Source organism: Callithrix jacchus, chromosome 5 (genome assembly GCF_049354715.1).
Source record: "Callithrix jacchus isolate 240 chromosome 5, calJac240_pri, whole genome shotgun sequence".
Lineage (NCBI taxonomy): Eukaryota > Metazoa > Chordata > Mammalia > Primates > Cebidae > Callithrix > Callithrix jacchus.
The window spans coordinates 121,607,881-121,869,461 of record NC_133506.1 but is presented as its reverse complement, the minus strand read 5'-3'; the positions used below and the strand labels follow the sequence as shown (position 1 = coordinate 121,869,461).

The 261,581-nt window shown below is 47.0% G+C and overlaps 5 protein-coding genes and 1 pseudogene across 25 annotated transcripts; 4 read left to right on the top strand and 2 right to left on the bottom strand.

Moving 5' to 3' along the window:
• The first annotated feature begins 14,295 nt into the window (after positions 1-14,295).
• CAVIN1 (caveolae associated protein 1) lies at positions 14,296-36,695 on the top strand. The gene is made up of 2 exons (XM_002748635.7): positions 14,296-14,924; positions 33,836-36,695. Exons 1-2 carry the CDS (start codon positions 14,454-14,456, stop codon positions 34,535-34,537), a joined length of 1,173 nt encoding a protein of 390 aa, XP_002748681.3. The 5' UTR covers positions 14,296-14,453; the 3' UTR covers positions 34,538-36,695.
• A 22,736-nt stretch (positions 36,696-59,431) lies between these two features.
• On the top strand, positions 59,432-127,824 carry STAT3 (signal transducer and activator of transcription 3). 8 transcript variants are annotated; one of them, XM_078374431.1, is made up of 25 exons: positions 59,432-59,626; positions 62,731-62,906; positions 91,852-92,002; positions 93,969-94,113; positions 95,099-95,197; positions 101,288-101,383; positions 101,865-101,946; positions 102,142-102,236; positions 102,413-102,564; positions 106,228-106,386; positions 106,512-106,604; positions 108,745-108,804; positions 110,170-110,199; positions 110,301-110,394; positions 110,491-110,538; positions 113,449-113,532; positions 114,545-114,643; positions 114,760-114,895; positions 116,522-116,574; positions 116,791-116,885; positions 116,998-117,137; positions 117,614-117,823; positions 123,939-123,981; positions 124,312-124,374; positions 125,374-127,824. In XM_078374431.1, exons 2-24 carry the CDS (start codon positions 62,891-62,893, stop codon positions 124,334-124,336), a joined length of 2,205 nt encoding a protein of 734 aa, XP_078230557.1. In that variant the 5' UTR covers positions 59,432-59,626; positions 62,731-62,890; the 3' UTR covers positions 124,337-124,374; positions 125,374-127,824. The 8 variants fall into 8 exon arrangements, with proteins under 8 accessions (XP_078230557.1, XP_078230555.1, XP_078230556.1 ...); XM_078374429.1 differs by having other exon boundaries at positions 124,262-124,374; XM_078374430.1 differs by having other exon boundaries at positions 117,614-117,826.
• A 1,255-nt stretch (positions 127,825-129,079) lies between these two features.
• On the bottom strand, positions 129,080-155,485 carry STAT5A (signal transducer and activator of transcription 5A). 4 transcript variants are annotated; one of them, XM_035301556.3, is made up of 20 exons: positions 155,380-155,485; positions 154,643-154,698; positions 154,427-154,564; positions 153,946-154,102; positions 151,769-151,858; positions 148,539-148,713; positions 141,555-141,685; positions 141,157-141,308; positions 140,545-140,700; positions 139,936-140,115; positions 137,095-137,182; positions 136,872-136,994; positions 136,143-136,235; positions 135,434-135,640; positions 134,459-134,553; positions 134,231-134,361; positions 133,316-133,471; positions 132,568-132,619; positions 132,150-132,260; positions 129,080-130,496 (listed from the first exon to the last, which is right to left on the bottom strand). In XM_035301556.3, exons 3-20 carry the CDS (start codon positions 154,552-154,554, stop codon positions 130,334-130,336), a joined length of 2,388 nt encoding a protein of 795 aa, XP_035157447.2. In that variant the 5' UTR covers positions 154,555-154,564; positions 154,643-154,698; positions 155,380-155,485; the 3' UTR covers positions 129,080-130,333. The 4 variants fall into 4 exon arrangements, with proteins under 4 accessions (XP_035157447.2, XP_054113079.1, XP_035157446.2 ...); XM_054257104.2 differs by lacking the exon at positions 154,643-154,698 and having other exon boundaries at positions 155,318-155,485; XM_035301555.3 differs by lacking the exon at positions 154,643-154,698.
• A 554-nt stretch (positions 155,486-156,039) lies between these two features.
• STAT5B (signal transducer and activator of transcription 5B) lies at positions 156,040-247,872 on the top strand. 5 transcript variants are annotated; one of them, XM_054257106.2, is made up of 20 exons: positions 156,040-156,217; positions 164,634-164,862; positions 214,268-214,405; positions 218,937-219,093; positions 222,376-222,465; positions 223,686-223,860; positions 227,106-227,236; positions 227,483-227,634; positions 228,091-228,246; positions 228,676-228,855; positions 229,517-229,604; positions 229,691-229,813; positions 231,146-231,238; positions 236,172-236,378; positions 237,417-237,511; positions 237,613-237,743; positions 239,942-240,112; positions 244,349-244,400; positions 244,708-244,818; positions 245,274-247,872. In XM_054257106.2, the coding sequence occupies exons 3-20, from the start codon at positions 214,278-214,280 to the stop codon at positions 245,398-245,400; spliced, it is 2,367 nt and encodes a 788-aa protein (XP_054113081.1). In that variant the 5' UTR covers positions 156,040-156,217; positions 164,634-164,862; positions 214,268-214,277; the 3' UTR covers positions 245,401-247,872. The 5 variants fall into 5 exon arrangements, with proteins under 5 accessions (XP_054113081.1, XP_078230553.1, XP_054113080.1 ...); XM_078374427.1 differs by lacking the exons at positions 156,040-156,217; positions 164,634-164,862 and adding exons at positions 167,947-168,135; positions 195,708-195,876 and having other exon boundaries at positions 218,965-219,093; XM_054257105.2 differs by lacking the exons at positions 156,040-156,217; positions 164,634-164,862 and adding exons at positions 167,947-168,135; positions 195,708-195,876.
• Positions 247,873-250,082: 2,210 nt separating this feature from the next.
• Positions 250,083-250,670, bottom strand: LOC103793340 (coiled-coil-helix-coiled-coil-helix domain-containing protein 2 pseudogene; annotated as a pseudogene).
• A 2,363-nt stretch (positions 250,671-253,033) lies between these two features.
• GHDC (GH3 domain containing) lies at positions 253,034-259,052 on the top strand. 7 transcript variants are annotated; one of them, XR_013535955.1, is made up of 10 exons: positions 253,034-253,099; positions 253,613-253,696; positions 254,178-254,461; positions 254,751-254,872; positions 255,000-255,501; positions 256,525-256,717; positions 256,829-256,900; positions 256,975-257,108; positions 257,454-257,701; positions 257,954-259,052. XR_013535955.1 is itself a non-coding variant. In XM_008997605.5 (10 exons), exons 3-10 carry the CDS (start codon positions 254,191-254,193, stop codon positions 258,170-258,172), a joined length of 1,599 nt encoding a protein of 532 aa, XP_008995853.3. In that variant the 5' UTR covers positions 253,034-253,099; positions 253,613-253,696; positions 254,178-254,190; the 3' UTR covers positions 258,173-259,052. The 7 variants fall into 7 exon arrangements, 4 of the variants coding, with proteins under 4 accessions (XP_008995853.3, XP_078230558.1, XP_035157443.2 ...); XM_008997605.5 differs by having other exon boundaries at positions 257,616-257,701; XM_078374432.1 differs by having other exon boundaries at positions 253,034-253,109; positions 257,616-257,701.
• Positions 259,053-261,581: the final 2,529 nt, after the last annotated feature.

The window sequence follows — 261,581 nt, the reverse complement described above, 5'->3', positions numbered from 1 at the left end:
GGTTATGTATGAATGTTTGAATAAAGTACACACTAAAGTGTTTGGGGGTGATAAAAGTTGTCAGGTTGTCAACTTGCATGCAAATAGTTCATGAAGAAATAATATCTTTTTTCCACCCCCCTCCCCAAGAAATAATATTTTTATACTTTAAAAAACAATTCTGTAAATTTAAAATAAACATTTTAAAAGTGAATTTTTTGGCTGGGCCCTGTGTTTCATGCCTATAATCCTAGCACTTTGAGATGCCGAGGCAGGCAGATCATCTGAGGTCAGGAGTTGGAGACCAGTCTGGCCAACATGGTGAAGCCCCATCTCTACTAAAAACACAAAAATTAGCCGGGCATGGTGGCAGGCACCTATAATCCCACCTGCATGGGAGGCTAAGGCAGGAGAATCACTTGAACTCAGCGGGGGTGGGTTGCAGTGAGCCGAGATCATGCCATTTCACTCTAGCCTAGGCCAAAGAGCGAAACTCCGTCTCAACAAATAAATCAATCGCTCAAAATAAAAGTGAATTTTTTTCCACTTCAATTTTGATTGCTCTTATTCTGGAGCTGCTAAACATTGGTTGATATATTTTATATACATTTATATTGGATATAATTTGCTTGTTTGGGAATTCTACTTACATTTATTTCCTCAATGAGGTTTTTTTTTTTTTTTGAGACGGAATCTGTCACTAGGCAGGAGTGCAGTGGCAAAATCTTGGCTCACTGCAACCTCTGACTCCCTGGTTCAAGTGATTCTCCTGCCTTAGCCTCCCGAGTAGCTGGGATTACAGGCATGCGCCACCATGCCCAGCTAATTTTTTGTATTTCTTAGTGGAGACGGGGTTTCACCATGTTGGCCAGGATGATCTTGATCTCCTGATCTTGTGATATGCCCACCTCGGCTTCCCAAAGTGTTGAGATCACAGGTGTTAGCCACCTCGCCTGGCCTGTTTTTTGTTTTGTTTTGTTTTGAGACAGTGTCTCACTCTATTGCTCAGGCTAGAGTGCAGTGGCATGTGGCTCACTGCAACCTCCGTCTCCCAGGTTCAAACGATTCTCCTGCCTCGGCCTCTTGAGTAGCTGGGATTATAGGCACATGCCACCACACCTGGCTAACTTTTGTGTTTTTAGTAGAGATGGGGTTTTACCATGTTAGTCAGGCTGGTCTCATAATCTTTACCTCAAGTGATCCGCAGGCCTCGGCCTCCCAGAGTGGTGGGATTTCAGGCCTGAGCCACCGTGCCTGGCCCTCAGTGAGATTTTTAAACACCCAAGTTAATCTGATTTTTAAACAGATTACGCTTTTGTTTCTCTTGTATTAATATTCTCTTGTGGTCTCAAGTAGCCACTCTTAGCCACTTGTAAACACTAAAGGGTTTGGAGCATGTGAATTATCTGAATAGTTCAATTTAAGCCCATACAAAAACCGTTTAAATCATCTCTCTTAAGTCATATGATGGATCCACGGACCATGTCTGTGCTGATTGTTCTTTCACACCAATCAGAGGCCCCTGGGATTCACAGGCATACGTGTCTCGGTGGAAAAATGAGTCACTCCACCAACACACAGCTGGACTCTCACACAATAGAAATGTGGAAATCTGAGTGGAGCACAAGGAATCTGTATCTGAACAAGCGTTCGCACTCTTCCTGTTCTGTTAGGTTGTGAAATGGAAACACCATTTCCTGGGAAAAGGGCCAGATTCCATAAATGAAACGGTTTTTCTTCAATACGCACAGCTGTTAAACACTTACCGCGCTTACTGAGAGTGGCTTGTTTGAAAGATCTTGTCTTGGTTCCAGCTGGAAAGTTGAAAGGAAGGGGCTCTTCTCTTGTGCAACAAAATGGGTTTAACAGAAACAGTCTTGTTGAACACCAGTTCTCAACTAGTTCGAGTGAGAGAAAGGGAAAAGGGTCACGCACATTTTTTGCCAGGAATTGCATATCAACCATTTGGATATGTCCCTTTACAGATGTGAACACGTTTCATTCTCAAAACAATTTTACTTTTTTTTTTTTGAGATGGAGTTTTGCCCTGTTGCCCAGGCCGGAGTGCAATGGAACGATCTCAGTTCACTGCAATCCTCTGCCTCCCAGGTTCAAGTGATTCTCCTGTCTCAGCCTCCCTAGTAGCTGGGATTACAGGCACCTGCCACCACACCCAGCTAATTTTTTGTATTTTTAGTAGAGATGGGGTTTCACTATGTTGACCAAGCTGTTCTGGAACTCCTGGCCTCACGTGATCCACCCACCTCAGCCTCTCAAAGTGCAAGGGTGAGCCACCATGTCTGGCTAATCTTAGTATTTTTTATTATGGGAAAGTCCAGGCAGGGTGTGGTGGCTCATGCCTGTAATCCTAGCACTTTGGGAGGCTGAGGCAGGCAGATCACTTGAGGTCAGGAGTTGGAGACCAGCCTGGCCAACATGGTGAAACCCTGTCTCTACTAAAAATACAAAAATTAGGCAGGCGTGATGACGAACACCTATAATCGCAGCTACTCAAGAGGCTGAGGCAGGAGATTCGCTTTAACCTGGGAGGTGGAGGTTGCAGTAAGCCAAGATCAAGCCATTGCACTCCAGCCTGGGTGACAGAGTAAGACTCTGTCTCAAAAAAAAAAAAAAATGGTATATATGTGTGGAATTGGGATGATGGGATATCCAACTAGGACTGTAAGCAGTGGAAGATGAGAGCCTGACATTTGGGAGATTGCTCAGAGCCCAAGGCTAAATTTGATATTAAAAATATCGGCCTGGGCGGGCGCGGTGGCTCACGCCTGTAATCACAGCACTTTGGGAGGCTGAGGCGGGTGGATCATGAGGTCAAGAGATCGAGACCATCCTGGTCAACATGGTGAAACCCCATCTCTACTAAAAATACAAAAAGTTAGCTGGGCATGGTGGTGCGTGCCTGTAATCCCAGCTACTCAGGAGGCTGAGGCAGGAGAATTGCCTGAACCCAGGAGGTAGAGGTTGCAGTGAGCCGAGATCACGCCATTGCACTCCAGCCTGGGTAACAAGAACAAAACTCAGTCTCAAAAAAAAAAAAAAAAAAAAAGAGGCCCTGTGTAGTGGCTCAAGCCTGTAATTCCAGCACTTTGGAAGACTGAGGCAGGAGGATTGCTTAAGCCCAAAAGTTCAAGACCGGCCTGGGCAACACAATGAGACCCTGTCTCAGATTAAAATAAAATAAAATAAAATTGCATGAATGTTCGTAGCAGAATTATTCCTAATTGCCAAAAGCAAGGAAACAGGCCAGGCACAGTAGCTCACATCTACAATCTCAGCATTTTGGGAGGCCAAGGCAGGAGAATCACTTGAGACCAGGAGTTTGAGACCAGCCTGAGCAACAAAGCAAGACTCCCATCTCTAAAAGAAAAAAATGGCCGGGTACAGTGGCTCACACCTGTAATCCCAGGACTTTGGGAGGCCAAGGCAGCTGGATCACCTGAGGTCAGGAGTTTGAGATCAGCCTGGCCAACATGGTGAAACCCCCATCTCTATTATTAAAATACAGAAATCAGCCAAGTGTGGTGGTGGGTGCCTGTAATCCCAACTACTTGGGAGGCTGAGGCAGGAGAATTACCTGGACCCAGAGAGGCAGACATTGCAGTGAGCTGAGATCATGCCACTGTACTCCAGCCTGGATGACAGAGTGAGACTCTGTCTTAAAAAAAAAAAAAAGAAGCCACTTGTGGTGGCATCCACCAGTAGTCCAAGCTACTTGGGAGGCTGAGGGAGGAGGATGGCTAGAGACCAGTAGTTGGAGGTTGTAGTGAGCTATGATTGTGCCACTGCACTCCAGCTTGGGCAACGGGGAGACTGTATCTAACAAAAAAACAAAAAAATGGAAACAACTCAAACGTACATCAACTGATGAATGGATGAACACCATGGGGCATATTTCTACAATGGAATATAGCCATAAAGAGGAATGAAGTATTGATAAATGCTACAGCATAGATCAACCCTGAAAACAAGCTAAGTAAAAGAAGCCAGACACAAAAGGCTACAAATTGTATGATTCCTTTCATATGAAGTGTTCAGAACAGGAAATTCTATAAAGATTGAAAAAGTATTGGTTGCCAGGGGACAGGGAAGGGGGCATGGGGAGTGACAGCTAATGGGTATGGGGTAACAGTGGTAAATTTCACCTGAGCCCCGTGCTCTTGGAAAACAAAGGAGTCCCCCATCTTTTTGTTTACTGCCAAGAATCATCCTTCCCCATGTGATGCATAGATGCCCCCCCTTGTTTACCTATGACAGGGACAGGCACAGAACTTCAAATTCTTATTCCTTGCCTCATGAATGACCAGCTAAACTGATTTTCCAACACTGATCACAATGAACAAAATGCTCATTAAACAAATTTTGTTGGCTGCCGGCAGCGGCTTATGCCTGTAATCCCAACATTTTGGGAGCCCAAGGTGAATGGATCACCTGAGGTCAGAAGTTCAAGACCAACCTGGCCAAGACCAAGAAACCCCATTTCTACAAAAATTAGCCAAGCGTGATGGCAAGTGTCTATAATCCCAGCTACTCAGGAGGCTGAGGTGGGAGAATCACTTGAACCTGGGAAGCGGAGGTTGCAGTGAGCCGAGATCACCTTATTGCGCTCTAGCCTTGGTGACAAAATGAGATTTCGTCTCAAAAAAAAATTTTGTTTTGTTTTGTTTAAGCTTGTCTTCTTCCTCCAGGGCCTGAGCCAGCACATACTTCCTCCTGAGGACAGACTGACCTCAGGGTACAACATTCTCTGATCTATTGTCTTACCAGACCACTTTTTTCCCCTTCTCTAAACCTGGTTCTTTCTAGCTTTGTTTACTCCTCTCTATAAAAGAAAAACTGTCATGGCTCACGCTTGTAATCCCAGCACTTTGGGAGGCCAAGGTGAGTGCATCACAAGGTCAGGAGTTCAAGACCAGCCTGGCTAACACAGTGAAACACCGTCTCTACTAAAAATACAAAAAATTAGCTGGGTGTGGTGGCAGGCACCTGTAATCCCAGCTACTCAGGAGGCTGAGGCAGGAGAATCACTTGAACACAGGAGGCAGAGGTTGCAGTGAGCCAAGATTGTGCCGCTGCATTCCAGCCTAGGTGACAGAACTAGACTCCATCTCAAAAAAAGAAAAAAAAATGTCTAGCCCTTAAGACATTTGCAGACCTTAAGGGCAGCTCTTTCTCCCAATTGCAATAGACTCCCTCCCGCTATTGCCACAGTCTCTTTCCTCTCCTTGCACACATTCTTTGGAATAAAGTCTCCCTTTAGTAAGTCTGAATTTGTTTTTTCTTTGTTGGGGATTTTTTGGGAGCTGACGAAAGTTGATTCTTGCACAACTTTGTGAACATGGTAAAACATATTCAATTGTATGCTTTAGGTGAACTGTGTGGTATGTGAATTCTACCTCAATAAAGTTCTATTGTTTAACCTTTGAAGGCAGTATTAAAAGCTTTTTTTTCTGTCCAAATGTAGCAGCCTATGCTTGTAATCCCCACACTTTGGGAAGCCTAGCCTTGGAGTTTAAGACCACCATGGGAAACAGCAAGATCCCATCTCTACAAACATTTTTAAAAATTAGCTGGGCGTGGCCAGGCATGGTGCCTCACACCTGTAATCCCAGTACTTTGGGAGGCTGAGGCGGCTGGATCATGAGGTCAGGAGATTGAGACCATCCTGGCCAACATGGCGAAACCCCGTGTCTACTAAAAAAAAATACAAAAAAAATTAGCTGGGCATGGTGGTGCACACCTGTAGTTCTAGCTACTTTGGAGGCTGAGGCAGGAGAATAGCTTGAACCCGGGAGATGGAGATTGCAGTGAGCCGAGATTGCACCACTGCACTACAGCCTGGGCAACAGTGCAAGACTCCGTCTCAAAAAAAAAAAAAAAAAAAAAAAAAAAAAAAAAAAAAAAAAAAACTTGGTGGAAACTTTTGTTTCCCATAGGAAACGAAAATTAAAAAAAAAAAGAAAAAGAAAAAAAATTATATGGGCACAGTGGCTCATGCCTGTAACCCTAACACTTTGGGAGGCTGAGGCAAGCAGATCACTTGAGCTCAGGAGTTTGAGACCAGCCCAGAGAACACAATGAGACCTTGTCTGTATAAAAATACAAAAATGAGTCAGGTGTATGCCTGTAGTCCCAGCTACTTGAGAGGCTGAGGTAGGAGGATTGCTTGAGCCTGAGAGATTGAGGCTGAAGTAAGCTGTGATCACACCACTGTACTCCAGCCTGGGCAACAGAAAGAGATACTGTTCCTTTTTTTTTTTTTTTTTTAAATAAAGACAGGGTTTCACCATGTTGGTCAGGCTGGTCTTGAACTCCCGACCTCAGGTGATCCACCACACCCGGCTGAGATCCTGTTTCAATAAAAATAAATAAACAAGGGCCAGGCGAGGTGGCTCACGCCTATAATCCCAGCACTTTGGGAGGCTGAGGCAGGTGGATCACGAGGTCAAGAGATTGAGACCATCCTGGTCAACAAGGTGAAACCCCATCTCTACTAAAAATACAAAAATTAGCTGGGCATGGTGGTGCTCACCTGTAGTCCCAGCTACTCAGGAGGCTGAGGCAGGAGAATTGCTTGAACCCAGGAGGTGGAGGTTGCGGTGAGCCGAGATCTCGCCATTGCACTCCAGCCTGGGTAACAAGAGCGAAACTCCGTCTCAAAAATAAATAAATAAACAAAATAGCTATTTAAAAAAAGAAAATGAAAGGAAGAAAAAATAAACTAGCAAATGGGACAAGAAATAAAAGTAGTACAGTGTCCAAGGCTAAGAGGGAAGAATCTCAAAGGTAAATTGGTCACCATGTTGACCAGGATGGTCTTGATCTCTTGACCTCGTGATCCACCCACCTCGGCCTCCCAAAGTGTTGTTTTTTTTTTAATGGCACTGTGTGTTTTGTTAATAATAAACAGTTGGGATGGATGATGTGTCTTCACATCGGTGCAACCATTTTGCGTGGGAGGCCAGCACTCAGCAGCTAGTTCATAGCTGCCACAAACAACAGTGATTATTTTTTTCTTTTTTTGAGATGGAGTTTCGTTCTTGTTGCCCAGGCTGGAGTGCAGTGGCACCACCTTGGCTCCCCCACAACCTCCGCCTCCCAGGTTCAAGCGATTCTCTACTAAAAATACAAAAAATTAGCCGGGCATGGTGGCGCATGCCTGTAATCCCAGCTACTCAGGAGGCTGAGGCAGGAGAATTGCCTGAACCCAGGAGGCAGAGGTTGAGGTGAGCCAAGATCGCGCCATTGCACTCCAGCCTGGGTAACAAGAGCGAAACTCCATCTCAAACAAACAAACAAACAAACAAAACCAAAACACACAGTCTCCCTGGGATCTCTCCTAGCACAGATCCAACACTGAACAGAACATTTCACACCCTTTGCTGGATCTCCCTAAATGTAAACTGGTAAGACTTACGGCAGAACCATGGTAACAGAAGAGACGAGCAGTGCTTGGCTATTCCCCTGTGTGCATTCACACTGCATGTTACTGGGTTTGGGAGGGGGTCCTTTCCCCTCCTTTGTACCTGCAGACCCTCACCTGTGAACCCTTCACCACTCCTCCTGAGAGTGGTGACTGCTTTCCCTATGCTGGGGAAGAGCTTCCAGCTGTGTCAGAAACTATGCATCTGGCCGGGTGCAGTGTTTCACACCTGTAATCCTAGCATTTCGAAATCCGAGGTGAACAGATCTCTTGAGCCCAGGAATTCAAGACTGGCCTGGGCAACATGGCAAAACTCCATCTCTACAAAAACAAAATAAACAGAAACACAAAAATTAGCCAGGTGTAGTGGCGTACAGCTGTAGTCCCAACTACATGGGAGGCTAAGGTAGGAGGCTCACCTGAGCTCAGGAAGTCGAGGCTGCAACAAGCCAAGATTGCACCACTGCACTCAAGCCTGGGCAACAGAACAAGTCCTTGTCTTAAAAAAAAAAAAGGTGAGGGGTGGCCAGGCAACTCGACTCACACCTGTAATCCCAACACTTTGGGAGGCTGCGGCGGGCAGATCACCTGTGGTCAGGAGTTTGAGATCAGCCTGGCCAACATGTGGAAACCCCGTCTCTACTAAAAATACAAAAATTATTGGGGCATGGTGGCATAACCCTGTGATCCCAGCTACTTGGGAGGCTGAGGCGGGAGAATCTCTTAAACTCAGGAGGCGGAGGTTGCCATGAGCTGAGATCACCCCAAGGCACTCCAGCCTGGGTGATAGAGTGAAACTCAGTCTTAGGGGGAAAAAAAAAAGGACTAGACTTGATTTATCTTCAATTAAGTCCCTAGTCCAGTAACTGGCTGGTGTTAAGTAGTCATGCTTTATTGAATAAGCAGATGGATGGAGGAATATGAAAGAGCCCCCTGTGAGATTCTAGCTGCTGACATGGTTACATCCCGGTGTCCTTTTTCTGGGCCAAAGGGGTTGTTTGCTTTGACATCACTATCCCTTTGATGGATTCTGTCTCAGTGGCTGAAAGCACACAATGGAACAGTGTGCCTTTCAGCAAATAGAGCGAGCAATGGAAAATGCAAACAACCCTGAATGCAAGCAATGGCATGCTGAATGCAGCTACAAATGAAGAGAAACTGCTTGTTTTCACTGGAATGGAGTGAAATGCTCTGGAAAGGACGGTGCTGCTCCAGTTTAGGGTGCTCATACTGGTACAGCTAGCACACCGAGCCTCAGTATGCCCCCTGTTGGACTTAGCTGGCATTTAGTCAGAAAAGGAACATGAAAGAAACTTGTTGATGCAGATTTTTCTCCAACATAGGCATGCAGGGGTAGGGCCCTTTTACAGAAATTCTCCGTTAAGGAGGCATTAAATGAGTCAGAGATGTATTCACTGGACTACCTCTGGGACATAACTTGACTCATCTACAAATTCTGGCATTTCTGTTTGAAGAAGTGGTATAGAACTATTTTCCTGCCGGGCGCAGTGGCTCACGCCTATAATCCCAGCACTTTGGGAGGCTGAGGCGGGTGGATCACAAGGTCAAGAGATCAAGACCATCCTGGTCAACACAGTGAAACCCCATCTCTACTAAAAACACAAAAAATTAGCTGGGCATGGTGGCACATGCCTGTAGGCCCAGCTACTCAGGAGGCTGAGGGAGGAGAATTGCCTGAACCCAGGAGGCGGAGGTTGCGGTGAGCCGAGATCGCACCATTGCACTCCAGCCTGGGTAACAAGAGGGAAACTCCGTCTCAAAAAAAAAACAACTATTTTCCTGATGAGGCTGGGAGAGGTCAAGGTGGGTGGATCACCTGAGGTCAGGAGTCCCAGACCAGCCTGGCCAATAGGGTGAAACTCTGTCTTTACTAAAAATACAAAAATTAGCTGGGCATGGTGGCACATGACTGTAATTTGAGCTACTTGGGAGGTTGAGGCAGGAGAATCGCTTGAATCCTGGAGGCAGAGGTCACAGTGAGCCGAGATAGTGCCACCGCACTCCAGCCTGGGCAACAAGAGTGAAACTCCATCTCAAAAAAACAAATAGTAAATAGTAATAATTAAAGTTTTCTGGAAAAGAAACTGGTTGCTGGGATAGACATAAAACTTCTTTTCACTGTATTTCTTTGTGTGCTCTCTGCAATTTGTGTCTTGAATATCACTCAAAATAATCTAATCAATGGACCTTGAATAATAATAATCTGCTGGGCGCTGTGGCTCACACCTGTAATCCCAGCGTTTTGGGAGGCCCGAGCAGGCAGATCACGAGGTCAGGAGTTCGAGACCACCCTGGCCAACACAGTAAAACTCTGTCTCTACTAAAAACACAAAAAAATTAGCCAAGCATGATAGGGTGCACCTGTAGTCCCAGCTATTCAGGAGGCTGAGGCAGGAGAATCGCTTGAACCCTGGAGGTGGAGATTGCAGTGAGCTGATATCATGCCACTGTACTCCAGCCTGGGTGACAGGGTGAGACTCTGCCTAAAATAACAATAACAATAATAATCTAAGGACCTTATGAGACATTTAAACAATGAAGGTTCCAGCTGGGTACGGTAACTCACGTCTGTAATTCCAGCACTTTGGGAGGCCGAGGCAGGTGGATCAGGAGCCCAAGACCAGCCTGGCCAACATGGTGAAACCCCATCTCTACTAAAAACACACACACACACACACACAAAAATTAGTGGGGTGTGGTGGCACCTGTAATCCCAGCTACTTGAGAGGCTGAGGCAGGAGAATTGCTTGAACCCGGGAGGCAGAGGTGGCTGTTGACTGATATCATGCCATTGCACTCCAGTCTGGGCGACAGAGCAACTCGTCTCGAGAAAAAAAAAATGCTGGGCGTGGTGGCACACAGCTGTAGTCCCAGCTACTTGGGAGGCTGAGGCAGGAGAATTGCTTAAACCCAGGAGTCAGAGGTTGCAAAATGAAGGTCCCATAAGGTTCTCTACTGTCATTCCTCCTTTTTCCAAAAGCTTTTTCAATCCTTAGTAGAAGCAATTTAAATTACTATAATACATTTCTCTTAAATTCTAAAATAAGTTGGTAATCTTCCAGTTATAGCATTTATATGTGCATATATAATCTTTTTTGTATTTTTTTTTTAGACAGAGTCTCTGTCGACCAGGCTGGAGTGCAGTGGCACAATCTAGGCTCACTGCAACCTCTATCCCTGGGTTCAAGCAATTCTCCTACCTCAGCCTCCTGAGTAGCTGGGATTACTGGCATGCACCACCATGCCCAGGTAATTTTTGTATTTTTAGCAGAGACGGGGTTTCAGCATGTTGGTCAGGCTGGTCTCCAACTCCTGACCTTGTGATCTGCCCGCCTCAGCCTCCCACAATGCTGGGAATACAGGCATGTCACCGTGTCCGGCCTCATATAATCTTATATACTAGCTTCATTCTACTTGAACCTCAAATGAGAAAGTCATTTATTTGTGAGGAAACAGTTATTAAAGTGTTAGGGTACCTGGTGTGGTGGCACACCTGTAGTCTCAGCTACTTCGAGGTGGGAGGATCACTTAAGCCCAGGAGCTCCAGACTACAGTGAACTGTGACTGTGCCACTGCACTCAGTCTGCGTGGCAGAGGAAGATTCTGACTCAAAAAAAAAATTGGAAAAAATAGAAACACGAAGTGGCTCACACCTGTAATCCTAGCATTTTGGGAGGTCAAGGCAGGTGGATCCCTTGAGCCTAGGTGTTTGAGACCAGTGGCAAACACCTGTTTCTACAAAAAGTAATACAAAAATTAGCCAGCACAGTGGTGTGCACCTATAGTCATAGCTATTTGGGAGGCTGGGGTGGGAGAATCACCTGAACCAGGGAGGTCGAGGTTGCAGGGTCCACAGAGTGAGACCCTGTCTCAAAAAAAAAAAAAGAGGCTGGGTGCAGTGGGTGCAGAGGCTAATGCCTGTAATCCTAGCACTTTGGGAGGCCAAGGCAGGTGGATCACAAGGTCAAAAGTTCAAGACCAGCCTGGCCAGCACAGTGAAACCCCTTCTCTACTAAAAAAAAAAATACAAATAATTAGCCAGGCATGGTGGCGCACACCTGTAATCCCAGCTACTCAGAAGGCTGAGGTAGGAGAATCTCTTGAATCCAGGAGGCAAAGGTTGCAGTAAGCCAAGATCACACTACTGCACTCCAGCCTGGGCTACAGAATAAGACTCCATCTCAAAAAAAAGGAAAAAAGAAAAAAAAGGAGGTCAGCAGTAACCATGTATCTTGCCTTTCTAGTGGAAAGGGTACTTCAGGATAAGCTGATAAACAGTCCTAGTTGATAGCTCCCTTTTCTGTGAGAATTTCAGCTAACATATATGGTGTTGTGAACCCTAAAAAAAAACCCGAAATGTTCTTAGGGCACCAATCCATTTACTGCAAAGTCGGGCTCCTTTCTGAGTTGGTGGGTTCTCTGGATTGAGGAGGCCCAGGGTCCTCATAGAGCAGTTTTTCACTCTTCCTAATGATAATGGATACCAGACTAGAAGTGACCTTTTGCCAGGACCGTCATCCGTCCAGCTAGGGAAACCCGAGTGTGGTTTCCTAAGCAGGGAAAAGGGTTGCTGCTTTTCTGTGGGAAAAGGAGCTGGCGCCACTCCAGAGACTCACAGCTCCAGTGCTGTGCTAGACAGAAAAATGGGGGAGGATGGGCAGCCTCCCTTTTTCTGGACTTCTGCACTAAGGATCTTCCTGGGGCTGCTCAGAATTACCTGTTCCCTTGTACCCAGCAAAGATGAAAATATGCAGCCTGGCGCGGTGGCTCACGCCTGTAATCCCAGCACTTTGGGAGGCCGAGGCGGGTGGATCATGAGGTCAAGAGATCGAGACCAACCTGGTCAACATGGTGAAACCCCGTCTCTACTAAAAATACAAAAAATTAGCTGGGCATGGTAGCGCATGCCTGTAATCCCAGCTACTCAGGAGGCTGAGGCAGAATTGCCTGAACCCAGGAGGCGGAGGTTGCGGTGAGCCGAGATCCCGCCATTGCACTCCAGCCTGGGTAACAAGAGCGAAACTCAGTCTCAAAAAAAAAAAAAAAGGAAAGAAAAAGAAAATATGTTTTGGGGCCGGGTGAGGTGGCTCACACCTGTAATTCCAGCAATTTGGGAGGCCAAGGTGGATGGATCGCAAGGTCAGAAGTTCAAGACCAGCCTGGCCAATACAGTGAAATGCTATCTCTAAAAAGAAAAAAAAAAGGAAAAAGAAAATATGCTTTGGTTAATCCTTCGAAACAGTACATGGGTGTTGGGGAGTGGCCATGGGTGCCTGTCTCCCTGCCCCAGAGGAAGGCTTAGAGTGCTAAGGAGGAAAGAGCATCAAAGCAGTAGTCCACAGACCTGGGTTCCAGTGCTAGTGTCAACACTAACCTGCAAGTGACGTCTGGCAAGCCACCTGTCTTCTTCAGGCCTTCCTTTTCCTGTCTGTCAAATGAGGAGGTGGGATTTGATGATCTCTCTGATGGCTTAGTGTTAGTCCCTGGAATCTTGAGAGAGGAATGGACTCCTAGATCCTGCTCACTGAGATTGGTGTCAGCTGCTGCTGAGGGGTGTTGGAGGGGGAACACAGGGAAAGGTGATTTTTGGAGAGAGATGAGAGGTAGGTTTTTGTTTTGTTTTGTTTTTTGAGACAGAATTTTGCTCTTGTTGCCCAGGCTGGAATGAAAAGGCACTATCTTGGCTCACTGCAGCCTCTGCCTTCTGGGTTCAAGCAATTTCACTGCCTCAGCCTCCTGAATAGCTGGGTTTACAGGCATGCACCACCACACCAGCTAATTTTGTATTTTTAGTAGAGCCAGGGTTTCTCCATGTTGGTCAGGTTGGTCTCAGACTCCTGACCTTAGGTGACCTGCTGGCCTCGGCCTCCCAAAGAGCTGGAATTACGAGCGTGAGCCACCTCGCCCTGCCTAAGAGAGGTAAGTTTTTTAAAAGGGGTTTATGCCAGGCATGGTGGCTCACATCTGTAGTCCCAGCACTTTGGGAGGATGAAGCCAACAGATCACTTGAGCTCAGGAGTTCAAGACCAGCCCGGGCAAAATAGTGTAGACCCCGTGTGGTGGCATGTGCCTGTAGTCCCAGCTACACAGGAGGCTTAAGTGGCAGGATTGCTTGAGCCCAGGAGGTCGAGGATGCAGTGAGCCATGATTGGGCCACTTCACTCCAGCCTGGGTGACAGAGAGAGATCCCGTCTCAAAAAAAGGGGGTTGGCGGGTGGGCTTTACTTTATATTTGATTGTCCATCTTAATTCTACTTCGTTAGGACAATTCTAAAAGGAACTCAGAGGAGCTTCGCAGCCCCTCACCACCACCGTGACCCCAAGTAAGTTCTCTCTTCCTTCCCTGCCACAAACAACCCCTTAAAGTTACCCCTGGGTTGGTAACCTGCTTGGGGCTGGTGATGAGGAAATCAGAAAGGCCTCTTTGAAAAGACTGTAAAGGGCAAGGGTCCTTTTGCGCTCAACAACTAGTCACAGGCAAATACAAGATTTTGCGTATAATTTTGCATCCTCCTGATGCACCCGACTCCCAGATCTTGAGGATTTTCGCAGGAGCAGTTAAAGCAAGAGGGAAACAGAGCCACACTCTTAGGACCTGATTCCCTTCCTCAGCTCGCATTCCTCCGCCCGTCCAGCTCCCGCCGCCAGCGGAGGCCCTAGTCTCCCGCTTCAACTATTCCAACCATCCAGGGAAGGGTGGGGCGTTCGGCTCTTGGGTCCCCCTCCGCCGGCCCCCCTCGTCGGTCTCCCCTTCTGCCCCGGTCCCTCCCTTTCTGGGGTGGGGCCAGCCAATAAGCGGCCAGACTCCGGGGTTTGGCCCGAGAGCCGGGGAGCTCACCGATTCCCCGCCCAGCAGTTCTGGCCGCTGTCCCGGTGCGCACGGACGTGGCTCGAGTTTCCTCTGCTCTCCGCACTCGCCCGCTCGCTCTCCCCCCTTCCGCTCCTCCTTCTCTCGGGTCTCCCGCTCCAGATCCAGCTCCACCCGGCCGGCCCCGCACGGCTCCGGGTAGCCATGGAGGACGTCTCGCTCTATATCGTCGAGCAGCCGCTTCCCGGGTACCCCGACGCCGAGGCCCCGGAGCCTCCCCACGCTGGGGCGCAGGCAGCCGAGGTGCCGTCGGGGGCCGGCTCGGAAGAGCTGATCAAGTCGGACCAGGTGAACGGCGTGCTGGTGCTGAGTCTCCTGGACAAAATCATCGGCGCCGTAGACCAGATCCAGCTGACCCAAGCCCAGCTGGAGGAGCGGCAGGCGGAGATGGAGGGCGCCGTGCAGAGCATCCAGGGCGAGCTGAGCAAGCTGGGCAAGGCGCACGCCACCACGAGCAACACAGTGAGCAAGCTGCTGGAGAAGGTGCGCAAGGTCAGCGTCAACGTGAAGACCGTGCGCGGTAGCCTGGAGCGCCAGGCGGGGCAGATCAAGAAGCTGGAGGTCAACGAGGCCGAACTGCTGCGGCGCCGCAACTTTAAAGTCATGATCTACCAGGTGAGCCCACGGGGCTGACCGCGCCCGGCCAGCGTTCCCGGCCTGGGATTTGGATTGGAGACCTGCCCGTGGCGCGGTTGTCCTCCCAGCCTGGCCCGGGCGCCCGGGAGATCCACCCTCCTTCCGGTGAGCGCCGCTGGGGTGGGGTGGGGTGGGGTGGAGTGGGGTGGAGGGAGCGGCGGACTCCAGGGGCGCGTAAAGGGGCGCGCTCTGCACCCCGTATCTCCCCACCCAGATCCTCTCCGGTCTCAAACTTGTAGCAGAACCGAATTAGGAGGTGGACTCGAGGACGCTGCCCCTAGCAGACCGCTCCTTCCCTAATTGGCTCTGTCAAATGTCTTCCTCCTTGGGGGAAGTTTCTAGGAAAGTCAGGGGTCCCTGGCGATAGTTGGGGTCCGCTTTAAGCGGACACGCTGCGGGGCCCGGACCTGGGGCCTCCGCGCCTGCGGGCCTGATATAGCGGGTGATTCAGGACTCAGGCACGCACCCGCGGGGGCTGCGCCAAGCGTGGGACGCGACCGCCAACCGCCTCCCCCGACCCTGCGCCCCCGCGTCCCCTCATCGGCCTCGGCGGCCCAACCCCGTCCCCTCGCTGCGCTCTGCTCCTGCCCTCCAGGCACTTTCAGGCCCTTGAGAACACCCTCACCCGCGGCGCGCGGGCACCCTGGGCCTCCTGGAAGCGGGCGGGGCTGGGCGGGGAAGAGGGGGCGTTAGGACTGCAAGAGGGGCTGGTGGAGAGGGTGGACAGCCGGGGTCCGGCGGTTCGGGCGCAGTTTGGGCGAGGTGAATCACCCTGCTTGCCTGCGGGGGCGGGGGCCGGGCGCAGCAGAGCAGTCGGCGGGGGGAGGCTGGCGCTCCCCCGGCTGCTTTCTTTGCACCTCTCCCCATTCCTCCCGCTTGGATAAAAATGTAGCTTTTGAATCGTAACCCCTAATAAACCTGAGAGTCTCGGGTTTCTAAGCTGCTCCTTTCCACGCCGCCTCCGCAGTGCCATCGGGGATGAGATCTTGCGCTGGGCGGGAAGGGTTCCAGCCTGTCTCCTCCCGGCCTCCCAAATGCCGGCAGATGCTCCTAACCCCAGGGAGGCGGGATCGTGTGGGGCACGCGGTTAGTCTACGCTCCCGTCTCCCCTTCCTCTCCCTGCGGAAGGGAATGGAAAGAAAGGGAAGGCTGGATTTCCCACACCCTCCAAGTTAGAAGATCCCTCTCCTGGAGCCGTGGCTCCCCGACTGCTCTGGGGCCTGGTAAAGCCAAGTTCTGAGTGACCACCTGGGGTGACGTGGGGGGAGGGGAGGTCCCCGGCTTGTTCTTTCCAGGAGGAGTTGAGATAGATGCAGATCGGGACAAGTATTTGTGAAGAGCAGAGACAGAAAAGTGAGTCAGCCGGTAGCTATCTGAGGTGGCAAGACAGGCAGAAATGGCGCTTGTCCCCCTCCCCACCCTTACCCACCAATGAGGAACTCCTCCCAGGAGGCGCATATATGTGGCTTTTAAAAATCTTTGCAGGCCGGGCGCGGTGGCTCAAGCCTGTAATCCCAGCACTTTGGGAGGCCGAGGCAGGTGGATCACGAGGTCAACAGATCGAGACCATCCTGGTCAACATGGTGAAACCCCGTCTCTACTAAAAATACAAAAAATTAGCTGGGCACGGTGGCACGTGCCTGTAATCCCAGCTACTCCGGAGGCTGAGGCAGGAGAATTGGCTGAACCCAGGAGGTGGAGGTTGCGGTGAGCCGAGATCACTCCTCTGCACTCCAGCCTGGGTAACAAGAGTGAAACTCAGTCTCAAAAAAAAAAAAAAAAAGCTTTGCTTCCCCTACTTAAGCACTATTTGGATAGAAAACGTTCGTCCTGAGCTATTTCCACGTAGTCTAACTGCTTGGAGGAAGCGGGATGAGAGGGGAGCTTTTGACAGTTTTTTAAAGAGACCTGCTTAGTACTGGAGACATAGAGAAGAGGGGAACAAGACAGGGGTCTGGGACAGCAAGTCAGCTCTATATTTCCTCCAGAGGCTGGTGTGGCCAGGGTTCACCATGAAGAGCCAGAGGGGTGACCCTTCTCACTCTAACTGTCCCAGACCATAAAACCTGGGAATGCTCTTGGTCTGGAGGTAAACTTCCCTATGCCAAAGATGGAGATTCTGAGATAAGAAAGAAAGGTATGGAGGGAGAAAAGACTTCTCTGCAGAGGCCAGTGGCATCTCTCCATTATGCCCTCTCTAGCAATCTGCAGGGATGTGTCTGTATTTGGGGGGGTGGGAGGGAATAAGTTCTAATCACAGGTGGCTTCAAATGCTTCTGCACTAATCCAAGGCCAGTGCGGGACAGAGTTAAGAGTAGCTCAAATGGCCGGGCGCAGTGGCTCACGCCTGTAATCCCAGCACTTTGGGAGGCCGAGGCGGATAGATCACGAGGTCAAGAGATCGAGACCATCCTGGTCAACATGGTGAAACCCTGTCTCTACTAAAAATACAAAAAATTAGCTGGGCATGGTGGCGCGTGCCTGTAATCCCAGCTACTCGGGAGGCTGAGGCAGGAGAATTGCCTGAACCCAGGAGGCGGAGGTTGAGGTGAGCCGAGATCGTGCCATTGCACTCCAGCCTGGGTAACAAGAGCGAAACTCCGTCTCAAAAAAAAAAAAAGAGTAGCTCAAATAGAGTCCCCAAACTCACAGGGGGAATAACTAAGAGCTAAAGTGGTCCCAACCTAGGGAGAAATTCAGAGGTAAGGAAGATTCCAGCAAATGGGGTGGGGCTTGGGAATGCAGAACCTCCCTGAGCTGTAGAGCAGATGTTGCAGGTGGGGACGATGGGGTGGGGATCTGGCTGCTGGAGGAAAGCAGAGGCTGCTCCTGCTCCTCCCGGAGGTCTGCAGGCCTGAGAAGAGAAGGAGGTAAAAATAGCTCTGTGCCTTGGCAGGCCTATTAGGGAAGATTGGGGGCAGCAGCATTTATGGTAAAGTCCAGCTGAAGGGGGAGGATGCTTGAGTGGCCAGGCAAAGAGACAGAGATTTAGAGAAAGGCTCCTGGGATGGTGTGAGTTCTCTGGAGGGGCTCTGGGGCAGGGATGCTACATTCCCCACTGCCAGGGTGGGAGGTGATGATGTGGCCGTGGGGGTGGGGCAGAGGAGAACACCAAGGGATGATGGGAGGGCCCCAGTTGTGGGATCAAGATATCTGGCCTTCCACACCGTATTCCTGGGGAGAAAAAGAGGGAATCCCTTGTGTGGCTCCCACCCCAGATTCAGGGAACTTCTAGACTTAATGATGTCACAGCTTAAGTTTGCATTTCACCACACACACACATGAAATTCAGCACCTCCCACCCCAAGATATCACATCTCTAATCTTAAGCTCACTTCTGAGTCATTACTGCCCTTCTCTGGCATTTCCTTCCCTGTCTCCCAAACAAAACCTAGCAGTTTGGCATCGCATCCTATCAGGCGACCCTTAGCTAGCAACAGCTAGTGAATGAGGGAAGTGAATTCTACTAGTTACAGGAGTTAGTGGACTGAGGGCTGCAGGTGGATCGGGCCAGGTTGTGAGTATAGAGGCAGTTGCTGTAAAATACCATGCAGAGGCCAGGTGCGGTGGCTCATGCCTGTAATCCTAGCACTTTGGGAGGTTGAGGCGGGTGGATCAGTTGAGGTCAGGAGTTTGAGACCAATCTGGCCAACATGGTGAAACTCTGTCTCTACTAAAAGTACAAAAATTAGGTGGACATGGTGGTCCCAGCTACTCTGGAGGCTGAGGCAGGCAAATTGCTTGAACCCGGGAGGCAGAGGCTAATTTTGTATTTTTAGTAGAGACGGGGTTTCTCCATGTTGGTCAGGCTGGTCTCAAACTCCTGACATCAGATGATACGCCTACCTTGGCCTCCCGAAGTGCTGTGATTATAGGTGTGAGCGACTGCACCCGGCCAAAAATAAAGCTTTTTTTTAATTAAAAAATAAACTTGCTGCCTATAGTCCCAGCACTTTGGGAAGCCCTGGCAGGAGAACTGTTTGAACCCAGGAGTTTGAGATCAGCCTAGGCAACAAAGTGAGATCCTGAACTCTATAAAAAATAAAAAAAACAATAATTTGCTGGGCATGGTGGTGGGTACCTGTAGTCCTAGCTACTTGAGAGGCTGAAGGAGGATCACTTGAGCCCAGGAGTTCAAGGCTGCAGTAAGCTATGATTATGCCACTGCACTACAGCTTAGGCAACAGAGTGAGACCCTGTCTGAAAAACAAAACAAAATAATACATAATAGTTGTACATATTTTTGGAGTACATGTGATATTTTGAGACAAGCACACAATGTATAATGATCAAATCAGGGAAATTGGAGCATCTGTCATATCAAACATATATCATTTCCTTGTGTTAGGAAATCCCAATTTCACTCCTTTAGTTATTTTGAAATATGCAATAATTTCTGTTAACTATATCACCCTATTGTGCTACTAAACACTGGATTTTTTTTTTTTTTTTTTTAAGAGATGGGCTTTCACCATGTAGGCCAGGCTGGTCTCAAACTCCTGACCTTGTGATCCACCCGCCTGGCCTCCCCAAAGTGCTGAGATTACAGGCATGAGCCACCGCACGCGGCCCTAAACACTGGATCTTATTGCTTCTATCTAACTGTATTTTTGTGCCCATTAACCATCCCCTCTAGACAACAATTTGGAGAGGAGATCTCTTTTAGACTCAGAAAGGGGAGATAAAATGGAAATACAGTGATGCATTGCTTAATGACTGGGATATGTTCAGAGAAATGCAGTGTTCGGCCATTTCCTCATGTGTGAACATTGTAAATTTACCCAAACCTAAATAGTATAGCCTACTACATACCTAAGCTATATGATATAGCCCATTGCTCCTATGCTGCAAACCTATACAGCATGTTAATGTACTAAACACTGTAGGCAACTGTAACACAACAGTTAGTATTTGTGTATCTAAATGCATCTAAACATAGAAAAGGTGCAACAGGCCCGGCGCAGTAGCTCACACCTGTAATCTAGCAGTTTGGGAGGCCGAGGCAAGTGAATCACTTGAGGTCAGGAGTTTGAGACTCATCTGGCCAACATGGTGAAACCTTGTCTCTAACTAAAAAATACAAAAATTAGCTGGGTGTGGTGGTATGCATCTGTAATCCCAGCTACTTGGGAGGCTGAGGCAGGAGAATCTTTTGAACCTGGCTGGCGGAGGTTGCAGTGAGCTGACATTGTGCTACTGCATTCCAGCCTGGACGACGGAGCAAGACTCCATCTCAAGAAGAAGTACAGGCCAGGCAAAGTGGCTCATGCCTTTAATCCCAGCACTTTGGGAGGCTGAGGCGGATGGATCACCTGAGGTCGGGAGTTTGAGACCAGCCTGAACAATATGGAGAAATCCTGTCTCTACTAAAAATACAAAATTAGCCAGGTGTTCTGGCACATGCCTGTAATCCCATCTACTCAGGAGGCTGAGGCAGGAGAATCGCTTGAACCTGGGAGGTGGAGGCTGTGGTGAGTGAGATTGCACCGTTGCACTCCAGCCCAGGCAACGAGTGAAACTATACATAAACCAGTAACATAGTCATTTATTACCAATATCAAGTATTACTTACTATACATAATTGTATGGTCGAGACTTTTTATTTTTTGAGATGGAGTTTCACACTTGTTGCCCAGGCTGGAGTGCAATGGCGAGATCTCAACTTACCACAACCTCCGCCTCCTGGGTTCAAGCGATTCTCCTGCCTCAGCCTCCCGAGTAGCTGGGATTACAGGCATGTGCCAACCATGCCCGGCTAATTTTGTATTTTTAGTAGAGACAGGGTTTCTCCATGTCAGGCTGGTCTTGAACTCCGGACCTCAAGTGATCTGCCCGCCTCAGCCTCCCAAAGTGCTGGGATTACAAGCATGAGTCACCACGCCCAGCCTGGGCTAGACTTTTATACAACCGGTAGTGCAGCAGGTTTGTTTACACCAGCAATCACCATAAACTCTTGAGTAATTAGTTTCACTAACACATTATGATGGCTACAGTGTCATTAAGGGATAGATGTTTTTCATCTCCATTATAATTTTATTTATTATTTTTTTTTTTGTAGAGACAGATTCTCGCTGTGTTGCCCAGGCTGGAGTGCAGTGGTATGATCTTGGCTCACTGCAAGTCCTCTGGCGCCCAGGTTCTGAGATTTACAGTTGTGCACCACCATGCCTGGCTAATGTTTTTATATTTTTAGTAGAGACAGGGTTTCACCATGTTGGCCAGGCTGGTCTTGAACTCCTGGCCTCAAGCAATCTACCCGACTTGGCCTCCCAAAGTGCTGAAATTACAGACATTAGTGACTGGGACCAGCCTCCATTACAATCTCTCTTTTTTTTTTTTAAAGATGGGGTTTCACCATGTTGGCCAGGCTGGTCTTGAACTCCTGACCTCAGGTGATCCACCCACCTCGGCCTCCCAAAGTGCTAGGATTGCAGATGTGAGCCACCGCGCCCTGCCTCCATTACAATCTTATGGGACCACGGTTGTGTATGTCGTCCATTGACTGAAATGCTGTTACACAGCTCCTGCCTATAAATGTGTTCTGGAGCAGTTTTGAGGAAGCAAAGCCAGTGACCTACACATGGACCAGCAGCAAAGACTCATCATTCCAAGTGCTTGGGAATAAAGACCAGGAAGCATTTAAGGGATTAGGTGTCTCATGGGCATTAAAGGGGAGGGCACCAGGGCTGGAATGAGAGCCTCATGGCTTCTCCTCCCCAAATCCTAACCCAGCCTATACCTCTTTCCTGGATTCAAGGCAAATCAGGGATACCTTGCCCCAGAAGAACCCCAAACCTTTGTCTAAAAGGATTCTCAACCTAATGCTCTAGTCCCGTTCATCTCTAAAACCCAGCAGCCATGGAGAGTATGCATACTACACCCTCCCAGACTGAGTTTGGGTTGTTTTTCCTGGTCACTGGGTCCAAAGCAGGGAAGGTCTTTTTAGGGGTATTCCCAGGATGAAAGGGAATCATACTGTCTCTGGGCTCCTCCCTCCCTCTCTCTTTTTTTTTTTTTTTTGGAGGTAGGGTTTTAGCTCTGTGGCCCAGGCTGAAGTGGTGCTATCATAGGTCACTGCAGCCTCAAACTCCTAGGTTCAAGCAGTCCTTCCATCTCAACCTCTAAGTAGTAGCTGGTACTACTACAGGCACAAGCCACCATGACCACATAATCTTTAAATGTTTCTCTTGGCTGGGCGTGGGGGCTCAGGCCTATAATCTCGGCACTTTTGGAAGCCGAGGCGGGTGGATCACCTGAGTTCAGGAGTTTGAGACCAGCCTGATCAACATGAAGAAATCCCGTCTCTTAAAAAAAAAAGTTTTTTTTTTTTTTTTAGACGGAGTCTTGCTCTGTCACCCAGGCTGGAGTGCAGCAGAGTATCTCAGCTCACTGCGACCTTCACCTCCTGGGTTCAAGCGATTCTCATGCCTCAACCTCCCAAGTAGCTGGGATTACAGGCATTTTGTATTTAGTATTTTTAGTAGAGACAGCGTTTCACCATGTTGGCTAGGCTGATCGTGAACTCCTGACCTCAGGTGAACCCAGAAGGCTGGGAGTGCAGTGAGCCGTGATCGCTGCCACTGTACTCCAGCCTGGGCCACAGAGCAAGACCCTGTCTCAGAGAAATAAAACAAAGAAAAAAAAAATGTATAATGACAGCCTTCTGAGTTCAGGCATTCCTCCTGCCTTGGGCCCCCAAGTAACTAGGACTACAGATATGCACCACCATACCCAGCTAATTTTTGTATTTTTTGGTGGAAATGGGGTTTCTCCACGTCGCTCAGGGTCTCCAATTCCTGGGCTCAAGCAATCTGTCTGTCTTGGCCTCCCAAAGTGCTGGGATTACAGGCGTGAGCCACCACGCCCAGCCTCATTTTATACTTTTTGAGCTAGAAGACACTTTATAATCAGCTTCATCTCCTTCATTTTGTGGTTTAGGAAGCTGAGGCCCAGAGAGGGGAAGTCACTAGCCTATTGTCATGTAAGTGATTGGGAGTCAAACTGGAGCCAGAACCCAGGTATACCCTTCCGCTACACTCACTGCTCCCCACCCCCTCCTTCCGTTCTGGGCTGTGCAGCAGAAAGCTGGGTGAAGACTAGCCCTGACTGACCTTCAGTGGCTCCGCCACTTGCTGAGGGAGTTCGTTGCACAGTCCTGGCACTGGCGCTGCTTTGCAAGTGTATGCGGGTGTGTGTGCAGTGTTGGCTATGAGGAGCCAGCATTGGTGGCCATTAGCTGCTTAGCCTCATGAGTGCTGAAGTAGAGGCAATGTGGCCACCTGGCCTGATGATAGTGAGAGGGGAGGGGTACAAGGGAGAAGGAGTGGAACTCCTGGCCGGCCGTGCTGTCCCCTGGCATGGACTCCACACCTGCCTAGGAAAGAGACAAGTTGGTTACCTTTCTCTTCAGCCTCTCTGCCACTCCCACCTCCTCCTTGTACTTTGCAGGCCAGGTTGGGACCTGCTGATTTGTTTTTTTGAGACTACAGGCTTTAATGAATACTGCTATTGCCTGAGTCTAGTACTGCCCCCAAGTGTCCCTCTCTCCTGGCTTCTGATCATTCAAAGCTGCCATTGTCTTTGGCAACTCAGCACCTCAGGAGAGAGAGATGGGGGCTGCTGCAGGGGTCCCTGGGACATAGCTCACCTGTCATAAAAATAGCTGGGTTTTGCCAGGCACAGTAATGTGTTCTCCACTCAATAGGTTGATTCCCAGCTACTCAATAGGTTGAGGCAGGAGGATCGCTTGAGACTAGGAGTTTGAGACCAGGTTGAGCAGCACAGAGAGACCCTGTCTTAAAAAAAATACAGCTTGGGGCCGGGCGCGGTGGCTCAAGCCTGTAATCCCAGTACTTTGGGAGGCTGAGGCAGGTGGATCACGAGGTCAATAGATCGAGACCATCCTGGTCAACAAGGTGAAACCCTGTCTCTACTAAAAATACAAAAAAATTAGCTGGGCATGGTGGTGTGTGCCTGTAATCCCAGCTACTCAGGAGGCTGAGGCAGGAGAATTGCCTGAACCCAGGAGGTGGAGGTTGAGGTGAGCCAAGATCGCGCCATTGCACTCCAGCCTGGGTAACAAGAGTGAAACTCCGTCTCGAAAAAAAAAAAAAAAAAAAAATAGAGCTTGGTTTTGGATCCTGATTTCCCTGTGCACCTTAGTGCATGATATCTTAAGTGGTAGGGGGAGGGAGGGGTGGCAAGGGAGACAGAAGGTGGGGATGTGGCTGAAGAAAAATTGCCAGGATATCCCTCTTCCATGCCCATCCCTCTCATCTGGAGTAGCACCCTGTGCCCACCCTGCCCCAATGCAGAATGAAAACAGATTAAGCAGGGTGCACTGGCTCACACCTGTAATCCCAGCACTTTGGGAGGCTGAGGTGGGTGGACCACTTGAGGTCAGGAGTTCAAGACCAGCCTGGACAACATGGCAAAACTCCATCTCTACCAAAAATACGAGAAAATATTAGTCAGCCATGGTAGCACACACCTGTAATCCCGGCTTCTTAGGAGGCTGAGGCAGGAGAATCACTTGAACCCAGGAGGCAGAGGTTACAGTGAGCCGAGATCGCACCACTGCACTTCACAATCTGGGTGACAGAGTGAGACTCCATCTGAAAAAAAAAAAAACAACAGGTCATGCGCAGTGGCTCACGCCTGTAATCCCAGCGCTCTGGGAGGCCAAGATGGGCAGGTCACAAGGTCAGGAGTTTGAGACCGGCCTGACCAACGTGTTGAAACCCCTTCTGTATGAAAAATACAAAAAAAATGAGCCAGGTGTGGTGGCCGGTGCCTGTAATCCCAGCTCCTTGGGAGGCTGAGGCAGGAGAATCGCTTGAACCCAGGTGGTGGAGGTTGCAGTGAGCCAAGACCGCAGCACTGCACTCCAGCCTGGCTGACAGGTGAGATTCGTTCTCAAAAACAAACAAAAATAACAACAACAAAACTGGGATTGGCAAAGTCTGGCTCTGAAGACAGTGAAGTTGTGTGCCTTCATATTCACTCATCTGAGCCTCCCCAGTTGTAATGCAACGACTGACCCGTTAGAAAACTCCTTCTCCACCCTTAGCAGCCTCCATAATCTTCCTGTGATTGTGGCTGGGGAAGGGCTGAAGGTAGAAGCCCAAGAATGGGACTGGGGAGGATTGTGGAGGGAGGAAGGGAGGGGTTCAATTGAAGCTGTGTTTATTAATTAATGGACTTGGGTTTGCCCCACCCCATTTGGCCCCAGGGCCCTCTTTTTTTTTTCTTTTTGAGACAGAGTGTTACTCTGTCACCCAGGCTGCGGTATAGTGGCCTGATCTCAGCTCGCTGCAACCTCCACCTCCCGGGTTGAAGCGATTCTTATGCCTCAGCCTCCCAAGTAGCTGAAATCACAGGCGTGTGCCACCAGCCTCCACTAACAGTATTTTCTACACAGCCTGGGCTGTGTTGCCCAGGCTGGTCTTGAACCCCTAGGCTGAAGGGATCTACCCATCTCCACCTCGAAGTGCTGGGATTACAGGGATTATAGGTGTGAGCCACCATGCCCAGCTCCCAGGGCCCTCTTGATGAAGCATTTAAAAAGTTTCTAGGCTGGTCCTGGTGGTTTATGCCTATAATCCCAGCACTTTGGGAGGCCGAGTCAAGCAGATCAATTTAGGCCAGGAATTCAAGACCAGCCTGGCCAACATGGTGAAACCTTGTCTCTACTAAAAATACAAAATTAGCTGGGCATGGTGGCAGGCACCTGTAATCCCAGCTATTCGGGAGGCTGAGGCAGAAGAATTGCTTGAATCTGGGAGGCAGAGGTTGCAAGGTTGCAGTGAGTCAAGATGGCGCCCCTGCACTCCAGTCTGAGTGACAGAGTGAGACTCCGGCTCAAAATAATAATACTAGTAATAAAATATAAATAAAAAATAAGATTTTCTAGCCTGGGCAACAGAGCAAGACCTTATCTCCGCCAAAAAAAATATAGCTGTGTTTGGTGGTACAGTGTGTAACCCTAGATATTTAGGAGGCCGGGGTAAGAGGATTGCTTGAGCCTGGGAGCTGGAGGCTGCAGTGAGCTATGATTTGTGCCACTGCACTCCAGCCTGGGCAACGGAGCAACACCCCATTTCTTAAAAAAAAAAAAAAAAAAGTGGTTTATTTCCATCCTAATACATTGTGTTCCCCTCCCTACTCACCAGCCGCTACTCTGCATGCCACCAAGGCCCTTTTTTTCTCAATTCCTTCCACACCCACCCCAAACCCCATTTAAACCCCTTTTCCTCATCTTAGCCCAAGAAGAAGCCGAATGCACCCTCTGACCTGGCCACACCCAAGATCGTGCCTTTTGACCTGCCTGGGACTGAGCCCTTTGACTTGAAGCCTGAGACAGTGCCTGAGCTCCCACCCTTTGACCAGACGCCTAGGGCACTGCCCTATTACCCAGAGCCTGGGTCCCGGCCCACCCGAGAGGAGCCGACAGCCAGTGGGAGTGTTTAGGGTCTCCTGGGTCCCGTTCTGTGGGCATGGGGTATCTCTCCAGTCCACTGGCAGCCCACAGCCTGGTGTGATTAATGCCAGAAGGGCTGCCATCCCCAGCCGCTGCCCACTGTGGATGGGGACTGGGTACTATGAGAATATTAGCGTTATGCAGAGTTCAGGCAAATGGGGTGTATGCAGTGGGGGTGGGAGGGGAGGGGAAGGGGCCCTCCCCACTTCTTAGTTTCTGTTTTTAATAGTAAATGCTCCCCCACACTTGAGCTGCACCTGAAAGCTGCCCAGCATGGTGCATGGCTTGGGTTCTGCCCTTCCCCCAGCATCTCCTCCTCAGGGACAGCCAGCTTGGCTCAAAGCCTCTTGGGAGAGGGCTGTCGTGAGGCCCAGGCCTAGGGTCTGTTCTGTGCCCTCTCCACCCACTCCCTGCAGCTGAGGAAAACATTTACACGTGTTTTTTTCCAGTTTCTTTTAGAAAATGCTTTGCAAACAGATCCCTTATGTTTGCCAGATCCTGCCTTGGGTGGGGTGCCCAAAAGCTGCCAACTCACAGAGGCAGAGAAGGGGTATTTTAGCAGGGCTGGCTCAGGTCCTCTGGCCTTCCTATAGCACAGTGTTTCTCAACTTAAAAATATTGTTTGAAAAAAATTTTTTTTTTAGAGATGAGGTCTCACTATGTTGCCTAGGCTGGTCTCAAACTCCTGGGCTCAAGTGATCCTCCCGCCTCAGCCTCCCAAAGTGCTGGGATTATAAGTGTGAGCCACCTCAACCAGCCAGCTTGTTGTTGTTTTCATAATCACCTCCCTTTAAAGAGCTTTTAGATTGTATTTTATCTATTTCTTTTCTTTTCTTTTTTTTTTTTTTTGAGACATAGTCCCACTTCTGTCACCCAGGTTGGAGTGCAGTGGAGGGATCTCGGCTCACTGCAACTTCCACCTCCTGGGCTCAAGTGATTCTCATGCCTCAGCTTCCGGGGATTACAGGCGCCCACCACCATGCCCAGCTAATTTTTATAATTTTATTTTATTTTTGTTTGGTTTGTTTTTTTTGAGACGGAGTTTTGCTCTGTCCCTCAGGCAGGAGTGCAGTGGCATGATCTGCAACCTCTGCCTCCCGAGTTCAACCAATTCTCCTGCCTCAGCCTCCCGAGTAGCTGGGATTACAGGTGCCCGCCACCATGCCTGGCTAATTAATTTTTGTGATTTTAGTAGACACAGGGTTTCACTGTGTTGGCCAGGCTGGTCTCAAACTCCTGACTTCAGGTGATCCCCCATGTTGGCTTCCCTAAGTGCTAGGATTACAGGTGTGAGCCACTGCACCGGGACCTTTTAGATATTTTTAACCAAGATGTTCATCTCCCTCACGAAATGTTAATACAATTGATGAACTCTTTCTCCATTTATGTACTGTGGCTCTGGGGAGTGTCACAAACCATTGTGATATCTAAGTCCCTTCCTAATCTCCAAGAATCAATTTTCACCCTTTTGGATACAATTTCACCCCTGCCAAGAATACATGCTAGAGCAGAAGGGAGGGACCCCTCTGCCCTTCGGTCTCTCACCTTGCCTTGGCAACCTCTCTAATAGAGGTTCTGACTTTGTTTGTTTATTTGTTTGTTTGTTTTTTTAAGACGGAGTCTTGCTCTTTTGCCCGTTTGGAGTGTAGTGGCGTGATCTTGGCTCACTGCAACTTCCGTCTCCCAGATTCAAGCCATTCCCCTGCCTCAGCCTCCTCAGTAGCTGGAACTACAGGCACATTTTTTGTATGTGTTTTTTGTATTTTAGTGGAGATGGGGTTTCACCATGGCCAGGATGGTCTCGATCTCCTGACCTCATGATCCGCCCACCTCAGTCTCCCAAAATGCTGGGATTACAGGTGTGAGCCACCGCGCCTGGCTGAGGTTCTGAGTTTTAAAGACGTTCTCTCCCGTTCACCTCTCCTGTCCTCTGCACCCTCTTCTAACATATACTCTAAGCAGATCCTGGGTCTCCGAATTACCTCTCCAGTCTCCTTCAGCCATTCCCAGTGGTTGGGGACCTATAGCTGGTCAGCCTTAAGTCAAGAGAGTCTCCTATCTAGACCCATGTGGCATCTGTCCCTTCTCCCTAACAAATGTGAAGTGCCTGGCCAAGGGCCAGATGCATAATAGGTGCTCGATGACATTATAATCATATAAAAATCTTCCTAAGCCAGACCTCAAGTTTAGACGGCAGGGCTGGGGGGTGGAGTGGAAGAGGCTGGGAGCCTCCCTGGGGCTCTCCTCTACATCCATCCAGGATTGAGGAGCTGTGTGTGCTTGGCAAAGGGCAGGGGGAGCTGTGATGCTTTTGTTCAGACCTGGTCATTAAAGCTAACTCTGGAAACCGAGCCTGTTGGGAGTGGTGGTTTTGTTTAATAAAAACGGGAAACAGAACAAGCAGAGCCGTCCCTCCTTGCCATCCCCTGAGGTCCTTCCTTTGGCTTAGGAGCTCTGCCAGGGAAGTAGGGGTGGGACGAGGGTGCCAGGCCTGGGTGCCCAGGGTGGAGGGAGATGGTTTTGGATTGTGTTTATGGTGGTTGTACCAGCAGGCAGATGGGTGGGCCCCAAAACAGCGCTCCAAGGCTGTGAGTCATAGGGGAAACCTGGCTTGGAGTAGAAGGGAAAAGCTAATGGTGGAATACCTTCTCCAGAGCCAGCCTATTGCACTTCATCCCGGGATTCAGGTCAAGTTGTTTCTTCTCCTATCCCCTGAACTTCCACCAAGAAGGCAGCTCCTATGGTAGAAGCCATCACTCCAGGGGAAGCCTACGATAAATGGGGTTAGAGCCTCCAGATACCTTACTAGTCTGAAGAGATTTCCAAATCCAGGAATAAACCTCCCCTTGGACAGGCGCAGTGGCTCATGCCAGAAACCTCAGCACTTAAGGAGGCTGAGGCAAGGGGATCACTTGAGCCCAGGAATTCAGACTAGCCTGGGCAACATAGCGAGGTTCTGCCTGATAAAAACTACAAAAATTAGCTGGGCATGGTGGTGTGCACCTGTAGTTCCAGCTACTCGGGAGGCTGAGGTGGGAGGATCACTAGAGCCCATGAGATTGAGGCTACAGAGAGCTGTAATCATGCCACTGCGCTTCAGCCTGGTTGACAGATGAAGACACAACTCAAAACAAACAAAAACACAAAAACAGCCAGGCATGGTGGTTCACGCCTGTAATCCCAGCACTTTGGGAGGTCAAGGCCGATGGATCACTTGAGAGCAGGAGTTTGAGATCAGCCTGGCCAAGATGGTGAAACCCCGTCTCTATCAAAAAATACAAAAACTAGCTGGGTGTGGTGGCGCATGCTTGTAATCCCAGCTACTTGGGAGGCTGAGGCAGGAGAATCGCTTGAACCCAGGAGGCAGAGGTGCAGTAAGCTGAGAGATCTTGCCACTGTACTCCATCCGGGGTGACAGATCAAGAGAGACCATGTCTCAAAAACAAAAAACAAACAAACAAAAAAAAACACCGAACAAAAAGGTTAGGCGCAGTTGCTTATGCCTGTAATCCCAGCATTTTGGGAGGCCAAGGTGGGCAGATCATCTGAGGTTGGGCGTTCAAGACCAGCCTGACCAACATGTAGAAACCCTATCTCTACTAAAAATACAAAATTAGCCGGGCGCGGTGGCTCAAGCCTGTAATCCCAGCACTTTGGGAAGCCAAGGCGGGTGGATCACGAGGTCAAGAGATCGAGACCATCCTGGTCAACATGGTGAAACCTGTCTCTACTAAAAATACAAAAAATTAGCTGGGCATGATGGCACGTGCCTGTAATCCCAGCTACCCAGGAGGCTGAGGCAGGAGAATTGCCTGAACCCAGGAGGCGGAGGGTGCAAGGTGCAGTGAGCCGCGATCGCACCATTGCACTCCAGCCTGGGTAACAAGAGCGAAACTCCGTCTCAAAAAAAAAAAAAAAGAAATCCAAAATTAGCCAGGCATGGTGGCAAATGCCTGTAATCCCAGCTACTTGGGAGGTTGAGGCAGGAGAATTGCTTGAACCCAGGAGGCAGGAGTTGCGGTGAGCCGAGATCACACCATTGCCCTCCAGCCCAGGCAACATGAGCAAAACTTCGTCTCAAAAAAAAAAAAGAAAGAAAGAAAGAAAGGAAAAAAAAAATAGGCCGGGTGTGGTGGCTCATGCCTGTAATCCAAGCTCTTTGGAGGCCAAGGCAGGCGGATTACCTGAGGTCAGGAGTTCAAGACCAGCTTGACCAACATGGTGAAACCCCGTCTTTTTAGTTTTTTTTTTTAATAAATAAATAAAAATAAAAAACAAAAACTCCTCTCACTAAGATCGCTCCCTTATGTTGTAGTTTGAGATCTTTCATAAGGCACCAGAAAGATGGCATTGGCTATAAAAAGTCTGCAGCTCATTCCCCGGTCCCATTCACTCCCAAGTTCAGCTGGCAAAGACCTTTATCTAGGAAGCCAGAGGTCAGGAAAACCAGCCAGCTCAGCCTTTAGGGGTAGGGGTGGAGCAGGCACCAGGGTAGGGGAGAAGGGGGGATGTTGGGGGTAGGGCAGAGAGACAATGTGGATTTGTTTTCCAGCAGCTGGGGCTGTTTCCTGACTATTCCCTGCCTGTCACCCTTAATCCCTCCCTAGCCTATTCACATTGTCTGAGTTGAGTGAAAGGAGGGGCTCTCCTCCACCCTTTGGTGGGGCGTGGGTGTGTTTTCAGTCTGGGAGGCTATGAAGATCAGAGCTGATTTTTTTTTAATACTGGGGCTGCAGGTAAATTCTGGGTGAAGATGGATGAACAGGGTTTTGATCCTAAAATGATGTGTAAGTCTTAAATGATATGCACTCCAGGAGCAGGCAGGTGATTACAGAAGCCCCAAATGAATGATTGGAAATCAGAGACAATATAAAGAGAAGTTGGGATCCTCCTACATTTAGAACAAGGAAAACACCCTTCAGTGCCTCAGTGAGTGATAAGAGGCAGAGGGATAAACAAAATGCCCTAGGATGCCCATGATCCCCACTAAGCCGCCTATGGCAGGTAGAGACTACAAGTCCCAGCATGCCCTGTGCCCAGGTCACCTTGCCTGCTGGGAGGTGTAGTTGGGTAAGAGAGAGCTAGAGGTGGCTCTGTGCCCAGCAGAGCTGGTGCCCAGTTGAGAAAAGAGGTGGAGCCAGCATTCCCTTTTTGTCCCTGCTAATGCTATTGACAAGAAGGGAAGGAAGTTGGGAGAGGGTGTTCCCAGTTTTCAGTGTAAACCAGGAAACTCTGGGGGAATGTCGGTGGGAAGGAAGAGGAAAGAGTTGGGGGCTGGGGAAGGAATTTCTGTAGCAGGTGGTACAGAGATACCGAGCCACCTATGTATAGGTTTTGTGTGTGTGTGTGTGTGTGTGTGTGTGTGTGTGTGTCTATGAGAGGGGTCAGTTCATGTTGCCTCATTTTCTCGGAGGGACAGGATTTTTCTTACAATTCTGGGAAACAGTCTTTAGAAAACCCTTTAGAAAAGCAACTATCTCTCATTCCTTCATTCAAAGTCCCTAAAGGGAGTTTGGGCCAAAGAGGAGATCCTATTAATGATCTTGGTTTGCCCTTTCCCTCTCTGTGCTCAGCCTCCCCTGCTTTCTGATGGGGTGGAAGTTAGGGAGGGAGTGATCCAGAGATTCTGAAATGTTGGCCAGAGTCAAGATCTTGGAAAATCTTCCTGGAATGGAAAGCAGTTCTGGTGCTAAGTCCTCCAAGGAAGAGAGAAAAGCAAAGAAGTGGCTCTGAGCTCCAGGGTCATGGGGAATCTGAGACCACCCATCTTACTCCTAGACCGCTGAGCTCAGGCTTTGTGGGAGAGCAAGGGGGAGGAAAGCAAGAATTGAAGAGTATCTCTTTCTCCCATCCCAAGGTAGGGAAGTCACAACCAGAAGAAATGTCCAGATTGGGGAGAAAACATGTCCTTGGCTCCCAGCCAGCTTCTTCCTCTTTCCAACATCAATTTCTAAATGTGAGGGAGCAGAGAGAATGACCACTGGTGGAGCCCAACAGTATGAGGGAGTCAAGGAAGGTGGCTGTCAGGGAGGGTGGGCCACAGTTCTCCATCTCTAAGGCTAGTTCTGAAATAGCTTCAGGCCAGGTGTGGCGGCTCACTCCTGTAATCCCGGCCCTTTGGGGGGCCAAGGCAGGCAGATCACCTGAAGTCAGGAGTTTGACACCAGCCTGGCCAACATGTTGAAACCCCGTCTCTACAAACAATAAATAAAGGTAGCCGGACATGGTGGCATGTGCCTGTAGTCCCACCTACTAGAGAGGCTGAGGCAGGAGAATCCTTGGAACCTGGGAGGTGGAGGTTGCAATAAGCCAAGATTGCAACACTGCACTCCAGCCTGGGCAACAAAGTGAGACTCCGTCTCAAAAGAAAAGAGAAATAGCTTGAGTCTGGGAAATGCACACCCTTTACTGTACCTGCTTGGGTGGGTAGCTGTGGCTGTAGGCTCAAACCCCTATTCCTTTAAACCTAAACAGACACTCCCACCACTTGCTTTTCTGCCTGGCTCCGACAGTGTGCAATTTGTGGCGCCAGAGGGCGCTCCGCCCATCTCCAAAGTCGAGCTGTGTCTCCGGAGGGCCGCAGTGGTTTTAACGTCATCTGCTGGGGTGGACAGGGCACAGGTGTGGGTGGACGACCACAGAGAGTTTAGCCCAAATGCAAGTATTACGCAGGCCCATCTCCGACCTGAAGCTCGGCCCCCTCCTCGCGCGGTCTCTATAGTCACCATTCGTTCAATACACATGTATTTTTTTTAGAGAACGGCGGCGCGTGGCCGGGCTCAGTGTCTCACACCTGTAATTCCAGCACTTTGGGAGGCGCGGGGGGTGGATCACCTGAGGTCAGGAGTTTGAGACCAGCCTGACCAACATGGAGAAACACCATCTCTACTAAAAATACAAAATTACCCTGGCGTGGTTACGCATGCCTGTAATCCCAGCTACTGAGGAGGCTGAGGCAGGAGAATCGCTTGAACCCAGGAGACGGAGGTTGCGATGAGCCGAGATCATGCCATTGCACTCCAGCCTGGACAACAAGAAGGAAAATCCATCTAGGAAAAAAAAAAAAAATGAAAAAGAATGGCGGTGCGGAACTGGGGGGCCGGAGAGGGGGCTGTCTATGTTGCCCAGGCTGGTCTCGAACTCTTGGGCTCAAGCAATCCTGCCTAGGTGTCCCAAAGCGCTAATATTAGAGGCGTGAGCCACCATGCCATGGCCTACACACATTTACTGAGCGCCCACGAGGTGTCCAGTCCTGTGCCAGGCATTGGGCGTACGACGAACAAATCAGGCCGGTTTCCGAGGGGCCACGAGCGTCCCGTGCTCCCCTCTCTCCGGGATTGCCACCATCCTGACTCAGGCTCGCCCACGTGCCCCTCCTCCGCTCCCTCTCATGTCCCTTCTCTCCCCTTAGGATGAAGTGAAGCTGCCGGCCAAACTGAGCATCAGCAAGTCCCTGAAAGAGTCGGAGGCGCTGCCGGAGAAGGAGGGTGAGGAGCTGGGTGAGGGCGAGCGGCCCGAAGAGGACGCAGCGGCGCTGGAGCTGTCGTCGGACGAGGCAGTGGAGGTGGAGGAGGTCATTGAGGAGTCGCGCGCAGAGCGCATCAAGCGCAGCGGCCTGCGTCGCGTGGACGACTTCAAGAAGGCCTTCTCGAAGGAGAAGATGGAGAAGACCAAGGTGCGCACCCGCGAGAACCTGGAGAAGACGCGCCTCAAGACCAAGGAGAACCTGGAGAAGACCAGACACACCCTGGAGAAGCGCATGAACAAGCTGGGCACGCGCCTGGTGCCCGCGGAGCGGCGCGAGAAGCTGAAGACCTCGCGGGACAAACTCCGCAAGTCCTTCACGCCCGACCACGTGGTGTACGCGCGCTCCAAGACCGCCGTCTACAAGGTGCCGCCCTTTACCTTCCACGTCAAGAAGATCCGCGAGGGCCAGGTGGAGGTGCTCAAGGCCACCGAGATGGTGGAGGTGGGCGCCGACGACGACGAGGGTGGCGTGGAGCGCGGGGAGGCCGGCGACCTGCGGCGCGGGAGCAGCCCGGACGCCCACGCGCTGCTGGAGATCACAGAGGAGTCGGATGCTGTGCTGGTGGACAAGAGCGACAGCGACTGAGCCACCGGCGCCGCCACCCACCCCATTCCTTGCCCCTTCCGAACTTCCTCTTTCGCATTCTCTCTCGGCCGAAACTGGTTGAGATTTTTCTAAATTGAAAGCACCCCCCTCACACACCTCCAGGAGCACCCCTCCGAGTCTTACAGCTGTTAGGACCCGAGGGGGAGGCAGCCCCCGCTTGGACACAGTCCGGGTGGAAATGAGAAATGAATCATCTATCCCTGTCCTGGTTGTCCAAGTAGGGATCTTAGAGGAAATTGCTGAGATTCCACCCTTAGGGCCCCCTGGGGGGCTGCCTTCCCCTCAGCCTCTCCCCACACCACCCACCAGCTGCTGTCATTCATGCTCACTGAGCTCTTCTTCATTCTCACTCTGACCCCTGGGGGACTCAAAGCCCAAACTGTCCGAAAAGGAAGATTGAATCCCAAAGGGGACCCTTGCCCACATGGGAGGCCCCCTACTAGAAGGACATGAAAGCAGCTTTTGGGGGAAACTGAGACAGTGGGGAAGACAGGGCAGAATGAGCCCTCACCCTGGCTGGGAGTCCAGCACAGGCTGTATCTGCAGAGGGTCCGAGAGAAAGGGCCAAGCCAAGAGAAGCCCTGGGAAGGAGGGGTGGGGAAGATGTGCACATGAGGGAAGGCACATTGCTGTTTATGCACCTGCACACAGGAGCACATGGCCAGGATTTGGGAAGAAGAATGGAAACATAGGAGAAGGTCGGCCAGGCGCAGTGGCTCACGCCTGTAAGCCCAACACTTTGGGAGGCCAAGGTGGGAGGATCACCCAGGGTCAGGAGTTCGAGACCAGCCTGGCCAACATGGTGAAACCCCATCTCTACTAAAAATATAAAAATTAGCTGGGCGTAGTGGCACGTGCCTGTAATCCCAGCTACTCAGGAGGCTGAGGCAGGGAGAATCACTTGATCCCAGGAGGTAGAGGTTGCAGTGAGCCATGATCATGCCAGTGCACTCCAGCACTGAACAAAAGAAAAAAAAGGAAAAAAGGAGAAGGTGGAAATGGGTGAATAGAGAAGTCCCCTCACTAGCTGTTTGAGAACCCCATCTTACTGTGGTTCTCCAAGGGCAGCAGGGCCATTTTCAGGATCACGAGGGAGGACAGTGTGAGAAGGCGATGATCCAAAGAGGACAGAAGTCAGCCTCACCCCATCCCTCAACTGGGCTCTCCAGGCAACCCCAGGGGTAGCCCATTTCTCAAAGTGCAGAAAATTCAGGTCCCAGAAGGGGGCAGCAGCAGGCTGGGAGTGAGGAGGGAGAGCAGGATGCTGGCCCTGTCACCAAGTTGAGAGCTGGAGGGGAGGTGGGGAGAGCACATCACACAACAGCCAGCCCTGGTTCACTCCTGGCAGTTTCTTCTTAAGCTCCTTTCCTAGCCGGGCATGGTGGCATGTGCCTGTGGTCCCGGCTACTTGGGAGGCTGAGGCGGGAGGATCGCCAGAGCCCAGAAGTTTGAGGTTGCAGTGAGCTATGATGGTGCCACTGCACTTCATCCTGGGCAGCAGAGCCAGACCCTGTTTAAAAAAGAAAAAGTCCTTCCCTAGAGCGAGTATCCTAAAGCTGCAGAACTAGCCAAGACCTCACTGGTTTCCTTGTCCTTGGGGGTAACTTTCCTGAATTTTTGGGGGTGAAGGGAGTGTTGCTCCCAGTGCAGAGGCCTGATTCTGTTTGGACCAGGTTCTCCTCAAGACACTTGAGTCCCCTAGTTCCTCCCCATTAAACGGGGTTTGTCAGAAGCAAGAACAACCCCTCTTCTCAGTCACAGCCGGAAGGGAGGCCTGGAGGGCTTCCTCCTTCCCCCACCTGCTCCTTATCTTCCCTGCGCTGCTTTTAAGAATTGCAGCTCATTGTTTTAAGGGATTGGGGGAGGGAGGATGGGGACACAAATCTTTTATACAATACAAAGCTTTGCTTTTTTTTTCTTCTTCCTTTTCCCTTTCTTGGTTCCCTTCTCCCCTCTGAATGGGTGAAGACCCCTCAACTGAGGGAGGTTGGGGATTGTGGGACAAGGTCCCTTGGTGCTGATGGGCTGAAGGGGCCTGAGTTGAGGACAGAAGCCGTTTTCTCTGGGCTTGGGGAACCTCTCACATTGCTGTGTCCTGGTGAGCAGCCTGACCAATAAACCTGCTTTTCTAAAAGGATCTGTGTTTGATTGTATTCTCTGAAGGCAGCTACACTGGGTGAGGGCCGGAGGGAAGGAGGGAGAAAGAAAGGGAGGGAGAGGTAACTGTTGGTATAAACTTGTCTCACTTGCCTGGGGTGGAGGAATGCAGGGGACGTAATAATAATTGCCAATTTATTGAGCCCTTATTCTCTGCCAGGAACTGTTCTAAGCACTTTGGTATGCAATTGCTTATTCAATCTCATAACAACCTCACTAAGCAGAGTCTGTCATGATCACCCCAGTCTAGATATGAGGAAACTAACTTGTCTGAGGTCTCCTATCTGGGAAGCAGTGGCGCTGGAGTTCAAAGGCACCTGGATCCTCAGTCTGTTTCACGGTTATAGTCTGTAACCCTGTCCCCCCTACATCCACGTCCCGGCAGTCAGGACATTCGCCCTCCAGACACACCCAGTTACTCTGCTCAACCTGGGCTTCCCCCCCACACACACCCTTTGGAATTTTTGGTCTGGAGGAGGCAGCCTAGGGGAAGGGAAAATCAGAGGCCCTCGGAGAGCTGAATTTCGGGAGAGAAAGTACATAACATGCCAATTGCATCCACACAGCATATTTCACTCTCCCCACAACCCTATAATGGGCACTACTATGGTTTAAATGAATTCCCCATATTTCTTTGACTTTTTTTTTTTTGAGACAGAGTCGTATTCTGTCACCCAGGCTGGAATGCAGTGGCAGGATGTCAGCTCACTGCAACCTCTGCCTCCCAGGTTCAAGTGATTCTCCTGCCTCAGCCTCCCAAGTACCTAGGATTACAGGCATGTGCCACCATGCCCGGCTAATTTTTGTATTTTTAGTAGAGACAAGGTTTCATCATGTTGGCCAGGCTGGTCTTAAACTCCTGCCTTGGCCTCCCAAAATTCTGAGATTACAGGTGTGAGCCTTGAACATTCATATTTTGGAAAGGTAATTCCCACATTCATATGTTGATGAAGTCAGAAATGGGGCCTTTTCAAGCTAATTAGAATTAGAAAAGGTCACCAGGATGGGGCTCCCAAAATGGGTCCAGTGACTTCATAATAAGAGGAAGAGGGCTGGGTGTGGTGGCTCATACCTGTAATCCCAGGACTTCGAGAGGCCAAGGCAAGTGGATCACCTGAAGTCAAGAGTTCAAGACCAGCCTGGCCAACATGGTGAAACCCTGTCTATACTAAAAATACAAAAATTACCCCATCATGGTGACAGGCACCTGTAATCCCAACTACTCAGAAGGCTGAGGTGAGAGAATAGCTTGAACCCAGGAGGCGGAGGTTGCAGTGAGCCAATATTGTGCCAGTGCACTCCAGCCCGGGCAGCAAGATTGAAACTGTTTCTCAGGAGGAAAAAAAGAAGAGGAAGAGACCTAAGCTGATACCTCTTGCTCTCCCTTGCCCTGTGATTCCCTCCTGATGCTGTGATGCAGCCAGAAGACCCTCCCCAGAGGCTGGCAGCAAGGTTTTGGACTTCCCAGTCTCCAGAACTGTGGGAAATAAATTTATCACCTGGGTATATTGGCTCACACTAGCAATCCCAGCACTTTGGGAGGCTGAGGCAGGAGAATTGGTTGAGCCCAGGAGTTTGAGACCAGTCTGGGCCACAGGGTGAGAGCCTGTCTGTACAGATACACACACACACACACACACACACAAATAAATCAACCTTGCCTGTTGGCACATGCCTGTGGTCTCAGCTACTAGGGAGGCTGAGGTAGGAGGATCCCTTGAACTCAGAAGATAGAGGCTGCAGTAACCCATGATCATGTCTCTGCACTCTAGCCTGGACAAAACAGTGAGATCTTGTCTCAAAAACTAAATAAACAAATTTATTTTATTTTTTTTGAGACAGAGTCTGGCTCTGTCACTCAGGCTGCTGTGCAATGGCATGATCTCAGCTCACTGCAACTTCCGTCTCCCGGGTTCAAGCAATTCTTGTGCCTTCGCCTCCCAAGTAGTTGGGACTACAAGCACATGACACCGAGCCCAGCTAGTTTTTGTTTTGTTTTTAAAGACGGGGTTTCACCATGTTGGTCAGGCTGGTCTTGAACTCCGGACCTCAGGTGATCCGCCCGCCTTGGCCTCCAACGTGCTTGGATTACAGCTGTGAGCCACCATGCTCAGCCCAATTTTTGTATTTTTAGTAGAGATGGAGTTTCACCATGTCAACCAGGCTGGAACACATTTCTTTTCTGTATATAATACCCAGTCTGGGCCGGGCGTGTGGTGGCTCATACCTATAATCCCAGCACTTTGGGAGGCCGAGGCGGGTGGATCACGAGGTCAAGAGATCGAGACCATCCTGGTCAACATGGTGAAACCCTGTCTCTACTAAAAATACAAAAATTAGCTGGGCATGGTGGTGCGAGCCTGTAGTTCCAGCTACTCGGGAGGCTGAGGCAGGAGAATTGCTTGAACCCAGAAGGCGGAGGTTGCGGTGAGCCGAGATGGTGCCATTGTACTCCAGTTTGGGTAACAACAGCGAAACCGTCTCAAAAAAAAAAAAATACAAAATTAGCTGGGCGTGGTGGCACATGCCTGTAATCCCAGCTAGTCAGGAAGCCAAGGCAAGAGAATAGCTTGAACCTGGGAGGAGGGGGTTGTGGCGAGCCTAGATACCACCACTGCACTCCAGCCTGGGCAACAAGAGCAAAACTCTGTCTCAAAAAAAAAATCACCCAGTCTGATAGTCTGTTCTAGCAACAGAAAACAGACTCAGACAAGCGCCTGTTTTATTCTTGCCTCCAGGAGCAAACTGCCCCACCTGCCGACAGGTTAGATTTTCTACAGCAATGAACTGTAATTGTCATATGGGTTCTGCCTCCTAAGAATCACCTGAGGCCAGGCACAGTGGCTCACGCCTGTAATCCCAGCACTCTGGGAGGCCCAGGCCGGTGGATCACCTGAGGTTAGGAGTCTGAGACCAGCCTGACCAACATGGCAAAACCCCATCTCTACTAAAAAAGTACAAAAATTAGCCTGACATGGTGACACATGCCTGTAATTCCAGCTACTTGGGAGGCTGAGGTGGATGAATCACTTGAACTCGGGAGGCAGACGTTGCAGTGAGATTGTGCCACTTCACTCCAGCCTTGGTGATAGAGCGAGACTCTGTTTCAAAAAAAAAAAAAAATCACCTGAGAAGGGGTGTCTCTAATAAAAGTGATGTCATTCCTGGGGCTCCACACCAGCCTCCTGCCACTACCTCCCCATTTCTATCTCTCCTTTTTTTTTTTTTTTGTTTGTTTTTTGAGATGGAGTTTTGCTCTTGTTACCCAGGCTGGAGTGCAATGGCGCGATCTCGACTCACCACAACCTCCACCTCCTGGGTTCAGGCAATTCTCCTGCCTCAGCCTCCTGAGTAGCTGGGATTACAGGCACGCGCCACCATGCCCAGCTAATTTTTTGTATTTTTAGTAGAGACAGGGTTTCACCATGTTGACCAGGATGGTCTTGATCTGTTGACCTCGTGATCCACCCTCCTCGGCCTCCCAAAGTGCTGGGATTACAGGTGTGAGCCACCGCGCCCGGCCAATTCTACCTCTCCTTTTAAACCAATCTCGTCCTAGCTTCATCCTAGTCATATTAACCACCTACTTCTCAGAACTCTCATGTGACCTTTTTTCCCTTATTTTTTAAACTAATTTTTTTTTTTTTTTTTTTTTGAGAGAAAGTCTCACTTTGTTGCCCAGGCTGGAGTGCAGTGGTGCGATCCAGGTTCGCTGCAACCTCTGCCGCCCAGATTTGAGAGATCCTCCTGCCTCAGCCTCCCGAGTAGCTGGGATTAGAGGCACCTGGCATCATGCCTGGCTAATTTTTGTAGAGATGGGGTTTCACCATCTTGGCCAGGCTGGTCTTGAACTACTGATCTTGTGATCCACCCGCCAGGCTGGTCTTGAACTACTGATCTTGTGATCCACCCACCTTGGCCACCCAAAGTGCTGGGATTATAGGCATGAGCCACTGCGTCCAGCCGTAATTTTTTGTATTACAAAAAATAGAAGTGGAGTCTTGCTATGTTGCCTAGGCTGGTCTCAAACTCCTGGACTTAAGCAATCCTCCCTCCAGGGCCTCTTGAGTAGCTGGGACTACAGGTGCCCACCACCACTTCCAGGTCTTTTATTGACTTTATGTCAATAAAAATTGTTGAATAGGCCGGGCACAGTGGCTCATGCCTATAATCCTAGCACTTTGGGAGGCCAAGGTGAGTGAATCACTTGAGGACAGGAGATCGAGACCATCCTGGTCAATATGGTGAAACCCCATCTCTACTAAAAATACAAAAATTAGCCGGGTGTGGTGGCACATGCCTGTAATCCCAGCTACTAGGGAGGCTGAGGCAGGAGAATCGCTTGAACCCAAGAGGTGGAGGTTGCAGTGAGCCAAGATCACACCAATGCACTCCAGCCTGGGTGACAGAGGGAGACTCTGTCTCAAATAAAAAATAAAACCATGTTGAATAAGGCTGGGCATGGGGGCTCATGCCTATAATCCCAGCACTTTGGGAGGCTGAGGTGGGCAAATCACAAGGTCAGAAGTTTGAGACCAGCCTAGCCAACATGGTGAAACCCTTCTCTACTACAGATACAAAAAATTAGCCAGGCATGGTGGCGCATGCCTGTAATCCCAGCTACTCAGGAGGCTAAGGCAGGAGAATTGCTTAAACCCGGGAGGCAGAGGTTGCAATGGCAAAGATTGTGCCACTGGACTCCAGCCTGGGTGATGGGTGACAGGGTGAGACACCATCTCAAAAAAAAACCAAAAACTGTTGAATGAATGAATGATTAATGGATTACCGGGCTCTTTCCTTTGCAAGTGTCAAAAACTCCCTTCAAACTGGCTTCAACAAAAGCAAACAAAACACAAAGCTGAAAACAAACCCGGAGGAAACTGATGTAAATGGAAAAAGCCCCCAGAAATAGGACAGGGTGGCTGACGTCATTAATACCAGGCTCTGATAAAATAGAATTAGGAATCTCTTTTCCTCTGTGCTTTTTTGTTTGTTTGTTTTTCTTTTTTCTTTGAGATGGAGTCTTGCTTTGTTGCCCAGGCTGGAGTGCAATAGCACTAATCAGCTCACTGGAACCTCCGCCTCCTGGGTTCAAGCGATTCTCCTGCCTCAGCCTCCCGAGTAGCTGAGACTACAGGAGTGTGCCACCACGCCCAGCTAATTTTTGCATTTTTAGTAGAGTTGGGGTTTCACCATGTTGGTCGGGCTGGTCTCGAACTCCTGACTTCAGGTGATCCTCCCACCTCCAACTCCCAAACTGCTGGGATTATAGGCATGAGCCACTGTGCCCAGCCTGCCTTTTTTTTTTGAGATAGTGTCTTGCTCTGTTGCCCAGGCTGGAGTGCAATGGCATGATCTCAGCTCACTGCAACCTTTGCCTGCTGGGTTCAAGTGATTCTCCTGCCTCAGCCTCCCGAGTAGCTGGGATTACAGGTGCGTGCCACCTCACCTGGCTAATTTTGTATTTTGGTAAAGACAAGGTTTAGCCATGTTGGCCAGACTAGTCTCGAACTCCTGACCTCAGGTGATCTGCGTATCAAAGAACTGGGATTGCCGGGAGCGGTGGCTCACGCCTGTAATCCTAGCATTTTGGGAAACTGAGGTGGGTGGATCACCTGAGGTCAGGAGTTCGAGACCAGCCTGAACAATATGGTGAAACCCCATCTTTAAAGAAAAAAAAAAAGAGCTGGGATTATAGGTGTGAGACCGTGCCCGGCCTCCTCTGTGTTTCATTAATAATCAGATTCTTCCCATGTGTTGGAAAAATGACCATAAATAGCTGCAGGCTTATGGACTAACAGGTGAGCAACCCCAGGGAAGAGGGGTTCTTTCCAAATCTTTCCAGCCAGAATCTCAGGTGCATACCCTGATAGGTCACATGTGCGAATCACTATGGCTCTGACCAAACCCAGGTCATGTGATCACTTGTAGCTCCCCCACCTGAAATGTGGAATTAAGACTATTAATCAGGGCTCTTCAGAGAGCCAACAGGATGGATGGATACGTAGATAGAAGAGAGGGAATTTAATGTTTTTTTCTTTTTCTTCTTCTTTTTTTTTTTTTTTTTTTTTTGCTCACCTTCAACTGTCTTGATCGAGCTATAGAGGAGAGGGAATTTATTGGGGGAATTGGCTCACGCCTATAATCCCAACACTTTGGGAGGCCGAGGCGGACAGATCTCCTGAAGTTGGGAGCTCGAGACCGCCTGACCAATGCGGAGAAATCCTGTCTCTGAAAGAAAAAAAAAAAAAAAAAGCCTCAGAATCAGGGAAGCCGATGGTGTAACTCTAGCCTGAGGCCAAAGGCCTGAGAACTCAGGAGGCCACTGGTGTAAGTGTTGGAGTCCAAAGGCCAGAGAGGCTGGAGTTCTGATGTCCATGGCAGGAAAAGAGGATAGTATCTCAGCTCCAGGGAAAGATCAACGCAGCTTTTCTGTTTCTTATTCTATTGGGGTTAGGGGGAGCTAATTGGATGGTGCCTGCCCACATTGAGGGCATATCTTCCCCACTTCCTCTCTTCATACTCACATGCTAATCACTTCTGGAAATGCCTCAAAAGTATTCCTTCATCTAGTCAAGTTGACACCTATACTTAACAATCACAAGTATGCCGGGCGCGGTGGCTCATGCCTGTAATCCCAGCACTTTGGGAGGCCGAGGCTGGTGGATCACGAGGTCAGGAGATTGAGACCATCCTGGTCAACATGGTGAAACCCCGTCTCTACTAAAAATACAAAAAATTAGCTGGGCATGGTGGCACGTGCCTGTAATCCCAGCTACTCAGGAGGCTGAGGGAGGAGAATTGGCTGAACCCAGGAGGCGGAGGTTGCGGTGAGCCGAGATGGTGCCATTGCACTCCAGCCTGGGTAACGAGACCGAAACTCCATCTCAAAAAAAAGACAACAACAACAAAAAAACTGCCACCACAAAAATCACAGGATGATGTATTATATGTAGGTCTGGTTTTTTGTTTTGTTTTATTTTGTTTTTTGAGACGGAGTTTCGCTCTAGTTACCCAGGCTGGAGTGCAATGGCGCGATCTCGGCTCACCACAACCTTCGCCTCCTGGGTTCAGGCAATTCTCCTGCCTCAGCCTCCCGAGTAGCTGGGACTACAGGCGCACACCACCGTGCCCAGCTAATTTTTTGTATTTTTAGTAGAGAGGGGGTTTCACTATGTTGACCAGGATGGTCTCGATCTCTTGACTTCGTGATCCACCCGCCTCGGCCTCCCAAAGAGCTGGGATTACAGGCGTGAGCCACCGCACCTGGCTAATACGTAGGTCTGTTACAAGTTGAAAAACTATCTGTGTCTGCTGCAGGCAGATAGATTACCTCAGTCCTGAAACTCCGTTATGCCCCTCTCACCCCATATAAACCACTTGTTTTGTAAGCTTGGGGCTGCCTCCTCTGATTGTTACGGAGCAGCCCGGCAGGTTAATAAAACTTGCTTGTCTGAATTTAGGTCTATTCTCCTTTCTCTCGACTACCCTTACAACTACAACCTCCGTCTTCTGGGTTCAAGCGATTCTCCTGCCTGAGGCTCCTGAGTAGCTGGGATTACAGGAGGCTGCCACCACGTCCAGCTAATTTTTGTATTTTTAGTAGAAACGGGGTTTCACCACGTTGGCTAGGCTGGTCTTGAACTCCTGACCTCAAATGATCCTCCCACCTGGGCCTCCCAAAGTGCTAGGAATTACAGGCATAAGCTACTGTGCCTGGCCTATTTTTTTCTTTTTCTTTTGCTTTTTTTTTTAAGGAGGGGGTAAAAAAGAGAAAGATGGGCAGACAAAACAACAGATGATCTTTTCAAATGATCTGTTTGTGATTCTGTGCCAGGAGCTGAGAGACTAAAAAGTCAGCCAGATCTAGTCCTTGATATATATATATATTTTTTTGAGATGGAGTTTTGCTCTTGTGGCCCAGGCTGGAGTGCTGTGGTGTGATCTCCACTCACTGCAACCTCTGCCTCCCGGGCTCAAGCCATTCTCCTGCCTCGGCCTCCCAGGTCGCTGTGATTACAAGCATGCACTACCACACCTAGCTACTTTTGTATTTTTAGTAGAGATGGCGTTTCCTCCATGTTGGTCAGGCTGGTCTCAAACTCCCGACCTCAGATGATCCACCTGCCTTGGCCTCCCAAAGTGCTAGGTTTACAGGTGTGAGCCACCGAGCCCGGCCTCCTTAATTTTAAAGGATTTGCAATTAGTGGGAGAGGCAGCTGTCTGAAATAGCTCAAAGTGGCCAGGCACAGTGGCTCACACCTGTAATCCCTGCACTTTAGGAGGCCGAAGAGGGAGGATTGTTTGAGTCCACAAGTTTGAGATAATTGTGGGCAACACAGTAAGACCCCATCTCTACAAAACTTTTAAAATAAATAAATAAGAATAAGTATGATTAGGATGATGCAAAAGTAATTGTGGGTTTTGCCATTACTCTGACAAAAACCGCAGTTACCTTTGTACCAACCTAATAATTTCCAAAAAGATCTTCAAGGTACCAAACACACAAATACGTCATAAGTAAATAGAAGCTCAAAGACATGACTTAAGGTAAGAGAAGTAAAGCAAAGTGCAATGCTTTGGGAGGCCGAGGCAGGTGGATCACAAGGTTAAGAGATCGAGACCATCCTGGTCAACATGGTGAAACCCCATCTCTACTAAAAATACAAAAAATTAGCTGGGCATGGTGGCACAGCTAATGGGATTACGTGCCTGTAATCCCAGCTACTCAGGAGGCTGAGGCAGGAGAATTGCCTGAACCCAGGAGGCTGAGGTTGTGGGGAGCCGAGATCTCGACATTGCACTCCAGCCTGGGTAACAAGAGCAAAACTTCGTCTCAAAAAAAAGAAAAAGTGCAATGATGACCAGACACAGTGGCTCACACCTGTAATCCCAGCACTTTGGGAGGCCTAGGTGGGTAGAGCACTTGAGGTCAGGAGTTCAAGACCAGCCTGACCAGAATGAAGAAATCCCATTTTTACTAAAAATACAAAATTAGCCTGGTGTGGTGGTCACATGCCTGCAGTCCCAGCTACTCGTGAGTGTGAGGCAGGAGAATTGCTTGAACCTGGGAGGTGGAAGTTGCAGTGCAATCAAGCCATTGCACTCCAGCGAGGGCAACAAGAGTGAAACTTCATCTCAAAAAAAAAAGCTAAGTGCAATAACAATACCCTGGAGAGGGGTTAATCCTGCTTGGGAAATATGGGAAAACTTCAAGGAGGAAGGGGGCTTTTAAGTTGTGATTCTAAACACGGATAGGAGTTCAACAGATGTTGTTGGAGGCCAGAGGCATCACTTTACTTGACATTTGTGTCACCAGAGCCTAAAAGTATCTCAAACACAATTATATTGGTTAATGTTACTTGGTTGAAAGTGTAATAAGAAAAAGACATTGGCCAGCTTAAAGGGAAAAAGGAAGTTATCTTAGAAGGCTGCCAAGATATCCTACAGACACCAAGGAATCTCTGAGCACAGCTAGGAAGAGTAGGAATCAGGGGATTTCCAGGGACTGCTGCAGAGGGAGTGCTCTCTAAAGTGCTGGTATTAATGGAACTTGGCTCTAATGGCTCCCAGGCTCTAATGGCTCCCAGGCTCTGTGCCTCTCTATTTCAACATTCCAAATTCCTGACAGAGGGACTCTGAGTAAGCCAGTTCACACTAGCGTTTGCCCTGAGTTTGACAATCAATGCCCACTGGGTGTGGTGGCTAATGCCTGTAATCCCAGCACTTTGCGAGGCCCAGGCAGGTGGATCACCTGAGGTCAGGAGTTCAAGACCAGCCTGCTCAACATGGAGAAACAGTGTCTCTACTAAAAATACAAAAAATTTGCCAGGTGTGGTGGCACATGCCTGTAATCCCAGCTACTCAGGAGGCTGAGGCAAGAGAATCGCTTGAACCGGGGAGGCGGATGTTGCGGTGAGCCAAGATGGTGCCATTACACTCCAGCCTGGGGAACAAGAGTGAAACTCTGTCCCAAAAAAAAAAAAAAAAAAAAAAAAAACATTCAACCCCAGCTAATACAGAGAACACCACAAAGATATTCCTCAAGAAGAGCAACCCCAAGGCACATAATCGTTAGATTCACCAGGGTTGAAACGAAGGAGAAAATACTAAGGGCAGCCAGAGAGAAAAGTCATGTTACCCACAAAGGCAAACCTATCAGACTTACAGCAGATCTCTCAGCAGAAACTCTACAAGCCAGAAGAGAGTGGGGGCCAATATTCAACATCCTCAAAGAACAGAACCTTCAGCCAAGAATTTCATATCCAGCCAAACTAAGCTTCACAACTGAAGGAAAAATAAAATCTTTTATGAACAAGCAAGAACTCAGAGATTTTATTGCCACCAGGCCTGCTTTACAAGAGCTTCTGAAAGAAGCATTACACACAGAAAGAAACAACCAGTATTAGCCTTTCTAAAAATACACCATAAAGTAAAGAGCACCAACATAAAGAAGAATTTATACTAACGAATGGATAAAACAGCCGGTCAACATCAAATGGCAGTAACCCTAAATATAAATTGACTAAATCCCCCAATCAAAAGACACAGCCAAAACCCAATGGCATGTTACATCCAGACCTGTTTCACATGCAAGGATACACAAAGACTCAAAACAAAGGGATGGAGAAAGATTTACCAACCAAATGGAGAGCAAAAATAAATAATAAATAAATAAAAAGCAGGAGTTGCAATTCTCGTATCGGAGAAAATAGATTTTAAAGCAACAAAGATACAGTGGTAAAAGGATCAATGCAACAACAAGAGCTAACGATCCTAACACCCAGATACGAGACTTAGATTCAATGAGACAGAAAATTAATAAGGATATCAAGGACTCGAACTCAGATCCGGAGCAAGTAGACTTAATAAATATTTATAGAGCTCTCCACTTCAAATACACAAAATATACATTCTTGTCAATACCACATCACACCTACCCATAAGTTTAAATGAAACATTGATTGGCCATTATTAATACCCAATTTTTTTCAAAATAAAGCAATATTTCCATTTACTCTCCCTCTTTTTCTTCCTCTTTCTTCCTCTCCTTTATTTTTTTTTATTTTTTTTCTTTCCTTCTCTCAAAAAAAAAAGAAATCAACTTGTAAACCTCTAGATCCAGGTCGGCAATGTCTCTCTCATTGCTTGATTTCCTTCCTTCCCTTCCCTCCCTCCCTCCCTCCCTCCCTGCTTCCTCCCCTCCTTCCTTCCTTCATCCCTTCCTTCCTCCCTACCATCCTTCTTCCCTCCCTTCCTGCCTTCCTCCCCCCTAAAAAAAAAAAGAAACATTATCGGGCCTGTTGCAGTGGCTCACACCTGTAATCCTAGCACTTTGGGAGGCCGAGGTGGGTGAATCACCTGAGGTCAGGAGTTCAAGACCAGCCTGGCCATCATGGTGAAACCCCATCTTTAAAAAGAAAAAAAAAAAGAAACATTATCTCTGATGCTTATTGGATATCGCCCTGGTCAAAAAGTCCCCGCCCTCTCCCTCCAGAGTTTTGTCTCTGCTAGGTGACCAAGAAGCCCACCTCTGTCCATAACTGCTTTGTTAAGAATAGATAGCAGAGGCCAGGGCGGTAGCTCATGCCTGTAATCCCAGCACTTTGGGAGGTCAAGGTGGGAGGATTGCTTGAACTCAGGAGTTTGAGACCAGCCTGGGCAACACAGGGAGATCCTGTCTCTACAAATAAACAAACGAACAAAATCAGCCAGGCCTAGTGGCATATGCCCGTGGTCCCAGTTACGAGGGAGGCTGAGTCAGGAGGATCGCTTGAGCCTGGGAGGTCAAGGTTGCAGTGGGTTGAGACGCCACCACTGCACTCCAGCCTAGGTGACAGAGCCAGCCAAGCCCTGTCTCAATTCAAAAGGAAAAAAGAGATTGGGTAAGGTGGCTCATGCCTGTAATCCCAGCACTTTGGGAGGCCGAGGTGGGCAGATCACTTGAGGTCAGGAGTTTGAGACCAGCCTAACCAACATGGAGGAACACTGTCTCTACTAAAAATACAAAAATTAGGCAGGCAGGTGGTGCATGTCTGTAATCCCAGCTACTAGGGAGGCTGAGGCAGGAGAATCTCTTGAACCCGGGAGGCAAAGATGTCGGTGAGCCGAGATCACACCATTGCACTCCAGCCTGGGTGACAAGAGCAAAATTCCATCTCAAAAAGAAGAAAAAAGATCTGGTTCTCACTGAGCCAGTGAAATTTTCTGTGTCTGGAATTTAGAATTGGAAGCTAACAGATACACACACACAGAGACGGAGCATTTTCAGCAGCAGGTCAAGTCATGACAAGGGAAAAGCAGAACTTTTCCACAAACTCCTGCTGAGGTTCTTGGAATTGCCATTCCCAAATCGTGGTTGTGCAAGTCTACTGGGATTTATGAGGGGTCTCACTTTCCTTCCAACAAGTTCCTCCTCTTCTTCTGGTTTTTGTATGAGATAATAATGCCTAACATATACTGAGCAGATGCAATATGCCAGATGCTGTATTAAATCCTCAGCAAGTTGCCTCATTTAATCTTCACATTAAATGAAGGATATAGGATGTAGGCTCTTTCACATTTTCTCTTTCATAGATGAGGAAACAGCCCAGGATCATACTGCTGGGTAGGCAGGGTAGCTGAACCATGGAGTCTGCTGGGACCTGACTCTTATCTGCTATGCTGCACGGTCAGCTGGAGAGTATATTTCAACAAGAAATACTGTAATGCAAATTCACCAAAGTCAGAATTGTGTTCTCTATTTGCTGATGAGGATGCTGAGGTTCAGAAAGGTTAAGGAACTTGCCCAAGGTTGCACAGCTTCTTCTGTGTCAGAGCCAGGATGCCTCGCCTCAGCTCCTTCAGCTTTCGATTTAATGCAGTTGCTTTTATCAACTGCTGTGATGGTCAAGTGAGGGGAAAATGTCTAGGAAGGAAGAGGAGGATGATAACAGCTCTAGATTCAAGGAGAAGTTAAGTAAAATGACTGAGAAGATAACAACGTGGATAAGGAGGTTCCTGGTAGCCTTCAAGAGCTCTGTCCTATGAACAGGGGAGGGCAGAAACCACCTTGATGGAGCAGGTGGGGATGAGGACATGGGGCAATGAATGTGAAGCAGTAGGGGTAACTTGAGGAAACAGCAGGGTCAGTATAGGAGAGGGAGTATCTTCAGAGTCAAAAGGAAGGGAACAAGTGGAGAAGGTCAGGAAGGAGGAGAGAACTGAGAACATTCAAAGAGGGGAGGGGGATCAGCAGCCCTTCCATATGTTCATTATTTATTGAGCAACTATTATGTGAGCATGTTGACTGGGGAGTCAAGGGAGCTTAAAACAGAGGAGATAGGGCCGGGTGCGGTGGTTCACGCCTGTAATCCCAGCACTTTGGGAGGCCGAGGCAGGTGGATCATGAGGTCAAGAGATCGAGACCATCCTGGTCAACATGGTGAAACCCCGTCTCTACTAAAAATACAAAAAATTAGCTGGGCACGGTGGCGCGTGCCTGTAATCTCAGCTCCTTAGGAGGCTGAGGCAGGAGAATTGCCTGAACCCAGGAGGCAGAGGTTGCGGTGAGCCGAGATCACGCCATCGCACTTCAGCCCGGGTAACAAGAGCAAAACTCCGTCTCAAAAAAAAAAAGAAAGAAAGAAACAGAGGAGATACGTCTTCCTGGAACTTTTCAGCCTCAGCCCAGCTGCACCCAGGTGAAGAAAAAAAAAGAAAGAAACCCTGTAAACAGAGCTGGGTATGGTGGCACACACCTGTAATCCCAGCTACTAGAAAGGGTGAGGCTGGAGGATGCCTTAATCCCAGGGGTTCAAAGCTGCAGTGAGCTATGATTGCACCACTGTACTCTTGCCTGGGTCAAACTCCTCCTCTACTAAAGGGAAAAATTAGCTGAGGGTAATGGTGCATACCTGTAGTTCCAGCTACTCGGGAGGCTGAAGTGGGATGATGGTGTAAGCCTGGTAGGCGGAGGTTGCAGTGAGGTGATATCATGCCACTGCACTCCAGCCTGGGTGACAGAGTGACCCTGTCTCAAAAAAATAAAATAAAATGCCGGCCAGGCGCAGTGGTTCATGCCTGTAATCTTAGATCTTTGGGAGGGTGAGGCACACAGATCACAAGGTCAGGAGTTTGAGAGCCACCTGGCCAATATGGTGAAACCCCGTTTCTACTAAAAGGACAAAAAAATTTAGCCAAGTGTGGTGGCACAGGCCTGTAGTCCGAACTACTTAGAAGGCTGAGGCAGGAGAATCGCTTGAACCCAGGAGTCAGAAGTTGCAGTGAGCCGAGATCGTGCCACTGCACTCCAGCCTGGGTGACAGAGCAAGACTCCCTCTCAAAAAATACAATACAATACAATACAATACAATACAATACAATACAATACAATACAATACAATACAATACAATACAATAACACAACACAACACAACATACAAAAAGGCCAGGCATGATGGCTCATGCCTGTAATCTCAGCACTTTGGGAGGCCAAGGCAGGCAGATCACCTGAGGTCAGGAGTTCAAGATCAGCTTGGCCAACACGGTGAAACCCATCTCTACTATAAATACAAAAATTAGCTGGGTGTGGTTGTGGGTACCTGTAATCCCAGCTACTCAGGAGGCTGAGGCAGGAGAATCTCTTGAACCTGGAAGACGGAGGTGGCAGTGAGCCAAGATTGTGCCACTGCACTCCAGCCTGGGTGACAGAGTGAGACTCTGTCTCAAAAACAAAATAAAATAAAAGAAGAACTGTGAGGAATTCCACAGGAAACAGGACATAGAAATAGAGATTAACAGTCAGTGAATAACTTTAGATGGGGGTGGTTAGACAAGGCCTCTCTGAGTAACAAGGAATCAGCCACACCAAAGCCAGGGAAGGAAAAGGAACAGCATATGAACAGGTTCTAAGCTGGGAAGTGGACTGGTTGGAATTCAGTGGGCAGCAGAGAAGTAGGTGGGGTAGGCAGGGCCTTGAAAGAGATGAGATAAAGGAGAGCTGTATCCTAAACTCCATGGTAATTGACCAGAAGAACAGAAGGGCGTGGTATGAATGATGTGTTAAGCAATACAGGAAAAAAATCAGAGCCTTGAAAATATTGAGTGGGGAGGACTATTCAGACCTAAGGAAAGAGACATCCCTGTGTAATGATGCCTGAGTAGTTTCAACAGAGAGGTCCGAGGAGTTCCTGTTGCACAGACCTTTACATTGTGATGTTAGTGAGGGGTTTTGGGCAGCCCTGGGTGAGCTTTTCTGTTGCTGAGCTGCATGAGGATCTCATCACTCTCATAAATTATCCCTTACTAACTTTTTTTTTTTTGGAGACGGAATCTCACTCTGTTGCCAGGTTGGGGTGTAGTGCCATAATCTCAGCTCACTGCAACCTCTGCCTCCTGGGTTCAAGCGATTCTTCTGCCTCACCCTCCTGAGTAGCTGGGACTACAGGCATGTACCACCACATCCAGCTAATGCTTTTGTATTTTTAGTAGAGATGGGGTTTCATTATGTTGGCCAGGCTGCTCTCAAACTCCTGACCTCATAATCCACCCGCCTTGGCCTTCCAAAATGCTGGGATTACAGGTGTGAGCCACCTCGCCTGGCCAATTTAGTCCCTTTGGTCACCACAGTGACTTGCCACCCACTTACCATCCCCAAGTTTCTTCTCTTAATGAGGAAGGCATGGTGAGAAAGAGAAGAAACTTGGGGATGGTAGCACCTCTTCCCTGCTAATTCCTCCAGGGAAGAGGTGAAGCAGTTCTCACAGTTAATGAGAATTTTGGACACAAATATAGTTTTAATTAAGGAAAAACAGATATTCAAGCTCTCATATTAGACACACCGTACTTGAATTTGAATCCTGGCTCTGCCACTTACCAGTTCTATGTTCTTGGGAAAGTGACTTAACCTTGGGCAAGTCTCATTTCCTGCATCTGTAAAGTCTCAGTCTTTGCCTCATGGGATTGTTGTAAGGTTTGAATGACTTCACAGATGTGATACATGAATTACTTGCTTAGCACAGTGGCTAGTACATAGTCAACACTCTGTGTTTGTTATTGCTGATATCATTATTCAATACTTCTTTTTTTTGAGACAGAGTCTCACTCTGTTGCCCAGGCTGGAGTGCAGTCGTGTGATCTTGGCTCACTGCAACCTCCACTTCCAGGGTTCGAGCGATTCTCCTGCCTCAGCCTCCTGAGTAGCTGGGATTACAGGTACCCACCACCACGCCCAGCTAATTTTTGTATTTTTAGTACAGACAGGGTTTCAGCATGTTGGCCAGGCTGGTTTCAAACCCCTGACCTCAAGTGATCCGCCTGCCTTGGCCTCCCAAAGTGCTACGATTACAGGGTGAGCCACCACGCCCGGCCGGCCTCAAGAGTTATTGATTCAGATTTAATTAACTCTGTTGTAGGTGAGCTCTAGGCTAGATGCTAGATGCTGAGATTATGAACACAGTCATTAAGGGGTTCAAGTTTCCAGGAACCCACAGTTTAGGGGAAGATGTTTGCTGGCATGTGGCCAGAGAGTCAGCCAGCCCGATTTTCATTGAGTTTCCGCCTAGTTACTAGCTGTGGGACCAGTCTCCGGCCAGTCTTTCACTTTCTAAGTCTTCATTTTCTCAGTTGTAAAATAAGAATCATATGCCAGGCGCAGTGGCTCAAGCCTGTAATCCCAGCACTTTGGGAGGCTGAGGAGGGTGGATCACAAGGTCAAGAGATCGAGATCATCCTGGTCAACATGGTGAAACCCGTCTCTACTAAAAATACAAAAATTAGCTTGGCATGGTGGTGCATGCCTGTAATCCCAGCTACTCAGGAGGCTGAGGCAGGAGAATTGCCTGAACCCAGGAGGCAGAGGTTGCGGTGAGCTGAGATCACGCCATTGCACTCCAGCCTGGGTAACAAGAGTGAAACTCTGCCTCAAAAAAAAAAAAAAATTATATTACCCACCTCACTGGGTTCTAGTGAGAACCAAATGAGATAATCTATGTAAAATGCTTTGCATAGTTCCTGGAACATAGTAGTAATTACTTAATAAATGTTAATTATTCTTTAGTTTTCAGGAAGTAGGCTAATAGGTGGAGTTATTAGAGTTCAAGGTAGAGAATGCATTCTAGATGGGGAAACAATTTGCTGAGGGAGGCTGGGAGGAGATTGACCTTGCCAGTAAGAAAGATCTAAGGAAGCCTAGAGGAGGTGATGTTGGAAGAGGGCTTTGAAGAATGAGTTAAGAGTGATGCCTGAGGGCAGGGACTGAGGAAAGGGAAGAGGTTCCAGGTGGAAGAAAGACTATCCACAGAAGCATAAAGTTGCAGAAGTTATAGTAGATATGTTTGGAGGAAGATTATACATTTAGTAGAGTTTGTGGGACTAGGCTAGATAAGGGGGATTCAGGTCAGCCTTTGTAGAATTTTTTTTTTCGAGACGGAGTCTCACTGTATTGCTAAGACTGAATTGCAATGGTGCAATTTTAGCTCACTGTAACCTCCATCTCCTGGGTTCAAGTGATTCTCCTGCCTCAGCCTCTCGAGTACCTGGGATTATAGGTGCCTGCCACCATGCCTGGCTAATTTTTGTATTTTTAGCAGAGAAGGGGTTTCACCATGTTGGTCAGGCTGATCTTGAACTCCTGACCTCAGGTGATCCACCCACCTCAGCCTCCCAAAGTGCTGGGATTATAGGTGTGAGCCACTGTGCCCGCCCTGTAGGATTTTATGATTCAAATCAAGAGGGAGAAAGAAGAAACATCAATTGAGCTCCTACCACATGCATGACACTAAATTATGTTTGTTTGTTTTTTTTGAAACGAAACCTCTGTCACCAGGCTGGAGGGCAGTGGCCTGGTCTCGGCTTACTGAAACCTCTGCCTCCCCAGTTCAAGTGATTCTCCTGCCTCAGCCTCCTGAGTAGCTGGGATTAAAGGCATCTGCCACTACGCTCAGCTAATTTTTTTTGTATTTTTAGTAAAGATGGGGGTTTCACCATGTTGGCCAGGCTGGTCTTGAACTCCTGACCTCATGATTTGCTTGTCTTGGCCTCCCAAAGCACTGGGATTACAGGCATGAGACACTGTGCCTGGCCATGGCACTGAATTAAGTGGTCAGCAATTTTTTTTTTTTTTTTGAGACAAAGTTAGTCTTGCTCTGTTGCTCAGACTAGAGTACAGTAGCACAATCATAACTCACTGTAACCTTGAACTTCTTTCTTTCTTATTTATTTATTTATTTTTTTGAGACAGAGTTTCGCTCTTGTTACCCAGGCTGGAGTGCAATGGCACAATCTCGGCTCACCGCAACCTCCGCCTCCTGGGTTCAGGCAATTCTTCTGCCTCAGCCTCCTGGGTAGCTGGGATTACAGGCATATGCCACCATGCTCAGCTAATTTTTTGTATTTTTAGTAGAGACGGGTTTCACCATGTTGACCAGGATGGTCTCGATCTCTTGACCTCGTGATCCACCCACCTTGGCCTCCCAAAGTGCTGGGATTACAGGCTTGAGCCACTGCGCCCGGCCCAAACTTCTTTCTTTCAAGCAATCCTTCTGCCTCAGCCTCCAGTGTAGCTGGCACTACAGGCGTGCCACCAGCACACCTGGCTAATTTTTTGTAAAGTTGGCGTTTTGCTATGTTGCTCAGGCTGATCTTGAACTCCTGGCCTCAAACAATCCTCCTGCCTTGGTCTCCCAAAGTGCTAGGATTACAGGCATGAGCCACTATGCCTGGCCAGCATTTTAAAAATTTAACATAGATTGAACGGATGATTTGGCTCACACCTGTAAACCCAGAACTTTGGGAGGCTGAGGTGAGCGGATCGCTCAAGGTCAGGAGTTTGTGACCAGCCTGGCTAACATAGTGAAACACCGTCTCTGCTAAAAATACAAAAATTAGCTGGGCGTGATGGCGGGAACCAGATTCCCAGGTACTTAGGAGGCTGAGGAGGGAGAATTGCTTGAACCTGGGAGGTGAAGGTCGTGGTGACCCGAGGCTGTACCATTCCACTCCAGCCTGGGCGATGAGAGTGAAACTCTGTCTAAAAAAAAAGAAAAAGAAAAAGCCCACAAAACAATGAAATTTAACTCGACTTGGATTTGATCTTGCTGGTAATAGAGAATCATAGAAATTTTTAAGCTGACTATGACATGATTGAATGTTTTTGTTTTGAGATGGAGTCTTGTTCTGTCACCTGGCTGGAGTGCAGTGGAGCAATCTGGGCTCACAGCAACCTCCGCCTCCTAGGTTCAAGCAATTCTCCTGCCTCAGCCTCCTGAGTAGCTGGGACTACAGGTGCTTATCACCATGCCCGTCTAATGTTTGAAAATTTTTTTTTTGAGACGGAGTTTTGCTCTTGTTTCTCAGGCTTGAGTATAATGGCGAGATCTTGGCTCACTGCAACCTCAATCTCCTGGCTTCAAGCAAATGTATCTCCTGCCTCAGCCTCCTGAAAAGTAGCTGGGATTACAGGTGCCTGCCACCAGGCTCGGCTTATTTTTGTATTTTTATTAGGGACTGGCTTTTACCATGTTGGCCAGGGTGGTCTCAAACTCCTGACCTCATGATCGCCTGACTCAGCCTCCTGAAGTGCTAGGATTACAGGCATGAGCCACAGTGCCTGGCCAATCTGAATGTTTATTTATTTAATTTTTAGGATGATGTCCCTGACAGCCAGGGGATGAATAAGATGGAGTAAGGAGAGAATAATCGAGTGGCTAAAGCATTGGCCCAAGGGACAGAAACTGCAGCATTTAGCCAAGAGAGATTTGGCAGGGACGTGGAGAAAGGCCAGCATCTGGGCTGAAGAGGATTTTTGCAAGTCAAACCTATAGTCTCAGAGGTAGATTTTATGTGTGACTGGTGGGGAGGGCAATGAGAGAAACAGAGGCCAGCTCCTGAGAAGTCAGGAAGCAGGGCAGTCTTAGAACGAATGGAACAAAGCTATAAGATATAAAACCCAGGCCGGGCGCGGTGGCTCAAGCCTGTAATCCCAGCACTTTGGGAGGCCGAGGCGGGTGGATCACGAGGTCAAGAGATCGAGACTATCTTGGTCAACATGGTAAAACCCCGTCTCTACTAAAAGTACAAAAAATTAGCTGGGCATGGTGGCGTGTGCCTGTAATCCCAGCTACTCAGGAGGCTGAGGGAGGAGAATTACCTGAACCCAGGAGGCAGAGGTTGCAGTGAGCCGAGATAGTGCCATTGCACTCCAGCCTGGGTAACAAGAGCAAAACTCCATCTCAAAAAAAAAAAAAAAAAAGATGTAAAGCCCAAAAACCTGACTCTGAACCTGGTATACTTCTGAGTATCTCTGTGATCTTGAGAATGTCATATTATGTTGGCTTTAGTTTTCTTTTTTTTTTTTTTTTAATTTTGAGATGGAGTTTCACTCTTGTTGTCCAGGCTAGAGTGCAAAGGTACCATCTTGGCTCACCACAACCTCCACCTCCTGGGTTCAAGCGATTCTCCTGCCTCAGCCTCCTGAGTAGCTGGAATTACAGGCATGCACCACCACGATCGGCTAATTTTGTATTTTTAGTAGAGGTCAGGTTTTTCCATGTTGGTCAGGCTGGTCTCAAACTCCCGACCTCAGGTGATCTGCCCACCTCAGCCTCCCAAAGTACTGGGATTACAGACATAAACCACCACACCAGGTGGCTTTAGTTTTCTGTCAGCAGATAGCATGGCCTCTCCTATCTGCTACACATGATTGTGGTGAGAAAGAAACGAGACAGGGAGTATATAACTGCTTTGTAAGCAGTAAATTACTAAACAAATTGTAGACCCTATGTTATCAGGGAGGCAGTTAACTGCCTGGGATAGCATAGTTACAAGAGAATGTAGGCAAGATGAATGATATCTGCCTTGCAGTGTAAATGAACAGTTTAATCAATACACAAACTCTACAGGTAAATACAGCGATTTCCACACTGGGCTGTTTCTACCAGAGGGCAACAGGAGGCACTCAACCCCACCAGCAGTGACCCTGTGAATTGCCCCATAGATGCCTCTGTCCTTCGTTGGATGCAACGTGGTACAAGCGGTCTGAATCTGTAGATGTTAGACAGGCGTGGGAACCATGTGAATTTGTAAGTAAAAGCTTGTACTGTATGTTTCTGGAGCTAGAATCTAGTCTCCATCAAACTCTCAAAAGGATCTGTGATCCCCTTCCAAAGGTTAAGAGTCATTGATTTTTCTCACCAGAAATTAATAAGAACAGCTATCCTTGGGGAGAAGGACTGATGGGGGTAGGGAAAGATTTTCATTAAAAAATTTTGACCTTTCTGAACGGTCTGCATTTTCTTTTCTTTTTTTTTTTTTGAGACGGAGTTTCGCTCTTGTTACCCAGGCTGGAGTGTAATGGCGGCATCTCGGCTCACCGCAACCTCCACCTCCTGGGTTCAGGCAATTCTCCTGCCTCAGCCTCCTGAGGAGCTGGGATTACAGGCACGCGCCACCATGCCCAGCTAATTTTTTATATTTTTAGTAGAGGTGGGGTTTCACCATGTTGACCGGGATGACCTCATGATCCACCCGCCTCGGGCTCCCAAAGTGCTGGGATTACAGCGTGAGCCACCGCGCCCAGCGGTCTGCATTTTCTAAATACGAATCAGGTTCATTAAAAAGTCAAGGGTTATCTGAGCAGTGAGATAATGGCACCTTTTCAGATTTTGTCTCTATACCTGTTCGTATTAAACAAACACAAATATTAATAACATATTTTTAAAATCTTAAAAAAAATTAAAAACCCTGATAGTATCAGCACATACACAGAAATCACTCCATTATGCAAAGTTCATCCTCTATTATGAAAGGCAAAATATGTACATTTCCTATGAACCACTGACTTCAATTCTGTAAAACTTGCATACCAAGTAGACAAGGTGGAAAAGAAAAAGGCAGAACATTTCATGTATTTCAATTCAGACGCATACAAATGTCAAGTCTTACAAGTACGTGTCAGCTTTCGTATATAATGTCTTCTGCATTTGCCTGTACCAGCCAATGGGCTAGCCGGTCGGCGTTTGGTGCTTGAAGTGATGGAACGGAGGACGGGGTTAAATCCACTACCCTCTCCCCACGCACTCTAGTAATTACTCTATTTCCACGTCATGTTTCCGGGTGCATGTGTCCCTGCTCACGCAGAAACTGAAGTTCAAAGCAGGCGGAGTCACCCAGGTTCTTTTTGTTGTCCCCAGAACCGAATTTAGGAGTTGGGTCCCCAGAGGATCTGAAGACACCTGGGGGACTGTCTAACTGGCTGATTCTCACGTGGTAAGAGGCTCTCAACCTCGCCACCACGTGGTGCCCAGGGCCGGGAAAAGGGAGAGCGGGCAGTAGGGAGCTGTATCAGGGGCATTTAAAGTGCCTTGACGTCACACACTGCCAGGAACTCAGCTGAGTTTTCAGCAGGACATTCCGGTCATCTTCCCTCCCTCCCCCGGGCTTCTGTGCCCAAGCCTTGAGCTCTTCCCTCGCTGTGGCGGAGGGAGGAGCACTAAACTGTCGGAACAGCCAACACAGGGGCGTATCAGTCTTCTCTTTTCCCCGCCCTTTCTCCTAGCGCCTCCTCTCATTGGCTAGTGGGCGTGGCTTCTGCTGTACCACACACGCACTGAGACCTCTGGATGGCCGAGCGAGCTGGCCGATCATGAATTATGCATGACGGCATGCCGGGCCCGGCCGGGGCTGGACGGGGATTGGCTGAAAGGGCTGTAATTCAGTGGTTTCCGGAGCTGCGGCGGCGTAGACTGGGAGGGGGAGCCAGGGGTTCCGACGTCGCAGCCAGAGAACAAGCCCCAACCGGATCCTGGACCAGCAACCCTGCTTGGCGCTGTCTCTCCTCGTCGGCAAGAAGAGGCCCTTTGGCCTGAGGGAGCCCCGCCGCCCGCCCCTGGCTCACGCGCAGCCCCGGCCTCTCGGCCTCCGCGGGAGAAACAGGTGAAGGGGGTGCAGGGTGGGGCCGTCGGGGAAGCCTGGGGACCCGGGGGCGCCGTAGGGCCCGGGGGCCTTTGGGACGTTGGAGAGGTTGTATGGACGCTGCATTGGGGCGGGGAGAGATGAGACGCGGAGGGTCGCCCTGAGGGAAGACTCCCCTGGATGACTGGAGCGGGCCTCGGAAGGGACTGGGGACTCTGGAGGGAAGTTTCGTTCTTCAGAGAAACAGTAAGAACGCGCTCGAGAGGGAACCGTGGGGCGAGAGCGCACTCGGCTGCGGCGGCAGGCGTGAGGGACTGTCCCCCGATTTCCTGCTCCTTGGGGCCCTGGGGACGTTCCGGCCACCGGAGCGACTGTCACACTGGCGGGGATCACCGGCTCTGGTGGGTGTCGGAAAGCGCTTCCTTTCCGCTCGGCCGGCGGCTCCCGCTGAGCCACTTCCTCCAGTTGCCGGGTTCCCGCTCCTTCAGGAGCCAGCTATACCCCTCTGGAGGCAGGAATAGGTGTCTGTCCCCTGCAGTCTCACGGACTGGCTGGTCTTGGGTAGGTTTATTGCATAAGAATCAAGTTCCCTCTAAGGAAATTGACAGACTGGTACTCTTCCTAAATTCCCTCCCATCTTTTTCTAGGTTAAGCTATACTCCCCTCACTCCACTCCCCCGCCTTGTAAAAAAGAGAGGAAAAAGAAAGAAGACAAAATAAAATCCCAATTAACCCGTCCAGCCAGCTGTAGAGAGAAATAAACCTCTTGACATTGTTCTTTTCCAAGCACCTGGTAAAGTCGGCCAGAAGATAAATAATTGAGCCATTGCCTTTACTGGATTGTGTTGTTGCTTAATTGCATAGGACAGAATGAACCAATCGAGAGTGGGAGTTTTCTGTCTCAGAGCCAAGATCTTGGGTAAATGCAGAGGAGAGTGAAACAAAGGCTGGCTTTGAAAAAAACCATGTGTGCAAACTTTACCTGCGTTTGGGGGTGTGTGTTTGCACTGAAGTTAAAAGGATTGAGACCGTCACCCAAGTTGGTATTTCCATGTTTGGTACACATCACTCTGCTATATCAGGTCGTTGTATGTGTGGTGACAAAATCAGTGGTTAGTCTTTTTTTTTTTTTTTTTGGAAATGTGTATAGTGTGTACCTGCTGGCTTTATTGTATATGCAACTAAAGGTTTATGTAGTCTGTGTATGGATTGTAAATTTTTGGCTGGCTGTGCTAATAAAACATTGGCTTGAATAAAGCAAAGCAGAAAATGATCTCAATCTTTTATATGTGGCTTTAGATTGTGTTATGACTTAATTCAGCCAGTTTTTTTTATTTTATATCAAATATATCTATGTTCTCTGAGTCAGCACATTTATTTCTTTATTACATGTTCCAGACTGGAGTGCTAGCCCAGTTTTTGTTCAGTTTGCACAGTGGGATGGGGGAAAGAAGTCTGGAATTAAATGTTTTAGAGGTTGGAGCCTTGATTTTAGTCTGTATATTAGCACACCATCACAAAGAACCATTGGTAAATTAAAGAATCTTTTGTTTTTTATGTAGTTCATTTGGGAAGAATAATCACTTAGAAACACCCACAGTTCCAGGCATGGTGGTGCACACCTCTGATCCCAGCTACTTGAAGGCTGAGGCTGGAGGATTCCTTGAGTCCAGGAGTTGAGTCTGGTCTGGGCAACATAGTGAGAGGCCAGGAGTTGGGTCTAGAGTCTAGTCTGGGCAACATAATGAGAACTTGTCTCTAAGAAAGAAAGAAAAAGGAAAGGAGGAAGAAAGGAAAAAAAAATACCCACAGCACAGTTATGAATTGACCTACAAAGGACTTGAGGTAGGTAGTTCACATAACAATTACCTTAATATTATAGATAAGAAAATTGAGGCCAAAGAATCAAGACACTTGCCCAAGGTAGCAGAGTGCCATAGTGGTGGCATTTGTGCCTCCTGCAATTTTTTTCTTTTCTTTTAATTTTTTTTCAAGAGAAAGTCTTACTCTGATGCCAGGCTGGAGTGCAGTGGCACGATCTTGGTTCACTGCAACCTCCACCTCCTGGGTTCAAGCGATCCTCCTGCCTCAGCCTCCTTAGTAGCTGGGACTACAGGCACGTGCCACCATGCCCAACTCATTTTTGTATTTTTAGTGGAGACAGGGTTTCACCATGTTGGCCAGAGTGATCTCGATCTGTTGACCTCGTGATCCACCTGCCTCGGCCTCCCAAATGCTGGGATTACAGGCATTAGCCACCGCACCGGCCTTTTTTTATTGTTATTATTTTATTTTATTAATTTTTTTTTTTTTTACACAGAGTCTTGCACTGTCACCCAGGCTGGAGTGCAGTGGCTCGATCTCTGCTCACTGCATCCGCCACTTCCCAGCTTCCAGTGATTCTCCTGCCTCAGCCTCCCGAGTAGCTGGGGTTACAGGTGCACCCCACCACGCCTGGCTAATTTTTGTATTTTTAGTAGAGATGGGATTTCCCTACATTGGCCAGGCTGGTCTTGAACTCCTGACATCGTGATCTGCCTGCCTTGGCCTCCCAAAGTGCTGGGATTACAGGCATGAGCCACTGCAACTGGCAAGTAACAGTGGAATTCTAGTTTCTTTTTTTTTTTATATGGGGTTTCACCATGGTGGCCAGGCTGGTCTTGAATTCCTGACCTCAGGTGATCCACCCACCTTGGCCTCCCAAAGTGCTAGGATTACAGGCGTGAGCCACAGTGCCTGGCCGTTAACAGTGAAATTCTAACATATATCTGAACAGTAAAATACCACCACTGGGCTGAAAGACTTCATGGGAGATATGTATTCAAAAACAGGTGAAAAAGGAAATGTAAATCGAGCTTGCTGGTTATTTTTCTATCTAATTGCTATGTCTAACTTGGGAAGTAAAGAACTGTATTTGGGCTGGGCGCGGTGGCTCACACCTGTAATCCTAGCACTTTGGGAGGCCGAGGTGGGTGGATCACCTGAGGTCAGGAGTTCAAGACCAGCCTGGCCATCATGGAGAAACCCCATCTTAAAAAAAAAAAAAAGAACTGTTTTTGGTCAGCATAATTTATTATCAGAATTTAGCTATTTACTAATGAAATACTAATCTAGGTTTGTTTTAGGTGAAAGACAGTCATGACCCAAATGTCATTTAAACCAGAGTGCCTTGAGGATAAAGCGGCTTTATCCTCCCTGCCTCCATGTGTCTTGACATTCAGATGTGAGATGCAGCAGAAGTGGTGACCAACTTTCCAGACATCTGAGTCCACACCTTTGTAGCTTATGGTTTTCTCAGGTGGTATGCAAACCAACAAATATATACTCTTTTTTTGGTGGTGGGGGGGGAAGTGGGGATGGAGTCATGCTCTGTCCCCCAGGCTAGAGTACAGTGGCCTGATCTTGGCTCACTGCAACCTCCTCCTCCTGTCAAGTGATTCTTACACCTCAGCCTCCCGAGTAGCTGGGATTACAGGTGCCTTCCACCACACCTGGCTAATTTTTGTATTTTTAGTAGAGACAGCCTTTCACCATGTTGACCAGGCTGGTCTCGAACTCCTGAGCTCAAGAGATCTGCCCACCTCAGCCTCCCAAAGTCCTGGGATTACAGGCGTGAGCCACCTTCCCTTGCCAACAAATATATACTTTTTCAACTTTGTCCGATTGCTATGAAGAATAAATTGTATCTTGTTCACAGAAATTGCAGTCTACTGGGGGACTTGATAAATGTTTTAACCATCCAGTGTAACATGTCATCAAAGAGATGGTGAGACTTTACACCTGTGCTGTCTAACAAGGTAGCTGTTCTACATTAAAAAAATATAGTACAGATGTAGAACATTTCTGTTATCATAGAACGTTCTATTGGACAGTGCTATGCTGAATGCTACAGGTCTTAGAGGAAGGAGAGGTTGTGAGGCCTGGAGTTGTCTAGGAAGTCTTTTTTGCCAAAGGAGGGATTTCAACTGGGTCCCAAATAATGGGTGGAATTTGATAGATGTAAAGAATTTGGTGGCTTATGCCTGTAATCCCAGCACTTTGGGAGGCTGAGGCAGGAGGATTGCTTGAGCCCAGGAGTTTGAGAGTAGCTTGAGCAACATAGTGAAACCCCATCTCCACTAAAAATAAAAAAAATTAGCCAAGCATGGTGGTTTGGGCCTGTAGTCACAGCTACTGGTGATACTAAGGTGGGAGGATCACCTGAGCCCCGGGGGGGCTGCAGTAAGCTGTGGTCCCACTACTTCACTTCAGCCTGGGCAACAGAGTGAGACCCTGTCTCAAAAAAATTCCTGGTAGCCTGGTGACTAGGAGGGTAAGAAAAGAAGTGATTACTTATAAAAGATATTGAATGCAAGACCAAGGAATTTCAGTTCTGTTCTTTTGTAGGGGAAGCTTTTAAAACTTTAGAGGCGAAGCACTAGTATTTAATCATAGAGTTCCTACTATGCGTTAGGTACATGCCTGGTACTTGTTAATTTGTACAAAGTAAATCAGTACATCTGCCCTCTGCCCTAGGGGAGTTATGAACTGGAGTCCAACATCGTACAATGGTAGGTGTCCTGATTGATTTGATTTGCTACTTTGGGTGAGAAAAGCATAGTGTACTTAAGTGTAGATGTCTGTTTAGAGGATTTTTTATTGGCTACAGATCACCAGTCATATTTTATGTCTTTCACATTTAAAAATTTTACCATAACTTTTGGGTCATTTATAAAAACCACTAAAAGATCACTTGAGGGACATCCCCAAATCCTGAAAAACTTCTGGTGTTCTGGAGCAGCCTCAGTGAGATCCAGGAGGATGACATTGCTGGGCTGACTCAGTCCTTATTGATTATGGCAGAAATAATTAATATTGTGTTTATATACTTTTGCTAGACACCTTGGCTTACAAGGTGCAAGTGTAAAGTGTAGTGCACTTTAGTCAGGATGGCCACATGGTCCTTTGGTGATAAATTGTTTGCGATGCCTCCGGTTTTTTTTTTTTTTTTTTTTTTTTTTTGAGACAGAGTTTTGCTCTTGTTACCCAGGCTGGAGTGCAATGGTGCAATCCCGGCTCACTGCAACCTCCGCCTCCTGGGTTCAAGCAATTTGCCTGCCTCAGCCTCCCAAGTATCTGGGACTACAGGTGCGCGCCACCATGCCCAGCTAATTTTTGTATTTTTAGTAGAGACGGGGTTTCATCTTGTTGACCAGGATGGTCTCGATCTCTTGACCTCATGATCCACCTGCCTCGGCCTCCCAAAGTGCTGGGATTATAGGCATGAGCCACCGTGCCTGGCCCAAAGATGCCTCCAGTTTTTAAAAGGAGTAGCATATCGGGCCCAAGAGCAGTGACTCATGCCTGTAATTCCAGCACTTTGTAAAGCTGAGGCAAGAGGATTGCTTGAGCCCAGGAGTTTGAGACCAGCCCGGGCAACATAATGAGACCTGTCTCTTTTAAAAAAACAAAACAAAACAAAAACAGGCCAGGCATGGTGGCTGACACCTGTAATCTCAGCACTTTGTGAAGCTGAGGTGAGCAGATCACTTGAGGTCAGGAGTTCAAGACCAGCCTGGCCAACATGGTAAAACCCCATCTCTACTAAAAATACAAAACTTAGGTGTGGTGGCACATGCCTGTAGTACCAGCTACTCGGGAGGCTGAGGCAGGAAATTTGCTTGAACCCGAGAGGTAGAGGCTGCAGTGAGCTGAGATCCTGCCACTGCACTCCATCCTGGGTGACAGAATCAGACATTCTGACAGTGTTACACTGAATGCTACATGTCTTCAGAGGAAGGAGAGATTATGAGGCCTGGAAATAGCATGTCTATTATGGTCAGTTCTCATTTGTCATGTTAGGATTAACACAACTCTTTTTTTTTTTTTTTTTTTTTTTTTTTTTGAGATGGAGTCTCACTCTGCTGCCCAGGGTGGTGTACAGTGGCACGGTCTCAGCTCACTGCAACCTCCATCTCCCAGGTTCAAGCGATTCTCCTACCTCAGCCTCTTGAATACCTGGGATTACAGGCGCACACCACCACGCTTAACTAATTTTTTGTATTTTTTGTAGAGATGGGGTTTCACCATGTTGGCGAGGCTGGTCTTGAACTCCTAACCTCGTGATCCATGCACCTCAGGCTCCCAAAGTGCTGGGATTACAGGCGTGAGCCACTGCTCCCGGCCCTATCACAGCTCTTTAATTCAGATTAGCAAACATATTGAGGGCCAGTTATTGCACCAGGCAGGATCCAAGGATAATGAAATGTTTTCCATTTTCATGAAACTGGAGATGTTGTAGGGACCAACATGTGTGCTGTGCCATTATGGACGTAGGACAGGGGAGACTACCAGGTAGTGAGTGGTTCAAGACTCAGGCTCTGAAGTCAGACAGATCTGGGACTGAATGCTGGATCTGCCACTTCCTAGTCAGTATCTGAGCCTGTTTTCTTATCTGTAAAAGAAGATAACAGTACTTATGTTGTAGGTGCTGTTGATTCAATAAGATAATGCGGATAAAATGCTTAGCATAGTGCCTGGCACATAGTAAGAGCTCTGTAAAAGTTCTTATTAAATATCCAAGAAAAGAGACTAATTCTCTTCAGGAGTGAGAGAAAGGCATCATTACTGAGGGGATTTATCAGATGGGAACACCTGAATAGGGCTTTGTAGGATGAATAGGAATTCTCTCCACAAAGTTGCATTATAAACAGTTGCATTCAAGGCTGAAGGAACATGAATGTGTGGAGGCTTAAAACAGCCTCGTGTGTTCAGGGAGCTATAAGTAGAAGTTCTTAATTTAGGAGACCTAAACCAAGGGGAAAGGAGGCCAAGGAGCCACAGCAATTATCCCTTTTCTTCTGTTAATAATTGGGTTTAAATGTCATTAAAATAAGTTATTTTGTCCTTTTACAAAAGTCATATCATGCTATTATTAACAAAAGACTTGTAGAAATGTAGAATGTGTGTTTTACATGTATCTTTAAAAAAATTTTTTTATTATATTTAAATAGAGACAGGGTTTCACCATGTTGGCCAGGATGGTCTTGATCTGCAGACCTCGTGATCTGCCCGCCTTGGCCTCCCAAAGTGCTGAGATTACAGGCATGAGCCACCGCACCTGGCCTATATGTATCTTGTTAATTGGCTTGGTTTTGTTCTCCAGATTTTTTACAGCCCTTTCTGTTTACCAGTTTATCTTGGATATATTTATTCCAAATTCCTTTTAACAGCCTAGCAAAAGAATAATAAGGAAGGTAAATCTGCCCCTACAAGAAATTAATACTTGAATGATCTGGCTTTCCTTCCTGCTACCCTCAGCTGTAAGAATAAGTGACCTTATTCATCATTGAATGTTTACCTGACCTTTGAATTTTTAACTGCATCAGCCAAAGAACTTATATTTTGAGTCTTCCGATTGCAGTTTTGAAACACTTGGTTGGTATGTTTGAGGGTTTCATGGTCCAAAATTACTATAGCAGTTAAAAGAGTGGACTATCAAGGTGTTGGTGGTGCATGCCTGTAATCCCAGCTACTCGGGATAATCGCTTGAACCGGGGAGGTGGAGGTTGCTGTGAGCTAAGATCGCGCCATTGCACTCCAGCCTGGGCAACAAGAGTGAAACTTGGTCTCAAAAAAAAAAAAAAAAGAAAAAAAGAGTGGACTATCAGGTCAGACCCCTCGGGCTTTAATCCCAGATCTGCCTTCTCTTATACCTTGGGCCTGTTGCTTTCACTTCTCTAGGTTTCAGTTTATCCACAATCCTGGACCAGGTCCACTTGTAGAGTAGTTGAGAGGATTAAGCTAAATGATACATATCAAGTACTTTGCGTAGTGCCTGGCGGATAGGTAACATTCAAGTACTAATAATTACTATCATTACTATTTATTATTTTTTTTTTTTTTTTGAGAGGGACTCTGACTCTTGCCCAGGGTGGAGCGAGCGGCACAATCTCGGCTCACCGCAGTCTCCACCTCCCAGGTTCAAGCAATTGACCTGCCTCAGCCTCCTGAGTAGCTGGGACTACAGTTTCAAGCCACCATGCCTAGCTAATTTTTTTATTTTTTTTTAGTAGAGATGGGGTTTTACCATGTTGGCCAGGCTGGTCTCGAACTCCTGACCTTGTGATCAGCCCACCTCGGCCTCCCAAAGTGCAGGGATTACAGGTGTGAGCCACCACTCCAGAGGTCTCACTCTGTCACCTAGGCTGGAGTGCAGTGAGTGGCAAGATCATGGCTCACTGCAGCCTTGATCTCCCAGGCTCAAGTGATCCTCCCGCCTCAGCCCCCAGAGTAGCTGGGGCTACAGGAATGTGCTACCACCTTCAGCTAATTTTAAAATGTTTTTGAGTCGGGATCTCTTCATGTCACGCAGGCTGAATCACTTTTCTTTTTTTGTGTTCCTCAGCTGGAATACTCTTATTAAAAACTATAATATCAGTCCAGACACAGTGGTTCATGCTTGTAATCCCAGCACTTTGGGAGGCCGAGGCAGGCGGATCATGAGGTCAGGAATTAGCCTGGCCAACACAGAGGAAGCCCATCTACTAAAAATACAAATATCTGGGCGTGGTGGTGTACCCTGTAATCCCAGCTATTCAGGAGGCTAAGGCAGAAGAATCACTTGAACCTGGGAGGCAGAGGTTGCAGTGAGCTGATATTGTACCACTGCACTCCAGCCTTTGCTACAGAGCTAGACTCCATCTCAAAAAAAGAAAAGAAAAACCTTATAATATCAGGCCAGGTGTGGCTCATGCTTTGGGAGGCCAAGGCAGGCGGATCACCTGAGGTCAGGAGTTAGACCAGCCTAGTCAACATAGTGAAACCTTGTCTCTACTAAAAATATATAAATTAGCTGGTTGTGGTGATGGGCGCCTATAATCCCAGCTACTCACGAGGCTGAGGCAGGAGAATCTCTTGAACCTGGGAGGTGGAGGTTGCAGTGAGCTGAGATCGTGTCACTGCACTCCAGCCTGGGTGACAGAGCGAGACTCAGAAAAACAAACCAAAAAGCAAAACAAACCTGTCGTATCAAAAAATAAAGTAAATTTTAATATCTAACTACAAAGTCAGGCAAGTTATGATCCATGGCAGCCACTAATGACCCAAAGGAGAGAAAGAATAATTGGCAGATTCAGCCTAACAGGAAAAAACTAAATGAATAGGGATGAGGGATTTACATTCTGTTAGAGGAAATTGAGGCTGTCATGTAAAAGGATAGGCAAGGCAGACTGTAAATTCCTGTTTACACAAATGCTCTTTTGATAAATCTCTTTGCATTGTTCAGAATCCATGATTACCTCTCACTTATTTTAAGTAATATTTAACACATTAAAAATGGGTTACCACTCAAAGAGTTTCTTCCAACACAGAAAGTGCAGGTAGTGTTGAGGGTTTGAGAGGAAGAAGAATGATTAGAGTTGCCTGTGTCTCAGGAAGAAGCCAACAGGAAGAACCTTATTTTGAGTTAGGTGAGGAAGGTGGGAGTGAGGAGGCATCCCAAGTGGCTGGATATGAAGCTGGGAGCTGATTGCTACACATTACTCAGCTGAATTAAATATGCCTTCACATCTGTGTGTGTGTGTGCATACATGCAAATGTATATGTATATGAGTTAGTTGAAGCGGTAGGCCTTTTTTTTTTTTTTTTTGAGATGGAGTTTCGCTCTTGTTACCCAGGCTGGAGTGCAATGGCGAGATCTCGGCTCACTGCAACCTCCACCTCCTGGGTTCAGGCAATTCTCCTGCCTCGGCCTCCTGAGTAGCTGGGATTACAAGCACGCACCACCATGCCCAGCTAATTTTTTGTATTTTTAGTAGAGACGGGCTTCACCATGTTGACCAGGATGGTCTCGATCTCTTGATCTCGTGATCCACCCGCCTCGGCCTCCCAAAGTGCTGGGATTACAGGCTTGAGCCACCGCGCCCGGCCCAGGGGTAGGCCTTTATTTTCCTGTTCTGTAACTTTCCTTTGCAAACTAATCTGTATTCAGAATAGTGTTGCAGTTAAGAAGCACCCAGCTTGCTCTGTAATCCCAGCACTTTGGGATGCTGAGGTGGGCGGATCACCTGAGGTCAGGAGTTCGAGACCAGCCTGACCAATATGGTGAAACCCCATCTTTCTAAAAAAAAAAAAAAGAACCACCCAGCTTTTCCATGAAACAAGTTCTCTCACCCCATCTACCCAGTTTTAGAGAAGGCAGGAAAGAAAAGCCAATGCTTTTCTTTTTTCCTGGCCATGTGCGGGGCAGGAGGAAGCCAGCAGAGCTTGAAAGAGAAAGTAAACCTTCTGGGAAATAAATGGTTTGGCTTCCCTATTGTGGAGGAGGAGTGCAAATTATTAGGGGGATGTTTGGGTAGTTTTTGTAGAAGCCATTTCTGAAAACTGATTTGGATTAGCGAAGGTAAGCCCAATTTAGGAAAACCCTGCCTAGTCTGGTGTCAGCCACCTGTTTCCCGCTTTGTTTGATTGATTTGATTACTTTGTGGTATTCTGACCTCTCATTCTTATTACGGGAGTTGGAGGATTTGAGTCTGAACTTGAGCACCTGCTTTGGTGAAAGCTTCCTAAAATGCATGTTTTTCACATTTCTTCTCAGGTTCATTTTGTTTTGCTTTTTAGCAAACACTTTTTCTGACAGAATCTAAAAGCATTAGACTTTTCTTGTTTTCTCCTTCTCTCCCCACAATATAATTTTTAAAACCCAGATGTTAGCTGTGTAATTACCTTTCCCATAAACCAAAAGTGCAATACTGCATTGTTAGCATTAAAATAGTTGGCCTTTGAATTTTTTTCTGCTTGTGGTTTAGATATAATAAATATTTCATTTCAGACTGACGTTCTCTGATAAATCAGTTTGTATCTGGGCCTCTTTTCATCAGGATGTTTAGGGAAAGCACATTTATTGAAACATTAACTAAAATAAAACATAATTAGGAGGCCAGGCACTGTGGCTCACGCCTGTAATCTCAGCACTTTGGGAGGCTGAAGGGTGGGCGGGGGGGGGGGGTTGCTTGAGGTCAGGAGTTCAAGACCAGCCTTGCCAACATGGCAAAACCCCATCTTACTAAAAATACAGAAATTAGCTAAGCATGGTGGTGCATGCCTGTAAGTCCCAGCTACTCGGGAGGCTGAGTCACGAAGATTGCTTGAATCTGGGAGGCAGAGGTTGCAGTTAGTCGAGATCATGCCGCTGCACTCCAGCTTGGGTGATAGAGACTCCGTCTAAAAAGAAAAAAAAAAAAAGCATAATTACATTGGTAATGCATGTGGAATAATGAAATCATTCTGGAACCAGAAATAATCAGTTGATTAAGAATAATCTGTCCAGGTGTGGTGGCTCATGCCTGTAATCCTGGCACTTTGAGAGGCTGAGGTGGATGGATCACCTGAGGTCAGGAGTTTGAGACCAGCCTGACCAACCCAGTGAAACCCCATCTCTACTAAAAATAGAAAAATTACCCAGATATGTTGGTGGGCACCTTTAATCTCAGCTACTAGGGAGGCCAAGGCAGGAGAATCGCTTGAACCTGGGAGGCGGAGGTTGCAGTTAGCTGATATCGTACCATTGCACTCCAGCCTGGGCAACAAGAGCAAAAGTCCATCTCAAAAAAAAAAAAAAAAAAGGAATAATTAATTAATACTCAATCTCATGTGTTACTTTACCTATTTTAGTGAATAAATGAGTAGATTGCATGTGTCTAGAAGCATATGGGATGCTTGAGGGTCCTAATTACTGTATTGAGGAGTCCTAGGTTCATAGAACCATCTAAAATTTTTGTTTCTCAAATGTGGTGCAGGATGTTGATAGTGGAGGAGATTGTGTGTGTGATGGGTACAAGGGGTACCCCCACAACAATAAAGGGGGTATATGGGAATCTCTACGTTCTGATCCATCTTGCTGTGACCTAAAACTGCTCTAAAAACGAAAGTTTATTAATTAAAAAAAAATTCCTGGCCAGGCGCAGTGGCTCATGCCTGTGATCCCAGCAGTTTGGGAGGCTGAGGCGGGTGGATCACCTGAGGTCAGGAGTTCGAGATCAGCCTGGCTAACATAGTGAAACTAGTGAAACCCTGCCTCTACTAAAAATACCAAAACTAGCCAGGTGTGGTGGCATGTGCCTGTAATCCCAGTTACCCAGGAGGCTGAGGCAGGAGAATCATTTGAACCTGGGAGGCAGAGGTTGCAGTGAGCAGAGATTGCGCCATTGCACCCCAGCCTGGGAGACAGCAAGATTCCTTCTCAAAATAATAATAATAATAATAATAATAATAATAATAATAATTCCTGTTTCTGCAGAAATATCTTAGGTGTCCTGGTTCAGCAGTGCCCCATAGATTCCATGGACATCTACCCTCAGTTTCCCCTAAGTTTTCCAATGGGAGTACATACCTCTATACCCAGTGAGAATATTTTCTGAGTAATGGGGAATGAGACTGGAGGTGGAGGGTAGAGGAGATCCATACAGTCTTTGTATGAAAAATAGTTACCTTTCTTTCTTTCTGTCTTTTTGTTTTTTTGAGACAGAGTCTTGCTCTGTCACCCAGGCTGGAGTGCGGTGGCACAATCTCCCCTCACTGCAACCTCCACCTTCTGTGTTCAAGTGATTCTCCTGCCTCAGCCTCCTGAGTAGCTGGGATTACAGGCACGCGACTCCACACCCGGCTCTTTTTTTGTATTTTTAGTAGAGACGGGGTTTCATCATGTTGGCCAGGATGGTCTTGAACTCCTGACCTCATGATTCACTTGCCTGGGCCTCCCAAAGTGCTGGGATTACAGGCGTGAGCCACTGTGCCTGGCCAAAAATAGTTACCTTTCATAAAAATGTTATTTATGTTAGTATACAGTAAGTTTATTTTTATTTTTTTGAGACAGAGTGTTTTTTTGTTGCCAGGTGGCAGGCTGGAGCGCAGTGGTGTGATTCAGCTCACTGCAACCTCCACCTCCCGGGTTCAAGCAATTCTCCTGCCTCTGCTTCCCAAGTAGCTGGGACTGCAGCTAATTTTTGTAATTTTAGTAGAGATGGGGTGTCACTGTGTTGGCCAGGATGGTCTCCATCTCTTGACCTCATAATCCACCTGCCTTAGCCTCCCAAAGTGCTGGGATTACAGGCACACGCCACCATGCCCAGCTTATTTTTTTGTATTTTTAGTAGAGATGGGGTTTCACCATGCTGACCTGGATGGTCTTGATCTCTTGGCCTCATGATCCACCCGCCTCAGCCTTCCAAAGTGCTGGGATTACAGGCGTGAGCCACCGTGCCCGGCGCTAAGGTGTTTTTTTTTTTTTTTTTAAGGAGATGGGGTTTCACCATGTTGGCCATGCTGGCAGGCTGGTCTCGATCTCCTGACCTCATGATCCGCCTGCCTCGACCTCCCAAAGTGCTAGGATTACAGGCATGAGCCACTGTGCCTGTCCTTTTTTTTTTTTTTTTTAAGTTCTAAAGGTTTTAACATAAGAATTCCTGGGTTGGCTGGGTGCAGTGGCTTGCGCCTGTAATCCCAGCCTTTTGGGAGGCCGAGGCATGATCATGGGGTCAGGAGTTCAAGACCAGCTGGCCGAAGATGGTGAAAACCCTGTCTCTACTAAAAATACAAATATTACCCAGGTGTGATTGCAGGCACGTGTAATCTCAGCTACTCAGGAGGCTGCGGCAGAGAATTGCTTGAACTCAGGAGGTGGAGGTTGCAGTGAGTTGAGATTGCACCATTGCACTCCAGCCTGGGTGACAGAGAAAGACATTGTCACCTCCAAAAAAGAATCCCTGGTTTATTTGCTTAAAAAATAAGAAGGGTATGGATCTGCCCGAGAGAGTCTAATTTAGTTTTTCTGGGGTCATCTTCACAGGCATAGCAGATATTCTGATTTAGATGGTCCTTGGTCCTTGGTTTGAGAAATGTGGCTTTACAAAGGAGCATAGAAGATAAAGTCTTCTTTGGATTAGTAAAGTCATGTCCACAGGGTTTAGAAAGTGTTCTTGTTTTAGAGATAAAGATAAGTGGAAGAGTAGACGTATAGTGAATAAGGGAAAATGCTTCAGAGAATTCTTTCTATTCTGTTTACTCTTCTTGGTATTCATGTACCTGAATGTTAAGGAAGGATTTTTTTTTTTTTTTGAGACAGAGTTTCGCTCTTGTTACCCAGGCTGGAATGCAATGGCGCGCAGCTCACCACAACCTCTGCCTCCTGAGTTCAGGCAATTCTCCTGCCTTAGCCTCCTGAGTGGCTGGGATTACAGGCACATGCCACCATGCCCAGCTAATGTTTTGTATTTTTAGTAGAGACAGGGTTTCACCATGTTGACCAGGATGGTCTCAATCTCTTGACCTCGTGCTCCACCTGCCTCGGCCTCCCAAAGTGCTGGGATTACAGGCGGGAGCCACCGTGCCCGGCTGTTTTTTGTTTTAAGGTACTTTCTGAATGCTCTGGTTAATTTTTACAGACAATTCTGGTAAAAAAAAAAAAAAAAATAGCCTTTAAATTTTATGTGTTATTTGACACTTCTTAATAAAGTTAACTTCCATTTATTACATGTAAGATACACAAAGCTTTCATTTTCCTTTCTTCTCATAATTGTTTGTATAACAAATTCAAACGGAAATTTGCTTGGCAGAGATCACATAGCAGAGATGAGATTTAAAAAGAGGTAATTTGGCTCCACTAGCCTGGGAGTTTGAAGACTCCAAGTTTACATTCTGGCTCTACCATTATCCCTGTGTAGTCACTTAACATTTCTGTCCTTATCTGTAACACCTACTTGATAGGATTGTTACATTATCTTGGCCGCCTCAGGGTTCTCTTTGGCCCAGTGATTGACTGGAAAACTAATGTGAATTCAAGCTTTAGGCTAGGTTCTATATGGGTGTGATTTTTAGAATTTAGATACTGAGGTATCCCCAACACAAACTGGGTAGTTTCTGTCTAAATTCTCTCTAAGCGTGTATTCTCTTTCTTTCCCAGGCATGGCCACCGCCTCACTTACATTGTGAGATTATAATTTTTTTTTTTTTTTGAGACGGAGTTTCGCTCTCGTTACCCAGGCTGGAGTGCAATGGCGCTATCTCGGCTCACCACAACCTCCCCCTCCTGGGTTCAGGCAATTCTCCTGCTTCAGCCTCCTGAGTAGCTGGGATTACAGTCGTGGGGCCACCATGCCCAGCTAATTTTTTGTATTTTGAGTAGAGACGGGGTTTCACCATGTTGACCAGGATGATCTCGATCTCTTGACCTCGTGATCCGCCTGCCTCGGCCTCCCAAAGTGCTGGGATTACAGGCGTAAGCCACCACGCCCAGCTGAGATTATAATTTTATGAGTAGTAGAATTTCCTTAACCTTCTCTTCTGTGGGAGCTCATGGATAAGATGAGATATTCTGTGAAGAGTGTTTACATCATGCAAAACTATGATGTATAATGAGGTCACTTAGTTTTCTAAGTACATTATTCATTTTGATAAGATTTTCATAGAAAAGCCTGTCTCCTTGGGGAGATCACTCATCTTCCATCTTGATTATAATTTAAACTTCATGAGTCAGATTTATCTTTTTAAAAACTTAACCATAAAGCTCAATTAATATATTTTAAAAATTAATATACTTTATTATTACTTTTTAAAATTTTGCTTTATTTTTGACACAGTGTCTTGCTGTGTCACCCAGGCTGAGTGCAGTAGTGTGATCTTGGCTCACTGCAACCTCCACCTCCCGGGTTCAAGTGATTCTCCTGCCTTAGCCTCCCAATTAGCTGGGACTACAGGCACATTCCATCATGCCCCACTAATTTTTTGTTATTTTTAGTAGAGACAGAGTTTCACCCTGTTAGCCAGGATGGTCTTGATCTCCTGACCTCGTGATCCACCCCCCCCAGGCTGGAGTGAAGTGGCCTGATCTCAGCTCACTGCAACCTATGCCTCCCAGGTTCCAGTGATTCTTCTGCCTCAGCCTTTGGAGAAGCTGGGACTATAGGTGTGCACCACCACACCTGGCTAACATTTTGTATTGTTAGTAGAGACAGAGTTTCACATGTTGCCAAGGCTGGTCAGGCAATCTGCCTGCCTTGGCCTCCCAAAGTGCTGATATTACAGGTGTGAGCCACTACGCTTGGCCCAGTTAAAAAAAACATATATATTGTCGGGCACAGTGGTTCACACTTGTAATACTAGCACTTTGGGAGGTTGAATCGGATATATCATCAGGTCAGGAGTTTAAGACCAGCCTAGCCAATACAGTGAAACCTTGTCTCTACTGAAAAATACAAAAAAAATTAGCTGGGCGTGGTGGTGTGCTCCAGTAGTCCCAGCTGCTGGGGAGGATGAGGCAGGAGAATCATTTGAACCGAAGAGGTGGAGGTTGCAGTGAGCCGAGATCGTGCCACTGCACTCTAGCCTGGGCAACAGAGCAAGACTCCATCTCAAAAAAAAAAAAAACCAACACATGGCCTAGACGCAGTGACTTACAACTGTATAATCCTGGTGTTTTGGTGGCTGAGGCAGGGGGATCACTTGAGTTCGGGAATTTGAGACCAGCCTGGGCAGCAGTGAGACATTGTCTCTTAAAAAAAAAAAATTATTTTAATTAGCTGGGCTTGGTGGCATGCACCTGTAGTCCTAGCTACCCAGGAGGCTGAGATGGAAGGATCACTTGAGCCCAGGAGTTGGGTAGTTCAAGGTTATAGTGAGCTATGATCCTGCCACTGCACTCCAGCCTGAGCCACAGAGTGAGATGCTGTCTTTTAGAAACAAAACAAAACAAAAAAACGAAAATTAAAAACAACGACAGCAACAAAAAATGCTGCTTTTTGTTACTGAGTTGCAGCCCAGTATGAATTTCTTGAGAGTAAAGCATTGAAAAGCAGGCAGTAGATTTGCTGTTTAAAGAGATTTACTTGTAGCACTATTCACAATAGCAAAGACATGGAATCGACCTAAATGCCCATCAGTGCCCATCAGTGACAGATTGGATAAAGAAAATGTGGTACATACAGGCCGGCTAAGGTGGCTCATGCCTGTAATCCCAGCACTTTAGGAGGTTGAGGGGGGCAGATCACGAGGTCAGGAGATCGACACCATCCTGGCCAACACGGTGAAACCCTGTCTCTACTAAAATACAAAAAATTAGCCAGGTGTGGTAGCGTGCACCTGTAGTCCCAGCTACTCGGGAGGCTGAGGCAGGGGAATTGCTTGAACCTGGGAGGCAGAGCCACTGTACTCCAGTCTGGTGACAGAGCAAGACTCTGTCTCCCAAAAAAAAAAAGAAAAGAAAATGTGGTACATACACTATGGAATACTATGCAGCCATAAAAAACAATGAAATCGCTGGGCATGGTGGCTCATGCCTATAATCCCAGTACTTTGGGAGGCTGAGGCAGGTGGGTCACTAGGTCAGGAGTTTGAGACCAGCCTGACCAACATGGTGAAACCTCGTCTCTACTAAAAATACAAAAATTAGCTGGGCATGGTGGCACATGCCTATAATCCCAGCTACTCGGGAGGCTGAGGCACGAAAATTGCCCGAACCTGGGAGGTGGAGGTTGCAGTGAGCCAAGATCATGTCACTGTACTCCAGCCTAGATGACAGAGCAAGACTCCATCTCAAAAAAAAAAAAAAAAAAATACCTTTAATAGAGCGTTATCCTTTAAAATTATGAAATTTGTTCTTACAGAAGTTGGACTCTTTCTTTTACAAAGTCTACATTCAGTCACCACATTAGTAAAAATGTTGTTCTAGTCACCGAATGCAGTAAACCACCTTGGACTTAGTGGCCTAAAGCAGCAATCATTTGACTATGTTCAAAGGTGCTGTGGGCAGGAATTTAGGTACGTACAGCAGGGATGGCTTGACTTTCCTCTGTAATATCTGAGGCCTCAGCTGAGAAGACTCAAGCGGCTGGGGGCAATAATCCTCTGGAATGTTCTTCACTCCTATATCTGATGTCTGGGCTGCGATGACTCAAAGGCTGATTTCAACTGAGACTGTAGACCATATGCCTACTTGTGGCCTCCTCTTCTGCCTTGAGTTTCTCACAGAATGGTGGCTGATTTTGGAGAACGAGCCTTCCAATGAAATCAGGTGGATGTGACATATTGCCACTTTCAGCATACTCTATTGGTTCAAGCAGTTATGGACTTAGCTGGATTCAAGGGAAGGGAACGAAGACCCCCCTCCTCTCAAAGAGAGGAGCATAATATGAGAGAATTTAGGGCCATGTTATTCAACTACCACAAATGCCTTCTGAATTTGAGGTTCTGCCTCAAAAGCCAACAGTTCCTTTGACTGAAGGATTTATGTGTATTCAAGCATTGCCAGCCCCAGGTATATTGTTCTGTGTAAGTGACCGGGACTACTTTAGTATCTCATATAGGGAAAGTGACCTTAATAAATTTGAGAAAAGATTCTTCCCTTTCTCCAGTAAGCACAGAGCTATATTATAGGTTTATGAATTTGAGACTCAGAAACTTAAATTCTTGGCCAGGCACAGTGGCTCACGCCTGTAATCCCAGCACTTTGGGAGGCCAAGGTGGGCAGATCACTTGAGGTCAGAAGTTTGAGACCAGCCTGGCCAAAACAGTGAAACCCCATCTCTACAAAAAAATATAAAAATTAGCCAGGTGTGGTAGCAGGCACCTGTAATTCCAGCTATTTGGGAGGCTGAGGCAGGAGAATAGCTTGAACTCGGGAGGCAGAGGTTGCAGTGAGCTGAGATTGTGCCACTGCACTCCAGTCTGGGCAAAAGAGCAAGACTCTGTCTCAAAACAAAAAAATTTAAGTTATGTTTCTCTGCTTTATTTCAGTTGCCTGTCTTAGATGAATATCAATGACTTACATAGCATTTTAGATCAGTGGATGTTTTTGTGATTCTTTTATTTGGGCTCTGGCCAAGCAGTACCCACCGGTTTTTTCCAGTAACTTGCCCTTCTCTCCCTTCAATGGCCCTTGAGCCTGGAAAATCTGACATGACATTGTGCTTGCTTAGCCTGCCAGTTTCTCTTTTGAAAAGTTTGGCAGCCTGTTTCTGACACCTATGAGGGTCAGTTCCTTCACATTCACAGTTTATTAGAAAAATACTTTGCTGTTCTCCAAACTCTAAATTCCAGATGACCAAACCTCTAGGCTAGAGCTGATCTTATTTTTCAGTGTGCAGTTGTCATGTTGATGCCAGCCTTTTCAGTATCATGGTCATCATCCATTCAGTAGAGACTTTTGCAATGGGAGGTGGTGTTTATGTGTGTGTGCAAGTGTTTAGTTGGTATCTTAAATTGCACAGCCAGCGGGAAGTTCTAAATCAGGATGGCACATGGTTGCCAGCGGAGAGCTGCAACTCAAGTGGAAGAGATAGAATCAAAGCCAACAGGGAAGAGCCTCAGATGCGTATGTATGTGCCATGGGCATTCAGAGCTAAAGCAGTGTAACTGGACTAGGGTTGGGGTTAGGGAGAGCCTCTCTAACAGACACAGGGAAGGGACAGATAATGCCACCCAGAGGAAAAGCATTTTAGGCAAGAACAAATGTGAAAAATGAACAAAGTCTGTGGGTGAGGGGGAAGGGGGAGATAAGTTGACTTGAAGGAAGACAACACTTATGAAAGTCACCTTGAGGCTGGGTGCCATGGCTTGTGCCTATAATCCCAGCACTTTGGGAGGCTGAGATACAAGGATAGCTTGAACCCAGGAGTTTGAGACTATCCTGGGCAACATAGTGAGACTGAGTCTCTACCAAAAAAAAAAAAAAAAAAAAAAAAAATCCAGACATGTTGGCATGTGCCTGTAGTCCCAGTTAGGAGGCTGAGGTGGGAGGATTGCTTGAGCCCAGGAGGTTGAGGCTGCAGTGAGCTGTTATCGTACTATGGCACTCCAGCCTGGGCAACAGAGCAAGACTCTGTCTCAATAAAACAAAGTCCTCTGTAGGCTGGAGAAGGGAACTGGAAGGGGCTAAAGTTGGCTGAGTAGTTAGACAGCCTGAGACAAGGGTAAAGATTTTAAATTGGACAGTGAGCTGTTAGTGTGTATTTTTGAGCTGGGGAGTGCTGTGATTTTACTCTTATTAAAAAGTCATTGGAGGATCATTCTTGAATTAGTGATTCTTGAACATTCTTGAATTTTTCAAACAGCAAAACTGAAAGAGTTGGCCTATGCCTCAGAATATTTTCTAACTGGGCTCTGTGTCCTCACTTGGGAGAATCTGGCTACAGTTTAGTTGTAAATTCAGTCCAGTGGTTCATTCGTTTAGGACCTTTCAGTCCAGCCCCATGAAGACAAGAAGAGTCTGAGTCCAAGTTATGGCGTCACAGTACTTGGGTGCAGGTGATATTGATAAAGATAGAGGGAAGGCATGTGTGAGGGCCAGTGGCAGACATGAGCTTGGTGTTTTGAGGACCTGAAGAAGGGGCAGAATGTGTGCCAGGAACTTAGCCAGCAGCTGGTGCCAGCCATATGAGAGGGTCAGAGTGAGCCAGGCCATTGGTCATGCTAGTAATGCATACAAACACTTACATGCTGCACGCTGGTGGGCTCCTAAGTGCTATGTGTACATTAGCTCAATGAATTTGTACAGCGACCCTGTAAAGTAAGCCCTGTTTTCTCCCCTTTTTAAGATGAAATTAAGGCACAAAGAGGATAAATAACTGGCACTTGCTACACACTAAGTGATCTAAGTGGTTGAACCAGAATTCAAATCCGTGCTATTTTGCCTTAAGATAACAAATCTTGTTTTTTAGCATAAGAACAGAGCAGTCATCAGGGGGGTTTTAAGTAGGGGAGTGGCAAGATCAAGTCTGTGTCTTGAAAAGGTCTCTACCGACAGTGTGGAAAATGCCCTGAAGGCAAGCACACAGATGTTGGAGACAGTTCACAGCCCTTGCCATGGCCTCCTATGATTTTGGCTCTGATGTTTCTGCCTGACTTTTCTCTTGCCTCTGCCTCTTTTCCTGAGGGGATGGCAGGGTTTACCAGTCAGCTAGAGTACAATCCCTGAACGCTTTTTTGTTAAATGTATACTTTCTTTTACTGCAGCACTTATTCTTGGGTTGCTGCAACTGTAATGTCTGAGGGAATCAAGCCTGACGGTAATTTACAGACCAAATACTCTTTAGAGACCGTGTGGCCCAATTGCCCTCTCAGTGTTGGCACTCCTGCCATGACATTTACCATGGTGAATATTTGACCTCCATTTGAACACCAAATGCCACAGGAACCTGGGAGGTTGTCGCTTACTCCCCCGCCCCACCCCACCCCAGTCACCTTTGCCCTTCAATCAGTCACCACGCCCATCACATCTAGCTCTTTAATGTCGGAAGATGGATGTCCTCCTCAAAACACTTCTAATGTTGCTACCTAAGTTGGGCCACCACCACCTTCCACCTGGATGATTGTAGCCTGAGGGATCTTTTTGAAATGTAAATCAAACTTTCACTTGTCTGTTTAAAACTTTTCAAACTTACCCCATTGCCCTTGGAAGAAAGTTCAGATACTAACAGGAGAGCCTTCTCCAGCCTCCTCTCCTGCCGTGATCTCCTTGTACAGTCTCTGTGGTGTACCGTTTCATTAGAACCCTGGAGATTATTATTCGATAGGCCTGGGCTAACAACTGGCGTCTGACTTTGCAGAGCTCCTCAGGTGATTCTGAGGCACATTCAGCGTTGAGCCCTGATCCCTGCTCAATTCTGAGGTTCTTATATTTATTTATGATCATGAATAAATTTATTTTTTGGCCTCATATTAGCATCATATGAGGAGCTTTTTTTTTTTGGAGACGGAGTTTCGTATTCAAGAGATTCTCCTGCCTCAGCCTCCCAAGTAGCTGGAGTTAACAGGTGTCCACCACCACCATGCCCAGCTGTTTTTGTATTTTTTGGTAGAGATGGGGTTTCACCATGTTGGGCCAGTCTAGTATTGAACTCCTGACCTCAAGTGATCCTCCCACCTCTGCCTCCCAGATTGCTGGGATTTCAGGCATGAGCCATTGCACCCAGCTGTAGCTTTTACATTTTGAAACCTGGTCCCACCCTCAGAGATTCAAATTTGGTACTGGTTTGGTTCCCAAGCACCTTTTTCGCTGTATGTATTTTTTTAGTATCAGCCAATGTGGAGACTTTTGTAGACAGAAGGAATTACTTCACAGAGAAGAATATGGGAGTAGATGTTATGAAGAGGCAGCTTCTAGTCCTGGAATGATTTATCCTTTCTTATACAGATTTCCAGATACTTGAGGAGCTACTCTTCTGTAACTCACATTTTTCTCTCTCCTAACTTCACTCCTGCTGCCTGCATCTTCTTGCTGGGCAAAATGTTCAAGGTCTTCAACTCCTTACACCCTGGTTGCTCCTCCCTGGATGTGTTTAGTGTTTTAGTGTTCTATGTCAATTTTGGTACCCACAATTAGAGTAGCATCCAGATGTGGGTTTGTTACAGCTGGACTACTAGATGCTTCAAAATCCAAAAACTAGTATGTCTATTAAAATACCATAAGACCACACTGGCTTGGTTCATGGGTTACTTAAAAATCAACTAAAATTCCCACTTTCTAAAACTCTTGTAGTGGCTGGGTATGGTGGCTCACATCTGTAATCCCAGCACTTTTGGAGGCTGAGGCTGGAAGATTGCTTGGGCCTAGGAGTTTGATAACCAGCCTAGGCAAAATGGCAAGACGCCATCTCTAATTGAAAAAAAGAAAAAACAAGCCTCTTACAGTGGTGAAGAGCAGGCATTCTGAAAACAAACTGTGTGTTAGGATTCCAGCTCCATGCCTTTACTACCTGTGTTATGACTTTGGATAAATCACTTAAAATTCTGTGCTTAAGTTTCTCTTCTGTAAAGTGGGATAAAAATAGTACCTGTTGACCCAGCGCAGTGCCTCACGCCTGTCTCCCAGCACTTTGGGAGGCCGAGGTGGATGGATCATGAGGTCAGGAGTTTGAGACCAGCCTGGCCAACATAGTGAAACCCTGTCTCTACCAAAAATACAAAAAATTAGCTGGGTATGGTGGTGGGCACTTGTATTTCCAGCTACTTGGGAGGCTAAGGGAGGAGAATCATTTGAATCCGGGAGGCGGAGGTTGCAGTGAGCTGAGATGCTACCACTGCACTCCAGCCCAGGCGACAGCGCAAGACTCTATCTCAAAAAAAAAAAAAAAAGAAAGTACCTATCTGATAGGGTTGTTAAAATTATGAAATAAATAAATACATATGTCAAGTGTTTAAAACAGCATCTGGCGTCTTGGTAAAAAGTGCAATATAAATTTTAGTTATAATTATTACTTATTTTGACTGCTCTTTAACCAAGGTTCTTATTTTTCATCTTTTCCTTTTGTTTCAAATATCACTTAGTGTTTTCACCTTTACTCTTTTTAGGACCTAGAGCCATCCTAGGTGAAATATGTATGGAGACATTTGATCAGGACTCCTGACCTCCCTTCTCTCCTTAAACACATGCCAAATCACAGCATTACTAGCTCATTCCCTCCAGATATGATAAGAGTGTCCATGAAATCTTACGTAGAGGGAGAGCTGATAGGTGATTATCATACTTAACCTCTAGTGAATCTGATGGATTAACCTGCTTCTATGCTTCCAGGGCATTGAGGAAATGGGTTTAAGATAAGAAATGTCCCTAAAAGGGAGGCCCTGGGGGAAAGGAACAATAACTGCAGCCCTGAGGACCTGCCACCAGTGATACCAGCAGCACCAGCATGGAGGGATGCTGTACAACCATTATTGATTTTAAGTTTACCACAGTCCTTCAGGGGAGAGATAATTCCCTGTTTTACTGAAGAGAAAGCCCATTTGGTAGTCAAGTACTATTCCCAAAGACAAATAGCTGATAAATGTCAGGCAGGGTTTTTGTACCCTCAGTAATTGACAAAGCATGTTGTTACTTTCAATTTAGAGGGAATTAGGTTTGTTAAGCTCTTGCTCCTTCTTTAGAGATGCAGTCTAGCTCTGTCACTCAGGCTGGAGTGCAGTGGCATGATCACAGCTCACTGCAGCCTCAATCTGCTGGGCTCAAGTGATCCTCCCACTTCAGCCTTCCAAGTAGCTGGGACTACATGCATGGGCCACTACGCCAGGCTAATTTAAAAAATTTTTTTTTTCTAGAGACAAGATCTCACTGTGTTGCCCAGGCTAGTCTTGAACTGCTGAGCTTAAGCAATCCGTCTTCCACCTTGGCCTCTCAAAGTGCTAGGATTATAGGCATGAACCACCATGCCTGGCCTTTATTTCTTTCATATATTCAAATTTTGTCATATTAGTAGGGAACTATAATTGGAATTTTCTTTTTTTCTTTTTGAGATGGAGTCTTGCCCTGTCACCCAGGCTGTGTGCAGTGGTGAGATCTCGGCTCACTGTGATCTCCGCCTCCTGAGTTCAAGCAATTCTCCTGCCTCAGCCTCCCGAGCAGTTGGGACTACAGGCGTGTGCCACCACGCCCAGCTAATTTTTTTTTGTATTTTTAGTAGAGATAGGGTTTCACCATGTTGGCCAGGATGGTCTCAATCTCCTGACCTTGTGATCCTCCCAACTCGGCCTCCCAAAGTGCTGGGATTATAGGCGTGAGCTACTGCACCTGGCCAATTTGAGTTTTCTTATAGCTTGATGTTCATTGGTTTTTAACTAATCCTGCTATATGTAACTGAACACATTTGAACATTACAGTAATCATAGTAAATTGTTTCCGGTTGGACACTCAAGTATTAGGAAATAAAAACTAGATTTATATATAGACTTACTCTTTTTTTGTTTTTGAGGTGGAATTTTGCTCTTATTGCCCAGGCTGGAGTGCAATGGAAGATCTCGGCAACCTCTGCCTCCTGGGTTCAAGCGATTCTCCTGCCTCAGCCTCCCAAGTTGCTGAGATTACAGGACTGTGCCACCATGCCCAGCTAATTTGTTTAGTAGAGACGGGATTTCTCCATGTTGGTCAGGCTGGTCTCAAACTCCCAACCTCAGGTGATCCACCCGCCTCAGCCTCCCAAAGCGCTGGGATTACAGGAGTGAGCTGCCATGCCCAGCCAATATATAGACTTCTTATTGCAAGTATCTAGTCTTAAATCTTATAAAGGTACTATTTGAACTTAAAAATATGAAATTGTGTGCTTACTATATAAGTGTACTTATTCTGAGTTATCTTGTACTTGAAATTCCAGTCTTAATGTCTAGAGGAATTACGAATGGTTAAATTATGAATGACTGTAATAGTTTAAAGCTACAGTATTTATTTTTTGAGGTGGAGTTTTGCTCTTGTCGCCCAGGCTGGAGAGCAATGGCACAATCTCGGCTCACTGCAACCTCTGCCTCCCGAGTTCAAGCAATTCTCCTGCCTCAGCCTCCCAAGTAGTTGGGATTACAGGTGTGTGACACCACGCCTGGCTAATTTTTTTATTTTTAGTAGAGACAGGGTTTTGCCATGTTGGCCTGACTGGTCTAGAACTACTAACCTCAGGTGATCCACCCACCTCGGCTTCCCAAAGTGCTGGGATTACAGGTGTGAGCCACTGCACCTGGCCTACAGTATTTAAATATGGACTCTCTGTCATCCATTATGCTGTTTATCCTATGGTGAAAATTTTATGAATATTGAATGTTTTTCTATAGTGTGAATTGCTTTCTCTCACTTTTCTCATTTTTTACCTTCCTAATCTACTTGCAGATACTCCAGATTATTTTTAGAATATGGTATGGTGAGAAGAGTTTGCACATCTAAATAAATTCTGTGGCCCTCAATGGGATTAGCAGGATTGTATTGAAAACACCGATAGAAACAAAGTAGTTCTTTTGTGTGCTTTAAATAGAAATGTATTTTCAGGCCAGACACAGTGGCTCAAGCCTGTAATCCCAGCAGTTTGGGAGTCCAAGGTAGGCAGATCACCTGAGGTCGGGAGTTCGAGACCAGCCTGGCCAATATGGTGAAGCCCCATCTCTACTAAAAATGCAAAAATTAGCTGGGTATGGTGGCACCCGCCTCTAATCCCAGCTATTCCAGAGGCTGAGGCATGAGAATTGCTTGAACCTGGAAGATGGAGGTTGCAGTGAGCCAAGATTGTATATTCTAGCCTGGGCAATAGAGTGAGACTCTCAAACAACAACAGCAAAATATCTCTTTTCAAGCTGAGTACTTTGGTTCACACTTGTAATCCCAGCACTTTGGGAGGCCAAAACAGGAGGGTCGCTTGAGACCAGGAGTTTGAGACCAGCCTGGGCAACATAGTGAGACCTCTTCTATTTGAACAAACAAACAAACATAATACTCTTTTCATAGAAAAATGTTTACTACACAGTAAACTTTAAAAGAATGTGAAGCTGTATTAATGTTGTGACTCCAATTTAAAAAATAAACCACATACACACACACATTCTGAAATAGATTTAAAGGAATTACATCAAAATGTCATTTTTTTTCTTTTTTGGAGACAGGGTCTTGCTCTGTCACCCAGGCTGGAGTGCAATGCTGCAATCATAGCTCACTGCAGCCTCAACTTCCTGGCCTCAAGTGACCCTCCCACCTCAGCCTTCAGAAGTGCTGGGATCAGACATGTGCCACCATACCTGGCAACATGTCAGTTTTTGTTCTGGATAGTAGGACGGTGGGATACGGATTTTTTTTTTTTTTTTTTGAGACGGTGTTTCACTGTTGTTACCCAGACTGGAGTGCAATGGCACGATCTCAGCTCATCGCAACCTCCACCTTCTGGGTTCAAGCAATTCTCCTGCCTCAACCTCCTGAGTAGCTGGGACTACAGGCGCGCACCACCATGCCCAGCTAATTTTTGTATTTTTAGTAGAGACGGGGTTTCACCTTGTTGACCAGGATGGTCTCGATCTCTTGACCTTGTGATCCACCCGCCTCGGCCTCCCAAAGTGCTGGGATTATAGGCGTGAGCCACCGCGTCTGGCCTGGGATATGGATTTTTTAATCTCTTATTTTCTTTTTTATATTTTTCTAAATTTTCCACGGTGAATATTATTTTGTCATCTTTCAAACATACCTCTTAAAAGGACTGGTTTCTATAGAATTTAGTTTAGGAAATCTTCTGTATTACTTTATACTTTGTTTGCCTTGATCACTGGGCCTTTCCTGATGGCAAAGAAGAGGTTATTGTAGGCAGCAGATAAAACACAGGTATGCTCTATTTAAAATATGTGTATTTATGATAGAAGTATAGGTAGTACCCAAAGGAAAATCTCATGACACATTGCAGTAGAACAGAAATTATCTTTAGCTCACTTTCTGTTTTGGATTATTGCATGAGCCTGATTTTCATCTCTCTCTACCTTTCCTCACCCCAGTTGTAAATCTGCTAGTGTATGAATGGGAAGTATGTCTTTTTTTTTTTTAGATGGAGTCTTGCTGTGTCACCCAGGCTGGAATGCAGTGGCATGATCTCAGCTCACTGAATCCTCTGCCTCCCGGGTTCAAGTGATTCTCCGGCTTTGGCCTCCTGAGTAGCTGGGATTACAGGCATGTGCCACCAGGCCGGACTAATTTTTTTTGTATTTTTAGTAGAGATGGGGTTTCACCATGTTGGCCAAGCTGGCCTTGAACTCCTGACCTTGTGATCTGCCTGCCTCATCCTCCCAGAGTGCTGGGATTACAGGTGTGAGCCACCGTGCCTGGCCTAATGTGAAGTATAAGTATTCATTTAAAAAGAAGTTTTATGAAGCTGTGTAGTAAATCCCTTTTGTAAGTGGTCTTGACCGTGTTTCTCAATATATCTTTTGGTTTCATTAGCTTGAAGTATATAAATGAGAACTGTGACTTTGGACAGACTTTTTCAGTCATCTTTATAGTATTAAGTTCCCCATTAGACAATAGTTGTTTGTTTTATGACTTACTGTTAGTAGGTTATCCCCAAGGGGCTGATAAATTCCTGTTTCGAAAAGTCCAAAAAGTCTTTGATGACTTGCTGTTTCATTTTTTCTTTTCTCTTCAGTTATAGAAAACAGGATTACACCCACCTTGCCTTTGTACATTAGCATCTACTATCTGCTGACTTAACCCGAGTAAATGCTTTGAATTGAGCCCCGTATAATGTCCTGAGTCAGCCTGTATGGAATAATGAATTGACTTCTCTCCTGTGCGCCCAGAATGGTATTTAGCACTCAAAGTGTTACTCAAATAACTTTGTGTGTTCTGGGGCTCAATAAAGTCGTTATTAAATCACAGGCTTAGGGGAGAACACTCATTCTATGGCATTTGAATTAAGTGTTGCCCAATTCTAGAACTTACAATAAATTTTTTTTAAAAACCCACAGGCTTAGAATTATTCTGTAGATATGAAGTAATATACTTAGAACTTAGGTGGCGTTCTTTTGATTAACTTGTAATTTGAAAAACCACAATTGAAATTATGAAATAACGTTGGCTCTTTGAGGCCTTTTCCAGTAAAACAGTTACAGTAAATCTGGTTGGCAGTGAGATTGCTAGACACTTTGGCTAGTCACCTCCTGTGACTGCTGTTAATTAAATATGGTTTGTAGCTAAGCAGCCTATGAGGAGAAGACTGTTTTCGTATTTGCCTATACTCTCCTTGAAAATACTACCTGGTCTTTGGTTTTAATTTATACTTTTTTTTTTTTTCATGTAGAATAGCTATTCAAGTATTACCTATGGTGATTAGAAAAAGTAAAACATAAAATCAGTCATTCTTGGTGCTTTGATTTTATGGAAAAAACTACTAGCTGGTTTCTGGTTTGAGAAATAATACAATTATTGTACTACTTACTAGTCCTCTTCTGTCCCCAGCTAAAAATAAGAACAGCAACAAACAAAAAATCCTTAGTTATATACTGGAAATGAATCAGATAATTTTTCAATAACTTATACTTTTTTTGGATATGTTAGTTTGAAAATGCAAATATTCATGCATGACCCCAGTGTTCATCTATGATGGAGTAGGTAGTGTGGGCTGCTGTTTTATGGTTTTAACTTGGACCTTCAGCGAGTAGACTGTGATGCCTCTGCCTCTGTAGCCAACACAGATAATTAAATAGTCTATTTCTGGCTGGCCACGATGGCTCATGCCGGCAATCCCAGCACTTTGGGAGGCTGAGGGGGAGGAGGATCGCGAGGCCAGGAGTTCAAGATCAGTCTGAGCAACAAAGTGAGACCTTTTTTCTACAAAAACTGCAAAAAATTAGCCGAGCATGCTGGTGTGTGCCTCTAGTCCCAGCTACGCGGGTCCCTGAGGTAGGAGGCTTGCTTGAGCCCAGGAGTTGGAGGTTACAGTGATCTCTATTTGCCACTGTACTCCAGCCTAGGTGACAAAGAGAGACTTTGTCTCAAAAACTAAAGTCTAGTTAATTTATAACACTGGAGTTTATTACAAAACAGATAATTCTTTTTTAAAATCTTTCTTTTAGGAGAACCACTGCTTTTTGGCTACATTGTCTACAGTAGCAGTGTTCAATAAATATAATACCCAAGTCACATAGGCAATGTTAAGTTTTCTTTTTTTTTTTTTCCCAGTATGGCTGTCAGGTGGACTTTTTTTTTTTTTTTGAGACAGTCTCACTCTGTTGCCCAGGCTGGAGTGCAATGGCACGATCTCAGCCCACTGCAACCCCTGCTTCCCAGGTTCAAGCAATTGTCCTCCCAAATAGGTGGGACTACAGACATGTGCTACCACACCCAGCTAATTTTTGTATTTTTAGTAGAGACAGAGTTTTGCTACATTGGCCAGGCTGGTCTCAAACTCCAGCCCTCAGGTGATCCACCTGCCTCGGCTTCCCTAAGTGCTGTGATTATAGGTGTGAGCCACCGAGCTCTGCCAATGTTAAGCTTTCTAGTAGCCACATTAAAATAAGTAAAAAGAAATGGGTGAAGTTAATTTTAATAATATATTTTATTTAACCTAACATATCTAAAATATTATCATTTTAACATGAACAAGATACTTTACATTCTTTGATTTTTCACTAAGTTCTCAAAATTCAGTGTGTATTTTACATTGATAGCATATCTCAGTTTGAAGCATCCACATTCCAAGTGCTCAATAGCCACATGTGGCTAGTGACTCCATACTGGATTGTGTAGGTTTAGAGTTTCAGTACATCTGTTTGCAACAGAATCTACATAAATGGCATATTATGCAGATTTCTTAGTATGCACATCAGTTCTTGCATAGCATAAGTCAGGTCATGATGCTTTTAGTCTATGAGGCAGATTTTTTTTTTTTTTTTGAGACAGAGCCCCACTCTGTCACCCAGGCTGGAGTGCAGTGGTGCAATCTTGGCTCACTGCAACCTGCATGTGAGACAGATTTTAACTTGGCCCTAATGCAAATATCGTAAGAGAGATCTAATGGCTTTTGATTTCTTACTGAGGGCAAAATACACACCATCGTTAAAATGCTTCAGCGTATAGTATGCGCGTCAGCCACTGCTTTTACTCTAGCCAGTGCTTAATGTACCTGTACCACTGTCCAGGCAGCATCTGTACTGTGGCAGGTGAATCTCAGTGGGGGAGATGGCAAGTAATATTGCTTTTTAATATATATTTTTTTGAGATAGAGTTTCACTCTCGTTGCCCAGGCTGGAGAGCAATGACGTGAGCTCACTGCCACCTCCACCTCCAGGGTTCAAGTGATTCTCCTGCCTCAGTCTCTCGAGTAGCTGGGATTACAGGCATGCACTGCTGCACCTGGCTAATTTTGTATTTTAGTAGAGACGGGATTTCTCCATATCGATCAGGCTGTTCTCTAACTCCTGACCTCAGGTGATCTGCCCGCCTCGGCCTCCCAAAGTGCTGGGATGACAGGCGTGAGCCACCCCGCCTGGCCTATTTTTAGAACTTCTTAAAACGACTTGGCCTCTATTGATAGTTCCATGACCCAAACTATTCAGAAAGAGGATTACAGGTGATTAGCTGGCTGGGTTTCTCATACCAGAGCATTTCACTGGGGTGTTCCTGAACTTGGGACAACTTCTATGCCTGGCATTTTTCTTTCCTTCTCTGTTATCCCAGACTAAGAAATTTTTCGAAAAGTTACTTTTAGCTGGGCGCGGTGGCTCACGCCTGTAATTCCAGCACTTTTGGGAGGCCGAGGTGGGTGGATCATGAGGTCAAGAGATCGAGACCATCCTGGTCAACATGGTGAAACCCTGTCTCTACTAAAAATACAAAAAATTAGCTGGGCATGGTGGCGCGTGCCTGTAATCCCAGCTACTTGGGAGGCTGAGGCAGGAGAATTGCCTGAACCCAGGAGGCGTAGGTTGCGGTGAGCTGAGATCAGGCCATTGCACTCCAGCCTGGGTAACAAGAGCAAAACTTCATCTCAAAAAAAAAAAAAAAGTTGCTTTTTGTTGAGTAGGAGAATCTCAGGCAGAACTTCTTGAATCCTCATTTATACTTTTTTTTCTTAAGAGACAGGGTCTCGCTATGTTGCCGAGGCTGGAGTGCAGTGGCTATTCACACGCGGGATCCCACTACTGATCAGCACGGGAGTTTTGACCTGTTCCGCTTCTGACCTGGGCCGGTTCACCCCTCCTTAGGCAACCTGGTGGTCCCCCGCTCCCGGGAGGTCACCATATTGATGCCGAACTTGGTGCGGACACCCGATCGGCATAGCGCACTACAGCCCAGAACTCCTGGTCTCAAGCGATCCATCCTCCCACCTCAGCCTCCTGAATAGCTGGGACTACAGGCACGCGCCACCGCGCACGGCCATTTATCCTTTTAAATCTGTAATATTGGAATTAGCTCTCTGTCCCCCCACCCCCACCCAAACATACTTTCTATGTTTTGGCCATAGTACAGGTTTACTGTGTATAACTAAAAGGGCTGTGGAGTGGAAAGAACAGAACTGACATTTGTTGGGCATCTGTTGTGTACCATGCACTGGACTGGGTGCTGTAGGAATATCTCAGTACTTCCCATTGAGGAGTGGGAATTATCTATTTTATAGATAAGGGAAGAGAAATCTGGAAATTGAATAATTTTTTAATTTCACATATCTCTGGTAGATAATGGATTCTAGAACCTGGCATAATAACTGCTTGTCATGCCAGTGTAAAAGATGTGTGGCCAGATGTGGAGGCTCACATCTGTAATCCCAGCACTTTGGGAAGCCAAGGCAGAAGGATCACTTGAGCCAGGATAACATGGTGAGACCCCCATCTCTATTTTTGCAAAAATAAAATAAACTGGAAGAAACAAGCAGGGTCCTCCCCAGAGCATCTTTATCCCTAATCACAGACCTGACCCCTGTGTTGGGCAGTGGCTACTTCTAGATTGTTTACCCTGCTGGGACTTGTGGTGACCATATGCACACTTCGCTTTACAGTTGGGACCCCTGATTTTAGCAGGATGGCCCAATGGAATCAGCTGCAGCAGCTTGACACACGGTACCTGGAGCAGCTTCATCAGCTCTACAGTGACAGCTTCCCAATGGAGCTGCGGCAGTTTCTGGCCCCATGGATAGAGAGTCAAGATTGGTAAGTCCTTCTTGAGAGACTCTCTCCAAATTGTTAGGTTTTGGTTTGAGTCAAGAAACATGAACTCTCAACGTCATGCTTTGCTGTTTCATTGAAAAATGTACGGGTACAAGTGATGGGGAAAATGAGATTATGAGATAAAGTGGCACCCTTTGGTCTTGTAAAGCATATTTTACATTAGAAGGCATGTGGACAACTGTCTTTTGACACATTGAAACAGCCTGTATGGTGGTAGATGTCTTGAAGGTTGATTTGGACCTCATTTACTTGGGCAGATCCTCTATATATTCTGATAATCCAGTGATGTGGTAGACATATTTTTTCTCTGAATGTGAATTCTATCATAGCTAGAACTTTGGGTTGATAGTTGTAATTCCCCTTTAATTAAAGGAAAGAGACACAGAGTATATTAGTCTGTTCTCAAGTTGCTGTAAAGAAATACCTGAGACTGGGTAATTTATGAGAAAATAGGTTTAATTGGCTCACAGTTCTGCAAGCTGTACAGGAAGCATAGCACCATCCATTGCTGGGAAGGCCTCAGGAAACTTCCAGTCATGGCAGAAGGCAGAGGGGAAACAGGCAGGTCACATGGCCAGAGCAAGAGCAGGAGAGCAAGGGGAGAGGTGCCACACACTTTTAAACGAACAGATCTCACAAAAAGGACTCACTGTCTGGAGGACAGTTCCAACAGGGAGGGTGCTAAACCATTCATGAGAAACCCACTCCCATGATCCAGTCACCTCCCACCAGTCCCCACCTCAACAGTGGGGATTACATTTCAATGTGAGATTTGGGCAGGGACGTAGATCCAAACTATATCACAGGATAAGGGAAATAGGTTCCATTCATAGAAGAGATAATGGCACAGAAGTCCAGCAACTACTTCCTTCACTTTAATATGTTCAGGCTCACCTAATTTTGGTTTAATTCAGGCCAGTGTTAATACGACCTGTTTTTTTCAGAATGCATACTCTGATTTGGTGAAGGGCCAGGAGATAATTCACAGATGCTGGAGATAGGCCATCCCAGCCTGGGATTATTTATTTGTACTAATAAATCTGACCAGAGTTTATTGAGAATTTAAAGCAAACAGCATATCTGTCTACTTTGCTCAAATATTTTATAAATATAGACTGTAGAGTAGCTAAAAATATCTGGAATAATTGTTTTTTGTTTTGTGGGTTTTTTTTGTTTTTTTTTTTTTTTGAGATGGAATCTGGCTCTGTAGCCAAGGCTGGAATGCAGTGGCGCTATCTCAGCTCACTGCAACCTCCGCCCCTGGGGTTCAAGCAATTCTGCCTCAGCCTTCTGAGTAGCTGGGATTACAGGCATCTGCCACCATACTCAGCTAATTTTTGAATTTTCTTAGAGACAGGGTTTCACCATATTGGCCAGGCTTGTCTGGAACTCCTGACCTCAGGTGATCTGCCAACCGCGGCCTACCAAAGTGCTGGGATTACAGGCATGAGCCACTGTGGCTGGCCTGGAATAATTGTTAATAACTATTAAATTGATGGTATTTTATTGAGGAGCAAGAGGAATCTAAAATGATGAATGGTTATGGCATCAGGTTTGCTTTGTTTTTTTTTTCCTCTTTTTTTTTTTGAGACAGAGTTTCACTTGTTACCCAGGCCGGAGCACAATGGCGCGATTTCGGCTCACTGCAACCTCCGCCTCCTCGGTTCATGCAATTCTCCTGCCTCAGCCTCCTGAGTAGCTGGGATTACAAGCACGCGCCACCACACCCAGCTAGTTTTTTGTATTTTTAGTAGAGACGGGGTTTCACCATGTTGACCGGGATGGTCTCGATGTCTTGACCTCGTGATCCACCCGCCTCGGCCTCCCAAAGTGCTGGGATTACAGGCTTGAGCCACCGCACCTGGCTTTTTCCTTTCTTGATGGTGATTTCTGTTTGTGTATATGAGTTGGTTTGAGAACCATTCTTTATCATTCTTCCTTTCCCTAGGGCATATGCGGCCAGCAAAGAATCACATGCCACTTTGGTGTTTCATAATCTCCTGGGCGAGATTGACCAGCAGTATAGCCGCTTCCTGCAAGAGTCGAATGTTCTCTATCAGCACAATCTACGAAGAATCAAGCAGTTTCTTCAGGTATGATGAGAAACTGGGGACAAGAAGAAACAGGGCCTGCAGAGTTGGGTGTTAGCATTCTTCCCTGGGAGCATTTCTTTTCTCATTTGGCTAAATAACAAGAACTATCTTGTTCTCTATGCAGTGTCTAGATGCTTAGGAAAAAAAAAAAAAGAATCTACTATTTTCAGTCACAGGAGAAGTAATTAGCCCTTTCTCCAAGCACTGTATACTTACCCATGAGCATCATTACCTGAGAGTCACTTCGCTTGTCATAATTGAAGTAATAAAGTGATTTTTATGTTGATCATACATGTTAGCATGTTAACCCGGTCCACTGATAGGAAGATCACTCTCACTGTTACATGTTAAAGGTTTGACAGTAATGGGATACTTCTTGACTAAGTCAGTTGCTTCCCCTTAAGACCAGGATATCATACTGTGTAAAGACACTGCTTCAAGGCTTGGCTTTCAAAAAAAAGACTCAAGGTCAGGCATGGTGGCTCATGCCTATAATCCCAACACCTTAGAAGGTTGAGGAGGGAGGATTGCTTGAGCCTGAGGGTTTGAGACCAGCCTGGGCAGCATAGCAAGACACCATCATTACAGAAATGTTTTATAAAAAAACCAATTGGTTGTGGTGGCACGCACCTGTAGTCCCAGCTACTCAGGGGGCCGAGGTGAGAAAATTGTTTGAGCCTGGGAAGTTGAAGCTGCAATAAGCTGTGATTACACCATTGCACTCCAGCCTGGGGGACAGAGTGAGACCCTGCCTCAAAAAAAAAAAAAAAAGACTCAGTCTAATGGTCCTTCTATTTACAGAAATAGTAACAACCTCCCCTCACCCTCCACAGACAGCCTTCAGCCAGGCTCTGAAGCCTTTGTTCTGTTGTTTCCTGCAGTAAATGCTTTCCTTGATGAATAAATTGGTTTTAAGTTAGCAGAGTTCAGTCCACATCTCCATGGTGTACTGCTGATTTTCATTATCTTTCTCTCCTCCTTACAGAGCAGGTATCTTGAGAAGCCGATGGAGATTGCCCGGATTGTGGCCCGGTGCCTGTGGGAAGAGTCCCGCCTTCTACAGACAGCAGCCACTGCAGCCCAGGTGAGACCTGAGACAAAGCCCTGGTCTGGGAGGAATGGAAAATCAAACAACTTTATAATGAGATAAATTATTAGATCTACTAAAAAATAAGGAAAATAAATAGATCGATAATCATAAAAATACGTTGGAAAACTCTAAAAAAAAGAAATTCCCACCCCCAAAAATACATTGAAAAACTACAAAAAAGGAAGTTCCACCAAAATAATCCAACAGACCCAATGGTTTAAAAGTTTTGTTCTGACAAACTTTCATGGTACAGATTATTCCAATATCATTCAGACTTTTCCAAAGTATAGAAAACCAAGAGATCTTTCAGGCTTATTTTATGAGGCTGGAGAAATTCTTATATGAAAACCTGAAAAACAGCCAGGTGTGGTGGCTCACGCCTATAATCCCAGCACTTGTAGAGGCTGAGTTGGGCAGATTGCTTGAGCCTCAGGAGTTAGACCAGCTGGGGTAACTTAGCAAGAGATCATCTCTATTTTTTTTTCTTTTTAAAGAAAAGAAAACCTAAAAAATGGTGGAAGTAAACAAAAATGGTTAGGATTTCTGGCATCCTACGCAGTCTACCATGGTTTATATTCTAGGAATGCAAGAATGATTTGTTGACATTAGAAATTCTATTAATGTAATTAATTAAATTAGTAAGTTAAAGAAAAACATATTGTTTTGTTAAATTATAAAATCCAGTATAAATTGGATTTTATCAATTCTTTCAATCCAGTTGATCCAATATCAGTTCGATTTTATCAGTTCTTCCTTATCACAAGAAAGAGTATCAGAAACCAAAGGGAGCATGATGGACAATGGTGAAACACTTAGGATTAAGCATATCCTAAGAGTGACAGAAAAAAACAAAACAAAACAAAATACTATTCTCAATAAAAACAGCAAAAGATAAGGATGTCTTTTACCCTTGATATTTTTCTGAAAGATTCAGCCTATACACAAAGAAAAAGAAATTAGGGTACAAATATTGGAAAGCAAGGGACAGAATTATTATTATTTACAGATAGGTCTTTCTAGAAGATCCAAGAGAAACAAAACTAACAAAATGATTGGAACCAGCAAGGTTTAGAAAGACGATTGTATACAAGATAAATGTTTTCAGAATCTGTAGTTCCCCTATATAGTAGCAGCAGTAACCTGTTAGAAAATGTAATGAAAGTAAAGATCTGGACTGAGTGCGCTGGCTCACGCCTGTAATCCCAGCACTTTGGGAGGCTGAGGTGGGCGGATCATGAGGTCAGGAGTTTGAGAACAACCTGGCCAATATGGTGAAACCCTATCTCTACTAAAAATACAAAAATTAGCTGGGCATGGGGGCACGCACCTGTAGTCCTAGCTACTTGGGAGGCTGAGGCAGAAGAATCACTTGAACCCAGGAGGCAGAGGTTGTAGTGAGCTGAGATTGTGCCACTGCACTCCAGCCTGGGTGACAGAGTGAGACTCCGTCTCAAAAAAAAAAAAAAAAAAGTAAAGATCTGATTCATAATAGTAAAAACAAATGTATGCAATTTGCATATACTATTGATATGTATGGGAAAATATCTGGAAGTGCGTATACGAGATCATTAAAGTAGTTGGTCATAGGAGACTTTTACTTTCTGTGAGGAGTTTTACTTTCTTTAATATCCTATACTCAGAGACATTTTTTCTTTCTTTTTCTCCTCCGACCTTCTGCTTTTTAAAAACTTTTGGTAAAATATACATAACATTACATTTCAAATTTACCATCATAACCATTTTTTTTTCTTTTTGAGATAGAGTTTCACTCTGTCACTTAGGCTGGAGTGCAGTGGTGTGATCACAGCTCACTGCAGCTTCAACCACCTGGGCTCAAGTGATCCTCCTGCCTCAGCCTTATGCGTAGTTGGGACTACAGGCACACGCCACCATGCCCAGCTAATTTTTTTTTTTTTTTTGGTAGAGACAGGGTCTTGCCATGTTTCCCAGGCTGGTCTTGAACTCCTGGGCTCATCAGCTGATGAGAGAGAGCTCACCAGGAAGAAAGAAGATCAAAAACAGAAACAGAAACGTGTATTCTTGGGAGAAGTGTAGAAAGTGCAGCATCTGATTGGGTTGGGGAAGATGAGCTAGTCAAGGCCACATGATAGGGGCTGGGTACGGTGGCTCACGCCTGTATAATCCTAGCACTTTGGGAGGCTGAGGCGGGTGGATCACGAGGTCAGGAGTTCAAGACCAACCTGGCCAAGATGGTGAAACCCTGTCTCAAAAAAAAAAAGGCCACATGATGATGTTTTAATTAGTCATACCTAACAACAGAGCTCTGAAAGAGCAGTTTACCACAGGGGCCAATCTGCTTCAGTTTGAACCCACAGCCCTGCCACTTGCTCTGTAGCCTTAAGTAAACAATTTTTACTTTCTCTGTTCCTCCAATGGGAATGATAATAATATCTTCTTTGTAGAATTAATACATGTAAAATGCTTAAAACATAAGCATCTGACACATAAATGCGAGAATTTTTTTTTTTGAGGAGTTTCGCTCTTGTTACCCAGGCTGGAGTGCAATGGCGTGATCTTGGCTCACCGCAACCTCCGCCTCCTGGGTTCAGGCAATTCTCCCGCCTCAGCCTCCCAAGTAGCTGGGATTACAGGCACGCACCACCATGCCCAGCTAATATTTTGTATTTTTAGTAGAGACGGGGTTTCACCATGTTGACCAGGATGGTCTTGATCTCTTGACCTCGTGATCCACCTGCCTCGGCCTTCCAAAGTGCTGGGATTACAGGTGTGAGCCACCGTGCCCAGCCAAGAAAAATGTTAACTGCTTTCTGCTACCGCTGACATCACCATCATCACCTTCACTGTAGGAAATGGGGACTCAGTGAAATTTTTTTTTTCTTTTGAGACGGAGTCTCACTCTGTCACCCAGGCTGGAGTGTAGTGGTACGATCTCTGCTCTCTGCAATCTCTGCCTCCCAGGTTCAAGTGATTCTCATGTCTCAGCTTCCCAAGTAGCTAGGACTGTAGGCATAAGCCACGATGCTCAGCTAATTTTTTTTTTCTTTTTTGAAATGGAGTCTTGCTCTGTTGCCCAGGCTGGAGTGCAGTGGCCTGATCTTGGCTCACTACAACCTCTACCTCACAGGTTCAAGTGATTCTCCTACCTCAGTCTCCCATGTAGCTGGGATTATAGGCACCTGCCATCATGCCTGGCTAATTTTTGTATTTTTGCATAGACAGGATTTCGTCATGTTGGCCAGGCTGATCTTGAACTCCTGACCTCAGGTGATCCACCCCCCCTTCGACCTCCCAAAGTTCTGGGAATGCCTGCGTGAGCCACCACGCCCAGCCCCAGTGAGGAATTTTAAGCAGGAAACTGATATGCTCAGGTGTGAGTGAGGTGGTAAATAGCACTTACTGTGCAGTGCCCTGGAGCCTGAGAGGTTAACACACAGGCACTTGCCTATGCAGCACTAGGATTTTCTGTTGTGGAAAACGTTTATATTTTATCCTGTTCCACAAGATAAAAAGATGTGGATTAATAGAGGCTCCTACTTTCCATGGGAGGTAGGAAAGCCAAGGGTATACCAAGGATGTTTTCAATCAGATGGATTAAGGGGTCTGCAAACCGTGACCTTGGCCCAAATCCAGCCTGCTGCTTGTTTTTTGTAAATGAGTTTTTTTCGGAATGCAGCCACACTCATTTATTTACGCATTATCTGTGGCTGCTTTTGCGCTGTAATGGCAGGGCTATTTGTGGCAGGGACTGTATGACCCAGAAAGCTAAAAATATTTACCCTCTGTCCCTCAGAGAAAAAGGTTGCAACCCCCGATATAGAGCTATAAGTTGGGTATTTGTGGCCTCAACCTGGGCCTCACTGCTATTTTCTCTGTTTATATCATCTGGCATGCTCTTAAGTGTCTAGAATGGGCTAAAGATAGAAGATTGGTTGTAATCCCTGCCACCAGGGGCTCAGGCTAGTTGGGATTATAAGTACACAAAAGACTCAAAGTGAGAAAGACACAGAAGAGGATGTGTGTCATTTTATCTAAGGAAGTTGATACGATTTTGTAGGAAAGCAACCATTTGAACTGAATTTGAAGGTGAGTGAGTTCAGGTGTGTTTGCACTGAAGCACAGGTCCGGCTGAGTGGATCTCGGGTGGGGAGGGAGTGTGAAAACACTCTGCATGCAGGGAAGAGTGGGTAGTTCAGGGCGACTGAGGCACGGGGAGGGAAACTTTAAGTTATAAACTGTGTGAAACAGCTTTCTGTGTAGGCTTAAGATGTTTATAGTTGGAAGCAGTAGAGAGCCAATAAAGTTTTTTTACAAAGGTATTAGAGTGGCTTTCTGTGGGTGATAATCACGTTTTCCCCCTTTAAGTGTAGTACTACTTGAGAAATAGACATGAAGTTTAAGACATCAGCTGTATTGTTGGTAAAACTAGAATGGAAACTATGGCTTGAGCTGGTAACCATAGGGGCTTTCCGATGCCTGGGCCTGAGTTAGATCTTGGGGTGGAGAGATTGGCTCTGTAGAGCAGCACCCCCACCCCACCCCAGACATCTATATGGAGCTTCCGCAACCATAGGCCAACACTCATTGAAGGCAGAGGGATAGGCCTCTAAAACTGCTTCTAGAAACCAGGCTGCTGCTCTTACCTGTGGTGTGCCCTAAGAAGGCAAGAGTGAGAGGAGGGAGGCACCAGCCTAGGTGCTGGGTTCTTTGAAGATGTGTGTGTGCACAGAGTCTTTCTCCATCTTACCAATCAGATGAATCACTCTCACTGTGGGAAGAAGTAGGGGCATGGGTCACCTTCCCAGAACTTCTAAGAAGTTTGTATTCTGTGGACTTGGATAGGGACCATGGGAAAGGAAGAAAATGGTTGCCCGTAAAACTGGCTGTAGTGCAGCCTCAAACTCCTGGACGTAAATGATCCTCTCACTTCAGCCTCCCAAGTAGCTGGAACTACAGGTATATGCCACCATGCCCAGTTTATTTATTTATTTATTTTGGAGACAGAGTCTCACACTGTCACCCAGGCTGGAGTGCAATGGCATGTTCTCAGCTCACTGCAACCTCTGCCTCCCAGGTTCAAGCGATTCTCCTGCCTCTCCTGCCTCAGCCTCCTGAGTAGCTGGGATTACAGGTGCCTACCACCACACCCAGCTAATTTTTTCTGTTTTTAGTAGAGACAGGGTTTCACTATGTTGGCCAGGCTGGTCTCAAACTCCTGACCTTGTGATCCATCCACCTCAGCCTTCCAAAGTGCTGGGATTACAGGCATGAGCCATCGTGTCTGGCCCATGCCCAGCTAATATTTTTTTTAAAAAAGGTTTTGTTTTGTTTTTTGAGATGGGGGTCTCTCTCTGTGTTGCCCAGGCTGGTCTCAAACTCCTAGCCTCAAGTGATCCTCCTGCCTTGGTTTCCCAAAGTGCCAGGATTACAGGTGGGAGCCACCATGCCTAGCCCAAACCTATAATTTTTAAGTTTCATATGCTATTTGTTTTTATTTCATTCATTCATTCATTCATTCATTCGAGATGTGGCCTCTCTAGGTTGACTAGGCTAGTTTTGAACTCCCGGCCTGAAGCAGTCCTCCCACTTCAGCCTTCCCAAGTGCTTAGATTATACATGTGAGCTGCTACACCTGGCCTTCTTTCTTCTTATTCTTTTTTCATGTGCTATTTGACCTTTTCCAAGGTACCATCCTCCCCTTCTCCCCTGAGATACTATCTTTTGATATGAAATTTCATCCTTAGGGCAGGATTTTTTTATTATCCCTCAGAAATATACTGGATACTGCGTTTAAGCAGGCATCCAACATCTGTCATAAATTGTTCTGAATGTTTTGATATACTTGCCCATGAGCTTTTTGAAGGCAGGGACCATGTCTTAGCTGAACGTGTGGTCTCTCAGTTCATAGAGGGGGTTTATAGTATGACCTGTGTAGTATCACCTTTATAGTGACAGCACCACTGCCTCTGTTTCCCTTCCTCTCGTGATGGCAGCAGCATCTCAAGCCAAATAAGAAGGTTAGGTAGGGTGGAATGGAAGCTGGGCGGAGGTGTTCCTGTACCCATATTTATGTGTTCACATGTACATTGACTTCCTTTTTGGCAGCAAGGGGGCCAGGCCAACCACCCCACAGCAGCCGTGGTGACGGAAAAGCAGCAGATGCTAGAGCAGCATCTTCAGGATGTCCGGAAGAGAGTGCAGGTAATGCAAGTTGCAAGCCTTAGAGCTGGGAGCTTTTATTAAATTTTTTTTTTTTTTTTTTTTTTTTTTGAGACAGGCTGCAGTGGCAGGATCACAGCTCACTGCAGCCTCAAACTCCCAGGCCCAAGTGATCCTCCCACCCCATCCTTCCAAGTAGCTGGGACCACAGGTGTGCACCACTACACCCAACTAATTTTTCAAAAATTTTTGTAGAGATGAGGGTCTCCCTGTGTTGCCCAGGCCAATCTTGAATCCTGGGCTCAAGTGATCCTCCCACCTCAGCCTCTTAAAGTGCTGGGATTGCAGGCATGAGCCACTGCATCTGGCCACCAGGGAGCCTTCTCTGGGAGGTACTGCCTGTGGGTCCTGCATGTATCTTTTTTGAGGTTTTGGCTTTGTTTGAATTCTTCTCAGAAACTTTATTTTTTCTGTTCCCAAGGAAATCTTTTTTTACTTTTGTTTTTTTGTTTGTTTTAAACAGGATCTAGAACAGAAAATGAAAGTGGTAGAGAATCTCCAGGATGACTTTGATTTCAACTATAAAACCCTCAAGAGTCAAGGAGGCAAGTGAATATTAGAGACATTAAAACCTCTAGAAAGTGAGTTTGTGTGATTGAGTTGAAAGACTTATCTGTCTTAACTCTGTGTTTAGACCTTATGGTGGGCGGGGCTCAAGGGAGTTACCGGTGCTCAAAGGAGCCTGGTTATTAAGGACAGGAGAATTCCCTCAGGTCAAGGAGTATTTTCTTCCTCCACAGACATGCAAGACCTGAATGGAAACAACCAGTCAGTGACCAGGCAGAAGATGCAGCAGCTGGAACAGATGCTCACTGCGCTGGACCAGATGCGGAGAGTAAGGGCATCGGTCGGCCTACTTCCCCCGGGTGTCTCGCTCACTTGCGGGATCTCAGCGTCTTGTGGCAGAACTTGCTTGGTTTCTAAGAAGTTCCTGCTCTGGAGTTGACTAAAGAATGTGGTTAGAGATGGTCTGAGGAAATGTTTTCTGACTTTGTTTTGGTTTCCAACCAGAGCATCGTGAGTGAGCTGGCGGGGCTTTTGTCAGCGATGGAGTACGTGCAGAAAACTCTCACAGACGAGGAGCTGGCTGACTGGAAGAGGCGGCAACAGATTGCTTGCATTGGAGGCCCGCCCAACATCTGCCTAGACCGGCTCGAAAACTGGTAAAGGATGAAAGAGAAGCTTTTCCTTTCTTTCTCGAAAGCTAGATTGAATTGTGATCTTAACTGCAGGCCCGCAGAATTGGTACTATATCTCCAATGCAGAGTCTTTTCCATATTCACATTTAGACCAAGAGTTAAAAGTGTTTACTTTATTTCAGCTGGGTGCATGGCTCACCCTTGTAATCCCAGCACTTTGGGAAGCCAAGATGGGTGGTTGGATCACTTGAAGTCAGGAGTTCGAGACCAGCCTGTCAACATGGTGAAACCTCATCTCTTCTAAAAATATAAAAATTAGCCAAGCGTAGTGGTGCTCCTAGCTTCTCTGGGCGGCTGAGGCAGGAGAATCACTTAAACCTGGGAGACAGAGGTTACAGTGAGCTGAGATTGCACCACTGCACTCCAGCCTGGGCAACAGAGTGAGACTCCCAACTCAAAAAAATAAAAATAAAATGAAGTTTTTACTTTATTTGGAGAAAATTCATTAATAAAAATTTATATTATTATATTTTAAGAATATTTTACTTGATTCAATTAAGGCTTTGGTTTAACTGTACTTAACATAGACAAAACTTTTAATTTTAGTTATTTTAGTAATCTGAAACAACACATGCCCTTTTTAAGGGAAAAAATTCAAATACAGAAAATCAAGAGAAGAAAAAAAATTTCTTTTTTTTTTTTTTTTGAGACAGAGTCTCTGTTGCCCAGGCTTGAGTGTAATAGCACGATTTCAGCTTGCTGCAACCTCTGCCTCCCGGGATCAAGCAATTCTCCTGTGTCTGCCTCCCAAGTAGCTGGGATTACAGGCATGTGCCACCATGCAAATTTTTTTTAATTTAATTTTATTTTTTTGAGACAGAGTCTCACTCTGTCACCCAGGCTTGAGTGCAGTGGCACAATTTCGGCTCACTACACCCTCCGCCTCCCAGGTTCAAGTGATTCTTCTGCCTCAGCCTCCCAAGTAGCTGAGATTACAGGCATGTGCTAACATGCCCGGCTATTTTTTTTCTGTTTTTAGTAGAGATGGGATTTCACGGTGTTAGCCAGGATGGTTTTGATCTCCTAACCTCAGGCGATCTGTCTGCCTCGGCCTCCCAAAGTGCTGAGATGACAGGCAGGAGCCATCACGCCTGGCCTCGAGAAGAAAAATAAAATTTTAAATCAAATTATCAGCAGTACCAGTAGTTAAAATTTTGGTTGATGCTCACTCTAGACATCTGTCATTATGTACACATAAAGATAGAAATTTATATGGTTTATATTAGCAGGATTTTTTTTTTTTGAGGCAGGGTCTCACTGTGTTGCCCAGGCCTAGAGTACAGTGATGCAATCATGGCTCACTGCAGCTTCAACTTCCCAGGCTCAAGCAATCCTCCCACTTTAGCCTCCTGAGTAGTTGGAACTACATGTGTGCACCATGATACATAGCTAATTTTTAAATTTTTTTGTAGAGACAAGGTCTTACTTTGTTGCCCAGGCTGGTCTCAAACTCCTGGGCTCAAGGGATCATCCCACTTCAGCCTCTCAAAAGTGCTGGGATTACAGATGTGAGCTGCTGCGCCGAGCCAGGGATGTTTCTTTATATGCTTTTCTGTAATTTGCACTTTTACCTTCATCCAGCAAATCTTACTGCACACCCTTCATGTATGAGGCCCTATAGTGAGTATGTTACACCAGCTTGGCCTAGGAGAAACTTGACAGATACAGAGAACCTGAACTGGAAATTTAGTGCACCTCTACATGAGAATGCCTATCTATTCCCTATCTATTCATATCCTCACTAACCCCAAGTGTTGTTAATTTACTGAAAGCAGTTTAAAATGCTTCTTGATCAGGGAATGAAGAAGCTTAACTTCTGGTAATGGGAGGATAGAAGTGCCAGAAAAATGTTCAGAAATCCCTGCAACGGTCCTCCTCCCTCTCCTTTTACTTTCTGTCTTTTTGGTTTTTTGGTCTTTATTACACTAGTGATAAACCATCAAAGAATGGTGGAATGACACTAAAATTTCTTTTTTTTTTTTGAGACAGAGTCCCACTCTATCACCCAGGTTAGAGTACAGTGATGCAATCTTGGCTCACTGCAACCTCCCCCTCCCAGGTTCAAGCAATTCTCAGCCACAACCTTCCAAGTAGCTGGGATTACAGACCCATGCCACCATGCCCAGCTATTTTTTTGTATTTTAGTAAAGATGGGGTTTTGCCATGTTGGCCAGGCTGGTCTCGAACTCCTGGCCTCAAGTGGTCCACCCGCCTTGGCTTCTCAAATTTCGGAATTATAGTTGTGAGCCACTATGTCTGACCTAATATTCTCTATTCCTGGAGATGGACTTAATGAGCTTTCACTCTCTATTCACTTATTCCTTGTGGATGTTATCAGTATTTTCAAACATTATGTCATGTCCTTTGATCAATTAAAAGCTGACATTGAAAGGGCTCATGGGGGTTGGGTGTCATGGCTTACACCTGTAAATCCCAATGCGTTGGGAGGCAGAGTCAAGAGGATCACTTAAATTCAGGAGTTCAAGACCAGCCTGGGCAAGAAAGTGAGATCCTGTCTCTACAGAAATTTTAAAAACTAGACATGTACCATTATACTTCAGCCTGAGTGACAGATGAGACTCCATATCAAAAAACTAAACTAAATAAAACAGGGATGGTGGCACACACCTGTAGTCCTAGCTACTCAGGAGGCTGAGGTAGGAGGATCACTTGTGTCCAGGAGTTGGAGGAGGCAGTGAGCTGTGATCATGCCATTGCACTGCACTGGGCCACAGAGTGGTCCCTGTCTCAGAAAAAATAAATAAATAAAAATAAGGTGAAGGGCCTGGCCAAGCTTGCACAGGTAGTGTGTGACAGAGCTGGCTCAAACCCATCTTTGTGAGCTGTCTAATCTCTTTTTCTGAGTCTTTATGTTCATGGACAAGTTAGGATGAGGAAAGTAAGTGCTAAATTTCATATTTCGTGTTCTCTATCTGGGCTCAAATGCTTGTCATTTTCCAATGATAACTCCATCAATTCCTCTTAGTGGTATGAAGTTTAATGCTTCTTTTTGTATGCCCAGCCCCCTCTTAGAAATTTGAGATTTTAGGGAGGGACTAGTAATAAAAGGTAAAATAAATTATTTTTTGGCCCTGCACTTTAGGAGACCGAGGTGGGTGGATCACCTGAGGTCAGGAGTTTTGAGACCGGACTGGCTAACATGGTGAAACCCCATCTCTACAAAAAATACAAAAAATTAGCTGGACGTGGTAGCACACACCTGTAATCCCAGCTACTCAGGAGGCTGAGGCAGGAGAATCGCTTGAATCTGGAGGTGGAGATTGCAGTGAGCCAAGATCGTGCCATTGTACTCCAGCCTGGGCAACAAGAGCAAAACAAAACTCCACCTCAAAAAATAATAAATTTTAGAAAAATAAATTATAATTTATTTTCTGTTTTTTTTAAGCATCCACCTAATGTGGTGAAAAATTCCTCTTTTCGTAATGTCACTGAACTGTAAACCTAAGATAAAGAATTGTAACTTTCATGCTATATATATTTCACTACAATAAAAAAATTCCCCTTATTGTAGAGGGATCTCCATGTCTGTGGTATTTCCTTCCCCTTATCCAGCTCTCCTATGTACACTCAGTTTGGTAATTAGCAGCTTTCTTAATTTATTGGCAGGATAACATCATTAGCAGAATCTCAACTTCAGACCCGTCAACAAATTAAGAAACTGGAGGAGCTGCAGCAAAAAGTTTCCTACAAAGGGGACCCCATTGTACAGCACCGGCCAATGCTGGAGGAGAGAATCGTGGAGCTGTTTAGAAACTTAATGAAAAGGTAACTTAGCATCCTTGTCCCTTTTCCTCATCTAAAAAACACCAGAAGATTCACGTGGTAAAGTGAGGGGTGGGCCAACTTCTAGTCATGGCCATGGCGTGTGAGCCTGTCTTCTCTTTCCTCAGTGCCTTTGTGGTGGAGCGGCAGCCCTGCATGCCCATGCATCCCGACCGGCCACTTGTCATCAAGACCGGTGTCCAGTTCACTACTAAAGTCAGGTGGGCCACACCACTTCCGTTTCTGGTAGAGATTTTAGTGAGGGACACTGTTAGGGCGAGGGCAGAGTTGGTGGCCAGGTCATCTTTCCAGGTGTGGTGTCACAGGCAGGTACACTGTTGCAGAGATGAAATTTGTTGGCATACTATCTGCTTGTGCTCTGATTCTGATGTCAAAAGCAAAAGAGCAGTCATCTTTTTGAAGCTACCTGGGCATATTCCTGTGATTGCAGACCTGGAGGGTCAGTCCACAGCTTTTCCTTTTGGCCAATGGACAAAAGAACGTCAACTATTTTCAGTTCTTTGAGGCTACCCTTCCCTGTGGATTTTAAGGGAAAGAGTAAGGCTTAGTAATGGGGAAGCTGAGAGGCCCTAGGGCAGGTGGGTGGTGGGCCTGTAGGGTGAAGTGTTACTTTCACACTCAAGTCAGAGCAGGTGTGCTGGTGTTTTGACTTTCTGCAGTGAAATTTCCCTTGTGAGAAATTTAGTATGGTGTTGGGTTTCAGGTTTAATAGAAGAAAATGCCAGCTGCACAGCATATGTTCCCGTAATATTTTTCACTAAATGGCGTTGATTATTCTTTTGTGAATGTCTCACAACTTTATACAAGTTGTTCTTAGACTTTTTCTCAGTACCTTTGACTTGAAGGGGTGATCTAAACTTCTGTTTTTGTTTGAGACAGGGTCTCACTGTGTCGCCCAGGCTGGAGTGCATTGGCATGATCACAGCTCACTGCAACCTCTGCCTCCCAGGTGCAAGCAATTCTTATGCCTTAGCCTCCTGAGTACCTGGGACTACAGGTGCACACCACCACGCCTGGCTAATTTTGTTATTTTTTGCTAGAGATGGGGTTTCACAGTGTTGGCTAGACTGGTCTTGAACTCCTGGCCTCAAGCGATCCTCCTGCCTCAGCCTCCTCAAGTTCTGGGATTATAGATGTGAGCCACTGCTCCTGGCCTGATACTCAATATCAAGATGGCATTGGCTGGAGGAGGAATTTGGAATTGTCATTTATTCACCTCTTTTTAATTTTTTAACAAAAAAAGTGAAGAATGTAGGTCTGGCGCGGTGGCTCACGCCTGTAATCCTAGCACTTTGGGAGGCTAACGTGGGTGGATCACTTGAGGTCAGGAGTTCAAGACCAGCCTGGCCATCATGGTGAAATCCCATCTTTTAAAAAAAAAAAAAAGGCCGGGCATTTTTTTTTTTTTGAGTTCAAGCGATTCTCCTGCCTCAGCCTTCCAAATAGCTGGGATTATAGGCATGCACTACCATGCCCAGCTAATTTTGTATTTTTAGTAGAGATGGGGTTTCTCCATGTTGGTCAGGCTGGTCTTCAACTCCCGACATCAGGTGATCCACCCACCTTGGCCTCCCAAAGTCCTGGAATTACAGGCATAAGCCACCATGCCTGGCCTTTATTTTATTTTATTATTTTTTTTTAGATGGAGTCTCTCTCTGCCACCCAGCCTGTAGTGTAGTGGTGCGATCTTGGCTCACTGCTATGTCCATCTCCTGGGTTCAAGCAATTCTACTGCCTCAGCCTCCCTGAGTAGCTGGACTGGCATACACCATCATGCCCGGCTAATTTTTGTATTTTTAGTATAGAGACAGGTCTTAGTCATGTTGGTCAGGCTGATCGCGAACTTCTGACCTCAGGTGATTTGCCTGCCCTGGCCTCCCAAAGTTCTGGCTTACAGGTGTGAGCCACCACGCCTGGCCTATTTTAACATTTTTTAAAGAGAAAGATAGAATCTCTCTCTTTGACCCAGGCTGGAGTGCAGTGGCATGATCATGTCTCATTGCAACCTTGAACTCCTGGCTACAAGTAATCCTCTTGCCTCAGCCTACTGAGTAACTGGGACTATAGGTTCATGCTGCCACACCCCGCTAATTTTTAAATTTTTTATAAAGGCAGGCTCTCGCTTTGTTTCCTAGGCTGTTATGGGACTCCTGGGCTCAAGTGATCCTCCCAGCTTTGCCTCCCACAGTGCTGAGATTATAGATGTGAGCCTATAATTATAGACAGCTTGGCCAATTACCTCTGAGAAATGAAGAATTATGAATTTTACCTTTCTTCAACAAAAGGTTATGGGAGAGTCTACTGACTTTTTTTTTAATTGGATAATTTCTTTTTAAATAGGTTGCTGGTCAAATTCCCTGAGTTGAATTACCAGCTTAAAATTAAAGTGTGCATTGATAAGTAAGTACTCCTATCTTAGTTCTTGTTTTCAAATGAGGAACAGAAAAATGAGAACTTTTATAGGCATCATTTGAACTCGAGATTCTATCTTTATTCAGAGATGTTTTTGGGGATGAAAGTTTACAAAAGCCCTGGGGTGCATTGTCATTTACTTGCCAGAACAAAGCCACAAAGCTGAGGGTATAGGTGTGATTTGTGGTTGCTGTTGTTTAGCGTTTTACTTGTACATGTAATTCATGCATTTTATATATAAGACTGAGATCATGTGTTAATTGATGACTGAGATACATTCTGCAAAATGTATCATTAGGCAATTTTGTTGTGCCAACATTTATGTAGAGTAGATGGTCTTTATACAAACTGGGTGGCAGAGTGCCTATGCTATGTGGTAGAGCCTGCTGCTTGTAGGCTGCAAAGCTGTACAGTATGTTACCATGCTGAATACCGTAGGCAATCGTAACACACATCACAATGCGGTAGGAGTTTTTCAGCTTATCATCTTATGGGACCACTGTCATATGTGCAGTTTGTTGTTGACTGAAATGTCTTTATGTATTCTTTCCATACATAGCGTGTGGAAAGAATAGATCTTTTTTTTTTTTTTTTTCTTTTTTTTTTGAGACGGAGTCTTGTTCTGTCGCCAGGCTGGAGTGCAGTGGTATGATCTCAGCTCACTGCAACCTTTGCCTCTGGGTTCAAGCGACAATTCCCATGCCTCAGCCTTCCGAGTAGCTGAGACTGCAGGTGCACACTACCACGCCCAGTTAATTTTTTTTTTTTTTTTTGGATTTTAGTGGAAACGGGGTTTTACCATGTTGGCCAGGATGGTCTTGATCCCCTGACTTTGTGATCCACCTCGATCCCCTGACCTTGGGAGGCTGAGGCCTCCCAAAGTGCTGGGATTACAGGCATGAGCCATCATGCCCAGCCTTTTTTTTTTTTAATTGTTCCACACTTTTACCATATAATGGAATACTCAAAATTTTATAATACCTTTCAGGATGTAAGATACACATACCCTTTGAATATATTAGAAAAGAGAAAATACATACTTAGTTGATATAATTATCTGGAAATTTCATGACAATGAACTGGAAAATAATGAAATAAGGGAGTTGACAAAGGTGGGAGGTTTAATAAGTACATATGCAATGTGAAACACGGGTTCCCCTTCCTATGGGGAGGCAACCAACTGTGCCTACTACACAAAGGTGTTATGATGCACTGATAAACTGTAACTAAATTGTTCATAGAAATGCCAGGAGCACAGAGGTTTTTTCAGGAGAGTAAATAACAGGTGGTCAAAGTAGGCTTTTTGAAGAAACATGGACCCTGTTTTACTGACAACGGTCTATGTTCTTACAGAGACTCTGGGGATGTGGCAGCTCTCAGAGGGTAAGTTTCGCCTAGAGGCTTCCTTTTGTTCCGTTTAACTTAACTTTATCCTGACTTTATACTTGGTCACCTATATGGCTGACTGTTCTCCTGCAATTCAGATCCCGGAAATTTAACATTCTGGGCACAAACACCAAAGTGATGAACATGGAAGAGTCCAACAATGGGAGCCTTTCTGCAGAATTCAAACACTTGGTATGTGGGAGGAGCTTCCTTCACACAGGGCTTCTGGCTGAGGGAGAGAGCTGGGGAGAGCCTCATGGGACACCTGGCCTTTTTCTTTCCTTGCAGACCCTGAGGGAGCAGAGATGTGGAAATGGGGGCCGAGCCAACTGTGATGTAAGTTTTGTTGGGGGTGTTTTCCCTGAGGGAGAAAGGGGAAAAGACCCTTCTTATTACCCAGAATTAGAAACATCAACCTGTCCTTTCAGCTATAGTTAATTCCAAAAAGCCATTGCAGGCCAAAGTGACCTGATCAGAAGTTCCATGTGCTGTGGCGTTCTGTGGCTTGGAGCATTTCTGTGAATATCTGGGAGTTGGCTCCTCCTTAAGGAGAAGTGGAAAGTCCCTTGCTGAGTCGTTCTCCACACCCATGTGTTATAAAGTAGCTTTCCACCTTGCCTGGGGCTTTCCAAATTCCCCTTCCAGATCCTGCCGTTGACTCTGCTTGGCTCCATTCTCAGTGTCCCATTTTTCTCTCTCACTGAGGTAGGATAGATGGTGTAAAAGCAACAGTCCCGAGCTAAACTTTAAAATAAATGACCACCTTGTGTTAGCTTGCTTAGGAAAAGAGAAAATAAAGTCAACGAACAAACAAAAACTCATCTTGTTCTTTATCCCCCTTATTTTCTGCCTTTCATTGATTCAGTTGGATTCTTAATGTCAAGTGTCAAGAATAATTTTTATTTTTTTAATAGAAAAAGGTAAATATGACCTAAAGCTAGTTTAATGATTTTTAAAAATTGTGATACCCTGTTCTTGTTCTCACATTTATCCCCTGAACAATTCTTCCTCTTTAAAACGTAGCAGTCCTAGCTAGGTGCGGTGGCTCACACCTGTAATCCCGGCACTTTGGGAAGCCGAGGCAGGCTGGTCACTTGAGGTCAGGAGTTTGAGACCAACTTGGCCAACATGGTGAAACCCCGTCTCTACTAAAAATACAAAAATTAGCTGGGCATTGTGGTGTGTACCTGTAGTCCCAGCTACTAGGGAGTCTGAGGCATGAGAATGGCTTGCACCTGGGAGGTGGAGGTTGCGGTGACCCAAGATTTTGCCACTGTGCTCTAGCCTGGGCAACAGTGAAACTCTGTCTCAAAAATAAGTAAATAAAATGAAACATAGCAGTCTTTTTAAAAAATGCAGAATTTTACTTGACAGTAGAGTGAAGTAGCCTGTATGCAATGACATGGGAAAATGTACATGACATATTTAGAAAAGCAAAATGTAAAATAATTTGAATAGTAATACTGTATGTGTTTTAAAAATACTCTACTCTCTTATGTGCATTCATATTTATAGTAAGAAATTCTGGAGAAATATACACCCAGCAGTGCTATGTATTAGTGCTGCCATCAGTATCCATGGCTATTCTAAACTGTCTCTGTGATACTTGCATTTTAAACTGAATATATGACTTTTATTATCAGAAAAGGTATTAAAAATCAATTAGAATTCAATTTCTTTCTTTCTTTTTTTTTTTTTTTTTTTGAGACAGAGTCTTGCTCTCACTCAGGCTGGAATGCAGTGGTGTGATCTTGACTCACTGCAACCTCTGCCTCCCGGGTTCAAGTGATTCTCCTACCTCAGCCTCCCGAGTAGCTGGGACTGCAGGCACACGCTACCAGGCCCAGCTGATTTTTGTATTTTTAGTAGAAACGGGGTTTCACCATATTGGTCAGGCTGGTCTTGAACTCCTGAACTCATGATCTGCCCACCTTGGCCTCCCAAAGTGCCAGGATTACAGGCATGAGCCACTGCATCTGGCCCAGAATTCAATTTCTGAGAATTCATTGGTAACTGTTACTTAAAATAAGGTTGCTATACTGATGTAAGACATTGTTACAGTCACTTTGGCGCAGTATAAATTGTTATAGTCAATTAGGCAGTATAAAAATGAACATACCCTGTAAACCAACAGTGCCATTTCAGGATTCAACAACAGAGAAATCTTTGCATATATGTACCAGGAAACATGTATAAAGTGCAGAGCAGCCTGATTATAAGCTCTAAAGCAACCCAAATAAATATCCATCAATATTAGAATGAATAAATATGTGATTTGTGGTTTAGACATACAATGGAATACTACACAGCTGTGAAAAGGAATACATTGCAGATACACATAACCATGTGCATTCATTTTACATTGAGTGAAAAGTGAATCACAAAAGAATACATTGGATCCATATGTGTAAGGTTCACTAAACAATGCCCATATTAATTAGAGAAACAAATATGATAAAACTGTAAAAAAAAAAAGACTAGGAAATGATAAACTCAGAAGACAAAATAGTTATTTTTGAGGGAGGAGGGAAGGGGATGGGGTTTGGGAAGGGCATCTAGAGAATTTGAGGAGTGATGGCCTTTTCCTTAGATTGAATGGTGGGTCCACATTGTTTTGTTATTTTTGTGCCTTACATAATTTACGAATAACCAATGTAGTATTATAATACTATGTAGTATTATAATACAAACTGAGGAAAGCATTAGGTTGAGGATCATAGCATTGGAGGTTCTTCATGTTGAAGAGAGTAAGCAAGTTGTGTCCCTGGAAGTTTGTGGCCACCTGGTGGCTTACCCTTCTTGGTGTGGTGAGGCTTGGCATGTCACTTTCCTTGGCTGTGGCTGCCAGTACTGAATGCCATTCTCTCTGAGGAAAGGCATCCTTCTCTTTTTAAATTTTTATTTATTTATTTTTGAGATGGAGTTTCACTCTTGTTGCCCAGGCTGGAGTACAGTGGTGCAATCTTGGCTCACCACAACCTCCGCCTCCTGGGTTCAAGTGATTTTCCCGCCTCAGCCTCCTGAGTAGCTGGGATTACAGGCACGTGCCACCACCCCCAGCTAACACTTGTATTTTTTACAGAGATGGAGTTTTGCTGTGCTACTTATTTTGTATTTTGTGCAGAGATGGAGTTTTGCTCGAACTCCTGGACTCAAGCAGTCCTCCTGCTTTGGCCTCCCGAAGTGCTGGGATTACAAGCATGAGCCACCACACCTGGCCTAAGAGTATCCTTCTTGTTACTGTAGGCTTCCCTGATTGTGACTGAGGAGCTGCACCTGATCACCTTTGAGACAGAGGTGTATCACCAAGGCCTCAAGATTGACCTAGAGGTGAGTTCTGCGGTAGAATTGGTGAGAGGCTACATGCAGGGGTGACTCAGGACAAAAACTTCCAGCGGGATTTTTACAAGACAAGGTGGAATGATTGCTGTTTGCTTAACACTGCTTATTTTTGCTTACTTTTCTTCAAAAAAATCCTTGGCATCCCATCTGAGAATGAAGTCTTGCTTGAGTGCTCAGAAGATGTGTGTATACTCGGTTGATATATTTAGAAATTGACTGGCCAGGCACAGTGGCTCATGCCTGTAATCCCAGCTCTTTGGGAGGCCGAGGCTGATGGGTCACAAGGTCAGGAGTTCAAGACTAGTCTGGCCATCATGGCAAAACCCTGTCTACTAAAAATACAAAAATTAGCTGAGCGTTGTGGCAGGCGCCTGTAATCCCAGCTACTCAGGAGGCTGAGGCAGGAGAGTCACTTGAACCTGGGAGGCCGAGATCATACCATTGTACTCCAGCCTGGGCAACAAGCAAGACTGTCTCAAAAAAAAAAAAAAAAAAAGAAAAGAAAGAAATTGATTAGAGCTAACTTTATAAAGTTTGGGCACAGTGGGTTTAGTATACAGAAAATTGTGGCAATGACATTCTCTTTTCCCAACTTTCTTGACTTTTAAATTGAGATATACCTAGACAATCAGGAATCCTGGTCTTTGATTCCTCAGACCTCTCTGTTTCATGTGAAGATACAGCTTCAAGTCTTGGAGAATGCCTTCAGGGTCTGAAAAATGGGGCAATCTGTAGACTGTGAGTCAAGCTGTGAGCAAGTCAGGTTTTACAAGGGACTGGTATGTTCTGACAGCAGCCCGAGCCCTGTGGCCATGCTGGGCATTCTTTCCACTCTGATTGCTGACTCAGCTGACTCAGTCACACTCCTTGCCTAGAGTTGGCAGCAGGTGTGGCTTATGGCATGTCCTTTCATTCTGAGCCCCGTGAGATGCGGGTGAAGAGATTTCCGAGGCTATGCGAGCCCCTCTGCCTCCCTGCTCAGTTCCCACTTCCTCCACAGACCCACTCCTTGCCAGTTGTGGTGATCTCCAACATCTGTCAGATGCCAAATGCCTGGGCATCCATCCTTTGGTACAACATGCTGACCAACAACCCCAAGGTTAGTGTCCCCTCCTTTTAGTTGGTGCCCCAGGATCTTCTGCAACTTATGGGTACCTAGTATAAACAACGAGCACCATCGCTCATCTAAATGAGTAAATGTGTTCTTTCCAATAGAACGTGAACTTTTTTACCAAGCCCCCAATTGGAACGTGGGATCAAGTGGCTGAGGTCCTGAGCTGGCAATTTTCCTCCACCACCAAGCGAGGACTGAGCATCGAGCAGCTGACTACACTGGCAGAGAAACTCTTGGGTTCGCATTTTCACCCCTCCTCCCTCCACCTGCCCAGAAAAGGGATCTGTCCATTTTCATGCTGTGGGTGATAAAAAAGAAAAAAAAAAGAATCAAAAAAGGAAAATGGATCTGGCCTATAGGGCTGCTCATTTGGGCCATGTCTACTGATCATTAGGTCATGTTTCCTGAGCAAGGCACTGTGCTGGGGCCAGGAAACAGGGCCTCCATCAGGTTGGGGAGTCGGGGTGCAGAGGCAGTATGTAGTCAGGGTGATAATTTTTGAGGTAGGAGGTAGATTTCTTTTCTCCTGGTTGCTATCTCACTCAACCCTTCCAGGGTACCACCCCATCTAACCTTAGAAGAGCTTCTTTTTTTTTTTTTTTTAAAGACGGGATTTCACCATGTTAGTCAGGCTGGTCTTGAACTCCCGACCTCAGGTGATCAGCCCAACTTGGCCTCCAAAGTGCTTGGATTACAGATGTAAGCCACCACGCCCGGCCTAGAAGATCTTTTAAGTGTGTTTTGGAGGGTAGAGCTAAAGGCTTGATATTCCCGGTCCATTTCTTCTTTTTTTTTTTTTCCCTTGTTCCCTATGCATTCCTTTAATCAACTATAGGCCAGTTTTTTTATGGGTTTTCTTTGAGATAGAGTCTTGCTCTGTTACCTGGCTGGAGTGCAGTGGCACGATCTCGGCTCACTGCAACCTCCACCTCCCGGGTTCAAGTGATTCTCCTCCCTCAGCCTCCTGCATGGCTCAGACTACAGGCATGCGCCCCCACACCAGGCTAATTTTGTATTTTTACTAGAGATGGTGTTTCACTGTGTTGGTCAGGATGGTCTCTATCTCTTGACCTCATGATTCGCCCACCTCTTCCTCCCAAAGTGCTGGGATTATAGGCATGGGCCACCGTGCCCAGCCGACTATTGGCTAGTTTTTAAAAAAGAGTTAGTGGAATATTTTATGTGTTGCCTGGGCTAGAAGTAGCTTTATCCTAATAAAGCTGTTGCCACCAAATACACCTGTCTGACACCAGATATCAGCTTGTTAGTGAGTGCTGCTGCTGGTCCCCAGCCCACCACCCAAGGCTACAAAGAACAGGGGCACTTGTTACATCACCCTCTGTCCCTGCTGGGCTACCCAGCAACAAAGATGGGTCAGATAATGGCAGTGTGTTTGTCCTCATTGTGTGCACACAGACAACAGCGGCCACCTTTTAATATGTGAACGCCAGTGGTTTCATGGCCCATTGTGGGACCAATGTGTGTGTGTTCCGTTTTAAGAAATAACACCAGCTGGGCTTGGTGGCTCATGCCTGTAATTCCAGCACTTTGGGAGGCTGAGGTGGGCGGATCACAAGGTCAAGATATCGAGACCATGCTGGCCAACATGGTGAAACCCCATCTCTACTAAAATAATAAAAATTAGCCGGGTGTGGTGATGCATGCCTATAGTCCCAGCCACTCAGGAGGCTAGGGAGGAGAATCACTTGAACCCAGGAGGCAGGAGGTTGCAGTGAGCTGAGATTGCGCCTCTGCATTCCAGCCTGATGTCAGAGCAAGACTCTGTCTCAAAAAAAAAAAAGAAAGAACATCTTGACCCCCAACCTCAAAATGTACTACTTGATTCTTTTTCTTTTCCTTCAGGACCTGGTGTGAATTATTCAGGGTGTCAGATCACATGGGCTAAGTTTTGCAAAGTAAGCAATCTTGTTAAATCCTTGTGGGAATGGGAGTACTAACCTGCATGGCTGTTGTGGAGGGCTCTGGCTTGAAGGCCTGAACTCTTGGTCCAGCAGCCAGTAGGACCTGCCAGCAGGTAGACGGGCCTGAGGATTTGGGTGGTGCACTGTGCCCCAGGAAGGGAAAGGCTGGGGTGGCGGTAGACTTGGCTTTCCCGTTATTCTTTTCTCCAGGAAAACATGGCTGGCAAGGGCTTCTCCTTCTGGGTCTGGCTGGACAATATCATTGACCTTGTGAAAAAGTACATCCTGGCCCTTTGGAACGAAGGGTAGGTCGGACAGAGTGTGCACAGGTGTAACCAAGTCCCCTGCTCTCTGCAAGCCAGTGGCAGTGGATGGCTGCCCTGTTAGCAATAACAACACCATTCCTCTTGGCTTCAGGTACATCATGGGCTTTATCAGTAAGGAGAGGGAGCGGGCCATCCTAAGCACCAAGCCTCCAGGCACCTTCCTGCTAAGGTTCAGTGAAAGCAGCAAAGAAGGCGGCGTCACTTTCACTTGGGTGGAGAAGGACATCAGCGGTAAGTGAGGCTCCCACCCACCTCATCACCGCTGCTAGTTCCAGGCACCTACTGCCCCCTGGTGGGTGGAGATGGCCCGACTCCCTGCCTGACTCAGACACTTTTGGGTGACTTCTAAGTCCTCCCAGCTGAAGCATTGATTGGTTTGCTTTTGTTTTGCTTCCTCCAGTGGCTATTGGTTGAGAAATTTGCAGTTTAAATTTTATTCTTCATCCCTTTTCCTACTTATCCTGTTAATATATCTTACACAAGTAGTTCTATTCAAGTTTATTGCCTTTGACCTAGCTGGTAGCCTCTTCTAAATTAGAAGCCAGCCTGAAACATTTCCACAGTACCAGGTCACTGGACAGGAGATTCAGGGTCTCAACACTGGGGTGGCTTACGTCTTCTCCCTTGGAGGAAATAAAAATGGGCTCTTTCTCTGAGATTACCTAGCTGTAGGTTCCATGATCTTTCCTTCCCACATCCCATAACAGGTAAGACTCAGATCCAGTCGGTGGAACCATACACCAAGCAGCAGCTGAACAACATGTCATTTGCTGAAATCATCATGGGCTATAAGATCATGGATGCTACCAATATCCTGGTGTCTCCGCTGGTCTATCTCTACCCTGACATTCCCAAGGAGGAGGCATTCGGAAAGTATTGTCGGCCAGAGAGCCAGGAGCATCCTGAAGCTGACCCAGGTAGTTGTTGATTTTCCATGTTCCTGGCATTTAATATTTGGGAAAAGTTGGAAATGTCAGGATCCTCGGAGGATAGACAGGCAAATGCCTGAATAACCTGGGGGATCATTATTTCTCCTTATGGGAATGCACTGTAATGAGTGCTTTTCTGGGGGTGACCGATGGGATTTGGGAGGAGAATCAGAATCACTTAGACTAGTGCAGCCCCTGCTTCACGAGAGTTCACTAGTCTTAAGAGGGGATACAGCCCCTCTTTATACGTAGAAAGGAGCAACCAGTATTAGCCTTTCTAAAAACATACCAAAAAGTAAAGAGCATCAACGTAAAGAAGAATTTATATAAACGAATGGATAAAATAGCCAGTTAACATCCAATGGCAGTAACCCTAAATTTAAGTCGACTAAATCCCCCAAACAAAAGATACAGCCAAAACCTAACGTATGCTGCATCCAGATCCATTCACATCCAAAGATACACAAAGACTCAAAACAAAGGGATGGAGAAAGACTTACCAACCAAATGGAGAGCATAAATAAATAAATAAATAGCAGGAGTTGCAGTTCTCGCATCTGATAAAATAGATTTCAAAGCAACAAAGATATAGTGGTAAAAGGATCAATGCAACAATAAGAGCTAACGATCCTAACACCCAGATACATAAGACCAGTAAAGAGATTTAGACTCAACGAGTTAGAAAATTGATGAGGAAAACCAGGACTTGAACTCAGATCCGGAACAAGTAAACTTAGTAAATATTTACAGAGCTCTCCATTTTAAATACACAAAATATACATTCTCCACTTTAAATACACAAAATATTGATCAGCCATTATTAATACCCATTTTTAGAATAAAGCAATATTCCCGTTCTCTTTCCCTCTTTTTCTTCCTCTTTCTTTCTCTCCTTCACTCCTTTTTTTTTTCTTCTTTTCTTCTTTCCTTTCAAAAATAAAAAATAAATTTAAAAAAAAAAGAGGGGATACAGCCTGGGCAACATAGCGAAACCACCTCTCTACAAAAATACAAAAAAATTACCCGGGTGTGGTGGCGCACATTTGTAGTTGTAGCTACTCAGGAGGCTGAGGCAGGAGGATCACCTGAGCCCAGGAGTTCAAGGCTGTAGTAAGTGGTGATCGGGCCACTGCACTCCAGCCTGGCTGATAGTGAGACACTGCGTCAATAATAAAAATAAAGAAGGGACTGATACACATACATACCCCAAAACATGCCTGAAACATGAGAGAAGAGAAAGTGAAGACAGTTCTTTGTTAACAGGATGCCCAGCAGGCACAGTGCTTCTGTAGACACTGGAAGGTTTGAGCACAGGTTTTAGCCTAGTGTACCCCTTTTTGCCTGTCACTGAACCATGTCAGTGTGGCAGGCAGGTAGGCTGAAGAAAGGCTTTCTGGAGGAAGTGATTATTAGCAGCATGGGAGAATGGTTTACACCAGAGTAGAAGAGCTGGGAGTATCATGTTTGAAAGGGAAGACTGACTGGGTGGAGGGCAAGGGATTGGTATTTAGAATGTGCGGCTATTGCAAATAAGATATTTTTTAATGTGTAAGAGGATATGTGTTTATATGTTACGTATAAATTATTTTAGCTGGGTGCAGTGGCTCATGCCTGTAGTCCTAGCACTTTGGGAGGCCCAGGCAGGAGGATCACTTGAGCCTGGGAGTTTGAGAACAGCCCAGACAACATAGTGAGACCATAAAAAAAAATTTTTTTAATTAGCCAGGGTTAGTGGTTTGTGCCTGTAGTCCTAGCTACTTAGGAGGCTGGATTGCTTGAGCCCAGGAGATTGAGGCTGCAGTCAGCCTTGATTCTTGATTATACCACTGCATTCCAGTCTGGGCAACAGAGCAAGACCTTGTCTCACAAATAACAAAGAAATTAAAAGTATTATTTTACATTAAACCTGTAATCTCAGCTGGGCGTGGTGGTTCACACCTGCAATCCTGCCGCTTTGGGAGGCTGAAGCAGGAGGATCACTTGAGGCCAGGAGCTCAAAACCAGCCTGGCAACATAGTAAGACCCCTCTCTAAAAAAAAAACAGGCCAGGCACAGTGGCTCACGCCTATAATCCCAGCTCTTTGGGAGGCAGAGGCAGGCAGATCACCTAAGGTCAGAAGTTCGAGAGCAGCCTGACCAACATGGAGAAATCCCGTCTCTATTAAAAACACAAAATTAGCTGGGCATTGTGGTGCATGCCTGTAATCCCAGCTAGTCGGGAGGCTGAGGCAGGAGAATCTCTTCTGGGAGGTGGAGGTTGCAGTGAGCCGAGATGGTGGCATTGTACTCCAGCCTGGAAAACAAGACTGAAACTCCATCTCAAAAAAAAAAAGAAAAAGAAAAAAACAAAATAAAACTGTAATCTCTGGAGCTGTCCTCAATGTGGAGGGGGCAGCCCCGTCTGTTCCCTTTCAGCACTTGTTGCTTTGACTCTCTGGGTTCCCTGTGCAGATCCTGATGGGGAGCCTCTGATTTGCCATTCTTTGTTTTACCAAACTTTCTGTAATTATAAAGGGCAGAGGTTGCAGTGAGTCCAGATCACATTATGTGATCTCTGCCTCCTGGTTCAAGCAATTCTACTGCCTCAGCCTCCCGGGTAGCTGGAATTACAGGCGCCCGCAACTACGCCCGGCTAATTTTTGTATTTTTAGCAGAGGAGTTTCATCATGTTGGCCAGGCTGACCTCAAATTCCAGACCTCAGGTGATCCACCCATCTCAGCCTCCCAAAGTGCTGGGATTACAGGCGCGAGCTATCGCGCCCGGCCTAATGATGGGCTCTTTAACATGATTTTCTAGGGTTGACTCCCTGCCCAGGTTCCTGCTGAAAAAGCTGTTTTGTCCAAATAGCACACACACAGAAACCCACCAACTTCTCTCCTACTTTCTCCTTCTGAGGAATTTCTTGGTGTGGGGGGGAGCGGGGGCAGCATGGGGCTTGGAGGAGGGAGTTGGAGCTAATTGACAGTTGCCTTTCTCCTTCATTCCGGTCCTGAGTCTTGTTCACACTATAGGAGTTTCACTCACTTCCTGTCTGCTGCCTATCTCTCTTTGCACGTGTGTTTCAGTTGGGAGATCTGTTTATCAGCCCCAGCCACACTGCTCTTTGTTCCTTCTGCAAAAGACATTGGGGTCCCAGGGCTGCTTTAAAGTTCCCACCTCCCAGTCTGAGGCTGCATCCTCCATTACCATTGCCCTTCCTGTGGGCTGGGAGGCCAGGTCCTTTCCTGCCCAGTTTCCTCAGGGGCAAAGCACTCATCAGGAGAAAAGAACTAATTACTTGAGTAATTTGCCTGCTTTGCTGAGGAGCAAGGCACTCATCAGAAGAAAAGAACTAATTATTGAGTAATTTGCCTGTCTCAGTGAGAGGAGTGTGCCCTGAGGGGCTTGGTTGGGTGGGAGGGCGGGTCCTTGTTATTAAATGGGCGCCTTCAGGAAGGTGAACATGTGACCATTTCTTCTCTTTCCATCACAAGAGTATTATGGTGTGAGAGTCTCAAAGATAATTATCCTTCCAGGACTCTTCTCTCTTCCTTCTCTACTGGAAACCCTCAGGGCATTTCCTTCTGCTTGAGGGAGAGGTTCTGAGCCACTTACAAATTAGATAAAGTACATTTACAACTTTGTACAAAGCCACAAATGAAGGCATTTTTCTCAGTTATCTTTGTTTTTGTTTTTGTTTTTTTGAGACTGAGTCTTGCTCTATCTCTCAGGCTAGAGTGCAGTGTCGCTATCTCGGCTCACTGCAACCTCCATCTCCTGGGTTCAAGAGATTCTTGTGCTTCAGCCTCCCGAGTAGCTGGGATTACAGACACACGTCACCACGCCCAGCTAATTTTTAGTGGAGGCAGGGTTTCACCAGGCTGGTCTCAAACTCCTGACCTCAAGTGATCTTTCCTCATTGGCCTCCCAAAGTGCTGGGATTACAGGCTTGAGCCACTGTGCCCAGCCTCAGCTTTCTTGTTGGCTAGAGAATTAAATCCTTTTCTGTCTAGGGTGTTAACTCCATAAGGGCTGGGCCAAAACGAATGGATTTATAAGATACTGGAGCCCTGTCTCAGTAGCTCCTTTGAATTCTGCACTGAATTGATCAGTTTCTTGGCTAAAAGTAAGCTCAGAGGGTAGCCCAAGAGCCTCTCTGCAGTGCCTTCTTTCACACGGTCATCATGCTTTCCCATCCTTCAGGTTCTCTGTAAGCCTCATGTTTTATGGCTGTGCTGTTTGCAGCTCACCCCTCCCTGCCCCGTGCCTTCTCAATGGTTTGTTCACTTGAATTCCCCAGATTTCCTGCCAGTGTCTGCAAGGTTCCTCGACCTCTTGATATAAGCATTCAGCATCTAAAACTGTAGAAGAATAATGATAAAGGACAACGCTCATAGAAAATCGGCACCCTTTCTTCCCACTCCCTCTTATTTTATACATAAAAAAGAACATGGGCTGGGCGTTGTGGCCAAGTCTGGGTGTGAGGGCTTATACCTATAATCCCAGCATTTTGGGAGGCTGAGCTGGGTGGATAACTTGAGGTCAGGAGTTGGAGACCAGCCTGGTCAACATGGCAAAACCCTGTCTCTACTAAAAATACAAAAATTATTCTGGGTGTGGTGGCTCACGTCTAATCCCAGCACTTTGGGAGGCCAAGGCAGGTGGATCACCTGAGGTCAGGAGTTCCAGACCAGCCTGGCCAACATGGTGAAACCCTGTCTCTACTAAAATAACAAAAAATAAAACTAAGGCTGGGCACAGTGGCTCACACCTATAATCCCAGCACTTTGGGAGGCTGAGGCGGGTAGATAACGGGGTCAGGAGATCGAGACCATCCTGGTCAACATGGTGAAACACGTCTCTACTAAAAATACAAAAATTAGCTGGGCATGGTGGCATGTGCCTGTAGTCCCAGCTACTCGGGAGGCTGAGGCAGGAGAATTGCTTGAACCCAGGAGGCGGAGGTTGCAGTGAGCCGAGATCGAGCCGTTGCACTTCAGCCTGGGTAACAAGAGCGAAACTCTGTCTTAAAAAATAATAATAAAAAATAAATAAAATAAAACTAGCGAGGCATGGTGGTGGGTGCCTATAATCCCAGCTACTCAGGAGACTGATGAAGGAGAATCACTTGAACCTGGGAGGTAGAGGTTGCAGTGAGCCAAGATCATGCCACTGCACTCCAGCGTGGGCAACAGGGCAAAACTCCATCTCAAAAAAAAAAAAAGACAAAAATTAGCCAGGCATGGTGGTGCTGCCGGTAGTCCCAGCTGCTTGGGAGGCTGAGACAGGAGAATTGCTTTGACCCAGGACAGGGAGGTTGTAGTGAGCCGAGATTGTGCCACTGCACTTGAGCCTGGGCAACAGAGTGAGACTGTGTCTCAAAAATCAACCACCAGCACCACTGCTACCACCACCAAAAAGACTATGCCTTGTTCCAGGTCTCTTAGCTGTTGAAGATAGACCTGGACCCAGGTCTATGGTCTTCTATTTGAATCAGTTGTACTGCTCTACAAAGTCTTTTGTGCTTTTTGATTGATGTATTTATCCAAGTAGAAAGTTACTCATGCCCTCATCCAAAAATGTGGTAGAGGCCAGATGAGTGCTGGCAGGAATAGGAGGTATAACCTTTGGCTTTGGAACCACAAGCATTAGCCGTCTCCATGTTCTCTTAAAGACTGGGTGATGTTGGTATCTAGGTTGGACACTATGCAAAGACTACACAGGCTCGGTTCCTGCCTGCAGAGTAGTTACCTAAGAGATAGGACCAGCCAGAATAGAATCCTCAGACCACATGGAGGCTGTTAAACTTTTAAATCTAGGGAAAGAATGAACACAAGGTTGGCCTTAGTCTAGGCTCAGGTGGGAAAGGGTTATGCTGAAAAGGCTGCAGCTCAGCACAGCTTTGTGCAAAGGATCGAGGTTCAAAGCTGCTAGTACCTAGAATATCAAATAGTAAAGATGAGGGCGGGCAACCCTGAGGGGCACATAGAGCTTTCCAGACAATCTCTGCATGAGGATGGAGTGAGCTTCAAATTGGTCCTGCTGAGGCAGCCGGCTTCCTCCGGCTCTGCTTACTGAATGTGAAGTCACAGTCAGTAAGAAAACTGGTTTTGTTCTTCTCAGGTGCTGCCCCATACCTGAAGACCAAGTTTATCTGTGTGACACCGTAAGTGGCTTCCTTTCCCAATTTTGCCTTTATTTCTAATATCCTCAGTTATCCCTGGGAATAGGACACTGGGTGAGAGTTCATCTGCCAAGGGTTGGAAGCCCCTGGGCTGTGTTTAGTACTCAAAGTGACCTTGTGTGTTTAAAAAGCTTGAGCTTTTATTTTTCTGTTGGAGACCAGAGTTTGATGGCTTGTGTGTGTGTGTTTTGTTCTTTTTTTTTTTTCCATTGTGTCTTGTCAACCCCCCCTTTCCCCTCCTGCTGCCCCCCATTTCCTACAGAACGACCTGCAGCAATACCATTGACCTGCCGATGTCCCCCCGCACTTTAGATTCATTGATGCAGTTTGGAAATAATGGTGAAGGTGCTGAGCCCTCAGCGGGAGGGCAGTTTGGTGAGTATTTGGTTGACAGATGTTGTTCCTCTGAGGGAAGTTGTTCCCCTTTTGAGTGATGCTCGCATGTCCACAACCGAGAGCTGGTCACTTGGAATGGTAGGAGGTTCTAGAGCATTGTTCTCCAGTAGAAATGGCATGAATGCCACATGTGCAAATATAAATCCTCTAGCAGCCACATTGGAAACTGACGAAGTTAATTTTTACAATATATTTTATTTAACCCTGTAAATCCAACATACCTCAATTCAACATTTAAGAAAAAGTTGAGGCTGAGTGCAGTGGCTCATGCCTGTAATCCCAGCACTTTGGGAGGCCAAGGTGGGTGGCTTATTTGAGGTCAGGAGTTTGAGACCAACCTGGCCAACAGGATGAGAGACCCCCATCTCTACGAAAAATGTAAAAATTAGCCAGGCATGGTGGCCCATGCCTGTAATCCCAGTTACTCGGGAGGTTGAGATGGGAGGATCCCTTGGCCTTGGAGATGGAGGTTGCAGTGAGCTGAGATGGTGCCACTGCACTTCAGCCTGGGCGACAGAGTAAGACTCCATCTCAAAAAAAAAAACTAAAAACTAAACTAAAAGAAAAAGTTGAGATCTTTTTCTTTCCTGTAAGTCTTTAAAATCTGGTGGGCTTTTGACAGCCACAGCACAGCTTGGTTTGGACAAACCAAATCTCAAATATTCTGTGGCCATGTGTGACTTGGGGCTCCTGAATTAAATAGTAGATCAAGGGCAGAAGAGCCAAGGACAGCCTTAGATCTTCTCTAAATGTAGAGAGCTGGGAATCAGTGAAGGGAGGAAGGAGAAAGGGCCCTTCCAGATGTAGGGTCCTCTAGGGAGGAGAATAAATCTGGCTTTTCTCACCGTCTCTGGGCTTTAAGGGGCAGGAGATTGGATAGCATTGGTAGCCTGAGCTCCGTCCTCTGAAGGGCTGGGGGCGTGCCCTGCAGTTGCAGAGGGTGGACAACTGAATCCTTTTCCCTGTCTGTCCCTCCAGAGTCCCTCACCTTTGACATGGAGTTGACCTCGGAGTGCGCTACCTCCCCCATGTGAGGAGCTGAGAACGGAAGCTGCAGAAAGATATGACTGAGACGCCTACCTGCGTTCCGCCACCCCTCACACAGCCAAACCCCAGATCATCTGAAACTACTAACTTTGTGGTTCCAGATTTTTTTTACTCTCCTACTTCTGCTATCTTTGAGCAATCTGGGCACTTTTTAAAATAGAGAAATGAGTGAATGTGGGTGATATGCTTTTATCTAAATGCAAATAGGGATGTGTTCTCTGAGACCCATGATCAGGGGATGTGGCAAGGGGGTGGCTAGAGGGAGAAAAAGGATATGTCTTGTGTTGTTTTGTCCCTGCCCTCCTTTCTCAGAAGCTTCTTCTTGTTGTTCTTAGACAAGTGCCTCCTGGTGCCCGCGGCATCCTTCTGCCTGGTCCTATAAGCAAATGCCACAGGCCACCTGTAGCTACATACTTCTGGCATTGCACTTTTTAACCTTGCTGACATCCAAATAGAAGATAGGACTATCTAAGCCCTAGGTTTCTTTTTAAATTATGAAATAAGAACAATCAAAGGGCCAAAAACACTGTATCAGCATAGCTTTTCTGTATTTAAGAAACTTCAGGCCGGGCATGGTGGCTCACGCCTGTAATCCCAGCACTTTGGGAGGCTGAGGCAGGTGGATCATGATGTCAGGAGATTGAGGGCATCCTGGCTAACACGATGAAACCCCATCTCTACTAAAAGTACAAAAAAGTAGCCAGGCATGGTGGTATGCGCCCGTAATCCTAGCTACTCGGGAGGCTGAGGCAGGAGAATCACTTGAACCCGCGAAGCAGAGGTTGTAGTGAGCCAAAATCATGCCACTGCATTCCAGCCTGGGTGACAGAGACTCCATCAAAAAAAAAAAAAGCAGCAGCAGCAGCAGTTTCAGTTGACCGCGTCCTTGGTGCTTTAAGCATTCAGCTTCCTTCAGGCTGATAATTTATATAAGCCCTGAAAAAGGCTTCAGGTCAAACCCTTAAAAGACATCTGAAGCTGCAGCCTGGCCTTTGGTGTTGAAAGAGGAAGGTTTAAGGAGAACCCAAGCATTTTAGACTTTTTTTTATAAATAGACTTATTTTCTCTTGTAATGTATTGGCCTTTAGTGGGTAAGGCAGAGCAGAGGGTGCTCACAACCTTGACTCCCTTTCTCCCTGGACCTGATCTGCTGTTTCAGAGGCTAGGCTGTTTCTGTGGGTGCCTTATCAGGGCTGGGATACTTCTGATTCTGGCTTCCTTCCTGCCGCGCCCTCCCAACCCCAGTCCCCCTGACCCTGCTAGTGGCATGTCTCCTCCATTGTCTATAGGTCCCTCGTCCTGTTTGTTTTAGGAATCCTGGTCTCAGGACCTCATGGAAGAAGAGGGAGAGAGTTACAGGTTGAACATGATGCAGACAGACTATGGGGCCCCAGTATCTGGTTGAGCTCAGGGAATATGGTTCTTAGCCCAGTTTCTTGGTGATTTCCAGCGGCACTTGTAATGGCGTCTTCACTTAGTTCATGCAGGGCAAAGGCTTACTGATAAACTTGAGTCTGCCCTTGTGCCAGGGTGTATACTTGGCCTCCCTCTGAGGTTGGTGATTCTTTCCTCCCTGCTGGGGCCCCACAGGTGAGGCAGAACAGCTAGGAGGGCCTCCTTGCCTGCCTGCCAAGGCCCATCAGCTCACCTCTCCTGTGCATATTCGAACACTCAGCATATATTAGGTGGGTCACCTCTGACCCAGAGGCATGGCCAGGTTTAGCGACTCAAAACTACCTTGCCTTAGCTGAACAGAGTTTCTATGGAATTCTGTTTGTTAGATCCAATTAGCTGGTCTCTGAATGAAGCGGGAGAGGACCTTGTCTGAGATGAGCAGAGCTTGCCCCAGTCCTCCCACCTGGAGACAGCTGATGTGTCATGCAGAGCTCTCGCTTCTCCAGCAGCTCTCTTCAGTACATAATAAGCTTAACTGATAAACTGAGGGAATATTTAGAAAGGTGAGACTTGGGCTTACCATTGGGTTTAAATCATAGGGACCTAAGGCAAGGATCTGGGCTTCTCTGGAGCAGATATTGTCAAGTTCATGGCCTTAGGTAGCATATATATGGTCTTAACTCTGATTGTAGCAAAAGTTCTGAGAGGAGCCCAGCCTTGTCTGGCCCCTGAAAGAACATGGTCCTCAGTTCCTGCCTGCCTCCTGTCCACTGCCCCCTGCCCATCCCCAGCCCAGCCCAGGGAATCCCATGGGTTGCTTACCTACCTATAAGGTGGTTTATAAGCTGCTGTCCTGGCCACTGCATTCAAATTCCAATGTGTACTTCATAGTGTAAAAATTTATATTATTGTGGGTTTTTTTTTCTTTTTTGGTATATTGTTGTATCTACTTTAACTTCCAGAAATAAACGTTATATAGGAACCATATGATAGCATGGCAGCTCTGTCTGGCTGATGGAGACTTCCTTTTCCCCTGCATAAGTTCTGAGGGGCCTCACACACAGGCGGGTACTGGGGTAGGAGCAGGAAGGGGTCTTGAGAGGAGGCGGTTGCCTTAGCCCCCTGCCCCCACTTTTGTTAGCCAGCGGCCCAGAGGTAAGAGGTGCTTGGAGGAGCAAGGGGTCAATAGTCCAATGGCAGAAAGATGTCAAGAGTGGAGGCCTCCCTCCCCGGCTCCATCCTCCCCACAGAGCGGCCTCATCCTGTCTGGGTTCAGATAAGCCACCTAAGCGGGGTGGGGGGTAGATACTCCCACCGCACCCCCCCAAGGCCTCCCCTTCCGAGGGGCCCCCAGCAGCGAGCAGTGATAATGCAGGGAAAAGTGCCCCGACCTTAGCTACACAGGCGCCCACGGGGCTTCTCCCCACCCCTACACGTGCCCCAGCGCCCTGGAGACCGCGCCTGGGAGCTGCGGAGCAAGCGCCTTCCCTCGCAGAGCTAGAGCAGGTTAGCCCGGTGGGGCGGTGGCACTTGCCCCTCCCCTCCCCGCCCCTTCTCTCCCACCCCTGCTCTGGGCCCCCTGCGCCTCCCTCCTGGGGCCTCCGAGCCTCCCCCTCCCTCGTTTGAGCTCTGAGCTCTGAGCTCAGAAGGAAACTGCCCGCAAACCTGGCTCCCAGCCTCACCCGGGGAGCTTGTGTTCCTGAGTCTGAGGCCCCCAACGACTGCAAGGACTGGCTGCTGGCGGCACAGGGGTCCAGCTGGGGCGAGCCGGTCCCCCTGGCTGCACCCCCGCCTCACACAGTCGCCGGCAGCCGCGTGGTGCCACCTACTGGCCTCCGGGAAGGAGGAGGATGGGACGGTTGCTGCGGCTCTCGGGCTGCCCCTGGGCCCAAGGGTTGAGAAGCATCTTGGCACCTGGCCCTCTGCCGCCAGCTTCGAGGCTGTTGGGAGCAGCAGCCTGGGTCAGAGAGCTGCCCACCCGCGTCCATCCCCATCTTTCCCCCAAACCTCGAGTCCCCTGCTTTCTACGGAATGTGTGCCCCCTAATCTGGTCCCTTAGGCTTCTGAGAAGCACTGACCGTATTCCACGTGGTGGCCAGCACCCTGAACACCACAGCAAAGCGAGCAGAGTTAAAATCTAAGACTAAACATGACAGCATTAGGGATGCAGGTGGGGAGGAACAAAAACCACCCAGCTCCAGGGAGGCCACAGCGCCCCAACCAGGAGCCGTAGCAGCCAATGTATGAAAAAAATATTTTATTCCAAAACACTGCTTACACAAATGTGTGGTCTCTGTACAAAGTACAAAAGAATCCCTCTTCTCATCCCCACCTCCCTTCAGAGATGTTTCAGCCTTGGGCTTCCAATCTTCAGTGGCTAGCTGCCCCGACAGCGAGTCCAGCAGCCTCGGAGGGAGGATCGTGAGGTTGGGAGCAAGGCCTTCCCAGACCGCAGCCAGTTACGCAACAGCGCAAGGCCTGGCCTAGGCCCCACCTCCCAGCGGAGTCAAACCAGCTCAGCTTTTACCCCTCACTCCAGATTCCACAGGCACGCAGCACATGGCTGATCCGCAGCACGGCAGTTTTTTTCCCCCTCGGGAGGCAAGAGGACCAACCCTGCAAAGTGCCAGGGCCCCTGTCCACCCACCATATCCTAGACCCAATCTTTTCTTCCTCTTCGTAGACAAGCTTACAAACAGGCAAGGAAAGAAGCTGGGGGCCAACGCAGGGGAGAGGATGCAGATCCCACGGAACGTGGGCAACAGCATCATAGACTTGAATAAAAACCAAGAACAAGCAGCCAAGCAAGGACTAATTCAGAGCAGCTTGGAAGCCCTCACTCAAACTGGACGGCTCCTCTGTGCTAAGGACATGGCCAGGGCCCAGAAGAGCACTCAGAGGGTTCACAAAGAGTCTGAAGTCCACATTCACTAAAGTATAAAATATTACTGGAAAATGAACCCAGCCTCCCTCCTAAGAGATGAATCAGTTACATCAACATATGAGGACAGATGCATTTACATAGATACACACACACACACACATACACACACACACTCTCTCTCTCTCTCTCTCCCTCTCTCTCTCTCTCTCAAGAGGGCAAAGCTTCTCCAGAGTGAAACTTCAGCTTAGAGATGTTACCTGTCTCCTCTCCCCATCTGAATCATCTCATTCAAATAGCTGCTGAGCAGATGAAGGGCACAGGAGGACTAGGTTTGCCTGCATTGAGTGCCTGCAGTGACAGAGGCTTGGTCTCTACCACAGCGAAGACAGGCCCAGCGGGCTCTTGCATGCCATGATCTGAAAAGAGGCCACCGCTGCTGCAGCCACATCCCAGGGCTGCACAGGAGAGGCAGGCGTAGCTCATGCACCAGGACACACACACGCACACTCATGCCTGCAGAGGTGTCAGTATGCACAGCCATATAAACTCACAATGCATACGAACGCTTCCCATTGAATATTGTTTCCAAAGAGAAGCATGGGATTCAAACATTCATGAGAGGGAGCCTCTGGCAGAGGTGAAAAGACCAGCAGGGGGTGAGAGGCGGGGGTCAAGACTGTCCATTGGTCGGCGTAAGAGTTCCTCCACGTGCCTGGCCACATCCATGGTCTCATCCAGGTCGAATTCTCCATCCTGGTCGAGGACAGGGTCAGGGCTGGTAAAGACAGGGGGATGTCAGTGAGCTGGTGTGCCCCACAGCCTCCAGCCCCCTGGGGACAGCCTCCAGCCTGCTCGCCACTCAAACCTACCTCATGAAAACAGGACCAGTTCTGGGTAGATGCCCCCGCCCCACCCCAAGCTGCGTAGCAGTCAGCCCCCTGGCTTCTGCAGACCCCCACTCAACTCGCATCTCTTGCTAACTCATGGAATCATCTTAGGGAATTCATTTCCCCTCTCTTTGTCCTCATTTGTAAACCCAGGTGGCTGATGCAGTGGGCCCCATCCACTGAGCACCTACAATGGCTGAGCTTTTTTTTTTTTTCAGACAGAGTCTTGCTTTGTCACCAGGCTAGATCGAGCAGTGGTGCGATCTAGGCTTACTGCAACCTCAGCCTCCTGGGTTCAAGCAATTCTCCTGCCTCAGCCTCCCGAGTAGCTGGGATTACAGGCGCATGCCACCACACCTGGCTAATTTTTGTATTTTTAATAGAGATGGGGTTTCACCATGTTGGCCAGGATGGTCTCGATCTTTTGACCTTGTGGTCTGCCCGCCTTGGCCTCCCAAAGTGCTGGGATTACAGGTGTGCGCCACTGTGCCTGGCCAATGGCTGAGCCTTTTAAGCACATGACTCCAATTTTTACAGCCACCTGGAAAGTGGGTATTGACCCCATTTTATAGATGAGGAAACCAAGGCCATGTTAGGAAACTTGCTCTGGGAGGTGGTGGAGTCAGGATTCAAACCTGGGATCTTCAGGGGTCCCACTGGAAGGTGGTACCTCCCAGACACCCAGCCTGGTCATCCACAGTGAGGGAGGAAATTTTTTTTTTTTTTTAAACAGGGTTTCACCATGTTGATCAGGCAGGTCTTGAACTCCCGCCCTCAGGTGATCCGCCCGCCTTGGCCTCCAAAATGCTTGGATTACAGGCATGAGCTACTACACCAGGCCATGAAATTAATTCTCTACTTTGTTCCCTCCAGATTCTTAAGAACAACCACCTCAACAACAAGAACCACTACCCCATTCATAGCTACCTGTATCAAGCCCTTCCAACCCCCCCTGTGGAAATGCTTCACCTGTACCATCTCATTTAATATTCATCCCATTCTCATGAGGCAGGCATTCTTGCCTCCATTTCACACATAAGGAAACTTGAGCATCAGAGAGGCTCAATCATTTTCCCGAAGTTGCAGAGTTAGTACCAGAGTGAGGACTGGCTCCTGCTATGTCTAGCTTCTTTTTTTTTTTTTTTTTTTTTTTTTTTTTTTTTGAGACGAAGTTTCGCTTTCGCTCCTGTTATCCAGACTGGAGTGCAATGGCACGATCTTGGCTCACCACAACCTTTGCCTTCTGGGTTCAAGCAATTCTCCTGCCTCAGACTCCCGAGTAGCTGGGACTACGGTGCGCACCACCATGCCCAGCTAATTTTGTAATTTTAGTAGAGAAGGGGTTTCACCTTGTTGACCAGGATGGTCTCGATCTCTTATGTCTAGCTCCTAAATGTTCTGTTTTCCTGGCCGATCTCACACCTCCTGGACCTGGGCCTAACTAGAGCTCTGGATTCCTTTGCCCACTAGCCCTCCAGGGGTCTAGCCTGGGGCAAATCCCCAGTTCCTCCCCTGCCAACCCCCACAAGAACGCCACCTACTTCTGTGGGTACATGTTATAGTGAGCCTGGGGGCACACGGCTGGGGAGGGGGCCTGGTCCATGTACGTGGCGCTGCTGCCCCCACCGGCATCTGCAGATATGTTCACAAACCTGCAGAAGGAAGAGAACAGAGCTCAGCCACCAGGGAGGCTGGGACAGCTGACTTGGGGAGGGGACCAAGGGGCATCTTTGTCTTTCTTGGGGTATAGAAGGACAAAGTGCCCACCGGCCCTGGGGCTCCAGCTGCAGGAGTGGAGCCTCGGGTACTGGCACAGCGTGACCAAGCCCAGGTCCCTCCCCAGGACTGAATCAGGTTTCCTGGGGGATCGGAGAGCTGGGCCCAGGATCAGGATGGGAGGCAGGGTCTGGGGGAGGAGGAAAGAGGCAGAAGCAGAGCCGGAGCCACCTGGACACTTACTCAGGGACCACTTGCTTGATCTGTGGCTTCACGTATCCATCAACGGCTTTAGCTGCCAAGGGGAGAACGTGGTGAGAACCTAAGTCTCTGGGGACTCCCAAGTGGGGTGAAAGTCCACGCCCTATGCCGACTGTCTCCTGCCCACACCATCTTGTGGTCTCAGCTGGGATGAGATTTCCCACGGATCTTCAATAAACACCAGGTGACAAATCCCACATGAGGGTCCCTGAGACCCCTGGCTTGAATCCCATCCCTTCTCCTGGTTGCCTTTCTGGCCATTTGCTTTCCCTATCTCTGCCCCCACCCCTGCCAAAGAAAGAGAATCAACAAGCAAACCCAACCAATGGGTTTGGGGCAGCAGGTGGAAGAAAAGAGACTTCTCCCTTTTGCTGCTGACACTCCACTTGGGGGAAGGTTTGTGAGCAGGGAGTGGAGAGGGCAGCTGGTGAGGTGGGAAGCAGAGCGCTAGCTGTGGGCTTGAATGATCCCGGCCACACCCGATGGCACTGGCAGCCCTTCCTCCGAGGGTGCAGAAGTGAGAATCCAGGCAGCTTTCACTTTGCAGAGAAGAGAGCTGGGATGGGTTTCTTGTTCCCTCTCTTCAGCTGTGAGCCCTGAAATCCTCTCTGCCACCCCAGTGGCCAAAACCCACAGGGGACATGGCCCCTGGGCTCCTCCTGGGGAGTCCCCATGGTGCAGCCTATGGGCTGAAGAGCCCCAGGTGGGGGAGTCAGGTGGCAGCACCCACCCAGCACAGGAGTATAGTACTTGGAGAAGACCTCATCCTTGGGGCGGTCAGGAAACACATAGATCAGATAGTTCAGGTCTCCCAGCCGGTCAGCCAGGGACCTGATGGAGAAATCCCTCGTAGTGAACGGCTTCAGGTTCCACAGGTTGCGTTCCGCTGTGAAAAGAACAACCTCATTTCCATAATCCACCAGCAGCAGGAGGAGGACCAAGATTGTGAGGCTTTAAGGCAGGCTTGGAAGAGAAATCTGGGCTTTTATATACTGGCTGGTGCTGCGAGCCCAGCCTGTAAGGAAGAACACCGATGTGAGATATTCTACTCGGCAAACCACTGACAAGCCTAGGTCCTGGCAGAGAGGGGCAAGCGGGAAACTGCAGGAGGACTCGTCCAGCGATCCTGGAGTCTGTGAGGCTGCCGACTTTTGGTTCTCCAAAATGGAAAACGATAGAAAGGGAATACATTTCCAAGCCACAGCCATCTCCAACTAAGCTCCCCAGTGGGTACCTTCCTTTTTTTTTTTTTTTTTTTTTGAGACGGAGTTTCGCTTTGTCGCCTAGGCTGGAGTGCAGTGATGTGATCTCAGCTCACTGCAACCTCTGCCTCCTGGGGTCAAGCAATTTTCTGCCTCAGCCTCCCAAGTAGCTGGGATTACAGGTGCCCACCATCATGCCTGGCTAATTGTTTTTGTATTTTTAGTAAAGACTGGGTTTCATCATCTTGGCCACGCTATTCTCAAACTCCTGACCTTGTGATCCACCCACCTCGGCCTCCCAAAGTGCTGGGATTACAGGTGTGAGCCACCGCACCTGGCCCCCAGTGGGTACCTTCTAAGGACAGAGGACCGATGGAGGTGCAGGGGGAAGGGAATGGGAGACCGGGCCTTGAGGCTGAAATGTGGGCAAAATGGGCACTCACGGGAGTCAAACTTCCAGGCGATGGTGATGCCCCCAATTTCTGAGTCACTAAAGCGCAACAAGAAGGTCCCGTCGGGCTTGTTGATGAGCAGATCATGAGCCTGTTGCTTATTCACAAAACCTAGGATGGCCCTTGGGTGCAGGGAGCATTGAGCATCACCACTGGGCCACAGCCACGGTCATCCTGTGCCCACAGCTGGCCCCTGTCCCTGTGGCCACCGTTCCTTACCCGTCATTCCAGTGGGGCTTGTGGTGCTTCTTCAACACTTCCATCACCCCATCAAACCACTGCCAGAAGGTGTAGTTCCAGCCAGGCAAGTTCTCCTGAGGACCCAGGAACCCCCGAGTCAGGGCTGGTGCCCCAGGTCGCAGGTGGCCCAGGAAAGTCAGTGCCCTCCTGCCATCACCCAGCCTTCTCCCAGTTCCTCAACCCTGCTGGCCGCCACACTCCAGCAGACCATAAAGTGACACAGTCCCCATCTTGCACCCTAGGGACCCAGAGAGGAAACTCGCTTCTAAGACACAGGGGTCTAAGACTAGCCCATGGCTGTGGTTGTGAGTAAGAGGTATAGAGAATAATCCAGGCTGGATGCGGCCTCCAAAGTCATCCCTTCATTTTATACATGAGAAAACTGAGGCACAGAGAATAGATAGGTCTTCAAAAATTAGCAAGGAAAGAGGCAGGAGAGCCAGTGCCATGGGTGTGATGGTTCATGCCTGTAATCCCAGCACTTTGGGAGGACGAGGCGGGTGGATCACCTGAGGTCAGGAGTTTGAGACCAGGAGTACAGTCCCAGCTACTCAGGAGGCTGAGGCCGGAGAATTGCCTGAACCTGGAGGCAGAGATTTCAGTGAGCCAAAATCATACCACTGTACTCCAGCCTGAGTGACAGAGTGAGACTGTGTCTCAAAAAAATTAAAAAGAAAATCAGCAAACACATCCAGGCTCAGAACCCAACGATCCTGACTGCCAGCCCTGGGGGCCTCCATCATCCGGCTCTGGCTTCAGCGCTGAGCACAATCCCTGCAGCCCCTGTCTGCATCTCTTGGGGCTAGGGGCCCCCTTTCTCTCCTGGTGGTAGGAGAGGGTGGTTGGGGGTATAGAGGGGGTGCTAGCCCCAGGCAGCAACCTGTCTGTGAGGAGGAGGAGCGACACGCCCTGGTGGGCCCTGGCAGATGGCTGGTGGCTGGGCTGGCCCCTCACCCTGTTGAACTGGGACCAGGACACGGACAGGCCGCTGTAATCCTCCAGGTGGCTGCTGCTGTTGTTGAACAGTTTCTGCGCCAGGAACACGAGGTTCTCCTTGGTCAGGCCCCGGTTGCTCTGCACTTCGGCCTTGAATTTCATGTTGAGCGCCTCACAGAGCTGCGGCCACAGCACTTTGTCAGGCACGGCAAATGGCACCCTACCCTGCGGGGGAGAGGAGAGGGGGAGAAAAGGCAGATTGAGGGCACTGGAAATGTACACACACACACACACACACACACACACACACACAGAGACGTCAAGAGACAGAGGAGACTAAGATCTAGAAAGGTGACACAAACACACGGGCAAGAAAAGGGTGGTGGGGTGGTGGCATGAAGGGACAGAGATGCAGACTAGGGGACAGAGGACAGACAGCAGGGACCCAAGCCATCTGCCAAAGGAGGATCCCAGACCAGGATCCAAAGACTAAGGTCACAGACCTAACAGACCCCAGACAGAGCACCAAGGCCACGGCAGAAGGCAGGTGCCCTGCACCCCCATCCTTCCAACCTCTCCTCACTGCTGGGCTGGCCCTAGGGTAAGGAAGGACTGCTCAGCAGGGGCCCAAGGCGGGGTGGCGGGGTGGGGGGGGGGCGTGGGCGGACTGACCCCAGGTGAGTCATAGGGCCTGGAGGGCCGAGGTGGGGCTCCCATGGGGACTCACCGGCTCAGAAAAGGCGTTGTCCCACAGTACAGTGGCTGTGGCATTGTGGTCCTGGCTGCCGTGGACGATGACAACCACAGGTAGGGACAGAGTCTATAGGAGTCAAAGGAACCTGAGTTGATGGGGGCTGACCACCATATGCCCTATGCTTAGGCAACGTGCCCAGTCTGCTTTATTTTTTTCAAGACAGGGTCTCACTGTCACCCAGAATGGAGGGTATTGGTGCAATCACAGCTCACTGCAGCCTTGGCCTCCTGGGCTCAAGTGATCCTCCTGCCTCAGCCTCCAGAATGCCTGAGACTACAGGTGCATGCCACCATGCCCAGCTTTTTTTTTTTTTTTTTTGTAGATACAAGTTCTCACTGTGCTGCCAAGGATAGTCTTAAACTCCTGGACTCAAGCAATCCTCCCTCCTCTGCCTCCCAAAGTGCTGCGATTACACGTGAGAGCCACCACACTGGGTCCCAACCCACCTTCCTCACCCATCGTTCCAAACACAAGCCCTTCCCAACAAATCTAAGCACAAGCAAACAAACAAAAACTACAATGGATTTCTTCTTAGCTCATTGCCCAAATTTATCTGAGTTAGTCTCAGATTAAAACCTAGCAAGCAGGAACCCGCAGGGTCAAAGCAGGCTGTCCAACAGCATTGCTGCCAGGAAGCCTCAGGCAGGCCCCTCCCATCTTGGGTGAGCTGGAGCAGTGAGGGCAGGAAGGCTGGGGCCTCACCTTCACCTGGAACACAAGCTCATTGCTGCCGACACTGAACTGAGACTCAAACAGGACCGTGAACTTCTCCTCCGTCACGGACTCTGCACCCCGCCGGTCAGCACGCTTGATCCTCTTCAGTGACTGCAGGGCAGGTGGTGGGAGGGGAACAGGGAGACGGTGGCTGCTTACAAGGACTGGGCTCTGGGCAGACCTGCCCTCCGAGAATGGGCCCCATCCTCACCATGTTCCTGAAGTGGGCACTGAGGGTGCCCGTGGCTTGGTGGTACTCCATCACGCAGCAGTTGTTCAGGATCTCACCACTGCACTCGCTGCAAAGGAGAGGGGAGTCCCAGCTCCACACGGGCCCCAGGGCAGGAGCATGGTCCTGTCCACGCCTTGGTCGGGGGCCTTCACTCAGGTCAGCCCTGCCAGCAGCCCCTATCCCCATCCCCTAAGAGTGTTTCTCAGTGTCTTTCTGGGTGACTGATTTCTCCATCAACCTGGTTCCCAGAGCCCCAAGGCAAGGCCTCCCATGGTGAGTTTGAAATTCCTCAAGTACCAAGATTGATGTGAGGGGCTTCGGGGACTTCCAGTAGCTTCTAGGGCTCTTAAAGTAAAAACCAAAAGCACAGCCTGTGAGGCGGTCAACACCCACCCACCTGCCTAGCCTCAGCAAATTCCGCTCCCGTCACTCAGGATATGCAAGCCCCGCTGGACCTGGCTGTCTGCCAAACATGCCAAGCTCGGACATTGGCACTTGCTCCTCCTGTCGCCCCAAACACTCTTAGCCTTCTCCAAGTCTCAGCTCAGATAGCTCCCCAGAAAGGCCTCCCTGGACCACTTACCTGGTGAAGCTTACCAGGCTGGCCTTCCCTCACCCCTGCCTTGAACACATCTCCGACGCTAGCAGATGGCTTTTTTGTTTTTTTTGAAACAGAGCCATCTCGGCTCACCACAACCTCCACCTCCCAGGTTCAAGTGACTCACCTGCCTCAGCCTCCCAAGTAGCTGGGACTACAGGTGTGCGCCACCACATCTGGCTAATGTTTGTATTTTTCGTAGAGATGGGGTTTTGCCATGTTGGCCAGGCTAGTTCTGAATTCCTGACCTCAAATGATCCTCCTGCCTCGGCCTCCTGAAGTGCTAGAATTACAGGCGTGAGCCACGACGCCCAGCCTAGATTGCTATCTTAACTTCCTTTCCAGCATCTATTGCTGGTTGGCCCTGCCTGATCTTTTTTGTTTTTTTGAGACAGAGTTTTTTGCTCTTGACAGGCTGGTGTGCAGTGGTGCAATCTTGGCTCACTACAACCTCTGTGTCCCAGGTTCAAGCAATTCTCATACCTCAGCCTCCCAAGTAGCTGGGATTATAGGTGTGCGCCACCACACCCAGGTAATTTGGTATTTTTATTAGAGACGGGTTTTGCCTTGTTCTTAGGCTAGTCTCAAATTCTTGACCTCAGGTGATCCGCTCTCCTCAGCCTCCCAAAGTGCTGGGACTGCAGGCACAAGCCACCGCACCTGGCAGCCCTGCCTGATCTTTTAAAGCGCTGCAATGCAAGCTCAAAGGCAGTGAGAAGTTCATTCTTCTTCATCTTCACCCCAATCACATGGTAGGCACTCAGTAAACATTTTTTTTTTTTTTTTAAACAGAGTCTTGCTCTGTTGCTCAGGCTGGAGTGCAGAGGCACAATCTCGGCTCACTGCCACCTCTGTCTTCTGGGTTCAAGTGATTTTCTTGCCTCAGAGTAGTTGGAACTACAGATTCAAGTAGCTAGAGCTATAGGTGTGTGTCACCATGCCCTGCTAAGTTTTGTATTTTTAGTAGAGACGGGTTTTGCCATGTTGGCCAGGCTGGTCTCGAACTCCTGGCCTCAAGTGATCCGCCCGCCTCCACCTCCCAAAGTGCTAGAATTATAGGTGTGAGCCACTGCACCCGGCCTCAGTAAACATTTTTAATTGGATGACAAGGGATGGGGCCATGTCTTCCACATCACTCACTCACTCATTCACTCACCCACTGCATACATTGTGGGTGGCCTGTCCTGACACTGGACACTGCCTCCCCATTCTCTGCACACACGACTTCTCTGCCCTCTTTCCTCAGGACAAGGCACATGGGCTCTGCCTGAAAGTCCTCCCTCTCTCTGACTTCCCTCCCTACCTCCAATTCCACTGGGGGCCTAATACTGTCATTTCATTAGCCCTTCACCACGATCCTCGGAACACAGCCTCTGTTCCCTGTTGCATGGCTACAGTCTCTGCCTGCTCTGCTGGTCTAGGGGCTGGGCAAGGAGACAGCCCAGTTCTGTTGGGGTCACAGTTGCATCCTCAGTGCATAGCACAGGTTCTAAACACGGCAGTAATGCCGTATTTTGTGTGATCTTCTTGGAGACAGGTTCTCATTCTGTTGCCCAGGCTAGAGTGCCATGGTGGAATCATACCTCACTGTCATCTCAAACTCCTAGGCTTAAGCCATCCTACCACCTCTGCCTCCTGAGTAGCTGGTACTGCAGAGACTTGCACCACCACATCCAATTAATTTTAAATGTTTTTGTAGAGATGAGCGTCTCCCTATGTTGTCCAACTCAAACTTCTGGGCTGAAGTGATCTTCCCGCCTTGGCCACCCAATGTGCTAGGATTACAGGCCTGAGCTACCACATCTAGCCTAGCACCATACTTGTTGACCTACTATGTGCCAGACACAGGCAGGAAGGGCAGTGTCCATCTATCCTAGGCTTAATGATGGTTTGACATGATCGTTTGAATTTACAATGGTGCAAAGCGATACACTTTCAGGAGAAGGTGGTGTGATAGTCCTTCACAATGCTGGGCAATGAGCCTCACCTCTCCGGCAGCCACACCATCCCCAGGGTAAAGAGCTAGGCGTGGTGAATCACGCCTGTCATCTCAGTACTTTGGGAGGCTAAGGTGGGCAGACTCCATGAGTCCAGGAGTTCAAGACCAGCCTGGGTGACATGGTGAACTAGGAAACAAGACATGTCTGGATGCGAGGACAGAGAGAGGAGGTGCGCGTTCCCTACACATGAGCCTGGGCAGGGGCGGGGAGAGGCACAATTACTTGCGGGTGTTCTCGTTCTTGAGCAGAGACTTGGCCTGCTGCTCACTGATGATGGTCGCCTTCACCTGCGGGGGGTTCATGTGCACGTTCAGCTTCCCGCCCACCAGCAGGCGCACGGTGGCTGCAAACTTGGTCTGGGTCTTCAGGACCTGAGGGGGCTGCTTCTCAATGATGAATGTGCTGCAGGGGACACAGGGACGGATGCACGATGAGGGGCTGGCTCAGGGGAAAGGGGTCTCGGTCCCTCTGTGGTGGGAGTGGGGCTGCCTCCTGAGGGGCTCAGCAGGTGAGGAAGAGCACAGCACAGGGTCTGTTCCCAAGGAAGCCATGAGAGTCCAGGAAGAGGCCGGAGAGGGGGAGTGAGATGAACACAGCAGCCGGCATGGGATGCCACCCAAGGGCATCCCTTGCAGTGTCTACAAGAGAAACTGGGCAAGGGCGGTGCCCAGCAGCCACAGTAACTGGAGACGGAGTGGGGAGGGATGAGAGGCAAAGAGAGACAAGGATGAAGGTGAAGCTGCTGGTCTGGAAAGCACCTGCGGCCCCCCACACGCCCACCCCATGGGAGCTGCCCCAAGCCCCTGGGCATGGCCAACAGGCAGCCGTCACCTGGTCACCAGGGCTGAGATGATGTCCGTGATGGTGGCGTTGACCTCGGCCAGCATCTCCTCCACTGGGCCGGGGATGGGCAGCTGCTGGCAGAGGTGCTCAGCCCTGCGGATCTGCTGCCGGTTCTGCCAGATGATCTCGGCCAACTTCTCACACCTGCACGGAGCCCCAGGGCCAATAGGAGGACAGTGGCTTCTCTGCACAGAGTCCAGGCCACAGCCCAGCCCCAAGACACGGCTCCTCCTCCCACAGGAACGTCTCCCCCAGGAAGGCTCTGTGCTTTCCCCACACTTCCCACCCACAGCAAGAGCAGAGCTCCCTGCCTCAAAGAATTAGAGACTTTCACAGGAGGGGACCCTGACTAGGCCCAACCAGCCTGAACGCCACTCTGCACACCCGAGCCCTGTCCTACCCCCAGGACAGCAGTCCCCTTCCTGGGGAAGGTGGCACAGGATGGCGGACCAAAGTCTGAATCAGGACCCAGGCCCCTACAGAAACAAGAGCTGTCCCAGGACGGAGGGGGCCTGCTGCAGGAGCCAGCGCAGGAGGCAGAAGCAGTCGGGGTCCCTGCAGCCCCTCCTGCCCTGCCCGCTGGCCACCCCACACTGTTACCAGGACTGTAGCATGTCCAGGCTGCCCTCGGGGGGCCCGCCGTTCCCGGCCAGCTGCTGCCGCCGCTTCCACTGGATCAGCTCGTCATCCAGGATGATGGTCTGTTGCTTCCGCAGCAGCTGCAGGGTCTTCTGGTGCTTCTCGGCCAGCTCCTGAGGGAGGGAGGAGAACAGCCCCTTCTGGGCTCCCAGAGAACCCCACGGGGCCTTGCTGGGAAATGGCAGGGCAGGGCCCAGCCCCTTCTCTCTCCCCAAGCTGCTTTGCCTCACATGGCCCCAGGTAAAAAGGCCTCCTGCCCTCCCAGGTTCTGCTCTCATCCCGGTCCCAGCCCTCCCTCGGGTCCCCAGAGACTGGCTTTGTGGCACCCATGCCCAGGAGAGGCCCAGGACCCCACTCACCAGGCGGTACTGCTGTAGCGTCTGTGCCTCGCGCTGCAGCCAGGCCTCCAGGGACACCTGCTTCTGCTGGAGCGCTGTCTCCCGGCTCAGACGCTCCTGGGGGCTCAGCTGGCCCAGCGTGGCAAACTGAGCTAGAGGAGGGGACAGGGCACCATGACCGTCACCTCCCAGCATCCAACAGGAGGCCCAGAGGAGCCCACACGCTTGTTCTGGAGCGAGACCCTCCTGGGCTCAGACGCTGCATCAAGGGCAAGTCAGGGTTCCTAACAGCCAGGGGCGCCAAGATGAATGTATGCCTCAGGAGGCACCTCTGGGCCCTACTTGACAGCCTCCTGACTCTGAGTGTCCCTTCTGGGGGCACATGGGGTGCTGGGGCAGCTGGAGAGGAGTCCTGCCTGTCACCTGCTCACCCATCCCACAGGGTTGCCAGCCCTCTTCTCATGGCCTGGCACCAGTTCCTGGCTGGCCCCGAGGGTCCATGTCACCCTGACTCCAGCCCTGCCCCATGGGATGCACAAGCTGGGACAGACAAAAGCAACTCTAGGCAGCCAGGAGCAGCCCAGAGCTAGAACTCTGAAATATGGCTCCAGTCTCACTGCAGGTATCCAGCAGGAAGAGGCCCATCCAGGCACGGATGGATCCAAGGCGTCTGCACGGCTACCTCGGGAATCCTGACCAGCCACAGGGAGGGTGATGGTGATTCCAACACCTGGGCCCAGCCTTCCTGTGCAAAGGACCCACTTAGGTCTCTCTTGGAAATTTGCAAAAGCTTTTGAGAAGGAGGCCAGGGAGGCGGGAAGCAATTTCTACTCCACTGGAGGCAGTTGAGCCTTCCCTGGCACAAACAGATTAACAACCTGTGTTTCTGCTGAGTGAACTTGACAAACGGGACTGAGGAGACATTGCATGACAGATCCAAACCCAACCCGAATCCAAACCTAATCCATCACCGTGCCCAGGAAACAGAAAATCCAGATGTGGGATCAGAACCACTGTTAACAGTCTAAGGACTTGGATAGGAAGAACAGCCCGAAATCTCACATTTCCTTTCTCAGAAGGAGCTTCCCTTTTTCTAGGGCCAGTCTGGGATAGATTCAGGTGAGGCGAAGTTCTAAGTTCTTTTAGAATTATCCTGCCAGTATTGGCTGGGTGCAGTGGCTCACGCCTATAATCCTAGCACTGTGGGAGGCTGAGGTGGCCAGAACGCTTGAGGCCAGGAGGTTGAGACCAGCTTGGCCAACAGGTCAAAACCCCATCTCGACTAAAGCTACAAAACAAAAAAAAATTAGCTGGGCATGGTGGTACACATCTGTAGTCCTAGCTACTCAGGAGGCTGAGGCACGAGAATTGTTTGAACCTGAGAAGCGGAGGTCACAGTGAGTTGAGATCACGCTACTGCACTCTAGCCTGGGAAATATTAACAATTAAATAAATAAATATAAATTTAGAATTATCCTGCCAGTATTTACATAATACCTACGATATTCAGGCATTTCCTGGTCTCTGTGTACAGAAAGCACTGACAGTGCAGGGTTAGGAAGAGAGCTTAAATAGTTAAAATAGAACTCTAAAAAAATTTTTAAATGATTTTCATAAAGACAAAAGAGAAGGAACACAGAAACAAAACCCAAAAAGGAACGTAACAGAAAATAAATACTAAAATAGCAAACCCCAATACAAACTATATTAAAAATTATATTAAATGTTAATGGACTAAATATCTCAATTAAAAGCACACTATCAGAATAAATACAAAGCAAGACTCAACTATATGCTGTCTACATTTTAAATTTTAAAAAAGCATAAAGAGGCCAGTCGTGGTGGCTCACGCCTGTAATCCAAGCACTTTGGAGGCCAAGGCAGGCGGATCACCTGAGGTTGGGAGTTCAAGACCAGCCTGACCAACAAAAAAAAAGAGGCTGGGCGCGGTGGCTCACGCCTAAAATCCCAGCACTTTGGGAGGCAGAGGAGGGTGGATCACGAGGTCAAGGGATCGAGACCATCCTGGTCAACAAGGTGAAACCCCGTCTCTTCTAAAAACACAAAAATTAGCTGGGCATGGTGGCGAGCGCCTGTGGTCCCAACTACTTGGGAGGCTGAGGCAGGGGAATTGCCTGAACCCAGGAGGCGGAGGTTGCGGTGAGCCGAGTTCACACCATTGCACTCCAGCCTGGGTAACAAGAGCAAAACTCCGTCTCAAAACAAACAAACAAACAAACAAAGCATAAAGAAAGATATGCTATACAACATATAAAATAAGAAGGGGTCGGGCACAGAGGCTCATACGTGTAATCCGAGCACTTTGGGAGGCCAAGGCAAGTGGATTGCCTGAAGTCAGGAGTTCAAGACCAACCTGGCCAACATGGCAAAACCTTGTCTCTACTAAATATACAAAAATTAGCCAGGCATGGTGGCATGCACCTGTGGTCCCAGCTATCTGGGAGGCTGAGGCAGGAGAACTGTTTGAACCCAGGAGGTCGAGGCCAAGATCATGCCATTCTACTCCAGCCCAGGCAACAGAGCAAGACTCTGTCTGAAGAAAATAAAATAAGCCAGGCACAGTGGCTCACACCTGTAATCCCAGCACTTTGGGAGGCCAAGGCAGGTGGATTGCCTGAGGTCAGAAGTTTGAGACCAGCCTGGCCAACATGGTGAAACCCCATCTCTACTAAAAATACAAAAAATTAGCTGGGTGTGGTGGTAGGTGCCTGTAATCCTAGCTACTATGGAAGTTTAGGCAGGAGAATCACTTGAATCCAGAAGATGGAGGTTGCAATGAGCCAAGATTGCACCACTGCACTCCAGCCTGGGCAACAAGAGCAAAGCTCCATCTGAAAAAAAAAAAAAAAAAAAAATGCCAGGCACAATGGCTCACACCTGTAATCCCAGCACTTTGGGAGGCTGAGGTGGGCAGATCACATGGTTCAGGAGTTCTAGACCAGCCTGACCGACATGGAGAAGCCCCTTCTCTATTAAAAATACAGAATTAGCCAGGCATGGTGGCGAATGTCTGTAATCCCAGCTACTTGAGAGGCTGAGGCAGGAGAATCGCTTGAATCTGGGAGGCAGAGGTTGCAGTGAGCCAAGATCGCACTATTGCACTACAGCGCGGGCAGCAAGAGCAAAACTTCATCTCTAAAAACTGAATAAATAAATAAATAATAAATAAATAAACTAAGAAGCCTAGAGTAGTTATATTAATATCTGATAAGGTGGACTTCAAGACAAAGAGTATCACATATTAAGTAAGATATTTCATAATGGTGTCAAACAGAATTGGTAATAATTAAAATATGTATATATTTAACAGCAAAGCTTCAAAATACATAAAGAAAATATTTACCAAATTAATTGGAGAGGTAGACAATTTCACAATGATAATAGGAGATGTTTTTCTTTTTTGAGATGGAGTTTTGCTCTTGTTACCCAGGCTGGAGTGCAATGGCGCTATCTCGGCTCACCGCAACCTCCGCCTCCTGGGTTCAAGCAATTCTCCTGCCTCGGCCTCCCGAGTAGGTGGGATTACAGGCACGCGCTACCGTGCCCAGCTAATTTTTTGTATTTTTAGTAGAGACGGGGTTTCACCATGTTGACCAGAAGGGTCTCGATCTTTTGACCTCGTGATCCACCCACCTCAGCCTCCCAAAGTGCTGGGATTATAGGCGTGAGCCACCACCGTCCAGGACTTTGTTTTTTTGAGACAAAGTCTCTCTGTCGCCCAGGCTGGAGTACAGTAGTGTGATCTTGGCTCACTGCAACCTCCGCTTTCAGGTTCAAGCCATTCTTCTGCCTCAGCTTCCTAAGCAGCTGGGATTATAGGCACACGCCACTGTGCCTGACTAATTTTTATATTTTTAGTAGAGATGGGGTTTTGCCACGTTGGCCGGGCTGGTCTCGAACTCCTCATCTCAGGTGATCTACCCGCCTCGGCCTCCCAAAGTGCTGGGATTACAAGCATTAGCCACTGTGCCTGGCCTCATAATAGGAGATTTTGGTACCTCTCTTTCAACAACTGATAAAATACTTAGCCAAAAAAAAAAAAAATTCAATAACAACAGAAATCTGTGGTTCTCAAAGTATAGACCAGGATCCCTGGGGTTTTCCTGAGTCCTTTACAGGGGACCCACAAAGTCAAAACTATTTTCGTAACTTCAAAAGACCTGATTTGCCTTTTTCACTCTTAATATCATTGCAGGTACACAGTGGAATTTTCCAGAGGCTTTAAAAATGTGTGATATTGCAAGAGATTGCAAGATCCAGCTGATAGTAAACCTAACATTAAAGAGATTTGCAAACATGTAAAGCAAAGCCACTCTACTCACTAACTTTTGTTTTGGAAAATACAGATGTTGAATTTGTTTTTTCTAAAACTTCACCATTTATGTTAATGTTATTGAATTTATTTTTGCTATTTTAAAATGAAACAACCACAGAACATACATTTTTTTTTTCAAGCACAACATGCATTCACCAAGATAGTACATATGCTGGTCATAAAATAAATCTCAGTAAGTTTACAAAAAACTGAAATCATACAGAGTATGTTCTCTGATCACAGTGGAATTTAACAACCTTCACTGAAATCAATAGCATGGGAAGTGGGAAGGGTGGGGAGAGATAACATGGGGAGAAATGCAACAACCCCACAAGACCTGCACATGTACCCCAGAACCTAAAGTAAAATAAAAATTAAAAAAAAAAATCAATAGCAATATGACATCTAGAAAAAAACCAAATAGGCCGCTCTGCCTATGGAGCAGCCATTCTTCATTCCTTTAGTTTCCTAATAAACTTGCTTTCACTTAAAACAAAACAAAACAGCTGGAAATTAAACAGCATACTTTTTAATCATGTATGGTAAAATAATTAATCACAAGATAAATTAGGACTATTTCAAAGCATATTGAATAGTGACTATATAGCATATCCATAATTATGAGAGGTAGCTAAAGCAGTACTTAGAGGGAAATTTATAGCTTTGAATATACATTAGAAAAGAAAAAAGGGCTGGGTGCTGTGGCTCACGCCTGAAATCCTAGCACTTTGGGAGACCAAGGCGGGCAGGTCACAAGGTCAGGAATTCAAGACCAGCCTGGCCAACATGCTGAAACCCTGTCTCTACTAAAAATTCAAAGATTACCCAGGTGTGGTGGCCTGCACCTGTAGTCCCAGCTACTCGGGAGACTGAGGCATAAGAACTGCTTGAACCTGGGAGACAGAGGCTGCAGTGAGCTAAGATCATGCCACTGTGCTCCAGCCTAGGCAACAGAGCAAGACTGCCTCAAAAAAAAAAAAGAAAGAAAAAAAAGAAATGAAGAAAGGTCTAAAATCAATGGTCTAAGGTTCTACCTTAAGAAACCAGATTTAAGGCTGGGCGCGGTGGCTTGAGCCTGTAATCCTAACACTTTGGGAGGCCGAGGTGGGTGGATCACCTGAGGTCAGGAGTTCAAGACCAGCCTGGCCATCATGGAGAAACCCCATCTTTAAAAAAAAAAAGAAACCAGATTTAAAAAGAGTAAAGGAAAAAGTAGTTTGACATCCCTCACTAAGATAGGGTGGTCATTTCTGGGGTCAGTCTGAAATGGGACATATTAATAGATGAGCCATGCCCCATGAGTCCTCAAACTGTAGCTGGTGTTAATTCCTTCCAAGCTAATTTGTTTTTTATTTCCCCACATCTTTATCAGCCATTGGCAAACTACAGACCTAGGATATAGGAGAATTTTCTACTGTCACCCCCTCCCCCAGGCCCACGTCCTATCCGTGAGGCTTACGAAGGCCCACTCTGGAAGTCCCACCTCTCCTCAGCCTGGTTCAACCAGAAGACTTTCCAATCCAAGTCCTCCTTGTGGTCAGGGAACACTGCTCATATTTACCCATTTGTGTATATTTACTAAATACATACCATTAAGGAGAGAATACTGGTCAATAAAGGACAGGATTTTTTTATTTTTTTGAGATAGACTACTGCTCTGTCACCCAGGCTAGAGTGCAGTGGCACAATTTCGGCTCACTGCAACCTCTGCCCCCTGGATTCAAGCAATTCTCCTGCCTCAGCCTCCCTAGTATCTGGGATTACAGGCACCCACCACCACACCTGGCTAATTTTTGTATTTTTAGTAGAGATGGTGTTTCATCATGTTGGCCAGGCTAGTCTTGAACTCCTGACCTCAAGTGATCCGCTTGCCTTGGCCTCCCACAGTGCTGGGATTACAGGTGTGAGCCACCACACCCAACCTAAACTGCAGGAATTTTATGATATATCTCTAGCTGAGATGCAGTTCTGCAACTTACAGGCAACCTAGGCAGTTCTTGTTCTCTTTGAACCTCATTCTTTTTTTTTTGAGACGGAGTTTCGCTCTTGTTACCCAGGCTGGAGTGCAGTGGCGCGATCTCGGCTCACCGCAACCTCCACCTCCTGGGTTCAGCCAATTCTCCTGCCTCAGCTCCTGAGTAGCTGGGATTACAGGCACACGCCACCATGCCCACCTAATTTTTTGTATTTTTAGTAGAGACGGGGTTTCACCACGTTGACCAGGATGGTCTCGATCTCTTGACCTCGTGATCCACCCACCTCGGCCTCCCAAAGTGCTGGGATTACAGGCGTGAGCCACCGCGCCCGGCTGAACCTCACTTTTACCATCTGCAAAAGGGGGATAACAACTGTTCACTCCATAGGCTTGTTGAGAGGGTTGAATTAAATAATGTGTGCAAAGGGCTTAGCCCTGAGTCTGACCCACAGCAGGGGCTCAATCACTGGGAGCCATTGCTTCCACCAACTTTGGGCAAAGTGCTGAGGAGATGGACACCGATCCAGCCCTACCCTCTAGGAGTTCATAGACTGTTCCTCACTCCCGCCCTCAGGACGCACACGGCAAAGTGCTGAGGAGATGGACACCGATCCAGCCCTACTCCTCTAGGAGTTCATAGACTGTTCCTCACTCCCGCCCTCAGGACGCACACGGCGCCTCCACCGCGCCTCACCTTGGATCCTCAGGCTCTCCTGGTACTGGATGATGAAGTACTCCTGAGTCTGCTGCAGCTTCTTCAGCTCATTCTCTGTGTCCTGTGTGACCAGTCGCAGCTCCTCAAACGTCTGGTTGATCTGCAGGTGTTTCTGGGACATGGTGTCAACCAGGATCCCAGCTGGAGAGCTACACTGGAGACAGATGGAGTGGAAATAACTCGGGGCCGAGAGGATGGGAGGGGGCTGCAGGTATTAGGAAACACCAATACTACAGACCCCAAACCCCAAACCCCAAACTAGGGTAAGGGAAACTAGTGCAAGAAGGGAGGGTCATGTGCATCAGGAGTCATTTGCCAGAATTGGGGTGGAAAAGGGAAAGAGAGAGGAGAAACAGGTGACCTCGCAGATAATGGCACCTTCAAAGTACAAAAGTCTACATCAGAGCTGCCTCCACTACAGTAATCCAAACAGGGTCCATCTAATTTCCCTCCCAGAGACTAGAACGCAACATGTCCCAGGTGTTACTGGGTTTCCCACTAATGATCATGACCCCTCACTCTACAATTATTCACTGACTCAATGCTGCATACTGCAGTAGATACTAGGGACATAGGAGGAACAGGGCTGTGTGAACACAATCATCTCACTCAAGACCCCTTGTGATCGAGGGAAGAGGGAAGAGGCTGAACCTCTCACAGACATCCTGGAGACCCTGAAATGAAGTTAGCCGGGAGGCATCAACGAGCCTCCCTGGATCCAGCCATTCCTTCAGCACATGGCTGAAGGGGACCAAGTCCTCACAGCCTTTCCAGTGAAACGTTCTCAAAATAAAATCCAAACTCCTTCCCATGGTGCCTGCTGGCCAGGGCCCTGCCTACCTCCCCCGCCAGCTCTCTGGGGCAATGTGTGCTTTCTGTTTCTGTTCCTTGAACACACAGGCATGTTCCTGCCCTGGGGCCCTTGCACTTATTGTTCCATCAGTCTGGAACATTCTGGCATCAGATCCTCCGGAGGCAAAGCACTTTAACTGGTACCTTTGCAGAGCGGCCATCTCTGATGAGCCAATTCACAGTAGTGCTGCTCCGATCTGAAAGTGTCTTGTTTTTACATTTGTTATGTTTCTGTCTGTCTCCTTGCACAAGGATGTGTGGTTCTCAAGGGCTAGGACCTTGGCTTTCCTGTGTACTACAGACTCCCCAAGGCCTAAACGCCAGTGGTGTTCAGGAACAGCTTTATGGCTGGCGGAAGGAATGAGCTCCCAGACCATGACAACACCAGCATCATGGACAAAGATTTGTCAATGAGGCTGAAGTCCTTTCTAGGTCTGCAGATAGCTCTGTGATGGCAACAAGTCAGGGACACAGGGGTTGTGTGGGAAGACCCTTTGTGACCTGGTTTCTACCCCCCCCTTTTTTTTTTTTTTTTTTTTTGAGAGAGAATCTCATTCTGTTGCCCAGGCTGGAGTGCAGTGGCACAATCTTGGCTCTCTGCCACGTCCCCATCCTGGGTTCAAGCGATGCTCCTGCCTCAGCTTCCCAAGTAGTTGGGATTATAGGCCTGGCTAATTTTTATATTTTTAGTAGAGATGGGGTTTCACCATGTTGGCCAGGCTGGTCTTGAACTTCTGACCGCAGGGGATCTGCCCATCTCGGCCTCCCAAAGTACTGGGATTATAGGCATGAGCCACCGTGCCCAGCTCTATTTTTATCTATGGCAACTCCCCACTTGGTTCCTTCTCCCCAGTTACACTGACCACTTACAAGTCTTCCAACATGCTAAGAGGATTCACACCCTCCTGCTCTCGCATGTGCTGTCTTTTCACTAGAAAATGCATCCCTCCTCCTCTTCTGCCTTTCTCTACGGTAGCCGAGACATCCCTGTCTTCAGGACACTCCCCTCCAGCCTGCCCCAATCTGAGTTGGGCGCTTTTCCCATCGAGGCTCCTTTAGCAGTTGGTTCATCTCTAGAGAATCCGTCACTGTCAGAGTTCCTTCCAGGCAGGAACCAGGCCATTATGCGTTTCTCCCGTCCTAGCTCAGCATCAGACACACAATACGACCTCAATAAATGTTTACTGAGTAAATCCTGAAATCTGTGTCCACAACAATAAATAAATCATAGACCAGGTGTGGTGGCTCATGCCTGTAATCCCGGAACTTTGGGAGGCCGAGGAGGGCGGATCACTTGAAATCAGGAGTCCGCAACAAGCCTGGCCAATATGGTGAAACCCCGTCTCTACTAAAAATACAAAAAATTAGCCAGGCATGGTGGCGGGTGCCTGTAATCCCAGCTACTTGGGAGGCTGAGTTTGGGAGGCTGAGGCACGACAATCTTTTGAACCCGGGAGGCAGAGGTTGCAGTGAACCAAGATCGTGCCATTGCACTCCAGCCTGGACGATAGCGTGAGACTCAGTCTCAAAAATAAATACATAAAGAAATAAACAATATGACCTGTGCTCTGGTCACCGTTCTAAGATTTCGTTGTTTTTTTTTTTGAGACAGAGTTTCACTCTTGTTGCCCAGGCAACAAGGAGAGCCATGGCATGGTCTCACCTCACTGCAGCCTCTGCCTCCCGGGTTCAAATGATTCTCCTGCCACAGCCACCCTAGTAGCCGGGATTATAGGCACCTGCCACCACACCCGGCTAATTTTTGTATTTTTAGTAAAGACGGGGTTTCACTATATTGGCCAGGCTCATCACGAACTCCTGACCTCAGATGATCCACCCACCTTGGCCTCCCAAAGTGCTGGGATTACAGACATGAGCCACCACACCTGGCCTATTCTAAGATTTCTAACTATTACGTCATGTTTTTTTTTGCTCTATTGTAGATAGTAGAGCACTGTGCCACTGTCCATGTAGATATCCACTGCCTTTATGATTTCAGAACTGGGGAGATGTGCCCCGCTGCCCCTCCCTGGGCCTCACTTCTCTGAGCCTGCCTGTGTTAGTTCTGACACAGATAGGTATGATTGCCATCTCCATTTTACAAGAGTAGGAACAGAGCCTCAGAGAGGTTAAGCAGCTTGCTCAAGTCACACAGCTAGTAAGGGGCAGAGCCAGGGGCTGGACCCAGGGGTCACCACCGCACTGTGCAATGCTGCCGCCTCTCACACTTGCCCATGTCCCTCACCTTCATGGTGCCCTCCTCGTGCTGGTGTTTTACATAAACACAGTTGTGTCTGGAGAGAAAGGTATATGAAAGGACTTCCCAACACCTCTCCCCACATCCACAGGACACTCACATTGTTGGCTTCTCGGACCAACCTCTGTTCATTGTACAGAATGTGCCGGATGCAGCGGACCAGTTCCATGGGGCAGCGGTCATATGTTTTCTGAAAGAATCCAACAGCAGCCTCCAACAGCCACCCTCTGCTCCAGCCACGCCACCCCTGTGCCATGCCCAGCCCTTCCTCTCCTTCAGCCTCTGCCTGAGCTTTTCCCAGGGAGCCTCGGGAACTATACACCTCTGTCTCTCCGTTCCTCATCTTCCCCTCCAAGATCTTCATATGTGGTTTGGAACGAATTAAAAACCCACAGTTTATGAAGCACTTTCTTTTTTTTATTTTTTTCTTTGAAAACTCGTTTTCTAATGAAGCACTTTCAATCTACCATCTCTTTCGACTCTAACACAGGGGTCCCCAACCCCTGGGCCGTGGACTGGTATAGGTCCGTGGCCTGTTAGGAACTGGACTGCACAGCAGGAGGTGAGTGTCGGTGAGCAAGCGAGTGATGGGTCATCTGTACTCACAGCGGCACCCCACTGTTGGCATTACAGCCTGAACTCCACTTCCTGTGAGAAGAGCAGTAGCACTGCTGTAGCACTGGATTCCCATAGGAACACTAACCCTATTATGAACTGCGAAAGCGAGCCATCGAGGTAATACGCTTCTTTTTTTTTTTTAAAGATGGGGTTTCACCATGTTGGTCAGGCTGGTCTTGAACTCCCGACCTCAGGTGATCCACCCACCTTGGCCTCCAAAGTGCTTAGATTACAGGGGTGAGCCACTGTGCCTGGCCTCTTTTTTTTTTTTTTTTTTTAATACAAAGTCTCATTCTGCCACTCAGGCTGGAGTGCAATGGTACGGTCTAGGCTCACCGCAACCTCCGTTTCCCAGGTTCAAGTGATTCTCCTGCCTCAGCCGCCCAAGTAGCAGGGATTACAGGCACCTGCCACCATGTCTGGCTTATTTTTATATTTTTAATAGAGATGGTGTTTCACCACGGCCAGGCTGGTCTCAAACTCCTGACCTCGTGATCCGCCTGCCTCAGCCTCCCAAAATGCTGCGATTATATAGGTGTGAGCAACCACGCCCGACCCCGCTATGCACTTCTTATGAGAATCTAACATCTGACTCCCATCACCCCCAGACGGGACTGTCTAGGTGCAGGAAAACAAATTCAGGGCTCCCACTGATCTTACATTGTGGTGAGTTGAATAACTATTTCATTACACGGTACAACGTAATAACAATAGAAATAAAGTGCCCAATAAATGTAATGCCCTTGAATCATCCCAAAACCACCTCCCTGCCCAACCCCAATCCGTGGAAAAATTGTCTTCCATAAAACCGGTCTCTGGTGCCAAAAAGTGGTTGGAGACCACTGCACTAACAGCATGGAAACCCTGTACATACACAGAAACTATAATCCCCATTTCACAGATGAGAAAACTGATGCTCAGAGAGATTAGGTACTTGTCTAGACGCAACCAGGCAAGAGAGCAGATGACTCCAGACTCAGGGCATCTGATGCCAAGGTCAAGTACTTCCCACCAGCCTGCCCCTGGCCTCCTATGTTGCTTCCCCTCAGGCTTCTCCAGTGTCCCCTCTCTTCTGGGATGGACTTGTATTTCCCTGGCATCCTGCTGTCTGTGTTGAAGGGCTCTCTAGGAAACACAAGTGAGTTCCAATAAACGCTTGACTGCGATCACTACCTCAAAAACTCTCTCTCTTCCTCCATACCCCCTCCCTCAAGTAAAGAAGAAGCTACATCTTATTCCTAAACCCTCAATTCAAAGCCCTTGTGTCCAGCTCTTGTCTCTGGGACGGCTCCCCTCCCACTTTTAAAAGAGCCCAAGAGGGAGGTCTGGTGGCCTCGTTTCTAGAGCCAGCTGGTCTTCCGTTCTCCAACGTAGGAATCCTGACTCAGTCTATCTCCATCCCTTCTGCTTCTTCCATAAGGCCAGCTCACCCATCTCCCTCTGTTGGCAACAGACACCTACCACCCTTGCTTTGCAATACACTAAAGAAATCCGACAGGTCTAATTTAGAAAGAGGGGGTGGGGGAAATGAAGAAAAATTGCCAAAAAGTTTGCGGTCACATGGTGAGTCAGTGGCCAGGCCAGGAAAAAACCCAGGGGTTCTGATGCTGGAACAAGATGATGCTGCCTCCCCGTAGGCGGCCCAGAGCCCACACCCACCTGGAGCTGCGTGGCGTAGTGTCCCAGCTTGATCTTCAGTAAAAACCCATCTTCCCCCACCTGGTGCTCTGCCTTCCTCTGCAGCTCCTGCACCAGGCCCTCTAGGAGCTGTGTGGCTTGGGCTCTGTCCTGGGGATTGTCCAAGTCAATGGCATCCCTTGAGGTAGGACAGGAGAGAAAAACCTACTGTGGCACCATCCTGGGCAAGGTCAGGCACCCAGAATAAAGTGGAAACCCCAGGCTCATGACTTGAGGTCACTGCACGGCCCGCAAGCCTTGTTCCCGGCAGTTCCACAGGCATCCGAGGCTAGAAACATTCTCTGTCCTCCCAGGCTTCCCCTTTCCCGGGGACACCACCCCTTCTGCACAGAGACGGACAGGCAGGACCAGAGTCACACCAAACCACCATGAGTCGAACTAGAGGCCAAAGGGCCTGGATTGTAGGGACCCTGTGAGGAGGGGCAAGGTGAGGCGGGCCTACCATGGCTGGCTCTCAATCCACTGGGCCAAGTAGTGTCGGACCTCGATGGGGAAGTGTTGGCCATACAGCACCTGCATCTGGCGCAGCGCATCTCCCTGCAGCTGCTGGGCCTGGATCCACCCTGCCATGGCCGTTCACCTAGGGCGAGGCCAGCACTGAAGCTCTCTCTTCCGCAGAGCCAATGGCCGGGACTGCCCCTGCCCCTGCCATGCCTACCTATCCCTGGACTGTGTGGTCAGGCCAGGCCCCTCCCCTCCCACAGACACACTTTCCTGTGCGGGAACAGAGATGGTAAGGAGGAGCAGGCCGCCAGTCCCCTGCAACAAGGAACCCGCTGAAGGGGAGGGGAGGGTGCGCTGCAGAGGCAGGTGCCCTCCCCATCTTCCTCTACCCTAGCCCCACCAGAGCTTCCCCAGTGGGGGGTGGGGGGAATGGCTAGAAACTGAAAGAGAAACTTGACAGCGGAGGCCCACAGGCCCTCTAAAGAGGCTGCAAGAATCCCCCCACCCCGTCTCAGGCCCAGTTTCTGTAAAGGGAAGATATTCCAACCCAAAGTTAGGCCAGCACTGTGACAGCTCCCACTCGACGGCTAGGGCTCTTCAGGCACGTGCCTGGTGCTGTTTAGGAGAGAGGGCTGGGGACCTCTTCGGCTGATCCCCCAACTGGTCACCGGCGTCTCCCCGGGTCCGGCCCGACGGCGCTCCCTCTCCGAGGCGTGCCAGGACGGTGCCCTCCCTGCCTCCGCCCTTCATCCCCGACCCCTGTCCCCACGTTCCCCGCCGCCCCGTCGTCCCTTGTCTGCGCTGCGCCAACTCCCTCGCAGTGTCCGGGACTGATCCCCACGCTGCGCTCGGCCGTCGGGCCCCGGGTACCGTGGGTGCCGGGGGGTACCGGGGAGGCAGTCGAGTGTCTCCTCTCCGCACGCCTCTCGGACGCGCCACCGGGCCACCCACCTGGTGGGGCCGCGCCGTCCGGCAGCCGGGCCGGTTCTGGGCCCCGCGGCTCTCGCTCCGGGCCGGGGCTCCTGGGGGCGGCGGCGGCAGCGGCGGCTGTTACTACAGGAAGGAGCAGAGAGCAGCGATTTCCTCCTCAAAGGTCAGCTGCCTGCGATAGACCATACACAGCGCGCGAGCCCGCGCCAGCACCCCTCCCAGCCCCGCTCGCTCCCTCCCAGCCCCGCTCGCTCCCTCCCCGCCTCCGCCCTTGGTCGCCGGCTCCCCGGCGAGTGCGCAGCGGCGGCGGCCGAGCCCGGCGGGCGGCGAGGCGGGGCGGCGCCGTGCGTGGGGGCTGCCCCGACGGCGGGGTTCCCCGGGAGTCCCAGCCGGCCCTCGGCTGCAGCTCTGAGGGAGCGTCCCGGAGCCGCGGCGGGTCAGAGCCGCAAGGAGAATGAGGTGGGAGGGCCGGGAAATCCCGGGCTCTGGAAATCCCAAACCCGGGCCTCGGTTTTCTCATCCGCAAAAAGGGAGGAGGGAAGTGTGGACTAGCTGGTGAGGCCTTCCAGCTCCGGCGTGTGTCATCTTTTGAGCCTCTAGATTAAAAAATAAATATGTGGGGTGTGTGTGTGTGTGCGCGCGCGCGTGTGTGTCCTTGGGGGCCACAAGTTTTGTGACCTCAGAGGCTAAACTGGAGGGAGGGGAAGGACCGGGGATTCCAGAGAAGCCAAGATCACCCCTCTACCGCGGCACCTCCTCCGTCTTTTACTCTCACCGTCTAAACTCACCCTGACGGAGAAACAGGAAAGAACCTTGGCAGTCATGTGTTTCAACCCTCCCCCGCTCCACAATTTTGCAGGTAAGAAATGGAAGTCCAGAGAGGGGAAGGGGCTTGCCCAGGGTCACACAGTGGGCGTCTGGCCTCTCCAGCCGGCTGTGATCCACACACTAGCCAGCGCCGGGTTCACCCAGCCTGGTTACTTATGAGGCTGGCTCTACTTTCAGAAAAGTCCAGGGAGGGGCTGTCTTGAGTCCTCCCAGCCTCAAAACTGCCTATAGGCCTTGCCACAGCAGTGAACATCCTGCCTAGAGCTTTGGTCCCCCTCTCCAATAGGCCCCTTCTCACGAGACCCAAGGGGTTTGGTAAGGTCGCGCTGGATGCCTTCCATCCCCTTTGCCCAGTTTCCCTCTCCTCTGGGCCTCCTCTCTGCCTGGCAGTGGGTTGGCAGCACCCGAGGAGGGGCCAGCCCAGCTGACCACTCACAGCCCAGCTGGGCCAAGACGGCATGTACTGGGAGGGGTGCATTCTCTTCTGCCTCCCTCCCCAGCTGCTTCTCAGAGCTGCCCTTTTCTCTCTATTCCCACTCCCCCTTCTTGTGCCTTACTACCTCTCCCAGTTTCATTCTTTTAACTTCAGAGAGTGCAAAAGCCAAATTGTATGTCTGGGTTCTCCCCACCTTCCATGTGTGGTCACAGTGTCTTAGTTGGTAGGATCACGAGGAAAGGAATTGAAAACTCTAAGGGGGTGTATGGAGGATGTAGGGAAGTCCTGCGTTCCAGATGCTCTGCAGGGGGCCCAGGGAGGAGGAAGTCTAGCCCTTCTCTTCTCCTTTCCCACTCTGAGCAATGGATTTGGCAGGGGAGGGTCAGACACAGAGCTAGGGGGCCACCTGGAATGAAAGCCAAGTGTCACAGCTGTAAGTGACCATAAAGATGATTTTACAAGTGGGAAAACAAAGGCCAGAGAGGGGAAGTGACTTCACCGCTGTCATGCAGCCTGTCAGTGGCTGGATCCAAACCCATTGCCACATTTTGGTGGGTCCTACTTGGGACCTGTGCCCTCCAGCAGTTCCCTTCAGGCAGGTGTGGAAGTCAGTGGATGGGAGCAGATTCCTCAGGTTTCCAAGTCCTCTCAGCCATGTCTGAAGAGGGACAGAGGGCCAACCTTGTCATGTGCTGACATCTGGGCACCTGATGGGGTGGGGGTGCCTGTGTAAGCGTGGGGGTCCTGCCTGCTCTCTTCCAGACAGCTGCCTCTCTAGGCTCCTCCCCCAGGGACTGCAGAGGCCTGTTGCTCCAGCAGGCAGCCCCACCCACCAAACATCTGTCTGGGTTGGGCTGGGCTTGGCTATAGCGTAGGTTTAGTCCTGGATCCTAAAAAGCTAGCATTGAGGTGCCAGAGAACAGAACGGGAAGAATGGGCTTATGAGGGTGGGGGGCAGTGTTTTCAGAGCCCTCCCGTGAGTCCCACCCTAACCCTGTGCCCAGTGGCTGTGCCCCTGGTTGACTGTCTCCTCATTTGGTCTCTGATTACAAGGCCCCAAATCCTGGTATCTTTCATTGCAAGTTTCCCCCTCTGACTTTTATTCTCTGTCTCTCCCATTAGGTCTCCATCTGGTTCTCTGATAGTCTGGGTTTCTCTCCATTTCTTTGTGCCTGTTCTCCCTCTGAGATGCAGTGGGGAAGAGGAGGAGGAGCTGTGGAACTTTCCCAGGATGGGCAAAGGGCACCCTAGGGAGTAGAGGGAAGGGTGTCAGAGTTGGGTTAGGGGAAGAGGTGACTGTAGTCGTGGCTTCAGATAGCACAACTACCCGGAAATGTCAAATTTGGGGTTTCTTTTTGATTTCAGTCCCCTGGTTTGGTCTCTGCGATTTCCCGCCGCAAAGCACCCTGGTTGTTTTGGGGAACCAGGCTGTGGAGGAGAAAACTGAGGCCTCCAGAATGGGATTCAGGAAGATGAGAAACTGTCTAGGGTCTGAACTGAGCTGGGACCCGAGGCTGGCCTCCTTGCCCCTGACTGCCTTCACCCCCAAATCTAAGTCACAGAATTAGATAGGGAGTGAGGAAGAATTTTAGAAATCTTACAGAAATATATTCCCCAGGCTGGGTGCAGTGGCTCATGCCTGTAATCCCAGCACTTTGGGAAGCCAAGGTGGGCAGATCACTAGAGGCCGGGAGTTTGAAACCAGCCTGACCAATATGGTGAAATCCCATCTCTACTAAAAATACAAAAAAATTAGCCAGGCGTGGTGTTACATGCTTGTAATCCCAGCTACTCAGGGGGCTTAGGCACAAGAATCTCTTGGACCCGGGAGGCAAAGGTTGCAATGAGCGGAGATCACGCCACTGCACTCCAGCCTGGGCAACAGTGCAAGACTTCATCTAAAATAAGTGAATAATCTTCTCCAAAAGAAGACCTCCTATGTTTTATTAGGATTGATCATCATCTGCAGCCTTGGCTGTAGTTGGCACACTGTATGCATATCCCGAACTACATCGGGGCACATCTGTGTGCAAACATGGTTGTGTTCTTCAACTCAACGGATCCTCGCAACAACCTCGAAGGCAGTCAGGGCCAGAATCACACCCTTTGATTATTCCGTGAAAGAAACCTGCCCACAGCTGTCTGGCCAGTAAGTACACAGAGGGCATCAGGATCCAAGTTGCCCAGTTCTGTGAGCAGGGTCTCAGTATAACCTTTCTAGGCTTCCCCAAGCCCAGCACACACAGGCAGAGTGAAGAGGCCTCCCTGGGCTGGGCTAGCCCACCATTGTTTTGTGGTGCAGAGCATGGCACCTCCGTTCTCACCCAGCCTATGCCCATGCACTATTGAATGGGACAGTGTTCTCTGTGCACACTTAACATGAGGGTGGGTTCGAGTTTATGGATTAAGAGAATTATCCCAAAGGGCTGGGCACAGTGGCTCATGCCTATAATCCTAGCACTTTGGGAGTCCCAAGTGGGTGGATCACCTGGAGTCAGGAGTTCGAAACCAGCCTGGCCAACATGGTGAAACCTTGTCTCTACTAAAAATACAAAAATTAGTTGAGTGTGGTGGTGGTCTCTTGTAATTCCAACTACTCTGGAGGGTGAGGCAGGAGAATCACTTGAACTAGGGAGACGGAGGTTGCAGTGAGCTGAGATCGTGCCATTGCACTCCAGCCTGGGCAAGAGCGAAACTCCATCTCAAGAAAAAAAAAAAAAACAAAAAACAAGCTGGGTGCAATGGCTCACGCCTGTAATCCCAGCAGTTTAGGAGGCCAAGGCAGGCAGATCATGAGGTCAGTAGATCAAGACCTGGCAAACATGGTGAAACCCTGTCTCTACTAAAAATACAAAAAATTAGCTGGGCATGGTGGCACCTGCTGGTAGTCCCAGCTACTTGGGAGGCTGAGGCAGGAGGTGGAGGTTGCAGTGAGCCAAGATGGTCCTACTTCACTCCAGCCTGGGTGACAGAGCAAGAATCCGCTCAAAAAAAAAAAAAAAAAAAAAATCATCCCAGTTCCCCTTTCTGCCTTGCCCTTGGCAATCAGGTCTGCCCATGCCCCTACCCTGGGTAGAACAGATGAGGTCACCTTGACCTGACCTTCCTTGGGGGTGGAGGGAGGTGGTACAGAGACGCCTTTGTTTCCTGTGCTCCAAGTCCCTTCTTCAAGGAGAGTTCCTGTTGCATGGGAGCCAGAGGGGAGGTGGGGTAGGAGTGAAGGGCCTTCTCAAGAAAGCTGGAGGCTTTCTAGGAAGTATCCCTTCACCCTGCGGCAGAGGGGAGAACCCCTGGAGCATTTAAACATCCTGCTTCACCCCCACCTTGCCTCTGCTTGGACGGCCTACCTGCACTCCAGCTCCCACCCAGAAGCTCCTAAAAGGGGGGCGATGATCAGAGTACACCCCACCTCTGAGACCAGGCCCTGGCACCTCCCTGTAGAAGTGACACCCCCATTCTTACTCTTGAAGACAGAGCAGGACCTAGGGAGGGTGTGTGTGTATGCACATGGTGAGGAATTCTGTGCAAATCTGGGAGAAGGGAAGGAGTTGCTGGAGCTCGGGTGAAGTCCGTTCCTGCCTCTGTCCCCTGTCCACCACTCTTCAGGGAAGTCACTTTACAGTGAAGTCACCAAGAGAACATAAGGCCATCCTGCCTGAGGCATAGTGACTGTCCTCTGTTTCTGGGAAGAGCATGAGGGGAAGGGTGTGGGACTGGGCAGGGTGGGTAGGAGTGAAGTCCTGCCTCCTCTACCCAGCTGCCCGCCTGCCGTAGGGAGAGGCTTGTAGGCAGGTTTCCTTCTGGACAAAGAGAAGAGGATGCAGAGTCTGTGCAGGGTTCACATTTCCCAGCCAGTCAGGTGGGCAGCAGGAGCCCACCCTTTGCAATCCCCTCATTGCCGGGGCAGCCCCAGGAGCCTGGAGAGAGAGGAGAGAGGGCACACAGAGCCAGGCAGCTGAGTGGAATTGGCACTGTCCTGGGCAGCCTTGGGTCAAGCCTGGCTTCTCATCCTCATCCACGATGACTATCCGGCCTCTCTTCCCGCTGAGCTAGTTTCTCCTCCTTCCACCCCAACAAGAAATCTTTTGTGTCTTGGCCAGCCAGTACCTGACCTCAAGCCCTCTGGGGCATGTGTGGGTGGGGGCTGAGCATCTTCCATGCCACTCTGCCACTTTCCTTTGTTATGACTGGAGGGGGTTCCTTTCTGTAGACTCTGTTTCTCATTGTTCCTCGGTTTCTTAAGTTTCAGACCCACGCATATCTTCCTTGTTCTAAGCCTTAAAAAAGTGCTTCGACCGGCCAGGCTGTTCCCCTTATACTGGCCTCCCAACTCCAAGCCCTTGGCCCTTCCATTCCATCTACCTGGAATGTCATTCCTCCCTTGGCCACCTGGTGAAATCGTCTTTCCTAAGGTTAGTGCAGCCCAGAGGAAAACACAAGGCTTTGGAGTCCTGAGGTCCTGGTGTGGACCCCGGCTCTCCTGTAGGATCCTGGGCAAGTAAGGCTGCCTCTTGGATCTAAGCATCCTCACTTGTAAAGGAATAGCACGACCCACTGCCGGAATTGCTGTTAAGACTCAGTCACAGGCCGGGTGCGGTGGCTCACATCTGTAATCGAAGCACTTTGGGAGGCTGAGGTGGGTGGATCACCTGCGGTCAGGTGTTTGAGACCAGCCTGACCAATATGGTGAAACTCTGTCTCTACTGAAAATACCAAAATTACTTTGGGAGGCCGAGGTGGGTGGATCACGAGGTCAAGAGATCGAGACCATCCTGGTCAACAAGGTGAAACCCCGTCTCTACTAAAAATTAGCTGGGCATGGTGGTACACGCCTGTAGTCCCAGCTACTCAGGAGGCTGAGGCAGGAGAATTGCCTGAACCCAGGAGGCGGAGGTTGCGGTGAGCCGAGATCGTGCCATTGCGCTCCAGTCTGGGTAACAAGAGCGAAACTCTGTCTCAAAAAAATAATAATAAAATTAAATTAAAAAATACAAAAATTAGCTGAGTGTGGTGGCTGACGCCTGCAATCGTAGTTACTTGGGAGGCTGAGGCAGGAGAATCTCTTGAACCTGAGAGGCAGAGGTGGTAGTGAGCTGAGATCGTGCCACTGCACTCCAGCCTGGATGACAGAGCGAGACTGTCTAAAAAAACAAAAACAAAAACTCCATCACAGTGCCTGGTGCATTGCAGGTGCTCAAAGGCCTTGGCCAGTGGAGCTGGGCATTTTCTCCTCTGCCCTTCAGTCCCATCTGCATTACAGGCCCCTTCTTTGTTTTTTCGTTTTTTTGAGATGGAGTTTCACTCTTGTTACCCAGGCTGGAGTGCAATGGCGCGATCTCGGCTCACCGAAACCTCCACCCCCTGGGTTCAGGCAATTCTCCTGCCTCAGCCTCCTGAGTAGCTGGGATTACAGGCATGCACCACCGTGCCCAGCTAATTTTTTGTAATTTTTAGTAGAGACGGGGTTTCAAAACATGTTAACCAAGATGGTCTCGATCCGTTGACCTCGTGATCCACCTGCCTCGGCCTCCCAAAGTGCTGGGATTACAGGCTTGAGCCACCACGCCTGGCCTACAGGCCCCTTCTTATGACCCTAACATGTTCCCTAAAGGGCTATGTTCCACTGCTTGTTCACAATAGGGGCTTCATAAATATGTGTTGGATTAATGAAGGCCCCTAAAACAGCACAGAACTTCCAGAGCTCTGACGGTTCAGGGCAGCCCCCTGTTCACTGATCCCCACCCATGGTACCCAGAAGGTTCCCCCGCTGCTGCCCTGGCCTCTGCCTGCTCTGGTCCCACTAACCTGCTTTTCCACCCACGGTGGCGGCAGCAGCCTCATCTTTCTGGCGCTGGGCTTATTTTTGAGTTCTTAACCTGCACGGCAAGTCAGCAGGATGTTGGCTGCAGTGGCACTACCTCTCTCCTCCGCATCTGCCCCACCCTCCCTGGATAATGCTGCTTCGTCCCAGGACTCTGGGTGCAGAGAGGCCAGTGACCCTGTCCCAAGAGGCGGGGTCAGAGGATCCTTGGGTTTTGCAGAGAGCCAACCCTTTAGCCTTTAGCTCCAGCTGGAAGGGAGCCCAAATCGGTGAGGCACACAAGAGCCAGACTGAGAGCGGGCGTGTGAGGCTGTCCTCACTCACGCACCTGCACATCCATCCCTCTGTTCTCTCCCCTCCCCTTCATGTGACAAAGCACCAGCTCCCTCCTGGCCCAGCACACTGACTGGGATTGGGCTGAGGGAAAGAAAGAGAGAAAATGCTCTTTTATCGAGTGCCAGGCACAGTTCTTCGTTGCCTTCACAAATACTCTCCTTTTTCCTATAAAAAATTGTCCATTTTACTAATGTTTTAATAGACAGTACCTGCACATAGGACATGTATTTTGTAACAAAAGATTTTCTTTTCTTTTCTTTCTTTTTTTTTTTTTTTTTTGAGGCAGAGTCTCGCTCCGTCGCCAGGCGCCAGGCTGGAGTGCAGTGGTGCAATCTCAGCTCACTGCAACCTCCACCTCATGGGTTCAATTCTCCTACCTCAGCCTCCCGAGTAGCTGGGACTACAGGTGCATGTCACCATACCCAGCTAATTTTTGTATTTTTTAGTAGAGACGGGGTTTCACCATGTTGGCCAGGATGGTCTCGACCTCTTGACCTCATGATCCGCCTGCCTCAGCCTCTCAAATTGCTGGGAATACATGTGTGAGCCACTGCACCCAGCTTCTTTTCTTTTTTTGAGGAGTCTCACTCTGTCACCAGGCTGGAGTGCAGTGGCATGATCTTGGCTCACTGCAACTTCTGCCTCCTGGGTTCAAGAAATTCTCCTACCTCTGCCTCCTGAGTAGCTGGGTCTACAGGCATGCACCACCATGCCCAGCTAATTTTTATATTTTTAGTAGAGATGGGGTTTCACCATGTTGGTCAGGATGGTCTCAATCTCTTGACTTCATGATCTGCGTGCCTTGGCCTCCCAAAGTGCTGGGATTACAGGCATGAGCCACTGCACCTGGCCACAAGAGATTTTTTAAAGGGTATGTGGTGAAGTTAGTCTCTGCCCTTTCCTGTCCCCAGGGCCCTTCTGGAGGGACAACAACAGTTGCTAGGGGCTTTTGTGCATTTAAATGGATTTAGAAGGATTCTGTGCATTTAAAACACTTTACCTCCAAACTATGACTTACACTTAAGGGGAAACTGAGGTCCTCAGAGACGTTAAGTACCTAGACCAAAGCCACACAGCTAGTAAGTTAGCAGAGCTGGGATTTAGAACCAGATCTAACTTTTCACCACCAATGCTCTGACAGAAGTAAGCCAGGGCACTGACAGAGCCCCTCCCAAACCACAGAGCCCGTTCTAAACTGTGGTCACTCCGTTCTGAGGCCCTGGAGAACTGGGGTTCCACCTTCCTCTCTGTTGAGTGGCCCGTACCTTCTCCCCGTGGCTTTAGGCTCCTGTACTGACCTATCCACCTATGGAAAGACTCATCCCCATATGGAAAAAGGGATGTCTACAGAAGTGCCCTTTTTTAGCAAATGCGTGGCTGGTGGTCGCTCAGGGTCAGCCGGACTCCTGGGATGTAGGAGGGAAGTCTCAGTAACGGGTCTCTGGTTTCTAGCCAGAGGGGTTTGTGGTTGTGGCTTCAATGAAGTTGACAGAAAATGGCCTCATGATCTCTGGGGCAGGAGTGAGGGAGGATGTGAAGTAGGGGGGCGGCCCCACAGAGAGCCATGTGTTCACCCATGAGAGAGGGGAGGAGGCTGCAGGCAGTCCTGGCTGGGAGCAGGGGCACATGTGGACAAGGGTTGTGGACCAGACTTCCAGGCTCTTCCCCCAAAGCCTCTCTCCTGGGTCAGGCCAGTGCTCAAAGGGATGAGACCCTCCAGTGGACATCGCTGCATCTCCAAGTACCTACTTGGTTCATTCTCTCCAGGTTGGACTTGGGGTCTTTCAGAATCCTAGCTTCCTGTTCAGTTTCTTTCTTTCTGTCATGGCTTAATCTGGTGTCCCCTCAATTTAGGGGAATATGTCCCTGAGGCCTAGAAGAAGAGGATCTCACCCCACCAGAACTGTCAAGCAGAGAAGCAGGTGTCAGACCTTCTTCCCATCCCGGGATGCCAACATTCTGTTATGCTGCAGAAGTCACCCAGAACATTCTGTCCTCGGCGTCTGTACATACCGAGCCAGGCCTACCTTGATGCCTGATGATAATCAGTCAGAGATGAGCCCAGAGATGCAAGAATCAAAAGGTATTCCCCCCACCCTTCAGGACATTTAAACTAGCACCCTGCAGCTGCCGCACACCAGCTGACTTGAGCCCTGGACCTTGGCAGGTCTTGGGAAGAGGGGTATTCGTCTCAGCTGCGACTAAGTACCACAGTGATAGCTAACTGCTATACAGTGCTTTACAGTAAAGCCCTTACATGTAGTGAACACTTACTTCTCACAGCCATCTGACGTAGGTAGTATCTCTATCACCACACTACAAACCAGGAGATAGAGGGAAACATGCATGAAACTTACCTGGCTCAAGGAATTGAGTCTTGTTTGAGAACCTGTACTTTTTTTTTTTTTGAGAGAGGGTCTCACTCTGTCACCCAGGCTGGAGAGCAGTGGCACAATCACAGCTCACTACAGCCTCAGGCTGGGTACAGCAGCTCACAACTGTAATTCCAGCACTTTGGGAGGCTGAGCAGGGAGGATTCCTTGAGCCATGAGTTCTAGAACAGCCCAGGCAATATAGTGAGACCCTGTCTTTACAAATTATTATTATTATTTATATTTATTTACTTATTCTGAGATGGAGTCTTGCTCTGTCACCGGGCTGGAGTATAGTAGCGAGAGCTCAGCTCACTGCAACCTCCGCCTCCCAGGTTCAAGCAATTCTTCTGCCTCAGCCTCCCTAGAAGCTGGGACTACAGTTGCGTGCCATCACACCCAGCTAATTTTTGTAATTTTAGTAGAGATAGGGTTTCACCATCCTGTTGGCCAGGATGGTCTCAATCTCTTGACCTCATGATCTGCCCACTTCGGCCTCCCAAAGTGCTGGGATTACAGGTATGAGCCACCGCATCTGGCCTACAAATTATTTTAAAAAATTATCAGGGAGTGGTGGTGCACATCTGTGGTCTCAGCTACTCAGGAGTCTGAGGCAGGAGGATTGCTTGAGCCCAGGAGGTTGCCTGGAGCTGTGATTGTGCCACCGCACCATGAGACCTTTTTTTGTGAGACCACACTTTTTTGTGTGAGAGTCTGTCTCAAAAAAAAAAAAAAAATCCTTGCACCCTTGACCTCCTGGGCTCAAGTGATCCCTCGACCTTAACCTCCTCAGTAGCTGAGACGGCAGATGTGAGTCACCACACTGGGATGGATCCTGTACTCTTAATGACTGCATAGACCTTGTAGCCTCCATGTCCATTCCTAAAGCACAGGAGTTGTTCCAAAAATATTTATTGTCTGTTCGGGCTTGAGCACGAGTGGGGGGATTTAAAGTGAATGGAATATTATGTCTGCCGTTGGGGATAGAGACACATGCAAGCATGAAATTGTCCCTCAACACAAGAAGTGCTGTAATAGAAGCATGAACAACGTGGTGGGAAACAAGGAGGGAGGTCATGCTGCCTGGAACAAGTGTCACGGAAAGGCAGGCATCAAGAAGGCAGAAGGACCTTCCAGACAGAGGGAACAGCATGTGTGCAGGGATGAAAGCTCACAAGAGAAACATGGGCCAGGCGCAGTGGCTCACGCCTGTAATCCCAGCACTTTGGGAGGCTGAGGCAGGTGGATCACGAGGTCAGGAGTTCGAGACCATCCTGGTCAACACGGTGAAACCCCATCTCTACTAAAAATATGCAAAAATTAGCCAGATGTGGTGGCTCACACCTGTAATCCCAGTTACTCGGGAGGCTGAGGTAGGAGAATCACTTGAACCCAGGAGGTGGAGGTTGCAGTGAGCTGAGATCACACCATTGAGCTCCAGGCTGGGCAATCAATAGAGACTCCGTCTTAAAAAAAAAAAAGAAAAAAGGAAGAGAAACATGGAGAACATGGGGCGCCTGAGTGTCAAAACATCATGGGCAGTTGACTGTCAGGGAGGTTGCCAGAGAGCTCAGCGTTGGTTGGTGCATCCATCTTGCTTCCTGCTTCCTGCTCTGGCCTCCAAGCTCCCTGAACCTACTCTGTGAAAGTACTGTGCCAGGTGTTGGCCCAGAGTGTGGTACTGGAGCAGTGGCCTGTGTAAGGGAGAAAAGCTTTTTAACCAGCTGGAGACCTTTGTGGCTGGTGTCATTCTGGAGGTGAAGAGAAGGCGGCTGGAAAGAGCTACCCAGGGAGGATGATGGGAGAACGTGCAGCTCTGGGCCATCTCTGGACACGAACATTTTGCATACACACAGGGCAGCTGTGTGTGTCTGAGTGGGGCTGGGAGGGGTCCTTCTCTCTCTCTTTTGCCCCCTGCAGCTGGGCTTCTGGAGCTTTCCTATGTCTTGCTTTAGTGCTAACCCTTGGAGGGTTGCCAGGGAAACCGCTGGCCAGCTCTGGGAGAGAGAAGTAGCAGAGGGAGGAGAGTGGGTTACTCAGGCTGGCTTCCCACACATCGCAACTCCCTCCCAGTACATGGAAAGGATCTGGGAGACCCTCTTCCCTTGGATCCTAGAGGTGACCCTGCTTATTCTTTCTTCTCAGAAGACAGCGGTCCCTCCCGCAACTCTGAGTAGTGGGAGCCTGCCAGATTTCCCCAGGAAGGGAACTGGCCCCAGGTACCCCGTCCCCCGTAGGTTCACCCTGTAACAGCGGACAGGTGCATTCGGCCTGGGCGAATGTGAACTCCTGCCGTGCCCATGCAGGCGGGGGAAGCCCCAGCTGAGACGCCCTCCTGGGGCAAACTCAGGATAATTATTGATCTGGATTGCTGTGGACTTCTGACCTCGGCCTGGGAGGGAGAGGACCCGGAACACAGGCCTGGGCTCCCAGGGAGGGAGGTGGGCGGACCGCAGAGGGGGCCAATCAACAATACCACGACAGTGCGCCCTTGCCCTGCTAGTGGTGGTCGACCCAACCCAAACAAAGCAGCATGTGCTTCTGGCGCGGGGCCCGCTGGGGCGCCAAGCGGGGAAGACACCCCCACCTCCGCAGAAAGGGGGTGCACGCGGCGCCGACCCCGGTCCCGCCGAGCGCGTCGCCACCCTGGGTGCGCCGAGGGAGGTCCGGTCCCTGCGAGACGGCCGCGGAGCAGGCACTAGGGGCCCAGGGCTGGCGAGCGCGCGTGGGGCGGAACCAGGAAGCGGAGCGCGCGCCGGGCAGCCGGCGGCGCGCGTCTCCGGGCCTCCGCGTGCGAGCGGCGCGCGCGCCCCCGCGGGCCCCGGCGGGAGGAGAGTCCGCGGCCGGAGCCGTCACCCCGGGCGGGGACAACGCAGGCGACTCCTCGCGGCGGCCCGGCCGAGGGAGGGAGCGAGCGAGCGGGCGGGCGGGCGAGCCAGACAGCGGGGCCGGAGCAGCCGCGAACGCCCAAGGGGCCAAGCGAGGTAGGAGCTGCAGGCGAGCCCTGGGCCCGGGGTCGGGGGAGCCAGGCCGAGGAGCCAGCCCGGGTGGGGCCCGCTCTCTAGTCGCCCAGCCGCCCGGCAGTGCCGCGCCGCCGCCATCTCTCCCGGGCCGCGGTGGCTGCGCGCTGGGCAAGGGGCGCGCACGGGGAGAGGGGGTCCGGGCGGGCTGCCGGGGAGGGTGGGAGCGATGCGGGGCGCGCGAGGGGGGCGTGAGGATGCCGAGGCGCTGCGGGGGGCGTGCGCTTTTAAGGTTGTGTGCGCGTGTGCCCGAGTGGGTGTGTGAGGACCCCGCGCCGACCCCTAGGAGCTGAGGGGGCTGCTGTCAGCCGCCTCACACCTTAACGATGCAATTCCGAATAGCCCCAGCCGTCTCCTTGCTTTAACTTCTTTTTTCAAGAGCGGTGCCGGGACTCCCAGGAATGAGATGAACCTGCGGGGGTGCCTGGCGCGGTGGGGGGCGTTAGCAAAGCTTCAAGAAACAGGGCCTTATAAGGAGTCAAGACAACAAATACGAACGTTTCGATACGACTCTGAGGGGGCAGGATCCCCACATAGGGACCCGCGAGGCCTGGGCTTGTGCGTGTGGCCGTGGGGTGCAATGTGCTTTTTCTTTCCAGCCAGGGGTAAAGGGTTAAAAGTGCTCCTGGTGTCGGGGGTAGATATGGAGAGTCGAAGGGGAGTTGTTGTATCATAAAAGCTGGTCTGAGGCTAAAGGAATCTGGCAAGATGGTCAGGGTGATCAAAGAGGAAAGAACTTGAGTGGAGCAAGAGGCGTTTGCAAACACTTGTAGCCAGCAGTGATGGAAAAGGCAAAGAGGAAAAACAAGTGCCAGCTTTTAGGAAGACGGAATTAATGAAAACCACAAGAATTTTAAAGGCTAAAAGAGATACGGATTCTCTGTTTCCCAAAGAGCCAGGGTCAGTTCTTTTCTTCTCGGGCCCTGTGATCCCGCCATACCTTCTATCACATAAATGATTGTGCCAAAAGTGGGTCAAAGAATGTTAGAGCTGGAAAGGAACCCAGCGATGATGCCACATTCTTTTATTGTACAAATGAGGAAACTGAGGCCCAGATAGGTGGAATAAATGTCCTGCTCAGGTGACATGATTGTTGAACGGTCGATTCATGCTCTTCCCAAAGCACCAAGCAGTGTATAGTTCTCCGTCTAGATGCAGTTCCATACATTTTCTCGGCAGTGCCCTCAGGGAATGCCCTTTAAAAGGGCCAGCTTGACACCGAATATCATACTTAGGCTTATGTCATTTTTTTCAGTCTTCAAGTGGTGTTTATGGTCTGCTTGTAGCTTAGGTTTCCAGAGCTGTTGGATAGCCGCCTGGGTCATAATAAGCTTTCAGCTGTTGGGTCTACATTATTTCAAATAATTTTGTTATAATTCGATTAAGATCACAGAACTTTGCCTCTTTCCCCAACATTCTGTTAGTGTCCATTTGCTTAGATTATATTGCGTTATATTAGTTCCCTGTCAGTTCCTAGGTGAGGATGTATTTTATTGAGTGTGCCTTTCATGTTTTAAAATTTCATTTTGTCACACTATAAATATTGGATTGGTACTGATCATTTCAAATGAGGAGAATCTTATTGATTGATTTTATTTTAAGGCTTCGGGTTGTTTGTTTATTCATTTGGGTACCAGTTTCTGTCTCATGGAAGATCACAGCTGTTAGAATGGACAGGGCTAAATGAGAGAAGGAGCTAGTGATTTTAAGAAAAACTTCCTATGTGGAAATTTGTGATATCTGTTACGTTTAATTAAAATAACACCACACCGTGGGTCAGGTAAGTGCATTATCTAGTAGGTGGCTTGTTTTCTACTGTAGCCTCTGGAAGATGAAATTTTAAGCTCCAGGTTGAGACACAGGGCAGGAATGGAGAGACTTTTTTTTTTTTTTTTGTAAAGCAAATCATCAGAAAAAAGAAAATGTTGATTTCTTTCACCAGCAGTTTGGTTATTGCACAACTTGGAGCTAAACTCTGTGCAAAATCTTTGCTGTATACCCAAGTAAATACATTGGCCCATCTTCTCATTAGTTCTCACCTTTTCAGTACTTGTTTTTTTTGCCAACAGGATATTAATATGGATTGTGTTAAGAAATTGAAGGTGGATATGTTTCTTAAGTGTGTACTTCATAATATGTATGATAATAGGAGAAAAATGTGCTATCATCGTTTGGAGTGTTACAACATAAATATTTTGGTCAACACTTCCTATCCTGCTCTGACTTTTCATCTCATCTCCATTTTCTTCCTTTCAGTTGATTGTTTTTATGTCATTTACATATGTAAAAGCCGCATCAAGACTAAAGTTGCCATTTATTACCTTTTGATACTTAGGTCAAGTTTTTTCGTATCATAGTATTGTTAGTATTCAAATCACCGGTAATTTGTGTTAGGCTTATATATTACGAATCCATTGGTTGTGGTTTATTTGGCTTGTTGTTATGTAGGTGACACAGGTAGTCTTATTGTAAAAAGAAATATGTTTTAAGTAGGTAAATAACATGCTCAAGATTAGATACAGGTTGCAGGTGGAATCAAAGGAAGCCTAACTATTTTCCTGCCCTACAAACATGTCTGTATGTCATAAAGTTACTCACAGATTTCTGGACATTCTATCTGTGACACATTTTTTCCCTTTGTATTAAGAGTGTAGATTACCACATTATTCCTACAAAAGGAAGCAAAATAACCCTAGTTTATATGATTTTTCTGGTAATTTGAAACTTAATCTTTTAAAAAGCTCTGTGGCAGTTCCAGGTTGCTGAACTCCAGAAGAATATCCTTTTATTTATTTGCTAAAGTATCAAAATACTTTAACTGTGGCACTTAATAAAAATAATGCTTAAAAGTTAGCACTTCAAATGTGTGGTATTTAAAGGAAAAAAATAAATTCTGAGCTTCGTGAATAGAACTCTTCTAAAATCATTTTTTTCCCCCTGCAATGTTGAAAACACAACAGTTTTATACTTACTTCTGGGAATAAGAAAGTCAAATTTAAACAATGTAGTTTCCATCAATCAGCCAGTTTTTGTACTTAAATTTAAGTTGTAAGCATCATAGTGATAAACATTTTTTAGAAATTGTGTTCACTTTCCAGGAGTGGCCAACTTGAAAATAAAATTAAAAAAAATTATGTTCACTCTTAATTATAATGGCCTTATTTGAAGTAAAATCTTTTTTTTTTTTTTTTAAAGAAAAAGATGGAGTTTCACCATGATGGCCAGGCAGGTCTTGAACTCCTGACCTTAGGTGATCCACCCACCTTGGCCTCCGAAAATGCTAGGATTACAGGCGTGAGCCACCGCGCCTGGCCTGAAGTAAAATCTTGACATTGGATGTTTTTTGTTAATAATGATCCTCTGCTACTGGAGAGCTATGCCAGTTTGGAGAAGATTTTACACATCCAAATCCATACTGTTTAGAAGAGTCATTTACAGGTGTTAGATTTTTAGCGGGTTGAATGAGACCCTCACTTTGAGTGGTTTCAGAGTTTAAATGATGTTTTATTACTTTCGTTAGTTTGGGTCACACCCATGACTTCCTTGGAAGGTATCTTTGAGGTTTGGTTTCCTTTTTTTTTAAATGGTAATATTGGGGTGGGGGTGCTTCCTGTTTGTATTTTCAAAATTAGGTCCACATGTTAACCTTCTTGTAGTGTCACATTTTAATTTTAAATTTATAAAGGCAAACATCAGATGCCATGTGGTTTGTCTGTGACCCGTGGCGCTACTCCATGACAGCTTTACTGAGTGAAGCCTGAATACCCAGTCTGGAAGGCAAGATGTTCTTGTCTTTCCCTAACTCTCTTCAAGGTTTAACAGCCTTGCAAGAAGTTTAGAAGAGCAACGAAAACGCAATTAGCAAAAAAATGGAGGTGCTGCTCTCGTTTCCTCGCAGGTACTTGGAAAATGTGCAGCAGTAAGATAGAGTTGAAACGTTATGTAGAGCCTTGAATGTCGGTGCTTCAAAGAGGAGTTGCCCTAGGTTTACGTGAGAAAGAATCCCATATATTACATGAAGTAGGAATGATAGCCATCTTTCTGGACTAGCCTAAAAGCCATACGCAGTGTCATGAAAAAGAATTAAGAACGAGGAGAAATTTAGCAGAGCTCAGGAGGAATCACCTTCAGCCTTAAAACTTTCCTGACTCTCGCAGATAACTTATAAGTGGTCGGTCACTTTTAGTAAAAACGTTGGAAAATGAGTTAAATGGAACCTTGAGAAATATGTATAGATTGTTTTGATGATTAAAGCAAATGTTCTTTTCCTTGCCTTTAACTTACTTTATTCTAAGCAGTGTAATGACTAAATAGACTCCTAATTGAACCAACATTCAGATGTGTTTCAAGTTTAGGGGGAGTTTACCTCTTCTGACTTTTCATTTAGTAAATGACGTTGCTAAGAGTAGTGTTGCCTGAGCGTAGTGCACAGTTTTGTACAATGCAATTTGCAAATGAAGTTAATGCTTGGAGTATCTTGACTTCCCATTCCTCTGGTGCGCCAATGTTCAAGAAACGAGAAGTTGAGAAGTTGTAATTTGTCACATATAGGATGTTTTCTTCTTTAGGTTTATTCATAATAACAATGTCCATTTTCACATGGATGAGAATGGTGAATGATGAATACCTGCATGGATTGATAAAGAACATTTATCTTCTTTGACTTACTTTTGGAAGCTAGCTTGCAAAACCTACTACAGCATACACTCTTCATATATTCTTCAGTTACCTTTGGCACCCTGAATAACCTTTAAAAAAATTTTTGCACCTTTCTATTATGAAGAGAAAAAGCTTCATATTCTATGCTAGTTTTTTGAGATGCTTGTGCTGACTCATTTTTAAAATTATACTAAGATATAGAGCATAGTTTGAGAGCAGTAATGAGATTCTCAGAAAATATGAAAACTTTCCTTTCTGACTCGTTAGAGAAAGGCTGGGGAAGACGAGGGGAAATACATCAATGAGCCAATCACTTGTTATTTGTTGGGATTAATTTTGTGACTAATATTTTTAATGCCCATCAGGCTAGTAAATGTGAATTTGGCTTTACCCTGTAATGATAACAGGACAAACCCAACAGGTTTCTAATATTGTCTGTTTTCCCCTGGTAGGGGATTTCTTTGCATATGGGAAATCAGGCCAGAGTTGCCAGTAACAGCCACATCCATGATTTATATTAAAAATAACTGTTCATCATTCTGGGCTAGAGCTCTGCTTAATGTGGCTCACCTGGGAAGATGTTCTGATTATGTATCTAATCATTATGATGCCACCTTTCAAGTAGTGAGCAGACAATTAGCAAGTCCTTCAAATTATGTTCAAAACCCAGAGTTTGAGAAAATGTTCCCATGCCTTCAAGTATGAAGATAATAAAAATATGACCTAATGCTTACTGTCCACTGACAGACATTGTTTTCAGCTCTTGCCATGTTTTAACTCGTGATTCTCAGAGGAGTGGGTATGATTCCTAGACGGAAGATGAAGAAATGACCACAGAGAAGTTAAGTAACTTGTCCAAGGTCCCATTGCTAGCTGCATCCCTAACTAGTGTACGGCAAAGGCGAGCCGGCCACTGCCGCTTTGTTATAAGACATTTTCTTTCTTTCAGGCTTCTATTTCTTTATTTGTGTTCCAAAAGGGACTTTTATTGGTTTTTGAATAGAGAATATTTTTATATGTTTAGGATTTTTTTACCGTTGATGAAGATGGTTATAAATATTTTTCCAATTAGAGTATATAATTCTGGTGGAAATTATATTAAAGCAGAGAAAGTCTTAATTTTTATGATAAGTTGTCTTTTGTTCTTCCCCTAGCATTACCATATACATCACAGAAGAAGAGCTATAAGCTGTCTCCTTGGCCTCTGTTTACAAACCAAAGGATGATTCGTGCCAGTGTAGTAGGTTCATGTTGACATACGCGTCTCTACCAAGAACTCAGCCGTGCAATTCATTCTATTTACAGCTTTATTTTGAGGGGATTTCTGGTCCTATTCTTGTTTTATTGAAGCTTTTTAGAGCTATTAGTCATGATTTCTGAGATAGATTTAAGAATTTTACTTATTTGGGCTAATTTATTATCATTATTTATTTATTTATTTTTTAGATGGAGTCTCACTCTGTTGCTCAGGTTGGAGTGCAGTGGTGCAATCTCGGTTCACCGCAACCTCCGCCTCCTGGGTTCAAGTGATTCTCCTGCCTCAGCCTCCCAAGTAGCTGGGATTACAGGTGTGTGCCACCATGCCCAGCTAATTTTTTATCTCTTTAATAGAGACAGGGTTTTGCTATGTTGGCCAGGCTGGTCTCGAACTCCTGACCTTGTGATACGCTCGCTTCAGCCTCCCAAAGTGCTGGATTACAAGGGTGAGCCACTGCACCCAGCTTATTTGGACTAATTTTTAATGCAACTGAACTATTGTGTGTCTAGAGCTCTGCAAAGGCCCTTAAAAAATACTCTCAGAATTTTTTTTTTTCTGTTCATTTATGATGCTTACTTTCTGTCAGCACTTTTCCTTGGGAGTAGATTGTGAAGTTGAGTCTTGGAGACAGAATTCACAACCCTAAAGCATAGTGATTTGACTTTGGGAGATCAAGTCACAGACAAGAAGAACTTCAATACCCGGTGCAGAGAGTATAAACTTGTTCAAATAAACAGAGGATGTTAGCTTCCAGGATTGTTAACTGTCACCTTTGACCAGGGTTGAATTTTCTTTGAATGTTGACAGAAGTTACAATGTCAGTGGAAAAAGCTTAATGTGAGGTATCTATAACTCAGAATTTCCCTATGTTTGTGTCAGTGAGATCCTGCAATTAAAACTGTTTCTTTTTTTTATGTCTGATGAGTTTTAAAAGGCTTCACTGGGGTTTTCCAGCCTTTAGGTGAGAGTAAGTTAAAAAGTTTGTGAAAAACTATTTTTTATTGTCTAAAATTCAGAGCCTAGGCCGGACACGGTGGCTCACGCCTGTAATCCCAGCACTTTGGGAGGCCGAGGCAGGTGGATCACGTGAGGTCAGGAGTTGGAGACCAGCCTGGCCAACATAGGGAAACTCTAGATCTACTAAAAATACAAAAATTAGCTGGGTGTGGTGGTGCACGCCTGTAATCCCAGCTACTTGGGAGGCTGAGGCAGAAGAATCTCTCGAACCTGGGAGGCGGAAGTTGCAGTGGGCTGACATCACACCATCGCACTTCAGCCTGGTCGACAGAGCAAGACTTCGTCTCAAAATAAATAAGTAAGTAAGTAAGTAAGTAAGTAAGTAAATAAATAAATAAAATTCAGACACTGTAGCTAGTGGCAAGCCACTGTTTTTGGAGGAGTGGGATTTTAAAAACTCTAACCTGAAGCTGGGCATGGTGGCTCACGCCTATAAGCCAACACTTTGGAGGCCAAGGTGGGCGGATCATCTGAGGTCGGGAGTTCAAGACCAGCCTGACCGACACGGTGAAACCCCGTCTTTATTTAAAAAAAAATTCTTATTTTAAATAAATTTTAAAAAAAATCTAACCTGGGTTAAATATTAAGCTACATTCATACATGTCATTGTAGCCTTTATAAAAAGAAACTTGAACACTTAATCTCTTAAAGTACTAAAAATTGGAATTCATCAGCTTTGTGATATAGCATTTATTCTACAATATATTAATAGTTTTAAATAGGTAAAATGTTCTGTTAGAAATAATGCTAATTCTATTTTTTTTTTTTGATGTTTCTAAAAATCTTTTGGTGACATTTTAGATTCAGGAAAAGCAGCAAGTTAGAGATCTACAGAAATCTACAGCTCTTTACAAAATGAAACAATCCAGTCCTGTGAATTTATTTTCAGGATTTGAGATCTGTTTCTGATGCTGGGAAGGTGAGACTCCTACCTCATTTCTATAGAAAGTGAGGGAGAGCTATGTATAGTGAGAACTGGATACTAGATTCTTACCCTAAAAGGTAGGGAAGATTTCACATGTAGGGATACAATGTAAATTGTCCCTCTTTTTGTATTTTTCTTTGGTTATTGTTTGTTATGTAACTATAGTCATGTGTGACTTAGTGGTACATGGTGACAAAGTTCTAAGAACTGCCTTAAGCGTTTTTGTCGTTGTGGGACCATCATAGAGGGTACCTACACAAACCTCAATGGCAGACGCTACTCCACAACTGGGCTGTGTGGTAAAGCCTATTGCTCCTAGACTACAAACCTGTATAACATGTTACTGTATTGAATGCTGTAGGCAATTGTAACACAGGGGTAAATTTGTGTAGCTAAACAAATCTAAAGAAGGTACAGTAAAAATATGGCATGAAAGATAAAAAGTGGTAAATCTGTATGAGGTACTTACCATGAAGGGAGCTTGCAGGACTGGAAGTTGCTCTGGGGAACTCAGTGAGTGAATGTGAAGGCCTAGGACATTACTGTAGACTTGATAAATACTGCCTGCTTAGCAGGCTACACTAAGTGTATTTTGAAAATTGTTTCTTTCTTCAATAATAAATTAACATTAGTATATTGTAGTGCTTTTACTTTGTAAATTTTTTACCTTTTTTTTTTTTTTGAGGTGGAGCCTCGCTCCTATCATGCAGGCTGGAATGCAATGGCACAATCTGGGCTCACTGCAACCTCCGCCTCCCAGATTCAATAGATTCTCCTTCCTCAGCCTCTCAAGTAGCTGGGATTATAGGCATGTGCCAACATATCCAGCTTATTTTTTGTGTTTTTAGTAGAGATGGGTTTTCTCCATGTTGACCAGGCTGGTCTCGAACTTCTGATCTCAGGTGATCCATCTGCCTTGGCCTCCCAAAATGCTGGGATTATAGGTGTGAGCCACTGTGCCCGGCCAACTTTTTACTTTTTTACACTTTTAAACTCTTTCGTAATAACACTTAGCTTTAACATAAACGTGTACAACTGTACAACAATATTTTCTTTCTGTATGTTTTTATTCTGTTAGCTTTTCTTTTAAAAATAATTTCAAAACTTTAAAAATGTTTTCTTAAACATGAAGACATAAACACACATTAACCTAGACCTACACAGGGTCAGGGTCATCAATATCACTGTCCTGCACCTCCACATCTTGTCCCACTGAAAGGTCTTCAGGGGCAGTAATGCATATGGAGCCGCCGTCTCTGTGATAAAAATGCCTCCTGAAGGACCTGCCTGAGGCTGTTTTACAGTTACCTTTTTTATATAAGTAGAAGGAGAAGAGTCTAAAATAACAATAAAAAGTATAGTAAATACATAAACCAGTAACATAGGCATTTATTATCACTGTCAAGTATTATGTACTGCACATAATTGTATGTACTAGACTTTCATATGACTGGCAGTGCAGTGGGTTTGTTTACACCAGCATCGCCACAAACATGTGAGTCATGCATTGCATTGCAACATTATGATGGCTACAGCGTCACTAGGGGATAGGAATTTTTCAGCTACATTATCATCTTATGGGACTACAGTCATATATGTGGTCTAGCATTGACTGAAACATCATTGTGTGGTGCCTGACTGCATATATGAAAACCCTGAGTATAGTCATGTTTTACAGATAGTTTCTCTTGCAGTGAGTTTAAGTATCAGGTAAAAATACTAATTTCATTGTAATGTATGTGGAAATTGGCCTTTCTCCTCATGTTGAAGGTATCAAAACAAAATAGAAAATATTTGGCTTCCTGAGTGGCATGGCTGCAATTCACATGCCAAGAGATGATGAAGCAAGATCCCTTGACTTTGCAATACCAGAAAAATGCATATAATTTTTTTATTTTTATTTTTTTGAGACGGAGTTTCGCTGTTGTTACCCAGGCTGGAGTGCAATGGCGCGATCCCGGCTCACCGCAGCCTCTGCCTCCTGAGTTCAGGCAATTCTCCTGCCTCAGCCTCCCGAGTAGCTGGGATTACAGGCACGCACCACCATGCCCAGCTAATTTTTTGTATTTGTAGTAGAGACGGGGTTTCACCATGTTGATCAGGATGGTCTCGATCTCTTGACCTTGTGATCTACCCGCCTCGGCCTCCCAAAGTGCTGGGATTACAGGCTTAAGCCACCGCGCCCGACATGAGTAAATATTCTTAATATATAAATAATCTATATAAATAATAAGAAAAAGATGATTCCCATAATAGAAAATGAACAAAAGAAGTAATACAAATAGCTGATAATCATATAAAACAGTGTTCACTCACACTAGAAATCAAGAAAGCGAATAAAAATGACAGTTCTTTTCAGTTAACAGATTTATGAAGACTAAAAATTTTGAAAAATGAGAGCAGTGTTTCTCGGGAATGTGGGGAACTGGACTTTCATACTCATTGGTTGGAATGAAAATTGGTGCTTTTTTTGGAAGGCAGTTTGATATATGTATTGAGAGCCTTAAAAGAGTGCATACCCTTTGACTTAGTAGTTTCATTTAGATGAATTTTATTCTAGGACATAATCCGAAATACATTTAAAGATTTGTATGAAAGGATATTCCTTGAGGCCAGGCACGGTGGCTCACACCTATAATCCCAGCACTTTGGGAGGCCGAGATGGGTGGATCTTGAGGTCAAGAGATCGAGACCATCCTGGTCAACAAGGTGAAACCCCATCTCTACTAAAAAATACAAAAATTAGCTGGGCATGGTGGTGCGTGCCTGTAGTCCCAGCTACTCGGGAGGCTGAGGCAGGAGAATTGCTTGAACCCAGAAGGCGGAGGTTGCAGTGAGCCAAGATCATGCCATTGCACTCCAGTCTGGGTAACAAGAGCGAAACTTCGTCTCAAAAAAAAAAAAAAAAAAAAGAAAGAAAGGATATTCCTTACAGTGTTATTTAAAATAGCAATAAATTGGAAAAAAATCTTGATGTTTGCATTGGAGGTTTAGTAAACTAAATCATTTGTTACACCTCTGTATAGCTGTCCAATGGAATACTATTCCGCTTTTTAAATTATGTTATAAAACAATATTTAATGACCACAAAATTCACTATATATTACTAAATGAAAAATCAGATTACAAACAATCATATACAATTGTGCCTAGAAGAAAGAATAGGCATTGAAAAAAGATTTCTTCTGGGTCATGGGGTTCCAAGTATGTGTGTGCTTTCTAGTATCTTTCCATTTTTCTATAATAAACAGATTATGGCTGCGTACAGTGGCTCATTCCTATATTTCCAGCACTTTGGAAAGCTGAGGTGGGAGGATCACTTGGGTCCAGGAGTTCAAGATCAGCCTGGGCAACATAGCAAGAGTCCATCTCTACAATAAATTAAAAAATGAGCTGGGCATGGTGGCGCATGCCTGTGGTCTTAGCTACTTGGGAAGATGAGGTGGAGGATCACTTGCACCTCGAACTGGGTGTTCGTGGCTGCAGTGAGCTGTGGTCGAGCTACTACACTGATCCTGGGTAAGAAAGTGAGACCCTGTCTCAAAAACAACAAACAAAAACAAACAAACAAAAAAATATGATAATACAGGGAATCCTTTTGTAATCAGGAAAATAGTTGTCTTTAAAATGGCTTTGTATTTTGAGTTACCTTAGAATGCGGAATTTGTTTTTTATTTTCAGTGTTTTCTTTTTAGAAGCAGAAAAAGAAGTTTCTGATGTTTTTGTTAAATATTTGGTATAGTGTCCTATTCTTTGACATCATTTGTGGAACTATATTAAAATAATCATAATTCCATTTAACATTTTTAGAGTTAAAATAATTTGAACTTTAGGACCGAGTTATTTCCTATGCTTGGTGGTAGCCTCTATATTTTTACACAGAAGCTTATGGAGAATTACATATACATATTTTTTTGAGGCAGAGTTTCACTCTTGTTGCCCAGGCTGGAGTGCAATGGCACGATCTTGGCTCATCGCAACCTCCAGCTACTGGGTCGGAGCGATTCTCCTACCTCAGCCTCTCTCATAGCTGGGATTACAGGCATGCGCCACCACGCCTGACTAATTTTTTGTACTTTTAGTAGAGATGGGGTTTCTCCATGTTGGTCAGACTGCTCTTGAACTCCCGATGTCAGGTGATCCACCCACCTTGGCCTCTCAAAGTGCTGGGATCACAGGCATGAGCCACCAAGTCCGGCCTGGGTTTATTTTTTTTTATAATTCCATTAGTCACACTTAATGACTTCTCTAAATGTTTATTATGGTACTCATTTGGGAATATCTGGTAAAGGAAATCTCTAGTGAAAGATATTTTCTCTTGGGTATAAGTCATTGCTAATACCCAAGCTTTATGTTTTGCCTTAATTAAATTCACATTAAATTGTTTCTTTGGAACTAGAATTACTGTTTAAAAGCATTTTCCTGCATGGACAATATGCAAGACCCTATCTCTACAAAAAATAAAAATATTAGCATGGGGTGCTGGTGTACACCTATAGTCCCAGCTGCTCAGGAGGTTGAGGTTGTAGGATTGTTTGAGCCTGGGAGGTGGAGGCTGCAGTGAGCTGTGATTGCTCCCCTGTACTCTATCCTGGGTAACAGAGCAAGACTCTGTCTCAAAAGAAAAAAAAAAGAATTGTAACACTTTAAGGAGTTTAAAGAAGAGGAATGAAAGTAAATTTCAAAAGAATTTTTTTAAAATTACAACCTTAAAAAATATAAAAATTTGAACCCAGCAGACTTACTTATTTCATGTAAAATTTAATTAAGTAAAAATCTATTTTGGGCCAGACAAGATGGCTCATACCTATAATCCTAGCACTTTGGGAAGGCTGAGGGGGAAGGATTGCTTGAGGCCAGGTGTTCGAGACCAGCCTGGCCAACATAGTGAGATCCCACTCTTTTTATATTTTTAAAAAATCTGGCTAGCACGGTGGCTCACGCCTTTAATTTCGGCACTTTGGAAGGCTGAGGTTGGCTGATGGCTTGAGTCCAGGGGTTCAGAAGTGGCCTGGGCAACATGGTTAACCCTTGTCTCTACAAAAATACAAAAATTAGCCGGACATGGTGGTGCGAGCCTGTAGTCCCAGCTGCTTGGGAACCTGAGGTGGGAGGATGGCAAGAGCCCAGGAGGCACAGGTTACAGTGAGCTGAGATTGTGCCACTACATTCCAGCCTGGGTGACAGAGTTAGAGACCCTGTCTCAAAAATCAATCAATCAATAAATAATAAAAAATCTATCTTAACTTGGATTGTGCCTTGTAATTTATTGTAGTGAAATTGCTATAACAGAATTTTATTTTAAGGCAGTTTGGGGAATACTGAAACATTTTTAAAAATCACATAGTACCTTTTAGTGTTTTTAAAACCTAAATCCATAAAGTAGTTAATTAAAATGCATTAAGTAAATAAGTATTTTTTTGTATTAAAGGTAAAACTATAAACATGTATTGCTCAGTATGCCTACATAAATAAATCATTCTCTTTGACTTTTTGGTTCTTTTTTGCTTATCACCTCTTATCTCCTCTGTTTCCTAAAAACGTGATAATCTCATTTAATTCAAAATTATGTTTTCTGGCAGGACATGGTGGCTTAAGCCTGTAATCCCAGCACTTTGGGAGGATGAGGCAGGCAGATCACTTGAGTCGGGAGTTTTCAGGACCAGCTTGGTCAACTTGGTGAAACTCTGTCTCTACTAAAAATACAAAAATTAGCTGGGCATGGTGGCAGGCACTTGTACTCTCAGCTACTTGGGAGGCTGAGGCAGGAGAATTGCTTGAACCCTGGAGATGGAGGTTGCAGTGAGCCTAGATTGCACCTCTCCACTTCAGCCTGGGTGACAGAGTAAGACTCTGTCTCAAAAAAAAAAAAAAAGAAAAGAAAAAAATGTATTTTCCTTTCAGTTCATTTATAGTTGCTGGTTTTCTCTGTAATCTGTTTTACCGATAAAATATCATGACCAGTTAGAGTACTCTTTTTTTCTCTTATGTATCTGAGTCATTCTCACCAAACCGTGAAGTATTTAAAAAATCATGTAACTTTGGGGCCTCATATTTGGCACCATATATTTTATAATATGTCATCAGTAAGTTACGAAACATAGTTTAAAAATTAATATGTAAAATGACTTATTGCTTCATTTAAAACTAGTTACTTGATCATCTTCTAGTATTTTATCATTTTGAACACTTGGAGAGTATCATGAAGATAAGTCTTTTTTTCTTTTTTCAAGTCCATAAATCTTAAGGTTATTTCCATTAAAGAAACGCGAATGTATGTAAGATTGAAAAGACTTGAAAAAAAATTTCTTTTGGCTGGGCATGGTGGCTCGTGCCTGTAATCCTAGCACTTTGGGAGACCGAAGTGGAAGGGTGGCTTGAGCCCAGGAGTTCAAGGCAAGCCTTGGAAACAAATCAAGACCTCATCTCTATTAGTAATAAATAAATTTTAAAAATTACTTCTTTTTTTTTTTTAGACGGAGTTTCACTCTTGTTACCCAGGCTGGAGTGCAATGGTGTGATCTCGGCTCACCACAACCTCCACCTCCTGTGTTCAGGCAATTCTGCCTCAGCCTCCCGAGTAGCTGGGACTACAGGCGCGCACCACCATGCCCAGTTAATTTTTGTATTTTTAGTAGAGACGGGGTTTCACCATGTTGACCAGGATTGTCTCGATCTCTTGACCTCATGATCCACCAGCCTCGGCCTCCCAAAGTGCTGGGATTATAGGTGTGAGCCACCGTGCCAGGCTGCTTTTTGTATCTTAGCTGCTGGAGGGACCTTTGGGATAGTGTATATGCCAGTATGTTTCAAAATTACTTCAAAATGAGTAAAGAAATTTATCCCAAAATTGTATGGTAATTGGGCTACCAGTCAAGATAAGAGTAAGTACTAAGTAAATATTTGTTGACTAGTGAATGAATGGCTGTACAATCACATAATGGGTTTTTTTTTTTTTTTTTGAGATGGTGTTTTATTCTGTCACCCAAGCTGGAGTGCAATGGTGCGATCTCAGCTCGCTGCAAGCTCTGCCTCCAGGTTCAAGCTATTCTCCTGCCTCAGCTTCCCAAGTAACTGGGATTACAGGCATGTGCCACCACGCCCAGCTAATTTTGTATTTTTAGTAGAGACAGGGTTTCACCATGTTGGTCAGGCTGGTCTCAAACTCCTGCCCTCAGGGGACCCGCCTGCCTCAGCCTCCCAAAGTGCTGGGATTACAGGTGTGAGCCACCTGTAATTAAAGCCGTTAGGCAACAATTTGCTCTATTAAACTATATATATCTAGTGGTTCCTAACTGTTTGGGGATCAGGACTGATAAAATCATTGGGTCTCTTCCTGGTAAAATATACATACACATACAGTTTTGCATACATTTTAAGGAATTAATGGACTTAAGATCCCCTACTCTGAGTGACCGGCTGTTCCTGAACAAAAGTAATCGAGGTGAGGGAATATGGAGAAGAGATAACAAATAATCCAAATTTATGGTTAAAACAAACCTCTAGCCTGATCTTGTTTGGGAGCTTGTTTTTCTGGGATCTCAATAAATATCAATCTACTTCAACATTTTTAAAGTCTGTGTCCCATTGTACAGCCCTCCCAAAATTATAATCATTCATATCTATTAATAGATATTTAGGTTATTTCCAGTTATGTTTTGTTTTTTTTTGAGGCGGAGTTTTGCTTTTGTTGCCCAGGCTGGAGTGCAATGGCACCATGTCAGCTCACCGCAACCTCTGCCTCCCAGGTTCAAGTGATTTTCCTGACCTGGCCTCCAGGTAATCCCAGTCAGTAGCTGGGATTACAGGCATGTACCACCACACCTGGCTAATTTTGTATTTTTAGTAGAGATGGTGTTTCTCTATGTTGGTCAGGCTTGTCCAGTTTTTTTACTTTTATAAACAACACTGCAAATTCTTAGATGGCGTAGATTTTTTCACATTTATGGGACCATCTTCTGTACATTCTAGAATTGTAATAGATTTTTTCACATTTATGGGACCATCTTCTGTACATTCTAGAATTGTAATTGCTGAGTCATTTGCATAAATAGTGCCAATCTGCCCTCCAAAAAGATGAACCTGCCTGCTCACCAATAAACAGTGCATGAAGGTGATGGCGATTTCCCCACATCCTCCGTAATCGAGTATTGGCAGCCGTTTCATCTTTGCCAGTCTCTCGTATTTGTTTGCATTTCTTTGATTTCTATCAAGATGAGACATTGCTTTCATATGTTTATTGGCCATTTTGTTTCTTTTCGATATGCCTTTTTATTTCATTAGTTTGCTTTTGTATTACAGGTGTTTGAGTCTTCCCAAAGCTCTTTTGCCTAACATATTAGAAATGATTTTCTGCCATTTTTATTTTTTGGCTTATAAGTTTATATAGTATTTCACATTTTTGTATAGCAAAATGTTGAAATTTTTTTTTTTTTTTTTGAGGCAGAGTTTTGCTATTGTTACCCAGACTGGAGTGCAATGGCATGATCTCGGCTCACCGCAACCTCCGCCTCCTGGGTTCAGGCAGTTCTCCTGCCTCAGCCTCCCGAGTAGCTGGCACTACAGGCACACACCACCATGCCCAGCTAATTTTTGTATTTTTAGGAGAGACGGGGTTTCACCTTGTTGACCAGGAAGCTTTTAAAAAAAAAAAAAAAATATATATATATATATATATATATTTTATAAAGATGGGGTGTCACCATGTTGGCCTGGCTGGTCTCGAACTCCTGACCTCAGGTGATCCACACATCTCAGCCTCCCAAAGTGCTGGGATTACAGGTGTGAGCCAGTGCACCCGGCCAAAATGTTGAACTTTTATGTAGTCTTTTCTGGTCTAGTGATCAAGACATGCCTAGGAAAACCACCCCAATGGATGTGAGTCCCAATTGTAATTTTCTTAGTCTGTATCACAATAAAAAGTAAAAATAACAAATAAAATTAATTTTAACAATATATTTAATATATTAAAAACTATCATTTCAACATGTGATTAATATAAAAATTATTGATTAATGTGGTATATTGAGCCAATTTGGCAAGCCAAGGCAGGAGGATCACTTGAGTCCAGGAGTTCAAGACCAGCCTGGGCAACATAGTGAGATTCAGTCACTAGCAAAAAAAAAAAAAATTAGCTGGGCATTTGTGACGTGCACCTGTAGTCCCAGCCACTCAGGAGACCAAGGTGGGAGGATCACTTGAGCCCAAGAAGTTAAGGCTGCAGTGAGCCGTGTTCATGCCACTGCATTCCAGCCTGGGCAACAGAATGAGACCTTGTCTCAAAAATAAATAAATAAACCCCACAAAAACACAGATATTTTACATTCCTTTTTTTTGTACAAATCCTTCAAAATCTGGTGTGTATTTTGCACTTAGAAAGTCTCTCAATTTAGCCATCAAATTTTCACCAGAAATGCATGAACTGCGTTGAGATTTTATAAAACTTTTAGTTGATAAAGTTGATTCGTATACTCAAGTTGTTCCAAACATACTGAAGGGTTTTCCAAGTATTAAGTTGAAGACCAGTTTCTAGGTTTACATTTAAGTTAATTAAAGTAACAACATTTGCAGCTGAGTTCCCCAGTCCCACTAGCTACATTTCAAGTGCTTAGGTGGCACATGCTGCTAGCGGCTATGGTGGCAGTGTGGTTACAGGCCTTCTGACGAAAGGAAGTGAAATATAGGCTGTCTCCTGCTTTATAACATCTGGCTTACAATCTGCAAATACAAATAGCGTCGCTTGATGCAGCAAACCACCATGGCACGTTTACCTATGTAACAAACCTGCACATCCTGCACATGTATCCTGGAACTTAATAAAACAAAACAGGCCTAGCACAGTGGCTCATGCCTGTAATCCTAGCACTTTAGGAGGCCGAGGCAGGCGGATCATGAGGTCAAGAGATCGAGACCATCCTGGTCCACATGATGAAACCCCATCTCTACTAAAAATACAAAAATTATCTGGGCATGCGTGCCCATAGTCCCAGGTACTCAGGAAGCTGATGCAGGAAAATTGCTTGAACCCGGGAGGCGGAGGTTGCAGTGAGTTGAGATCACGCCACTACACTCTAGCCTGGGCAACAGAGTGAGACTCGCATCTCAGAAAAAATAGGGTGTCTCTTGCCCTGTGGAAACTTGAAGCCACTGCTCTGTAGGGAACAAAAGTGTCTCTTACCCAAAGAAAGTGATGCCCTTGAAGCTTCCTACCAGACCCCCACCCCCGAGACACACCCAGATATCCACAGATACACCCTCTTGTTTGAAAACTGCTGCACCCTTGCATGGCTGAAGCATTACACATGTCCTTGGAGCTCCTGCTTTCAGAGGACCTCTCATTTCTTGGGAGTAGAACAGTCCTCTCTGGCCAGGTGCTCATGCCTGTGATCCCAACACTTTGGGAGGCCACGGTGGGATTGCTTGAGCCCAGGAGTTTCAGGTCAGCCTGGGCAACGTAGTGAGATTCCATCTCTGAAAAAAAAATCTAAATAAAAATAAACAGCCCATAATGTGGCATGTTCTGGGGTGGTATTAAAAAATAATAAATAAATAAACAGCCCACCCTATTTTAGATATACCTCAACTGTGAAATCACTTTTAGGCAGGGTATTTTGCTGTTTTTGTTTTGTTTCAGAGTGTTGTTTTACTTCATTTTTGAAACTGAGTTTGTCTAGAAAAGAATCATACTCACCTTTTGGTCTTAGCGACTCTTCATGTTTATGAAATACATCAAGTTGATGCCTAAAATTGGAGCTCTACTTACAGATGAAATTTTTCCTTTCAAAATAAATTCCCCCACCCCCCACCCCTGTGGCAGTGTTGCTATAGTCTTAGGAGACACCTAAGAGAGGGGAGTAATTATTAGTTCCCTTTAGGTGAGGTCGTAGCTTCCCTAAACTGCCAGGTTACCACCATGACTGGTAACTCCACCATGTGAGGAATACTGAACAAATGGAGCTTTGGAAGGGAGACAGGTAGAGAGATCCTGGTATCTAGGTAGAAGCCCACTACCTACTTAGTTTGTCTTAATTTAATGGTTTTTTTTTTTTTCTTTTTTTTTGAGACAGAGTCTCCTTCTGTCACCCAGGCTGGAGTGCAGTGGCATGATGTTGGATCACCACATCATTCATCTCCCAGGTTCAAGAGATTCTCATGCCTCAGCCTCCCAAATAGCTGGGATTACAGGCTATTTGGGAAATATCATTTGGGTGTGCCACCACACCTAGCTGATGTTTGCATTTTTAGTAGAGATGGGGTTTCGCCATGTTGTCAGGCTGGTCTCAAACTCCTGACCTCAGGTGATCCGCCCGCCTCGGCCTCCCACAGTGCTGGGATTATAGGCATGAGCCACCACGCCCAGCTAACCTTTTAACATTAAATAAACCATTCAATAACTTTTACTAATGGGTGGACTTCAGGGACCCCTTTTATTTTACTGTAGGTAAAAAGTAGGTTCATTATAACATTGAATACATCCTGATGTAGTTTACTGAATGTAAATTATTCCTCAATAAATTTGAGGATAATTTCCATAAAGGGAAACAAATTCCTTTCTTCCAAATATACTATGACAGCCTATTTTGAAATATTTAAAATATGTCCTTAAATACGAAAATTAAAGAGCAGACACGAAGTTGTTCTGCTTCAAGGAGTCATTCTTTTGATTTAAAATTCATTATAATTTCCTGGTTCCCTAGTGGTTAGGATTCAGCACTTCTAAAATTCATTATGTTGATTCTACAAAAGTATATTGTGCTGAATTGAGACACACACGGGCATTTTTAAGTGTTTCAAAATATTTTTGCTATACCTAGGTTTTCACTGTGATGGCATTTGTTGTTTTAGTAGAATTTGACCTATATTTTATTCTGTGGGAAAAAGAAGAAAGTAAACATTGGCTAGCCTGTACTGCTATTTGTTTGTGGTCCCATTGTGAATTTTTAACTCCATGCTCTATATTTTTAGTGCTTTTTGAAGGTTGAATCTGCAAATCATCTTTGAAAGATAAAGGATTTGATTTGATTGTGGCAAGCATGAAAGTTATCCTCTAAATAAAACTGTATGTCCTGAGCCAAAGCTGGAATAGTGCCACACTTAAGTGATCTTAACTGTGGAATCCTTGATTGCACCCGATTTGTTTTGCACATACAATAGCTCCGTAAAGATGATCAGCTTTCCGCAGAGATGAACAGATGTTCTGGTTTTATCAGAAATTGCTTTTGCATCACCAAGACTTCACAAAAGCCAATAATCCCCCTGTTAGTCTGATGTTGTGGAGATGCTTTTAAAACTTCTCTCTAAATACTGGTTTGAAGGCACAGACTTTGTCATTGATCTGTGAGATTCAATTGTCAGGTGGTATCTGTTTCCCCCCAACAGCAATAAAGAAAAGAAGATTAAAAACAAAAACTAGAAAGTATAGTAGGGGCGCAATTATTTATTTATACTTTAAGGTATTTGGCTGGGCGCGGTGGCTCACATCTGTAATCCCAGCACTTTGGGAGGCAGAGGCAGAGGCAGAGGTGGGAGGATCACGAGGTCAAGAGATCGAGACCATCCTGGTCAACATAGTGAAACCCCATCTCTACTAAAAATACAAAAAATTAGCTGGGCATGGTGGCGTGTGCCTGTAATCCCAGCTACTCAGGAGGCTGAGGCAGGAGAACTGCCTGAACCCAGGAGGCGGAGGTTGCGGTGAGCCAAGATCACGCCATTGTACTCCAGCCTGGGTAACAAGAGCAAAACTCCGTCTCAAAATAAATAAATAATAAAATAGAACAGTTATTACAATGTACTGTGATAAAAGGTATGTGAACGTAGTCTTTTAAAATACTGCATCTTACTGTGCTGGACTGTGCTTAGCAGAAAGCATAGAAAACAATCTCAGATAAGGAAAGACTACTGTATTCCCTTTTATCTCAATATAGCAGCTGTATCCAGAGAGCTTCAACCCTCACAAGGACTGAAAGTGTGCTCTTTACTGTGGAAGAAAGAAAAGACGGGCTGGGCGCAGTGGCTCATGCCTGTAATCCCTGCACTTTGGGAGCCTGAGGCAGTAAGATCACTTGAGCCCAGGAGTTAGAGACCAGCCTGGGCCATAGAGTAAGACCCTGTCTCAAAAAAAAAGGCTGAGGTTGAGGCGCCAGGGGAGAAAAGAGGGGGCAGCAAATATCTTGTTTCTTTTGGATTACAGAATTAAAGATGGAAAAAATGTGAGTTTATTAGGTAAAAACTGGCTTTTTACCCCCATTGTAAAGATTATGGATATATATATCATAAAATTTACCATTTTTAACCTTTTTTGAGACAGTGTCACCCAGGCTGGAGTGCAGTGTCATTATCTCAGCTCATTGCAACCTCTGCCTCCTGGGTTCAAGCGATTCTGGGATTACAGGTACGTGCCACCATGCCTGGCTAATTTTCGTATATTTAGTAGAGGTGGGGTTCACCATGTTGACCAGGCTGGTCTGGAATTTCTGACCTCAGGTGAACTGCCCACGTTGGCCTCCCAAAGTGCTGGGATTACAGGCGCACCAGGCCATTTTAACCATTTTAAAGTACAGTTTAGTGGCATTAAGCACATTCACATTGTTGGGCAACCATCAGCACCCGATCCATCTCCAGAATTTTTTCATCATCCTAAACTAAAATTCTGTATTCATTAAACAGTAATGAGAAGGCCGGGTGTGGTGGCTCATGCTTGTAATCTCAGCACTCTGGGAGGCTGAGGCAGGTGGATCATGAGGTCAGGAGTTCGAGACCAGCCTGGCCAACATGGTGAAACCCCATGTCTACTAAAAATACAAAAATTAGCTGGGCATGGTGGTGGGCACCTGTAATCCGAGCAACTAGGGAGGCTGAGGCAGAAGAATCACTTGAATCTGGGAGGCAGAAGTTGCAGTGAGCGAAGCTCATGCCACTGTACTCCAGCCTGGGTGACAGAGCTAGACTCTGTCTCAAAAATAAAAAAATGAAATTTAAAAATAAATAAAATAAACAATAATGAGAAGAAAACTCTCCATTTACCCGTCCCTGAAGGCCCTGACAGCCGCCATTCATTCTTTCTGTTTCTAGAGTTTGACTACCCGAGGCATCTCATGTAAGTGGAATCATACACTATCTGCCCCTTTGTGTTTATTTTTTTTTTCAACATGATCCTTTTGCTTGGAGACTTCACAGTCGTTTTTGCTTTGTACCTGGACCTGGCCAGTGATGCATATGCAATGAGTATGCAAAGACAAGTTAATTCCGCAGTTTGTTGCATACCACTGGGTGGTTATTAAAGCTTTGAAAATGTGATTCCTCATCTGTATGTCTGTAGGCTTATCTACTCCAAGTCCTGCTGATAAAGCTGCACTGACAGTAATAGCAAAGATTAGTCTCTCTCCATGTTTCATAAAACAAATTGTTCTTCTTCTAGCCTGATTAGGAACTGCAAAATTACAGGTACATTGTTGTAATTATTTATATAGGCAATGAAACACACCCTCCACAGGGGACCTCGGCTTCGAGGGAGGTTCTGATTGTAGTGTCATTAAGAAATGACAGTTGAGAAACTCATTTCTTTTTTATTTCCTATTCTCATTACATATTCCTTTCTCCCTACTTTTCCTTCCCTTCCCTTCCAGCTTGTCCCTCCCTCCCTCTCTTTCTTACTTATTTTTCTTTTGCATTCTTATTTTTCTGAGTAGTTGCTAAAGAGACAACCTGATCTTAGGAGTCCAAATATAGGTGAAATAGTCATAGCTCTCTAGCAGTTCACCTGGAGGGAGAGAGAAAAAGAGAGTAAGAGAACCAAAATGAAGGGGGAAATATCCTTTTTTTTTTTTTTTGAGATGGAGTCTTGCTCTGTTACCCGGCTGGAGTGCAGTGACGTGATCTTGGCTCACTGCAACCTCCGCCTCCTGGATTCAAGCAATTCTCCTGCCTCAGCCTCCAGAGTAGCTGGGACTATAGGTGTGTGCCACTACCCCCAGCTAATTTTTGTATTTTTAGTGGAGATGGGGTTTTACCATGTTGGTCAAGATGGTCTTGGTCTCTTGACCTTAAGATCTGCCCGCCTCGGCCTCCCAAAGTGCTGGGATTACAGGCATGAGCCACCGCGCTCGGCCCTTACTTTTTTTTTTAAGGACAGAAACTAACTTGTTGAGGAAAAAGAGAAATATATTGGGAGTTCTGATTGGTAGGAACAAAGAGAAAGAGGAGAGCTTTGAAGAATGATTTGAAAAGTAATCTCTGGAATTTAGCTTTAAAGCAGGATCTTGGGCTGTAGACTACTTTGTTATTATTATTTTTTTCTTTTTAATGTTAGTGTCAACATTCAGATATTATTATTATTTTTTAAGAGACAGAGTACAGTATGCGATCATGGCTGACTGTAGCCTCAAACTCCTGAGCTCAAGCCATCCTCCTTCCTCAGCCTCCTGAGTAGCTAGGACTGCAGGTACATACCACCATGCCTGGCTAATTATTTTATTTATTTATTTATTTAGAGACAGAGTTTCGCTCTTGTTACCCAGGATGGAGTGCAATGGCACGATCTCTGCCTCCTGGGTTCAGGCAATTCTCCTGCCTCAGCCTCCTGAGTAGCTGGGACTACAGGTGCTGGCCACCATGCCCAGCTAATTTTTGTATTTTTAGTAGAGACGGGGTTTCACCATGTTGACCAGGATGGTCTCGATCTCTTGACCTCGTGATCCACCCACCTTGGCCTCCCAAAGTGCTGGGATTACAGGCTTGAGCCACCACGCCCGGCCTAATTATTTTATTTTTATCTTGTAGAGACAAAGTCTCCTTGTGTTGCCTAGGCTGGTCTTGAACTCCTGGCCTCAAGTGATCCTCCTGCCTCAGCCTCTCAAAGTGCTGGGATGTTGTGGATTCCTTTAGAGCCTCTTGAAATAGAGCTAGTAAAGTGATTTTCTACCACTGTATCTTTGCTCATTTACATTGGGCAGATCACTTCTGCTTGACCTCATAGTTTCAGCCTGTGACATGAAGTGTCAACAGGTAGATTTGGAACCATCAGTTTAGGCTGAAGCCCATAGAATATGAAAGGTATTTTTAAAATTTATTTTTATGATGTCTACAAATGCAAGTGTTAAAGTGCCAGAGACAGAAGTATTGACAACGAGAAATTATCCAAAACTAGGCCAGGTGCGGTGGCTCATGCTTGTAATCCCAGCACTTTGGGAGGCAAAGGTAGGAGAATCACTTGAGGCCAGGAGTCAGAGGCTGCAGTGAGTTCTATTCATGCCACTGCTCTCCAGTCTGAGCCACAGAACAAGACTCTGTTTCCAAAAATAATAATCATCATCCAAAACCAAGATTGGCTCCTGTTGGAGAGGTGGATATGGTTGTGATAGAATTTAGCAACACCAGTAACTTGCTATTTCTGACTTTTGGATGTTAGGAGACTCTTTCAGTCCTTCCTGTTTAAATACGAATAGACATGTATTGCCATTATTCCCCTGCCCCTACTTCTCCCAAATTTGGATTGCTAGTATTTATGTAAGTTTACTAGTGACAAATAGTTTTTGCATTTCCCATTTCTTGTCATAGGGCCCTCGTTCAGTTCAATATGCTTTTATTGGCACTTACTTTGGTTTTCTTTCAGCAGCAGCTGCTAATTAGTGACAACTTTTGAGCAAGCAGCTTGTCATTTTTGGCAGAGATAGAGGACATCCATAGCAAGTCAAGACTATATTTTCATTTGCTCAATTTACTTTGCTACATGGAAATACATCTTAGATAAAAAATAGTCAAAGGTGGCTGTGTTTACTGAATTATCTTCCTGAGTTGGCATTCTGTCTTGTAGTTGAAGGACTCACAGAGATTAAAAAAAGGGAAAGAAGGAGGTTCAGTGTCTATCAGACTGATACCATTAGTCCTGAGTCATCTTTCTAACATTAATCTACATTCTGGGTACAGAACCTCATCATTTTGTTTTGGCATGATCATAAATCTTTCTGGATTGTGGTTAGTGGCATACATGGTAACTGAAGGAGTGAATTGTTGACAAATGTGCTTCTCATTTATACTCAGCTTCTTTCTTGAGATATAATTAAAAGAAAGGTTAGTTTGCTCAGAGAAGATGCTTTCTTTGGCATTTCAGCTCATCTTAGCATCATCATATTTCATGTAATTATTCTCTTTGAAACTGAGGCCGTAAAGTGTTAGCTCTATTTTACAAACTTGTCACGATGTTTATGAAGGTGGCACTACTTGCTCTTATGTTTACCTTGATTAACACTAATGATGAGTCAAAGCCTCCGTCATGGTTTCTATAAAGTGTGATTCATTCCCATTATTCCTGTTATAAGGATTCAAGTTAATGACCTCCACAGTGTTAAAAATATCCTGAAGGAAATAACTGACCTACTATCCATTTCCCCCAATATAGGTTCTTTCTGTAACATGAAGGTCTACAAAAATTGTATTTAATACACAATTACTGAATACCAATCATGTATTAAGTACTATATTAAGGAAATAAAAATGAATGAGAGAGACATGGTCCTCGATCTAGGATGGCTTACAGTCTATTAGTCGGGCAGCAGATAACTCAGTTGCTTTTGTTCTTATGCCCGGAGTGTAGGGTAAATTCTAATTCTAGAGGAGGAAAACATCCCATCCTGAAAATAGGATGATCAGCCAGGCACAGTGGCTCACATCTATAATCCCAGCACTTTGGGCGGCTGAGACTGGCAGATCACGAGGTCAAGAGATCGAGACCACCCTGGCCAATGTCGTGAAACCCTGTCTCTACTAAAAAATACAAAAAAAAGGTATATATTAGCTGGGCATGGTGGCACACACCTGTAGCCCCAACTACTCAGGAGGCTGAGGCAGGAGAATAGCTTGAACCCAGGAGGTGGAGGTTGTGGTGAGCCGAGATCGTACCACTTTACTGTAGCCTGAGCAACAGAGCAAGACTCTGTCTCAAAAAAACAAAACAAAAAAAAGGATCAAAATGATCAGAGACATTGGATACACTGTATTGATTCTATTTCTAGCTAAGGTGCTAAAGATTGTGTGAGGCACCTTTCATGGGAGTATGGAACTGCCAGGTGTCCTTGTCCCAATTTTCCCCTAGACATATTACACAGCACTGTTAAATTCAGAAGTTGCCTTCTGTATCAGAGTTTCTATTTCTTGATGGCATGGCTTGGAGAACCCAGATGATCTCCTAGCATTGGCTCATATTTAATGCACATCAACAACAGTAACATAGTTATTTGTATATTTTCATTTTAACGTGTCAGTTACAATAGGAATTTATCACGTATACCTCATCTGCGACCCCATGCACAGTAGCATCAGGTAAGTTGATGTTGAGTTATTGGTATCATGTGAACAGGTATCCAGATGGCAGCTAACTTCAGTATCCTTTGTTAGCCTGTCTTACACTTTGGAGTGCTTTGCAGTTTGTTTTCTCATTTGTATTAATGATACTGCCCCGTGTATGCGAAATGTTTTCCACCATTAGAAAACCTGAAATGTTTTCCGCCATTAGAAAACCTGAGTTTCGCCTGTAATCCCAGCACTTTGGGAGGCCAAGGTGGGTGGATCACAAGGTCAAGAGATCGAGACCATCCTGGTCAACATGGTGAAATCTTGTCTCTACTAAAAATACAAAAATTAGCTGGGCATGGTGGCGCATGGCTGTAATCCCTGCTACTCAGGAGGATTGCCTGAACTCAGGAGGTGGAGGTTGCGGTAAGCCGAGCTTGGGCCATTGCACTCCAGCCTGGGTAACAAGAGCGAAACCCTGTCTCAAAAAAAAAAAAAAAGAAAATCTGAGTTTCAGATGATATTGGTGATGGGTAATAATGTAACTAACGGAAACCCATTAAGGAATTTGCAAACAATTATAACAAAGTTAACAACTCAGCTTTTTCTTGGGGTGGGGGATGGAGTCTCGCTCTGTCGCCCAGGCTAGAGTGCTGTGGCACAATCTTAGCTCATGGCAACCTCTGCCTCCTGGGTTCAACCTTTTCTCATGTCTCAGCCTCCGGAGTAGCTGGGATTACAGGCATATGCCACCACACCCAGCTAATTTTCTTGTGTTTTTAGTAGCGATGGGGTTTCACCATATTGACCAGACTGGTCTTGAATGCCTGACCTTGTGATCTGCCCGCATCAGCCTCCCAAAGTGCTGGGATTATAGGCGTGAGCCACTGCGCTTGGCCACAACTCAGCTTCTTATAGGAAATGAACCCACCTCCTGGGTTCAGGCAATCCTCCTGAGTAGCTGGGATTACAGCCATTTCTAATTCTGACCACAAGTGGTCAGGATCTAGGTTTTGGCCTTATGGGAAAGTTACCCACCCCCAGGACAGTTATCGTTATTCTCCTCCCACTGACTTTTACAATCTAAAGCTTTTGGCTAATTTCTGATGGACTTAAAAGAAGAAAGGTGAACCTTCACTCCCCAAATACGGCTTCCTTTGGTTGTGTTTGAAGGTTTGTCTTCTTGATGCTCTATAGCCCTCAGGGAAGGGAGTCTTACTTAAAGCCTTTTTTGGGGTTGTCAGATAATCTTTTTGTATCCATTTGTGAGTTGCATTTTGTGATAATTCACTTTGTGGCTTGTATTATAAAGGAGTCTTAAACTGCAGGTATCACTGTCAGGAAAAACTCATTTGGCTAGGTGATGATTTTCAAATTTTTTTCTTTTAGAGACAAGGTTTCACCATATTGGTCAGGCTGGTCTCAAACTCCTGACCTCAGGTGATCCACCCGCCTCCGCCTCTGAAAGTGCTGGGATTATAGGAGTGAGCCACTGCGCCCGGCTAGGTAATGATTTTCAACAAGTAAAGCACTGTGGTTGACAGCCTGCACCCTGAAGGTGGGTGAAACTCCTTGGATATTTATTACTACTGTTGCTTCTGTAATTCTGTTACTACTGCTGCTTGTACTTTCTTTTTCTCATTTCCCATGCTTGCTTCTTTGCTATTATTGAAGGTTTGGTGATGAAGTATAGGAAAGGCCTTGGAAATTAAGTAGTTTATTTTGTTTCCAACACAAAGCAGTTTCTAGTGTGGGTGTGTGGGTAGCTTAATTTAACATAACAAACTCAGACTTTTTTCCTTGAACTCCATACTGTCTTCATTTCAAACTAGGTATTCTCAGAGTGGGGTTAAAATACTCTCCATCATCAAAGCCCAAACTTTTTAGAACAAGAGCTTGTCTCACAAAAAGCCTGGTGTCTAAAGAGTTAGAAACCACACAGAGCCGGCGTTGGTAGGAACCCGTCACATTTTCTCACAAGTTTTTTGTAGCTAGTTAAGCCGGGAACTGATCTGATTGAGAAAACTTTTAAAATCATCATTTTTCCTTCCTTCTCCTTCATTTTTATACTCAAAAGGGTCTAATTTTGCTCCTTTTGAAGACGGAATGCATAGGCTTTCATGCAGTTTAACACCTTAATTATCCTGCTGAGCAGTCTAGGAAAAAAAAAAGAAAAAAAACCCACTCCTAATTAAAAAGTGAGGCTTTGGCGCAGTGGCCCGCACCTGTAATCCTAGCACTTTGGAAGGCTGAGGTGGGTGGAGCGCTTGAGCTCAGGAGTTCGAGACCAGCCTGGGCAACATAATTAAACTACGTTTCTACCAAAAATACAAAATATTAGCCAGGTGTAGTGGCACACACCTGTGGTCCCAGCCACTCAAGAGGCTGAGGCAAGAGGATTGCTAGAGCCTGGGAGGCGGAGGTTGCAGTGAGCTGAGATCGCACCACTGCACTCTAGCCTGGGCAACAGGGTGAGACCCTGTCTCAAAAAAAAAAAAATCTTATTTTCTATCCTCTTCCCCTTTTCGTTGATGTGTTTTATAAAAGTCTTTTCTCCATGTCTAACCTAAGAAACATATATTCATTGTATATATGCCTACCGGTTGCCAGCATTGAACCCTCCAGTGCCCTAGCATGTTGGACAATGACTGAGTTTACATTTCAAAATTTATTCTTTTTATATCAGTCCATTAGGGACCTTATCTGTTGTTGCATTTATTATCTCTAAAATACCATCTTATTTTTATTATTTTTGAGATGGAATCTCACTCTGTCATCCAGGCTGGAGTGCAGTGTCGTGATTTGGCTCAGTGTAACCTCTGCCTCCCAGGTTCAAGCGATTCTTGTGCCTCAGCCTCCCAAGGAGCTGGAATTACAGTCACGTGCCACCTCTATTTTTGATAGAGACGGAGTTTCACCATGCTGGCCAGACTGGTCTCAAACTCCTGACCTCAAGTGATCCACCGGCCTTGGCCTCCCAAAGTGCTGGGATTACAGGCCTGAGCCACCACACCCGGCCCACCATCTTATTTTTAGATGGAAACTTCTGGAGCATTGGTATAAAATCTAGATGGTTCCAGTCCTGCCCTTTTCCTCATGTTTAATCTCACCTTCCTAACATTTCCACCACTGTTTAAAAAGTGTAGCTCCATATGATCTTACTGCCTTTCATTCAGTCACCCGAGACGCTGACATTGCTCAGATTCTGGGTCTCACGTTAGCTTTGTTTTTCTAGGGAGCTTTACTGGAAACTAAATGCTATTGCGTACCAGCTGCAGAAACAGAGGGGAAGTTGGCAAGAATTCGCTGCTTTCTGTTTGGCCTGTCTGAGGCAGCTGACCTTTTGGAAGGAAATCGTTGCTCTTTGCTTCTTCCGGTAACAGTGGCTCCGTGAAAGACTTATACACAGAAGGGGTCTGCCGTTATCCTGGCTCATGCCTGGCAGCAGAAGCCGTTAGTTAAGAGGCGGGAGGCTTTCAAGGCATCTGTCGTGTGTTATAGGGACATGCATTCACGTTCCATGCTAAGTTGTATGTAGATATCCTAGTAGAGGTATACTGAGAGACAGTCTGTTACCAGAAAAAGTAGTTTGCTTTAGCAAAAATAACTGCTCTTTATTGCAGAGTCCCACTGTGAGTGCTGTGTAAAATGTGGACAGTTATTTTGTGCACAATTTTAATTCATCTTAACGTGCAATGTCCTGGTAATGGTATTGCTTTTTATACCTCGATAGCTGTCCTTTTTCTTTCCTAGCAGGACAGACATTTTGATTTGATAAGACACGAACTCTCATTTAAATGTAATTTCTTCTCAGAATTAGCATAAGGTGTTTTTGTTTTTTGAAAACAGTTTCGCTCTTGTTACCCAGGCTGGAGTGCAATGGCGTGATCTCAGCTCACCGCAACCTCTGCCTCCCAGGTTCAAGCAATTCTCCTGCCTCAGCCTCCTGAGTAGCTGGAACTGCAGGCATGCACCACCACTCCCAGCTAATTTTTGTAATTTTAGTAGAGACGGGGTTTCACCATGTTAACCAGGGTGATCTTGATCTCTTGACCTCGTGATCTTCCTGCCTCAGCCTCCCAAAGTGCTGGGATTACAGGGGTGAGCCACCACGCTGGGCTTGTTTTTTTTTTAAGGATAAGATCTCAGTCTCACTCTGTCACCCAGGCTGGAGTGCAGCAGCACGATCATGGCTCACAACAGCCTTGAACTCCTAGGCTTAGGCAATCCTGCTGCCTGTCTCCTGAGTAGCTAGAACTACAGGCATGCCCCACCACACCAGTCTAATTTTTAAATTTTTTGTAGAGATGGAGTCGTCCTATGTTGCCTAGGCTTGTCTCAAACTCCTGGCCTAGTTGATCTTCCCATCTTGGCCTCCAGAGTGAGTGCTGGATTTACAGTCATGAATGGCTGTGCCTGGCCCAGAATTAGCTGTTCCTTCTTTTTTTTCATACCTTTTTTTTCTTTTAGAGACAGTGTCTGGCTCTGTCGTTCATCTGGCATGCAGTGGCGCAATCATAGCTCACTGCAGCTGCTAACTCCTGGGCTCAAGAGATTCTCCCGCCTCATCCTCCCAAGTAACTAAGACTATAGGGTGAGCCACCACACACTACTACTTTTTGTTTTGCTTTCTTTGTAAAGACAGAGCCTTGATATATTGCCCAGGCTAGTCTGGAACCCCTGAACTCAGGTGATCCTCCTTCCTGCCTCAGCCTCCCAAAGTGCCAGGATTACAGGTGTGAGCCACTACACCTGGCCAAGATTTAGCTTCTTAACAAACCTGCTACTTGTTGGATCCACTTTTTCTGCAGAACTTGTTTTACTTAAACATAGGTATAGGACACCCCACACTTTGGGATTATTTTCAGAAAGCTGTAGGTGGGTTTCATATCACTCAGTAAGCAAACAAGGGAACTAACTAGCTGATGAGGCATTTCTCTCTTAAAAGAGATTTCAGTTTTCTATTGTTTTAACGAAAACATATTAAGTTCAATATTTATTTTATTTGAAGTTACTTATATTCAAGTTATGTCTAAGTAAAAATGAAACAGATTTTAATTCCTGGCAAATTAAAGAAACACAGCTGCCTGGAAAATGAAGCAAAAGGCCATAGTCTGCATTTAGTTTGGGTTCGGTGGATAGGGGTGTGATTTTAAAAGGCATTTTTGGTCTCTTCCCTAGATTTACTGTTGATGGCAGAGATCATTGGGTGGAGTTTGTGTTGATGTACATAGAAGACATAGAGATCAGTAGAGGGAGAAATATCTCAGGGCCTCCTTGGCAAGATTGCCCTGCAGTGCCTCTGTTCTTGGAAACTGCTCTGATCTGTTTCCCTTTCTTGAGGTAATGAAGAATCCAGGGGGAATACAAACTCTGCATTGGTTTTAGGTATAGGTTCTTGGCACAGAATTAACTGGTATCAACAAAACAGGAAGATTCCCCCTTACCCCCCTTCTCTTGGCCTTTGAGTAGCAGCGAAGTTAGGAACCAACAGCTGAGGTTTCCTGTGATCTGCTCTGTCATGATAGCTTTCTAGAGGCCTTGCATTGTTAGGCTTGAACTGTCAAGGGCCTTCACATAAGCCAGCCGTGTTCAGGCATGTGATTAGAGGTAAAAGATAGGTTGGTTTGTTTCTTTGTTTGTGTTTAGTAATGGGGTCTCGCTTTGTGGCCTAGGCTTGAGCACAGTGGCGTGATCATAGCTCACTGAAGCCTTGACCTCCTGGGAGTGCTCCCAGCCCAGCCTCCTGAGTAGCTTGGACTGCAGGTGTGAGTCACCATGCCCAGCTAGAAAGCGTACTATTTTAAAGAAATTCTAGTACCACTGGGAGTGGCTTTCTGTGTATTTCATTCTATTTGCAGTTGGTACCAGTTTGCTTAGTCATATCAAAGATGAAAGAGAGCCACAAATGTATATAAATAGATGTCAGAATTACAAATTAATCTGTTATTAACAGTCTTAAATCACTACTTGAGCTATCCAGGTAAGACAGTGTCATAACCTGGATATTATCATGTTAGGAAATCTTTCTATGTTTTCATGTCTCTTTAAACTTGGTTCCTGTGGGATAGCCAATAGTATCAATTCCCCGTTGATTATTAAATTTATATTTCAAGGTTTTTTTTTTTTTTTTGAGACGGAGTTTCGCTCTTGTTACCCAGGCTGGAGTGCAATGGCGCGATCTCGGCTCACCACAACCTCTGCCTCCTGGGTTCAGGCAATTCTCCTGCCTCAGCCTCCTGAGTAGCTGGGACTACAGGTGCCGGCCACCATGCCCAGCTAATTTTTTGTATTTTTAGTAGAGACGGGGTTTCACCATGTTGACCAGGATGGTCTCGATCTCTTGACCTCGTGATCCACCCGCCTCGGCCTCCCAAAGTGCTGGGATTACAGGCGTGAGCCACCGCACCCGGCCTTATATTTCAAGTTTTACATCTTAAACAAAATTTAATCAAAAACTTTAAAAAAATTGTACCAGAACTCTCCTTCACCTAAATGTAACTACTGTTTACATTCCCCTTTGACGTTTCTCTGTTTGTTCTCTTGCATACGTGTTGTATTTACTTTTCATTTAACATGCTTTTATTTCTACTATAAAAAGAATCTGTCTATGGGTCAGGTGGGATGGCTCGCACCTATAATCCCAGCAGTTTGGGAGGTCATGGCGGGTGGATCACTTGAGGCCAAGAGTTGAAGACCAGCCTGGCCAACATGGTGAAACCCCATCTCTACTAAAAGTACAAAAATTAGGGCCAGGCGCAGTGGCTCACACCTGTAATCCCAGCACTTTGGGATTAGGCTGAGGTGGGCAGATCACCTGAGCTCAGGAGTTCAAGACCAGCCTGGCCAACATGGTAAAACCCTGACTCTACTAAAAATACAAAAAATTAGTTGGGCATGGTGGTGGACACCTGTAATCTCAGCTACTCAGGAGGCTGAGGCAGGAGAATTGCTTGAACCCAGGAGGCAGAGATTGCAGTGAGCCAAGATTGTGCCATTGCACTCCAGCCTGGGCAACAAGAGTGAAACTTCGTCTCAAAAGAAAAAAAATTAGCTGGGCATTGGTGGCAGGTGCCTATGATCCCAGCTATTCAAGAGGCTGGGACAAGAGAATTGCTTGAACCCAAGAAGTAGGGGTTGCAGTGAGCCAAGATCGTGTCAAGACTCTGTTTCAATAAAATAAATAAAATAAATATTTTAAAATGTGTCTACATGGTTTGTATATTTCAACATAGCTTTTATATGTCATTTAACTGCACCGTATCCCCTTAGGTTAATACTTTATAGTCTTATCATCCCTCTGTTTTGGACATTTTGGTTATTTCTGGTTTCTCCGATGGCATACGTCCCTGGGAGTTAGCCTAAATCAAGGCGCTCTTCAAAGAAAATTTTGCTAGGTAGAAACTAAATACTGTAATTCTCAATGGTAAGAGGAAGGCTGTGAACTTTAATGAGGAAAATATTGGTAATGTGTAGATTTATTAATAAATTGCCTGTTTTGTTCATTTTTAACTTTCAAACAAGAGGAAAGGGATTATATTTCATTTAAGTGGTACAGAAACAGGGTATTGTAGTAGCTGAGAAGTTTTTTTCTTGAAAGATTTGAATTGTCCAAGAGACACATTCTAAGATGAGTTGATCTAGAATTACAATACAGATATAATCCTTCATTAGAAATTCTGAGGCTGGCAGGTGCAGTGGCTCACATTTGTCATCCCAGCTCTTTGGGAGGCCAAGGTAAATGGATCACTTGAGCTCAGGAGTTCATGACCAGCCTGGGCAACATAGCAAGACCCCATCTCTTAAAAAAAAAAAAGCCAGGCATGGTGACACATGCCTGTGGTCCCAGCTACTTAGGAGGCTAAGGGAGGAGGATCACCTGAACCCAGGAGGTCAAGGCTGCAGTTAGCCGTGATCGTGCCTGAATGACAGGTGAGACCCTGTCTCAATAAAAAGAAAAAGAAATTCTGAGGCTAACATAGGACTACATTGCAGCTTCAAATCATTTGTTATTTTTCCATAATGCAGATGGTCATTATTTATGGGCTACTGGCAAATGCTTGTAATCATCTGGAAAGTGATACTGATGTAGCTTCTTCCCAAAGGGGTGGCTGAAGTTGCTGGCCAGATTTGGACATGAAGATAATGATAACACATGTATGTTGTGGGCCATGGTGGTGTGAGAGAGCCAGACTTGTATGCTGGTGGCCTACCAGCTGCAGCACAACGTCTAAGAAGTCCAGTTTTTGTTTTTTTCTTCTTTTGAGACAGGGTTTCACTCTTTGCCCAGGCTGGAGTGCAGTGGCACAATCTCGGCTCACTGCAACCTCCCCTTTTCAGGTTCAAGCAATTCTCCTGCTGCAGCCTTCCAGTAGCTGGGATTACAGGTGTGCGCCACCATGCCAGGCTAATTTTTTGTATTTTTAATAGAGACGGTTTCTCCATGTTGGTCAGGCTGGTCTTGAACTCCCAACCTCAGATGATCCACCCAACTCAGCCTCCCAAAGTGCTGGGATTACAGGCATGAGCCACCGCACCTGGCTGAGAAGTCTAGATTTTTATCTACCACCATGGACAGTTTCAAAGTGAGAGTCTCTGCTCTCATTGCTGTGTTTTTCTTTTTTGGAATTTTTGCCCTTAATTTTGATTTTGAAAAACATGTAACTGACTGAAAAGTGGAAAGAATAGAACAGTGAGTACTCTTATATACTTCACCTAGGTTGAATCGGTGTTCACCGTTGTTAGATTTACTTTCCCACACTCCCCACCACAGTCACTCTTCCTTTCTCCTTCCAAAGTAAGTTGTAGACATCCCGACCATTTACCCTCAAATAGTTGATGGTGTATCTACTCTGAGCCAGGGCATTCCCTGCACAACCTCAATGCCGTTGTCACTCTCAAATTTAGCAGTGATAAAATAATATCTAATATATAATGGCCTTTAGAGCTGTGGGCTTTTTGTTTTGTTTTGAGGCAGAGTCTCAGTTGCCTAGCTTAGAGGGCAAGTGGTACAATCTTGGCTCGCTGTAACCTCCGCCTCCCGGCTTCAAGAGATTCTTACGCCTCAGCTTCCTGAGTAGCTGCAACTACAGGTGTGTGCTACCAGGCCCAACTGATTTTTGTATTTTTAGTAGAGACAGGGTTTCACCATGTTGGCCAGGCTGGTCTTGAACTCTTGACCTCAAGTGATTCTCCCACCTCGACCTCCCAAAGTGTGGAATTACAGGCCTGAACCACCGCACCTAGCTGTGTTTTTGTCTTTGAATTACGCTCTTGGTGATTGTGTCTCTTCAGTCTCCTTTAACTTAGAACAGTTCCACCTGTTTTGGGTGGGGGTGGGATCATTGATGAGAGTGTCACAATTTGGATTTTTCTGGTTGTTTCTTCATGATTTAGTTTGTGTATTCTTTTCAGCAAATCATATCTGGAGGCACATAATGTCAGTTTACCCCATAATTGGAGATGTTTGATCATTCAGTTAAGGTATTGTCCACCAGATTTATCCACAGAAATGCACCTTCTCCCCTGTATGAGTAATAAGTAATATGTGAATAGTACTTTGAGACTAAATGTCACTCCCCAACATGTCACCTACTGGTTTTAGCAGCTGTGATGATCCTTGTCTGAGTCTACTCTCTTTATTTTTGAGACTGTGCATTTTTGGCCAAGACCTTATATTGTATATTTAGATGAGAGTTTTAAATATGTGGTAACCTGCTGATTGAAACTTGATTTTTATATTTACCAGTAGGTCCCTTCTCTGCTTTCTCCTTTCTTCCCTCCCCTACCTTTTCCTCTCCTCCATTCACTGTTCTTCCCATTGTAATATGCAGTGATGTGGCTGTGACATAAAGATTTATGATCGATTGTCTTCCCAGAATACTATCATCTTTATGTTGCCTGGGTATATTTTTCCTTGTTTCTCTGTGAGCCAAATGCTTTTATTCTTTCTGTTCTTTTCCATCTGTTTATTATGATTTTTTTTTTTTTTTTGAGATGGAGTTTCACTCTCCCAGGCTGGAGTGCAATGGCATGATCTCAGCTTACCACAGCCTCTGCCTCCTGGATTCAAGCAATTCTCCTGCCTCAGCCTCCCGAGTAGCTGGGACTACAGGCATGCGCCACCATGCCCAGCTAATTTTTGTATTCTTAGTAGAGATGGGGTTTCACCTTGTTGACCAGGATGGTCTGGATCTCTTGACCTCATGATTCACCCACCTCAGCCTCCCAAAGTGCTGGGATTATAGGCTAGAGCCACCGTGCCTGGCCTTAATATGATTTTTAAAAAAGAGAATTGCCTTCCAGATTGCATATAAAGTAGTAGTTAGCAAAAAAAAAAAAAAAAAAAAAAAGAGCAGATGGCTCTGGTATTGACCTACTTCTACATGTGATAGCCTTCTTACTTGATATTAGTCCAATTTTAATACGAACGAAGACTTAATCCTTTATTATTTTTTCTTTCCCTCAAAATCCCTATACTTGGCCAGGCGCAGTGGCTCATGCTTGTAATTCCAACACTTTGGGAGGCTGAGGCAGGTGGATCACTTGAGGTCAGGAGTTCAAGACCAGCCTGGCCAACATGGTGAAACCCTGTCTCTACTAAAATACAAAAAGTAGCCAGACACAGTGGCATATGCCTGTCATCCCAGCTACACAGGAGGCCAAGGCAGGAGAATCACTTGAACCTGGAGGCTGAGGTTGCAGTGAGCTGAGATGGTGTCACTGTACTCTAGCCTGGGTGACAGAGCGAGACTGTCCCAAAAAAAAAAATTCCTATACTAGGTGACCACCACCTCTTAATATATTTAATAATGTTGGTATCAATGGTAAAGCAGTAAACATAACCAGGGAACTTGCTCTCAATATGCTGTCCAGAGTCTTTAGTCATTCATTGGAGCTGATAGGTTTGACAGTCTTGAACCCTGGCTCCCTGCCTTATACTTTTCAGATCAGAAGCAATGTATATACATCATCTTTTTCATCTGTCATCCAGCCCTAGCCTTTGCCAAAATCAGAGCCCCTCAGTATTAGGTTTCTTATTTTAATTTTTTGTTCTTTGCTTTCTTTAAATTATGAAATATAACAAACCCGCAGAAAAGTACCTAGAAAATGACAAACCACCCAAAGTCCTCAACGTGCCTGTAGCCTTGTCCAAATAAGTGCAGGTTCTCGGTAGGTCCAGACCAGACAGCACGCCTCAGTCGTATGGGACCGACCCAGAGCAAGCGTTTCACCTCTTTGTCTTTTTAAAAATAGCTTTACTGAGATATAATTATATACTATAAAATTCACCCTTCGAAGTATATTCTCAGAGTTACACAATTATCACCACTATCTAATTCCAGACTATTCTCATCATCCCCTCAAAAACCCACACCCTTTAGCAATCACTCCCCATTTCTCCCTCCCCTCAGCCCTTAGCAACCACCAATCTATGTTCTGTCTCTATGGATCTGCCGATTCCGGACATTTCATAAAAATGGAATTTAAGGTATGTTCCTTTACATGCCTGTCTTTCACTTTGAATAATGATTTTAAGGTTCATCCACACCGTAGCATGTATCTACACTCCATTCCTTTTTAACGTCTGTATAATATTTCATTTTATTCATTGTATTTATCCATTCCTATCCATATTATCTGTTTATGCTTTCGTGGACATTTTAGTTGTTTCCACTTTGGGGCAACTATGAGGTGATTATGAATAACGCTGCTGGGAGCATTTGTGTACCTATTTTGTGTGTGTGTGTGTGTGTGTGTGTGTGTGTGTGTTTGAGAGACGGTCTTCTTGCAGTGGCTTGATCTCGGCTTACCGCAACCTCTGCCTCCCAGGATCAAGCAGTTCTCCTGCCACAGCCTCCCAAGTAGCTGGGATTACAGGCGTGCACTGACACAACCAGCTAAATTTTGTATTTTTACTGACATGGGGTTTCAATATGTCAGCCAGTATGGTCTCAATCTCTTGACCTTGTAATCTGCCTTAGCCTCCCCAGTAGCTGGGATTACAGGTGCTCGCCACCATGCCCAGTTAATTTTTGTATTTTTAGTAGAGACAGTGTTTCACCATGTTGGTCAGGCTGGTCTTGAACTCCTGACCTTGTGATCCTCCCACCTCAGCCTCCCAAAGTGATGGGATTACAGGCATGAGCCACTGTGCCCAGCTGGAATACCATCTTTTAAAAGGACCAGGCTCACACCTGTAATCCTAACACTTTGGAGGAGGCTGACTTGGGAGGATCACTTGAGGCCAGAAGTTTGAGACCAGCCTGAGCAATATAGTAAGACCTTGTCTCTACAAAAAAAAAACTTTTTTCTTTTTTGAGACAGAGTTTTTCACTCTTGTTGCCCAGGCAGGAGTGCAATGGAGCAATCTTGCTCACTGCAACCTCTGCCTCCTGGGTTCAAGGGATTCTCCTGCCTCAGCCTCCCAAGTAGCTGAGGCTACAGGTGTGTACCACCACACCTGGCTAATTTTTGTATGTTTAGTAGAGACGTGGTTTTACTCCGCCCCCATTGGCCTCCCAAAGTGCTGGGATTACAAGTGTGAGCCACCTCGCCTGGCCAAAAAAATTTTATTTATTAGCCAGGTGTGAAAGCATGTGCCCTTAGTCCCACCTACTTGGGTGGCTGACATAGGAGTATCCCTCAAGCCCAGGAGTTTGAGGCTGCAGTGAGCCATGATTGCACCACTGCACTCCAGCCTGAGTGATGGAGTAAGACCCTGTCTCGGATGGATAGATGGATGGATGGATGGATGGTTGGATGGATGTAAAAGTTTATACTGGAGGATATTGGTTCAGAATGATATTGAGCTATTTGTGGAGGATTGATTTTGGAAAGTTTGTTAAATTGAGTTAAAATTAGAGATGGGGAGAAAGAAGCCAGTTTTGTAAGTTTAAGGTAGCAGAACAGTAGTGAGTACTTACAGAACACATGCTCTTAGCCAGACTTTTTTTTTTTTTTTTTAAATAGAGACAGGTTTTCTTTATGTTGGTCAGGCTGGTCTCGAACTCCCGACCTCAGGTGATCCGCCCACCTCACCCTCCCAAAGTGCTGGGATTATAGGCTTGAGCCACCGTGCCCGGCCCAGACATTGTTTTAAGTATGTACATAAAACTAATTCATTCTTACAGCAGCCCTCTGAGGGGCATAAGTATTATTATTCCCATTGTAAAAATTAGAAAACTGAGGCAGGGCCAGGCACGGTGGCTCACGCCTGTAATCCTAGCACTTTGGGAGGCCAAGGTGGGTGGATCACCTGACGTCAGGAGTTCAAGAAAACTGAGGCACAGAGAGGCTGAAGGGGCTAAGTCTTGGGCAGACCATATCTAAGTGAGTTAGCATTATCTCTAAAAGTTTAACCCCAGTTTAGAGACTTTTTCCCTGAGGTGGGGGGATATGATAGAGAATCAGATTTATATAATGCTTTAAATTATATACATTAGGCTGGGCATGGTGGCTCACATCTGTAATCCCAGCACTTTGAGAGGCCGAGGTGGGTGAATCACGAGGTCAAGAGATCGAGACCATCCTGGTCAACATGGTAAAACCCCGTCTCTACTAAAAATACAAAAAATTAGCTGGGCACGGTGGCACGTGCCTGTAATCCCAGCTACTCAGGAGGCTGAGGCAGGAGAATTGCCTGAACCCAGGAGGCAGAGGTTGCAGTGAGCCGAGATCGTGCCATTGCACTCCAGCCTGGGTAAGAAGAGCAAAACTCCGTCTCAAAAAAAAAAATTAATAAAATAAATTATACACATGAATCCAGCAGACCAGATCTGTACATACATATGAAAACCTTACTCCCACCCCAAGCTAGAATTCATTCGCTCAGTTGGTAAATACACAGTGGGTACCTTCTAATGTCAGACACTGCTTCCCTCCACCACAGTTTAGCTATGGCAACACCTTGACCACAGTGTTCTAAAAGTGGTCAGAGAGAGTAATGCTTTTTTTTGGTTATAGTTTATATTTTACTTTTAGAAAGAAAAAGCATCTGAGAAAAGATATTTATTATTGAGACAAAATTATTCCAAATCCCACTCACTTATATCATTTATGTGGTGGATATTCATTTTTATGGTTTTCTGTAAGCCTGTAACATTATGAGCTATTAGACTTTGAAATTTGTATTAACAAGTGCCTGAGGGCCCCACTGTTTTATTTGACTCTCCAAGCCCACAGATATGTTCAGATATATAAGGTTGAGATAGGTGCTTTATGCCTTCAGAAAGTACAGTCTTCTGTGTCCAAGGTTGTTTCAGGTTGTTCTGAAATGCTTGTGAACACAGAGTGCAGCTGAACCGAGCTCAAATAGTTTTCATGTTTGGCCTAAAAATAAAATTGTGAATCCATTTCCCAGTCTTTAGAGAATCCCCTGTGGTGATTTACCAAAGAACAAACCACTTTCCTTGTCCGAGCATCACGCACTGAAATTGGATCTGCCGTAAATCAGCAGAAGAGAGTGGGTACTGGGGACAGAGGTCCAGTCCTCTCAGATGCAGAGTAGAGTTCAGTGGCTGGATGAATGCCATTTGGAAGAATGAATGCCAGTTAGATTAATGCCCCCTTAGATCAGGCATGGATATAGCCTGATAATGGGATGAAGAGTTCTGATATCCGTGAAGAAAAACACTACTTAGTGGCCGGGCACAGTGGCTCACACCTGTAATCCCAGCAGTTTGGGAGGCCAAGGCAAGTGGATCACGAGGTCAAGAGATCGAGACCATCCTGGCCAACATGGTGAAACCCCACCTCTACTAAAAAATACAAAAATTAACTGGGCATGGTGATGCATGCCTGTAGTCCCAGCTACTCGAGGCTAAGGCAGGAGAATTGCTTGAACCCAGGAGGCGGAGGTTGCAATGAGCCGAAATTGTGCCACTGCACTCCAGTCTGGTGACAAAGTGAGACTCTGTCTCAAAACAAACAAACAAAAAACCACTACATAGCTTCTAGGTGTTATTTACATAACTGGGGAAACAGTTGTTTTTTTTCTAAATTAGGTATTTAGAATTTTATAATGATTATCTCAGTAAGTCATCTCATATTTCACATGTAAATAGTTTTCAGTTTAACAGTAAAATAAAAATGCCTCTGTACTAGTTAGTGTACATTTTTTTCTTTTTGAGCTGGAGTTTTGCTCTTGTGGCCCAGGCTGGAGTGTAGCCTCTACCTCTTGGGTTCAAGCGATTCTCCTGCCTCAGCCTCCTGAGTAGCTGAAATTACAGGCACACGCCACCACAGCCAGCTAATTTTTGTATTTTAGTAGAGACAGGATTTCATCATGTTGCCAGGCTGGTCTTGAACTCCTGACCTCAGGTCATCCCCCCACCTTGGCCTCCCAAAGTGCTGGGATTACAGGCATGAGCCACTGTGCCTGGCCTAGTTAGTGTACTTTTATTTTACACTTTTTTTTTTTTTGAGACAGAGTCTTGCTCTGTTGTCCAGGCTGGAGTGCATGGGGCAGTCTTGGCTCACTGCAACCTCTGCCTCTTGGGTTCAAGCAATTCTCCTGCCTCAGCCTCCCGAGTACCTGGGACTGCAGGCGCCTGCCACCACACCGGGCTAATTTTAAAAATATTTTTAGTAGAGGTGAGGTTTTACCATGTTGGCCAGGCTGGTTTCAAACCCCTGACCTTATGATCTACCTGCCTTGGCCTCCCAAAGCACTGGGATTACAGGCATGAGCCACCGCATTCGGCTATTTTACACTTTTGAATAGCAGTGAGCAGAATCCACTCTCTAGCTCTATCAAAGCACTTATGTGTAGTGAAACTACATTGTATTTATTAAAATAAGGTGATTGCCACCTGATATTTACCAGCTATTATCCTTCAGATGGCATGCTATTTTAGAAAATAATTATTATGACATGTTCATAACTAGAATCATAAAAATATTCTGACAAATTCTAAGAGCTCAGAATTCTACTCTTTGATGAAAACTAAGAAATAATCTAAAATTTAAGGCAAAGCAGTATGACTGACATTTTTATAATACCCCTACATGCATGGTATATCACCACAGTATTTCTTTCTTAAAACAGTAATAGGCTCCTAAATATTCTTGACCAGCAGGGCATGTTAAATAGTGGCTCATGCGTGTAATCCCAGCACTTTGGGAGGCCAAGACAGGTGGATCACCTGAGGTTGGGAGTTTGAAACCAGCCTGACCAACATGGTGGAAACCCCATCTCTACTAAAAAAATACAAAATTAGCTGTACGTGGTGGTATGTGCCTGTAATTCCAGCTACTTGGGAGGCTGAGATAGGAGAATCACTTGAACCCGAGAGGCAAAGGTTGCAGTGAGCCGAGATTACACCATTGCACTCCAGCCTGGACCACAAGAGTGAAACTTCGTCTCAAAAAAAATTTTTGTTTATGTATTTATTTGCTCTGCAAATATTTTTTGGCCACTTTCTATGGGCCAGCTACCATTCTAAACACTGGGGACACTGTCGTGAATAAAATGTGCTTCTTACACTTACCACCCTTAGAGTGCAATGGGAACCACAGAAACAAAAACTAAATGAGAAATTGCAAACTGTGGCATATGTTATGAAGAAACAGATAGACCATTGTCAACAGAGAATCATCTCAATTATAAAATCATAACTGATCATTAGCTGGGGGTGGTGGCTCATACCTGTAATCCCAGCACTTTGGGAGGCTGAGGCAGGTGGATTTCCTGAGGTCAGGAGTTAAAGACCAGCCTAAGCAACATGGTAAAACCCCGTCTCTACTAAAAATACAAAAAGAAATTAGCTGGGTGTGGTGGTGGGGGCCTGTAATCCCAGCTACTCAGGAGGCTGGAGCAGGAGAATTGCTTGAACCTGGAAGGTGGAGGTTGCTGTGAGCTGAGATTGCGTCACTGTACCCTAGCCTGGGCGACAGAGCAAGACTCTGTCTCAAAAAAAAAAAAAAATTATAAGTGATAATTTAAATGGGAATCTGTTCCATTTTCATACCTTGATGTTTCATATGATAAACAGTTCTATTATAATTTTGAAAAGAGCCGATAGTAGGTCAAATTGTGTGTATACATTTATTTATGCAACAAATAAATTATAATGCTTATGTGCCAGGTACCACTGTAGACCCACGAGAGGGCACAGTGAACAAAACAAAGTCATTGTGTTCATGGTGATTTCACCCTGGTGGGAAGTCGGTAAGCAAATATATGATCAATGTCAGGAACTGATAAACGGTAAGAAGAAAAATAAAGCGGATTAAGAGGATAGAGAGTGACCAGAATGCTGTTTTATTTGAGTGGGCTGGGAAGGAGTCTCTGAGCAGATAAAAGTTTCCATGGCTTTCCTTCTTTGTCTCTTGAGTCAATTCAGCTAATGAATGCAGATGCAAGAGGATTTTTGTATCTGTTGGTGTCACTCACATGTTCATTGAGAGCTATGATAAGGTCCTACTTCTTAGGAAGATTTACTACTTAGGAAGATTAACACCTGAATTCTTCTCTTCATCCTTTTATCACTCTTCCATGTACCTAAGTGCCTAAGCACCTTTATCCATCCATCCCTTATATATATATTTTTTTTCTTGAGACAAAGTCTGGCTCTGTCACCCAGGCTGGAGTGCAGTGGCACAATCACAGCTCACTGCCACCTTCGCCTCCCAAGTTCAACCAATTCTCTTGCCTCAGCCTCTCGAGTAGCTGGGACTATAGGTGCATACCACCACACCCAGCTAATTTTTTTTGTATTTTTAGTAGAGGCAGGACCGTGTTGGCCAGGCTGATCCTGAACTCCTGACCTCAGGTGATCCACCCACCTCAGCCTCCCAAAGTGCCTGGATTGCAAGTATAAGCCACTGTGCCTGGTCATCCATCCCTCATCTTTCATCCAAAAATCATGATTTGGTATCTGTTCTGGTTTTCCAAAATCTTGTGATATGATTTACTTGATTAAAAAATATATTGTGCAGTTAAATGTCTTCCAGTGTTTGATTATAAAGTGGAATTGCTTCTGGAGAGAACTGTTTTATCCAAGTGTTTTGGTGAACTCACAAGCCGCTGAAATTTGATGTCTTGGGTGATCTTACAGTGATCCCAGCCTTAATGCCTAAAAGCCCTAAATAAAATTGTACACTTCTCAAGTGTTCTATAGCATTGCACAAGTCTAAAATAGGTAACTGGCACCTCCCTACACCTCATTGTTGGCTAACCGACTTGTCCCATAAATAGCTCAGTGTTACGTGATCAGACAACTACAACTAACAGAAGAGATTTTTGTTTCCTAACACACTTGTCCAGTCTCTGGTAGTAAACAAAATCCAAGTCCAAGTCACTGGCCCCTAACTGTAACCCAGTTCTTAGGGAAGAATTGTGCAAATCAGTAGCCAAATCCTGTGGGATGGAATTCAAGATAACCCTGCCTTATACCAAACTCTACATTATGGAAAATAGTGTTAGAGCAAGATTCATTTTCAGTCCTTACAGTTGCATGAAGTCTCTTCCCAGTCCACCCAAGTGTTTCTGCCCTAATCTGGTTAATCCCAAAGAGCGTCTGCCAAATGAGTTAAAAATTGTCAGGTGAGTCTGAGGGGGCATCATGGTAGTTTTATAAAGCTTTTTTTTTTTTTTTTTTTAAATCAAGAGCATGTTAAAAACAGAAACTACCAGCTATCGGAGCATAATGGTTCCTATTTCTAACTCTTAGTTGGAATGTATTGTTTTTCTGTCTGAAATATTTGTACATGCTGTCATATAACAGAACATTGCTTCATAAATTCTTTAGCAGTAACGAAGAAGGTAAACCTTGGGGCATTTTTCCAGATAAATCTGGGCTCTTCATGTGCAAAGCATTGCTGCTTAGGTAACTAGTGATAATGCATTGGGTTCAATCCATGCTTTAGATACTTTTACTTTTCCTTTACTGGGCTTTTTCAAAATGGTATATGTTTATTGTATTTCCAAAGTCAAAATACCAAATCTAAAACAAGTGATTTAAAAAAAAAAAAAATCTCTTGGCCAGGCACAGTGGCTTACACCTGTAATCCTGGTACTTTGGGAGGCTGAAGTGGATCACTTGAGATCAGGAGGTTCAGACCAGCCTGGCCAACATGGTGAAACCCCATTTTTACTAAAAATACAAAAATTAGCTGGGTCTGGTGGCAGGCACCTGTAATCAGCTACTTGGGAAGCTGAGGCAGAAGTTGCAGTAAGCTGAAATCATGTCACTGCACTCCAGCAGGGTGACAGAGCAAGACTGTCTCAAAAAACAAAAAACTCTCTGCTAATTATTTATTGCTGTTGAAATACTGCTTACCATAGCTGACAATTTTGAACAAAAGTAAAGAATATATCTACAATATCAAAGTTAGTAATTCTTTCCCTAATGCTCCTTTTGTACTTTTGCTTATAAGAACTTATTACATTTCATAGTCAGGGCTTCATAAACCCAGTTGTGTATCTTTCCATGGCCAGCCAAGTGTCTACATTTCAAAAACATTTTAAAGTTAAAATTCAGTTCAAGAGTACTGTCTTCAGTCTACCAAAAGGGCTAAAAACATTTACTTTGGCTGGGCATGGTGGCTCACACCTGTAATCCCAGCACTTTGGGAGGCCGAGGTGGGAGGATCACTTAAGGTCAGGAATTCGAGACCAGCCTAGCCAACACAGCAAAACCCCATCTCTATTAAAAATACAAAAATTAGCTGGGTGTGGTAGTGTGCGCCTGTAATCCCAGCTACTCAGCAAGCTGAGGCAGGAGAATCGCTTGAACCCGGGAGGCGGAGGTTGTAATGAGCCAAGATGGTGCCACTGCACTCCAGCCTGGGTGGCAGAGTGAGACTCTGTCTCAAAAATAATAATAATAATAATGACAAATAAAATGAAAACATTTACTTTTATTAACTATGTGACTATTTACTCTGGTGGATATAAGAGGAAAATAAAGAAAAAACACCCAAAGCACTGATTGTTTGTTCAACAGACTGTAAAGCATGGCTGTGTGGATACAAGCTCAGCAGCTCCAAGGAGAAGCCCTTCATCAGATGCAAGCGTTGTATGGCCAGCATTTTCCCATTGAGGTGCGGCATTATTTATCCCAGTGGATTGAAAGCCAAGCATGGTAGGTGAACAAGGATGTTTGCATCATATTTTGTGAAACACAAGAATATTAGAGTTGGGTTAGAAAGATGTCATGATGGCAACTTTCAAAGTTGTATTTAAACATTTTTAAATGTGATCCACAAAAAGGTATTTAAAAAAATTTTTCTTGGTGGGGGCTGTAAAAAAAAAAAAGGAAAAAATTTTTTCTTGTTATAGCTGAAAGGTATTTAAGCCCATCTTAGATTGAGGGAGATGCAATAACTCTTGGGATTTTTTAAAACACGATGTGTTCCCTTTAATAGTAAATACTGGCCAAAAGCATTAGACTATTACTGCTAATAAAGAGCGGACAACAGGTATGTTTTGAGTGCCCATAGGGTGCTTATCGGTGTCCTAAGTAGTAGAATTTGTATAAAAAAAATTAACGCCCTACTTTGTGCTGTAATCCCAACACTTTGGGAGCCCAGGAGTTCAAGGACAGCCTAGGCAACATAGCAAAACCCTGTCTCTGCACAAAACACAAAAATTAGCCAGGTGTGGTGGTGTACATGTGTAGTCCCAGCTACTCGGGAGACTGAGGTGGGAGGGTTGCTTGAGCCTGGGAGGCAGAGGTTGCTGTAACCCATGGTCACACCACTGTACTCCAGCCTGGGTAACAGAGCAAGACCCTGTCTGAAAACAAAATTAAAGCCCTCATCTCCAGATAATTCAGTGTTTCACTAGATGTGGTGGCACACACCTGCAATCCCAGTTACTCAGGATGCTGAGGTGGGAGGATTGCTTGACTCCAGCAGTTTGAGGCCAGCCTAGGCAACATAGCGAGATCCCGTGTAAAAAAAAATATATATATATATAGTGTTTAATGGGGCAGGTAGGGTGGGAATATGCATATAATTTAATTATAATTTATTTCTTATATTTCATTTGACTAAATGTAAATTATTTTACATTTCTTAATAAATTTACATCTAATAAAAATTTTAAATGAGTAATTTGACAGTAGAGACATTGATGTTTTAAATTTATATGTATTTTACGTATACACATAAAGACTAAAAGAAAATTGTCTGGATATTGCGGTTCATGTCTATAATCCCAGCACTTTCGGAGGCTGAGGCAGGTGGATCACTTGAGGCCAGGAGTTCTGAGATCAGCCTGGCCAACACAGTGAAATCCCATCTCTACTGAAAATACAAAACATCAGCTGCGCATCATCACGTGTACCTGTAATCCCAGCTACTCTGCGGGCTAAAGCATGAGAATTGCTTGACCTTGGGAGGCGGAGGTTGCAGTGAACCAAGATTGCACCACTGGACTCCAGTCTGGGCAACAAAGTGATAACACTAATTACATTCTGGTGGTAGATTAGACAAGCATTTTAATTTTAATCTTCCAGATTACTGATTACATACCTAGGGGAGGGGGGAGTTATTTTAAATTTCTTTTAGGATTAGTACAGTGTAGTCGACTGACAGCACAGGTTTTTTTTTTTTTTTGAGACAGAGTCTTGCTCTGGAGTGTAGTGGTGCAATCTCAGCTCACTGCAACCTCTGCCTCCTGGGTTCAAGCGATTCTTCCGCCTCAGCCTCCCAAGTAGCTGGGACCACAGGCGTGTACCATCATGCCCGGCTAATTTTTGTATTTTTAGTAGAGATGGGGTTTCACCATGTTGGCCAGGATGGTCTCGATCTCTTGACCTTGTGATCTCCTGCCTCAGCCTCCCAAAGTGCTGGGATTACAGGCGTGAGCCACCATGCCCGGTCGACAGCACAAGTTTTTAATTGGTATCATTATTACACACCAGGCAGCAGGATATACCCTGCTCTGCTCAGGGTCTGGGAGGGTGCTAGTGGTTACAGTCTGTCAGTTGATCTGACATATTCATTAGATACTTCAAGCCTCACCATCTTAACCAGGGGTCCTCTTTGACAGTCCCTGGGAGAAGCCAGCCTTGATGCTTCGATTTGCAGAGGACCATATACCTGTCTGTAATGTTGCCTTAGAATAATCGCACTTGGGTGTTAGTAGCAAATTTCTGTTCAGAAACCAAAGATCACCAAAGAAAGGCAATTTTCTAGGCAATTAAAAAAATCTCAGCTTTGTCTAATTAAGTGAGGAAAAAAATGGGCTAAATATGAGAATGTCAGCTGTACCTTGTTAGTGCTTTCCAGTCCCTTTTCATTTTCTCTCCTGTTTTCATGATTTGGAGGATTTAGAAAAACATGAGTAGGAAGTTTCCGTTAATTTCAGATTTCACTTAGCAGAGTTCCCATTTGGTCTTACTAAATGATTTAAAAGACTTGTGTTGATATTAAAAAAAACTTGAAATTTTTTAGCTTTGGTTTTCTTCAGAATATAACGATTTCAATGAAGAATGTTCAATTCTTTATGTTTAAGCCATCAAAGCAAGTCTCTTTTTTTTAACAGAGAATTAAGGTTTCAAGTAAAGAACCAGTACCTGACTTCTATGAGTTTTGTTCAGAGACTGAATCCTCTTAAGAGTGGGTTCCTGGGGCCAGGTGTGGTGGCTCCCACCTGTAATCCCAGCACTTTGGGAAGCCAAGGCAGGTGGATCACGAGGTCAGCAGACCTAGACCAGCCTGACTAACATGGTGAAACCTCATCTCTACTAAAAATTCAAAAATTAGCTGGGCGTGGTGGCACCCACCTGTAGTCCCAGGTACTCAGGAGGCTGAGGCAGGAGAATTACTTCAACTCAGGAGGTGGAGGTTGCAGTGAGCTGAGATCTCACCGCTGCACTCCAGCCTGGCAACAGAACGAGATTCTGTCTCAAAAAAAAAAAAAAAAAAAAAAAGACTGGGTTTCTGGCCGGGCACGGTGGCTAACACCAAGGTGGGTGGATTGCCTGAGCTCAGGAGTTCAAGACCAGCCTGGGCAACATGGTGAAACCCCATCTCTACTAAAAATACAAAAATTAGCTGTGCATGGTGGTCCATGCCTGTAATTCCAGCTACTTGGGAGGCTGAGGCAGGAAAATCACTCGAACCCAGGAGACAGAGGTTACAGTGAGCCGAGATCATGCTACTGCACTCAAGCCTGGGCGACAGAGTGAGACTCCATCACAGAAAAAAAAGAAAAAAAAAACAAACCTAAATTTCCAGACCAGGGGCATTGTTGTCAGTTGAAACAGAGGTGCAGGGCTGCCCTCATTCCTTCCGGCCTTTCATTTAATACATATTCTATTTAATACATAGAGCACATATATTTAAAATTTGACTTGCTTTAACTGCCTTCTCAAGGTGCAGATTGGGACATACTATTTGATAGAGTATGGTATCACTGATTTTGTATACCTGTTGGTGCCTGTTTTTGAAGTTAGTTGGTATCTTCAGGGATTTAGGGATGTCAGAGCCTTTTAGCTACCACTATCTCGTTTGGCTCCAGACCCAGTGAGCAGTTACTGAATGTTATTTCAGTCCAACAGCTGTTTGGTTTCTTCAGTGACTAAGTAATTTGGTACTTCCCAGTGTCAATGGTTGCCTAAGTTGTAGAAAGAAAGAAAGGAAAAAGAAAAGAGAGAGAGAGAGGAAAAAAAAAAAAGAAAGGGAGGGAGGGAGACCATCCGACTCCCATCAGCAGTTAAATAGCTCGAAATAAATCCAAAGTCTGTAGTGTAGTTTCCCTTGTTTACTGGAAAAATAGGCATTGCCTTCAGGTCCTGTGTCTGCAACTAGTGATATAAATGTCTGACTCATATCAGTTCTTGTAGGAACCCTCTGCCTTAATGTCTCATTTCCAGGGCTTCTTAGAAATAGAAATAACTTGTTTCACCCATCTCTACCTAAGAACCCCGCAGATACCAAACTCCTGGAGGCTGGAAAGGACAAGTAGAAGAGTCTTGACCTTGTGCCTCCTTTACACCCATGAGGGGTAATTATAAATAGGAAATTATCCAAGTCCTTATTTACCTCAGAATACACAGAACACTTTCCTTTTCCCTGCATTTCTCGGAGCAAATAGCTTAAGCACCAAGCACATCAGTGGGAGAGAGGAGAAACGGCAGTGCGTTGTTTAAAAAAAAAAAATGGGCTGAGCGCGGTAGCTCACGCGTGTAGGCTGAGGTGGGTGGATCACGAGGTGGATCGAGACCATCCTGGTCAACATGGTGAAACCCTGTCTCTACTGAAAATACAAAAAATTAGCTGGGCATGGTGGCGCGTGCCTGTAATCCCAGCTACTCAGGAGACTGAGGCAGGAGAATTGCCTGAACCCAGGAGGTGGAAGTTGCGGTGAGCCGAGATCTCGCCATTGCACTCCAGCCTGGGTAACAAGAGCAAAACTCGGTCTCAGAAAAAAAAAAAAAAGAAAGAAAGAAAGAGAAATCTGCTGTACAATCCAACCATTTGGTGAATTACAAATAGATTAATGTAGGCATTGAGTCCATTTCTGTTGGGCTGTTTCTTAAAATTTGCAAGTGAGCTTTAAGAAGAAATCACTTTAGCTGAAGAAAAAGTGGGATGTGTTGAGGCTGCATTTATACAGGCTCATGTGCATGTATGTATACAGATTATGTAATTTTTTTCCCCTAGGGACTCAATAGATCTTGATAATCCACAGGAGAACATTAAGGCCACCCAGCTCCTGGAGGGCCTGGTGCAGGAGCTGCAAAAGAAGGCGGAGCACCAGGTGGGGGAAGATGGGTTTTTACTGAAGATCAAGCTGGGGCACTACGCCACGCAGCTCCAGGTGGGTGTGGGCTCTGGGGTTACACTTCATTATCTTCCCTCCGTGGTCTTCTTCCTGTAGAGACTGACTTTCTCTCCTTCAGCCCAGCATCCTTGAGTTACACATTACATGCATAAGGTGCTTATTGTTTGGTTTTGGTCTGTTTTTTTTTGTTTTACTTCTTATTTGAGAATAATTTCAAACTTCCAGAAAGTTATGAGAATCATACAAAGATTCCCCACCCATCCCCAGATTCACCTTCTGTTGACTTTTATGTTGTCTCATACTCCTCGCAGTCTCTCTACACACAACACATTTTTCAGTAACTGGAGGGTAAGTTGCATACCTTGTGTCCCTGCACCACTGAGTAACTCTGTGCCTTTTCTTTTTTTTAATTTTTATTTATTTATGTATATATTTTTTAGATGGAGTCTCGCTCTGTTGCCCAGGCTGGAATGCAGTGGCACAGTCTCAGCCCACCTGCAGTCTCCACCTCCCAGGTTCAAGTGATTCTCCTGCCTCAGCCTCCTGAGTAGCTGGGATTGCAGGAGTCCGACACCACACCTGGCAATTTTTTTTTTTTTTTTGTATTTTTAGTAGAGATGGGGTTTTGCCATGTTGGCCACGATGGTCTTGAACTCCTGACCTCAGGTGATCTGCCCACCCCGGCCTCCCAAAGTGCTGGGATTACAGGCATGAGCCAGCTTGCCTGGCCCCTCGGTGCATTTTCTAAGAATGAACCTTGTCTTGCATGATTATAATACACTCATCAACTTCAGTAAATTTAGCATTGATAGAATACTTTTAGGCTTCTGGATTTCCTTTTTTATTTTTATTTTTTGAAATGGAGTTTTGCTCTTGTTGTGCAGGCTGGAGTGCAGTGGCGCAATCTCGACTCACCACAACCTCCACCTCCTGAGTTTAAGTGATTCTCCTGCCTCAGCCTCCCGAGTAGCTGGGATTACAGAGTGCCTACCACACCCAACTAATTTTGTATTTTTAGTAGAGATGGGATTTCTCCATGTTGGTCAGGCTGGTCTTGAATTCCCAACCTCAGGTGATCCACCTGCCTTGGCCTCCCAAAGTGCTGGGATTACAGGCATAAGCCACCACACCCAGCCTGGATTTCCATTTTGTCAACTAACTCAAACATGTCCTTAAGGGTATTTTTCCCCCGCTGCAGTCCAGAACCCAGTTGAAGATCACATACTGCATCTAGTTGTCATGTCTCTTTAATCTCCTTTTATCTGGAACCATTTTGCAACCTTACTTTGTCTTTCATTACATTGACATTTTAAAATAATTCATGTAGCCTGGGCACAGTGGCTCACGCCTGTAATCCCAGCACTTTGGGAGGCCAAGGCAGGCAGATCACCTGAGATCAAGAGTTCAAGACCAGTCTGGCCAACATGGTGAAACCCTGTCTCTACTAAAAATATAGAAATTAGCTGGGTATGGTAACATGCACCTGTAATCCCAGCTACTCTGGAGACTGAGGCAGGAGAATTGCTTGAACCCAGGAGGCGGAGGTTGCAGTGAACCAAGACCATGCCATTGCACTCCAGCCTAGGCGACAGAGTAAGACTCTGTCTCAAAAAGAAAATAATAATAATTCATGTACTCCCTACTTTTTAAAGATAAAATGTTCCTCATTCAGGGTTTGTCTGATGTTTCCTCATGATTATGTTCATATTGTACATCTCCAAGCAGACTTCTAAACATAGTTGGCTGTCCATGTCTATGGGTTCTGCATCCTCCGATTCCACCAAAATATTTAGGAAAATAAAGTAACAACAATTTTAAAAATACAAATAAAAAAAGAAAAGACAGAACAGCTATTTACATAGTATTTCCTTTGTATTAGATAGTGTAAGTGATCTGTAGGTGGTTCAAAGTGTACTGAGGATTGTATGGGTTCTGTGCAAAACGATACCCATTTTATATAAAGAACTTGATCATCTGCAGATTTTGGTATCCAAAAGGGTCCTGGAACCAGCCCCCACAGATACCAAGGAACAACTGTAGGTGACATTGTGTCCTTCTTGGGTATCATCACATCCAGAGGCAGGGAGTGTCCCACGTCCCCTCAGTGGTATTAGTTTTGATTGCCTAGTTGAGGTGGCGTCCAGTTCCTCCTCTGGCAAGGCTTTTTTTTTTTTTTTTGAGACGGAGTTTTGCACTTGTTACCCAGGCTGGAGTGCAATGGCATTATCTCGGCTCACCACAACCTCCACCTTCGGGGTTCAAGCAATTCTCCTGCCTCAGCCTCCCGAGTAGCTGGGACTACAGGCACACACCACCATGCCCAGCTAATTTTTGTATTTTTAGTAGAGACAGGGTTTCACCACGTTGACCAGGATGGTCTCGATCTCTTGACCTTGTGATCCACCCGCCTCGGCCTCCCAAAGTGCTGGGATTATAGGCGTGAGCCACCGTGCCCGGCGACGCTTTTTTTTTTTTTTTTTTGAGATGGAGTCTTGCTCTGTCGCCCAGGCTGGAGTGCAATGGTGTGATCTTGGCTCACCACAACCTCCATGTCCCGGGTTCAAGCGATTCTCCTGCGTCAGCCTCCCAAGTAGCTGGGACTACAGGCAGGCACCACCATGCCCAGCTAATTTTTGTATTTTTAGTACAGACAGGGTTTCACCTTGCTAGCCAGGCTGGTTTTGAAATCTTGACCTTGTGATCCACCCACCTCAGCCTACCAAAGTGCTGGGATTACAGGCGTGGGCCACCTCAGCCAGCCCTGGCGAGGCTTTTAAAACTTATGTATTCCCTTTATACGAATGTTCCCCGAGTACTTTAGGCAAATTAAGATGCAAGAAGTAAAACAGCACTTTGAGAGGCTGAAGTAGGTGGATCACCTGAGGTCACGAGTTCCAGACCAGTCTGGCCTGTTTGGTGAAACCCCATCTCTACTAAAAAGACAAAAATTAGCCAGACATGGTGTCAGGTGCCTGTAATCCCAGCTACTCGGGAGGCTGAGGCAGGAGAATCGCTTATCGCTTGAACCTGGGAGGTAGAGGTTGCAGTGAGCTGAGATTGCACCACTACACTTCTGCCTGGGTGACAGAGCGAGACTAAGTATCAAAAAAAAAAAAAAAAGCAGAAGTAGTAAAATGATCTTACCTTTTCACTGTAATTGGGTTTCCATGATGTGCCTCTTTTTCCCGTTGGTATTGGAGGAGCAGTGTCTCCTGTAATTATGCCATCAGGTCCCTCAGGAGGCTCCCCATTCTGAAGCAGGGATAGGCTCCATATTGTGGAGTGGCAAAAGTGATGTCTGCTGTTGGATTCTTTCAGAACACATATGACCGCTGCCCCATGGAGCTGGTCCGCTGCATCCGCCATATATTGTACAATGAACAGAGGTTGGTCCGAGAAGCCAACAATGTGAGTGTCCCGTGGGAATGGGGGGGGCATTCGGGAAGTCTTCCTACCCACCTCCCTCTGGACCCACCTTTGTCAAGGTGACTCAGGGCGCACTATTGGTGTCTCTTTAAAGAGAACATCGTCCTAAGGGGCACAAAAGAAATAGACATAACTGAGTGTGGCGCAGCACTTTGGGAGGCTGAGGCAGGCAGATTGCTTGAGCCCAGGAGTTGGAGACCACCCTGGGCAACATGGTGAAACCCCATCTCTACTAGTAATAAAAAAAAATTATCTGGGCATGGTGGCACATGCCTGTAGTCCCAGCTGTTTGGGAAGCTGAGGTGGGAAGATCACTTGAGCCCAGGAGGTAGAGGCTACAGTGAGCCGTGATTGCACCACTGCACTCCAGCCTGGGTGATGGATTGAGACCCTGTCTCAAAAAAAAAAAAAAAAAAGAAGAAGAAGAAATTGAAGACGTGGTCTCTGATCTTCACTGATTTATAACCTTGATGAGCTTGCAATCACAAAACAATATGAACAAGTGCAAAGTAATTGGACCTCAGCTGAATAATTTTTTAATAAAGGCATGCTCATATTCAGGTGAGAATGCTTAGCCCCTGACTCAGGTGTGGAATGAGTGATCTGACCAGGTCACTTACAGGGCTGGATCCACAGAGACCTTGTTTATGTCTCCCCCATCACATCATTTGGGGGTCTCCAGGATGCCTGCGAGAGGTCTGGCCTCTTCCGTGGTGGAGGCAGCTGATTCCATCACGAGACTGTCTTGAATGGGGACACAGCTGATGTGTGTTCACACGGCCCACTCCCCACAGCCTCTCTAATGCTTATTGCCATCCTTGGGTTGGGTCGTGAGTGGAAGGGGAATCACTTCATCTCCTCATTAGTAGGAAAACCCAGGTGACCCTGAAACAGGTTACGTTCTAGTCTCTCCATAGGTCATTTGATAGATCCTGTTTGGGATACAGGTGGAGGCCAGATCTGCAATGGAAGCTTCTCCCATGCTTTGTGATTTGAGGCGTGATCTGTTCACTCACCTGTTTCTCACTTTTCCTACCCTACCCTATGTCTTACACGTGACGTTTTGCTGTTCCTCCATCTAAAAATTTACCTTTTGGGATCTTAGATCGGTTGTAGGAGCTGGCATAAGCTTTCCCTGGGGGTTAAGGTTTCAGGCTTCCTCCCATTCCCACTGCCCTGCACTGCCCTCCATCTGTTCCCAGGGTAGTTCTCCAGCTGGAAACCTTGCTGACACCATGTCCCAGAAACACCTGCAGATCAACCAGACATTTGAGGAGCTGCGACTGGTCACGCAGGACACAGAGAATGAGCTGAAGAAGCTGCAGCAGACTCAGGAGTACTTCATCATCCAGTACCAGGAAAGCCTGAGGATCCAAGGTGAGGCGCAGTGTGGGGAGCCATGTGTGGGTTGAGGAGGGTGGGTGGGGGACTAGAAAGCAGCTCTGGTGAGTTTGGGAGAAAGCCTGTTTCCATTCAGAGGCAGTGGCCTTTCTCTGAATAGCAGGGACTTATTTGCATTGAAGACAGTGCTGAGAGGATGAGAGTTAGAAAGGGGAGATAACAGGGCACCTGCCCTTAAGTGCGGGTCTCACTCAGGTCCCCAGATCCAGGGAGCTTCTGCGCTGCCAGGGAAAACATTTCCTCTTTTTAGAAGGAGCTCACAGTCTAATTACTCACAAACATAATACTTTTGTATATAGTAGGCATATTAAGAAGTTGAGCTTTTTTGGTGCGAGGCACACAGAAATTAAAAAAAAAAGTTGAGCTGTACTGAAATGATAAATAAAAATTATATAATTACATATTTTTAAAAATTTCTGGTTGGGCTCGGTGGCTCACACCTATAATCCCAGCACTTTGGGAGGCTGAGGCCAGCAGATCACCTGAGGTTAGGATTTTGAGACCAGCCTGACCAACATGGTGAAACCTCGTCTTTACTAAAAATGCAAAATTAGTTGGGCATGGTGGCACACATCTGTAATCCCAGCCACTTGGGAAGCTGAGGCAGGGGAATCACTTGAACCCGGAAGGTGAAGGTTGCAGTGAGCCAAGATCTCACCATTGCACTCCAGCTTGGGTAAAAAGAGCAAAACTGTCTCAAAAAAAAAAAAAAAATTATAAGCTTGGAGTGGTTTTGCACACCTATAATCCTAGTGCTTTGGGAGGCCAAGGCAGGAGGATTACTTGAGGCCAGTAGTTTCAGACTAGCTTGGGCAATAGAGCAAGAGCCTACTGTCTCTAAGAGGGAAAAACCTTTCTAAGCAGGGACAGTATAAGTACTAAGGATCCGTATTTGTGGTAACTGACTTCTAATGTTCTATGCAGTTATTCACAGAGGTCTTCCTGGAACAGGGTACGCTTATGCACCTTAGGTAGCCCCTATGGACAAAGCTCCCCTAGCCTGGTATGAATCCTGCTTAGTACTTGGGGCACAGAGAGCTTCAGTCTGTCGTGAGGCTGTGGAGCCCCACCAGCGCCCCCTCTTGACCGTGTAGCACTTTGGCAGTTTGAGCTTTAATAGTTTCCTCTCTCTGCTTCCATGCCCAGTTCAGAGTCTCAGGGAAGCCTTACCTCAGCCACCCAGCCCCTGCAAACACACACACACAGCACGTGCTCCTCTCAGTCCATGTATGTAGCTCCATCTTATGTCTGTAGGAATGTTACTTATTTACTCTTTATCTCCTCCACTGGAATATAAATCTTTGAGAAGGGACTGTATCTTTTATCTCTGTATGCTGAGGCCAGCACAGTGCTGGAAACTTAACAGTTACTGAGTCAGGGTTGACTGGATGATTCTAGTGTGTCTTCCTGTTATCTGAACCTATCCCAGTCTGGACCTAGAAGAGCAGCTCCTTCTGAGAATGGAAACGGGAGATTGTGGGCTGTTCTTTCTACCTAAGTCCTTAGATTGTCAACAGTGTTTCTGATCCCACACCTGGGTTTTCTGTTTCCTGGGCACGGTGGTGGATTCGGTTTGGATCCATCATGCAATGTCTCCTCAGTCCCGTTTGTCAAGTTCACTCAGCAGAAACACAGGTTGTTGATCTGTTTGTGTCAGGGAAGGCTCAGCTGCCTCCAATGGAGTAGGGAAATTGCTTCCCGCCTCCCTGGCCTCCTTCCCAAAAGCTTCTGCAAATTTCCAGGAGAGACCTAAGTGTGTCCTTTGCACAGGAAGGCTGGGCCAAGGTGTTAGGATCACCATCACCCTCCCTGTGGCTGGTCAGGGTTCCCGAGGTAGCCGTGCAGATGCCTTGGATCCATCCGTGCCTGGATGGGCCTCTTCCTGCTGGATACCTGCAGTGAGACAGGAGCCATATTTCGGAGTTCTAGCTCTGGGCTGCTCCTGGCTGCCTAGAGTTGCTTTTGTTTTTGTCTGTCCCAGCTTGTGCATCCCATGGGGCAGGGCTGGGGTCAGGGTGATGTGGCCCTCAGGGGCCAGCCAGGAGCTCCACCAAGACTTGCTGGTGTGCACATCTTCTGACTCAGCTGAAGCAAGGACACTGGGCTGTTGAGAAGGTGACAGGAAGGGATTAATAGTCCCAGCATGGGGGACTGGGGCTGTCTTTGGGAGGGTGGGGTGGGCCTGCCTGTGGTGGCTGTAACTGTAGCTGTGGACATGTTGAGTTCCTTAGGCTGTGTTATTCATACACAGGTGTTCCTGTGTTCCACATTCCCTGTGTCTTACCTATTTCATAACGGATACTTTTTAACAAGTATCCGGAGGCCCGACTTACTCCCTGTCCTGCCATGGATGAGACTGCTCACAGCTGGTGTGGAGAGAAGCCACCTCCCTTTGCCCTCCCCTTCCTGAGAGAATCTGGGTGGCTCTGCGTCCCCAATGGGCCCTGGACATGCTCTCCCTCTGCTGTCTATCTGTCTCCCCTGGTTGGTCATCTGGGCTCATAGTCGACTGGACAAACATGCTGGGCCCCTTCCAGCCCCTCAAGAAGTTCATCCTCCCTTGAGGAGGAATTGCTGTGCTCAGGGATGAGACAGAGCCAGGGCTGGGGGTCCCTTAGGAGGTCTTGCTATGGAGGAATGGGGCCGTGCACCTGCTTGTCTCTGTCCCATTCCCTGTTAGCCAAGAAAGATGAATCTCACACAGAGCCAACCCCTGCCAGGCAGTTTTTTGGCATCTTCCATGTCCTCATGTATTTAATCTTCAAGCACCCCACTGAGGCAGGTGCCAAGATTCTCCTGTTTTACATGTGGGGAAGCCGAGGCACAGGAAAGGAAAGCAATTTGCCCAGGTTCACCCACAGCCAAGGTCACGGGCACATTTCCACCCTAAGCAACCTGGCCCTGCCAGGCCTTGAGAAGAGGGCTGGCAGCCCTGTGGGGCAGGCAGACAGGAGACAGGCAGACCTCCTCCCCTGCCACCCCACACCCTGTGTGCCCCCAGAGGGGATGCTCAGAATCAGGAGGCTGGTGAGCAGAGCCCAGAGGTGCCTCCTGAGGCATACGTTCATCATGGCACCCCTGGCTGTTAGGAACCCTGACTTGCTCTTGACGCAGCGTCTGAGCCCGGGAGGGTCTCGCTACAGAACGAGGAAGTGGGCTCCTCTGGGCCTCCTGTTGGATGCTGGGAGGTGACGGTCATGGTGCCCTGTCCCCTCCTCTAGCTCAGTTTGCCACGCTGGGCCAGCTGAGCCCCCAGGAGCGTCTGAGCCGGGAGACGGCGCTCCAGCAGAAGCAGGTGTCCCTGGAGGCCTGGCTGCAGCGCGAGGCACAGACGCTACAGCAGTACCGCCTGGTGAGTGGGGTCCTGGGCCTCTCCTGGGCATGGGTGCCACAAAGCCAGTCTCTGGGAACCCAAGGGAGGGCTGGGACCGGGATGAGAGCAGAACCTGGGAGGGCAGGAGGCCTTTTTACCTGGGGCCATGCGAGGCAAAGCAGCTTGGGGAGAGAGAAGGGTCTCGGTCCTGCCCTGCCATTTCCCAGCAAGGCCCGGAGAGGTTCTCTGGGAGCCCAGAAGGGGCTGTTCTCCTCCCTCCCTCAGGAGCTGGCCGAGAAGCACCAGAAGACCCTGCAGCTGCTGCGGAAGCAACAGACCATCATCCTGGATGACGAGCTGATCCAGTGGAAGCGGCGGCAGCAGCTGGCCGGGAACGGCGGGCCCCCCGAGGGCAGCCTGGACGTGCTACAGTCCTGGTAACAGTGTGGGGTGGCCAGCGGGCAGGGCAGGAGGGGCTGCAGGGACCCCGACTGCTTCTGCCTCCTGCGCTGGCTCCTGCAGCAGGCCCCCTCCGTCCTGGGACAGCTCTTGTTTCTGTAGGGGCCTGGGTCCTGATTCAGACTTTGGTCCGCCGTCCTGTGCCACCTTCCCCAGGAAGGGGACTGCTGTCCTGGGGGTAGGACAGGGCTCAGGTGTGCAGAGTGGCGTTCAGGCTGGTTGGGCCTAGTCAGGGTCCCCTCCTGTGAACGTCTCTAACTCTTTGAGGCAGGGAGCTCTGCTCTTGCTGTGGGTGGGAAGTGTGGGGAAAGCACAGAGCCTTCCTGGGGGAGACGTTCCTGTGGGAGGAGGAGCCGTGTCTTGGGGCTGGGCTGTGGCCTGGACTCTGTGCAGAGAAGCCACTGTCCTCCTATTGGCCCTGGGGCTCCGCGCAGGTGTGAGAAGTTGGCCGAGATCATCTGGCAGAACCGGCAGCAGATCCGCAGGGCTGAGCACCTCTGCCAGCAGCTGCCCATCCCCGGCCCAGTGGAGGAGATGCTGGCCGAGGTCAACGCCACCATCACAGACATCATCTCAGCCCTGGTGACCAGGTGACGGCTGCCTGTTGGCCATGCCCAGGGGCTTGGGGCAGCTCCCATGGGGTGGGCGTGTGGGGGGCCGCAGGTGCTTTCCAGACCAGCAGCTTCACCTTCATCCTTGTCTCTCTTTGCCTCTCATCCCTCCCCACTCCGTCTCCAGTTACTGTGGCTGCTGGGCACCGCCCTTGCCCAGTTTCTCTTGTAGACACTGCAAGGGATGCCCTTGGGTGGCATCCCATGCCAGCTGCTTCGTTCATCTCACTGCCCCTCTCCAGCCTCTCCCTGGACTCTCATGGCTTCCTTGGGAACAGACCCTGTGCTGTGCTCTTCCTCACCTGCTGAGCCCCTCAGGAGGCAGCCCCACTCCCACCACAGAGGGACCGAGACCCCTTTCCCCTGAGCCAGCCACTCATCGTGCATCCGTACCTGTGTCCCCTGCAGCACATTCATCATTGAGAAGCAGCCCCCTCAGGTCCTGAAGACCCAGACCAAGTTTGCAGCCACCGTGCGCCTGCTGGTGGGCGGGAAGCTGAACGTGCACATGAACCCCCCCCAGGTGAAGGCGACCATCATCAGTGAGCAGCAGGCCAAGTCTCTGCTCAAGAACGAGAACACCCGCAAGTAATTGTGCAGCTTCTCCTTCCCTGTTGCTTGTCTCACGTCCTGGCAACAGGAGAAAAGAATTCTGCCTCCTGTGTCAGATCCCTGTTTGCCCCTCTGGCCTCTTCTGGCTGTCAGAGAAGAAATATAAGGAAGTTATTGGGCTGGGCATGGTGACTCACACCTGTAATCTCAGCACTTTGGGAGGCCAAGGCGGGCAGATCACCTGAGGTCAGGAGTTTAAGACCAGCCTGGCCAACCTGGCAAAACCCCGTCTCTACTAAAAATACAAAAAACTAGCTGGGCATGGTGGTGTGCCCCGTAATTCCAGCTACTCTGGAGCTTGAGGCAGGAGAATCGCTTAAACCCAGGTGGTAAAATTTGCAGTGAGCCAAGGTTGTGTCACTACACTCCAGCCTGGGCAAGAGCAAAACTCCATCTCAAAAAAAAAAAAACAAAAAACAGGTTCTTCGGTGAACTTGAATATAGTTTGATTTTGTTCCATTTTGTAGTGGTATGTCTGAGAAAATTACATGTATATGTTATATAGCTAACATTTCCTTCAAATGATGTACATTTTTAGCAAACTTCTCTATTTCCTGCTACCCCAAATTATATTAGTTACCCTGTGTGTCCTGAGTCCCTGGCCTGGGTTTGATGCTGATCTCTCTCTGATTTGCAGTGATTACAGCGGCGAGATCTTGAACAACTGCTGCGTGATGGAGTACCACCAAGCCACGGGCACCCTTAGTGCCCACTTCAGGAACATGGTGAGGGTGGAAGAAGAGGAAGAATGATTGTTTTCCAGTTCTTAGAGAACAACTTTCATCTCACATCTCATATTCCTCCTTTGCAGTCCCTGAAACGAATTAAGAGGTCAGACCGTCGTGGCGCAGAGTCGGTGACAGAAGAAAAGTTTACAATTCTGTTTGAATCCCAGTTCAGCATTGGTGGAAATGAGCTGGTTTTTCAAGTCAAGGTAAAGCCTTCCCTCAGCTCTGTGTGTGTATGTGGCGGTGAGGGGGGTTGTACTTCATTTTATAAAAGATTTTTTTTTAATCACATAGCATCTTCTTTTTTTTTTTTTGAGACAGAGTTTCACTGTTGTTAACCAGGCTGGAGTGCAATGGCACGATCTCAGCTCACTGCAACCTCCGCCTCCTGGGTTGAAGCAATTCTCCTGCTTCAGCCTCCCGAGTAGCTGGGACTACAGGCACACACCACCATGCCCAGCTAATTTTTGTATTTTTAGTAGAGATGGGGTTTCACCTTGTTGACCAGGATGGTCTTCAATCTCTTGACCTCATGATCCACCTGCCTTGGCCTCCCAAAGTGCTGGCATTATAGGCGTGAGCCACCACACCTGGCCAGCATCTTCTTCTTTTTGACTGTTGGTAAACTGAAAATGGACTGACCTCACACTGAGAATTGTATCTCTTAGATTCTCTTAAGACATGAACAAAGGCCAGGCACAGTGGCTCACGCCTATAATCCCAGCACTTTGGGAGGCTGAGGCAGACAGATCACTTGAGGTCAGGAGTTCAAGACCAGCCTGGCTAACACAGTGAAACCCTGTCTCTACTAAAAAAATTAGCCAGGCATGGTGGTGTGCACCTGTAATCTCATCTACTCAGGATGCTGAGGCGGGAGAATCACTTGAACCCAGGAGGCCAAGGTTGCAGTGAACTGAGATCGTGCCACTGCACTCCAGCCTGGGAAAAAGAGTGAGACCCTGTCTCAAAACAAAACAAAACATGAACAAACAAGCCCCAGTGCAGTGCTCACACCTATAATCTCAATACTTTGGGAGGCTGAGGCAGGAAGATTTCTTGAATGCAGGAATTCAAGACCAGCCTGGGCAACATAGTGAGTCCTTGTCTCAACCAAAAAATTAAAATTAAAATTAAACATGAACAAACAGTAACGAACTGAACTAGTTGGATAGATAGACTACAAAATGGATTATGAGAAACATTACTCGGGATGAATTTGAGTAGAGGTTGTGGTAAGTTTTACACATTTGTTATTTGTAATTTTTTTCCCAGAAATGTCTCCAGTAGTCTCTTTTTTCTCTCCTGTTCTCCATGAAACTTTGAGACACTTTATCCTTCAGAAATATCTAAGCAACATGGCTTATAAAATATTTAAAATTTCTAAGATTGTGCCAGGGTGAAAAGTCATGTTATTCCCGGGGCCATTTAGATTCTGTGTCTGAGAGGAATGTTAACTGAAACTTGGAAAAGGAAAGTGTTGTGATAGTAAGAAGAACTTGAGGCTGGTGGGCGCTCAGCCTTCTTTTGTGTGTTTTTAGACCCTGTCCCTGCCAGTGGTGGTGATTGTTCATGGCAGCCAGGACAACAATGCGACAGCCACCGTTCTCTGGGACAATGCTTTTGCAGAGCCGGTGAGTGGATTCCTCGGGCATGTGGGTCTCCAAATCAATGCCAGTGTCATGAACCTCATTTATGTATTAACCCTTTAAAAAGCATAAGAGCCAGGCACGGTGGTTCACGCCTGTCATCCCAGTACTTTGGGAGGCCAAGATGGGTGGATCACAAGGTTGAGGTGGTCAGATCACAAGGTCAAGAGATTGAGACCATCCTAACCAACATGGTGAAATCCTGTCTCTATTAAAAATAAAAAAATTAGCTGGGCATGGTGGTGCATGCCTGTAGTCCCAGCTACTCGAGAGGCTGAGGCAGAAGAATCACTTGAACCCGGGAGGCAGAGGTTGCAGTGAGCCGAGATCACGCCACTGCACTCCAGCCTGTGCGACAGAGCAAGACTCTGTCTAAAAAAGAAAGCATTGGAAGAGGCTGGGTGCAGTGGCTCATGCCTATAATCCCAGCACTTTGGGAGGCTAAGGCAGGTGGATCACCTGAGATCAGGAATTTGAGACCAGCAAGACAAAACGCTGTCTCTATTAAAAAATACAAAAAAATCAGCTGGGCATGGTGGCATGCACCTGTAGTCCCCGCTACTTGGGTGGCTGAGGCACAAGAACCACTTGAGGCCGGGCGTGGAGGCTCACGCCTATAATCCAAGCACTTTGGAGGCCAAGGCGGGCTGATTACCTGAGGTCAGGAGTTCAAGACCAGCTTGACCAACATGGTGAAACCCCATCTTTAAAAAAAAAAAAAAAAAAAAGAATCACTTGAACCCAAGCGGCAGAAGTTGCAGTGAGCCAAGATCACACGACTGCACCCCAGGGTGGGCAACAGAGCAAGACTCCATCTCAAAAAAAGGTGGCTGGGTTCAGTGGCTCACGAGGCCAAGGCAGATGGATTACCTGAGGTCAGGAGTTCAAGACCAACCTGGCCAACATGGTGAAACTCTGTCTCTACTAAAAATAAAAAATAAGCCAGGTGTGGTGTTGGGTGCCTGTAATCCCAGCTACTTGGGAGGCTGAGGCAGGAGAATCACTTGAACCCAGGAGGCGGAGGTTGCAGTGAGCCAAGATCGCATCACTGCACTTCAGCCTGGGCGACAGAGTGAGACTTCCTCTCAGGAACAACAACAACAAAAAAAACACATAGGAAAAAAGATGCTGTTTTCTTTAGTGGGATGCAGAATAGAAAGAATGTGGAAAGTGGAAAGAACATGGGCTTGACTTCAGCCAAGGTTTGAACTGAGACTCCATTTCCTCACTCCGTGAGTACACAGATAGTTGACTTTCCCCCTCTGGCCTGAGTTTCCACTAAGTGTCTGCAGCACAGGGATACTCTTGATCTACTCTTGCAGACACTTACTTGTTAGGAAGATTAAATTAGGTAACATAGAAAATGCTTGTCACGAAGTCAGTCCTCGAACTATTTTGAATCCTCGGGTGAAACTATGAATGGGATTTGGGACTCCAGGTTCCCTCCTGAGGTTAGCGTCTCAAGAGGCTCACTTTAGCATAGAAGTTGCTTCCTATCCTCTACCTTTCAATAAATGAAGATGCCATTAGATTTCTTTTCCAAATTTTAGTTTCTGTGATTCATTTCAGGTCTCTCATGAAGAATGCAATGCTTTGCCTCAAGGAAGATACAATTTGGTGGATTTATGCACCCAAATTCTATCTGAATCCCACTAGCGTGCTGCTTGATGAGTATTTTAAAGATCTTGTAGGCTGGGTACCGTGGCTCATGCCTGTAATCCTAGCATTCTAGCAAGCCAAGGCAGGCAGATCTCTTGAGCTCCAGACTAGCCTAGGCAATATGGCAAAATCCTGTCTCTACAAAAAATTAACCAGGCGGCCAGGCGTAGTGGCTCATGCCTGTAATCCAAGCACTTTGGAGGCCAAGGCGGGCAGATCACCTGAGGTCAGGAGTTCAAGATTGGCCTGACCAACATGGTGAAACCCCGTCTTTTTAAGGAAAAAAAAAAAATTAACCAGGCATGGTACACCAGCCTATAGTCCCAGCTACTTGGGGGGCTGAGCGGGAGGTTCGCTTGGGCCTAGAAGGTCGTGCCTCTATTTTCCAGTCCAGGGGACAAGGCGGCACCCTGTCTCAAAAAAAAAAAAATTTTTTTTTTTTTTTAGTAGACAAAGGTCCATTTGTTACACATTTTCAACAGAGAAGAGCCCATGAAAGCATGATAAAAGGGTTATTATTTGGGATATAAGAGTATGTCCTTCTCTAAGTATGTCCAACAAACCTTGACTATGTTTTGTTTTGTGGCTATTAGAACATAGGATTTGACTGTTAGTTCAGCAGCTCATTTACAAAACATCATGGATGGCATGGGTTACCTTCTAGTTGTGTGTAAAGAAGGTAAAATGGAACCTTCTGGTTCGTGTGGAGAAGCTTAACATTTCCCGGCAGTCCTCTTTAGAGAACAATATTTACTGCAAAGGTGAGATTTTTAAAAGAGATTCTACCATGCTTCACTTACAAACCTTGAATTGGAGGCTCCTTTTTGAAAATATCTGCCTACCTCTTGTCCTGATAAGCCTCCTGGATAAGATGGTCACATCTCTCATTTCCTTCCTGCCTGTACACAGATCCACTCTCTGTGTAACTTCCACATCTCCTGTACCATACAATTACTCAAGTATCTGGTCTAAATAAATAAGCATTTTTAACATTGTCAGCTATGTTCATGACTACTGTATATCTTATGCTATTTTATTTTTTTAATTTTTGAGATGGAATCCCGCTCTGTCACCCAGGCTGGAGTACAGTAGCATGATGTCGGCTCACTGCAGCTTCTGCCTCCTGGGTTCAAGCTATTCTTCTGCCTCAACCTCCCGAGAAGCTGGGATTACAGGCATGTGCCACGACACTTAGTTAATTTTTTGTATTTTTAGTAGAGACTGGATCTCACCATGTTGACCAGGCTGGTCTCAAACTCCTGACCTCAGGTGATCCGCCCGCCTCCGCCTCCCAAAGTGCGGGAATAACAGGTGTGAGCCACCTCATCCGGCCAATCTTATGCTATTTTAAAATAAAGACTTCTGGCCAGCCACGGTGGCTCACACCTGTAATCCCAGCACTTTGGGAGGCTGAGGTGGGAGGATCACCTGAGGTCAGGAGTTTGAGACCAGCTTGACCAACATGGTGAGACCCCCATCTCTACTAAAAATACAAAAATTAGCTGGATGTGGTGGCACGTGCCTATAATCCCAGCTACTCAGGAGGCTGAAGCAGGAGAATCACTTGAATCCAGGAGGCAGAGGTTGCAGTGACCTGAGATCACGCCACTGCACTCCAGCCTGGGCCACACAATGAGACTCTCTAAAAACTAAAAATTGAAAAATGAAATCAAGACCTGTGGCCAGCCACGGTGGCTCATGCCTGCAATCCCAGCACTTTGGGAGGCCAAGGCAGGCTGATCACTTGAGCCCAGGAATTTGATTCCAGCCTGGTCACATGGCAAAACTCTGTCTCTACAAAAAATAAAAAAATTAGCCTGATGTGGTGGTGTGTGCCTGTCGTTCCAGCTGTTTGAGAGGCTGAGGTGGGAAAATTGCTTGAGCCAAGGAAGCAGAGATTGCAGTGAGCCAAGACTGAGCCACTGCACTCCAACCTGGTGATAGAGCAAGACCTTACTTCGAAAATAAATTACTTGTGGCAATTTATTCTCCAGATGTATTTGCCTATGTGTCCTATGGTCAAATAACATAAGAACATCGCAGCATTGTTAGTAATAGCTAAAGATAAGAAGCTATTACACTGATGCCCATCTACAGGAGTCTGGTAAAATTTCTTTATGTGCTGATATGAGGTCTCCCCAATGGAGTATTCAGTGAAAAGAGGAAGATGCAGAACATGTGGATTTTGTGCTACCATTTATTAAAAAAAGAAAAAAATCCTTTGGGGGGCCGAGGCGGGTGGATCACGAGGTCAAGAGATAGAGACCATCCTGGTCAACATGGTGAAACCCTGTCTCTACTAAAAATACAAAAAATTAGCTGGGCATGGTGGCGTGTGCCTGTAATCCCAGCTACTCAGGAGGCCAAGGCAGGAGAATTGCCTGAACCCAGGAGGCGGAGGTTGCGGTGAGCCGAGATCGCGCCATTGCACTCCAGCCTGGGTAACGAGTGAAACTCCGTCTCAAAAAAAGAAAAAAGAAAAAAATCACCTGTCATTGCTGGCATACTTAGAATATCTTTGGTGGTATGCACAGGAAACTATGTTAGGTGCCTTTAAGGAAAAGAACCAGGTTGCTGGGAGATAGGGCTAGGGAGTGACTTCACTGTGTAGCCATCTACGCCTCTTGAATTTTAAGTCATGTGAAAATCACCTATTGAAAAAATTTATAACAAAATGGAGTACTAGGACTAAATGGGTTGAAAAGCAGTTTATTAAAAATTAATGTTCTAACCTATTTCCCAGTCAAACTGTCCAGCTCACAATTTCCACTCTTTCATACCAAGTTGTTTTACTTTGAGCTGGAGTTCTTGGCAGAAGGAGTCGAGGGCACAGATTCCATGTGTGTGCACACACGCTTACACGTGTACACACATACGCACACACACTCTCTCTTCGTACCTAAAGGACCGGTCTTTCAGATTTCTAAATTCCCAAGGTGATTACAATCTAAGAGCCGGGCCTTGGTTATGTTTTGGTTTGTGGCTGTGAGAACATAGGATTGGACTGTTAATTCAGCAGCTCATTTACAAAACAGCATAGATGGCATGGGTTACCTTCTAGTTTTGTGTAAAGAAGGTAAAATGGAACCTCCTGAATTTCACGGGACTACGTACCCCAGCAGAGTCCAAATTTACCCTCAGGCCGCCCTGTAAGACAAATGTGTGTAACCACCCCCAGCCATCAGGGTTTTTCTTCTGTGGCTTGAGGGAATAAATCATGCAACTGTTTTCTCATAAGATTCTGGCCTCTCCCCCGCAGGGCAGAGTGCCATTTGCCGTGCCTGACAAAGTGCTGTGGCCGCAGCTGTGTGAGGCGCTCAACATGAAATTCAAGGCCGAAGTGCAGAGCAACCGGGGCCTGACCAAGGAGAACCTCGTGTTCCTGGCGCAGAAACTGTTCAACAACAGCAGCAGCCACCTGGAGGATTACAGCGGCCTGTCCGTGTCCTGGTCCCAGTTCAACAGGGTGAGGGGGCCAGCCCGGCCACCAGCCTCTGTTAGATCAGTCCCTCCCAGCCAGATACCCTCAGGAGTCTCCCTGCCCAGGCCCTTATTCTTCTGTCTGTAATAAAACATAGCAAAAGTAACAGAAGCTTCTGACTAGATGGGCAACTTGAGAGTTACCCAGGTCACATGTACAAAATGACATCTTTGCACATTTTAAATAAGTTGGGCTTTGTCTACAGTTAATGCATTTTCTTCCTTTGTAAAGGAAAGATAGTAAAGCACACGTTAACATAGTTCATCAGAAGCAAAGCTTTTGAAGTGATTTGAGCTCCAGTGCTCTTTCCCCTTCACTTTCTTATGTTCCCCGATGTATAATGCCAGATCAGGCTCCTGTGGGACCCTCAGCCATCTCAGCTCACTGCACCCTCCATCTCCCAGATGCAAGCGATTCTCCTGCCTCAGCCTGCTGAGTAGCTGGGATTACAGGTGCCCGCCACCACGCCCAGCTAATTTTTGTATTTTTAGTAGAGACAGGGTTTCACCATGTCGGCCAGGTTGGTCTCAAACTCCTGACCTCAAGTGGTCTGCCCAAAGTGCTGGGATTACAGGCATGAGCCACCACTCCCGGCTGTCCCTTTGATTTTAATTTAACTTTTGTTTCTTTTCCTACACCTCCACCCCCAGGGTGTTTGAAATGTCCTCAATTTGGAGCTTAACAATATGCTTTTCTTAGAAGATCCCAGGAGATACTGATGCTGCTGGTCACAGACCACACATCGAAACTAGCAAGGGGTCAGGTCAGCCCAGCCCCAGGTGAAAGCGTCTGTAGTAGGAGTCCTCTGGGTGTTGGTAACTGCAGTTTGGTGTTCTCCCCTTCTTCCCTCTTTTCCTCTCCATTCCGTTTTTCGGTTGTGGGACCCTTAGGTGAAAGTCAGGTATGCCTCTGACAAGTGTAGATGTTTGTTTCCCATTTAATTTTTCCAGTTAAAGTATGTGTGTAATATGCCAAGTGTTACTCTTGTTTTCTTGTGTTCACTACTATTGTACCTCCAACCAGGAGAATTTACCAGGACGGAATTACACTTTCTGGCAATGGTTTGATGGCGTGATGGAAGTGTTAAAAAAACATCTCAAGCCTCATTGGAATGATGGGTGAGAATCATTATTTCTTAAGGCACCAACAGAATCCAAAGGTCTTCTTTCTGGCATCAATAAGTCACACTCTGCTTTCGTCCTTTGTCCTTGGTGATCAGGGCCATTTTGGGGTTTGTAAACAAGCAACAGGCCCATGACCTACTCATTAACAAGCCAGATGGGACCTTCCTGCTGAGATTCAGTGACTCAGAAATTGGCGGCATCACCATTGCTTGGAAGTTTGATTCTCGTGAGTGCCCCTCCCTTCTTATGTCCAGAGTTAGCTGCTTTTGTTACAAAATTATTTTCACAAATAATTTATCGGGTACTTACTCTTTGTTGGGCTCAGTACTAACTATGAGAAACACAAATGTATAGCCATGCATACTTACAAGGCAGCCTATGAAAAATACTATTATGGGAAACACAGTTACTCATTTGGTTATACATGGAAGTATATGGCATATGGCAACATGGTTATATATGAAAGTATAACCATGACATGGTTAGAATGCACATGACTGTGCAGAATCTCAATTGCTTCCCTCTTGAAATGTCTGCCTTATTTTATTACTCTGTGTAAAGCTCATTTCAGTGAAGAATGACTTGGATGATTTGGAGCCCTTAACAGTAGTAAAATATTCCTTTCTCCTAATTGACATACAGATATTGCCATCAACCGTTTCTAGCCAAGATGTTCTTTTCTTTTTTTTGTAACAGGATCTCTTTTGCCCGGGCTGCAGTGCAGTGGTGCAAACATGACTCACTGCAGCCTCGACCTCCTGGCCTCAAGCAATACTCCCGTCTCAGCCTCCCAATTAGCTGGGACCATAGATGTGCACTACCACCCCCATCGAATTTTTAAATTTTTGTATGTTGCCCGGGCTGGTCTCGAACATGTGGTCTCGAACATGTGGGCTCAAACAACCCCCAGCTTTGGGCTTCCAGAGTATTGGGATTACAGGTGTGAGCCGATGCACAGGGCATCAGGAATGTTAGTTCTTTCCTCTGACCCTCACAATAAGGGTAGCTTGCCAGTTCACTTTTTGTGACTTAAAGTTTTTAGTAAGTTTTGTCTGGATCTGGTGGCTAATGCCTATAATCCCAGAACTTTGGGAGCCTGAGGCAGGAGGATCTCCTGAGGCCAGGAATTCAAAACCAGCCTGGACAACATAGCAAAACCTTGTCTCTAAAAAAATTTAAAAATTAATAAATAGGGCCGGGCGTGGTGGCTCACACCTGTAACCCCAGCACTTTGGGAGGCCAAGGCATGTGGATCATGAGGTCAAGAGATCGAGACCATCCTGGTCAACATTGTGAAACTCCATCTCTACTAAAAATACAAAAAATTAGCTGGGCATGGTGACGCGTGCCTGTAATCCCAGCTACTCAGGAGGCTGAGGCAGGAGAATTGCCTGAACCCAGGAGGCAGAGATTGCGGTGAGCCGAGATCACGCCATTGCACTCCAGCCTGGGTAACAAGAGTGAAACTCCATCCCAAAAACAAACAAACAAATAAGTAAATAAATAAATAAGTTAATTAGCTAGCTGGGCATGATGGTGCTTGTGGTGCCTGCCTATAGTCCCAACTACTCTGGAGGTGAGGTGGGATGATCACTTGACCCCAGGAGTTCAAGGTTACAGTGAGTCATGATCATACCACTGTATCCAGCCTGGGCAACAGAGTGAGATCCTGCCTTTTAAAAAAAATTATTCATCACTTTTAATAGCTCTTACACTTTTTCTGTTTGTGGGCATGCTTGGTAGCTCTTATATATCTTTGTATGGGGAATCAGGGATTGGGTTAATAAGAACTGTTTCTTCTCCTGAGGGCTGGAATACTGTTTGAACCTGAAACTACTGAGATCATTGGATTTCTTGGGAAGTGATTTGTGTATAACCTGGTTATCTACCCATGGCTTTTATCTTTATTTTTATTTATTTTTTGAGATGGCGTCTCTATCACCCAGGCTGGAGTGCAGTGTCATGACCTCAGCTCACTGCAACCTCTGCCTCCCAGGTTCAAGCCATCCTCCTGCCTCAGCCTAGGAGCTGGGACTACAGATGAGCGCTACCATGCCTGGCTAATTTTTGTATTTTTCGTTGAGATGGAGTTTCACCATGTTGGCCAGGCTGTTCTCGAACCCCTGACCTCAGGTGATCTGCCAGCCTTGGCCTCCAAAAATGTGGGATTACAGGTGTGAGCCATCGTGCCTGGCCCCTGCCCATGGCTTTTTTTTTTTTTTTCCTTCTTCATTTTTGAGCTACTGGGACACCACGACCCGTGGCTTTTAAAACTATTTCATCTGTAACTCATGGTTATTTTTAAACAGAGATTTCTATTGGAGCCATTATAATGGCAAGCTTGAATTTATATTATATTTGAGTTTTAAGATTTCCTATTCAGAAATTATGTTTAGAATATGATTGTTCTGTTTCTCGATCTAGAGGAAAGAATGTTTTGGAATCTGATGCCTTTTACCACCAGAGACTTCTCCATTCGGTCTCTAGCCGACCGCTTGGGAGACTTGAATTACCTTATCTATGTGTTTCCTGACCGGCCAAAAGATGAAGTATACTCCAAATACTACACACCAGTTCCCTGCGAGTCTGCTACTGGTAACAATGTTCGCATTCTGATTTGATTTTGTTGCGATTTTGGTTATGTGTGTGTGTGGGTGCATGTGATATCTCTGCATGAAAACCTATACAATTAGCATTCGGTTACAGCAGTTTGAGCATTTTCCAGTGCAGATGTAAACCCTGGGCTGTATTCTTCAGTCATACAGAAAACACATCTGGCATAATCCCAAATATCAAATAGAAGAAAACAAATTCCTTCTAATACAAGCATAGATCAAACAAACTTACAGAGGTACAATTTTGTTTTTCATGACAGATGGTTTCATTGCTTTGAGTCTAGAAGTATTATGTATTTATTATAAAATTTTCAGAAGACACATAAAGGCATAAAAAAGAAAACAGGCCAGGCACAGTGGCTCACACCTGTAATCCCAGCACTTTGGGAGGTTGAGGCAGGTGGATCATTTGAGGTCAGGAGTTCAAGACCAGCCTGGTCAACATGCTGAAACCCCATCTCTACTAAAAATACAAACATTAGCTACACTGTATTTCAGCCTAGGCGACAGAGCAAGGCTCTGTCTCAAAAATAAAAAAAAAAAATAAACACAAATATATTCATTTAGTGATGGGTGCTCTAAAGACCCATAAAGCAAGGTAGAGGAATAGAGAAGGGGCAGGGAGGAGGGTGGAGGTGTCATTTCACTAGAGTGGCCAAAGAGGGTTTCTCTGAGAATGTGATTTTTTTTTTGAGATGGGGGTCTTACTTTGTGGCCCAGGCTGGAGTGCATTGCTCACTGCAGTCTCAAACTCCTAGGCTGAAGTGATCCTCCCATCGCAGCCTCCCACAGAGCTGGGACTATACACATGCATCACCAATCCTGGTTAATCATTTTATTTTTATAGAGATGAGGTCTTGCTCTGTTTCCCAAGCTGGTCTTAAAAGCCTGGGCTCAAGCAGTCCTCCTTCCTCAACCCCTCAAGTGTCTGGGATTATAGGCGTGAGCCATTGCACCCAGCCAGGATGTGATGTTGGAAAAGACTTGAGCGAAGTGAGGAAGCTAGCCATATACAAAGATCTAGAGAAAAAATACGCTGTGCCAAGAGAACAAGTACAGAAATCCTGGGTTGAGAATGGGCATGTCTGGAAAGCCTCAGGAGGGCGGAGGAGGCTGGAGCCTGTTGAGCAGGGAAGATAAGTGGTAGGAACTGAGGTCAGATCACTCTGGCCTTGGAGTTCAAGGTGCAAGATTGGGGTTTGGACCATACCATGTGTAATCTTTTGTGACTTTTTTTTCTCACTTAGAAATATATCCTAGGTAGCTGGGCATGGTGGCTCACACATGTAATCCCAGTACTGTGGGAGGTCAAGGTGGGCAGATCACTTGAGGTTAGGAGTTTGAGACCAGCCTGGCCAACATGGTGAAACCCTGTCTCTACTAAAAAATGCAAAAATTAGCCAGGCATGGTAGTGGGGACCTGTAATCCCACCTACTTGGGAGGCTGAGGCAGGAGAATCACTTGAACCCAGGAGATCGCCCCACTGCACTCCAGCCTGGGCAACAGAGCCAGACTCTGCCTCAAAAAAAAGAAAGAAAGAAAGAAATATATCCTAGACAGAGTTACAGCTCAGTAAATGTAATCTTCCAACATCAATTTGATTATTGCATTGTATGGTGAGTTCGTGTTGGTGATTTAAGATACTTATAATTTGGGCCTGGGCACAGTGGTTCATGCCTATAATTTCAGCACTTAGGTAGGCCAAAGAGGGAGGATTCCTTGGGCCTAGGAGTTTGAGACCAGCCTGGGCAACATGGTGAGACCCTGTCTTACAAAAAATAAAGAATTAGCTACGTGTGGTGGCTAATGCCGGTAGTCCCAGCTACTCAGGAATTTGAGGCTGCAGTGAGCTATGATTGTGCCATTGCACTATAGCCTGTGTGACAGAGCAAGACTCTGTCTCAGAAAAAAAAAAAACCAAAAAACTATTTCTGGCAGCATTTCTTTGGGTTTTAGCTTGTTAGCCAACCTATAAAATTCTCTGAATTAGCCGTGCGGGGTGGCACATGCCTGTAATCCTAGCTACTGGGGAGGCTGAGGCAGGAGAATTACTTAAACCTGGGAGGCAGAGGTTGCAGTGAGCTGAGATTGTGCTATTGCACTCCAGCCTGGGCAACAAGAGCTAAATTCTGTCTCAAAAAAATAAAATAAATTCTCTGTACACTGTAAAGCACAAAAACATGAGGTGTTAGGAAAAGTCAGTCCTGAACTTGAAGCCCTAGAAGAAGCAAATTAGGATAATGAGCAGTTGGTGAACCTTGCAGCATTTCACCCTCTTGGGCTACTTAAATGACAGGCTCTTTGTCCTGTAACTATAGTGTGATTGCCCTTGCCTAGTATAATTAACGTTGTCCTGATCCCCATATTCACATACCCGGAAACAAGACTTCATTCACCCATGTCAGAGATCACATTGTTACTACCTGCTTACCTGAATGTCCATAGTCAGCCTTCAGAAAAGGTAACTCTGGCCGGCCAAATCATGTTCAGGTTTATCTGCTCATCTGCCACATCCTGGTGGGAATTCTATGGGAAACAAGAGGCACATTGCATTCTTGGCACTGACAGTGCTCACTGGGACTAGTGACCATCAGAGTACCCCAAATGCAGAAACACAAGGCATTAAGGAGCATGCAGGTGCCAGGAAAAGTAGCTTTCCCTTTCCTGAAAGACTAGACACTCAGAGTTAGAGGGACCTCAGACATCATCAAGTCAGATCAGCAGCTCTTCAGTAATTAGGTCTTTCTGCAAGAATCCTGACCATTGTGTATGCACCTGCTTGAAAACCTCCAGTGATGGTTAGGCACTATGGCCCACGCCTGTAATCCCAACACTTTGGGAGGCCAAGGCAGGTGGATCACTTGAGGTCAGGCGTTCAGGACTAGCCTGACCAACATGGAGAAACCCTGTCTCTACCAAAAATACAGAAGGTAGTCGAGCATGGTGCTGCATGCCTGTAATCCCAGCTATTCGGGAGGCTGAGGTATGAGAATCACTGGAACTCGGGAGGCAGAGGTTGCAGTTAGCCAAGATCACACCATTGCACTCCAGCGTGGGCAACAGAGCAAGACTCTGTCAAAAAAGGAAAAGAAAAGAAAACCTCCAGTGACAAGGAAATCAGTCCTTCCTAAGATAAATCATTTCTTTTCTGGGCAGTTCTTCTTAGAACATTCTTCCCTACATGACTGAACATTTGTCCTCTTATGACCTGCCCCTCCTGGTCCTCATTTTATCCCCTGGGTCAAGTAGTACAAATCTTGTCTCTCTGCTACATCTTGGACTTTAAGCTTTTCACTTTTTTAAAAAAATTAGTATGCAATTAATGCTTGGCTTAGATTTTTATTGAAACACATAGTTCTGTGGTTTGAAGAATTTATTGAAACATCCATGCCAATTTGAAAGATTTCTTGAATGTCTGTTTCAGTGTTGACCTTCTCCTCTACCAGGTCTTCCTAACAGATTGAAATATTGGCCGGGTGCGGTGGCTCAAGCCTGTAATCCCAGCACTTTGGGAGGCCGAGGCGGGTGGATCATGAGGTCAAGAGATGGAGACCATCCTGGTCAACATGGTGAAACCCTGTCTCTACTAAAAATATAAAAAATTAGCTGGGCATGGTGGCGCGTGCTTGTAATCCCAGCTACTTAGGAGGCTGAGGCAGGAGAATCGCCTGGACCCAGGAGGCGGAGGTTGCGGTGAGTCAAGATCGCGCCATTGCCTCCAGCCTGGGTAACAAGAGCAAAACTCCATCTCAAAATATATATATATATTAAGTGCTTGACCAAGTGCGGTGGCTCATGCCTGTAATCCCAACACTTTGAGGGACTGAGGTGGGCAGATCACTTGAGGTCAGGAGTCAGAGAACAGCCTGGGCAATGTGGTGAAACCCCATCTCTACTAAAAATACAAAAATTAGCCGAAGTGTGGTGGTGCACCTGTATTCCAGCTACCCAGGAGGCTGAGGCATGAGAATGACTAGAACCTGGGAGGCAGAGGCCACAGTGAGCCAAGATCGCACCACTGTACTTCAGCCTGGACAACAGATCAAGACTCTGTTGTAAAACAAACAAACAAAAAGAAATATTAAGTGCTTGTGTCATATCCTGAGACAAGTGAGGTGGTTGTGTCCTGTCCTAAGAAAAGGTGTAATTCATAACGAAGATCACATTTTTATTTCACTTGAGAGCTTCGATTCACCACCGTTCTCCCCTTGGCAGCTAAAGCCGTTGATGGATACGTGAAGCCACAGATCAAGCAAGTGGTCCCTGAGTAAGTGTCCAGGTGGCTCCGGCTCTGCTTCTGCCTCTTTCCTCCTCCCCCAGACCCTGCCTCCCATCCTGATCCTGGGCCCAGCTCTCCGATCCCCCAGGAAACCTGACTCAGCCCTGGGGAGGGACCTGGGCTTGGTCACACTGTGCCAGTACCCGAGGCCCCACTCCTGCAGCTGGAGCCCCAGGGCCAGTGGGCACTTTGTCCTTCTATACCCCAAGAAAGATAAAGATGCCCCTTGGTCCCCTCCCCAAGTCAGCTGTCCCAGCCTCCCTGGTGGCTGAGCTCTGTTCTCTTCCTTCTGCAGGTTTGTGAACATATCTGCAGATGCCGGTGGGGGCAGCAGCGCCACGTACATGGACCAGGCCCCCTCCCCAGCCGTGTGCCCCCAGGCTCACTATAACATGTACCCACAGAAGTAGGTGGCATTCTTGTGGGGGTCCACGGAGGAGGAACTGGGAACATGGCCCCAGCCTGGTCTCCTGGAGGGGTGGTGGGCAAAGAATCCAGAGCCACCCAGTCTGGGCCCAGCCTCTGGCCCTTGGGAGGGAGAGATTTGACCAGAAATGATCAGTGGTTTAGAGTCGGGCTGGGCAGATACCATCTGTTCCCCTCTCAAAATGGAGGCGTTTCTTCCTCTAAGGACAGTGGAGTTGTGATGTGTCTGGACAGCCCGTGTGAGAGGTATGGGGAGGATGTTTCAGTCCAAGTTGCTGCACACCAGCTGTTCGGATGGTAGTTCTTTTTCATGAAGCCCCAGGCCAAGGGCATAGGCTGGCTCACACTGCCCCCCCAACCCACGTCCTGTGGGGCTTGGGGTGGTCTCTGACAGCCTTTCCCCCTTCCCTTCATCCCTCTTCTTTCCCTCCCAAGCCCTGACTCAGTCCTTGACACCGATGGGGACTTCGATCTGGAGGACACGATGGACGTGGCACGGCGTGTGGAGGAGCTCCTGGGCCGGCCGATGGACAGTCAGTGGATCCCGCACGCACAGTCGTGACCCTCAACCTCCCCGTCTGCTGCTTCTTCATCGTCGCCAGAGGAATCAGTCTTGTGGATGTTTTAATTCCATGAATCGCTTCTCTTTGGAAACAATACTCATAATGTGAAGTGTTAATACTAGTGACTTTAGTGTTTCTGTGCATGGTGGCACCAGCGAAGGGAGTGTGAGTGTGTTTGTGTGTGCATGTGTGTGTGTGTGTGTGTTTGCACTGTGGTGTTTCTCCCTCTCACTGTCTGAGAGTGTAGCTGTAGCAGAGGGGCCACGGACAGAGGCTGTGGCGGTTTTTACTTTGTCAAAGGAGTCGGTGAGTTTCATGAAGCCTGGAACTTGGCCATGTGTCTTAAGAGTGGCTGGACTTTGACATGGTGGCTGTTCAAATAAGAGAAGGATAAAGGGAGGAGAAAGCATGTGTGCTCCAGTGAGTCTTCGTCACTCTGTCTGCCAAGCAATTGATATATAACCGTGATTGTCTCTGCTTTTCTTCCTAAATGTAGATAACTGCCTTTTGACAAAGAGAGCCTTCCCTCTCCCCGACCCCTGTGCTCTTGGGTAGGAATGGAAAGGGGCAACCTACAGAGATCATCGGGGCAAGGGAAGTCACAGGTTTTCAGATGGGCTTTTCACGTGACACTTAGCCCACCTTAACATTCTCTCTTTGTCGTCTCTCCTCCTGCCCGCCCGCACCCTGGAATTGCCACTCAGTTCCTCTGGGTGTGTGCATATGCAGACATGTTTGGAGAAAAGAGGGCTGTGTAACTGAGAGCTGACGGTGCCGATGCCCTTTGTGTTCTGGCCAGAGCGGAGTGCCCAGCCCGACTCCCAGGTACTGAGACTGTTGCCTAGTTACCCAGGAAGCTGCTGTTCTGGCTGCCCAGCCTTTCTCTGAGCCAGTGGATGCACGGTCCGAGGTGTTCTTCAGGCTTCTGGATAATGCTTTTTGCAAATGTTGAATCATGTTTCTGTTTCTATTTTGTTTTCCCCTTCCCACCCTAATTTGACATCAGAATTCTTCTGCATTGGGCCCTGGGTCATCCGAACCCAGGTCACCTCATTTCCCTTTTCTGTTCATACATGACATACTGAAGAGTAGGTGGCAGCAGTGTGGGCTGAACCTAGGCCAGCTTGCTCAGCGGGTCACCCCGCGTGGGGTCCTGGGTGCCAGGTGTTGGTGATGTGGGGAAATGCAGTCACCAGGTTTGCTGGGGAGTTTGATTAAGTATAAAAATGAAACAAAACAAAACAAAAAGCATCAGTATAATTTTGTTCCACAATTTCTTCTGTAGCTTTACACCAGAAGGAAGGAATGGGCTACGGCAGGCAGTGGGGGACGAAGGGGGTGAGCAGGTGTATTAAAATAGCTTACGGGTAAGGCCTAATAGGTCACCCTCGGCCCCCTCTCCAAAAGAAGGGCATGACCACCCCCAGGAGAGGATGGCCCCCAAAACCTTATTTTTATACATGAGAGTAAATAAACATATTTTTTTTACAAAAATAACTTCTGAACTTACCAGTGTTTTGCTGTTAAAGAAAAATATTCCTCTATAGTAAATTATTTATTGGAAGATGACTTTTTTAAAGCTGCCGTTTGCCTTGGCTTGGTTTCATACACTGATTTATTTTTCTACGCCAGGCAGTAGAGTCTCACTGCCTCTGAGGAGCAGGCAACCCCTATCCCACTCAGCCCCTCCCTCCCCCTCAGGATTTGAAAATTCCCACCGTGAGGTTGGGTGCATCAGGGAAGGCGAGAAGGAGAGCCTGACTGCTCAGGAACCCAGGCTCAGAGAGCCCCTCCCTGCCCACCACCCATAGATTCTTCACCGGCACCTGCCTCTGAGACCTCCCACTCTGTTCCAGCAACCCTGGGAGGGTCGGACTTGATACACTTTCAGGTTGGGAGTGGACCCAGCCCAGGGCCTGCTGAGGACAGAGTAGCCAGGCAGTCCCGGGCTGCTTGGAGCTCACTTTGCAGTTAGCACTGGGTCTGGGAGGAAGACAGCCGATGAGTGTGGCTTCACTGAGCGTGGGGTTCCCCTGCTCCTCCAGCTGTGAGCTGTCCTCGGTGTTACCGAGGCTGTGCCTAGGGAGGGGAGATTTTTGACAAAAGGTGTGTTCGCTCTCTGCGTTCTATCTTCTCTCTTCTCCCTGCTCCTGCAGACCACAAGGAAAGGTAGTGGTGTGTCTCGACCCCATCAGCCTCCATCCACTCCCAGACACACGCAAGTCCTCAAATGTTTCAGCTCCGTGTGTGCTATGTGCAGGGTTTTGTAGGGGGTAGCGGGAGACTAAAATCAAATGAAAGTATACTTTTTATAATTTTTCTTTTTAAAACTTTGTGAAATTATTTCAGATACATATTTTAGTGTCAAGGCAGATTAGTTATTTAGCCACCAAAAAAAAGTATTGTGTACAATTTGGGGCAGTCACAAAATTGTGTATTTTATGTTACAATAAAGGCTTCCTCTGAAGGGATGGTATTGAGTCCTGTTGTTACTTTTTTCTGTCATGTGCCAAGGGAGGGCAGCTTGAACAGGGAAAGTTTCAGTTCATCAGCATGACCCTGAAAAAGGGAACTGGTCAGGAATTGGCTGCCTCAGAGGGCACGTCATTAGCTCTGATGGTAGATGGGGCCTTTCATACCTTTCTGCTCATGTGATGTTTTGAAAATGAGAATGATGGTCTTCATCTTCTAGCCTCCTGACTCTGGAAAGCTCGTCCTTAAGATTCAGCACATTTAGAGTACCTGGCCCTGAGTTCAGCATTGTGTGTGGGATGAACTGGTTCCCTCCCGCAGAGGCTCACAGTTGGAGAAACGCAGCTAGCACAACTGATGATGCCAGGATGTTGGTTCCTGCTGCAGTCAAGGCATCCCAAAAGTCATTACGCAAAAGAACATGCACTGAGCATGACACTGAGCAACTCCAGCTGATTCTTTTTTTGAGAGTGAATCTTGCGCTGTCGTCCAGGCTGGAGTGCAGAGTGGCATGATAGCTCACTGCATCCTCTGCCTCAGAGGTTCAAGATACTGTCGTGCCTCAGCCTCCTGAGTAGCTGCGATTACAGGTGCCACCACATCCAGCTAATTTTTGTATTTTTAGTAGAGACAGGGTTTCACCATGTTGGCCATGCTGGTGTTGAACTCCTGATCTCAGATGATCCACCCGCCTCGGCCTCCCAAAGTGCTGGGATTACAGGCATAAGCCACGGTGCCTGGTCATCCATTGCACCTGGCCCTATTTTTTCTTTGAGTCAGCTCGAGGCTGGGCACAGTGATTCATACCTGTAATCAATCCCAGCACTTTGGGAGCCCGAGGTGAGTGGATCACCTGAGGTCAGGAGTTTGAGACCAACCTGGTTAACATGGTGAAACCCCCTTTCTACTAAAAAATACAAAAAGTTACCCAGGCGTGGTGGTACGTACCTGTAATCCCAGCTACTTAGGAGGCTGAGTCAGGAGAATCGCTTGAAACTGTGAGGTGGAGGTTATAGTGAGCCGAGATCGTATCTTTGCACTCCAGGTTGGGCAGCAGGAGCGAAATTGTCTCAAAAAAAAAAAAAAAAGAACAAATAGGAGTAAAGAAAACACAAGGCAAGCACAGCTAAAGGCCTAGAGAGGCTGAGGCAGGAGAATCACTTGAACCCAGGAGGTGGAGGTTGCAGTGAGCCAAGGTTGTGCTACTATACTCCAGCCTGGTGACAGAGCCAGACTCCGTCTCACAAAAAAAAAAAAAAAAAAAAAAAAAAATGCAGAAACAAATAAATTTGCTAGAGAGCCTCAGATTTCAAAAGGCAGGAGATAGCAAACTTGAGGACAGATTCATGGAAATTATATACAGTCTCAAAAACAGGAAAAAAAGATTAAAAATCTGGGCCAGGTGCGGTGGCTCACTCTTGTAATCACAGCACTTTGGGAACCTGAGGCAGATGGATCATTTGAGGCCAGGAGTTCAAGAGCAGCCTGGCCAACATGGTGAAACCCCATCTCTACTAAAAATATAAAAAATTAGCTGGGCGTGGTGGCGGGTGCCTGTAATCCCAGCAGTCACTCGAGTGCAGCAGTTAAGACCAGCCAGGACAACCCAGTAAAATCCCATCTCTACAAAAAAAATACACACATTAGCTGGACATGCCAATACACCCCTGTAGGCCCCGCTACCCAGGAGGCTGAGGTGGGAGGATCGCTTGAGGTGTGATGACGCCACTGCACTCCAGCCTGGGTGACAGCAAGAAAAAAGAAGCCAAGTACAAAAGACCACATATTATATGATGCCATTCATAGGAAATGTCTAGGATAGGCAAATCCATGGAGACAGAAAGTAAACTTGAGGTTGCTGAGAGGCTGGGAAGGAGCATGGAGGTAATAGTGAAAGGATACAGGGTTTGGGGTTTTTGTGTGTGTGTGTGTGTTTTTTTTCTTGAGACTGAGTCTGGCTTTGTTGCCCAGGTTGGAGTGCAGTGGTGCCATCTCAGCCCACTGCAACCATCGCTTCCTGGGTTCAAGTGATTCTCCTGCCTCAGCCTCCCGAGTAGCTGGGAGTACAGGTGCATGCCACCTCACCTGGCTAATTTTTGTTACTTGATTTATTTATTTATTTATTTGGAAGAAAATCACTTTATTCTAATTAACTCACAAAGAATAAAATCATAACAGCGAGTTTAAGGAGGCCACACAAACATTTGACCAGCTCCAAATTCTACAGAGTAGGAACACCCCCTTCCATTTCAATTCAGAGGCAAGGAAGCTAGGAATGACAGGAGAGGTTTAACTGATGATTACACTTTATACCTTCACTATTAATTAAATTTTTATATTAAGTTAACTTGGTTATGAGAGCTGGTTTTCCATTTCTCCAGTTATTGCAAGTTGGCATTGTTTCAGCACCTCACTGAAACTCTCACAGAGCTTGATGTCACCCTGGTTCTGGGAAGCAAGGCTGCTGCTGCTGTGCCGGCTGGGTTCCCTGAGGCTCCTGGTAAGTGATGTCAGGCCTCGCAGGCTCGGGATCACTTCTAACACTGAAGCCCCCAGTAATGGTGTGGCCCAGTGTGTGCCCCACAGCAGAGCCCACAGCCACGCCAGCTGCAGTGGTTGCCATCTGGGACAGCAGACCTGGCTGCCAGGGCACAGCAGCAGGAGAGCCAACTGCAGAGGGGGGTGCCGCTGCTGGTCACTGAGTGGCTGGTGCTGGCCTGGGCGCAGCTCTCATCTGAGGGGCCCAGCTGGCCAAAGGGGCCATGCAGGAGGTGCAGCTTCAGCTTCTACACGGCATCCTTGCTACGGGGCTGCTCGGCCTTTAGACGTACAATAACCAGGGAAGAGCTCAGCAGCTTCCTAATTTTTGTTATTTTTAGTAGAGACGGGGTTTTGCCATGTTAGCCAGGCTGGTCTTGAACCCCTGACCTCAGGTTATTCACCCACCTCGACCTCCCAAAGTGCTGGGATTATAGGCATGAGCCACCACACCCCGCCCAGGTTTGGGTTTTTTTTTTTTTTTTTTAATGTATTTAATGAATGGGCAGATGCCTGAGCTAGAGTAGGCTCAGAGAGACTCCCCAGGGTTTATTTTTGAGGTGATGAAAATGTGATAAAATTGTGGTGTTAGTTGCACATATCTCTGGATGTGCTAGCTCTTGAATTGTACACTAAATGAGTGATTTGTAAGGTGTGTGAATTATATCTAATAAAGCTGTTATTGGGTCAGACCCAGTGGCTCACACCTGTAATTCCAGCACTTTGGAAGGCCAAGGTAGGAAGATCACGGAGACCAGGAATTCCAGTCCAGCATGGGCATACAATGAGACCCCTATCTAAAAAAATTTTTTTTAATTAGCTGGACATGGAGGCACATGCCCGTAGTCCTAGCCACTCAGAGGCTGAGGTGGGAGGATCGCTTGAACCCAGGAGTCCAAGGTTGCAATGCCACTGAACTCCAGCCTGGGCAATAGAGCGAGACCCTGTCTCTAAATAAATAAATAATAAAAGCAAATGCAAGACTTCAGCAAGGAAAAAAGTGAAAGTGAGGTGAGTTAGCCAGAGAGTGAGAACAGATCTGTTGAAAGAAGCTCAGCTGTGACGAGGAGAGGTACTCATCAGGTAGAACCTCTCTTCTCAGAGGTACCCGGAGGCCAGTGAGAGGAGGAAGGGAGTGTCTTAGTGTTTTGAGGGCCTAGGTCAAGAGCACACAACCTGGGCAACATAGAGAGGTCCCGTCTCTATAAAAAATAAAATTAGCTGAGAGTGACGGTGCACATCTGTAATTCCAGCCACTCTGGAGGCTGAAGCAGGAGGATCACTTGAGTGCAGGAGGTTGAGCTATGATCACGCCACTGCACTCCAGTCGGGTAACAGAGCACGACCCTGTCTCAAAAAAAAAAAAAAGAGAGAGAGAGAGGCCGGGCGTGGTGGCTCACGCCTATAATACCAGCACTTTGGGAGGCTGAGGCGGGTGGATCATGAGGTCAAGAGATCGAGACCATCCTGGTCAACAAAGTGAAACCCCCATCTCTAGTAAAAATACAAAAATTACCTGGGCATGGTGGTGCGCGCCTGTAGTCCCAGCTACTCGGGAGGCCGAGGCAGGAGAATTGCTTGAACCCAGGAGGCGGAGGTTGCAGTGAGCCGAGATCGTGCCATTGCACTCCAGTCTGGGTAACAACAGCAAAAATCTGTCTCAAAAAAAAAAAGAGAGAGGTTTGTAATTTTCTTTGGAATAAAGCTGGTAAGCTAACACAGATGGTCACCCAGTAACCAGGTAAAGTTAAGATAAACTATATGTGACTGTCTGGGCACAGTGGCTCATGCCTGTAATCCCAGCACTTTGGGAGGCCAAGGCCAGTGGATCACTTGAGGTCAGGAATTCAAGACCAGCCTGGCCAACATGGTGAAACCCCGTCTCTACTAAAAATACAAAATTTAGCTGGGTGTGGTGACACAAGCCTATAATCCCAGCTACTCGGGAGGCTGGGGCAGAAGTATTGCTTGAACCCGGGAGGTGGAGGTTGCAGTGAGCTAAAATTGTGCCACTGCACTCCAGCCCAGGCGACAGAGCAAGACTTGTCTCAAAAAAAAAAAAAAAAAGATAAACTCTATGTGACAAGCGGTGTCGTCAAGTCCTCTTACTTGAAGACTGGTGATTGTTTATCTTGAAAGCATGTATGTAATGGGTTGTATGCATTTGGCTATACAAAAAAGTGAGATTTCCTTCTGTCTCTGCAAGCTCTTAGCAGATCACCTGTCAGCCACATCACATTCTGGTTGGATGTTTATTCGATAATAAAATTATTTTCTTTCTCTGCTACCTGGAGGGAGAAAATTTCTGAGTTGGGAGAGCTGGGGTTTTAAGAGTTCTTAAGCTTGAGGCTGCTTAAGGGAAAAGTGTGCCCTTCCAGCTCAACGGTGCTCTTTCCCACAAACACCTTTCTCTTCCTTCACCTGCATGAGTTTCGGACCATGCCAGTCTGGCCCTAACTCCCTCAACTGCCAGGCTGGGCTAGCGTCCGACCTACAGTCCCGTAAGCAACCTGCCCCTTTAAGAGCAACCCCACCCTCCGCCCAGCTCCTCCCTCAGGCCTGGTGGCCGGATTTCCCAGTTGGAGCGCAGCTCTTTAAAGTCATCGCTCCTTCTTTCTGACCGGATTTGTGCTGAGACCCAGGGGCCTCCATGCTGTGCGGGAAGTAGGCAGAAGCCAGCTGTGACAGGTGCATGTGGGTATGGACCCCACAGGAGGGCTCAGGAGGGACAAGGAGCTGGGACGGGGTGGATCCCGAGAGAAAGCAAAGCCACTCAGGAATGGGCAAGAGATGGTGTTAAGCAGCTGCTGTGTGCCTGACCCTGTGCCAAGCCCTTCCTGTGCCTTTTTTTCCTTTTTCTTTCTTTCTTTTTTTTTTTTGAAACAGCATCTCACTCTGTTGCCCAAGGTGGAGTGCAGTGGCACAGTCTCAGCTCACTGCAGCCTCAACCTCCTGGGCTCAAGGGATCCTCCTATCTCGGCATCCCAAGCAGCTGGGACTACGGGTGTGCCACCATGCTGGGCTAGTTTTTCAAATTTTTGGAGATAGAGCCTCCCTATGTTGCCCAGGCTGGTTGCAAACTCCTGAACTCAAGAGATCCTCCTGCCTCAGCCTCGCAAAGTGCTGGGATTACAGGTGTGAGCCACCTCACCCAGCCTGCCCCTACCTTCTGAGAAAGGTATTCTTATTCCCATTTTTCAGATCAGGAAACGGAGCTCAGTGCAGCCCACTGAATTACTCGGGGCCCTGCAGCTAACGCAGGGCAGAGGCAGGATCTGAACTCAGGTCAGTGGGACTCCAAAGCCTTGATAGTCTCTCCTCCACATCCCCTGTCCCACAGGAGCCTGCCTTCCCAAACTTCATTTTTCCTTGGTTTTCCTGTATGCAGAATAGTATTGGGAAAGAAATCGGTATCTCCTAGGCCGGGCGCCGCGGCTCACGCCTGTAATCCCAGCACTTTGGGAGGCCGAGGTGGGCGGATCACCAGAGGTCAGGAGTTCAAGACCAGCCTGACCAACACAGAGAAACCCCATCTCTACTAAAAAATACAGAAATTAGCCAGGCGTGGTGGTGCACGTGTGTAATCCCAGCTACCCGGGAGGCTGAGGCAGGAGAGTCTCTTGAACCTGGGAGGCAGAAGTTTCGGTGAGCCAAGATCGCACCATTGCACTCCAGCCTGGGCAACGAGAGCAAAACTCCATCTCAAAAAAAAAAGAAATGGGTAATTCCTGCATGTCCCCATATCTGGGTTCCGTTCTTCTCCCAGGAACTGCTTGGAGATGTTGCTATGGCCACTTCTGCTGCTTCTGCTGCTGCTGCTGCTGCCAACATTGGCCCTGCTCAGACAGTGGCGGTCCCAGGATGCCAAGCTGTCTTGGCTTGCTGGCCTCCAGCACCAAGTGGCATGGAGGGCCCTGGGCTGGGCAGCCACCTGGCAGCGGCGGAAGCTGGAGCAGAGCACGCTCTACATGCACCAGAGCCAGCAGCAGGCCCTGAGGTGGTGTCTACAGGGAGCCCAGCGCCCTCACTGCCCCCTGAGGGGGAGCACAGGTGAGTTCCAGGGTCTGGGGAGGTGACTCCAAGAGAAAGAAACCCCACAGGACCGTCGGATTCTGGAGCCTAATGGCCCCCTTGCCTCCTCCACTGCCAACAGAGTGCCCTGACCCAGATGCCCATGACTGGCTCTCTTGTCCAAGATGAATTTCCCATGCTGGGTCCTTATATCCCCTCTACCCCAGGCCTAATCTTGGCTCCTCCCTCAAGGGTCTCACCAGTCTTGCCTGAAACTCTTGGGAAACTGTGGCTTCCTAAGGCATTTCTGTTGTCATTGGGGCTACAGACATAAGCACCTTCCGGAATCATCTCCCTTTGACCAAGGCCACCCAGACCCAGGAGGAAGAGAGCAGAGAGCAACTACTGCCCCCAACCTCACACCCGGACCTGGGGGAGGCCTCTCTGCAGGTAACTAGGATCCCCAGAGCCCAGTCCCACCCGCCAAACCCTCCTATCACGGTGGGAAAGAACCCTCAAACTGGGGGCTCTGGGTCTGGCCCTGAAACCAGGCTGGCACACTCTCTTTCCTCCTCAGGCCACCTTGCTGGGTCTGGTAGCCCTAAACAAGGCCTACCCAGAAGTACTGGCTCAGGGCAGTGCTGCCTGTCTGACCCTCACATCCCCTTGGCCCCAATCCCTGCCTTGGCCTGGGAAGGCCCTGGGCAGGGTTAGCACCCCTGGAACCAAGGACCCTAGGGTCCTCCTGCTGGAGGCACTGAGGTCCCCAGGGCTGAGGGCACTGGAGGCCAGGACTGCGGTCGAACTCCTGGATGTCTTCTTGGGCCTGGAGGCTGACAGTGAAGAGCTGGCAGGGGCGATAGCTGCCGGGAACCCTGGAGCGCCTCTCCCTGAACGGGCTGCTGAGCTGCGGGAGGCCCTAGAGCAGGGACCCCGAGGACTGGCTCTTCGGCTGTGGCCAAAGCTGCAGGTGGTGGTGACTCTGGATGCAGGAGGCCAGGCTGAGGCTGTGGCTGCCCTCGGGGCCTTGTGGTGCCAAGGACTAGCCTTCTTCTCTCCTGCTTATGCGGCCTCTGGAGGTCAGTGGGATTCAAGGGCAGTGAGGTGGGGGCAAAGGTCAGAGGTCACATAGCAAGCAGCCATGCATTGGGTCCTACATAATCATCTCATTTAATTGTCCCCAGCATGCTGTATGCTGGAGTCAGCAGCCTCCTTTTACAAGTGAAGAAACACAGGCTCATATAGGTTAAGATTCTTGCGGCCGGGTGCAGTGGCTGACGCCTGTGATCTCAGCATTTTGGGAGGCCGAGGCAGACAGATCACTTGAGGTCAGGAGTTCCAGACCAGCCTGGCCAACATGGGGAAACCCCATCTCTACTAAAAATACAAAAACGAGTGGGGCATGGTGGCACATGCCTGTAATCCCAGCTACCTGGGAGGCTGAGGTGGGAGGATTGCTTGAACCTGGGAGGAGGAGGTTGTAGTGAGCCGAGATTACACCATTGCACTACAGCCTAGAGCCTGGGTGACAAAGCAAAACGCTGTTTCAAAAAAAAAAAAAAGGCAGCCAGGCGTGGTGGCTCACGCCTGTAATCCCAGCATTTTGGGAGGCCAAGGCGGATAGATCACTTGAGGTCAGGAGTTCGAGACCAGCCTGGCCAACATGGTGAAACCCCCTCTCTACTAAAAATACAAAAATTATCTGGGTGTGGTGGCACATGCCTGTAATCCCAGCTACTCTGGAGGCTCAGGCAGGAGAATCACTTGAATCCAAGAATCACTGAATCACTGAGCCGAGGTCACACCACCACTGCACTCCAGCCTGGGTGACAGAGCGGGACTCTGTCTCAAAAAAAAAGAAAAAAAGAGTCTTACACAAATTTATGTGGCACCAGGATTGACTCTCGGCTCTGCCACCTCCTCTTTCCAGTGAGGGCCTAAGAGGCAGCCCGCTGAGCCTGGGGGAGCCAGGAAGGATAGGGTGGAAGGGCAGCAGGAGGATCAGGTGCTCAGAGGATCGGGCCTGGGGTCCAGGAGGGGCTATAGCCTGGCAGAAAGCAATGGCACCAGCAGACGCTGAGGATGCTGCTTGGCTTCCACAGGGGTGCTCGGCCTAAACCTACAGCCAGAGCAGCCCCACAGGCTCTACCTTCTGCCCCCTGGACCCCTCTTTATCGAGCTGCTCCCAGTCAAGGAAGGCACCCAGGAGGAAGCTGCCTCCACTCTCCTTTTGGCCGAGGCCCAGCAGGGTGAGGAGTATGAGCTGGTGCTGACAGACCGTGCCAGCCTCACCAGGTGATCACCTGTGCAGCCCCTGCTACCTTGGGCCCTCTGGGTTGTTTGGTGCCTGGAGCACGAGCTTAGGAGCCCTCAGGCCTGAGCTCACTCCCACTCACACCCCATCAGGTGCCGCCTGGGTGATGTGGTGCAAGTGGTTGGTGCTTACAATCAGTGTCCAGTCGTCAGGTTCATCGGCAGGTAGGTGACCCTGGGGAGCGGAAGGGCCATCCTTGTGTCCTGGGCTCCACCACCTCTCCCTGCCTCCTCTTCAGGCTGAGCCAGACCCTGAGTGTGCGAGGGGAAGATATTGGTGAGGACCTGTTCTCTGAGGCCCTGGGCCGGGCAGTGGGGCAGTGGCCGGGGGCCAACCTGCTGGACCATGGCTGTGTGGAGAGCAGCATTCTGGGTGAGCTTCCCTTCCGGCTCCTGCCTACCATTCTTGGGCTGGCTACCCTTCAACTCCAAAGCTTTGATAGTCTCTCCTCTGCATCACCTGTCCCAGAGGGGCCTGCCTTCTTCCCAAACTTCATTTTTCCTTGGTTTTCCTGTATGCAGCAAAGTGTGGGGGAAGAAATGGGTAATTCTGCATGGGAGTGGACCCCAGCCCAGCCATTCCCCCACTTCCCTGCTCAGAAAGAGATAAGAGTCAGCTTCCTTTGCCACTCCTACAAAAGTGCTTCCCTGCATCTAACTGTCATCCATCCTGCTGCAGTTTCTACCCATCTTCTTTCCTGCTCTGTCTCCCATTTAGGATCAAGCTCTAGGACCCTCTCTATTTACCCCACTCCCCAAGAAGAAACTCTTTTTTCCCTGTGAACCTCAGAGTGGGGAAGAACAGGTGGTGGCAGAGGGTACTGGACTTGGCAGTTGCCCATTCACTGGAAGTATGTGTGCACATGGGGTCTGTTCACAGATTCTGCTGTGGGCTCTGCTCCCCACTACGAGGTGTTTGTGGAGCTGAGGGGGCTGAGGAATCTGTCGGAGGAAAATCGAGACAAGGTAAAGGAGACGAGGCCAGGGTCTGCCTGTAGGCCCCTTCACTCTCACACTCCGGGGTGCCATGGAGATCAGGCTTGATGGGGAGGGAAGGGGTGGGGGAGAAGAAGGTTCTGGGAGGGGAGGGGTGACCCCCACAGACACACATCTGTCCACCCAGAACTTCTAAACACATGTAGCCTGGGCACAGCCACACATGCCTCATGTGCGCACTCACGACCACACACCAGCTCACTCAAGCCATTCTGTTCCCAGCTGGACCACTGCCTTCAGGAAGTGTCTCCCCGCTACAAGTCCCTGCGGTTCTGGGGCAGCGTGGGCCCTGCCAGAGTCCATCTGGTGGGGCAGGGGGCCTTCCGAGCACTCCGGGCAGCCCTTGCTGCCTGCCCCTCCTCCCCATTCCCCCCTGCGATGCCCCGGGTCCTTCGGCACAGGCACCTGGCCCAGTGTCTGCAGCAGAGGGTGGTGTCCTGAGTCAAGGCCTGCCCCACCGGCCACTCCTACCTCTGAGACCTCTCTGGATGGGGAGTCCTTGGCTGGGGTCTGTGACTCTGTGTCACCTGACATTTCCCATGAGAGCCACTGGGCCTTAGGGAGGCCTTGGCCCAGTTGACCAGTTCTGAGGCATGGGCCTCCAGGGTTAGCAGACACCAGCAGCACCTGCCCATGTCCCCGGGTCCTGGCATGGCGGACACTGCTAGAGTTCCCATGGATGCCGACAGTTTCCTGTGTCACAGCCCGACAGGCTTCTCTGGCGGCCACAGTCGTGTGCTCAGTCCATGCACTGGGCAGGCTGGAAGTGTTGGGGGGTTAATGTCCCCAGGAGCAACCCTGAGTCAATAAGGAGCAGGACCTCAGCTTCATTGTCCTTGAGCGGGACAATTCTGAAGTGTATTCTACATAAACTCTCGGAGGATGCCCAGCAAGATGGAGTCTCCACTGCCCAAAGCAGTAACCCACTCATTCATGTACCTCCTGAGGGGCTCCTCCCCTGCCTCCTTCCCCACTCCCTCCTTGGGCTTCCTGGGATGCTCCCAAATAAACCTCTGGCAGCCAGATTCTTGCCTCAGGGTCTTTGGGGAAACTGGGGAGTGGACCCTGGCTCCAGGTCTGGTCTGGGCCTGGCTAGGCCCCGACTGCGCGTGCACACAGGAGCCTTTGGGGACACCTAGCACCTCCTAGGCCAGCACCCACAAGCCACTTCTGCGGCGGGAATGAGAGAACGGTTGCTTCACACCTTAAGGCACTGCAGCAGGAAGCAGCCCCGGAGACCATCGGGGTTAACTGTTCTACACCAATGTGGAAATGCAGCCTCCACAGGTTTGTAGAGGCTAAAATAAAAGAAAGAAAGAAACTGGGCTTGATTTTGTCTTCCTTCCCTCCCCCTGCCTGGGCTGTTTTTAAGGTTTTCCATCTTGGAGGCTGCGGGGAGGGGCAAACCAAGACCCTCCAGCTCCTCCTGAGTAGAGGCCTCACTGGTTCCAGATGCCTCTGAATGGCTTCTCCATTCCATGTCCCCATATCCAGGCCCTTGCTGCAAGCCTCCCAGCCCCCGCCTCAGCCTGTCACTCCATCCTAAAATCACTCCCACCTGGCCGGCTAGGTGCAGTGGCTCACGCCTGTAATCCCAGCACTTTGGGAGCCTGAGGCAGGTGGATCACGAAGTCAAGAGTTCAAGACCACCCTGGCCAAGACAGTGAAAATCATTTCTACTAAAAATACAAAAATTAGTCAGACCTGGTGGCACACGCCTGTAATCCCAGCTACTCGGGAGCCTGAGGCAGAGAACCACTTGAACTCGGAAGGAGGAGGTTGCAGTGAGATGAGATGGCGCCACTGCATTCAAGCCTGGGTGACAGAGCAAGACACTGTCTTGAAAACGAACAAAAATCCTCCCCTGAAGCTGGGCACAGTGGCATGGGCCTGTAGTGGCAAGAGGCTGAGGTGGAAGGATGGCTCATGCCCAGGAGTTCAAGACCAGCCTGAGCAACACAGCGAGACCATCCCCGGAAAAAAAAAATCCTCCCATAGTGGCTTCCATCACCCACAGGATTAAGATCAATCAGCTTGGCCTATTAAGACCGACTGACCTGGGCCCCCCACCTACTTGTCCAGCCACCTCTCTCCCCTTGCTTGAAAGAAGTCCTGGACTAAAGACCACACCTCACCTCTCAACCCTTAGGTTGCTAAGCATTAACTCCAGGCATTTGCTCAAGTTGTCCCCTCTACAGAATGCCCTCCTTCCTGCTGCCCCTGATATAACCCTAGTTTTCAGGTAGTGTCTTTGAGGACCCCTACCAGGCCCACTCCAGGCAGAGTGACTGGCTCAACTTTGCCTGTGTGGGAAGCAGTCCTCTCCTTCACCGAACTATCATTATGCCTGAACTGCCTCCTACCTGCACTTACAAGCTCCTTGGAGTGCCCAGGGCCTGGTGTGGCACACAGCAAGAGCTCAATAAAGAGGTTGTAGACCAGATGCGGTGGCTCACGCCTGTAATCCCGGCACTTTGGGAGGCTGAGGTGGGTGGATCACCTGAGGTCAGGAGTTCGAGACCAGCCTGGCTAACATGGTGAAATCTGGTTTCTTCTAAAAATACAAAAAACTAGCCATGCATGGTGGCTCTCGCCTATAATTCCAACTACTTGGGAGGCTGAGGCAGGAGAATTGCTTGAACCCGGGAGGCAGAGATTGCAGTGAGCTGAGATGGCACCATTGCACTCCAGCTTGGAAAAAAGGAGTGAAATTCCGTCTCAAAAAAAAAAAAAAGAGGTTGTGAATAAGATACAACCAGGCCTGGAGATGCCATGTGTCTGTCCTGCAGGGTAGCTCAGTCCTGCTGATGGCGGAGTGGGACCACATCCCTCCCCTCCAGGCAGCCTGAGCTGGGTAAAAAGCTGGGGAGGTAGAAGTTTTCTACCAGCTTCTGGTAGAAACTGAGTTTGGTTAGGCACAGTAGCTCATACCTATCATCCCAGCACTTTGGTAGGCCGAAGGGAGAAGATGGCTTGAGCCAGGGGTTTGAGACCAGTCTGGGACACCCAGTCTCTACAAACAAATTTAAAAATTAGCCAGGCATGGTGGCACACATCTGTGGTCCCAGGTACTTGGATGGCTGAGGTGGGAGCTTTGCTTGAGCCCTGGTAATGGATGCTGCAGTGAGCTATGATTGTCCCACTGCACTGCAGGCTGAGTGACAGAGTGTAGCCCTGTCAAGAAAGAAAATAAAGAGAGAAAGAAGGAGAGAGTGAGAGAAAGAAGAAATACAAGAAGGAAGGAAGGAAGGGATGGAGGGAGGGAGGCAGGGAAGGGAAAAAAGAGGCTGGGTGTGGTGGCTTACGCCTGTAATCCCAACACTTTGGGAGACTGAGGTGGATGGATCACTTGAGGTCAGGAGTTTGAGACCAACCTGGCCAACATGGTGAAACCCTGTCTCTACTAAAAATACAAAAGTTGGCCGGGCGCCGTGGCTCAAGCCTGTAATCCCAGCACTTTGGGAGGCCGAGGCGGGTGGATCACGAGGTCAAGAGATCAAGACCATCCTGGTCAACATGGTGAAACCCTGTCTCTACTAAAAATACAAAAAATTAGCTGGGCACGGTGGCAAGTGCCTGTAATCCCAGCTACTCAGGAGGCTGAGGCAGGAGAATTGCCTGAACTCAGGAGGCGGAGGTTGTGGTGAGCCGAGATCGCGCCATTGCACTCCAGCCTGGGTAACAAGAGCGAAACTCCGTCTCAAAATAAATAAATAAATAAATAATTTTTTTTAATTAAAAATAAAATAAAAATACAAAAGTTAGCTGGTCATGGTGGCGCATGCCTGTAATTCTAACTACTAGAATGCTGAGGCAGGAGAATCACTTGAACCTAAGGTGGAGATTGCAG

What these genes read in the sequence shown, in the direction of transcription:
- STAT5A (XM_054257104.2), bottom strand. Translation starts at nt 154,554, where the DNA reads ATGGCAGGGTGGATCCAGGCCCAGCAGCTGCAGGGAGATGCGCTGCGC. An exon ending in ACTACGCCACGCAGCTCCAG is followed by an intron (nt 151,859 to 153,945) that starts GTGGGTGTGGGC and finishes GGATTCTTTCAG; the next exon opens with AAAACATATGACCGCTGCCC. An exon ending in GGAGAGCCTGAGGATCCAAG is followed by an intron (nt 141,686 to 148,538) that starts GTGAGGCGCGGT and finishes CCCCTCCTCTAG; the next exon opens with CTCAGTTTGCCACGCTGGGC.
- CAVIN1 (XM_002748635.7), top strand. Translation starts at nt 14,454, where the DNA reads ATGGAGGACGTCTCGCTCTATATCGTCGAGCAGCCGCTTCCCGGGTAC. An exon ending in TTAAAGTCATGATCTACCAG is followed by an intron (nt 14,925 to 33,835) that starts GTGAGCCCACGG and finishes CTCTCCCCTTAG; the next exon opens with GATGAAGTGAAGCTGCCGGC.
- STAT5B (XM_054257106.2), top strand. Translation starts at nt 214,278, where the DNA reads ATGGCTGTGTGGATACAAGCTCAGCAGCTCCAAGGAGAAGCCCTTCAT. An exon ending in CTGGACGTGCTACAGTCCTG is followed by an intron (nt 227,635 to 228,090) that starts GTAACAGTGTGG and finishes GGCTCCGCGCAG; the next exon opens with GTGTGAGAAGTTGGCCGAGA. An exon ending in AGCTGGTTTTTCAAGTCAAG is followed by an intron (nt 229,814 to 231,145) that starts GTAAAGCCTTCC and finishes GTGTGTTTTTAG; the next exon opens with ACCCTGTCCCTGCCAGTGGT.
- GHDC (XM_035301552.3), top strand. Translation starts at nt 254,191, where the DNA reads ATGTTGCTATGGCCACTTCTGCTGCTTCTGCTGCTGCTGCTGCTGCCA. An exon ending in GACCGTGCCAGCCTCACCAG is followed by an intron (nt 256,718 to 256,828) that starts GTGATCACCTGT and finishes ACACCCCATCAG; the next exon opens with GTGCCGCCTGGGTGATGTGG. An exon ending in GTCGTCAGGTTCATCGGCAG is followed by an intron (nt 256,901 to 256,974) that starts GTAGGTGACCCT and finishes CCTCCTCTTCAG; the next exon opens with GCTGAGCCAGACCCTGAGTG.
- STAT3 (XM_078374428.1), top strand. An exon ending in AACCCTCAAGAGTCAAGGAG is followed by an intron (nt 101,947 to 102,141) that starts GCAAGTGAATAT and finishes CTTCCTCCACAG; the next exon opens with ACATGCAAGACCTGAATGGA. An exon ending in CAGTTCACTACTAAAGTCAG is followed by an intron (nt 106,605 to 108,744) that starts GTGGGCCACACC and finishes CTTTTTAAATAG; the next exon opens with GTTGCTGGTCAAATTCCCTG.